This window comes from Syngnathus acus, chromosome 15 (genome assembly GCF_901709675.1).
Source record: "Syngnathus acus chromosome 15, fSynAcu1.2, whole genome shotgun sequence".
Lineage (NCBI taxonomy): Eukaryota > Metazoa > Chordata > Actinopteri > Syngnathiformes > Syngnathidae > Syngnathus > Syngnathus acus.
The window spans coordinates 1,279,259-1,501,085 of NC_051100.1; the positions used below are offsets into that span (position 1 = coordinate 1,279,259).

Here is a 221,827-nt window from a genome sequence, read left to right on the forward strand (position 1 = left end):
CTGCCAGATGACAAATGAAGACTAAGTGACTCAGCAGCAGGCTGACATTGACACGAGTATTAGCATTCATTTGCACCAAATGGAGGCCATTTTACTACAAGTTGCAAACATCAGATCATTCAGGATTCAAATGAATTTTAGTTTGTATGGCGACGGCTGCTGGGATAGGCTTCAGCACGACGGCTGCTGGGATAGGCTTCAGCACGCCCGCAGCCCCCATAGGGACCAAGCGGTATAGAAAATGGCCATTTCAACCCGAATACAACTGACCGAGAATTTTGAAAATCAGGCAATGGCAGGCAGAGAAGTAGTAAAATAGCCTTTTTGTGTTTTTTGGTGTCTGGGATGTTTTTGTGTCGTCCTACAACCTGTTGGAAAATAAAAAATAAAATAAAATAAAATGAATACCTCTGACGGAACAATCATGTCTTAAAACCATATTTTGCAAGCGCATATTTACAAACGGTACTCCAGGCGTGTACTGCTGTCCAAAAACCTAAAGTAGGCAAACCACGGGCTTCGCTGCTTATTTCACTGCTCCCAACATGGAGGGAGGAACAACCGTGGCAAAGCTTCTTGGGAGTGTTTCAGTTTCATTTACAGTAAAAGAGGACGACACGCTAATAAAGAACTCGGAGCGCAGTTGGCGAACGTCTAGGGATTGAAAGCAAATGTGCTTTTGAGAGCCGAGGACACCGTTGGCTTTTCATAAGGCCGTCGTGATTGAAAGCAACATTCTAAAAGGACTATTTACTCTCTTCATTTCCCCTTGTGTACAAGAGACGGGCGGGAGGAGCGTCGGAAAACTGGGCCCGCTCTAATCTTGGATGAAGACCGTGGTGAATTCATATTGATGGGAAATGCGGCCTCGCAAGCCTGGCAGCCATGTTTTTATTTATCTTTTTCATAAACCACAGGGAACAAGAAGTCAGTCAGCTGACAGGTGCTAACGGCGCCAATTGTGGCGTGGGTAAGAGATGGGGCGTGGAGAACGTAGCGCGAGAGAAAGAGAGAGAGAACGCAAACGCCGTCTCCACTTTTCTGACGACTTCTTGCGCTGCTTTGTGTGCATCCCGCCGCTGCTTTGTGTACATCCCGCCCGCTCCCTTCTGTAGCTGGAGAGGATTTTCCGCTGGAGCCTGTGTAAACACCAAAATGCATGTCAAATACGATGAGTCTTGATGCCTGGATAACATAGCCAAGCACGTGCTTCTCCCGGACTATCTCCAAGCAGAAGCCGCCTCCCCCCTGAGCTACGTCTGCACCCCGCTGCCATCTTTCCACGCTTGTCGGGCCACAAGTCCCCCCTCTGGAAGGCATTGATTATTTTCAGGGAGAAAGAGCCTTGTGATTTCTTTTATGTCTCTTGAAGAATGGGAGCGAATATTTTTTGTGAGCGTGGTGTAGCCACATGAAAAATATGAGCTCATTGGGGAAGAAATAAAGATGATGGATTTGCTAGGTGACACCTGCGCTGCTGTGCGCTTGCCAGGACTCGGTAGAACTTCTTGCACTCGCGCGTACTCCATTTGCCGAGTGCAGAACATTAGCATTAGCTGACACTAGCACGTGATGCCTTGACAACAAACGCTGTACAAGGCAAAATGGCCTCCCCCGTAGCCTGATAAAAACAGTTGGATTTTTATATTCTGCAAATACAATATTAATCACAATTAGACTAGTTTAGACCAATGGGGGCGCACAGAACTTATTATTGTTATAAATTGAGTCCACGTGGTCGACTTTATGCTGTTCTTACCATCCAACTTCTGATCCAATCTGTACTTTGGTCCAGACTACGATTGTGAACACAGCCCGAGTGAAGGAGGCAAAAACACATGTGCAGAATTGAGCAAGCGATGCTGCGGGCAGTGCAAGGCTCCAGGGAACCACTTGAGATTGCAGGCAGAGGGACTGATAAGCCAACGGGCCATTCATCAGACCACATGAAGGCAGTAAAGTCGACTGGAGGAACCCAGGCATCGCCCCGGGATGGCAGCCGGCCTCTCAGCCGAGACCTGTGACTAACGCATGCCAACAGGTGCAAACACGCACGCAAATAACAGAAGAATGGGGAAAAAGATGCACGAATAAATGGACGGAGAGGAGCTCAGGAGAATAGGTGACTCCAAGTGTAATGGACTTCCAGAAGCATGGCTCTCATTTCCTCCGAGCTACGCCCGGCGATCGAGGCTCCTGTCGGGGGGGCTGCGTGCGGCCCGTCCTGCTCAGAACGCATCCATCAGGCAGATATTACCGCGATCCAGAGGTGATACATTAGCGCCGGTGCCGAGGGGACAATGTGCGCCCGTGATGGATTCCGCCGGAGCGCCCCGCTGATGTCACACGGCGCCGATGTTACTCAAATGTGCATGCGCGCTACGTCTCCCTTTGAATTTATTCCATAGCAGTGCGCTGTGTATTTTCCTCTTAATCACAGCACCCAGAGGACGCGGACATATTTCTAGCTAGCAGAGAGAGTGTTAGCACGTTGCATGCTTATGAAAGCCATACATTACTTAAGCACTTAGGCCAGCCAAAGAGGGGAGATGAGACTACTTCAAAGTCTTGCCCACGTCTTTATAAGACCATATTAGTGTCTCACTAGTGCTTTGTAGAGCTCGTACCATCAATTTGCCCAAAGACTCCATCTTAGCTTATATAAATCCCACCTCGGGGCTAATATGAATCAGATTTATTTGCTCCACTCATGTTTATTATTGTGTTTTATAGTTTATATTCGGTGTTAAACGCCATCAGTCGGACTATACGGCATGTCTGTCTCATCCCTCCAACGGATGAGAATGCTTTATGGAGCCGTGAGTGCCAATAAACAGCCGGCGACCATCTTGTAGATTCGCATCTTTAATGCTTTCTGCGCGATGAACTCGGCCGTTTAGTGCAGGTTCAAGGCCACGCGGTGATTTTGTCTTGAGCGGCGGACAGAGAAGAGGATTTCTAATTCAGACACAGTTCAGCTCTTAACAGCCCTAAAAGGACTTCATAGACCGGCCGAGTAAGACGGATCCTCAGTAATGCCGTGTCGGACACGTATAAAAAGGTGTCGGGTGATCTTTCTCGGACAAGATGAAAAGTAGGGGCTCTGCCAAGGACAGTGAAAAAGATTGATGGAATCAAGCAGTGAAGTGACACAATGTTCAAAATGAGCTCTCGCAGATCCAAAGGGAAGCAATCAAAGTAGGCCATGAGAACGCTTTATGTACTGCCAACGCATGTTTGACCTCCGGCTTCACCGGTAATTCCACTGCTCCGATGAATATAGCAGACCCTTCCTCCTGCTGTATTGCGCTTCAGTATTAAAATAACGTTTGTAAAATCCACTTTTGGCCGATGTGGCCGTAAAACGGAATTATAACACGCTTCATCGTTTTAGCGCTGGATAAATCACTGGAGAACTCGCCCAGTGGATCGTTTGACCAGCAGTATTCATTTATTATACACTCATCATCCCAGGCCTTTCTTTTTTCATCGTTGCCAAATCACTATTGCTGTTGTTATGATAATTACTTTTAATTTTAAGTTGAAGCATTAGCTCCTCTTTAGTGTCGACAATTTGCATGATTTTTTTAATCGTTGAATCGTTATCCGCATGGTCTAAACACATTTGAACAAGTGCATATTGAGCAATTGATTTGTGCTTCTCATTCTTAAACAGCATAAACTACTGGTCATTTTTTCCCATTTTAAGTGTTATTGACCCCTGTAGAGTGATTTTAGTCAATTCCACAAGCTTCTTTCCAAACCTCACCCACAGCCTTCGATAGAACGCAAGCAACATGTCAGCATCCACTTTCTTATTTTCACAAATGTTTGGCTCGGTGGACCATCAAGAACGACGGCATCCGTCACAATCCACGGATCTGGATTTCGCAAAGTTCACGCGGCAGCTGCAAAGGAAATGAGCGAGCGTGTGGATTTCCCGCCCGGCGTTTCCGCGGCAGCGCCTGTCTCTGTTTCGAACGACTCTTTGATAGATGTTTGGCTGGTAGACAGACAGGCATGTGCCAAGACGATGGCATCAAAACGCCGATGATTGACGGCAACTGACAGCCATCTTCCTCCTAAACACACCGCGGGTCCCTGTGCTTGCTCTCTTTCTCCCTCTCTCTTTGGCGCTGTCATTCGAGAAGACTGTGAGATAAAGAGAAGGATGTCATAAAGCAGTTGCTGTCATTGTGTTTTGTTTTGGTCAGGGCACCTTTGTAAAGTTTTGAAAGACATTCAGAAGGGTTTAGTATAGGGACGGGCATTTGATGAAATGGCCTCAATCGATCAGCAGGAAAATGCATCATAAATTCTTTTGGGTTTTTTTCCTTGTACCATTGCGCGATGGCAGAAAGTAGTAGGTTATATTTCAACAGTCCCCTTAACAACAAACCATTAATTGCCTTGTTAGAATAAATAAAAGCAGCACTACAACTTTCGAATGGCTTTCCACCAGTCTGTCGACTTCAAACCCTTGTGTAGTGATGCTGGATGTTAACATTATATGCTAAGGCTTTCTACGCAGGTCTATCTTGACTTTAGCCTCATCCATCCTTCCTGGGAATTTGGACGACACCCTGGACTGGTTGTCACTCAATCCCATGGTGGCTGTCAGAGAGCTCATTGCATGGGAATTGATGCCACGCCAGCTGGACCTTAGTCAGCTAAGTGAATCACTTGACAACCCTAGTTGGGGCTAAATTAATTGCCCCCCCCCCACTGGTATCGGTGCCGTGTCATGACAGCCGTGAGGTAGTTTACTCGCATGCCTCGAAACAAAATTAAAGAGAATCATTTTTGCAGAAAATGCGTGGGATGAACCCCCCAAATTACAGGCTCTCAAATATATTCTCTCAATTTCATAATTAATATTGCACTGTTATAGTACTTGTATGTGATGATTTATGAATCATGTTTTCATCATGACACTAATCAACATTTTTTTTGAACGCCAAATTCCAAGATTGTTCTTTTTGCTGAATCCGAATGCACCCATTTCAGGTTGATTTAAAAATGAGAAAACAGAAATATTTAGAACACATCAAGAAACTTGAACATGTGCGCTTTTCTTCCGGGTTTTTATCATTCCAAGGAGATGGCGGTGGTCCCTTCTCCACGTTCTAACTGCGTTGCCATTATCTTCTGACACACTTCTCCTCCACTAAATGATTTCTCTTCATCTCCTGGCAAGTCACCTAATCAAAGTTGAAAGAGGCGAGCTCGGTGCCTTCTCGAGAGCCCGTCGGCTTTCGACTGCTTTCGCTGTCATTACAGAGATGAATGGCGGCAGCTGAGAACTCGTTCGTTCTTCCGCATCCCGACAGAACGTCTCTCTATGCGGCTTATGATCTTTCAAACGCCACCAAGGTCGTGTCACGTTACCCAACGTATATGTCACGTTCAGGTTCAATCTGCAATACGTGGCTCATTGAGATCATTAGTACATGTTGAAAAGAGCAGAGACGGAGGAGATATCAAGTTTCTCTTGGTTTTGAGCCAGTGGTCCTCATGTAATGACAGAACATCAGCTCCAAACAGCCTAACTAGAAGGCTTTTGTCAACTTCTTTTTTTGGCTAGAGGGAGTTGAAGGAAGAAAGATGACATATGTCTTCCTCTTCTGGAAATATAGCAAGGATCTTGGCGTTATGTCTGCACGGCGCATGACAAGTGACTCATTGGAGTGATTAAGCAGAAAACTGACAAAGCAATCTGTTCTGGACACATGATTTAGCATTTTGAAACATTCCAATCGGAAATAATGGAAGTGCAGTCTTTTCATGGCACAAATGCTAGCTCTCTTTTTAGCTACCGTTCACAAAAAAACATGTTGTGAATAGTGAAATCTAAAAATGAATCAGACGTCAAATTTAGGATTGCTTCGTTTGGATGGTTACAGGTTGTATGGAGTGGAGGAGAACTGCAAAGGTATTTTACTTCAAAATTGAAGGGGCCCGTTAGCAGTAGCGTTATCTTCCATCACGCCATTTTGAGGAGTTGATGACATCTCCATCTCACCGCAAATCCCGAGCTGTCTGCCGAGTGTGTTTGCCGAGGTTTTACAGCTGTTTACTTCGAATCTAATTACCTCTTTTAGACATGCGGCTGCTTAGAAAAGTGACTTTACGGATCAAGACTGTTGGCGAAAAAAAAAAAATCTAAGCTCCTCGGGCTTAATTTGTCAATTATTAAAACATAATTACATTTTCTTTAAAGCCATTAGCCGCAGGGTTTTAAGAATCATTTTGTGTCAAGCCAATAAGTTTCCTCTGTGCTTTTCACAAAGAAAAATGTAAATGTCTGGGTTATTTCCCCCAGTGAGTCTTACAAAGTGTGGAGATGATTCATGGCAGATGAAAGCATTCTTCATAATTAGATTAGCCTGATGGACTAGAATTCATTAATTATGAAGATACATACACATGGTTCTTAATACAGTCCCCCTCCCCTCTCTCTCTCTCTCTCTCTCTCTCTCTCTTCTCCGACCTCGTCGGCACATTGCCCATTCATCTGTAGTCAGCTGCTGGGCTGAGTTACTAAGTTGTGGTCACACATTGTTCCAACAAATAATGCGAAAGCACGGAAAGGCCAGCCTCAAAGTGATGGCCACAATATGCGATTGCCTTTAAAACTTAAGCGGCGCGTTTAATTTATTGAGGGTGTCACATGGCGGCGGTGAGTAATTATTCTCCGGGCTTAATGAATTCCATGGCCGTAGGGCCGCCTGTCAAGGAGGAGGACACCCTCACTGACCATGTTAGATGCTTTGAGACAATGCTCGTGGCTTCCTGGAGATCCAAAATCATGCAAAGATTTAACACGCATATTGCACAGTCACTTTTAGTTTATTATGCTAGATGTGTTTTTCCCGCAAAAAAACCCAGTAGGTTCTCCTTTAGTGATGAGCATTTCAGTAAATTTCCGTTCTTGACACAATTAGATGACTGATTAATTGGTAGGCAGGATGTCTGAGGATCTTAAAAACATCAGTCTGCTCGAGACTAATTATGAATGATCCCCAAATGAAACTTGGCCCTTCTTCCCATCTTTTTTTCTGAAAAAATGCATGAAAGCCAATGAACATCAAAATCCATTTTCTGTCGTACAGATCCTGTTTGGAGTCAAATCCATTTGTGACAGATGTGCATATCATTTCTTGTCACGTCGCATCGACCTCTTTTGGTCACAATCTTTCAGATGCCAGTAATAAGTTTCAAATCATAAATGAGTCCTTCTGTCTTGTTCCATATCGCGGTCTGATACAGTTTTTCTTCATGACTCGGTTGACATCTCTTCAAAGGCTTGACTTTACTGTATCTTGCCATCTGGTCATTCCTTGTTGTCCAGCTGTCATGAGTTTACACAATTAAATGCATGTTATGCGGGATACGTCTGGAAAATGTGTGAAGCCACGTCCACAGAGTTCAAGCAGAGTGGAGCTTTTATTCCGAGTCTTCATACACACACACACACACACACGTAGCCACCCCTTGAGCATGGCTCCCAGACAAATAAGAGGCCACACGCTCCATCTAAACAGCACTGACACTAACTGGGTCCTTTCTTTTTTTTTTTTTTTTTTTTTAAAAGCCATGAGAAATGTCCTATTATCTATTGATTCAGTCTCACGCTGTGTCTCGGTGACTTACGCCTCCCTCTAATTCCCATTACTGGGAACACTGTATCCTTATCAAGGGAAACAATAAGCCACTTGTCGGCACAGTAAGAAAATATGAGGAAGCATCTGCCTCATTCAGTGGAACCCATGACTGTGGTGAAGATGGTCCCTTGCGATGTCCTCCCCCCGGACCCCTTTATGTTAGTCCTCCCTGTGACCTCGAGCACAGTGGTGGCGGCCTTGCTGTGAAGGCAAAGTCAATCAGATCACCTGGGAATGCATTTATTTAGATATTTGCTTTCTCGGTGGGTGCGCGTTTTTTTGTTGTTGTATTTTTTTCCCCCCACGTGCCCCGGTTTGATTGATTGAATTATACTGCTAACTTGGATAAAAATAAATGTTCCAATTTGTAAACATTTTAACATTGTTAATTAACATAATGTGAATGTACGTGCGCATTGGGATCGTCTAAAAAATAGACGTAGAGTATCACAGAGTGTTTTTATCAGTTCTCTAGATGACTACTGGCGATCATCTTCAAGAGGCATAACACTGAAGGACTCTGTGTACTGGTACTTTCTGTCTTTTTAAAAGGGTCATAAAAATCGAAAAAAAAAAATACACAACGAAGTCTAGTATGGCTTGGGTAAAAATGCCAGTTTGACAGTTCCCTATCTTGTATGATTTTTTTTTAAACCCCCCAAAAAATCGTGATCATTTCATTCCAAATTTGAGCAGCTTTTGTGCCTACCTGCTTTTTGTGGAAGAGTAGTTTGGCACAGGTGGGGGGTACGCCATTTTCATCTGCCAGCCCTGAAGAGAAGCTGTGCTCCCAAGCCGTAAAGCTGTCATAGAGATGGCTCTCTATTGATGATGGCATCAAGTTTTTTTTTTTTTTAACCAAGCACCCCTGTGATGCGCTACCTCGCTTGGCTGTTATCTCCTCCCTCCCTGCTATGTCTCCCTGCTCTTTAAGACAAAGGGTAATAAAGCCATAAATTGTGTGCTCGGTGGAAGGTATGGACATTCTGTCTGGGAGATGCTGTAAGAAATGCCATAAAGCACCTTCAAAGTCATAGCCAAAAGATTTACACTTATTTAACATCTTCCTCTTCCCCTAAATCACAGTGATAAGAGAATTAAGTGATGGGCTATAGGTTCTTTGTCCTTAGTCTATTGATTTTTTTTTTTTCATCCCTCAAAAGGATCCCGGACATTGTAATTATTGAGCTGAGCTTTTTGATGCTGGTTTACAGACTAGGCGAGGTGCTCTCGGTAAAAGGAAAGACAAAACACTCGATTATGCCTCGTTTACCAGCGCTATAAGCAGACTTCTGTTGTGGAAAAACAGCAATCCAAAAAAAATAATAACTGACCTAATGTCTATTCATCTCCATGCTATCTACGAAAACTGCATCCTCAGCACGGACTGTTGATCTGACAGAAAGCCAAGGCAACTCATCATCCATGTTTTTATGTTCTTCTGAAACGTTCCCATTTGGCGGAGTTGCATTGAAATGCATTTACATTGGTGAACATATTTTATGTCGACAAATACACCAAACTAAAAAAAATAAATAAAATACATCTGGGGAAATGATTACATTCTCAGCATAGCTGTTCTACAGGAAGCCATGATGTAAAAAAAAAAAAATACCTTGGTGAAAATCCAAACCATGCTGTTCAATCGATGTTTACTTACGTTCCATTTTTTGTGTTTTCATTTCAGTTGGATCTGAGCACCTATGTAGCCTCAAGCTCTTTCCTCAGTGTCGTCTTTGTGCTTCTCCGGGAACCTTAAGCATTTGGATTGGTAAGCATTAACGTTCTAATACCCTCTCCCCCCCCCTCCACATTGCTTAACTTGGCTTAATGGTCTCGTGTTCTGTTTTCCCATGATTTGTAAGTTACTGCTATGACAAAGTTGAAAGCATCTGAAAACCACTTTGTTAATTTATGACCAATGCATTGTAATGAATCAACGAGACCTGCATGAAGTTGGATTTATTATTTGTCGAACCGCAGCAGGATATATGGCCTGACGGAATATGCTGAGAGGATTCGGTGGGTGCCATATCCACATTCGTCATTCTATAGTCGAGCCATTTTTAATGCGTTGCCACCATTAGCGCTTGTACTTTTCTGCCCATGAGCGGCCCAACCCATCTGACTTGATCATGGAAGGTTCCCCTTTTCTCTTCTAGATTTTTAAATGTATTGTGCTTTTTTTCAAAGTGTTTAATTTATGGCAACACTTTATAATTCCTTCTTGAATCCTTGGGAAATTCTTGGCGAAAATCGACAATATATACGTATATATATATATATGTTTCAGATTTAGACATGGTGAAACCTCTTCAAGTGTCAAAATGTCTGATTGAAAAAGAAAAAGAATTAGTTGGACAGCTTGTCTACTCATTACTTTATTTTGTTGTTTTATTATCATATAGTAAAACCTATATAAAAAAAATCTCAAGTTCCCCCCAATTGATTTATTATCTCAAATTGTGAGTAAGCGAGAAGCTATAGCTATTTTTGGCTGACATTTTGTATGACGTCACACATGATGTGTGATGTTCTCCCTGCAATGGGAAAGAGTATGAAATGTTTTTTTCACTCATATGTCATTGATAGAAGCCTCACGGCTCACCCAAAGCAAGCTCACAAACCAAGCCTCTCCTGTGAGCCTGCAGAGTGCTGGCCAACATGATGGATAGATGCTATATCTGTCACTTAATTGGTAAACACCACACAAGATGCTGTTTTAGATTGCGTTAATGTAGTGTCCACTCCCAAGTGAGCCAAAATAGCTGCAAGGTGTATTACATCCACAATTGGGCTTTTATGTCTCGCGGTCCACCCAAGAAAGGCACGTGCTCCATCTAAAGATCATTTAGCCCTACCATATGCTGTTGTCTTAATGGTTAGTGATATTTGTGTGACTGCGTCCAACAATTAATGAGGGAGAAACAGGCTGGCTTTAACCTCCGGGTATTCCTTCAACGCTACTGCCCCCTTTCTCTGAACCCTGACTCGCCGTCTCCCCGCCCTTCTTCCGTCTTTCCCGGTTGAACTCTGGCCCCGTCCTCTCATCCCCCACGCCCCTAGCCCTCTCCTCGGGGGCCCAGTGGAAGTGATTTATCTTAGCGTGAAAAGACTTGTGATGACGCCGAGCGGGGGGAGGCGGGGCGGCGGGGCCCTTGGCATTGAATGCTTCGGTGGCGTTTGCATGAAGTTCACGGCCCTGCAGCCACGATAAATGTCAAGTGCTACAAACGTCCTGTAAATAAGACAGAGCACTGCCAAAGCCGCAGTCTGCTTATTGACTGGCCACGCAGAAGGTGTGTGTGTGTGTGTGTGTGGGGGGCTCTGTGTGTATAAACCCGAACCCTAGTGTACATTTTGAATCACAAGCAGCAATTCTTGGGTTTCATAGACACCAGTCTTGTGGTTACGAGCTTTCCTATGCAGCAGTTCATTTGGTAGCATATAAAAACCAGGAAAACCGATATATGTATGCGTGTTTGTGCAAAGACCACTAGGAGTGTGCTTGCAGGCCTTTCTGGCTTAGTTAATCAGCTACACTCAAATTCAAAAAGGCTCATAAACAGTCAAAGATGGTGACTGACATTAGTGTCCTAAAGCTTACATTGAAAACAAGCTGCAAGATGGTCCATGAAGTATACGTTTATATCTTCTGTTCCAGTTCACTTTTATCATTCACTCTCGTTTTTTTCCCCATTTGGAATATTTCTTGTCGAGTTCAGTACGGTTTCATTATTCCACTCCACAACCTAGGCCTAGGAATGGGTGATGCATTTGTCTGGTCCGCAGCTTGGCTGAAAATCAAATCACAAAGACAGAGATTACACTTACCCTGCTTTAATGAGATGACAAGGTGCCTTTATTTCATTCTTAGAAGCCACTTGAGGACTAGCTGAAGTCATTTTGGGACCCCGGCGCAAACTTAAAAGCATTATTTTATTTGATCAGCTTCTTCAACCTCAAGAATTTCCCTCTTGGTCGAAAAAAGAAAACAGAGAAGGAACAGGCCTCGGCACTATTAAGAGTTATCTCGGGAAGTAGAGTCCTGCATATATATCACCGCCCGCCGGTGTCGTCCCACACTTGATAAAGTGCATTTCCCGTCAGCGGAGGACACTGAAGGTTACTGCCGCCGATGAAAAAGTGCACAACAACTACTGGTGACTCTTCTACCTGCTGAAGCGACACAAATCATTGGGATAATTCATAATGAGCAGGCATTTATCACAAACCACACAACCTTTTGACGATTTCTGCAGTGATAGCTAAATGCCGACGTGACGACAGCTTTGGACATTTGCGAGGGAGGCATCCCGACGCAGGGAGGCGTTCTCGCGTGCGGCCACGACTCACGATGGTATGCAAACATTTGCCTCCGTGCACTCAGCTGATTAAACAGGCACATATATTATTGTCCTTGTCAGCTTTTTGATATAAAGGCACCGCATTGTTCCTCCCTCTGTTACTCACAAGCATCATTCGCAGGGAGCGTGGCCTGTTGTATATCCGAGCCTCAGCGGAGACCATAAGCTGCATTTGTTCACCAGTTCCAGACACACTGAAGCAATTTATGAGCCTCTGGCGGCAGGCTGATTAGAGCAGTGCTTGTAAAATGTAGTTTGGCATATATGCAGGGTTTTACTGGCGCTCCCCCCGTCACACATACATCATCGAAAGAGCGAGATGAAACGAGAGCAGCCAGGGGAGTGGCGTGGCGTTGGTGTCCGCAGAGGGCATTGCTTCTTTCTCGCGGGCCTCCATTTTGGAAACGGTTAACCTCAAACTGTCAACACTTTGCAGGGAGCAACAACGGATGGGATTTGATAATTCACCCGCAGTCGGACACCCCATAAGATGTCAGCTCAATGAACATTTGAGTTTTTCTTTGGCTTTTTTGTGATGAAGTGTGATGATAACCATAGAGCTTATTATTTATATTAGCTTTGTAGAGAATTACACATACTGTAAGATATGAGAATTTTAAGTTTAAAATGAGTAATAGAATTCAATTGAAAAGTATGATGGTAGTGTAAGCATTGATTAGTCTCAACATGAGCAATTTTGAAATAAAGCGGCGTCACGAAACAGATCGCGTTCATCGACCTTCCGCTGCACGCTCATCTGCGTCCATTCAAATTCCGATTCCTGGCCTTGGACAATAAACAGGTCCTTAAAAAAGAAATCTTCTCCTAAATCAAACCTTGTCGCGTTTAGCATGTGTGAGCTCTCACAACCTGGTCACCCAACTTTCAACATGATTTGCTGCAGCTTCATCATCTCCACCAGAACAATTGCTTGAAACAAGTGCCACAAGGCCTTGTTGTTACCATGTGAGCTCTTTATTGAATCCGAATGATGTGACAACAGGCCCTCTCATAGTTCCGCCTTGTGGACCTTGTTGCTCGGCCACGCTTCACAGTCACATGGACACGGGTGGGGTCATTTCTCGTGTGCTTGGAGGCCTACGGTATGGAAGTGAATGTGTGCTTTGTTGCGCTTTGTCACAGATGAATTCGCTTGAACAAAACCGCACTGTTTTTTTTTTCCAGCTAACTTTTGGCCACTGTCTGGAACATGATTTATTTTTCTATGTAATACTCTAATTCATGCCTTCAGTGATGGCCGCATTCTATTTAGGTGAGGTAATTGCACACGCTTGCTGGCTACAATGGCGAACTGTAACTCAAAAGTGAACTGATCTGGTATAAATCATATTTGTTACATCTGTGTTTTTCCTGCCAAAAAGCCAACATTTCAGCTCTTCAGAAATTGGGCCTGACTTGTTGTGCAATCATGTCAGTCTATTAAATGTAAGACATCCAGTCGAATCAGTGTGACTTAACTAAATACAGCCATGCAAAGTTGCGCAAAGGAGGCACACACAGTTTACAAACAATAAATGTGATAAATACTTAGACAGTATTTGTGGAGTAGTAATTTACAATGGGCAGAAATCCACAATTTCCTTAATATTCAAACCCATTTCCTCCTAATTTGAAAAAAAAAACCAAATGTACTATTCCTGTCACTAATGTCCAACATGAAAATGATCACAACAGAAAGCTTTTGCTTCATGTTCCAAATAATTTGCTCTTCTTTTGAAAGGAAATAATAATCATAACAATATATCATAATTTATCATTGAAATCATTTCATTTTGCCTTTGTTCCATCTTATGCCATTCCAATTTTGACAATTGAGTATTGGTTGGCAGTATTAGCAAAGGAGTACACCGTAGGAAACAATTACTCTGACAACGCTACCCCTGTGCATTAGCGACATTTATGATCCTTGTGTAAACGGAAATTAAAGTGAATAGGAAACAAAGTCCTCTCTGGGGTGTCTTTCGTGTCATGCCAGTCAGTAATTCATTGATGCCGAAAAGTGTACAGTTTGCATGATAATGCCATTGCGTGGCTAAAAACACGCCTGATGGAACAAGACCATCTTGTATGCAGAGAAGCAGCCAGCACCCTGGGAGAATCAATAAAGCGCATGGGATTTTGGATTTATGGTGACATCCTATCGATCAATTAGGAGCTGACTGTTCAAGGCGGCACGGCTAATGGATGGATGGATGTTCGAGGCGCTCAAAGATGCCAATAGGTATTATAAGTAAATCAGACGGAATTACCGTACGTCACATTTCACACAATTTTTTCTCGTTGGCACACCTCCAACACACACTAGAAAGTGAACAAATAATAAAATAATGTGAGAGCTCGAACAATTTACTCCCAGAAAATTGCAGGAGCTGAAAAGCATTTTGCTAAATTCGGTGTTGTTTGATTTTGTGCTTAACGTCACAAGCAAAACTCGATTATCTGGAATCTGACTAAAACCATCACCTGGAAAAAGAAGCCTGTTATTTACACCCGTTTGTGTTTTTCTTCTTTGTCTAGAGTGCCCAAAGATGCCTTGCTCCTTCTGAGGACAAATGCTAACAGAGGAGTAGCTAGCATTGACCACGAGCTGATAGCTAACCGACACAAGATTCCAGCACAGGTCTGACAGTCAGGTGAGTCGTCTTGTCACCAGATGCGGAATTTGACGTCTGATATTTTATTGAATCGAAACTCACCGGTGATAGCGAGTTGCATCATTTCATTTTTTTCTCCAAAATGGCCGCCGTGTGTCAGAAAAAAGATTGCGCCAAGGCAGGATGTGCATGACACGCATAACCCCATTCATGTGACGTGATTTAGATTTTAGGCTTTTAGTCACGGGCTCGTCTCACGGCGCACGCTCTTCGAGAGGACCCGAATGAGGGACGGCATGAAATAAAACTTCTCCTGTGACTTCTCAGGGGGAATGGAGTCATTTAGTAGAATTCTGTCCGTGTGCCTATCACTCAAACTGAGCCGCCTTCGCCACACAGCTGATAATCATACATATTCCGCGCACCCGAGCGCTATAAATCTCTGTCCCGGTTTCATCCCGCCGTCGTTCATCAATCACACCGGGAGCAGGATGAAACACTGCCGCCTTGGAAATATATCATATTAGTTCCCGGGATGTTTACCAAGATGATGTGAGACAACAAGAGAGAGTGAAATATGGCGCCGCCGCATTGCTTAAATGAAAAACCACTCCCCCTTCCCCTTCAGATCACCCTGCGTACCGGGGGAGGCTGGCATCCACGAGGCGTCCTAAACAGCACCGTCCATGCCCTTCTGTCACCTTGACGCATATGAACGTCGTAAAGATGCCTGAACAAAGAAGCAAAGATCAGGTTTGTATTTAATTATTGCCAAGCAGTTTGTTTTATTACTCTGAGCTTGCGCAGGACACAAACAAACCGTGAACTGATTTCCATACGGAAGGGTGGGCCGTGGAGAAACCGTACATTTAATTGAATCATTTTTCCGACACGTAACATTTCCGTCACTCAGCAAATCATGCTGGAATATTAAAATCTGCAGTATATGAAGGGGCTTGCTGTCTCTCCTAATTAGGATTGTTTGGATTTGGCAAAATCTTGGACTCCGGGTCCTATTCTCATTAACTTGAATAAGTTGCAATCTATTCTAGTCTTCCCAATTTGTTTCATTTGAGTTATCCAGTTGTTGACTTTTTTTACAAGATGCACAAATCACAAGAGATAATCTCGAGTATATCCGTCAATGCCTGATGATTACATGCCTGGCAGCATTTGGTGCCATGCGTAACGTAGAGTACTTGTCACATGGCCACAATTGGTGGAACGAGTGCCAAGTGCTGAACCTCACATTCTTGCCCTGGATTGTGAAATTCCAATCTGTCAAAGTTATTCATGAAAGATACCTTGCAAATCCGGCCACAAAGTTATTTAATGCATGGCTAATCCAAATGGGGGGGTCCTTGTTTAACAACAAAGTCATTCCCACTACTCGCAATAAATTAGAACACAGTCGGGACAGGGATCAAGGCTTTGTGTACGGTCGGTCGGCTATCGTGCAGTACATCGTGGTAAGCGGAAGTCGATGTTCTCTATCAATTTGAAATATAACAATGAGATCATATTTTAATGGACTACATTTACCATTTGGACATCCTCATTATCCAGGGAGCAATTTCTCTCCATATATTTGTGTCCAGTCTTCCTCCCCCTTTGCGGTTTAGCCTCCGCTTCATTTGTCAAAGGCTTTAGTGAACATAGCACAGTCTCTTCCCGAACATTAACAACACTTAAACTTTTGAATACCCATCGGCGTAGGATCTGAAAATCATTAAGAGCAATTACCTTAAGCCTAGCGGCACATTTGAGAGTTGACTCAAATTCAAGGGAAAGCACATTAACCGTGTCAGTTGTGCCCCGAATGATCCATGCGTTGTTTCTTGGATTTGGATGTTTGCATTGGTTTTCTGTTTTAACGCTGCGTAGTAAATTACCGCTTGTGCAACCTGAGGTCCTTCTCGCTCGGCTCGATCCTCTTTTACATTAGAAATGTAATTTGGCGAGATGAATGTATTCTATTCCAGTCGGCGGTGATTTGGACTACCGCTGCGCAGCAAAACAGCATCGCCTACTGATTATTGAATTTTTATGGCCGGGTAATTAATTGCAGATTCCCTGTTTTGTTCTATTTCTTCCGCTCTGACGTTTTAATTTCGACAAAAAGCCGCAGTCTCCACGCGGCCCTTCTCTGGAGATCCTAATGGCCTATAAAACACGGTGACTTATAGATATGGCGGAGACTTCACTTGGCCAATGATTGTTTGAAACCTTGCTGATCACACAGAATTTAGTCCCCTTTCCTACCTCCTCCCGCCTGCCATCTCATCCCCCCCCCCCCCGAATTCATTTCTTGTCAATTAAACTGCAGCTACAGTGTCCCATCTGAAGAATAGGAATACATCAATGTGTCATCCAGCAGGAATTCATTATTGGATGCGGCCCGGCAACTTTTCAAACGCGACGTTGGAGCCATTATTTCTTAAAGACGATTGTCATTACTTGACCAGGCAGGCGAACGTCCTTGGCTTGCATTGCAAGCACTGCATTTAAGGCCGAGGGGGAATCAATCGTAGCGGAGGGTGACAGATGCCATATCTCAAGGCAGACAGCTTTGAATGCTTATATCAAATCAGAATCCTTTGCTGGCACGGGGGACATTAGTTACCCTGCTGTCAGAAACACATGTAAGCCACCGCTAGCTCTCCAGGAAGAGAGAGCCAGACAGAAAGAGAGCAAGGTAGGAGTGGCAATTTGTTTTGCAGGTTTGCTCAAATACCCTTTGCTAGCACCGAAGGACTCTTAAATATATGTTATAGTATCGGTGTACTGTCAGCACTGCATATCTGAACCATCAGTTAAAACATCTTCAAGAGGCTTACTCTCTTTTAAGTTTACATAGAGGGTGTCTTGGATTTTATGGACAAATGTGAGAACCTGAATTTCTACATAAGTCAGAATGCAACCTGGTCTATGGCTAACCTGCACTCAAACAGAAATAAGGCCAAAACTTGGATTTGTCACTTCTGTTAGTGGATGACATCCACGATCCCACCAGTGTACATGTTTTGAAGATTGGCGGCGATAGCCGAAGCAAACAATGCGAGGCTAACCGCTAATGGTGCCGAATGTAATTAGATAGTCGCATTTTTGTTATTCTTCTCGTGTGCTGCTGGCATGTACTTTGTGGCTTCAAGCGAATATGACATTCCTCTTTGTGGGTTAATTCAAGATTTTTTTTCCAATCCTTATATTTGGTATGATTCATTTGCAAGAAGACAAGATGTATCTAATAACATGATTTGTTTTTTTTCTCTGGTGTATCATTTATCATAGTAAAGACTGTATCACGGCTATCGTTGGCAAAATCTTGCAATATTGTCGTGATTTACGGAGCAATTGTACTTTAGCAGTGGCTACAACTGCTTTGCAAAGTAATGAAATGTGAACAACGCATCGTTTAAATTCAGCACCAGCGGTGCTTTAGCATGAAACAACTTTGCAAGATCCAGAGTTGACGTCAAGGATATGAAATTGTAGCCCTCGCCTGGAAACGTAATCATTCTTGTCCTCCTTTTAATATATGGCCACGGGATATTTATCTAGGCGTGTTTGTCATTCCTCTTTTGCCTATCTGCTATCCCCTCATCACGGTGCCCTTTTCTGCTGTGTCAGCACAAGTTGGCGCAACCCATCACTTCCAAAGCGGACCCCCCTCCTACTCTTTGTGCACTTCTCGCGGCGCAATCTCGGCGCCTCCGTAATGGTCGCTGCAGTTACCATATTTCAGCCCTAATTGGGTTGGCGCTACAGAGCCAATTTAGGGCGGTAGTTCTAAGAGTTCCTCTGCGACGTTGTTAGGGATTGGGATGTCTCGCGTGCTGCCAGGTGTGTGGACTGTAATTGCCACCCAATGAAAAGCGCTCCTCGGAAGCCACGGCGCTTTTGTTGCGGCGAGGTTTTATTCTCAACGGTGTTCGATAGGTTCATCCACACAAAATGCGATTAGGTGGCTTGTCTTGTTCCGGTCGGTTTCCGGTGAATTCTGTGGCCCGAGGGAGAACGGTGTGGCGAGCACTCATCAAAATGACACATTGCATTCTATTTTCTGCCTTCATCCTTTTTTTTTTTTTTCTTTCTTTTCCCCATTTCTTGAAAAAGTCCCTCTGGTGAAGTATTTTCCTAGGCGTCTGACCTTGCGTGCCGCTCCTCAGCGCCACGATCTATGGCGGCCATTTTCTCTAGAGCCGCTCACGACGAAGCAAAGAGATGTTAATGTCAGTCGCTGTTGCCTTAACACTCAATAAAAGACGCCGATTGGGCCCCTCCGCTCCGCCAGTCGATTGGCCGTCTAATGAGGAGAGGCCCGAACATAACTCTACAAGATTCACTAGTGTTTGCCTTTCACCAGAGGCTCGAGCACAGTAATAATTCCAAGTGGATAAATGTTTTCCCGATAACAAGCTGAAATAACCTGTCGGGCTGAAGTTGATGTCGACAAGAGGAATCGCACAATTAGCGATCGGCGAGAATTTATCCTCGTAACGGGAGATACAAAGCTTTTTCTGGCAAATATCAAGGCTACCCAGTCCGTATGCACTCGGTCTCGTGCGTTTCCTCGACCGGCGTGTCATCAGTCACGGGCTTTACCTTTGTACCCTCCCTCTGTGTTTTTCCCCTCTAAACGCCCCCCCGCCCGCACCAGCATTTAGCTTGTTAATGTAATTGAAGTCACTCCGAGGAGAGGCGTTATGGATGAGCGCTCGAGATGAGACAATGTGGCCTAATCTCCGTTTATCTCCAGGCTACCCTAGAAAAAGGGAGGGCTCGCTCCCATTGTGTTCCATTTGGATCTGTCGGAAAGATAATAACGCGCGCGACTCCGAATTAAAGACATCCGTTACTTGAAATTACGCCGGTGGTGCGGTCTTAATGTATGGCCCGTTCGGACAAAGCGCGTCATTCATCGAAGCTCATTGGGAATTTGGATTAACCATGCTAATTGGCACTTTTCCAGCGATAATATTCGAATAAAGGCCTTATTTAAGTATCCTAAATAAGACGGAGATTACATAGTGTCACACCATTATGCCTTTTACACCTTATAATGTTACAAGGCACTCTAAAGTTGATTAATAACAACCACTTTGGTCATAAATAGCAAAGACTACTGTGGCTGTTGTAATTAACCTTTAAGTGTGATGGACTTTATTGTATATTGCCCATTCCTATTACTGACCCACATCTATCATCGCCGAGTGTTCCTTGCTTCCGAGGCCTCCCAGGAGCGTCGGCATACTCGGTGTCAGATGACATCATAGCCTCGTGGGAGTGTGAATTATCTTGTTTTCTCCCCGATATCGCGCGTGTATCAGCCCCCCCCTTTTGCTGTTCTTGCACAAATGTATCATTTAAACCATTAGCAGCGGCTAGCTTTTTCATTAGGATAAACTATATCATCTCCTCCCCAGAGGCGCCTGCAAGCTAGCGAACTGTGAGAATACATTTTACCGAGAGGCGAATATTGAAAGCGGCAACGTGCCTAGGTAAAGTATGACTTAATTTATACGGCTAATGTATAGCATTGATCCTCTGCGGGGAAAATAAAGGACAACATATTTTCAGAGCCCACATCATTAAGGTTTAATAATTTAGACCCAGTTAGCATGATAATAAATATACTCTGGGAACTTAAGTGAGGGTTTTGGTGATGAATGCAATTAGAAAGTGTTGTAGTGTAATATGTATGAGGTGTAGTTATTAACTGGACTTGGAGCAATGGTACAGCCTGCGGTGTTTCACGGGAGGGATAAAAAACAAGTACCTTTTTTTTTTCTCTCTCCACCCAATACCCTCCACAGAATACTAATCTACTCAATTTCCTTCTTGGTACTGACACAATTACCACATTTTGAATGTCATTCTGAAAGCTGTTTGGAATATTTTCCCGAGTTTTATTTTAGCAACATCTTTTTCACAGGCGTGCTTGCTGAAGTCCGTCAATGAATCTGACATTGGCCACACTTAAATGAAACATGTGAATATGAATATTTATAGAACTATAATAGTGTTGTAGCTAGGAGCAAGGAATTGTGGATATTCACTTTCTTGCAATTTGTAAGAAAAAAAAATGTAATCCTAATTTCCGCATATCGTTGGGTCATTCAGACGTCTCCCCAGATAGATGCCATCAGGAAAATAAAAACTGGTCTTCAGACTTTAGATCAGCAACTGTATTGTTCTCGCCTTTTTCATTGCTAACCAAAACAGCATCAAAACAACATTAATAAAGATTTTAATTTTGATGTTGCTATTAGTCTCAATTGACTGAAGCTCTGAGACACAACATTTAATTTTTACGTGCATGTTTACTGCCAAGTGCCCATTTGAATTCTGCGGCTAACCTAAGTAGTGGCTAAAAGCAGTAGCTTCACATATTTATTATCAACATTAGAGGCCTGATTTGGTCATTGTTGCATATAACTTGTTTCCTACAAACAAATATAAAGTAATATGAGTGTATAAAAATAATTTAGGGTTTTGAAACGAGACTACTTAGAGGTCCGCAGAGAGCAAGTTGAGGCATCAGGTTTGTTTCATTCATCCAGCGTCCTTGCTCTTCTGGGAAGGAATGATGGAGGGTTTTCACAGTGCATGTTTTTACGCTCCGCCGTGAGATGAATAAACGCCGCCCTTGAAAAATGAAAATCAAAGGTAGTGAAAAAGCTCCAAGGGATTAGAGCCGGGGAGTCTGATATCAAGCCCAGTTTACTCTTTATGATGTCATTTTCTTTTTTATGGAAGAATCAGACGGTGAAGAGCTCATGGCAGATATGGAATCCAGGTTTGGGTGTAATCTCTCACCCCACCCCACCCAACACTTCTACCACAGTGCATAAATCTGCTCCATTGATCTTCCAGAATAACGTGTCTATTGACAAGAGCCAGTCTCTCGGTTTGAAAAGTGATAACAGCCAGCGAGCGCAGGGTTGTCGCACGAAATAGTTATGGATGTCATTCCTGCCTGGGTGCGAGCCTCTACTCCGTCACAGGCTCGAGCGTCAAGTAACACTCGGCCGTGTGAGTGAATGCACAAATGTGTGCGAGGCCCCGCTGAGTGCGTTTATGCAGGCCGTTAATCACGTTGTTGGCCAGCTGGCCGCAGCCACTGGGCAGGTGGGCCCGTCTGGTTGGCAGCCTCAATCGTGCAACCCTGAAACCGGACCTCCACCCCCCCCCCTCGGGGACAACCGTGCTCCTGATGCCTCTCATCCTGGCGTGTCTGTCAACTGGTGCTTACCCGGCGCTATTTTGACTGATACCTCAGATGGCATTCACGAGTGACGAACTTGCCCGAGCGCGGTGGTAAAATACCAATAAACAGACTCATTGAAATGAAGACATGTTTTACGACAAGGAGATTAGACGGATTTATTTGCAATCCCTTGGAAGTGGATATTTTACCTCCGTGGTCACGACAAGTGACATTAAAAAGGAAATTCTAGATTTTCGGAAGGAGGGGGGCACTTTTAGGCACCGTTAACGTCTAGTCACTCCGTCATTGTCGCAATTGAGGAAATGAGCGCTCACACGCAAACTCTTTTGAAACTTGTTCTGTGGCTGCGCATAAGTATATATAAGTTCAATGGGACAAAAGCAGAGTTTCGTGCTTCTGCCTTGATGCCATGTGGTAAACGTTAAGAACCAAAATACACGTCTTGTATGTCGCATCACTCTTTTACGACACAAGTAATAAATAAGCGGAATCATTGGGCATGGAAACAAACTATTCCTCGAATTCGGATTACCGGGAACCCGTTCTCCCGAGTTTCAATTCCCGTCCGTAAGAGTAATATTGTCAAGAATACACTTCCCATTATAGGCACAATCAAATCAAATTTGATTTGCCAAGTTTGAGCATGCCAAACAAGGAATTCGACTCGGGCACATCTCATTCTCTGTACAACATTTAGGAAGGTAAATTCCTCATTTATGTCAGTATTGCTTCTACTAAACCATCAAGGATGTGAAACATCAAGCATTTTGCACCGTAAGGTAACACCAAAAAGAAGCTCTCCGTTTGCTCGTCTTCCATCCATCGTTGCGAAGGCCGACAAGAAGACCGTGAAGCATCCGTTGCCTGGGGAGCTGTGAAGTGTCTTATGAAATAGAGAGGATTGTTCAAGTCCCCAGATTAGCACTGTGGCCCCGGATGAAATGTCTTGTTGGCCGCGAGGTTGAGCATCTACAACTGTCCCCGCCGTGCAATCCACAGGAAGCATTTTGTGTTTTGTTGTCACCGTCACCACAATTAAGCACGGTGTTACCAGAACCAACCGCTTTTGCCAAAACGACAGTTCCCGTTACAGCCGGATTAACCTTATTTGACATTTAACTTTGTGGACTTCTTGGAAATTTAGCAGAAATGTCGCACACGGGCTTAGTTTTTTGAAAACAAACCGGGTTGGCCTTTCTTGAGTTTCACACGGTCGTCAAAGTGTCAGGTGCGGGATCGCACGCCTACCCTTTTAGTGTCTTCTCATCCTCTGCTGTGCAAATAAATTATCTTCCATAGCACTTATTCACGGCCATCTTTTTTTTCTTTCAACATGTAGCCGAATATACGCTTGTATAAATCTTTAAGAGAGCAATTAATTAAGCGGTCATAATTAAACTTTGTATTTATAGGTGAAGAGTTGTCTTCGGGGTCGTTGCGTTCAAACCGCATGCCTTTTTAATTCCACTACCGCAATCCTTCAGTGCGAGTTCATCTCCCGAGCCCGGTTTCTCTGCAAAACGTATTGACATTTGTTCCTCACGCTTAATTAAATTGCAAGCTCCGCTAGAATTCCCCAGCTCGTAAAGCTAGGTGCTGACGATTATATTGCGGCGTGCACGCTGCCCATGTGTGGACATGCTGCAGCTTCGGTCGTCTGTTCAGTACCTCGTTCCTCCGGGCCGGTTTGCTCAAAAGCCGCTGACAACCCGGCGGAATTTCCCTCACGTGCAAGTTCCGTCTTCGTTATGGCTCCAATACTACAACGGACTTTTTAAACATAGTGTTGATCAACATGTGAAAAATGAAATGTATACCATATAATGTACAGTCTGTGAGCGTTTTAAGAGGCGGGGCTTGGTGGGGTAGTGTTTGACGTCTGGATATGTGTGCGTGGGCGTGAGCGGTGGCCAACAGCTGCAATTGCATATCTGATCATTGTTTTTGTTTTACTCTTCTCCATGTGTTCACTAAATAGCTGAAAATTGCATCAGCGACTCTCCCTCTACCACATGCAAGGGCTTTACTGAAAATGATTGTACTGTAAAAATAGGGAAGGTAATTGTCGGTGTGGTTTATTTTGCTATGATTTCTGTTTTTTTATATTACTGTGTAATATTGACCAATCTTGCATTAAGGAGAGATTTTTTTTTTTCTTTCTGGTAAGATGCTTTGTTTTTTTTTGCGTGGGTTTCTTTTTTTTCTAGACAGTACCTTTAGTCTGGACCACCATAATATTAATGTGGGATTTTTTATTTCATGGTTCATTCATTTTTATTTCTATTTTCGAATTTCAAATTCAGTTGAAATTAGTTTTTAAATCAGGTTTATTAGTTTTTTATCGGAAGAAAAATGCTTCGTATTATTTTCCTTTTCTTTCCATTTCACTGCCATTCATGCAGAACATATTACAAGAGACAGAACCTTTCTATTGATGGCTACTTCTCATACATTAACACGAGGCTGGGTTTGTTTTAAAGACCACCCTGTGCAGTGTTTGCCTTCGCCTTATACTTTGATTTTTGCACGTTTGGCGGTTCCCTTCATGGATTCCGCCACTGATTCGAGAACATCTGCTGTACCATTCAGCCAGCAGATCGGCCTATAAGGAGGGAAAGCAAAGAGGGGGTGCAGGTGCAGCCTTTGCCAGAACACATCAAACCGAAGGTCCGGCCCCAAATCCGCCCGAGCGCAAATGACTCACTGCCTCTTGCAGATAATAAAACAAGTATAAAGTTTGCTTAAGGTGCAGGTGGGGGTATTTTGCACTGTACTCGAGAGAGAGAGAGACCAGGCACCGACCCGATGCAGGGGAGACGTAATTGGTTGCATATGGGAAGAGGTAAATGAAAGAATTGAGAGAATATCCCTGCGGAATACCTAATGGGGACAGGACAGAAAAGGAAATTAAAAATTATTTGAAGCAGATGGGCCGCTCTTTGAGTTTTTTCAGGGAAATTTATTAGCGCCGTGAAAGAAACGTGTCTGTTTATTTTGCACGGCCATGAAACCCAACGGCCTGCTGAGTTGTGCTTGTGTTAGTTTATGGCCGCCGGGCCATTAGTCATAATTTAGAATGCATTTGTTTATCGATTCACAATTTACTATGATTTATCGCCGCCTGTCAGCTTTTATTCTGAACTTCAACGAGATTTCTTAGAAATATAAAGCAAGTTGGATGGCGTACAGGTACGGCGTCCCTAATTGCGCCACTTTTAGCGGCACCTCACTGTAATTCATTTGTTCCAGTTATTTCCGAAGTGCCAAGAACAATATAAGCTCGCTGAATATGATCCCGGTCATTAAGTGTGTCGGCGTATTGAATGAGTTGATAGGAAAATCTCTCCGTGATGAGACACTTTGAGAACATAACCGATCGAGCGCAGTTATTTCGTGATGCGGGGCGAGGTCGCTTGAGGAAGCTTGTTTTGTTCCTTCAAGTAAGCGCCGTTAAATTCAGCTGGCTTTGGGTGTTTGGAAGCATAAAGGTTAGTGTGGATATTAACCCAACATATGGTTAGCATTTGCAAGAAGTATCTCAAGATTAACAGCCGCTCTCCCAATATAAGAGGCTAAGCACAAGATGTTCACCATGTCGACGCGCAGTTGTGAAGTTAACCTTTAATTTCCAACAAATGGCTCGCTTTGCTCACAGATAAAGCAAACGTCGGTGGCAGGTCTCATAAATCCTTTTGGGGGAGGCGCTTAAACAAATGCCTTCCATGATAAACTAAAAAAGGTAAAAATGAATAATTATACAATAGGTCGAGATTGAAGATTGAAAATGGTCTGAGATTGAAAAGTTTTACCTGTTTGTCCTGAACTTTCATTCCGAACGTCACTAACTTTTACTAGTGGAGATAAACATTTGTATTTTTGTAAACGTCCTTATCACTGAGCTTTGGAGATAAATCTCCGACAGAGACAAAGCCTTTGTTGCGGTAGCTCACGGAATTTGAAACGAGCTGACCGTGCATCATGACTTGCCGGCTTTTTGTTGGATTTCCTTCTCACCGTTTGTTTTCGCTGTTGGTTTTATTGTTTAATTCTATTGTTTTACATTCCGTGTGTCTGAAATGAATTATATACAGTGGCTTTGGTCCACGCTGTACATGACAATAGCTGAAATCTATTAATGTCTTCAAAGGGTCAATGAGTATGTTTTCATTTTTCACAAATGCAAAACATTTCATAAGCCCAACCCAACAATATGTGTTACAAATAAGGATGCTCGTATTAGACACACAACCCTGGAAGGGTGTTGTGGGAATAGTGTGAACAAAACCAATTCTCACCTTGAAGTAAACACGTAGTATAAGCCTTGCCGCCTTCCTGCCGCGCTTTGCCGTTTTTCCAATCAAATGGAACAAACTCCATCCAGTGACACTTAGCGTAGGATTTGATGTCTTCTATCACAACACAACAAAACACAACACAACAATGAATAGAAGAAATAATGCGCCATTATAACCCTTAAATCCTCTACATTTAAAAAATATTCAAGCTTAATGTGACCCGAGCGAAAGGCGAGGGAACAATTAGCATTTCACTTTGAAAACATAAAAAAAAAAGGAGCAAAGCTAAATATCTTGAAAACAAATTTGATTTCTGTATACATAACTACACTTGGAAAATATAATCAAAACACATTTTCTTAAATTGATGGGATCTGTTAGAGTGGTGCTCACTCTAACTTATTTTGCAAGAACCACATGGGAGACAATTAAGTCTTTTTGGGCACCTGCAGGCGGAGAGTCAATTCGTCGCTGTGCATACAGCGATGATCGAATGACGTCTGACTCTCGCCTCCTGCATGAGCATTTTTATTAAGAGAAACAGGGTGGGGGTGACAGTGGACTGGATAGGGAAGAGAAAACCCTTGACCTCTAGTCAAAGCATAGCAGGGGATGTTTTACGACATTGTGTAGGATGGGACAAGCTAGGTTATTTATTACTGGTTACACACCAACATAAGCATAAAACTAATCTAGCTAGGTTATTTATTACTGGTTACATACATTCCAACATAATCATACGATCAAGATAGTTTGGAAAACCCTGACAGGATCCCTTTCATAGTTACACTTTTTCCAGATTTTCTGGATTCATTGGCAGGATTTGATGTCATGAAATGTGTCTGCCTCCCTTGTTTGGATTTTTCGAGATAAGTTTGAGTCGATATGAAGTGTAACACTCGGTTATTCGTGGAAAAGTGACATTGATGAGGTCATCCTTCTTCCGTACCACGGTTGCGAAATGCACTCTTTACTATATAAAGTCGATAAAACTGTACAGAGCAGAGCACATCGGTTCAAAAGACAAATCAAGTGGAATCAGGTCCGATAAATTACAAAGCCTCACAGAAGTCTGTCCTAATAGACTTTCTGGATACTTTGATGATTCGACTACTCCTGACACTAGTCATTATACGACCACGTGTGACAACCACGGTCGCCTTTCAAGGAGACGCCATACAAGGCCGACACCGATGCACTCACGTACATCATGTCGAGCAGAAAATCAGTTCCCTCCGTTTAGCTCCATCATGTCACACCACATCGTCGAGGTCCCTCACTCGTCATTTTTAACACGCTAATGTGATGAATGCTGTCAGCACGTATCATGTTTGGGTGCACTGTAAACACAGTCCCCCCCCCTCCCCCCCGTGCTGCGTATGCAGCTTTCTGATTCCTGCTGATCAATTCACATGTCATGCGATCAATGATGGAAACACATTTGTCATCGTCGCCGCCAGTCATCAAAAGCCATGCTCCGTCAGCCCGGACTGACATTTAAGACTGCGCTGATCAATAGTTTGGGTTCTATAGATTGTCCATGATCGATATTTTAGACATGATCCACGTCAGGCAAATGGTTGTAAACACAAAGGCTATCGTGATGTCGTTTTGCATTATCCATGAGTGACATTCAATTAAATAGTGAATATGCAGAGCGTTATTGTAAAAAAAAAAAAATATATATATATATATATATGCACTGTCCCATTGAAATTTAATGGGAATTCTTTTTTGTGTGAAATGTTACGTTCTGCAAAAACGAAGTGGATTGAGAAAAATAATGCCTCAAGCTGCATCAATGTGTGAAGTATGTTTAAATTGGTGTAAATTGGATGTACTATGTGGGAGTTAATCTATGCTATCTATGCTAGCAACTAATCATATCGTGAAAAGCCGAACATTTCAATGCTCTTCCACTAGATGGTAGAAGCTACTTTGTATCACCTGTTGTTATTCATCCAACAGAGAATATCTTTGTGTTCGAGAAGAGCTCAGGTACCTTTTGTGATATTTTTGTTTGGTGCCGTGGAGGCTCGTCTAATATGAAATAAATCTTATCTAAAGGTTGCGACACACTTTGTCAAATGGGTAAATGAGCCACGCCACAAAGCCTCTGCGGGTGTCAACCGCCTGATACACTTTGACTCAAAGTCAAAATCATTTGACCCCCCCGCGAGAAAAAAAAAAGATAGTAAAAGAAAGACGAAACCTTTTACCTACCTCTCACAACCTGCCCCAACTTGACAAGAGTTGTGTGTCACCATTGTACCACCCAGCCGTCAGCACCCCCGCCCCATGATGGATGAGAAGCTTGCTTGAATTGAATCGGCATGTCAGTGGGAGAGCGTGGCTCTGTCATTGTAATGGATGCCAACATATTTAAAGGCATCATGTGAGACATTAGCCTCCACCGCTCGAAGCCCCTGAGAGGGCTGCGTCGTGCTGGAAACACTTTTCCTTACCCGGCCCGCTTGGAGCCAGAGAAGACACTCACGTGATCCCATCAGCTTTTGTACAATAAGAGCTCCAACGGGATTGGTCGGCGCTAAGAAGTTCAAGATGTGTTTGAGAGCGAGTGACGACAGAGTTAAGGTGCCCGCTGTTGGAAAGCAGAAGTCGACCGTTTGAACCGCGGCTTCATGCAGTCGGGATGGAAACCGTCAGTGTGCTTATTACATGTAGATGACTCAGGGTAGTTTCAGCTGTAAGCAGCTGTTGATTTATGGACGGCCAGTGAACTCCTGCGGCCAACAAGGTGGGGGCTGGGAGGGAGATTATAGCCGCGCAACTGTAACAACCTCAAGCCAAAAAAGAAAGAGAATGAGAACCTTCCCCTTCTCTTCATGCCAAACTGCTTTACATGGCAATTATACGGCTGGGTCCTCATTTAGTTTGCCCCATCTCAAAGGGTAATCAAAGTCATACATCATCTTCAAGCTCTGCTAATTATCCCAGCTCGGTTGCAGGTAACCGCAAGAAGGTCCTGTCACCCACATATTTATTGCGACAAGACGGTAAAAGAAACTCGAAAGGTTGCCTGTACCAACTGCCTCACATCCTTGACATACCTTGTTTTTTGTTGTTGTTTATTTTGCAAATGTGCTACGCAAAGGGGAAACGTCCGCAATCCGCATAAATCACCTTTTCTCATTGCGCTAACAAAATGTTCCGCCAGAGCTACGGTGCACAAGTGTTGGAAACCAGAGAGCACAAGCATTTTGGGGGTCAGCTTGTCTGTGATGATTTACGTGCTTTTGGCTAATGGAGGAAGCACAAGAGAGATACTGTAGTCGAAAATGGCTCGTGGGCGGCCCTGCTGTTTTCAGTACTTATAGAAACGAGTCCGAGGCATGCATGTGTGAGCTATGCAGCACTATGCACATATTTACATATACGCTGTGCACAAACATAGCTTCAATAAATTCAATCCCTAGCATTTTTACTTCCTTGGTAGCAATTATTGTAGTTGTATCTTCTGCCATCTAGTGGAAGAGCATCTGGGTGGGGGGTGCACACAAATGATTGGGCGTTGGCGGCTGTCTCCAAGCCACATATATTTTGGAAAAACATGCAAGGTTGGTTGTTGATAGTCAGGGGAATGAGAGGAACATCATTGGTTGGCCATGATTGAAGTCAGCTGTGACCACTCCCACTGTGGCGCAAATCTCCTTCTCTCAGATCCGTCAGCCTGTGCTCTGTCAAGCCATCGTGTGCTGTGCAGAAAGGATTTGATGCCGGTCATGAAAATAAAGCTCTTAATGTGGAGCGACTCACCTCCCAGGCACAAGCAGTAATCTTGCGTTATCTGCCTTTATAGTGTTTTGTTATTCGCAGCAGTTAGCATAATTTTACAAAATGTTACTATTACTGAAAACATTCCTGTAGCGTATTATAAAAGCAACAGTTTGACCATGAAATGGATTCATTTCTATCATCCTCTTAAAATTCTCTTTTAATTTTGTTTTGTATTTCTATTGGATTAGAATAAATCATAGAACGACCAGTATTCGATTGTAGTAATTCTAGTGTACTAACATTTACTGAACCAATGCTAGCAGTCATGCTAGCACCAACATACTAAGTGTACTCGGGTTTGTATTGCCGAAACTATATTTATGTTATAATCGTGACGTGTCTTTTTTTCCCCCCTTAGCGGCAAACATATTTTTGTCGAAACAAATGACAAATTAAGCTTTAAAATAAAAGGTGAAAGGGAGTCGAGTCAGATGCCATTCTCGCGATGACGGCAGTCCACGCCGATGCCCTGACATGTCGGGATGTTTTGGCCCGCATCCGCCTGTCACCTCCATACCCGGATAGGACATCCGTCTTGGTCCACTGATGGCGGCCCTCATTCCTTTCTGCCTCCTTGCTGTCATCTCGGAGCCGCCATCCTCTCCGCCTTCAGACTGGCAGCCGGTCGCGGTGTGGCTTTTGGAGTCAGGCGAGAGCGTGCAGGGTTGAGAGCTGGAGGCAAAGAGGAGACTAATTGTCAAGGTTATGCCTCAGAAGATGATTGATGTCAGGCCGGGCTTTCCTGTCAGCCTGTCAGGAGGCAGGAATGTTTAATGTTCTCATTATTGGTTACGCTGTTGTGTATATTTCTCTGTCAGCGCCACCGAGCCATCTGAACTGCCAAAGCACTTCAAAGGCCTGCAGGTCATTTATCTTCCCCCCGACCGACGCTCCCAATGCTCAGCCTCAGCTGAGTGCCAGTGATTTGTTATGACTTGAGAGCTGGCTGACAGACAGGCCCTCTGTAAGGCGAAGGAAAAAGGAATCCTTTTTGTCACACTATGAAAACATCAATGTTCCCATAATGGGCTACAACTGTCAGCGGAGGCCAGCACCTGACAGTCGCGCGGCGGCCTCGCTAATTTGCAGTCCCGGCCGGCGACTTGCACTTTTTTTTTGGGGGGGGGGGGATTCGGCTGCGGTGGTGTCGCACACAAACGGGACGCCATCTGTTGTTTGCCGCTGCAGGGCGGGCACGCAGAGAGAGGAGACGGAGGAAAGCTATGCTAATTGAAGGCGCCTCGTCATTTCGCATTAATCGTCTCGCCCGCGTGTCCTTTCTTCAGTTGTCAGAGCCGAGCGGCCGAGAGGAAAAATAGCTCGCACGAGGACAGGGAAGGATGATAGGGCTGAGGAATGCCCGAGCAAAGACAAGGATGAGATAGAGCGAGGAAGCCGGCCGGCCGGGCTAAGGGGGGAGAGAGAAGGAAAAGGTGAGGGAAGGGATGGAGCCAGTGTGCGGTGGCTTCGGTGGGGGGAGATCAGGTCTTTGTTTCCTTTCCCAGGCCATGACATGAGTAATCGTTTTCTTCTGATCTAATTTTGGAACGTGAAAAACAGCACATTTGTCTTGTAGAAAAATGGCGCGCCCGCCGAGCCGCGCAGATGGAAATTTCCAGCCCCGAAAAAGATTAAAGTGAAATTCCTCCCCTTAGAACTAATCACGAGTTGTAGATTATACTGCCGTCTTAGCCAGATGGTGGGTTTGATTCGGCGGACCCTTCCTCACATTAATGAACGCTCGACTGTTAGATTTGACTTTGGTGGTGAGTGAAATGTCTATCAGGTCTAATGGAGTGCCAGCCCGAGCAAGACACGTTGCACCTCTGTCGACACTTTCTGCATTTTTCATGCCTTCCGCTCTATGCAGAACACGGCGCTTCCTCTTCCACTTCTCCCTCTGCGCCGACACCCTCCTTTTTCCTTTTCCACACGGAGCGTGGCAAACAAGAACAAACTTGTGTCCACAGCTAATTTCCTTCCATAGGTTAGGGCCATAACTCTGGACTGGCGAGTGTCACCTGGGGCAAGGAGGGACGGGAACTCAATAGTAATGTGATTAGGCGCCCGGTCAATATGGCTGCATACACAGCAGTATGTTAACCAACCTAATTATGAGCGGGGTGATAAAAGGAGAGTGGGTGGCCGACTGCCCTTTGGCACCGTCCTTTCCATTGTGGAGACGCTCGCTCGCTCGCTCGCGCGCCGCGCACGTACAGTCATCCGTTTTATTTGGAGAAGGGCTCGTTTTTCACACTTGCCACAGCCAGATAACAAATGCGCTGGCGTTTGTCTCCAACGTGGCAATTTTAGAAGAGCGATTTTTACATCTGCCGCACGTCTTGTTTGAGTAGTCGGATGTCAGCCATGTTTATTATTTGCAGTTAGGCTTTGTTTTCGCAACATCTGTGGCACATTCCTAAAGTTTTGCGGGATAGCAATAATTGTCATTTTATTACCATCTACTTGTTAATTATGGAATACAATTTATTCCCTGACGTTGATTGACTGAAAGCGTTTTTCATGCAACAATTTATTATGACTTTTGGGATACATGTTGCTAAACTGTTAGTACTGTTATATGATTCAAATAAATTAACACAAAAGTAAAAAAGTCTGAAGTGAAAAAAACTCAAGTAGTGAGTAACTGATGAATAACTTCTAATGTGTTACTTTTTAAATCAATGCACGAGTGCCAAACAAAAATGAAAAAAATATAGGAATGAGCACTTTCTAATTTTGCCCAACCGTAGGATTTTAATTAACCCAATAATCAATTATACACCATTTTAGGCAATCTCTTTCACAGGAAATTGCTTCAAAATATTTTTCCGTGTTTGTACTTATGAAACAATAAAAGTTTGTTGTCGGCCGAACGTTGACAATTTCAGCAAAGCACGGATGACGGCACATAACGATAAACAGATTAAATGTGACAGTCAGACATCTCTTCTGGTTATGTCGGATGGTCGAAGGGATCTCGTGACAGCGGCAGAAGACAAATTCTCTCAGACAAACCAAAACAAAGAGGTTGCTCAAGCAGTGATCGTTAAAATGAAAAAATAAAACTATAAATAATTTGAAGTCCACTGAAATGTTTAACAACAAAACCTTCTATGATGAGAAGCATGAATCAAAAAGCCTTTTACCAAGTAAAATGTGGGTCTGCTTGACAATAAATCAGTCACAGCATTTGACTTGACCTAATAAAATTTGACCCAGGGCATATTTTGGCAAGTTTGTGAAAGTCAGATCTATGAATGTTTTCGTTCAAATCCCAAGCAACTGGCACATCTCTTTGGGCTCCATCCGTTGTTCATTTGCTCCATCTGTGGATGTACCTAAAGGAAAGACCTGGAGTGACTCATTTTGGCAAGCCCCTAAGAACTTGGAATCTCTTTTTCATTCTATCACAATCTCGCACACCGCTGTCCAATTTCTGGCCCATCTTGTGTTCTCCCGACAGCCAGAACGTTCAAATCTGCTCGTCGACGATTTTGCGTGGCGGGCCGCCCGCCACTCTCCTTGTTCGCTAATAAAGCAAAGGCAAATGTTTGGACAGGGCGGCAAAAGAAACAGAGGTGCAGGCGCAGGAGGAACGGAGCCAGCACAAAACGTTATTCATGAGCGCGCCGGAGCGAAAACAACAGCCGGCCGGCCGGCCCCTCGGAAACGCGGACGACGTCACGGACCACAAACATGACTGAAGGGAGACAGAGAGCGCGCAACGCCAATATGTCACACGCTAAATAGTTTTAAATTAGAGGCTGTATACGCCTGTTGGAGACGACATTCATCATCCTCAACATTGGTCTGTTTCTTGCAAGCCTGGCAGTAAGAGCTTCCACATGCCAGCGTCGGCGCTGGGGAGAAACAGAATCGGGTTATCAGCAGAAGTTTACTTGTCTTTAATCAGCCTGTAGCTAATTACCAGGCTTCCACACCGCGTGGCCGTAAGTCATTAATCATACAGGGCGTCTGGGAGCTCTCAGCGTTGTCACGGAGCAGCGCGGCAGACAGGAGCTCCCTTCTCCACGCTGCCGTTGCACCGAGCCCATCCGGGGGTGAATTACAAGATGCCCCCGCCGAAGGAGGCCATGTGTTGTGTCACACAAAAGCGCACTTTAAAACAAAACGGCTCGTTAGCATGTTTGGTCAGTCAAAGCCATCCCCCCCGAGGCCCAGGCGTCACGGGATGATGTCAGCGGGTATGCGGCACTCTCACCCACCAGTTAACTTAATCACCAGTTAGCTTGTCGGATGTTGGGCTCGCTCGAAACTTTCCATTAGTAACGTAAAGTGAAATTAGGGGTGAGGAATAAAATGATCATTTGGAGCGACCGGGCGATACATCATTCTGTCGACGGTACGCCGCCCTCGTCCGGCGGTGACGACATGTGGCTTTTCAAATGACAGCAAACGGTCTCCACAAAGTGGGATTATTTGGCCCGTCTGCTGCTTGAAAAGGTTCATCTGTGTGATGGTCAGAGATGGATTATTCTGGTGAAATGTTTGTCATGGTTCCATCCAACCAGTTGTTTAATAACAGTTCTTGAGTGGCGGTGATTGAAGGGTGTGGACTCAACCCTTGGACTATGCCAATTTGCCATCAGCATTGATTTAAAAAAAATGTTTTGCCATCCCCAACACGCGATATTGTTATATTATCTGTGTTGCTCCACCTTGTGTGTTCAACTATCTCTTGCCTAAAATGTTATAACACCGCCGCTTAATGCTATTCCTTAGCCCGTAAATGGTGTTTCCCATAGTGTTAGCATTAGCATCGACGCTAACTACGTATGTGGTAGTTTTAAATACACAACGTGTAGTTTTCCTTGCTTTGTTTGACAGTAAATCTCACTTAGAAGTGGCAATAAATAGCTTGAAGTATGTTTTGATGATTTGTTTGCAAATTTTAGCTGCCAAATGCTGAGTTGAGTCACTCGTACCGTACAGAGATCACATCTCAAGTTTGTGCTTGCAATTCAAAGCAAAAAAGATATCTATCTTAACTCTTGTGTCGTTGTTTCCCGGTGCTGGCAACTGTCAAGTGAGCCTTTCGAGCTATTTTCATGCATCTCAAACACTCACGGTCGGCTGAGTGTCTCCATTGACCAAGTCCAACAAAACGAGTCTTTGTTCACCTTGGCGGTCACAAAGACTCCATATGCCCGTACGATAAAATACAGTCTGTGGGTTTTAGGTGGAAGTCTTGGATGTAAAGAAGCCGCAATTTCTCCCCTGACTGTTGAGCACAAGGTTGCTAAGACAGACGGCGCGTCTTGTAAAAGTAAAAGACTTGGCGTCAAATGAAAGATTGTTTTATGTCAGAGCTGCCAAAGCTTTATGCTCATCATTTATCTTGTTACCGATAGATCAAATTCACTCGGAGGAAGATTCATGAAAATGTATGAGAATGTAAATGGACGAGTGACCCATTCATCTTCTTTAAAGTGGCAAATGTAACATGCTTCTCATCCCGGGTGATAAACTCGTACCTCACTCTTTTATGAAGGATTCATTGTCGATGGCGATGGAGTCCTCCTGAATTCCATTACGCTGGCAGGTAGAGAGGCTGTGCCAAGGCGCACATCACTCAAGCTGTCAAGCACACGTCTGACCCCAACGTTTCCCCGTGCCGTTTGGTCAAAGCCGCCTGTGTTTTGTCCAAAAAGTTGCACTCAAAGCCAGTTCCGCTTTTTTTTTTTTTTTTTTTTACTTCATGTGTTTTCATTTGATGTTGTTTCCTGCAAAATAACATCAATCATTCTTTTCCCTTCTGGAAGAAAAAAACAAAACAAAACAAAAATGCAAGTGATTCCCATTTGGCCTGCAAAAGTTGGATTTGAGTAGCCCGTGAGGACACTGGCATTAAAACTTGAATATTTCTACTGGACACAGTGAGTGTTGAGTGAATCAAAGGGGCAAAGCTTCTCAAATACCAGTTCGCATACAAACACATGGCCAGACAGAAACATACACACATTAGCCGACTGTGAGGGGCCTTATACTTCTTGTCAGTCGGACGGCTTGATGAAGTAATGATTAATACGGTGGATGTTTGGAAATGTAAACTGGAGCAGCATAAATAAACTACGGAGGCTTTCTCCAGATGATTAAATGGACGTTTCACGGCTGATTGAGCGTGCATTCATTCCACGCTAACCCTGTCAACAGCAACAGCGGCGAGCTTCTCTTGACTGAAGTGTATTGTTACCATGTCTGATAATAACTTTTTAGCTTTATTTAAAACACCACACAAATGACTGTTACTACGATTTACAACTAACCATTACTACTTTTCTGTCTTCCAGGGCGCCATCTTGTGGTATCGTAGGGCATTACAGAAAGATCGCAAAACGCATGAGCAGGTGAGAGATTTCATTGATTTATTTTTTTAATAGCCGACATTGTCACAACTTCAACTGAATAATGGACCCCTACGACGACGCGTGTCCTATAACAATATGTAACAAGTTCAAATGTTTTGGTGTTGACAGTTCTGCTGTTATAAACGTATTGTAATGGTTTAAATGCCGCATATCGTTCCAGCACGTGCAAGAGAAAACACATCATAGTATTATACGATTACAAAAGGAAACTCATAAGGTGGCGATTCGAGCTTGTCATTGGACGGTGACAATATGATGGCCATCGTTTTATATGCACATGTAGCTCATTGAAGATCAAGTGACTCGATTTGTATAACCACTGGGATAGTCTAATGAGGTCATTTATATGGCGGACAGGTTTATAACTGCTAGCCTAACGTCTTATCCCGTAACAACTATCCCAGAAATCCGGCCATAAAAGCAAACCGTAAATTCCATATTTTTCCTGTACAGTCCCTTGAATTTATCTCGACAGCTCATATTTTTCAATAAATCTTTTTATGAAATGTGGGAGCTATAATGTCAATCGAGATTTCCTAAATTGATCCTCGTCGCAAAATGTCATGAATGAGATTTCCTCCCAAAGCTTTTGATGACTCTAGAAAGCTCTGTGTTGATACTCATGTGACGAACGGACACAAAATTCATGAATCAAAATAATGAGTAAATAATTGGGTCAAGGCATTGTGTTGAGTTATTTGATACTTTGAAGGTTCTTGAGTCACTTTGTAGAATAGTATGGAAAAATAGGCCTTATGAGAAAACTTCTAACCGTCATCATGTGTGATGTGAGCAATTTTTTCAAGACTTTGGCTTTTTAATTGACAAGGAAAAAATGGAATAATATTAATAGCAAGACTTTGTATAATTGTAAAATTACATACATAAGTTGCTACTCAGCAGACCTTTCCATTGTGTCTGCTTAAGCAGATTTACTTTATTTTTTTTTTTTAAGACTTTTAACCTCACTTGTTACATGTATGACAGTTGGGAATCTTGTTTTTGACAGTAGCAGTTTGAGCATAAAACATTTTCCATGACTTCCCATATTTTTTCAATGAATTGTTTTAATTGATTCCACTGTGGCTCAAGACAGCAAAAACGATTATATAAAAATATCTTAGACTACAATTTCCATGACGTTTTCTTCTACATTCTTATAATCGCATCTCTATTTTCCTGATCTGTCATTTCTACAGCCTTTTCAAAAGCGTTTAATTAGTCGAAATACACCATTTGCTAGAGTGAGACAGATGCAAGGCGCAAGAATGTGCAATAAAAAAAAAAAAAGCCAATAAAATGTAAGCGTGTGGCCAAGCATTCAAAGAAAATTGCTTTTGACGCGTGTCTCAGTATTATGTTGGTTTGCTCTGGACAGCATCTGGTGTGAAGTGGATGTGTGCTATTAACGAGGACTCTAGTCGGGGTCCCACCCCAGCATGGCTGCTTGTAAATGGCACTCTCTTATGGAGACAAATCACCCACCAGTTGGACTTTCAGTGGAAGGCAGTCGGAGTACATAAATATAGCCCCTAGGAAGCACCGCTAGCCATGTGATACTCAACAGATAGACTTTCCCGAGCCAGTTTGCGCTCCAGCTAACAGAACCACCTACAAGCGCGTAGCACTCTGTGGAAATTAAATCCCAAGCTTGCTCCAAATACTTTTCAACAGGTACATTTAGCAGATGAGATGAATGAACCAATAAAAAGAAAGCTGGATGTTGGAGAAAACGTGTCGAAAGACTGCAGCTTTGTTTGGGAGGTTTTTTCGCGTGCATGTTAGACCATTCCCGTCAAATGGTTGCGGAGAAACTAAGCAGACTTTGACAATTGGGAAATATAATGTTGCCAAGTTCATTTAAAGCCTCCACAAACCTGCGTTTGTTTCATAGTATATTTATCAAGTGTTGGTTATATAATACAGTTTGTGGCTGTAATAGTTTTGGAACTGCCGCTGAAATATTAGAACTTTGGCCTATTCACACTGGATACAGACAAAAACCAGTTTTTAGGGTGACTCCAACCCAGGAATTATAATTTTTTTTTCTTTTTATCTAGTACTCCTGAAGCTAAATGTCATTGCTCCATCTGTTGTTAGCACGGTGCTAAAAAAAAAAGCGTCGCTATCATTTTTTTGCTTTGAAGGTTCAATTACGAGATGTTGTTGGCATGCCCTTTATTGTGTCTTGTCGCTCAATGTGACTCGAGTGACAGTTTTTTTTTTTTTCTTTCTTTCTAACGCAACTGAAGAATTTGTAATTATTTACCGACTGGTGTAATGGCAATTGTTCTAAATAAAAAGCTATTTTTGGCTTCCCTAAGAAGCTGGTGCTAGCAGCAAACAAAATGGTAAGACTATACCATGAGATCAACCATCACACGACTCTGTTAATCGTCAAATTAGTGATTATGGCTTTGAAATTTAAAAGTAAAGACATTTTGTGTCTCGCTTCCCTGCTACCGCCGCCGTCGTATTTGTTCATAGCTGTCACTTTGTTTTCTCTAAACAACAAGCAAGCAATGTTCTACAGCCGCGCAAACGCATGCACGCAAGTCTTCAAGCCTGTCCAAAGCAGGCCGGGCCACGTTGAAGGTCCGAAACAAAATCCTTTGCTGCAGCGCTTGCGATCTTGGACAGTTTTCAGCTAAACTTCAGCTAAACGTCAGGACCGCAGATTTACACAAGTGTTACATTTGACTTTCCAGAATATATCCAGTATTGTGTAAAGTCATTTCAAAGCCAACCCAGTGACACTTGAAGTGGGCTTTTTCTTTTTTTCTTTTCTTTTTGTCAAATGACTCGCTATTGAGCATTTCTGATTCACTCTCGAGTTAGAGAATCTTTCAGTGCAACTGTAGAAACATAATTAAACCACCACTAAAAGAAATTCATGCTGTAAAATGGTTTACTGCCTACTTTTTAAATTTCACTGAGCCCTTGACATTTAACCTTTGTAAGAATTTCACACTGTTGATATATTTTTGTGTCGAAAAGTCCACACAGTTAGACTTTGCACTCCAATTGTTCACCTTTGAGTCAAAATCAATGGTGATTCTGGGTCAAAATAAGCCGCTCACTTCCTGGAGAGAGCCACACACACCTCCCGAGGCTGTGGCAATATTTTCCCAATAGTTGCCTCAGAGATCCTAAAGTGCAAACACAAAACAAGGCTGAGCAGTTCCTCTTATGATGAATACAACGGTGACACGGAACGTTTTGCGGTATTGCTTTTAATGCGAGGCCTCGCTCAAATAAAATGTGTTTTCCGACACAGTAAAGCCTCGACACTCCAAACATTTTGTCGTTGGGGCGTAACCAGTCGTCTTTACGCAGCTGTTGAAATATTCCATTTGTAAATTTGGAGATATTCCTGAGCGTCGAGATGGGGCTCGTCGACAGGCGTGACTGACACGCTCATCAAAATGAGAATCCTTCTCGCCTCGGGGAGCTGTGATACCTGTCAAGCAGTGGATATCTTTTAATGTTCCTGTCTCAAATGCATGTCAGAGCAAATGCCAAGTCATAACATCAGTTATTACCTGCGTGTTCAATGCCTGATTTTTCTTATTTACCTACGGTTTAAAAACATCCTTTCACTTGTCTCCCACCTGCCTCGTCGTTGAGGGAATCGTCCCCGTGACAGCTCTTCTGGCGTCAAACTTTGCCTTGATTTCATCCCTTTCTTTTTTTTATTCATTCGGCTTTGATCGACTCTTTGACTGCGCTGCTCTGCGAGCGCGTCGTCGAGGTTGCGTCGCGCCTTGAGTTTTTCCAATGCTTAAAGGCCTGATAATGCCGGATGCCATTTTTCACATGGGAGAAAGTTAGCAGCAAAATGACCGTGGCCATTACCATTTGTTGGCGGAAACCACCTGGTTTACAGGCAGAGCGAGATGATAAAAATATTTTTTTTTTCTCAGCAACTTGAGCAGAACCAATCGAGACAGAGAGCATTGAGAACGTGTAATAATGTCAAGCTACATTCTTCACGGCAAAAGAAAACAAGCAGAATGTAGGTAATTCGAGACTCGATTCTTCAGTTAACAACGAAATGCATTAGAGCAATAAAAATGATGACGGAGCCCCATATTTCCCGGGGCTGTGTTGCCGGGACGCCTGGCCCAATTTGTCTGGCAGTCAGGCCCATTAGTCTGCCGAGTTCCTTTCTTAATACGCTCGGCTGGCCCAAACGTCTCAGATCAATGTTTGATACATCACCGCATCATAACTTACCACATTTGGATGAGTTGAGAAATGTCCCGCTCTCCTCTTATTTCCTCGGAGAGGTCTCTATTGGAAGTCGCGGGGCTCAAGGGGGGCAGTTTGCTTCGGCAGTGTCCTAGCAGAGGTAATTGTTTGGTCTGCTGACATGAATGAATTGCCGGAGTAATGCGCGGGCTGGTAATAGGTGAATAGTTTATATCAGCATGATAAATATAGCTCTCATAAATCACATAAGTGTTATATATTGCTGTTTTTAGCGTGGGGCTCCGACCAGGAATCTCTGGAGCGTGTCACACTTTCGACTTGTCTGTGTAGTAATGGTTCATTGCTTCCTTTACTCCGTCATTGTACATAGCACTATTAATGTCCCCATATTTCTTCAGAGGTCTTATTTTTTTAGTTGTGCAATAACAAATACAAAGATGTACTAGTGTGCAAAAATCTCCACTAAATTTGTTTTTATGAGCCTTTTTTTTTTCTTCACGGCAGTCAATATGAATAAATACGACACAAATGAGTTCACAAAACATGAAAGAACAATCAATTTATGTTTCAACAACCAATTATTTCATTACACCCCTCAAGTGATTGGCTAAGGGTGCTTTATTTTTTGATACCGTGTGAGTCAATGTGATATTAGGTAACCAGGAAGTAGCCTGCTAAATAATAAACCAAGCCCAAATGTAAAGCTCCATGATTTTTTTTTTTTTATTACGTTTTTTTAGTGGAGCGCTGCGCTCTCCTTAGTGTGATTCTAGTTTTTAAGGTCATAATGGCATGTTATAGTCGCCTAGGATAGTACTGTATGTGCAAAAAAAACAAAAACAAATCTGTGACATTGTTTACATCGTTTGAATTGTTCAGAAATTAGACAGTATGCTCGGGGTGCGGCACACTGAAAATATTCCACTTGTCTGAACTGGAGTGGTACCATTGTTAATTAAAAATGTTATTTGGCATTTATTAGTCTTGGCTTGCATTCATTCCCAGAAGAATATTTTAAGGGGGGCAATAATGCCACACCGCACCTCAAAAAAAAAAAAAAATGTTGAGAACTCCTGTGAAACACGTTCCCAACGAGCAAAACTCCAAGCACTGCACGAAAAGATAATTATTTATTTATTTATTTATTTATTTACTATTGTTAACACACACAACGGTTCGACGTTCATGGATGTGCACATTCATGCTCATGACTATTTTTTTGGTAACCAATCTTCTTTTTTGCTGCTAAACTCTTATTGAAAGTTTTTTTGGGCTCAGGCCAAAGCTATTTTGAGAACCAACATATTGCTTTAGGTTCTCTCTGGTGGCAGCTTGGCAAGCAACAATGTCGAACTGAGAAACGTTAGTCAAGCCATAGCCGTGTTTAATAAAAAGAAAATGCTTTGGCACCATCTTGTGGCCTCTATGGGCAACTAAAACCTGTTTGGGCAAGCATCAATTACTCGCAGATTTTTGTTATAACGAGTGGTAACTGTATTCAAAATTGTCTACTGTATGTAAAGTACATTGGCTGGATAGACTATCGTTTCAACTAGTAATATAGGCAACTGTACACTTTTTTGGGGCCAGCGGGGCGTCTATTGTCATTTTTACCTGGGGTTATTCCAAAACCCCCGTGACTGTACACCTTTTCTGCTCCTCAAATATAGTCGTCAAGCGAGGGTGTGTAATGGGGGTAATTTGGTTCTCAAACATCAGTGCCAAGCCAGACAGGAAAATCCCTCCCCTTCTCATTGATTTACAAATGTGAAGCGCTCATCCAGGTGATGTGGCGAGAAGTGGCAATGTTGATCTGTCGCCGCCACTCACTCGCGAGGGCCGACGGGACACTTTCTTGTGCCTCGACAGCCTAATTGAGGTCATTTCTGGCGGCTTTGGGGATCCACTTCGCACCGGGGTGTTTTAGCGCGCAGATAATTTGCCCATTTTCCACATTCTGACAAAGGATATTTTATGAAAATGCACCCTTATTCCTGGCACCTTAATGGAGTGTGCTGGAGTGGCCAATGAGCTTGTTGCTTGTCCCGAGTACTCTATATGTAAAAAGCAGCGGAATAACTACTGTATGTGCTGTTTTGCTTTTGTGTTCAGGAGGATCTCAGGACTCCAAATCACAAGATGATTGACGTTCTTTGCAGGTTAGTGCATTCATAATACACGTCTTGTATGGATACATAATAGTTGAATTCATCGGCTAGGTTTCGGTCTACCACATAATTACATATCTTCCAATGCTGGCTTGCTGTTAGTTCATAATCAGTTTGGCACATGAGAACAAAATGGCCGTCTCGTGGGTGTGGGCCACCACGTGTTATGACGCACACGTTGACGAATATGGAGCACACCTTACGATCTTGTCCAGGTGAAAATGTAAAGTGTGGTCAATCTGCTAGTGGTTGACTTGATGAATTGGTTAGACAAGTGGTGTCTTAAGGCCTTTTCGCACCGCACTTATTTTTGTTGACGTTTAGCATGACAATGTAGCAGATACGTAGCTTGCAAGCTGTTGTTTTGTTGCTGCTAGCACTCTGAAGTCACTCCGCTAGCCCGAGCCTTATTGGGTGCACCTGATTTAATTCCCCAACCCTGGTTTAAAAACTTGGCCCTGACCTAAATTTCATTTTGAAACCCAATCCCCGTTTTAAAACCCCGATTTGAAACCCTAATGCCGTCAAACAACTACCGTACATATCTTGGAAAGCCAGTTTACAGTGCAACAGCTTGTTTGAAACCCTAATACTGTTTTCAGTGCCTGTCCCTAATTTGCCACCGTAGTCCTTAATTAAAACCTGCCCCTGTCTTGGAACATTCATTGGAGGCCCTGGCCCTGACTCGAAGTTTGAAATCAATCCAGTGAGTGTAAATGTGGTATGCTGATGTCTTGGACGATAATGCTGACATGTTTTGAAATATTGTTGCAAAAATGCCAAAGAAAAAGCAAACTAGCTTGTTCTTTTATCCTTTGCACTGAGGTTTCCGAAAATATACTGACATGTAACATGACGTGGTTTCAATTGTGAAGTTTTCCAAATTGCGCAAAGGCACAGATTGATGATTGTATTTTTTTTTTTTTAATGTCTTAATAATAACAGGCAGCTTTGGGGGGGGGGGGGGTAATCCCCCAAAGATGTGGGAGCATTTGCAAGCAGAGTCATGTGTTTATTACAAGCTGCACTTTATGACTCCATTACCACAATCAACAACAAAGAGGACAATGCGACGTTGGCATAAATCACCTGAGCAGATCATGACTCATCTTACCTTGAGTGACATATTTACTGGGGCCGCGCGTGCAAAAGAATAGTGGCGCTATACCGAGATCACCTCCTGAGAGGCGCAAATGTTATTAAAGAGAGGAAAGATGTAATTGTAAGACATAATTGCGGCTGGGAAAATGTCAAGTGATCATAAAGAGTCCGGTTCCTCCGTCGCTTTGACCTTTTATTGTCTGTTAAAACAACGTCGTAAAAGATAATAATTGCTCCTGCGCTGGTGTGTTTGCTTCGCCTTTTGCATGTCATGCCTTCTTGACATTCCTCAAAATTGTTCGAGCAGACCAAAAGATGTGTCATGCACCCTCTAATGACAGATTTAGTGGTGCTAGAGTTGAATATGAGGTTATGTGTGTGTGTGTGTGTGTGTGTGTGTGTGTGTGTGTGTGTGTGTGTGTGTGTGTGTGTGTGTGTGTGTGTGAGAATCATGTCATGACCCATCATGTCATGACCCATGCATCCCACCCACTCACCTCTTGCCAGATGTCTTTGCAGCTTTCCTGCAGATGACTTTATTTTGAGTTTCTTGGAAGCAGCTCCCATTCATGTTCAACTTCATCCACTCAAGTGTTATGCTGGACTGACTTCAGACACTGTTAAGTGAATTCAGAGTTTTGTTTCAAAATACATTATGCACGTTTGAAGATAATTGTTGAAAACGTGGTGACTGAGGTTTTCGTAGTATGCACTCGGAGAGATAGTGATGATTTCTTGCCCCCCCCCCCCCCCCGCCCCCCCGTACTCTGAGAGCATTTGATGCATGTTGCCATGCATTCCTAGAAACAAGGTCATAGACCTGCTTCAGAATTGGTGCTAATCAGGAAGTTCTTCAAGCATGAACAATGAAAGTCTCCTAAAAAAGTCCATTAAAATTAATTTCAATTGACTTCTATTTCTGAATGTGCAACTTTGGTAAGCAAGGGAAAACCAGGCAAGTGGAAACGGGCTCCAGCAGAACTTTCAACTTTTTTTTTAATCAGAGTGGAAAGAGAGTGGGGATTTATTCCACCACACATGAAGAGGTCCTTGATTATTTGCAAACACTGCAAATTCCCTTTATGCAGAACCCACTGCTGTGGTGGTCCCCGAACGAGGACAGCTTTCCCTGCTTGTCCAAGTTGTGCAAACGTTCGCTTGCTGTCGTAGTGGCAAGCACACCGAGCTAGTATTGAATTTTCTATCTGGCTGGGAAAAAAATACTTCTTCACCCAGTCCATGTGTGTGCGTGTGTGTACCCTTGTAATATTCTTGAATGTAGATTATTGCAAAGGGATGCCCCCCCCTCCTGTATTTATTTATTTTTTACAGGAATTTATACGGTGTGCACATGACAGTATTGCACTTTTTTTTTCAACTCGTTGACTTCTCATGTGAGCTTTTGAGTCTTTCAAATTATTATTTTCATTCTTAGGCATAACAATAAACAATGAGTGTGACTTTTTTTAATAGTCGTCATCAAAATATCCTAAACTTTGTGTGTCGTTAAGGGGATGAATTATTTTTAAATTGTGCACGACTTACTCAAAGGCCACATCATTAGGTACACAAGGGATTCCCAAACTGCTGAGTGTCTGTCAAGGAGTCCAACAGCGTAAATAATCTATTAGCGATCATTAAACACAATTTTAAAATCCTAAATGAAGTGCCGCGTGTTCTACAGTTTATATTTAAACTGGTGCAAAATTGCATTGCATCATTCTTTTTTTTGGTGGTTACATTATTTTTCTACACTATTGTAAACTACCACTGCATTAATAGATTTTAACGCAGCCATTCTAATGAGTCGTTTTAGGAAGTGCAGCTGTACCTAATAAGGTGTCCATTGAGTCCAGTACTGTTAAGCTTGCATGGAACTCTCACTCAAAATGACCCCCCCCCCCCTTCAGTATAAAAGTCCTCATCGCTTCTAAGCCTTTTTAAGGCCCTGCTGGACAAAAGTGACTATCCACTTTAATCCGCGTCTTCCATCCCCATGATATGTGTGTATAAATACGGTGTGGGTTGGAGGCCATGCAGGCAGGCAAGTCAAGGTGGGAGTCTCGCTAATTCATGCGCACATATGCCTGCATTTCTTGCTCCCCCCCACTGCCCCTTTCTTAGCCCCCCTCAGGTGACAGCGGCGGTGCGTGATGAATGGCCTTCCACCGGGGACCTCCGAGCATAGGCACCGTCATGTGGCGAAAAACATGGAAATGGTTCGCTTTGGTCGTCATGACATCACGGTGTATATACAGGACCCTCGGTGAGATAGTATACGGGGAATCATTTCAAAAAATACAACGGCTAGATGTTTAATTACAGTTAAATCTAAAACATGCATGCAACTTTCACGCCTTGCTTGAATTTGGTGCGCTTTTTCAAAACAGAGCATTAAAATGACCTCAAATCCAATATTCTTTGCAAAAAGCAAATTAAATCTGTATATTTAGATATTTATTATCACATTTGCTATTGAGTGGCCATATGTGGATTAAAACACCACTATTTCACCATATCTGCAAAAACACAAAAGTATCATACTAAAAAAAATTGCTTTTCGGAAACAGGGAGTTCCTTTATTTTTTTTGTGTCTTAAATTCTTCCACGTTTAACTTAATATTTCATCTACTTAAAAATTAGACATATGTATTTTTACACACCTAAGAAATGTAAGAATTAGTCGATATTGTCCAACCCTTTTCTTATAATGACTTCTAAAATATTATCCCCTCCTTTTTTAACCACAAAATGTATCAATTAAATTAAACTCACAATTTTACGCTTAGACACACACACACACACACACACGCAACGACCATTTTTATATTCCAAATAAATCCTACTTTCTATTAAATTATTTTTTTTTCAAAGCTTCCAGCTTTAAAAATTAACATCTTGCTGAAATTTTTCACTTTTGGTTGTTTTTAATTCAACGGAAATAACAGCGGAATTAATGGTAGGAGAATAAAACACATTTGTGGCCGGTGGTGAATCAAATCAATGAGGCACAAGAAGATATGGAACAGAATTGTCTTATTTTTTTCCCCCCCAGGATACATACAAAAAAATACCAATTCTCTTCCCATGGTATACACCTGCAAAATAATTTCAAATGTGGACAATTTCTGAATTAAAAAAAAAAAAACCATGCATGTAAATTATTTTTCGTTTCTCAGAGAGACATTGTTTTTCTCCTTTTAAATAAGAACAAATACAATCATAGCAATTTTGAAATGAAGATCAAAATGACGATGCCTATTTTGAATTAGTTCTCTAACTGCGTGTGCTCCCCTCATCCACTTTAGCTCTCGACTCATGTTTCCACATAATGCACTTTTTGACTTGTTCCATTTTGCAGCCTGCTTATTTTTTTTTTGAAGCAGACATAAATAAATACAGTTAGAAGTCCACGGATCCCGCCCATATGTCCATATAAAAGTCTTTATATTTGCATTCTTTGTATTATAAACTTTGCAAAGTTTTTTTTCCTCTTTTTTTTTCTTTTTCTCCCCCTTCCCCTCCACTTCACTGATATCCAAGCGCAGATGCTGTGGTGAGTCTCTGACCGTACAGTGCGTAAGGGGAGTAGTAGGGGCCGGTGGCCGCGGGGACTGGGACTGGAGCGCCGGGGGTGGGCAGCGGGCTTTTAGAGTACGGATGGTAGCGACCGCTGAGTCCCAGTGCGTGGTGAGGGCTTCTCAGAGCCAAAGTCCCGGGGCTGCCGGGGGCCGACGGCGGCATGTGCATGTGACAGGCCATGGCCGCAGCAGCAGCCGCGCTGGCCAGCGAGGAGGAGCCCGGGTAGCCGGAGATGAGCTTCTCGGCCCCGGTGAACGCGGTGTGTGTCCTCAGGTGGTTCAGGAGCTCCTCCGAGGTGGAGAAACGCTTGTCGCACGGTCCGTTGGCCGACACCCAGTTGCACACGTGCGGCAGGGGATCGTTGGGCAGCATAAAGCCGTACGGGTACAAAGGGTGTCCGCTGAACGAGGGGGCTGACGGGTGCACTCCGTGGATGGGATGCGTGGGGTACATGAGGGGGTAGCTGGACTTGAGCGCGTTGGCTGCGGCAGCCGCGGCCGCCGCCGACTCGTGCGTGCACGACGCCCCAGCCGCGCCCGCTAAGTGGCTGGCGCAGTGATAGCTGAGGCAGTAAGGGTCTCTGCACAGGCTTGCCGACATGATGGAGGGTGGGGAGGCTCCGGCCAGAGGGCTGGAGCCGGCCTTGCTGCAGCCCAAAGAGCTGGCCAGCTGCGCGTTCACCAGGCTGCCTCCGTGCGGCATGAAGTGTTGCGGATAGCCCGCGTAGGCCCCGGCCAAGCCGCCCGGGTACGTCATGCCCGCTGGGGGCAGCGGGAACACGGTTTGACCCGGCTTGTAAGGGGACACGGGCGCAACCAGCCCGGAGCCGAGCACCGACGCCGAGGACACGGACGTAACCGGGGAGGACTCCGACGCGGAGGAGGAAGTGGAGGTCTTGGGGCCGTGCGTGGTTTCCTGGTGCTGGTTTACCTCCACGTTAATCCCACCGCAACTCACGCTTATCCGGCTGTGGCTGGACGTGGCCGAGCCGCCGTCCGCGCCGCTTTTTCCGCAGTCCGAGTCCTTCTTGTCGTCCCGCTCCCCGCACTTGCCCTCCGCCGGCATGGGGGAGGCGGAGGAGCTCGAGTTGGGACTGCCTGTGCGCGGCGTGAACGGCTGACAGGTGGCGCTCGGCACTCGGAAACCAGATTTGTCCGATCCGCCGCCGCCGCCCGACGAATCTTTCTTGTCGGACGGCTTGGAGTAGGGCTTGAAACTGGACTTGTCGTCCGCGCCGATGTCGCTCATCTTCAGCGGGCCGCATTTAGAATCCTTGTCGCTAGATCCATTGGAGGCGACGGAGGAGAGCTTAGAGGAGGGCGGCGGGTCCGGCTTGCCGATCTGGGAGCACGTCTGCGCTAGGAGAGCCAGGGGACTCTTCTTGGCATCCAGCTGCACACGAAATAGTCATTTCAATACTACTTTCGGAGTATTCTACACATCAAGCGCATGAAAAACACAATTTTCACTTTTCCCCCTATGCACACCTTAAGCGATCATATTTTCCTTACCTCGATTGGGCTTACGGGGGTGGATGGCAAAGGTTGCAGATACTCCGGGTGCAAGATGTGTCCCGAGCGTGCGGTGAGCATTTTCAAAACCTTCACTGGAAGTCGCTTGGCTTGCCGTAGCGGGTCTGACGGCGGCGCCGAGTGCTGCTGCTTCTGCCTCGGCTGCTGCTGCTGCGGCTGCGGCTGCTGCTGCTTGTGGAGGAAGAGAGAAGAGGCCGGCTCGTCGCTATCGCTGCTTCCCCGACGACTGGCTCGCTCCCAGGCTGCGCTCAACTCACCGAGATTCGTCAGGACATACGCCGAGGGCGACGTGCTCATGTCCCAATGGTCAGCCAAGTGGACGGCGATGCTTCGCTCAGATGCATTAAGGAAAATACCAAAAAGGGGCGAAACCGACCAAAACAAGGCGAGTGAGAATAATAATCCTGATCTTTTTTTTATTTATTTTTTTGTGATGCGGGAGAAGTAGAAGCTGCGAGTGTGGAAAGATGCTTCCGCCGTGTGCGTCCGTGTCCGCGTCCTCCCTCCGTGTCGTCCCGCACTGGAGACTGACTGGGAGACGTTTTCACTCGGGGAAGGAGAGAGGAGGAAAAAAAGAAGCTGAATTAGTCCCGAGATGAAAGCCTTTGCCGCCTTCCAATCAAATGGCAGCCCGAGGTGATTGGAGGGTCAAGGGATGTGACGTCATCCTCCTTGACAGCTCCACGAGAGGGGAGTAGCCCCGCGGCAGACTTTAAATGTTTGCTTGCTGGTAACGCTCGCTCGTTTTTTTTGGGTTCCCCTTTTTAGTGTTCTCACGCCAGATTGTTGACGGTTTGAACCACATTGCAGACTACAGATCTAGAAATGGGGACTGGTATTCATTCTCTCCCATTGTCAGAATGCACAGGTTTTTCTGTCCTAAATTACTCAATGTTTGTTACAAAGCTTTAAGCAAAGTACATTTGAGTCAACGGTGCAGCAACACAGGCAGACAGACAATTGAAGAATACTCCCAGGCATATATTCTTTATGTTCTGCAAAATAAGGATTCATATTACTGCAGCAGACTGCTTAGTTCACACAATCTAGTCTACATTTCATATGTTTGCATTACTGCCTCCTGGTGGAAGAGTTGCAAGAAACAGAGAAAGCAGCACGATGAATTGAAACTATGAATGAAATCATGACGCACAAACTGTTATGGTATCGTTGTATCACAATTTGTTGTTGTTTGGGTAGGCGGAACGCATTAATGGCGTTCCTACTGATTTCAATGGGGAAAGATGAATTGTGACACGAACTGTATAGAAAATACTCTATGTATGGCCCTAGTTTGAGTGAGTGTGCTCATTGTGTGTTTTACTGTTTTGCCAGTGTTCAATAAACGACTGAAAAGCGTACCGACTCTGTCTCCTTACATTCATGCAAGAACATTACCTACAGAATAGTGTAAAACCTCACACTTTCATCCTAGAAACTGCCCCCCCCAAAAAAAAATTAATTCCAGGAGATTTGCTTGATAAATACAGAATATATATATGCTGCAATTACTGTACAGTATTGTGTAATAATGTCTTCAACACGTTTATGCAAAAGGCCCCAAATGGATGTTTTCAGGCACCACCGAGCAACTTTGCTTTCCCACCTAGCAACCATCAAACCAACCAACCAACCAGCCCGCTCGCCGCTTAAACAGACAAGCGTTGACAGGAATAGACCAAAAAGTAAGTGATGGAGGGGACGCAAATGTCACATGTTTTCACTATAATATACAACCCGCCCCCTATTTCTATCTCTATCTTCACCCCCAGTCGATGCAATCAATCAGTTATTTGTCAAGAGAGCTGTCACTCAATGCTCCATTCAATTTATGTCAATGAATGCTTGTTGAGGGGGAAAAAAAAGAGTTGAGCAACTTTTTTTAGGGGGTGTATTTTGACACATGAAGGAGTTGCAGCATAATTCAAATGTATGAGACATAATTCATAGCCATGCATATTGGACGCAGTTATTGGATGTGTGTGCTTGCAGATGGCTTCCACCTGCCAACCCCAACAAAGAGATAACAAAGGCAGACATTTTACACACTGATGGCGGCTAGCCTTTATTTGCACACAATGCAGAAAGAAAATGCTGGGCCTTCTTTTTGTGTGTGTAAAAAGAGGAAGAGCGATGGACTGTCAGGTGGTGCGAAGAAAAGAAAAAGTACAAAATGGCTTCCAACTATTCACTGCTGAGAGGGCTAATCAGTATTGAGACTTAAGGGGAGTAAAGGGTGGGGGTACCGAGAAGGGGGGGTCTTTTCAATGCTTTCATCTCCATCGGCGCTCAATTAAAAGCCTATCAGTTTGTAAGTAAATCAACGCCTATCAGGCTTGTCACATCAAACAAAACGATGATTATTGCAACCCGCCTCTGCTATTAATCTCCCTCTGCGGTAATCGCCTTGACAGGTCAACTTTTTGGAAAGGCACAACCACGAGAAAACCTGGCCTGGAGGCTCACTCAGTGCAAAAGAAAAAATAAGTTTGGATTTTTAAAATGGGGGAAAAAAAGTATTCTTTTGTTAGTCTCATAAAAATATTTTGCAATTTAACCATATTTACCTATATATATATATATATACACCAACCATCGATCTTCTAATTTCAATAGTAGAGTCAAAACAACTGACTTTCCTCAGTACGGTTTTTATTGTTGTTATTCATTTTTTTGTAAATTTGGAATTTGTATTGATTAATTTGAACTTTTTCTGTGTGTGCGTGTGTGTGTGTGTGTGTATGTCTGCGAGTGTATGTGCTTGTGTGTGTTTGCGTGTGTTATCCAAAAAATTGACATAACTCCTCCAAGATGAAGTAGGCAAAGACAATTGAAAACATGTTCTCATATATCATTTTAATTTAATGGTGTAGTACAAATCAGCAGCAGTCACAATATAGGGATATTATAGTATCATATTTTACTCCATAGTTTTTTACAGTATCATTTTTTTCAGTTGTTAGTTCGTAAATTAAGGGTGGGTAAACTATGGCCTGTACTCTGGACTGGCATGTAAATTAAAACAACAACTCATGAGCAATTATGATTCGTCTAAATATTTGTTCAACTGTGACATCATATTTTCCCCATAGATGTAATGTGACTAACTTACAACTGAACTGTACTACTAGGAAAAGGCTTCAAAGAGGCAAACGTGACATTGTCATTTGAAATGTTAAGTGCACACACTTTAACTATGTTCCCAGCGTTTTGTTGTTGTGAGGGTGGGGTGTTCTGCAGTGTGCGTGTGTGACACAATATGCAAAAATGTGTGATTGATAACAGCGTGGCTGTGTTCTGCGTGGGGTTGACAGTCCGTGACACAATATGTGAGTTATTAGGGCGAGGAAGGGCAGCCATAAATTGTCAGTGTCAGGCTCCCAAAAAAACTCTCCTTTTATTGTCCTGCAAGACGAATGGCCTTGCATGTGCGCGCGCGCACGCGCACACACAGACACACACACACACACACACAGAAAATTATTTTGTATTCCTTTCATATAGCATATGGAAGTATAATTTATGAAACAAAAGTTCTTCGACATATTTGCTTATAATGCACGTTAGACTTACATGCAAATTCAACTTGTTTGTATTTGAACTGTGCAAAGGCTGGAAACGTCGACACTTCTATTCAAATAACTTAAAAATCGGAAATAAAATGGCACTCTTTAAATTGTATTGAGACAAGCTCCCATCGACAAGCATCGTAGTCTCGAAGGCAAATAAAGCACAAAGGTTATTGAATTTAAATGCATGCCTGCACGCACGCACGCAGACGTCCCTCGACATTACCTGTCTCTCGTTTACTAAACTCCGCTGTAAAAAGTGTCATAAAAGTAAAAAAGATGAATAAAGAACAGCACAAAGATGAATAAGAATATACATATGTATTTAAAAATGGACTCTTTTGAGACAAAAAGCACTCTTTCGATTGTACCGTGCGTGTATGCATCCTTCCTCTCGCTGCGGAATGGATCCAGCGAGCAGTTGTTCCTGAGTGGGCGTGCACCGCGTGACGTCACTCTTCACGTCAACACTGGGTGGGAGGGACGGAGGGAAGAAGCAGGGGGCTTCTCCACTCTTGTCAATCATGTTTATTGAATTGGTTTTGTACACGTTTGTCAGTTCTATACCATTAGACATATAGAACTGATTTCTATTGGTTATTGAGAATTCTAAAAGAAAAACAAATAAGTGACTTTAACCCAGTTTTAATACAATTCTATGGATTTCCAAGTTCCATGGAAAACGATCATGCAAAAGTGTTGATCACTGTATACAACTAAAATCAAGCAAAATGACGTACTCAGAACGACAGGCATGTTTTCAGTGCAAGCAAAGTGGCCTGCTTGTTGCTGCCAATCTGTACTTGTCGTATTCAAGCCAAGCATTATTGCTTTCAGCTCTACTATGCATTGTGTGCATTGTGCTAACCAGTTAGCCATGGGCTCACGTGAACTGTGGATTGGCTGCATGACATGTGGCACCAAGCGGATGTGCGTTTAAGTCTTTGCCCTCCATGCACATTGACTTGCATGGACATGAAGGCGAGACAACGGCCTCTTTGTGATCCCAATGGCTCCGTGGAGCGCTGTGTGATATAACAAGGCGGCTCAGAGTGCGGCGCGATGCACTCCGTAAATTCGTGAGCAAGCCGCCCACTGCCAGCCTGCCAGCCAGTCAGCCAGCAAGCGCGGGACATTTCCGCACACGCGGGTCAGCTGATCGAGACACGCGGAAAGCACTTACTAACAGAACTCCACCAAAAAAAAGAAAAAAAAAAGTCCCCCGCACGCTGAGCACACTGTTAGTAACTTTTAGCCGCTCCACGGATCCACGACACACGTTTACACGCCTAGTCCTGCGTGAACTCCGCATTTCGCATGACACGTTGAGGAAGAGGGAGAAAGCGAGCGAGCAAAACATTCGTCTGCTGGACGTCTGCTCATTCCGACTGGTAGTGATGGCGCACAGGGAGTCCCCGGTGGCTTTGAATGGAACTCATGTAAGTGTGTGTATTGTTCTTTTAGAATCGTTCGTTTTTGCAAATGTGGTGGCAAGCAAGCGTGCAGCGTCTCTTCTGCTGCAAGCTGTCATGTGACCACGTGTGGAGGTTCCTCCCACCCAGCGTGACAGGGCACACGGGGGCTCCACGTTGAGGTGGTGCTGAATGATTTCAGGGATCCCCCCCAATTTCTTTTCAAACAATGTAACTTTTTGTTTTAACTGACTGGGGGGTGGGCGAGCATAACTAAATATAGTTTAAAAAAAAAATCAAATGTAACTTTTTACCAAGAAAAAAACAACAATTCTCTAGTGTCTGACATTGTTATTTAAAGTGTTGTGGAGTAAAAATGTGTTAAATAAAATAAATTCACTGACAACTCCCCAAAGTATTCAAAGATTCAATCAATACAAAATCTACTTCGAGGTGGTGAAAAGTGACACCCCCAAAATGCTCTTTCAAACACTTTTACTCAACTCAACCAGGAGGGGAGCCATGCAAATAAGCTATAATAATAAGATACAAAATAATATGTATAATAATAATAATGTACAAAATGTCTCAAATGTCTATATTTAAAATCTAAGCTATTCATATTATAACTCTCTTAAACTTTCCACTTTTTGTTTATTTTCAGATTTCCTACATTGGACATGATTGTAAGGACATCCCAGACTTCCTCGGTGACTCGTTTGGAGATTTTGCCAGAAGGCTTGACTTGAGCTTCAATCAGCTAAGGTCAGACATGTTTGTCATGTGTTTTCACTTACTTAGAGTGCACACAGTGTCTTGATAACTGCCTTGTACTTGTCTCTGGAAGGTAAGTGTGAGTTTGAACATGCTCTTGATCCATCCTCATATTGCAGACCACATACACGCTTCATTCCTATTTTAATTTGCTGCATGATTGGCTATTCGCTTGATTCCATTCAAGAAAAGCAGGCACTGATAATGCACGCAGCATCAGAGGTAACTGTGGGTCAGATGACTCAGAACAGAACAGGTCTTGCTCAGAACATAATAAGAATCACCAGCATGTTTGTTGATTTGGGGGTATTTAAGCACTTGATTGTGCCTCTGAACCTTTTTTTTTTTTAGTTTCATGTTTGAACCCCAAAAAATCAGACAATTGTACTTTGAGGTATTTTCTTTACATAGTCTGACTCCTCCCCCCTTTGGGTTTTCCCTCTCCGCTCACATGACCACACTGGGAGTTCATGGGTGGGTGGAGGTAATAAGCAGCATGTGATGATGTTTTTAGCTTCCTAATGCAACGCGACGCCCTCCCTTTTAATAGACGTGATCCCTATTAGAATGTAACTAATCCACCACTTAATTGCAGAGAATGCCGGCGTGCTAGAAATGCATGTGTGAGGTTGGTACACAACATGGGGAAGTCAACTTGCCCCTTGAGGCAGTCTTAGAAGTTAAATGTCTTTTACACAGATGTCCTATATTGTCTGCCTTTGCATTTTACAAAGAACCCAGAATGAGGTGCTGATCTCTGAATGCAGAAAATGAACACTATCAAGTCTATCAAACGGCCACATTGGATATGATACTAACTTTGAACAGAGAAGCTGCCAGGTTAATTTCATCCGGAGTCTGAACACAGCATCTTGATTAATATTGTGTTTGTATTGTGTTTAGCAGCAAAATCGGTTTGATCTATCTGAAGAAGAAGTTGAACAAACACGACGTGTGAGATAGTTACACGGATTTGAGATTTGACAACAGGACCCTGCCTTGGCGTCAAGCGTCACCAGGTGTGAACGCCAAGCCGAAACATTGAGCGCGTGCGCCGCATCACCGCGCTCAAGTCAAATCCGGCGGGAGACGTTGCCAGAGTTTGTTGCGGCTAATACGCTGACTTCTGTCAACGCCGTGGACAACGCTCCACCACCACTCTGACACTGAGAAGCCCACCGTCACTTGCATCACTTTTAAGTGAGCGCTGTGTGCGCCCCCACACCATTTGTGTGTGTTGTTTGTGTATCAACGTCGCAAGATCCCAGGCAGGTATTGGCGGGGATGAACGCTCGGTAGCGATCCGTCACACCCACGCTCCTCCGCCGCCGTCAGGCCGTCTCATCACTGTGTACTGTTGTGTCGCCGCCTTTGTTCCAGGTCAGGTGTTTACACAGTGTGTTGTGTTGACGTGATTCCCTCTCGTTGTTTGCTGTGGCGGTCACAATCGCCTACATGCATGCTGTCACACTGGACATTCACGAGATGCGAGCAAAATTCCTTACAGATTTGGTAAACAAAATTGTGCAATGAGTCTCATGTGGGGACATGTCCCCACATGAGACTCATTACGGATTATATGATAGAAAACATGTAAACAATTAGATTCACAAGCCTGTTATTCATTGGAGAAATTTTATGATCATGTCTTGTTTACAATGTTCCCGTTGCGAGATGACACTTGGCAGTTTCTTGTTTGTCAACCACATTTAAGACATTTGAAAGCTGCAGTATATAATATGACACGTGTATACTGGTACTAAGTTCTAATAATGCAAAGCTGCAAGGAGTTGGAGCTCCTCCAGTACAGAGTGTAGCTTCTTACAAGAAATTAGTAGGACGACGTTTGCGGGATCAGGGTCCCCACTTGTCAGGGAATTCCGACGGGGTGTGAATTGTCGCACCTGACGGTCTCTGTTGTATTGAAAGCAATTGTCACTGTCTGATTGAAATAGCAAGAAGTATTTTAATAGCACAACACTGGCGCTGATATCCTCTACTTACATTTTTGTTGTTTTGGGGAAGTTTAGCATATTTATTCATTTCAACGGTGAAATTGAGATACAAATGTGGTCACACAGGCAATTCAACTCTCATCTCAAGGCACCGTCACGTGATGTAGCGAGTATTGAAGGTTCACTGTAAATGGTCATTCAAGTAGACTTCAACAAATGTAAGCGGCTTTTATTTCGAATAAGCCAATAATAGGATCCTTCCAGTCAATGCAAACACGAGCCTTGATGTTGGTCTTTCGAAAAACGCAGCGTTTGTATCGAAGACGACCCCCTGGTGTGTGAAAATTCCATCTGTCTGTACAAAACAAGAGTTTGACTTTTGCATTTCAGATGAGTCGTACGTACAGTGGGCTGTACGCGCTCACCCAGGGCCATGTTGGCGATGGCAGGCGTTTTGCATTTTAATGACAAATCAAGTATGCTAACTCGCATTTGAAAAGCAAAAGTGCTCTCGGTGTCGGCCGGCTGTCAAAGTGAGATGTAAGCGGTGTGATGAAAAGAGAACAAAGAAGACAAAGTAGGGAGGCCTGCTACACTGAGAAATGAAATAAAACCGTGTATGGCCTGTCAGCTGTGTCGTTTTAGATTCATATCCAAAGAAGGCGGGAGTATTAGCGCCACGCTCGCGCCTCACTCATCTGTCTCGCCTAATTCGTCACGGGGGCGCTGTCTTTCAACGCGGGCAAGCGGCCTGCTAATTGACAAACACAGACATCCCATCCCAGCCAAGGTGGGCTTGCATGTTATAGGTGGGTAGAAAGAGAGAGAGAGAGAGGGGGTCGCTCCCGGTCCTCGAATGAGAAGTGACAACGGGAAGAGAGCCTGTCATTGTCTCGCCTAAGTGTTCAATCTGCAGGCACGGCGCCATGCAGATAAAGTGTCAGTTAGGCGGAGAGGATATGAAACATTGGCGCTACAAAGTCGTCCCATCACTTAACCACCAGCGGGAACGTGCGTGTGTGTTGAGTGGTGATGTATAGCAAAAATATTCCATAGCTGATCTAGGGCAGGCCCGTTTGGAATAACCTGAGCTCATGAATTAAGCAAGCAAATAACACATTTACGTCAGGGACATTGATGTTTAGTGTCAAAAACAAGCATTTTAATTTCACCAGGCCGGCTTTTCCAAATTACGGACTCCTCCGGGGAAAGCAGGAAGATGTGTTGAGGATGTTTGAACTAATGGATGGCTTGTCGTGTTCCGCCGTCTCTCCAATTTGAGTTTGTTTCTCAATTTCTTTCTCGCTGCTCAGATCGCTTGAAATGATGGTTGTCAGAAGAGAATTTGAGTCGTAAAGAATTACTTGTCATAGAGCTGAGTGGTAAAGAGGTTTGTGTAGTGACAACATTAGCGTTAGCTGCTAACTACTGCTTGTTGCACTCTAAAGATTTGTACTTTTTATCCGCTTTAATTTATTTTTGCACCATCCACATCCCAAAATATGCATTAGCAATTGTTTATAGGTGCAAATTTGAGTGTCAATGTTTGTCTTTGTCCTTTGTGATTAGCTGGTTAGCATTCCAGGTCCAAGTTAACTTGGATAGGCTCCAATTTACCCATTCGTAAGAATAAGCGAAATAAAAAAAAATGGATGCAAAAAACTTGCCTGAGAGATAAAAAAGTCAAATGTTACTTTAAACATTGCCGGTACATCCTTGGAAATGGTTAAAACAGCATCCATTAGTTCCCGTAGCCAAAATTGTCAGCAATTCGGAATTAATTGGAAGTAGATGATCACAATGGTAGGCAGTGTGTAGCATACTCGAAAGGCTAAATGGTGCTTACGTAAGCCGATGTTTAGAATTGTAGGTCCAAACGAGTGCATTTGGTTCGTCAGCCGTTGTCGGAAAAACAGAACGAGTCAAAAGACAATATAGTTGCTTCTCATTTAAGCCTGCAGAGCGCTTGACTGTCTGAGTGCAAACAGAGGAGAAGGCTGCTGACAGCGGTGGAAGCGTCTATTAATCACTGTCAGCAGCCATCAGCCCGCTGGAGCTTTCCACAAGCTCCTCTTTGCTTCATCTTGCCCATTTGGAATGGAAAGGAACATATTTATGTTCCTTTTGTTCACATAATATATACTGGCCGGTGATGCCATTCCTTTTATGACTGCGTCACATTCCCCCCCCCCCCCCCCTCCCCTTTAGTTTTTTTTTTTTTTTCCCTCTTTATTGTACACCCTGAGACGGATGGCGTGCCACTGACACGAAGATTTACAGGCCTCCAGCTTGCAGTGGCGGAGCTTTAGAAGAGCCCGCTGACATCCAGCCAGCACTTTGGAGGAGGAGAATAAAAGCTGACATTTTATTGGCTCTAAAATAGAGAGAGAGAGAGGAGTCGTCGCAGAGGAGGGGGAAGGAAAATAAAAGACATTCCGCTGCATTTTATTTATTTTTTTGCCAGAAAAATAAGATTGATTGGGTATTATTTCCGAACTTGTCAGCGGTAATAAGGACAACTATGATTTCAATTATCACCCACTAAATATAGTTCATTGCCACAATGAGCCATTTGTCAAGTATGCCCTGCCATGCTATTTTAATATTTTATGTTGACCGCCCCGGCTGGCTTGTTGGCTTCAAAGTCGTCTCGGGGATATATTTTTCCATTGACAGAATTCCAATTAGTTTTAGTACACTCTGGCTGAATAAAATGGCTCTTAAAATCGGCAATGTTTCCTCGCCGGGTTTGTTTTTTTTCCCCCTTTCCAGAGTGATGTATCTTTTACGAGTTGACCCGACGGGGCCCGAGTGGACACTCTCGCCTGTTTCTTACTCGGCCGGTGGAAAAGAAAATATCCACATGTCTTGATCATTGCCATATTCCTTATTTGTGATATTGCGTAAACATCTGCTGGGCCCGGGTAAAGATCATGACTCGCCTACATATTTAAAGCCTTATTAAATACTTTACAAGTTCTACACGCATTCCGCAAGCGAGGCGCGTTGTAAATACGAGTCAGATGTATAATTCATTAGTGACATGTTTAGTAAGTCGACGATTTTGGGGAGCGCTAATGTGTACTCAGGTTTTGACAGGCGCTTTGTGCATTTTTAAAGGGCACGTTAAAAGCGGAGATGATTGGACCGGGTACCGGGCTGTCAATAACAGGCCTGCTGCTTGAAAGTTGATGATGTGGGGGATTCGCCGCGTGTCGTAAATCTGCTTCCTTTCTTTCCTTCCCTGACGTTGCCTTTAAAGCCCGTAACACATGTCAAGTCATTTAGGATACATGCCATGCAGTAATGAGCCTTTTGCTATAAAAATCACTCGCGGTTTCTATCGAGTCTCCTATAGGGCTTAGTTTATGTTCAGGCCATTACCCTCAGATAAAAGATGTAAGCAACTGCGAGGCATGGAACATATTACAACACAGCCATGATTCTACATCTCTTGGCTGAGCCTCAAGCAAGGGGGGGGGGAGAAATCCCCCAAAAGGTTTGGAAGAGGAACAAAAGCGCTTCCTTTGGTTACAGTCTAGCCTCTTGGAGTCACTTCACGGCCTTCAATCTGTCTCCGCTACGTCTTCCTGGAGGTGAAAAGTGAAGACAGATACTTGGGGCGCATTGCAACTCAACTTGGGGGATGCGCGCCAGGTGGTGGGGATGTTCACAAGAAGCCCCCCCCCCAACGCTAACCCAAAGCCAGACACCTTTAACCTCATAGTGTGTGAGGAACAACATGAATCCTGAGATTAGTAAGAAAACAATAAAACATTAATCCAATCTTGATCCGAATCCACCTTGCTGAAATTGCACATCAGTCATAGCAGAGGAGCATTTAGGAAATATTGCTAAAACTGTACGTCATGCATCTTGACAAGTCACTGCAGATGGCGATGGCAATCGGTTGTACTTCAATATACTACTCACAACAAAGACATAAAATAGTCTTCCAAAGTTCTCAAAATTTCGTGGGGTGTAGGAATACCTGCCGCCGCTATCTTGATATAGCAGGTAGGCATCAAACTTCCTCTTGTTCCCCAGACTGAAACATGAACTGTGTGATAGATGTGATAGATGCTGGAGAGCAAAGGGGGGTGCCCAAGTCTGGTCCTCGAGAGGCCCTATCCCCGCCTGTTTTCGATGTTTCCCTCTTCAACAGCCTTGTAAGTGGACCGGCACGGGCAGATCCTGCAGACAGAACATGCACACGTGTGATGTGGACCACCCTCAGAATGACCTCTGTGAGTTCATGTGGTGGAAAACTGTGAAATTGTCAAGGGACGATTACAGTGTTTTTCTGCCATAGTTTGAATGTCATATTTCTTAAGAGGGGAGAGCACGTAAATATGCGGAGGTGATTATTGAAAACAACATTTTTACCCTCACATCAGTGGTCATTATATCTTGGATTATGTGGAATTGACTGAAACGAAATGGAGTGCCGGAGTTGGCTCCAACCTGCACAGACCATTCACAGCCGTTTGCTGTCTAAAGAAGACCTGGCGGACGTTAGCTATGGGAAGCGGAGCTACGGAAACTCCTCTGGGCCTCATCTTGGGCTGGCATGGAATATTCAGTCAGAGATTCACAATGTTGGGTCTCAAACGGCGTTGGTGGGCAGGTTCTGTCCATTTTTTTGTTGCTTTCCCGACACACTTGTCGAAAGCATCCGTGACGTTGGACAGCTGTGCCGCATTCGCCTCACACCTGTAACTCATTTCCCGTTGCCATTTCACTTACACATACTACGATCTTGCACAGTTTTGACTTTCCCAGAGAAAGAGAGCAAAGTGTACGTCCAGACGACATGATTGGCAGGTGATAACGACGAGGACTTCAACTTGTTTAATGTCCGTGCAAAGAATGCACATGTCGAGCGGGATGAGCTTCAAAAATCAAGGGCAAGCCGTGTCTTTTTTCGAGGCTCCATCTGACATCCATCAGCATGGAAATATGTTTTAATGGTCAGGCGAGGCTGCAACACATCATAAGCGGTTGCCTCACTTTCCCACCCTGGGACACATTGAGATAAGAAGCAGTGACTGCATGTTTCATGTCCACGCCGATGACACGTCTTCTGGAACAAGGCTTTCATTTGCAATCTTCTTCTTTTCTCTGGTTTACCTCATAAAACCTCATCTCTCCGTTCTTGTGAGCCTGCCCCAGACGCTCGCTGATGTTCTAGACTTTCTCCCCGAAGCTTTCGTACCGCAGGGCAATGAAGAGTTCCTTTATTTTCTCCCTCTGTCTGGATCTTAGGCCCTTAGGTCCTCCAAAGCACCAAATGCGTCTGCACTCAGATGTTTGGAAAAACACCAAACAGTAGAGGAAGAAGTAGAAGACGTGAAACGGGAGGAAGGTGCGCAATCCTCATTGGGGCAAAGTGTTTGTGTTCGAGCAGAGCGGGCGGCGAAGAGGCCCAAGAGGGTGTGAAGGACTTGTGATCTAAAGGCCGTTTGTGTGTCAGAAGGATTCAAAGTGTGCAAAGGAGGAGGAATCCCTTTCACCTACTACGGCAAGCCTTTTTTTTTGGAGGGGGATGCTGGAGGAAGCTGGGCTGAGATAAACCGTTGCGTACCACCTCTTAGAATCTTACACATACATTGATATTCACGTCAATTAAAAATATGTTTGCTACAATAAGTGACTATCCAAAGCTCTGCCCTCTATGCTAGATTGCACAAAACATGCCGTGTTGCACTATTACCAAAAGGGATATTACATTATTACGTAAAAGGGAAGTCAAGTGCTTTCTTCCTGGAAAAAAAAAGCAGAAGTAGTCTTTTTATTTCTGCTTACATCAACGTTAGTTATTGTTTACGGTAGGTTGTCCACCTGGAGAGAAGAAATTGCCAAAAAAAAAGAGCTTCCTTTATTTTAATTTATTGGCCGTTTATTCATTTGTGATTGTTGTAGACTGAAATAGTTAATGCAAAAAAAACAACCCTCTTACACTTAAATAACAAAATTGTAAACCTCCATCAAGCCCAAAATACAATATCACAACAAAGAAAAAAAACAGAAGTGGAAAACGAGACAGAGTCTCCAGAGACCAAAGAAAGCTAAAAAAGTAACCATTACGTTGAAGTGGAGAGTGTAGAGTCTCATTTCCTCCAGCGTTGCAAGCTAAGGCCCAGCAACAGCCTAAAGTTAATGTTAGCACCTGTTTATTTTGATCAATTCTAGTCCCATATCACCTTAGCATACATTCTCAGCTCCGACTCTGACGCTAATCCTTATCTTGAACCCGGCGGAGGCCCCAGATACTGTAAATGCACACAAATGTCAGTCACACTCGCCCTCTCACACCGCGAGGGGTGCAGGGAGCATATCCTTCCACGGGCCCGGCTGTTTAAATTAATTATAAGTTTTATAGCAAAGCCCGAGGCCTTGCACAGGCAGCTAATCCCAGCAGAGGGCTAATCCGACCCCACGTTACAGAAAATCAATGCGCCTCTTTGGTGTTGGCATGCCATCAGGGCATGGGGACACATGTCAGACAGGCCTGCTGATTTTTTTATGGAGGCTGCTGTTTGATGGCTGGAGCCGCTGGAGGATGCTCCAGGTACACAGAATTGAAAAGAATATCCAGAAGCAAGAATAGCCCCTCTGACCCCAATATTTATTTATTATTATATATGTCTGCCCGCTTGTATGAGTGTGTATTTTGGGAGCTAACAGCTGCTCTCAAAAATGGCATTTTTATCATTCGGTATGCTCACAGTGAATTATTTAAAAAATGAATGCACCCTAACTCACAAATTATTGGCAGATATGTGCACTGATTGCTGTTGAACATTAAATCCTGAATGTCATCACTCCTCACAAACAATATATTTGATTCTTTATTTTGTTGTTTTCACATTATACGTTTGCCCAAATATCTTACCAGGAATTGTTGTTCACATTTTATTCTCATTAAATGATAACTACAATTCATGAGCAAGCCTAGCAGAGAAAAACTGGATGATTGATGAGTTTTATTGTAATTATGTCAAGCGTTTGTAAGGGAATTTGTTGGTTCTCTTTGGCTGGAGATCAACTAATCAGTCAGACTGGCTAGTTTAATTATGTTCCTTGCAGTTTTTGCGAGATTCATCTAGACGGCGAGGATTGGTTCTGTCATTTCTAAAGTGTCAATCTGTGGCTTTTGCAAATACATCTTTTCATGTCCAAAGATTGGAGCGTCGCGATAGTATGTCTGCGCCTTGATAGACGCAGTCTGAGTCACTTTAATATCTTGTCACTTTTTTGTACATTGTCAACACTGAAATAATTTTCTTATGCTCTGACACGGTTTAATTGAGCTTTTCCAGCCTGTAGTTTATAGCGAGCAACAGTACTCACCTTTGACACTTTTGTATTGGCAAGACAAGGATAGAAGACAAGAAGCAACCGAAATATACCGCCATGCTAATGTTAGCTTGCGCCGTTGTTGTGCCTTAGCTTAGTAATAACCAATAACTACTACCGTAATTTTCGGACTATAAGTCGCGGTTTTTTTCATAGTTTGGGTGGGGGGGCGACTTATACTCAGGAGCGACTTATATACATATATATGGTTTTTTTTCACTTTTTTGGGCATTTTATGGCTGGTGCGATTTATACTCCGGTGCGACTTATAGTCCGAAAATTACGGTACTTCACTGTCTGTCTTTTTGTATGTTCTTCTAGTGAGGAAGTGACGCTGATAGCAATCTTGTATCTGGTCAAAAGACCTGGAAGTCTTTGACCCTTCTTATCAGGAAATCTATCCTTTTATCTTTCAATGAGGAAAGCTGAATCTTCTGATCCCTGCTAATACACCCACTTATATTCTCTAGATAATCACATTATTTCATCACAATGGATATCGTTGTGCGGCTATATTTTTCACAGTATGAAGATGGACAAATTGATCCAAACAACATGAGTTATTAGAATTGCAGCAAAATCAGCCATTCCGAAAACAAGTCCATGTGAATGCAATCTTTCACACAGCAATAATAGCTACCTCATGACCATAAATCGCAACCGTTAAACAATAAATAAATACAAATCACAAGACTGCCTCGCTAAACAAAATTATATTGATTTTCTGCCACAGACTCTATTTTTATCTTTATCGAGACTAAATCTGGCTGTTGACGCAAACAGCTGAAAATTTGATTAATAGTGCAAACCACACTCAAAGCCACCTCCGTTTCTGCATAATGCATTTAAATTCTAAAAGTAATAGTGCCAGATAGGTTTTACAACCATGTTGTAATTGATTGACCATAAAAGTACACCTCCTAGAATTTGCTATCACAAGATTCACTTGTTGTTTACGTCAACGTCGCATAAATGATCTTCGGTGCGGTTCGATGTGAGGTAGAGCTTATGGAGATGTCAGCAAGTCAACTCGGTTGGCATTATTCATCAAGGTTGAAACGTCCAAAATCTCACATCGCCGCCCGAATATAACGGAATGTTCCTTGGGCCATATGGGCTCAACCTCGACCAAGGTTTGAATCAAAAACTATTCATGAATTTTTTAGCAATGCTGCTACAGCTGGGCGAACCAATAAACAAACAAACACCAGCAAAAAAATAAAATAAAAATAATATAGAAATTCTTCCGTGGCAAGAGATACTGTAAATATTCCAGTTTCCAATCTTGGTAACATGGAATCTGATACCATTAATGAAACCTCAGCCTTGTTTCTGGTCGTCCTAACTTCCAAGCGTGTTCTTATTATCACGTTAGTCGCCGAGCGGTCAGTCTAGCCACGTGTCATCCCGAGACCGAGCACGAGGGGAGATGAATAGATGTTTCTTCCCTTCGTTTGTTATCTCTCTGGCCGCTTTTTGACTGACTACGTCGCGTGATAAACAGAAGGGAAGGAGGAAGGCCCCGCGCGTTTCCTGAGTGTGACACTATCTGCTCATCAGCGTTGATGCCACGTCGTCCTCTGACAGCACAGCTGCAGTCAGCTGCGCGGTAGAGGAGAGGCAGCAGCCGACAATGTTTGCGATGTGCATTTTAATCCTGGCCTGTTTAATGTTTACCCCGCCGCCCCCCTCGCTTCACCCCGCCCGCCCTCGACAATCTGGGCCAGACATCATTTTAATGGTATGTACAGTGATAAAGCCAATAAAGTGTCAGGATGATTGATAATCGGAGCATTATAGCAATATGACTTTCCAGTTCTCCTCTGCGCTCCAATGATGGCTTCCAAATTGAATTCTTTATGCGTGTGTGCGCGCTCTCGAGGCATGCGAGTGCGCACCTTGTGCCAAAACTGTAGGTGAAAAGGAAAAAGCGAGTTTATGCAATATGTTAGATCCAAAATAACAACAATGTTTTGGGCTTGCTTGGTACTCGTGTGGAAATATGGAGGGCGCTGGCAATACTTATGAGGGCGATTACCATATTTCTTGCACTACATACAATGAGACAAAGTCTTACTTTGTCCCGAGTGTCCCAAGCTAGGAGTGTACGCTGCTTCGTGTCAAAGCTGGCTTGTGTCAGTGTGTGCGTGTGTGCATGTGTGTGCATGTGTGTGTGCGTGTGTGTGTCTGTCACAGAGCTGGATAGGAGGTGTAAGTGTGGGAGAGGATAATGTAAACCTTTCCAAACATGGGTGGACGTTGACATCCCACAGACAATGGAGGCACCTCGCGAGTTGATGGGAGTGATCTTGACATTCCTTTAGGATTGCTAATATCATGACAGCGAGTTTCCGTTTTTGGTTGTATGTTTTGATGGGTTTTTTTTTTATTGGTGTATAGCAATAATACTTACAACTACTTTGAAGTTTTGGGGCAATTTACTTAATTTCTGCAAAATTCTGCAAAAAAAATCACTGATTTAGCATATGTCTATTAAAAAGGTAGGTGGTGGACGCTTGACCGTAGATGTATTTTTCTTTCATTTTTGTCCAAACGGTTTTAAAATTGCATTACTGCCACCTACTGAGCTGGAGTGGAACAACTCAATTGCAATTTACAACCGCTTCAGCAATTAGATTGTTCTTTTTTTTTGTATACATTGTCAGATTAACGGCCATGCCATGCCATGCCAGGACTTGAAAACACTCTCCATAATGCAATATTTTACCCAGGACAGCAGCAAAGATGATGTCCAGACTGGAAATGAGATCAATAAATTAGATGCATTTACTTTTTGTCATGTCCATTGATAACTCAACTTTCCTTAAGTTGATGTCCTTTTGCTTTCTTGAGACAGCAAACTAGGGAAAACTGAATCAACAGTGACTCTGCTACTCACAGTTGAGGTTTGGACTCCATTTTACTCCGTTACTTCAGTTTAGCCATTAATGAGTGTCTATGCTAAGTGACACCTTATGCCCAAATGACTATTATACGGGAAATACCTAATAAGCTTAAATAACATTAAAAAGAGCGATCACAATAGCTTTGTTTTGCTGTCTCCTCAGAGTATCCTTTGACTTGCTCTCTCTCTCTCTCTTTTTCCGTGGCTATTTTTCCACAGAGTTATTGCTTTCCGTTTGCAAATCGATAGCGTTCGTCGTGAGATTGACAACACGTGTCGCCCTTGAGTGCCGCGGGTGTCTCGGCGGGCCAATGAAACGGCTCCTTTTATCCCCAGTAGCCTCCCCTGCCTCTTCCTGGCAGCCATAGAAAGCTCTTTGTTTTATGTAAATGGTGATTGATGACACGTCTGGCTCAGCCGGCAGTTTTTGACAAAAACTATTGATGGCTGCGCTCAGTAAAGTGTTAGTGCAGGTGACACAGCAATCCATTTTCACAGAAAAAGAGAGTGAAAGCCAGAGAGAGAGAAGCTGAAGCTAGAAAAAGTCATCTGTCACCTGTTACATATTTGGAGCTTCACTTATAAGTTAGGCTCTTAGTATTTGTGCACATGTGGCCTGAACACTAGAATTTTTGGGAATGATGTTTTCTGTTGCTTTTTGCAGTTTTACATTCACTAGCACTTCACTAGTGGAGCCCATTGTAGGAAAAATAAACCACAGAAACGTACTTTTGGATCTGATCCGGCCATATGCAGACTTGTCATCTAGAAAATCTGCATGTGAGCGATGATAGCATAAAATAAAATAAGCGGCAAACACTTGAGCCGAAATAGAGGCGGTGGTGACGTGAGTCTGACAAAAGCAGATTTAACAGATGCTTCAAGGGGACCTTAACTCATGAAATCCCGCTGTCCTGCACGCCGGGCCCCGCCCTCTAACTGCTGTATAAATAGATTGTCTTGACAGGGTAATTCATCTGCGGCCATGAAAACATCAGCTTTAAAAGACAGCTCGCTCAGACCCCTGCGCTTGTTAGGGGCCAGATCAGCAGCCCAGATGCCTGCGATGTAAACTCATGAAGGGAAGATTAATTTATCTGTCATCCCTGACTTTGACAGTTGTTGTAAATTTGACTCTGGCCTGCGCTCGTGGAGGGGAGAGGAGAGGAGGGGAGGCGAGGCGAGGCGTGAGTGTGTGCGTGCGTGCGTGCGCGGAGTGATGATATGAGGAGAGGGAGGACAGAATTAACGACTGAGGGCTAGAATTCGACAGCTAACGTTGACACGGAGTTGACGCGTCGAGACACACACTCTTTCGCAACATGACCCGCTGCCAGTTTCCCCCAAACGCTTCCCAAAAAGAGCAACCTTCGTCATTTTCCAAGATGGCGGCCCGCGTATGGAAGGCAGGAAAGAGAAGAGCGGCGCTCGTGTCAGAAAAGCCATTTGGCGTCTGATTGATGGTAGCAGGCGAACCACGGCGGCCATGTTCTTCTGATCTCCCCCGACGCGCTAGCCATGTCTGGCGCGCCCCGAGAAACAGGAGATGTTTTTTTTCTTTTCCTCAACGTTTTCAACACCACTGCTAGGCACATTGTGATATATTTCCCCTCATATCTGTCTCACTCTTTTGGACAGTTTATACCTAAGTTTATGGAGGTGTTCAAAGTTAAACTATTTGTTTTTAGGGATGTTGCTTGAGAGTATTTTATCCTATTCTGGTGAAATTGCTTTTTTTTGACTAATGCCTCTTCACTTGGGCAGACAAGTTGTTGTTTTTTTTTGTTTTTTTTAGGGCTCCAAAACAGCAGCAGTTACCCTCCATCACACCATTTTTCGTCATTCCTCATTTTATTGTTTGGCTTTACGATTAAAACCACAAGTATAGCTGTGTTTCGGCATGTGTCGTTATGTATTTCCGTGCTGCGCTGGTATTCACGTTTGCGTGACGCAGTTTCAAGTGAGACTGACATGCTGCCAAGATCATGTGACCGAGCCATGATGTCCGCAAACCAAAGCCCGAGTTGCACTCCAATATTTGCAGAGTAGACATGTGGCTAGAGCGCGAGCAAGCTACATTTCCCGTTTCTTAGCTAACACGTTCTGTGTAGAAATTTGCTCTCCTTCTCAACTATTGAATCAAATGTTCTGGACTGAATAAATCAGAATATAAATACATGTACTGTTAGAATTAATTATGGGCCACAACTTTTGAGCATACTGTACACGTGCTTTCCTGCAATGCTAGCTTACATTGGGGAAAGCCTCTCAATTTAAATTTGCTTGTTTGCGACCCCGGTGCGTTCTCAAGCGGAATCTCACATGAAAGCAAAGCAGTTAAATTTGGCTGCAATTCATCAGCACCTCCTTGCATGTCTGATTGGACCTTGGGGAGGTGACAATTATAGCCCAGGAGATATTGAGCTTTTATTGTAGATTAGCATGCTAATAGGCTTTGATTTGACAGACCTCGCTTTCCCCCCGGAGAGCGACAGCCTCGAGCCAAACGCAGGGCTTGTCTAAGGGAGTAAACAGGGGGAGAAAAAAAAAAACGAAGGGCGGGCTTTGATTTGAGAAAGGGGAAAGTAGAGACTGGGGTGAGAAAGCTTGGTGATTGAGGTGGTTTGGAGGAGCGTGGAAGATATCGCTAATTAGCATGTGGAAGAAGAAGAAAGGTTGCGACAGAGGAGGTAACCCAGTCGTGATAAATATGGTGACTTAACAGCCTGGCCTCCTCCCCTCCCTTTTGTCTGTGGAAGCCCACAGCTGTGGACTTAAGAACTCCTTTAAGGAAAGGAAATCAAAAGATAATCCCAAGTTTGATGTTGGGAGCAACCTTAGAGCCAGAGGGGGAAGAGGGGTCACGGGTGTATAGGGCCAATGAGTTTAAGCCGTAAACCCTTGACAAAAGCTTCTGACATTGTCATTTCCTCCCCGTGTCTCTGAGTGTATTGGCAAAGTTGGGGAGCGCCTCCTCCGTGCATGACTTAACCGACTCAAGAAGAATAGAGAGATAAGCAAAGAGTTAAAGTTAATTTCCTCTCCAAAACAGATTCCCTCAGGTTGCATGGAATCCTCTTACCTGCGCCGCGTTTGCCAAAATGTTCCCTCGCAGATGTAAATATGCTCCGAAATGTGACTGACAGGTCTTTCTTCGAGTTTATGACTCAGATTGTTGCACAACTTGTGCCGTCTTATTGCATTACTGGATAAAGAAACAGAACGAACAAAGCCTTCAATTACTACAGTAAGCTGATCTGCTGGAAAAGTTGTGAAGTGGGCCGTGGCATTTTGCTTGCCACGCGTTTTCGTTTTCAATCAACGCTGCTATGGAGCTTTTTAGAATCTTGCAATGCGGTTTCTGATGGAGATGTGGAACAGAAACATATCCATTGATGCATCAAAGGTGGGCCCATAATTTCAGATGCATTGTATGTGGCAATCAGTGGGAAATCCCTGAGAGTTGTCATCTTTTCAAAATGTGACACGCTGCTGTAAACACACAAACTTTTCCAATTTGAATAAATCGTCTAAACTTTTGAATGGTACTCTATATTCCTTTTTTTTTTACTTTTCCAGAAATAAGCCAATTTGGGTCTAAAAGGGGCCGATTGACTACTTGGGTCAATTTGATTCCACTTTTAAAAATTGTTATTTTTCGTTTCATACAAAACACCACAAGAATTTGGGATACCGTACATTGTTTGTAGAAGAAACTAAACACACGAAACATACACGATAATCATGATATCATTTATTATTATATTATCATATTATTATGTTATTGTATTATAGAATGATTATACATATTGGAATGAGTAAAATTATTAATTTATTATTATCATATTACAATTGGAGGGAATTGTGTCGTATCATTATCGGTTTGAATCATATTGTTTCACATTGGATCACAATTGGAATGAATCGTACCATAATTGGACTGAAGCGTCTCCCTCCAGATCTGATCGTAAAAGCGTTAATCATAGAGTAACATTGTACTCATCGTGCATACGTCATACGTTTGAAATTGCATCCTGATATGTCTCATATCGGTCTCAGTGATGGAGATGCACTTTCCAAGTATCTAAGGCTTGTTTGCTGACGTTTAAAACCATTGGTTTTATCTTACATGTGTTAAAGTGAGCAGACCTCATAAAACTTGACTTGATCATGTCTTGGGTAGCAAGGACAGAGATGCGGGGAAGGCCATAATACATGTTCTGATGCTGACAGCTGACCTTGAAGAGCTCAGATGACAATCATCCCCGTATCTCAGTTAGTGCTTGTAGCCTATAAATGACTGTCCGGCCTTCCCAAGATGTCTCCTGCAGGTGTCGTGTTCGGTATTTCCTCGGAGCACATTTTCTTCACATGAGAACGTAATTGTCAATGATGAGGTCCTGGAGCTTGGCGAGGGCTCTGAAAAGAGGTGGGGTGGGGTGGGGGGGAGTCGTGGTGCTGGGGGGGGGGGGGGGGGGGGCGATCTGTTGTTTTGTGCCAAAACTTCAGCTCTGGACGATCCAAGGGCTTGCCCTTTGGGACAGCTCTGGCCTGCCAAAAAAATGTCGTTCTGAGAGAAAAATAAGATTAATCTATCACCGCCTGCGCCACAAGAGAAAAAAGTTGCACAACAGGATGTTTGGAGATAAGTGTACGTAATGAGCTGTTAATGCCTTGCAACAACGGAAATAAATGAATGTTGTGCTCACAAGGCCAAATCATCCTTGGCTGGGCTGTGTGGTGTTCTCTAAAACTGAGAAGCTACAACAAGAAGTCCATTTCCTGTTTTATGCATTTGTCATCATTGTTGGCATCAGATGCTCTTTAAGCCAAAGTCTCACGTGATCTGGTGAAGTTGCGTGAGATTTGCTGATGTGTCAGGTCGGAAGTAAGTTTTTATTATGACTAGGTATGATTGTTCATCTCTTGGGGTTGCACTGTACTCTGCCTCATCCTGTGCTCAACTTTCCTGTTCTATGGCTGTCATCATATTTGGATTTTTGTGAATCTCCAGACGCATTTTTTTTAAGAACAAATTTCCCTTGATCAGACTGTCGTCGTTCCGAGCATGACAAAGCGCATATGTTTTCATCTCCTTCTCAACTTCATTGTCTGAGTTGTACTAAAGCGGGAAGAAGACTAAGTTGAATCCATAACAACGCCACTTTAATGACACCAGCTATCTTCCTCTCGCTGTCGGAGAGCGGCGAGGATTCCTGCGAGCCTCTGAGGGCCGTGTGCTACAAAAGCGAAGACAGTAGGGCTTTGACAGCTCCAAGTGTCTAGGGCCAGCCAAATAATTGATAGCAGGCTGCCTGCATCCAAGGTCCTTTAGCAGTAATTGCAAGCAGAATCTGACTCTCTGATCTCACCAGTGGTATTGGCTATGCCAGAAGAGGCTGGCTTTGACAGATTGCTTTCCTGCAGTAATAACTAAGGCATGTTCTCCCCTTTTCTCACACAAGGCCGTACAAATGCTGCCTCCACCGCACAACCGGCCCCAAATCATCACAGATTATTCTCCATGTGTATTTTTCTTTCGGCTCAGATTTTTCTGACAGGACCCTCTTCCACTAATGGCTTTGCCTCTTAAGCGTACATCATTTTTTTTCATGGGTGGGAGGCGGTGTTCATTTCAAGCCCGAAAGTGACAAATGTGTTTGCAAAAGAAGACTTTTGTTTCTAATTGCCCTGTGAGATGTATTGGCCTTAAAAGGATTTGGTCTACGTGTGACCGAGCAGCTGTGCTCTGAAAATATTTAAGATTAGAGAGCAGAGAGGGGGCTCAGAAAAAAAAAAAGAGGATTTTCCAAACACTTTCCGTTGCCATGGCTCTCGCCCTGAATGACAGCCCTGAAGGCTTTATGGCCTTTTGAGGGATGGTCCGCTCGCTCGCTCGCTCGCCCGCCCGCCCGCCTGCCTGCCCCTCCCCTTCCCTTCCTTCACCTCCTTGCCCGAATCTTCCCCTTGTGGGCTCAGTGGCACTCCTGCATGCTCACTGTCTGCACTGTAAAGCACTCGGGGATTTATTGTCAGCTGGAGTTTCCTTGATGGGGTGTAATAATACCGTGTCTTTCACACCCGCTAAGGTGGTAGAATCCCCCTCCCTCTGCTGATGAGAGGACCCCCGCGGGCTGCCCTGCGAGCGCCTGTGTTCTCCGGCGCACTCATAAGCCTGGCAGCTCCGCCCCATGGCTGTCCAAACAAGGTTTCTCAACAGGCCTCCACATCAAAAAGAGCATCATAGGGGGGGGGCTGCAGGAAAGTGAAGCGGCAGGATGCTGCTTTTAGGTATTGATTGAACGCATTTTTTTTCTTTTTTTTTTTTTTTTTACAAACAGAAGGAAACTTGTTTGGCTTTTGTTTCATGCAACTTCTGCTTATAAACATGCCCAAGATTGAGGATCATAACGATAGCCAATGTTGGATTTCAAGTGAAAATCATTAAATGCATTGAAGTGTGCAAACACGCCAAGTCGCCCCCTCCCGCCGACTCCTCACCGTAGGAAATGCCACAGCTCATCCTATTCGCTTCCAAAAGTCCGCCCTGTCAGTCTAATTTCATTTTTTTTTAAATAAAAGCTTAAATCACTGCAAATAAACACGCATAAATGAGTCTGACAGGAACATGTGGAAAAGATATCAAACACAATATGAAGAAAGTCAAAAAGTCCCTAAATGCCTCAAAGCAAACGTGCGGCCCAGCGGGCGAGCTGCCAAACAGTATAAATAGAAACCCCTTTCAAAAAGCAGCGTTTTTAATGAAAAGTCTTTGGACTGATCCTGGAACTGTAGGGGGGCGGCAAAAGAAGGAGGGTGTGAGAGCAGACACTCACGCAGGTCAGGGAGGGACAAGATAGATGGATGGGCACGTCACGCTGCTTTGAGATGTCCAAACATAGACTCTTCTTAGTGGCGGATGCAATGTGAAAATGTAAATAAACTTTATAGGAACTAGGGGTCACAGCGAGGTTGGATTTATACTTTTGCCATTCACCCCGCCAAGCCCATCCGTCATCCCCTTGCCCTCCCAAGGCCCCCCCACCATTTTCCTTCTACCAGGAATCACAAGACCCCTCAGATGAACTACAGCTGACCTTCTGGACACGAGGCCAGCTGGGGTTCAGATGCCAACGTTGGCGAGCTCTCGCTGTTTATCTCTCACTTGGGCCATTATGAGACATTCACGTTCTGTGCCTCTCTTTGCTTTGGAGCCCGAGCCCTTCTTTTTACTGTTGCTTTAGAGCTCTGAGCAAACTATTTGGAAGTGCTCTTATTTACGAAAGTATTTCGTTTGACCTTTGACACTTTCAGTATCTCAGCTACGTCATTTACCCAACACGGCAATTGTCATCCCATTTTGCACAAGGCCACATCAGTGCCGTAGCAGAAGGCCCTTTCATCCTTTTTCCGTTTGATTTCATTTCAATGTACTAACTTCATAACTTAAAGAAAACCCTTCTACTTTCATGGGTGAAATCTTGGGACTAATTTTACAAGTTCAGAATATGGAAACATTTGCCAGGATGCAATAAATGTGGCATTGTGGGTCCCGAACAAAGGCAGTTGACACCTTCCTACAAGGGGATCTCGCATGCTTTCATTCCGCTTTCCAACTCTGTGCACTTGTCACGGCATCGGAATATGCGAGCACACCTGCCTTCTCTAAACGACTGAGGGTCAGCTGGGAGCCGCTTTGATCAGAGTGACAGTTTGACTGCCTCGATGGGAGTGGCACTGATAATCCCTTAGCTTAACTCGTGCTTTTTTGGCCCAGCTGGGGTCGTGTCTCGGGATAAAGCGGCGGGGCTAAGACTTAATCAAACAGCGGGGCCGGTGGCTGAGTGAAGGCAAGGCAAGGCAAGGCAAGGCAAGGCAAGGCAAGGCTCTTTGAGGGTTAGCGCATGGAAGGGCACATTTGGGATGGGGATGAATAGGCACAATTGGAGGATTAGAGTGTTTTGCCTACTTGCAAATAGGAGAGCTTCGGCAGGTCGTCCTTAAAGAGTCCTAAAGAGTTTGTCAGTGCGTTTAACCAAGCGACATGAACAGGAATCAGGAACTTGCAATCCTGAGATCGGCATGCACCACATTGGAAGTCGTCTTGGCAGTTGTGCTGAATCTGATGGTGTTTTCTTAAAAACCGACCAACATTTGCTCAGACTAGTCCTCGGATGATTGTTGAAAGTTTGTTTTGTAGCCGTTGTGATGTGATTGGAGTCATTCGATCATTCGATGTTGATATTTCTCAGCATACCAAAGCGGTCGAGTCTTTCAGACATTTATTAGCAACAATACTGTTATTGTGGCATCGCCAACTAGTGGCCCGGTATGTGTATTGCAGCGCTTTACGTATTTTCTTTCGTGTTAGTGTTTTGATAAGACTATTGTCGATACAAGCAACTTTTGTAAAATACGAGACCATTGTTGTGTCAACGTACAGGTCGCAATTCATTGCGGTAGGTTTTCTTTTTTTATATTCTTCAGGATTTAGTAGTGGATGGATGGATTATGGACAGACAACACATCATCTCTGTTGAAAATAAGTACAGACAACTCATTTTGAATTATAAACCCTTTTCTCAGTCTGTCACCTCTATTGATTTTGCACCGCTTCAGTCTCTCATAGTTTATATCTAGCCATCAAATAGAGTTCCTGAGCAGGATTTAGTGTCACTGTGGGCCTGCTGGTGGAAGTGTGTGGTGGGACACTACAGCAATGCAGCCCCGGTTATTGTTTAAATACAGAAAAAAAAAAAAAAGGAAAACAACCAGGAAGCATGGTGACCAGAGTGGTCGGCACATCTGGCTCACAATTCTGAGGTTTGTGGTTCGAGTCTCGGTTACAGATAAATCATTTCCTTGCGGAAATTGTCCATAGGGCTGAATGTGAGTGCGGTCGGTACAACCAGCCCAGACTGCCAAGCCGGCCGGGTCCAATAGGCTCCGGCTCACCCTATAGAAAATGAATGAATGAAGGGATGGATGAAAATCACCCAAGGAGATCTTCGCAACAGAGGACTGATGAGAGTAGCAGGTGGCAGTGCTTTAAAAATGGACGTAAAAGTAAATTGAGCTTTTCTATTTCAGGTTTATAATCTCAAAATGAGACGATTGATTGCCTGGTGGCAGGAAAATGGCTTCAGCGGGTCTCATTACGATTATGATGGCGTTTTTGTTGTCGCACTCAGGACTAAGCTGTCAGAGGGAGGAAGACAGGGAGGACTCAGGCGTTCTTCTTCTTCTTCTTCTTCTTGCGCTTCTTCTTCCTCCCCCCCACCACCTCCGAATTACCTGCTGGGTCCGAGCTCTTTCATGCTCTTGTTGTGACAGGTAGATTTATAAGGCTTGAAATTTGTACAAATCAGTTGTCATTCAGCAGGCAGCTGTCAATGTGTCAAGCTGTCAGGGCCCGCTGCGAGGAGACGCCTAAGGGGGGCTGTGCGAGGGGGCAACAGCCCAGGAAAAGGGAAATGGCTTCAAAGGGGCCCCGAACAGCTCCTCTTTCGGGCGGGCCTCCCCTGCCCCTGCGGAGACGCCATCGACTTGCTCTTGATGTCGAGCAAAGACGCGCCGATGCCTGACGCCGCTCGCCGCTAAATGGCTGCAAACGTGTAATCTCTCCGAGGAGGCGTATTCTTGTCGCTAATGCAGCTAGCCTCTCTCCTTGGAGAACGGCAGCCATTGTCACAGGAGCTTGTCTCGTTTGCTTGGTTTTTTTTGTTTTTGATTGGCGGTGGCCTGCTGGGGGCGGCGACGGCCATGACAGCCACGGGGGTGGGGGGGGGGGGGGGGGGGGGCAAGGTGACGTGCGCACACCTTGGTCGCTGTCCTCCAATCCGTCTGCGCCGGCTTCACAGGAAACGCGGGGAGACAGGTGCGGAAACAAACGACAGCGGCTGACAGAGATGCGACGGCAGCACAACACACGCCTCCACGCCAGATGACAAAAACACGCTGGCATTTCTCTCTTTTTGCGCTATTATTGGTGATGTTGTCACCTTCAGTGGGCACACAGGTTGCTGGCTAATTAGCACATTGTCTCTGCTCTTGGTGACAAGAAGCGGGTGCTTATTATCAAAAAACGCAATGCGATGTAATTTGCACATTTGACCCATATTACATGAGTGAATAATGTTCTGTGGGTTGCTTATTAGTCAACATTTGAGGAATAAACAATTTACTGTGTCACTTTAACACAGGCACTATTGTTGTGCACGACCGTTATGATGTTGTCACATTTTGCTTTTTTTGACAGTCGGGTGACAATGTTGACATTCGGTTGTTATCACCTTGCAGTCAATTTAATGACAATAACAGAACATTGTTTACATCCAGGGTGGCGCTAATGCTAATGTTTGCTAAGTACTGATACGATTGTAACAGTAGTAAAATAACTACAGTAAATAGACTATTTGAAGAAAAGAAAAAACAATTAAATGAAAAGCATTAAGTTATATGTCTGCACCTGTCCACGACCTACTTTTGGGCCCCCCACCCGCCAGTTGAGAATCCATGCTCTCAACATAACTCCGTTCCACTTTTGTGGATGGAGAAAATGGTCCAAATGAAGTTATGAATCACTCCCACCTCTGGCACACTTATTTGCTGAAGTGACTTTTGGGAAGCAATAGGGAACTGACAAGCGTCATGAGAAGGAGGGGAGGAAAAACTCTGCTTGCTAATTTGAAAGCTGAGGACTCAATTTATCCAAGCTATGCTACGCTAACTTCGCTAACCTGGCCACAGTCCAAGACCTGCTCCAACACAGCCGCAGTAGACATTCATCAGAGCTGCATGGCTACCCAGTAATTAGCCTGATGAGGGTTTTTTTTTGTGTTTGGGTTGGGTAGGCTGTGTGTGTGTGTGTGTGTGTGTGTGTGTGTGTGTGTGTGTGTGTGTGTGCGTGTGTTGGGGGCTTCCTAATCGATTTATCACAGTGCCACCTGACAAAGTGGGGTCCCGGAAAGAACGGCTTTCATGGGACGCTGTTTGGAAGGTGACACTTGCTCAACAGCCTTGCAACAAGGGGGTGAAATATTAATCAAAGTTCTCCACGCAGCTATTAACAGCTGCCGGCCTTGTCCTCTCCTCTCCTCTGTGTGTTTGTGTGCGTGTTGTGTGCCAAGCAGCAGCAAGTGAGTCCACAGAGAGATGAGTGTGACATGTCGGAGTTTGTCTTGTGAAAATGCAGCTGTCCACGACATGACAGCTACAGCGTTTGCGGGCCCATTACCGTGTGTACGACATTTCCCCAGGAAAGGACTTGAAAAATGGAAATGTGGCCCTTGCAATATTAATTGCTGTCACAAATCATAAATAAGTTACAAAAAACATTGAGAGGAACAAAGTAGAGTGGTCACCATTATTTATTGGTCCGAATATTGAATGATTATTTTGTGGTATTGTAGTAGTTTATCTAGTTTTACTATAAATTTCGATTTGTTTTGATTTCTGGGGGCTTTGACTTCAAAGGCTCTGCCGTATCTTAAAAACAATCTGGTTTCTACTCATTAACCGTGGATTGCTTTTCATAGGCAGCCCTAGCTGAGGAAATTCTCACGAGAACGGCCTCCATATTATTTGACAATCATTCTGTGAACCAGCCCCCTTTTTGAGGCTGTCTTCTTTGACCTTTTGTGATTCCACTCGGTGAAATGTAATAGATTTGCACTTCAAAGAAACAGCTTTGGTTTACAAATGAAACCTGAAAGTGCTCGGCGGTCGCCCGATTTGGTTGCAAATTAACCGTTCATTGTTGTAAAGTTGTTGACACATGTTAAGCAAACTGGCGTTTGTGTAATGAATAGCTCGCAGATGTCATCGGCTTTATAAGGCGTGCGTGCCGAAAGGCAACGCGGAGGATTCACATGAGCTAAGTTATACGCTCCAAAAGGTCCTTTGTATCTAGAAAATGTTCATGTGGGGGGTTAACTGCTTTACCTAAGAATACTGACTCAAACCACTACAGCGGTTATAACATTTAAATTCCAATTGCCGGTTCATGTGATGTGAAAAATGAGAGCAAGTGAGGCAAGACTTTTTTTCACCTTTTAACCTGACAGATAAGATGCCAACACAAGGTAAAACACATTGTTTTGATCTTTCATTCATTTTGGACGGACATCCAGTTCTGGCAATTTCTTTCTACTTGATGTTGACATTCCTTTCTGTGTTTTATGGCACATTTGATGCCCTGGAAATTCTTGTGTACCCTCTTGACTGATACCTTTTGAATTATGAGACCCCTCTGATGTTGTGGATGCTCTCTATAAATACTTGTTTGAATTTAACAATAACAATAACACTTAGTGACTCAATCCTTATTTAAACAGCTTTAAGAGAACATGTTATAAAACCATGTCTTGAGACAATAATTCAAATTAAATAAGGTCTCGGTGTAGAGATTTTGCCTGTTTTTAAATATATAAAATTTACTAGTTGACATAAAGGAGAGCTTTTGTGCTCAGCTCCACTGTTATGTTTCCCCTCAAGCTTTTTTGTTTGATGTCGTCAAGGCATATGTCGTTTAATAGCAATTAATCCCTCCACCCCCTACCGGCTGCCCCTCAGTAAATCAGGCATGCCAAAAAAGCAAACCTGAGCACACTGACTAATTAGAATCAATGCATAACGGGCCTCCTTCAGTCAAAACACTGCACTCTATAATTGCTCATAAATAAAGCCTTGCTGTTTTTGTGAGCGCTGTAAACAGCTGAATGCTTCAATTAAGCACAAATACGTGTTCAGTGCAGGCTTTTGGAGGTGTGTGTGTGGGGGGGGGGGGGGGTAACCTCCCCCTCGAAGCCAAATCCGATCCTTTTTTTTCATGCCGTGCGTGAGAAGCAGCCATCTTGTAAGCGTGATAGGTCCTCTTAGGTACTAAAAGTTTTCATTAAAGGCGTCTGAGTTGTGTTATTGACACGGCAGGGCGCCCACGTAGTATAAAACATTTATCAGCGCGCTTTTCCTCACCTAATAAATCATCCCAACAGGCTTGAGCATATGGCTGATAACACCTCGGAAAAAGCCACGCGCGAGTTTCCCTGGAATGGGCGGGAACGCCACCTCTGCAGCTTCCTCTTCCCGTTCGTCTCCCACAGTTATTTTACAGGCCATTTTCTTGTTCACCTTATCACCTCTTTGTCACTGTTTCTTTTTTTTTTTTTTCTCTCCCCTTCGAGCCCAGAAGAAAGAGGGAAGCAATTCCTGTGTGTAAAGGAGCTGGGAGGAGATAACTCTCTCTCCTCCTTTCTCTCTTTCTCTCCATGCTGAGAGGGTCCTGGGAGGTGCACAGACTGATGGGAGAGGATGATATATGTAGCGTCTGTGTCCCGGCTCTCCTCTGGCCCTTTGTCATTAATCATAGCCATTAGCTTTTCTCTCTGCAGCCTTGTCTGGGCTCTAGTAGCCCTCCAAAAAGCGACACCCATTTTCTCTTTCTCGCTCATATCTAGCACCAGAAAAAAGCCACCTAATACTGGAATATAACATGAGTTGCTTCTCGTTTGTATTTTGTTACGAACATCATTGGAAGCCAGCTTGATAGGCTTGTGTCACATTGCTCAAATAGGTTGAGAAGGAGCAAAAATAATTTGGAGGGAACTGTAATCGTTTGGCAACACCCCACAGATGTGGCGTCCTCTCTACCGGAGGCTCACGTAGAACTCATTCACGGCTAGCGGAAGCTAGCAAACGAGTCCGACGTCAACCAAAAGCTGATTGTTGCTCGCGCTAACAGAGTCCGAAGTCATTTCCTTTTGAACATTTCACTGTATGGCTGCACAGCCTTGTTTTCCGTTGACCAAAGATACCACTCGCCCACATCAGTGGCCCCTTTCACGTAACTAAGTCAAGCAATCAATATTTAGCATCTAAAATGAGTACCAGAAGCTGCGTCATTGTGAACAGTGATTGGCCTCTCATTCTGAGCACCTTGTATTTTTTTCAGTATGGCCTCTGGAGGACTGAAGTGACCATTTGTGCAATTTCAGATATGGATTTTATAAGCATCCCCCCCAGTCGCCCACACATACCCACAAAGGCAGTACTTTCCACTTTCGAGACCCTGTTTTACCTCATTTCCCTAACTGTACCATCCATAGTGTACCTAATGAAACGATTGCAAGTAGTTATTGCTGACTTATTACGTGGACACGCAGCTTTATCAAAGCGGCGCATTGATTTAGGAGAGTGCGTCGCGCGGAAAACTCTGGGGATATTTCATTCGGCCGACTGTGTGGTCGTAATAATGGGAGCCGGTACCGAGTATGCATTATGCATAGAAAGACCATAGATAATTCAAACGTGAGGAACACATGCATTACCGACATAACCTCTCACGCCGTCTATTACATTAGATGGTGCTATTGTTAGCCCTTTGCACTGGGATCCCATTACGGCGAAAACGTTAAGACGCGGCCGGCCGCACAGTTCCAGGCTTTGATGAAGCTCTAAACAGCTTAGTCAGCAGCGCTCGCTCCCATTTGACAGTGTTTGTCCCAGCTAGCTGCAGGTGCCCTCCCCATGAGATAAGCATTTGGCTCCTGTTAAGCTCCCCCCATAGACCTCCAAGGTGACAATGCAATTTACGTCTCGGTATAAAACAATCTGAACGATTTACGCCAGTTTAAGCTGTTTGTTGCAGTCGCCACGCCATCTCTCGCTGGCTCTCTCTCTCTCGCTCTCTCTCTCCGAGGGCCAATACCACGTCGCCTCCCTCATCCCTCGAGAGCGCAACATTGATCGTGAATGCAGAGATGGATCCATCCAGCACCTCCACCCCCACTCGTCTTTAAAATAGCTTTCACGGGAGCGACAATTATTGCAACATGCAGATGTCAGTAATTTCAATGCGACTGATGTGGTCGTAATGAAAACATCTGCGAGTGAGCGAGCCGCCGCGCTGCAGGATTTATGGCCTCTTTCGAGAGAAAAGGCTGAGATGACAATTTTTTTGTTGTTGCCGCACTGCTCCACACGCCATTGTTTTTCCCTCGCGTTTAAAGGTGCAGATCAATTAGCGTCCAGCACGGTTAGCTCGACCACTGACACCGACATGAAAAATGCATGTGTTTAAAAGAGATGTTGGAGCTATTGGCTGGTTTTATAATGTAATCTATCATGCAGTCTTGCTATGACTGGCGGACCTTGAAAAAAACGGGAATACGTTTGAACCGTATCTGTAGTCATCATAAAATCGTTATGGACTGCACAATGTTTTAAATAAAATTGTAACATTGTTACCTGTCATAGTGTAAAACGGTATTGATATACAAATGATGTTGAGTCAAAATACACATTAAAACAAGTTAATCTGTGTATACTTAAATCATTAAAGCTATAAGTTCATCTAGAAATGTTTAGAAAGACTATTATATGAAAAAGATATAGTCGCTGGTTAAGTGAAATCCATAGATACTCTTTCTTTAAATAAACATAGTCCTTAAGTTAAATAAAAACAATGGCTCTATTTTATGTTTAATTAAAAAAAAAAGAAACATTCTTGAACGTCACTGGACTTCCAATTATAACATAACAGCTTCTTTCAAAGTCATTTAATCAGTAAAGTAGCTTTTAAAGTTACTTTTTCAAGCTAACTCTTTGGCTGGCAAATGGTCCCAATCCGTTTTCTTTGTGCTACTTTTTAAGAGCGTCTCTTTGGCATTTACCATCCTAGCTTGCTTGCGTGTGTATGATAATGACGGCGGTGCGGAATTAAATGAAAGCAGAAATCCCAGCAATGGCTTTTCTGGTTTATGTCTGTGTTGTCAAGCCACTCTGATAAAATACCTCCATCCATCCATTTTACACTGCTATGATGTCATAGTGTCTTACTGCCGCCTCTCCATTCCCTTCAGGTGAATCATGGCAGGGACACGTCACCCGCTCCGCTCTGTGCGCCGTATGTCCAATTCTAATTAAACCAACATTAAGAGCCCCGCCCCCTTCCCCTTTCTTTCTTTCTTCCTTCTTGATGCCATCAGAGGTTCTCCAACGTTGAAATACCCAACGTGTTGACACGATGACAGCAGCGTAGGGCGAAAGGCGTCAGGAAGAGCGACCGGGGCTCGGTCACATTCCATTTGCACAACCTTCCGAAGACGCAATCGGAGGGCCGCGCCATTGATTGAATTTCACCTCAGAGAAGTGCTAATTAATAACACTGTGCTTGTGACAGGCCTTTATTACGAGTGCGGAACAGGAGATGATGTCTGAATTAGTCGGGTATCTCCGAGCTGTGGAGGAGAATATAGAATGATGAATTAATGGGACGATGTCCCGGCTCAATCATCATATCATTAGACCACCGCTGATGGCTTCACATTACAGGTGGAAATCTATAAGCGCTTCTATTATCTGCACTCAATCAAGGCTTGCAGGTTGCGCTCCCAGTCTGGTGTATATCTTAAATACAGCACGCTGTTTTGCTCTTGTGGCCAAATAAATCCATCAATAATCCATCATGGTTGTTGCACGGTTTCATCAGAATGGAATTCCACACCGTGTTAGTCACTGCCATTGCGTTTACCTGCAATTGCTTCATATTGTTTGTCTCTCCTTTTCGGTTAGTCCCCAATGAAACATTATTTTCTGAAATTTTAGTAGAAGGAATATGTTGTGGCTTAGGTCAACGTTAACTGTTGAAGCTGGTGTCTTTTTTTTCGTTTTCAAAAAAAAATAGAATACAGAACGCAAATAACTTTCAAGTTTGGTTATTTGTATTTTTTAACAAGTGAAACAAATACAAATTTATTTATTTATGTATGTATATATGTATTTATTTATTTCTTGTATTTTTAATACTTTCTTTGAAGTAAATTAATGTCATATTTGGTTCTAAAATAGTGTCTGGATAAGTTCTAAGTGTTCTGCAAAAAAACACTCGCCAATGACAGACTTATTGTCTCCCTTGTTAAAAGGCCTGCAATCACACCACAATCCCCAAATTCGCCATCCGTCTGTCCAGAGCTGCCTCCTCCGCCCCTGACGAATGTGACCATTTCCTTTTGTTTACGACTCCAAACTCTCTAATAACGCGAAACCTCGGCAGGGCTTTCCCCTTATAAATTGCAATAGGGCCAAGGAACGCATTCAATAATGTAACCGTCTCCCTTTTTATGTCTTTTATTAAAGCTTTATATAAGCACACATATATTAGATACCAGAATCCTGCGCGGGAGAACGATTGTTTTTCAGATAAAGAAGCCCATTATGTTCATTTACTGCTTATTCAAGGTCGTACTGTATACGAGTAGCGCTGCTGCTCAATGCTTATTGCTCTAAATTAGCTCTCCTAAATCATCGCGCCCTTCCCGATAACACGCCCGAGAGTCCTGCATGTATTAATGTTGCATACAGCCCACAATTCCACTTGACGTCGGAATGCTCTTCATCATTCCGGAAACAGGAGGGGGAATGCCCGCGGGTAATGAGACCCGCTGCAATTGAGGATAACTTATGGAGCTAATATTCTATATCTGCACCCGGCCAGATGTCATAAACATACTTGTTTTCACAAACGTCTTTACCTCGACAAGTACAGGAAGACTCACTTTGCTTTCACTTTGCCGTATTTGGTTTGCTATGAATAGGAAGCTAAACTCGTGTTGGGGAGAAAACTGTAAAAAAAAAAAAAAAAATCATCTTTTTGAGGGCTTCCCCATACTCGAGAATCTACAAAATGTTGCAGGCTCCTTTATTCTGGTGAAAATTCCTCCAAGAATATATTATACGACTGCTAACTCAGCTCTGTTCTCTCACCTCAGATGTGCCACCAATGGGCATGGGGCACATTCATCTCTGCTTGCGGCTTTAATTAGTTTTGTAGTTTATGGCAAGTCATTAAACTTCGCTACCAAGCTCCACCCACACACAATGACAAAAACTCTTAATTATTTATAATTTAGAGTCATCCATTTGTCTTGTTTATCTAATTCCGATTTGGTCGCAGTCTGACTCTATCTCAAGGAGAAGTTCATTTTTGGAGGAGCTTGCGGAATGGCTAAAAATTAGCTCTTGGTGGTATGGCACTGGCGTTGTTGTCCCTCAATATTGGATTCTGTCATGGTGTTTTTTTTTGTCACCGGTGATAAACATGACTACCAAATTTGATGTTGCTTCGTGAAAATGTCTTTGGAGGCCAAATTTAAATATTGCGACCCCAACAAAGCATATGGGGAGAGCCTGCAAAATGATGTTCTTTTTATGTGGCCCAAGTGTAATAACAAGAAACAAATGAGGCAATTTCAACAGGGTCCTAAAACTAAAGGTTGTGCGGGAAGTGTGAGGTCGCCTTGTAAAAGCTTTCTATTGGATTCCCACCTTCCTAAAGAGTCATTTGTCCAAATGAGCACTAGTCGTTATTCTTTAAGCCCTTATTGAAGCTCACAGCAAATGGAAGGTGTGTGACACAAATAAGGTGTAAGCGCTCAATATCCCACCCCGGACTTCACTCCTCCCCACCTCCCCTGCATAATGTGCACTGCAATCTGATAAATTAGGCCTCGCCATCACAACACTTGCATGTGATGTTTGTGTGTGTGCGTGCATGAGAAAGCCAGTGAGCCCATCAGAGCAGGAAGGGGAGGGCGTGAGGGGAAGCCGGGCGGGGGGGATTGAACGTCGCTGTCTGAAGTTGATTAATCGGCCTGCGAGGGTGAGAGACTCCCGGGCCAGGCAGCGGGGTCCATCCCCGTGGCATGTGATGCTGATTGGCTTTGTCCTGTGCGGCTGCGCTGGAGGAGCGGACATTAAGATTAAGTGATGCTGTCGTGTCGGCGAGCACTGCACTGCATCATTCGGGGAAGAGACAGCTGTGCTGCTTAATCCTTCATCGCCAGGGGAGAGCTGCCAGGGCGCAGATATACAGCCAAAGATAACCCTCCATAACTTCTGCTAAAGATCAGGAAACTTTGAATTCGCATCCATCTGCTTGCCGATGTTCAGCCCTCTCATCTCTCCACCCCCCCCCCCCAGCCCGCCTCCCTCCCCTGACTGACTTCTCGAAATGAGCAGTCACTAAGAAGGCTGAATAAAAAAGGGTGGAGGAGGAGGAGAAAGTGAAGGATGGCTGCTGGGAGCAATCTAAGACCAGTAGTGTGTCCAATATGGATAACCTCTGCCACTGAGGACATTTTGTCTCAATGATGCATTGATGAGCTTTTGAATTACATTACAAGCGGGCCCAATCTCATTCTTTATGTTCTCAATGGAACACTATTTCACAAAAACCCCTTTTATACATTTTGCTTTTGTTTTTTTACCGTTCCGTTTAGTCAGTTTCCAATGTCTGGGACTTTGGGACTATTCCGCCTGTCCAGTAAATGAATTACAACAGTATTTCCTCAAATCAAATCCTAAAATCAAATTCCCCTTTGTATATCTACATCATCATAATAATAATCATCATCATCATAGTACCATTACATGCCATTTACACCATTCCATTACATAAAGCTGCAAAAATTAAACACTAATATATGCACTGATCAAGGTAAGATGAAAATGTGTTTTGCTTTATATATAGACATATGTGTTTAAAATGAATTTCACTTTTCATAGTTGACTATATTGCGTGGCGGGGAGAAACGCAGACATGCTCTACATCTCTTACAAGAATGTGAAATAAACCTTGTCAGTGGCCTATTGCTTTAAATGTTGCTGCCGTAAAGTATTATGGGTACCATATCTCCTTTCCTTTTGTAAGGTTAGTCCGGAGCAACCTACACTAACAGTGGACTAAAGCTTGCATTGGAGTACCTTTCATCAGGAAGACTAATATAGTATAAACAAGTGGCTGAGGGTTAGCATAAGCAAGTGGGATTAGAATACCCTCCACTGGGACTGGCAAAGTCAGACTTTTTAGAATTGTACAAAAGCCAACGGAATTCTCCGGAGAAGCCACTGATGAACAACATACATACGTCTAAAGTGAGGTGTCGGGTCACTTAAAAGAGCCGGTGCTTTCAAATGAATTGTGTTTGCCTGTGAGGAGAGCAGATAAATGGCGGCTGGTGTTGAGAGCGTATACGCAACGTTGGGTGGCGTCAGCAGGTTTCACACTGCTGGCCTTTGCATGTTTGCAGCTGGCTTGATGCAGCTGTCGGCCCGTGATTGATGACTATCATCATTTAAAGTGTAAAAGAAAACGTCTCTGTGAAGGCAGACATGATGAAGTGCCGCCTGCTGGCGCTCGCCGAGACACGCTCGGTGCTTCTTCCCTCCCCTTGTTTCTACTTCAGTGCCCCCCCGTCCATTCTTCTTTGCTTTATTCTCCCTCGCTGTTTACTCTTTGCTGTGCTCCCTCCTGTATCTTATTATGTCCATCTACTACGGCGGTGCGCAACATACAGCCCGCGGGCCGTATAAGGCCCATGAGAGGATCTGAGAGAACCTACAAAACATTAGAGAAACAGTCCCCAAAAAAACTTCACCTACGTATATGCTGTATGTGCACAATATAAAAGAGACACAAACTAAATATAGGGTAGGTCTACTTAAGAGTTTTTAGGTCATGAAATAAAAAATGTCAACAATAAAATGCTGTGCAATAAACATGGCAGGCCAATTGTTGCCGATGTTGCTTTGTCCACCACAACATAGGACTTGACAAAATATCCTTTGTTCGTTTTGGTATGAAACATTTTGGCAGTGTAATAGTACAAATTCATTTGACTCTGAATCTTCATCTGATTTTAAAGGCTATGGGTCATTTGGTAGTTCCAACACAAAATATGTTGTAAGTGTAGTAATATTTAAAGTGGTAGTCCTAACTCTATATTCTCCACCTAATGCTACTATTTGTTTTCTTCATTTTACTGTTTACACTTACCTCTGATAATTTGGGACATCAAAATTCATCCGTATATATCCGCTGAGTGCTTGGACGCATACCTCGCCGGCCGGCCGGCCTGCCTGACAGTGACATATTATTCATGCTGTCTTTTGCAATGTGATATCTTCAAATTTGCCACCTTGTTAAGCTTTGATTAATGCGATTCCATTTCAGCAAAGTAATTGGCTTGGCCCTGTTGCGAGCGATACACAAGGCGCTGCGCCGGAACAAACGCCCGCAACATGGTAATGAGGCAATGAGTTTGTTCTGTGGATGTCGGCAAGTGACAGTTATTAATGATTGTTATGATAAACAGACGAGCGCTGAAGGAGGGGGTCGCCCGGATGAGTGGGACCAGACTGACAGTTTAAAAATAAGGCTCACTGGAAAGTAGCAGAGAAGTAATGCGATGTTAGGAAAACAATCATGCAGGTTGTCAGAAGAAGAGGTGTAATTACGCAGCGACGGCGGCCTGTCGGGGGAGGAGCCACGAGAATATGATGTACAACTTCAATTGGATCATCGTTTTACTGCTTTCTGAGAACACAAAGGTAGTGTGTGTGAGAGCGTCCGTGCACCCGCAGCTGTGTTATGATAGCTTTGGTCTCCTGTGAAGACGGGTGACCCTGTAAATGTTCCTCTTGTTTTTTTGTCGTCCAAACATGGACGATGAACTTGTCACTGCTCAGTGTCAAAAGTCCACACGGCTTGTTTAAACAATGTGAACACGCGTCAAGACGAACATCAGCCAAGCTTTTATTTCCATAGAGCATAACAACCCCTTTGGATATTAATAGCTCGTTAAATGGTCATTATCAGACCTAATTGGGTCATCTATTACTGTCGTTCAAGGGACAGGCCTGAACCAAAACTGTACTTATGTTTAATTGTATCCTCATGCCAGTCTTTGATTTTTTGTATTTTATTGCTAATAATCCAGTGTGCATTTTAATCCAAAACATTTGGTACTTTTCCAACATATCTTCTCCTGATCTCAAAAAGTGCAGTAAGAGGAAGACTCTCAAGTTTGCAAAACTGAAAACAAAACAAAATGGCGGCTATACAAAACTGATCATGCTTTTAAAAGAATTGAAAGTAGCAGTTTGAAAACTTGCACTTTCTAAAAACTCCTTGTGGCTTTCTTTAAGCGCTCACAAAATAAAAACACCTTTGAGCCATTTGTAATGTAATTCTGTCTAAGTTTGGGTATGTTCCTTTTGTCCGTCGTCCATTCCCGGCTTGAACTTTAGGTGACATTTAACCTGTCTGTGCGCACGGCTTGTCAGGAAAAGACCTGCTATGGGGAATGTGACGATTAGATGACTTTGTCGACCTTGCTGTGAACTCTTGTCTGGTGTTGATTTAGTGAGGCATGGAGATCAAAGCCATCCCACTCAGCTTTTTGCCGGGAGGGCTGTCGACAGACGCAACGCCAGTGTGAACAAAACCAATCACCGGCCAACTCCCAGCATGTTCCGAGGTCAGCCAAGGAATCAAATTTACAGTTAAGACGTTGCCACATGCAAAAGCAAAATCGTAAAAATGTTTAGTTGTCTTAAAGTGAAAATCACCAAGGCTACTGGATTGCTGAAATGTTTTTGTATCCAGTCACGTCAAACATTGGGAATACACTGAGAGGCCCTAACCATCAAAGGGCGGGGTAACTTTTCCATTGTGACTCTAAAGATGACAAAAACAAATTTGTTTGGCTGCATCTTTATCTGGATATGCACAAAAAATGCAATGCTTTGGCGCCACCACTGCGCAGTGTCTTTTTTTGTGTACTCCACAAGGTTTTCTGTGGTTTTATAGAATCTGTCCAATAAGATGGCGTCAGAAGACTTTATTTGTCCAAATTTAGCCAATTTACAACCGTAACCCACTGTAGCATATCGTCCCTTATCCTCTCAATGACATAGCTGAAAAAGAGTTTTAATTTCAGTGCTGGACAACCTCACTTCCTTTTTAAGGTTAATTACAGATGGAAATAGCACATCGCTGCAGTCATGAATCAAATAATTAAGGCCCAAAATGTCCGCCAGCTCCAATCCTATGATGAGTCAGTGTTGTGATTAGAGGGAGGCTGTCCACTAGCTAAAATTGTTTGACCAAACTAGTCAACATGTCAGTCATGCTGTGGAAATGGATTATGCGTCGATGGCCAGCGACGCCGCGGGCACGGCGGTGCGGTGTCGAATAACGGGAAAAAGACTTGTCATTCGGTAATGGTTTTATTTGGCGCTAAGTAGCCTGATTGGAATTTTGGGCTCCCACGTCATCCGTTATCCAAGTTTTCCAACACGCTGTCATCGTTGACAGCTGGATTATCATTTTTCTGTTGCCCGACAATTGAAATGACAGCGCTTTAGCAAATTTGGAAGAGACAAAGGAGAAGGCGGCTCTCCGACAGGAAATGTGCCGCCAACATTTGTGTGCTCTGGGTGTTAGGAAGCGAGAAGTCCTGCTTTCTGTCTTGCTCGCCGGGAATACGACTTTTCCAGATTGTCCAAATATGCACAAAACGGGACAGCGCACTTGATGAATGAACTGCTTAAACTGTTTCTACATACCTTAAAACATTCCTGAGTGATGCTGGAAAGCCAACTTCGACCAAGAATGATTATTTAAAAAAATTAAAAGATAAAAGGTTACTGGAAGTAGTTTTTGGTATTTACTGTGGTTTTCTATTAACTTCAGATTGTCAACAGAAGTTGGGGGGAGCGACGCAGAGTTAGTTTGCAGTGTTTAGCTAACAAAGGAGTTGAATCTATCTTGCCACTTTTCTTCTTTTCTCCACAAGTATCTTTGCTACGGCTTAAATAGAGTGTTTTGCCATCTCTGCTCATTTTACATCCCCAGATTTGAAATGACAAGTTAGTTTGAACACAAACAGTGTCCAGTGTGTGTTGTGTTATGTTGGCCCGCCTCCCCATTTCCAAGCTGCCTGCATCTTGGCGCTGTCACACCGCATCCCTTCACGCTTCCATTCGTTTTTCCTTTTGAAGGCTGCGATTCCAGGCCATATGGAGCCCATCCCTTTGTCTTCTTTTTCTTCTTCTTCTCGAGCTATCGCATCACGGCGTCCCTCGCCGGGGCCCGGCTCTGGCGTGCGGGGTCTGCTCTGCGACTGTCAACCCGTGCTAGCTTCCTGTTTGTTGACATGTGAAGCCAGGCGGCGTACTGTAGGCCCGATGTTGGAGCTCACTTACAATTAAGTTGAGACGACACTGACACGGTGGGGAGGTTATCGGGGAGGGGGGGCAGCTGCGTTCCTTTGCTATTTAAAGCAGTTTTTACGTGCTTGTTGATCCAACGGTGAAAGAATGCATGCACTTGACGTTTTGAGGAGGTGAAGGACAAGAAGAGGCTATGTTGGAATACCGCGGCGAATGCGAGCTACCTTGTTGGCTGTGCATCAACACTACCCCCTTCCTCCAAACTTCTCGAAATTCCCAAAGTCCTTTTGCTTTCAAAATGACTCTAGTCAAAGTCGGTATTAGCCGAGAGCTAAAACGACCTAAAAAGACCTTTGCTAGCTTTTGTTTTAACAACGCTATTAATCCTCGGTGACCATCACCTAAATCAGTCGTCATGAATTTGATGTAGCGTCACTATCAGCAAAACCTTTTTGCGTCAACAAAAGTGCTAATTGAGCCATCGCAGATGGCAAAAGACTTAACTTTGCTCAGTGTAGCGGAGTGACACCTGTATGCTGACTCCTGCACGCCATCAACTTAATCCCATCACATGACAGCAAAGGCCACCGGGGGAGAGAGGCCCGAATGGGAGGACGGAGTGCAGCCAGGAATATTTTCATGAATGTCAAACAAACTATTTGTTAAAACTACGCAGGGATATAGGGAACAAATGAATAAATAATCTCAGTCCAAAATATTTGAACGCGTACGACCATGTTACGTGTTGCCTGACAAGTTACTCGTCGATGAGTGATATCATACATGAAAGCCGGTGTAATATGACTAATGGGTGCTTAGGGAATTCGCAAGGGCCGTATCTTGCGGTGGGAACATGTTGATGGTGATTGATTTTTTCCCCAAGATGACGGGTCAACCCAGGTCAGCTCTTGCTCGTCTTCAAACAACGCTGCGAACCGCTTCGCTATATTTCACAACCTGAGAAACCAGATGTGGGAACGAGATGAGAGAAAGTGTTTTTTTGCCTCAAGGCCAAAGCTAACATGGTTCCTTTAGAGGAAAAAAAAGATGCCACCCTGACTTTGAACTTATTTTAATTCAAAGAAAAGTCTTATTCTGATAAAAATGCAATTATGGCTCCAGTCATCTGTTCCTGGTCCGTATTTCGTTATGAGGTCACGGCTAGTTTTCATTTGCGACATTTCTAAGTTTGTTTGAGCAGACAACTAATTTTATGTTTTTCTCGGCTCTTTCTAGCCGACACGAACTACTTCTAAGGTATATTTTATATTAAGTTGTCCTGCATGTAGTTCATCTTTTATAAGAACAAGAAAGCAATGCTTTGGATTGTGAGTATTTTCATTTTTTCTCCTCCCCCAAAAAGTGATTATTGGCAGTAACAATATTGTAAGCTGCTTTCTAGCTTTGTTCTGATAAAATAGCAATTACAACAGCTTCTAAACTCTTCAGTGGGTGTCATTGAATATTTGCAAATGAAGTGAACTGATTGAACTGCAATTCCGCTTTGCATGAATGAGTCATGACACATTTATCCACAAAATAGCCAAACGGTACCACCTCACCTGAACCATATACCATGTTGAAGCAAACTTAACTGTGCTTGGTGGAAATGTAACCTTTAAGAATATCACCCAGTCATCCAGTCACTATTATAGCACTACCGAAATAGCCTCATAGAGTTCCATAGCTCAGCCATCTGCTTGCCGTGTTTACTGTGCTCACCATCAGAGAGTGCGTATTAATCATGCTTGCACAAGTGTCTTAATTACTCCCAATGTAGCTGCTCCCTCCAGAACCCGGCAGATGACCTTTCCTTCCCTGCTCTTTGACGCCATTAATCATCCCTAATCAACGACGTCAAAGTGGAGGGAAGAAGGGCCACGCGGTGCTTCCGAACACTGCCCACGGCCGCTGCCACAAACGGGTCTTTATTAATAGCCCACATACATAAACACGAAAAAATACCGCACCGCTAAAATACCCAGAATTTGCCAGAAAATGTCCTTCTAAACTCACACTAGGCAAGATCAGGAGAGGATATTCAGCTCATCTTGGCAATTTTTTATTAAAACGGTATTCAGAGATGACCAAGTTTTCAACTGTTTTTCAACGATTCTGTGCTAATGATTTTTCAAGTGTAAGATACTTCAGCAATTGTCATGTGTCCCCCCTGCCCCATCATATATGAACATGAGCATATTTTTTACTAAGTTTATATTACTTGGGCCATTATCGTGACGATAGCATACCTAGCTAGCTATCCCCGAAAATGCATTTTCCCTGGATACCACAATTTACAGAACAGCTTGGCATCTTCATTTAATTTCCCAAGCAACGAAGTGACGCCATGAACCAGCCCGCCAAGAATCCAGAAGCCTGTTAGCTTGCGAATTAACTGGTGGCTAGCACCTCTTGTAGCGGCATCAAAGGCCCTGAGTGGGATACCAGGCTTTAAGCGGATATATTTGCGTACAAGGTTGAACATGTAGACATAAGAAAGTGGCTTGATGAAGTAGCATCTATTTACAAAGGGTTGTGGTTTCATTCAATGGTCACGCTCACAGTGTTGGAGAAGCAAAAGCACGCTCGCTGTTAACGTTCTACTCGATAGTGTCAAATTTACAGGATTTCTTTTTTCACTACACGGGGGACTCTGAAGTGCACTGTTATTTTTAATTGCTATTTATCTCAATCTCAGGAGGTGCTTATGTTTTTTTGCTATTACTTTACAACAAGCGTGCAAGCCCAGGGTTTTAGTTAGTTGTAAAAAAAAAAAAAAAGTATTCTTTGGTATTATTTAGCCTTGTAGATAGATGAGAAAAGCTTGAAGGTGACTTTTCCACTGATGTCATATTGTCGCTGCCTCACATCCGGCATGAAACCGGAGACCCGCAAGGCCTAGCATATACACTTATAGACGGTGTGACATTGATGGCTGACACTGATTCATAGTCGTCACTTGACTGATATGTCTAAGTGGCCGGCACATGCGGGGGAGGCGAGCCGCTATGGCTTTGCGGGGCTTTTAACATTTCACATCTTGTTGGGGCCTGCCAATACAGATTGACAAGTGGAGTTTGTGTCGTAGCAGGTAACTGGCATGCACGCCCCCCCCCATGTGCTGACTGAAAGCTTAATATATCATTTGTCAGTCAAGGATGGGCTTTCATTCAGCCATGGCATGCCTTCCACTCAGATGCCACTCAGGGCATTGATTTCATGCAGAGGGGAATATTTAGCAGGCTCACACTGGATTTTATTTTTTTTTTTTAGACTTCTTCATTACAGCAATGCTACTCGTCGTCAACGTTTTCTTGAAAAGTGTCAATGTGTGCAGATGCGTTTCCGTAACTTTGGATAATCTTGCATCACTTTCACGCAAAAATGGACAAAACACCACTTCAAAGTTCTATAATAGTTTTATGACTGGCCACAAATTGCCGTCATAAATTTTTTATCCTTTTTAATTTACGGCCATAAATCAAATGTGCTCTGCGCTGTAAATGGGATTGCTCCATACTTTTGGCATGCGGCAATCTGCCTTTTGGATCTCTGAAAAACAGACAGCACACAGAAGGTAGAGCATTAATTTGGGGCTATAAATTATGCACTTACTTTTATAATGTCAAGCCATAAATAAAGTGGATGCATCACCCATTGAAATTATGCATCGGAGATGAATAGGGAGGCTGTGATGGATTGCCCATCTCAAACAATGTGATCTATTTTAGTTTGCTCCCCAGACGTTTCTAAAGGGACTGTTTGAAGTACTGTACATAGAAAGTTCCTTACTTAGGTCACTCTTTGTTTTTGTCTTTTTCTATTGTAACATTTAGCTGCCAGGCCAACAGTGTTGTCTGATTAGTTGAGAGAGGTCCATCATGAATAGACGTACATACAAGTCTCAAGAACGGAGAGAAGCCAATTTGATTTGAAAATAGTCTTTTAAGGTCAAAATAGTTCTTTGTCATGGTCTCTTAATTTAGGAATTCCCGTTTGAGTTATCTGTTGAATGTGTTCGGACAGCTCGTAATGTTTTTCCCTTGACTGCATTGATGTGTTTTTCCTCAACAATTAAGTTAAATAGCATGATCAATACCAAGGCACAGGTGGAAAAATAATCCAACCTTCACCGTACTTTGCGTATATATATTATTTACAAAATACTGAAGATAAGTTGTGTACAATCACAGCCACATTTTTGCCTCAAAATGTAAGAATCCAACACAATAAAGTGGCAAAATAAAATGCGGTAGAGATTTTTACAAACAAAATCACTGTTGTCACTTTTGCACCATAATAAATAATTTATATAGGACTTTGAATCAGCCTTAAATGAGAATATTGCAAAAGTATTTAAATGTTTTCCTAATTGATTTTCTTAAAATAATGAGAGCAATTTTGCTAATTAAATCAATACTGTGTTTTTCTACGTCCCCGGGTGATTTCCAGCTATAAAAAGACCCAGCAAATAAAAATTCAAAATGTGACCAGGGTAGGAATCATTTGGGTCTTAATTATATGTAATTATATAATTAAAGGGAAGCTCTCTGTGTGTTCGAGTAAGCACTTTCCTGCCACATGTCATGCCGCAATGGAACACATATGGTCCCAAACGCAAAGCACCGTTGGCAATGCTTTCTGCTTCTGTGTTAAAGACAGCTTGAGGAACATGCAGAAAAATGAACCAGACATGAATATCCACGTCACTCTCGTTCTGGTTCTGACCATGATGTAGTGCTCCTACCCAGTTATTGTGACGCTGCAAATGTGGTTTGGATGTCAAATACGGTACCGCAGGGGCAAAAAAAGTTGACTGTGTGTTCTAATATGGCCTCTCAATAAATACATTTTTACTTTCTATTTACAACGTGTAGTTGGACAGAGTGAAAATGTCGTCAGAAGCCTTGAATTGATCACAATTCCCTGTAAAATATAAATTGTCTTTTGTCGAAACTGCCTTGGTCATACAGTCAATCCAATTATTTATGCAAGCTCTTTCTGAATGTCCTGTGTACATAACTATTGAGATCTTGAATTTTCCGTGATGATGCCGTTGTAAGGAAAGGCTTTATTGCAACAAGACTAACGTCACAGTATTGGTTTGGAGCAAGCAGTGAGAACACATGGTTTCACGGGCCATTGGAATAGCATAAAATGGGAAAAATCTTCCGGGAAACCAACCCGTAATGTTCACTTGCTGATATTCTTAAGCTACTATGTGACGCCACATAAGCTTTAAAGTTATGTCTCATCGCAAGGTTATTAAACATGTTGCAGTCAAGTCATCGGAACTACTGATCCCTCCTTTTTTTTCCCCGCTTGCTTCGCCGGCGTTTGACGCTCCCACTCCTGACATTACTGTCTGTTTTGTGACACCACATCCTTCCCCTCCCGATGTCAGTCTCAAGACAACACCATGTTTTCATAAAGTATTTCCAGTTGACCCAATTCCCCCCCACTGGATAATAAGACCTGACACTTGACGGTAAATATCTCTCAGGGCTTCATTACCCCTTTCTTGCTGCCATAAATCCATCCAACAGAGACACATTCACTCAAAGTTGCCATACAGGTGTGTGCATCCAAGTTCACACACTACAATAAACTATCTTTTTATGGAGCAGAGCCTCCTGCAGTCGGGAGATTGTACTATTTTTGTGAGGATGCAGACTTGGTGGACACGTATCTCAGAATAGTTCATCATTTGGAGACTTTATGGCTGCGATGCTAGACGCTTTATTGTTGCGGGCGCTGTCGGACTACAGTATATCCATGTCTGCAAAGCCGAGCTGCCCTTGCCACAAAGTCAACAGTCTGCTGGCCTGAAGTCGGCGTCCCTGCCCCGATGATTTAAGACTGCACTTACCAAAGGCTCCTTCTCTTTTCTCTGAGAGCTGTCACTCTTATGTGTAATTTGTCCTGCTGAAAGAAGAACAAGAGAGGGCGGGCAAAAAAAAAACCCCGGGGAAAACATGGGAAAAAAAATCCCAAACCAAACTGTGAATAATGAGCGGTTGTTAACTTTTGAGACGGAGCAAGCAAAGCGAAACACAAAACACTCCGGCGAGAGAACTGTAATTACCTACAAAGCCTGCGAGTGTACTCGAGTTGGAGGGATTGTTATCGTGTGTGCCTGCGAATGACCTTTCATGTCTTTACCACGTCGCTAGGCCACAACTCTGAGGGAAGCACACGTTTGCAGTTCCTTGGAATCTCCTAGCGGGAAGCTCAGGGAACTGAATGTACCTTGACGTCGGAGTGCTTCAAAATGGACTGAAACATTCAGTTGGTGACTCCATATGTGAGGTCATTCTCATTCCAGGATCATCTCTGACACATCTATACTTTTTTCTCAGAGCTCGTGCATAGAAATTGGTGCGTGTTAATATTCGGGCAGGTGCAAGCCTCGTTTAGCGTGTTTGGGAATTTGGTAGACTGCACTTGACCGCTGGGCCAGAGTCTCCTAGCTTCTTAACATAACATGATACTCGCATGTTATTATACGTACCCTATGTGTTACAGGTGGTGTATTAAAAGCCCTCGTTAAAGTGAAGAGACTGTTTGAAGAGTTTTTATTGTTACTGTAGTTGGCCGGCGACAAGTCCAGGGTGTACCCTGACCCTCTCAGCCAAAGTCATGTGGTATATTGTATTGGCTCCAGCCCAGCCACCTTCTTGGTGTGGATAAGCCCTTTAGAAAATGGATGGTAAATGTTTGACTAGTTGTATGATGATGGCAGTTTGTAATGTGGGACAAAAATAATTCATCATAGTTTTGATTGTAGTCTAAAATGACTTTGTGGTTATAGTCGATGATGATGGACCCATTCAGATGTATGAATTGCAGCACAATACCCCGCTAAACCCCAAATTTAATTTGATCTCCGTTACCTTAAAGACCACCCATAGGAAGACGGATTACCTAACGATACCCGACCCCGACAAATGGACGCATTACTACCATAGGATGACAGATAACGCAGAGCCAGCAGAAGCGCGGCACGAGAAGCTCCCCGCTTGTGAGCCTCGCTGCCACCGACTGACTTTTTAAAGATTTATTCCATCAGTCAAGTAATTAACATGATTTATGGCACTAGGGTGACTGTTAGTGAGACAACAAAGGGGTCGGAGGGGGAGCTTTCCTCCCCCCGAGGAGATGCTATCAGGTGTTTTCTGCTGTGCTTGCAGTGCAGTCCGCATGCAGTTGTAAATTTAACCATTCTGCATTGAGGAGCGACAACTCCAACCCTACTCCCGCCTTCTCCTACTCACCCCCAATTCACAGAAGGTCACAAGTTCACCTCTTGGCTTGAACTGTTAAAAACCTGAGGGATGAACTTCTGACCTCCACTAGTGTAAAAAAGGAGAAGGATGAATGTGTTTTTAGGAGAGGCCAGTCGGAGGGTGTAGTAAAAGGCAGGGACTGAGCTTAACTTCTTCCAAATGTATGCCGCAGAGACTGTCCCGAAAGGATGAGCCGAAGTTTGGGTTCAAGTAGCGGAAAAAATTTTTTGGAATCAGATGTCCTTTGGTTGGAACTAGACCTGTGTAAATGCGGATCAAACTATGAAATCAGATCAAATAGCTTTTTGCTAATACTGACGTCCGGAAATGTTCATAAGTCCTTTCAAAGATTTTCTGCCTTACACACATAGGACCGAGAAATCATGAAAGCGCCTTTCGCTACTTGCACCAAATCAAAATTGGATACGTTGAACGGGGCGGTATAAATCTTCACAGTCTCTCACCACTAACATAGATCAAATAATCAGCAAGACAAGGTCAATCACAAAAGTGTTTTGGCATCTTGTTGCATCTTAATGACAGCATTTAATCTTCCCGTGAGAACGCTTCAGGCCTCATTCCCCGTCTGACTCTTCCCGGCAAAGACGCCGCGATGGCAATATAGATATCGCCCGCGAGCGTTGGCAGCCGTCGCCGACTGCAAACAAACATTCGTTTGCAATCGCGCCTCATTCATCTGTCAAGCGGAATCAGGAGAACACCCGTCCCTGCTTTAACGAGACCGGCGCTTTCCCCGTGTTGTTGTCGCTCGCAGGCAAAAACGAATCCATATGAAGCGTTTCAGCTTCGCTCTGTTTACGTGCACTTTTGCGCCATCTGTAACCTCTATAAAAGACACACTTTCTTTAGGCCGCCTTGTTAAATGCCCACAAGCAGATTTTACGATCTGATAAAAGATGGCATTTACTGTCGACTAATTCACGACCTGACAAAATTGGCGATTGTGTATTGTCATATCAACACATCAGTGCTATCAGTGGGCTTTTGTTTCCCATCTTCTCAAAAAGTAACTAGCTTTAATTGCACTTGAAAAATGTTTCCACCGATATATAACTTTTGGATTGACCTGATAGTTTTTGGGGAACTGGATTCCCTTCTCGACCCTATTTTCTGGTAACAAATTGGGCCCTGACCAAGAATGGAACCCGAGCCACGTGCATGAAAGGTAGCAGCACGCACCACTACACCACTCCACTACCATATTTATCTTGTAGCGCGCAAATATTGGCTCAGCTTCTAATCTGTAGTGGCCATCTCTTATGAGTGACAGTGCCAACATGGAGGCCATCGAAGGGTGTTTGCATTTGGTCCCGTGTCACTAGCGTATATACACTCCTGTTGGCTGAAGGCGACCTAGCAGCCCGCTGAGGAATTCGGGCCTTGCTTGCATCTGCCGCATTGCGCGACAGCCGTGTTTGTTCATTAAGGATTTATGGCGTCTCGGAGCTTTGTTAATTGCCCGTTGTACTCCTACTTAATGTTGCCGCATTAGTTTTTATGTGCGTTGTAAAGATATACGTTTTGTTGTGTTCTAGGCAATGTCGGTGGCCTCTTTTATTAAAAGAACAGCGTTCGTTAAAAAAAATAACACACGAAAGCGCTTGTCCTCTTACGTCATCACCCGCTAGATGATTTTTTCGGCAATGCGTGCACGTATATTAGGTTCAGGCAGCATGGCGGGGGAGTGGTTAGCGAATCGGTTTTACAGCAACTAGGTCAAAGGTTCAAATCGGAGAATCATAGGTTGCTTTTGTGACTCAAAGGACAAAAATAGAAAATCTATTTTAAAATAACCCCAAAAAAAAATAGATGGACATTTTAAGGTTATTTTACTCTATAAGTTATGATTATTGCGACTTTTGTTTTCAAGCTGCCCGGTCAGGCCAGAGAGCATGTTCTCCACAACAAACGCTATCACATCAAAGTGCGTGTGTGTGTCAGGGGGAGCTTCAAAACTTCCACCTCATTCCCTCATCCTAAAGACTTCCCTCCGCCCATCCCAACATCCTTAATGCGAGGAGAAGTGAGGTGAGGGAATCCTTCCTTGTATGTTTTGCATGCTTTGTTGTGCCTCTTTGTGCTTGTTTTGCTCCTCCCTGCCGCATCCTTTGTCAGCACGGTGAACTCCGTGTGCACTTTGACCCTTTGGGGCTGGCTTCTCAGGCAGTTTGGCCTTTCTCTTTGTTGCATTTCTTTTTTGCATCTACAAGGAGCCGCCATCCCTCACCTCTTGCGTAAGCATGAAACACTTGCGTGACCTTTTCATCCGGCCTCCCACAACCTGTCGTCTTCCTCCCCCAAGGTTGTCAACTTTTACGACTCAGAGCGAAGAGTTAAAGTCCTCAAGCGCATGTGTCAAAGTGCTAGTCCCACCCATAGCTTGAGGGTCTAAAGTACCATCGTCATGTTACCTCTTCCCATTGCTTTTCAACTTTAATGGAAATAATAAGAAACTCCCAAAATACGAAACAAGTCGCTAAATAATGTCACAGCATATTTAGTTTTTTTTTTGTTTAAGCTTGAATCAGTCAAATGCAGTAAGTAAGAATAGAGCTGCTAAAATTGAGTACCCAGTGGACAATTTATAGTTTCCCATCACTATGCATGCTATGTCAAGGCTGTGCGTGACTTATTAAAGCTAGGTGTACTATGTTAAGGACATGTGAAGCATATTAAGTTTATGTGAGCCCAAGTGTTGGCGTAACGACCAGACACCCGGTGGCCTTGTGGCTCTCCAGAATGGAATGGAGGGCAGTTGCCTTGCGAGCCTTCGGACTAATATTAATTTGAAATGCTATAATTGGGATAATGAATCTAGTTATGGTAGCGTTCTCAGAAAGGGTCGTATATTCACCGCCTTCTTTTTCTGTAGCATCACATCACACAAGTCAAGGCTAACCTGTGAGCCAGCACAACATCAAAACACGAGCAAGCATAGGGCATCATATTATAAGTGTATGTCAAGCAAAGATTTGGGAGATTTAGCTGCTATTTGAGTCTTTTTATTGGACAGCGACCATATGTAGACTAAGTAGTCCAAAGCTGTGGAAGTTTAAATAGAAATGTCATTCTTGGGAATGGAATAAATCCGAACACACTTAACGTCTCTGGGAGTCATTCCAATGAAATACTGTAAATTTTGCTTGCTAAGAAAGCCCATAAAGATGTGATCTATATCTGGGAAATATTGAAATGTCTACACTCAACCCAATGTTGCCTGTGAAGATGATATCCAATAATCACACCCCATTACATTTAGTTTCTGCGCCGTTGTGTTTAACTGTGTGTAGTATGTGCATGGACGCCTTCAGTCGGGTGCAGTCATGCATATATTAGCATGCTCACATTTGTGAATCCAGTGCTTAAAAAGAGTTTTGGCAGTATATGATCAACAGTGCCAGACTCTCTGCCCATGCTGCGTTTGCTTCTCCCCCCCGACCCACACACACACACACACAAACAGAGGATGAAATATTCTCCTAGCAACAAATTGATATAATGACCGAGTGTGCCTTGTTATCTTCAAGCTCCATCAGATTGGCAAACTTCTGAGGGAAAGCCAAATGTCTGGGAAATATCACCAGTCATTTATCAAGTGGCGCTCATTAGCATGGCGCCTACACAAGCACAGGCAGAAATGTGAAGAAAAAAAAGTGGCCGTTTGGGTCTTATTTGAACAAAACGTCGCTTGGCAGCCTTTGCGACCTTGAGCCGAGTGCGGCCTGGCGTCTATTCCACCACTTTTAGGCAATATGCAAAATATGCACACCCTCTCAAAAAATGCATTTCTCCCCCCCCCCCCCCCCCCCCCCCTGTTTGCATAGTTACATGCCATTAGCTCCCACATGCTAAGAGATGTTTATACTGATGTCAATTTAATTGTTTAATTCATTCATACTTGCTCATACTAGCATGCTTTTCACTCAAATAATAGCATGGACTTGAAGTTCTTGGCAGCAAAATTGGCATCAAGTGTGTTATTTTGTTTGACCATTTTTTTCCCCATTAATTAATTAAGTGAGATTAATGAGTTAAGGTCCTGCCAGTAATTATCGTAGCATAGCACCATTACTCTTTTAATCTGGCGCACCCGCTGGAGTGTGCACCAGTCCCCGCACCGCAGTCGAACAATTCAAGCCTGGCCGATGCCACTCCGTGGCGCGATTGGTCGATCGCGTTTATGATCCGTCCTGAATAGCCAAGGCGCTACCACAACGGTAGCAGGGCTACATTAATTAGGAGGTGACTGCATACTCCATTTTTCCTTGTCACATTGAGCGCGGTCCCAGGTGACAGCGAGCGAGAAGGTGGCGCAGTCCAGATGAAGCGCACCCACCCCTGCATCCAGCAAAGCGAAATAATGAGTTTCCGTCCCCCTTTAGCCGCCGCATGCACGGTGATATACAACTCGCAATTAAGCATGGCTTGCTGATCCAGTGATTAATGCCTCTTGTGGCGCTCATGAGGGGACCGAGTGCGAGACTAGTGGACTGGCTCAGTCCGCCTGTTTATATTCCCATCATGGCCGCGCCGCTCAAGCCCTTCCTCCAGCCTGCACTATACCCGCTCACACACTTATTCTTTTCTTCCCTCTTAACCGTTTGCCATTACTGGGAAGATGGAGAGGACTATTTGCAATTCAGTAACCTTTATGACAGTGCACTCTTTAATCAGAGACCCATATTTCCTTGCTAGTGCTAGACACTCACAGTAACACACATCAAGTGGAGGGCAGAGGCCCATGAAATACCCGGCCTGGGCCAGTTGGAGGAAAAAGCGGCTTATCTGATTTACAATCCCCGCCGTGGCTTCATTTGTTGTTGTTGAAGGCTTTTAATTTTTACGGCGGGACGGCACTAAGTAAATTGCGCCTTGTTTAAGACGACGACGGGGCTTTTTTTTAAGAGGGTGCGAGGGAGGTGTTGAGGATTCAGACAATTATCAAATCGTTAGAACAGAATATACTAGGTTGGTGAGGCTATTTGTTGGGTGTTATTGGTGGAAGCGAAGAACATAGCACATGGCAATGAAGCAAATAAAACCGTTCTTATTGATCAAACGTTAGGACGATGGCCGCGAGCGCATTTTTAGTGGTACCGTAGTTAATTACAGTTCAATAATGCCATAATGTGGTGATTTGCTCAGCGTTTTTGAAAGAAAATAGAAACTGTCAAGCTGTGCTTTTCAGCTCGGGAAATTTGAATGTGACTCACTGGGGATTTTTAAAAAGATATTAACGATTTTGCCTTGAAATGGCTTGTATAACATGGTGTAACATAATTGAAATATCTTATCATGCATATATATATATGTATATTTCAATAGGGCTCTGGAGGACACCGTGGATATGGAGCCTTTATTACAAAAAAAAAAAAAAAAAAGACAGGGCTGGTAAAGTGAACACAAACACAATGGACCATTGGAGTCACACAATAGCAGTACAACCCTCACCACTTGTTGGAAACACAGTTCACACACACACACACACACACACACACACATCCAAAATGACAAATTTGTTAATGTGAATACGCAATGATTTGGAAACATCACCCATATATATATATATATATATATATGACTCCAATATATTTTTTATATATATATATATATATATGGGTGATGTTTCCAAATCATTGCGTATTCACATTAACAAATTCGTCATTTTGGATGTGTGTGTGAACTGTGCTTCCAACAAGTGGTGAGGGTTGTACTGCTATTGTGTGACTCCAATGGTCCATTGTGTTTGTGTTCACTTTACCAGCCCTGTCTTTTTTTTTTTTTTTTTTGTAATAAAGGCTCCATATCCACGGTGTCCTCCAGAGCCCTATTGAAATGAATGAGCGACACTCATCCTACAGAGCACAAGGGCAGGCCTCTCCCCCTCCCTCTCCCCAAACCTTCTCCCACTACCACTTCCTCTTAGCTGGATCATTTCCCTTCACACCCAGACAGCCTTTGTAGTGGCAGCATCATTCTCCTCCTCACTTTAACCCTCCCTTCATCTTTCCTCTCCTCCTCCTCACGCTCTCATTCACTCCAACTTTCATAAGCTCACTAAAGCATGGCCTTCAATTCCCTTGTTCTACTGTTTTCACTTAAGATCAGGAGTGATGAGCAAAAGGTTTCTGGCTCAATCCTTGAGCAAAGGCTCGGTGTGACAGGGATTATTATTTATTTGTCATCTTGGATGTAATAAGCTGTAGGTACAGACTGGAGAGCCGGTGATTTATTGCTCTGTCGAGCGCCAGTAGCAGTCCGGCCGCTGGGGCGTGCAGGATGAATACCGACCTGTCACTCCCGTCCATCCGTCTCCGCGCGCCCGCCGCCCTCGCAACGCCGCCCCATTTCATGCCAGAATACATAAACAATCTTTCATTACTCGGAAGGCTTTTTTTCATATTTGCTCTTCACAGGACACAAAGTTTGAATTTATTCATAGATTTCTTTTTTGTATCCACCCTCTCCCTGTGTTGCACTTGTGTTTCTTTTTGTTTGTTTCTCAGACTTTTCCGTGGATTTAGTCAGATAGAAAATACCACGCGGCTACTGATAGGTTTTACTATTTTTTTTTATGCCTCGCATGTAATGGAAAGATGATTTTTAGCATGCAGATAGTCACGGTGTTTGAAACAATACTTGAGCTCTCAACTTGAATCACCTTCATTTTTTCGTGAAGTTTTAAACGTGCCCGCAAAACACAATCCACGCTGGCTGGAAGAGATAGCTATTTTTTATTTAAGCTAGCAGCTAATTTATCCACGTGAATTCAAGCTCAAAGCAGCATCAATGTCCTTTGAGGTGTAGCAAAATTTGGAGGGTGCAACTTTGAGTTTGGAAAGCTTTGTTAGTTGAGTTATCGCATCGGTACATTTAAGTAAGCGGAGGCCACCCACGAATCTGTGCAATCGGGGCTCTCATCACAAGACCATTGGTCACACTCTGACCTTGTGGAGCTGACTTACTCGAATTTTGTGTTTTATGGCGTGTCGTCAAACTTCACTGCTTTGCTCAGCTTGCACCCAGTGATGAAAACGGAAATTTCTTGCAATTCAGGGTCGCCCATCTGTGTAGTGTTGTACACATGATTCAAGTTTGGTAGCAAAGTTTGTTGGGCCAAAATTAGCCCAAATGACCCCAAAATGGTCCTTTAAACCAAAATATTTTCTTTTCTGACATGGGTTCATTCTTTTTTGGGTCTATTCGTAATATTCTATTCATGAATACCTAAGATCATGTTTGCACGTCACACATAATACATCACAGCAATTCGATTCAATCCAAATATTCTTTTCAGACAAACATAGTTTGTTTAATCTAATCGCATCCCATTTTAAACGTCTCTCCCGCGAGGTTATTTATAAACCTGATAAACGGGCGGAAGTGAAGACGTAGAGAAAACACGACCTTAATAGATTGTCTTTGCTTGCCCTCGTCGTTCCCTGTCGATACGCATTTTCATTTCCTCGTTCCTTAAGCGCTCTCCGCGGGCACCGATTGGCTAACGCCGCGCTTGCTTTGTAAACAGGCTCCTCGTTTATTAGGCACCTTTATCTTTGAACCAGCGCTGCAAAACCACCGCAGCTAGTCAGAGGACACGGGATGATTAAGAGCTATTAATTTTGGTGGGCTGGTAAATAAACTGACCTGCTTCCAGTGTCCTCTGAAAGACTGTGGACACTCACCCACACACACAAACCAAGCGTGTGTGTGTGTTTGTGTGTTATCAGCATGGTGAATGGTGACTTTTAGTTAGAGGACGTCCTCCAGTTGGTGATGCCTCACACAAGCAATGAGCTGAGAATGCTCATTTGGGCCCTGAATAAGGCGCAGACAGTCACCATTTATTCCCAGATCATTGGATGTCAGCCGGACAGCTCACTGCTGTCTAATTAGTGTCAACGGATTGGAATGAGGCGAGCTTGCTAGCTTTGTCTTGAATCACTACATTCAGTCCACAGCTCACTTTTTCTACTGTGGACTGGTGATCTCGTCTAAGGAATGAAAACCTCTGCTGGCCAGTCTTACATATTCACTGTTCTGTATTTTCTCTACTATGTTACCATTCATACTAAGTAGTTAACTGAGGGTTCAACCATTGTATACATAGGCCACTTGTATATCAGCTGCCTGACAGTGAACCAGCACCACTACTACTACCACAGCACAGCACAGCACAGCACAGCAGCGTATACTTTTTCCCCCCCCTTGCTTGTTTTTCTGCTCTTATCTATTGAGTGTTTTTTGTCTTTTGTCAGCCTCTCCTCAGCTAGATTGGATGTTCAGGTCAATAAGGTCCACATCGCTGCTGCTGCTGCTGCTTGCGAGGCTGCAAACCACCACTGACACGCAGCTGATCAAGCCTTAATTGAGTAGACATTTTCTCCCCGTGATTTCTATCGATGCTCGGCGGAGGAAAAAAACAAAGTGAGTCTCTATCGCGCCGGACTCCTGGGAGTCAACAACTCGTGTGTTTAAGCTCTCTGCTGTCCAATTCTACTCTCAACCGTCCGCGTATTCCTTCCACTGCTTTTCTTTGCGCCGCTCCTTGCTCGGTGTGCACCTTCTGTCGAGCCGAGGTGCGGTGAGCGGTCCGTGCAAGGTGGGTTGAAGCATTAGTGTTTTCTGCTTGCCGGTGCAATAGAGGCCGACATGCATCGGCGCTTCTGTCAGCGGCGATGCAGATGGGAGGTGAAAAGCTCCACGGTGGCGAGGCGCTGAGGCGGCGACGCCTTTACCGCGTACACTCCTCTACCTTTCCACCTTTGTTACCGCAGCAGTCAGGATGGATCACGGGCTGTGACAAAGTGCAGGGATTGATGGATGGACAGAGCCACAGAGTGGATGAGAGGATGGATGAGGGCGCAGGAGGGAGTTTAACACGGCAAACAAAAAGAGACAGAGAGGAACGACCCGCGTCGGCCGTGCGGCAATTTAGCCCTCCGCTCAGGCAGCTAGCTGCGGCCCTGCTACCTGTGAGAATAAAGTAACCGTGTACAAGACTCAAACGGCGCATGTCGAGGGTGCGGAATGAAAAGCAAGTATAATGGGACCGCTTCGGATTCAAATTTTCTCGTGATCTACCTTGGCTTTTTTTTTGCAATTTTTAATTTGCAACCCGGCAATCTTGACTTGTCGCATTCGCCCATCCCAGTCCCGCCATCTTGTTTCACCTTCATCATCCTGTTTTGTCCATGATGGCCCAAAGTTGTTAGTGTAGCTGCCAGGATCATAATATAAATGTAGCCCATATAATTAGAAGTTATGATCATGAGGTGGCTCCTGTTTAGCAGTAAAAAAAAGATTCAAACAACACAGTGATTGGTTTAAAACGGAGTTTTAATTTCAGTGCATCATTTTTGTACAAAATCCAACTAAATTCTGGTTGGGCGCATGCTCTCTCATTATAGGCCCTACCTGTACTGCATTACTTGTCAGCAGTGTCGGGGCGGCCTGCTCAGATTAAGACTAATGCCGATGGCCCCGGGAACTACGATTAGAATCACACTCATTACTCAGGGCCTGGTGACGGAAGCAATTTAAAGTCCCCATCTTTATAGTACATGAGGCAGGGCAAGCCCCCGCTGTCAGAGGAGGGAAGACACCACACATCCACACACACACACACACACACACTACAACTGCACTTGTCCAGCAAGGACACTTGAAGGCCAGGGCCTTGTGAGACTTCATTGACTGGCTGGCTTGTCCTTACGGCTTTTAATTTATTTAAGCAAAAGACTAAGGCAGACTGCTGCCGTTTGCATCGTGTAAAAATCCCTCCATTGGTAGAAATCTTGGAGGAGTGCATGTGTCACGACCCCAGATTTCAAACCATTCAATATGTGCCGATCAATTGTCATTGGGATTGATCCACAGCACAAACTACGTTTACGCCCGCGACCCTTTGAGTGCACGTAACTGTGTTTGCCAATGCAGAATTGCTATCAGTGACAGCCTTGTGTCTATCGCCATCATTTCTTTTTTGTTTGTGATTTTGCTAAGAGGGAAATTTGAAAGTATTCACTGTCTAATACCTGCTTGATGATTTGAGGAGTTTCCAGCTGCTCAGTGTGTCTCTCGGTGACACTTGTCCAGAGGAATGCCAGTCAGGGTCAGCTGTAGGGTGGCTGTCACTCGATAATGAATGATGAAGCCATCAATTAGCACCTGTTCCCATGGCAACGCTATCTCGTTGATGATAACGCTGCACTTTCCCCTGTCAGTCTGGAAGAAATCAATGTATAGCAATGTTGACAGTGTTGAGTGTATTGTTTTAATCATTTAGATCAGCATCTTTATTTATGCTTCTGTATATATATATATATTTTTTATTTTTTTTCATCTTCATTACTGATGTGCAAAGAAAGCAAGCGATTGCTGTGACGCAAGCACCCTTTTGTACATGCTGTAAGGTTGAGACAAGTACAAATGACACCTGCCTGCTCTGCCTGTATAATAGAGAATGGCATTGACTGATTGATATTGTAATTCTGGCAGTGAAGTAATGTTTTACAGCATGCCTAAAGACAGTGGTAGATGGCCCTCCCCGCCGAGCACCTTTCTTCTTTATGGATCTGCCAAGCGCTGAGGACTGGTTAAATGCTGTCAATCATTGATTTTGCACTCTGACAGCAGAGTGATAGCTGCCGTGATTGAAGGAGTCTGGCTTTTGTCTTTGTCTCTTATGCTGCAAAAAAAAAATCCTTCTTTTACCACTCCCCCCCCACCCGCTTTTCTCTTCTGCTCTCGCCTTTTTCTGCAAATGGGCATCAACGGGCCATGAAATAATCAATGCTGATGATCCATCTTGGAGCCTGTCGATATGTTAATGAGCACGCCTCATCGTTATTGCCGCCAGGTCATAAATCACTGCCTCTTAGCAGAATGCATAGCAGCTGGTGCAGCAAACCGCGGGCCAGGAATAAAACACTGTCTTTTAACGATTAATGTCCAAACATTCTGCTGCCCTGCGCCTTGATTGTTTTCGCATGCCAAAAAAGTGCGACGGATTGTAAATCAATAAAACAATAAGACAAAGTGTTTTAATAAAGGGAGCGGTTGCGAGTAAATCATTGCGGTTCCAGGATAAGGAATAATTGGATACCTGCTACCGGTCTTTTTGTTTTAGGTTACAATTGCCTTACATTTTTCCCTCTCAAAGCTACTTCACAGCAGCAAGCTAAGCTAACATTAATATGTGTTCATTTTTAACATTCTTTGTCGCTGGCTGAAATGACAGCAACTGAGATTTGTGGTTTTAAGCAGTCTTAAGCACAGAACAGCAATACGATAGATAGCAATAGCAATAGAACCATTGTACGAGGGGGAACATCGCGTGGAGGTGGACTGTGCGTCTACATCCGTGAAGAATAGTGCCGGGACTTTGTTGTGGGATGCCAGCACTGCTCGCCACTGGCGAAGTTTGTGATCTCCGGGCTGTTGGGGTCCTGAACTCTCTCCCCGTTGTTTTACTTGTGTGTTAATCGTGTGCTGTGTCTCGTCACTGTGGGATAGGGGGACCGGTATTTCGGTTTCTTTGTGTGTCCTAGCATGAAGGAATTGACAATAAAGCTGACTCTGACTCTCTGACTCTGACTCTGACAATAGTCATCATTTTGAGAGAGAGAGAGAGAGAGAGAGAGAGAGAGAGAGAGAGAGAGATGTTTTTCCCCAACTGAAAATTGTTGCACTTTCGGGGCATATAAACTTTAAGGTACCGCTGTGTTATGTTCTGATCTGGTAAACAGTCAAAACAACAAGCCATATTTGCTTACTCTGTTTGTTTTCATCTTCAAACATTCAAGTGCAGTCTGCGATCCTCCCTTCGGTTTCCAGAACCAAATAGCATGTGCAGGCAGTGGACACTCCAATTATTCACAGGCACCGAATTGACTTCAGCCTCTTGACAGCTCGAATTCCTGTGGCCTAAATCACGCTGGCAATAAAGCACAGCTCTGCATTTTTTCTCCCTGGCTGCTAAGTATTATCATGATGAATCTGCTGCTCGGGCGTGGGCTGGCTCGAGGCGGACGCGGCAGCAGTTGTTTAAGTTTTCCAAAATAAATAGAGAATAATTCAACAGAGACAGATATAGCAGAGAGGAGTCTGGGAAATGGCAGAGTTTGACTTGTGGAAGTTGCCTTTCTAAATTGTTTTTGTTACTCAGATAAGGAACATTAACTCCAGATGTCAAGCCGAGTAAATAATGTATCAGTCCGCTTCAATGAGTCAAATGGAGATTTCTTTTGAACCGTCATCTATCAATATCTACGCTCTTCCTACACGTCTGCGTCTGCTAACCAACCAGCCATGTCAAATTTGATCAGTTTTCCGCTGCGTCTTACCGTTTGGGAACAGATGGGCCCCTGTGCGTCAATGTGTTAACGTATTGCCCTACAACATACACAATCAGTTATTGAGACCCGGCTGCCATTTATTGTTACTTAAAAGGGAGGCTTGCTGTCTCTTTATTCACATGAGTGCTCACAACTTTAGGCTAACCACGCTGGGTAATCTTCTTCCATCCATATTTCGTGCAAAGTATCAAGCATTCCCTCATTATGTGTACTGTACCCTAGCATAATTATTATCAAGTAGTTATTGATTAAAGTACCGCATAGATTATGAAATGTCCTTGAGCAATGTTAAACTAATAAGGGGAAAAATATCTGTCTAACTTAGTGTCTGAGTTAGCTATCCAGCGTAAGCAGTTAGCCAATCAAGCTATCTATCTACCAATCAAGGGAGCTATCAACCTACTGACCTTCAACATACCACATTTTTTGAGTATAATGATATTCACAATAACACAAACTTGTAGGCACCTGGAAATAACTGTTGATTGGAACAATCAGCAATGAGTGAAAAATGATTTAACACCCTAAACAACAAAGCCCACCACAACATGCCTGCCTGTAATAATTGCGAGCAAAACTCGCCAGTGCAAACATTGAAATTAGCGTGAATCCACCGCACTTGTGGTATTTTAATGAATGCTAATTAGGCTCCGCAAGCGTAACCTCGAGACAGAGCCATTTTGCTCCTATGGCTAGCATTAGTGCACATGCACAATATCACACCCGCTTTCGCAACCATCACACCTGATAATTGCACTTTTGCAAACTAACATCTTAAGGGTGTAGTATTGGCTCTGCGTCTAATATGCTAATCTACAATGTAGAGAAGGTGTATGAGGTCAAGAAGATCCAACTTGGCATGAAAGTAAGGAGCAGACAGTACCTAGGCATATTCTGTATTTTCTTTAAAGCGTAGGGATTAATAGTTGTCAACAAAAATGAAGTATAGGCAATCGAAAAATCTGCTTATGCACTGCAGTGAAATATCTGTACCTTGTTACTTCTCACCACTGACGGTTCTGCACATCAGCAGTGTGCGTCACTGTCATGGCATCCTCCCTGGGCCGTAACATAAAACCTTTGCGGCTTTGGGCACCGCTCACTTTTCAATCATCGGGCCGGCGCGTCACCGGGTCATGTTAAAACACAGAGCAAAGCAGTCGAGGCCCCTGCGGCTTCTTAGTACCTCGACGCTTGCCAATGATGACACTCTTCTTAGGGGTTGATTTACACTCGTATTGACAGCCATGATTATTATGATTGCGGCCTCAAACCACCAACTGTTGTGAGAAGGAATAAGGCTTTGGGTCGTTAAAACAGCGCCAGAAAAGATATAGATATGTTTAATAGAGTGCTGGGCATCTCGTTGAGTCAAAACTCCATTGTAACTGTCAGCTTTGCAGATGCCATGTCTGCTGTTGTGGCAATGACTTCAGAGTATGCATATGTTCACCCTTGTTTTTGGGGGGGTCTGTTCCTCCTTTTTAATTTTTGTTGCTAACTTGAGGTTCCTGTATAATTCCAGGAAAGGTCTTGAAGCCCAAGAAAAATAAGACAAAACAAAACTACTGCAAACTCCCCTTTAAGGTCACACAGCAATAAGTGACGTTTTTTTTTTTTTTAAATAAAGCTTAAGTTTAAAAGGTTCTACAGTAACAATCGTCAACATTTTTTTTTTTTTAAACATTCAGGTATTGTTATTGCTGTTTCTCATTGAAATAATCATAGGAAATATATTTTTTGGTCTTTATTTTTTAACATAATTTTGTGGTCAAGCCTAGGTCTTGTCTTTTTTTTTTAAATTCAATTTTCCAAGCTCAACTTCCCAGCTAATGTCATTTAGTCTCATCAAACAGGTTAGATCAGCCTCTGCTGATTGCTCTCAAATAGCACACTCATATTTTACGTCAATTGTTTCAAAACACGATTGATCCACACTCAGTTCCAATTGACATAATTAATTATCATGCCCATGCCTGGTATCTTTGGAGGCGTGCAATTTGGTACAGATCCAATTGAAGGTAGCTCGCCCTTAGGTGAGTTGTGTCCCAAGCTACCATTTGTCTGTGATTGATAACATTAGTAGACATTGATGCTGATAGATGTCTCCAACATGTTAAAAAGCTGAAACTCGTTAAAATGCACGGTATGTAAATATTTATTTTCTGGATATCGTATATGCATGAAGGACTGCTATTGTTGTCTGACAACACGGCAAGCTTTTGGCTCAGGCCTTGGGGCTCTTGCCGTGAAACACTTTATCATGTTTTTAGTCCTCATGAATAATTAAAAAAAAACAGAATTACTTGCCATGTACAAAATTCATATGCTGGCACAGCGAGGGAGGGTGCGGTTGATACACGAAAATTAATTTTCCTTTCTCCGTGAGTGTGACGGGAAATCAATTAATCTTGATGTATTATTTCACGCCGGGCAGGGCGGCGGCGGCGGCACAGAGAGTGGCTACAGCTGTTCTCATTGGAGAGGTCGTATATTATACTTGGCGGCTTTGACAGCTGCTGAAGGAAAAGGCTGAAGGATATCAGGCAGGTGTAGCAAGCTGGGGAAAAAATATTAGGCTACACAAACTGTTGCCAGCTAAATAAACTAATAGCAGGAAGAATGAATTACAGGATCAATTCTTTTGTACTCCCCGTCACCCGCAAACAAAAAAAAAAAGGCTGTCACTAGCTGCTGACATTGTTAGCGACATTGCCGCTTGTTTGATGAACTAGTCATGTTGCGCTATTTATTTACTTGTCTCCTCTTTTGCCTTTTTGGTGTTTGCGTGGAGTCGTGAGAGGAAAGGGAGGGGTGCTGGAATTGAGATTTACCACCCGTCAGATAAATGTGTCCAGGTAATATAACACTGGGGATAGAGTGACAGAGCTATTTACTGCCTGCTTTAAAGTTTTATAACTTGTCACACTTTGCACAGGTTGTTGTCTGTGCCTTGCCGATGTCCCGGCATCACTGCCGCGAATGGGGAAACAGGTTCAAATGATGAATCTTTTAATGGCAGTGAGAGGGGATAAGTATAAAACTAGAAAGACTGCCAGCTCAAGAACAGAGTTCCTGTCTTGTCCCTTTTGTGGCAACACAATATTTATGATATAATAATTATACCACTGTTGTTTTCTCATTCATTGATTCTACATTGATTGGTCTGTCCTAAAGTAAAATAATCTCAGAATGACTTTATTGCTTTAGCGGTTTTTGTGCAATCCTGGTGCAAAACCTCCCACAGAGAAAGAGTCAAAAATATTTCCTCCTGTGTTGATCTGTCCTACCGTGACATTATCAACATAGTTTCATCGAAATCCATTAAAACTTTTCTGATGAACAAATTGTTGAGGTTCAGGCAATCACTCCTGCTGACTTTGGGATTGATCGCCAGCCTGTCACCTGCCACTGTGGATGATTGACAGTTGAAATGTGTCATGGCGCGTAAGAGTTTGTTGTCAGGCGTTTGGTTGAATGGCCATTTAGGCCTCTTGCTTAGCAGTAAACACCTTTAGTGTCTATAATACAGTTGAAACATGTGTCACTGAAAGTAATCTCTTTTTATTTGAGCGTAATTGGCCTCACTTCTCAGTTTGAATGCGAAAGAAAGAAATGTCGTTAGTAAAAGGTTGGCTGTGTTTCCACGGCACCGTCCGCACTGCTGTAAATTCCTTCCCATTTATGAACAGATTTCACTGGTCAACAGGACTGGTAATCAACAATCAGTAAACATCTGTTACAATCCATTAATAACCCGCCGCTGCAGATTTACAGCCGGCCCAGCGGCTGTCGCGAATGTATTCCCCATCGCCGACGAGGAGCGGGGGCGGCCGCTGCCATTTGTAAATGCGAGACAAATTAGAGAGCGGGAGACAACTAAATTAAAGCTCCCAATGACCACGGCCAGATGGAGCTCGATATAACAAATGGAACAAGTTGTGGAGGTGCCAGTTGTACAGACGCTGAGGGACACTGAGGGGGAATTGATTCAGGAGGGCCATTGGGTGAGCAGATGAAAAGGTTATAGTAACACTTAGAGCACGTCGACTGGAGCCTACTCTGCCTGCTGGCTTTATGTCCCACATATGCACCAATGTCATTGTAAGCAATAAACCTTGCGCCTTTGCATTCACCGCCATTTGGAAGTTGATTTGACCTGATTTGGAGTTAGTGTTATTCACATGATACGTTTTAACATGAAAAGAAATCATACGTAAGTCGCATCTGGTTTAAAGGCACATTATGTTTCTGAACCATTGTATGTTAGTTGATTTAAATTGTAACGTGTGTATTTGATAGATTGAGCGCTAGGTTCTGACCAGTCGCCAACACCAGTTAGCGCCACGTTTTCTGCTGGTGGTTGTGTTAATACTTTGGTTAATGCTAAATGATATCTTGGTTGACAGTTCAACAGCTATAAACAAGTCAACTCACTCACAACCCTTTTTACTCGGCAGCTGTCGGAAGCTGTCGTTAAACGTGCCCTGGTCCGGTCCCACAATGTAACGTTAGAGTTATGCCACCAAAAAAGGTTATGTTGGATGGAACCTGCTGATTCTTAGACACAAGCAGCAAATATTCCTAGTTCCGATATGACGAAAATGTTAGCAGTTAGCTCGCTAGCTGTTACATGCGGATTTGAAAGAATTTTCAAATGTGCCTTACGGTCAGAAAAATACGACAGTTGTTTGTCTATATTTGCCTCGTGCCTTGGCTGTCATTCGGTGTGGGGCGATCACCTGCTTGGCAAAGGCTCATCTGTGAGAATAAGAACCTATTTTGTCTCATATAAAATATGTTCTGGAAAACTCGTGTCTGTTGAAGACTCCAGGTCTTGGCGTGCAAACAGAGTCTGGTTACGTTGTCGCCGTAGGAACAGAATTCAGCAGTAAACCGAGAAGCCCCTGTATTGATATTTCAGTATTGAGCAGCCCAACACTCCATTGCGTCCGTTTGCACAAGACAGATGTGCACCTTTGTATATCTTCTAAATGGCTTTGCAGTGGCGCTACGAGTAGCGCATTTGTTTGGGTTAAAGACTGCTTGTTAATGAAATAGATCATGAACGTCGCCATTATGATAATGCACGACAGTACTTTCCTTCAGGTGTAATCTTTTATTTATGAGCGTTTTCAAAAGAGGTGGAAACAAATTCTTTGGGTTGGTTCTGTTGCCCAAAGACGAAACCATCAGTATTTATTCTGCACATTTGTCCTCGTGGCATGTGAAGATCATGGAGTTTGAGCAGGAGATTAGCTTTGGGTTAATGAAGTCTGGAGTGGAGAGAGAAATGGTTATTACTCTGTAATGTAGTCTTTTAATTTCCACTGTGGCAGTCTGGTCCTAATGTGTTATTTTACATTCACTTTTAGATTGCTTAAAGTGGTCACTGCTATTTGTCTTACTCATTTAAAAGCCCATTATTCAGATGTGCTCGCCGATGATACATTAGGCTCGCCTTCCTTTTGCTTGCTGAATAGTAAAATATTCCTCACCAGGGACAGTTGCGGTGCACAGTCTTCCTCCGTGACATACATAAGCTGTTAACACATAATATGCCACCATTTGTTTTTTAAATCTCCGCCATTTATCCCTTTTTCCGTGCTCTTGAAGCGCCATTATGGGAATCCCTACTCTCATCATTCACCCAAAATCCCATTTTTGTTTTTCCGTAGGTGAAGCCCCGCTGGCTCGCTTACTTACAGTGGCCCTCTCCTTACCTTCAGATAAAGGAGGCAGGAAGTGACAGGGACTATTTGTTATGAGGGGGAGACAGGGGCGACATGCACTAGATTATAAAATGCGGAGACGTGCAGAGGTCGGATAAACAATTTGCCACCGAACTTGGCTACCCATGATGCACTCTGCTCTCTATATCACAAGGGAGGGGATGCTTTAAGGGGCAGGTAGGCGGGGAGGTACGGGGGGCTCCCACTGATGGCAGTCAGGCTTCTCTCTCTCTGGGTTAATTCACAGGATGAAAAGCTGCTCGCTGTGATGTGTCATATATCAAAGACAGGGCATCAGTAATCTTTGCTCAAGGGCACAGATAACAGACAGATAGACATGTGAATGAGATGGGGGGGGGTTGGAAAAAAAAGCAACTCATCCTTTTCTGCTACCACCACGGAGGAGATAAAAGAAGATTTATGACTCATCTCAGACCACATGCCGGCTGCCCGCTCCATTTTTCAGCCGCTCCAAAAATTGCTAGTGGAAAGCAATCTGCTTGTCAGTGTGTCGATCAGGTGCTTCAAGAGGAAATTGGGTCCTTCGGGCTTTTTTGCTCTTTTTCTTTATAGCACTTTTGTTTTTAATGGCCTCAATAAATATGCAGTATGTAAGGTTATAAGTACCTTTTATCTCTAAGTCTATTCCACGTGACGGACTTTGCTCTCAGACACTTCTTGAACCGTTGTCCGTCCAATTGCTGCGATGCTGTTTTGAAATGCAATCAAAACTAAAGGACAGAATTATTAGTGTGGATGATACATTTATACATATACGCTAAAGGTAATCATATTTCAGCATCCCGACTATTCTGTATCGCGCTTTTGACTATATTTGACTATATTGCCTAACATCAGGTCTACCACGCCTTAACCCTAACCCGACCTTGAGCTGATTCAACTGCTCAAAAAGTAATCGAGTTTGATTCTCAAGACATGAAATTGACGCTTTCTGAATTTGCGCAATGGTCTAAGTAAACTATCAGAAGGCTTTGGGAGATTTGATTTTGTGAGATGACACAGTTGAACCAACAACATGTTGTACAAGGGGTCACCGTAAGCCGCAGAGTAATGTAACACCTAACCCGTTTTGCATATTGGCCCTACCTGCTGTTCATGTCTAGACGAGTCGCCAAGTGTGACATCTGTTCCAAGATGAAAACCTGAATGTCAGCACCAACAAAAACAGAGGAGCGTCTGTCACTCTCCCACCATTATTTCTCAAATGACAGGTTGCGGCAGTGTGTGCTTGAGGAATAACCGTCAACATCTGTCCGAGGTCTCGGAAAACTGTATTAGCTGAGAAGGGAGGCGACTGATCAAACTAAATGTTCACCTTGAAAAACATGTCAGATGTAGATCAATCAGTTCTTGTGTGTGACCTAAATCTCGAGAAACTATTTTGGTCATGGTACTATGGCGGTGTCATTTGAGGTCCTCGAAACAATTATTCCTATCTAGCTGTTGACGTAGCAGAAGTAACTTTACTCCGAGTTGAATCTAATTGACAAAGCCTAAACTTATACGACCCTAAGTTTCCAAAGACAAAAAGCATGCTTGGCTGCAGAAGTCGCAGTATTAATAGTTTATTTGAAAGCTATCATTTTCTCAACTTTATAGCTGAAAATTGTTATTGATTCGCCGGATGACAGATGCTAAGAGGCCCTCCTATCGACGACACCCGCCTTTCAGTAAATTCCTCATCTAATTAACATGCCCAGGCCAAACGATACACCTTTGTATTCTGAGAGGATGTCGATGAATGCGGGGCGCATTGTTGTCGAAGGACTTATTGAGCCGCTTGTCACTGCGCCGTGATTTAAGACATAACGGAGAATGTTTCTTTTTTGTGCAGCATAATTAATGCTGCTTTATGGGCTGCACCAAGACTGCTAAAGATGCCAGAGAAGAGAAGATCGCGACATTGATGGAATGTAGGATTTTTCTCTTCCAGTCAATAGTCCATTGTTCTCATGGATTGCAAGGGAATATTTCTTCTTCTACGACTTTCTGACCCAATTGTTGCTTTGTGATAGACGTTTATTGGCATTATACTGCTATAGCGCCTCTTGTGCTAGCAATAATCTCCTACAGTTCACCCCTGTGGACTTCCAAGATATTTGACAGGTTCTCTGCTGCAATTGTACATCTGAACCTGCCAAGCGCCTGCGGCAGGTGCCAGAACCTGACACCTACTGAAGGCACCGGGAGCAATGCGATGGCTGCCGAGGGTGACGGCAGGGAGGGGGCTCATGGACTTACTAGTAAAATGATGCTGGGGTCTTCTGCCTCGTGCCTACCGTAACCCTCAACCAGCACTCAGCGGCTCTGCTGGATAGCTAACGGCTTACTTGACTGTGGGTACAGAAAGCTCATTGTAGGGAGGCGCAGAATTCAGGAAGGGGGGTGTAGTGGTGTAATCCTGGCTCTGTCCTGGATCAGTCAGTTTGGATTTCACACAGACCCCGCGATCAGACAAGGGGCCCCTGGACTTGATGTTACCGAGGCTGCAACAACACCTCTGTCCTCGCAGCGGCAGAAAACAAATCTTGTGGCTGGTTTGAACCTGCTGTTGTTTTGTACATTGAAAATGAGGCGCTTGGTGTTGCAGTACAGATCCTTTACTACTTCAAAAGCTGGGGATTGTCTTTGGTTTGCTGGTGACAGTTGTGTAGCACACTTAACACACATCTTCCCTTTTTGAATGACTGAGTTTTTACGCCGTTGTCAGTTTGTGACAATTTCACCGAAACAACCATTAAGTTCTCCCATTTCTTGTGTCCAAGTAGTTTCTCCAACTTTGAGCCAATTCAGTTTGAGATTTTAGTCTTTTTCCAACCAACACAGTTCTGACTTCTCAAGGGTAGTAAAGTCAAGTCCAATGTGAGGAATGTTGTCTTTCATTCAATTAGACAACCTCTCCCACACAACACAAAAATGACATTGAAATAAATTGATGTAATGACAAGAATCCATGCCTGCAAGACTGAACAATTTCTGGCGGTGCACTTGGCATGTAACGTGATCTCTGCTGATTCAGTGGAAAACAAATCCTATTTGGCTTCTGTTTTACATACAAGTGTAAGACTGTGTTTGGCATTTTGCGTTCAGAGAGAGGGCTGCAGGGACCGCTGGTGCATTCACCACCTATGTATGCTACGGAGAGCAGATAATTGCTTCATGGCCGGAGGGGCTTTCAGTTAGCTAACTAGTTAGCGATCACACAAACAAGATGCCCGACTCTCTGTGGACACCAGCATTTCTCCATCAAATGGCTGCAAGATGTGGGTGGAATACATTTTGCGCTCATTTTGTTTATGACCTCTTGCTTAGGTTACCACACTGTTTAAACGATCCATTTCTGAAAGCTCAGACTTCCAAAACAGTTGAACAAAGTCCGTGTTTGCTAAGCCTTACCGCTGGAATAAAGACATTCTACATCATTAGAAGGGTTTTGTGATTTCTGAGCCCCCCCCCCCCCCTTTTGTTCTCTGGTTTTGCAAGGATGTAGGGGCTCGTGTGTTTGCGATGGCAACGATCCCTCTAAACAAATAACGGTGCGGACCAAAAAGGAAATTCTTTGTCTTTATTCTCTTCCCGGAGCCTCTCGGTCCACTGCGGGTTTACATGACCCTCAACTTCTCACTACACAAGATGAGAAGGCTTTTTTTTTTAGGAGGCCCATAAAGAGGCATTGTTGGCTGGGTCAGAGCGTGGAGTTTACATAAGAAGGCCTTTCTAACTTGAGCTCACGGTCCCTTGACAGATTACGTGAAAGACACCAGGCCGCAGGAGCATTTTTGGCGCAGAGGAGCTGAAAGTGGTCACCCGACTTGTCACAAGCAAAAATAACTTTTTCTTCTTCTTCCCAGGCTTGTTTATGATGTTTGGAGGTAATTTATATCCTCTAAATCGTCTGTACACTCTGTCCCGTCTGTCAACTTTTTGTGCTTGAGTGATGTGGAGTTGTTTACTCAAGCACATCAACTCACTTTTCACTCTCACTTAAGCTGAATGAGCTTCGCCCCCCCACCCCTCTCATCCCCTCTCCCCATCCACCGATATTTCACTGGGCCTTTTTTGGCATTGTTGGATGTGTCCATCAGCGCGAGTGTCGTTCAAGCACGACAAGACAATGGATTTATTAGGGAGACAGATGAACTTCTTTTCAAATCCCGTCACTCCATCGACTGTCGACAGCCGAGACAGTTGACGCCCGTATGACAGCTGTCACGCTCGTCACGGTCACGTCTCCCAACACAAACACCCGGGCTGGTGTGTTGGTCTGTGTGTGAACACTGCAACATTATAATGTGGCGTCAGGGCTCTGTGTAACATCATAAAACCTTTTTTGATTTGCGGCTCATGATTCATCGCGCCTTCAGACATAATTTCGGAGTGAGCCCGCAACGAAATATATACTTGGATGTACCGTATAGTTAGGGCAATGTTGTGGTTTTGAGCTGAAATCAACAAATCTCAAACGTCCTATCCGTGTCCTTCGACCACTTTCATTTAGCATTAGCAAAATATATTGTACATCAGATAAATGCAATACTCGAAATAAGAAATCAGGGAGTCGCTTAGCCACTTTTTTAGCAATGCATCGCCACAATTTGTTACCATCAAGGAGAATGACTGAAAAGAAGATTTTCTATCATTATTTAGCAGGACAAACATTTTTAAACAACAACATATTTATTCCTAGATGTGATCTTAGCACGCAGTATAATTTATGTTTGTCCTCGTAGGCTGCCAAGTGACTGTGCAACAGTCTGTCTTTGTAATGTAATGATTTCTTCAGTAAAAACATTTGGACTCGCAATAGCAATTCGGGTGCAGCCTAATGTGCAGCATTAGCGAGTTGAACAACTCTCATCTGTTCTAATCTGTGCATCTAATGAAGGAGACCATAATAAAAGGTTACTGTTGATCAATGGCCGACGCAAACACAATCCATCTGCGGCAAAGATTAATAAATGATGGTTTCATCCAAAGAGTATGGACGCATTCTCTAGTTTTGCTGATTTATTCTGCCGCCGCTTATTAACGCCACATGTCCTTGTTTTTTTTCATCAGGCCCTAATTGAGTGTAGGATTTTGCTGAAGTGTATTATCCATTATGTGCGCAAAGACATTGATGAATGGAAATGGCTTTCCTTTGTTGAATAGACCGGACAGTGTTGCTGGCCAAGTAATGATCCGAAGCACCAGATCAATAAAGCATTGGAATAAAAAAAAGATGAAATTCTGCTTTTCTCAGTGATTACACTCTCAATGACTCAAGTTGTTTGATTAAAATGAAAAACCAACTTTTTTTTCTTTTTCATTCCAAAATAAGCATCTCGAAGATTTCTTCTCCGCTTCGCCAGTCTCAAGCCCATTAAAATTCCTCTGAAGTTTGTTACATATCACTACATCAAATGCACATGAATTATGAATGTCTCACATAGCAATCTAGCCTGCGGGTTCCCTTGCAACTGATTTGGTGTCTATGAACTTTGTTGTTACAAGGACCGCGGAAAATTGGAGTAATTTGCTCTCCCCCCCGATTGATCATTCGGCGCTCATAACGCCGAGCAATAAACATCTCTACCTTCTTGTTTTACGCCACACTGCCATTTGTTACAACATTTTTAATGTCCTTTAAGTCGGGTCAAATATTCACGCGCAACAAAGACATTCAAAACCAGGAATGACTTCTGCATATTTAAGACGCAGTTGGCTCACACTTTGCTGCCTCTAATTTTGTAACTGCGAAACTGAGAAATTAGTCATTGGAGGCAAATGTAGACATGGTAAACATAACTTTTAACATTAGCAAAACTTGTAAGTATTGGCTCGACTTAAAGGAAAACAAAACACTGCCTGTGCTCATTTAGTAGGAATTAGCACAAAAATGCAATTGAGAAAGTTTTGGACAAATTACAAGTTTATTTCAATAGTGGAATTTATATTAGACGTTGAACTGCTAGTTCACATGTCAGTAAAAACAAGTCAAAGTAAAAACTATTGTTTTGTAGCCTGTTTTGTTGTCCTAATTAACATTGTTGCCGTAAATATCAATTATTAACATTTAAACAAACAAATCACGAAAGTTATTATTATTATTTTTACATTGTATATTATGTACAGTAGCGTTACATCAACAACTGTGTTCCAAGTATTTTTTTTAAAACATTTTTTGGGAGTAGGGTGGACTTTTGTGGCAGGTTCCACAGTCCAACTTATTGGCAATTGGTAAATACACGTTGTCATGTTTTCAATGCCACTTCTTAATGTTTTTTATCCGAGTGTGTCTGGATCCAAGGACATCTGTCTTGTCTGTTTTCACTCACGACCTTATAAATAACAAACTGACTGCGCTCATGCGCCCCCAGAGTGTCAGTGAACTCCCATTCCCAGGCTTTGTGAAGCGTAGGCTCGGGGTCCCGTTGCCTGACTCAACGTCTGTTCCGGCCATCCGCTTCTTTCCGAACTTGTAAGCAGCTGCACATCAAAAGGAATATGATTTATCAGGACTGCACCAATGACTTGTTTATTCAAGTTAACATTCTTGGCCCTAAGCTTCATTTTTATTTATTTGCACGCTTCTTTTGCCTTCTTTCATGTAGTTCTGCAGTGGCGGTACATGGTTCGACTTGTAAAAGAAAGTTGTAAATGAATATAAATTATTACACAGGTATGTGTAATAAACACAACCAAAGTGTGTTATTTTTCTTTATAGAAATAAATTGCCAGTTGATGTCATGAGCCGTCTGCTTGTGGCAAGATGTAGTGCAAGCATTTATTAACAAATCAAGGCTTGGCAACAAATGCTGATAAAAAAAAACAAGCCTTCAAAATAAAAGCATTATTACAGTTTGACCAAACTTTTGTTGGCTTATTTATCTCTTGCAAGCCAATGAAAATGAACACAAAACAAGAAGTAGGAACAAAACGAAATAAAAAACAATTGTGCATCTCAGGCTTATTCTTCCCCCAAAAGTAATTCCCCTTTGGAAGTTAGCATAACTAAAGCAGTTGCACTCTGCTTTTATTTCCAACCCAAAGCTTAACTCGAGACTTCTTCCTCATGGTTTGGTCTCCTTAATGGAAAACATGTGGCGAGAGACATCATTTGTTAACCTATCATCAGAATTGTGAGCGATTGCTCATCAGCTGCTCTCATTCAGGATGATAAATTGTAGCCAAACACACATTTGTCCCCCAAAACCTGCTGAGTGGATCAGCATCATTAGGCATGAGGGATAGGAGGAACCTCATGGAACGTGAATGCAGATAACAGATGTTTCACATCTCCGGCAGAATCCCTCAAGTTGAAGGTGATCCGTGTGTAGGACGCGCAAAAAGAATATCTCAGGAAATCAAAGTCTTTTGTCTGCTTTGTATCTTAGCTTGATCGACTTTTGGTGTGGTCGGGAGTTCTTGTCACGGTGACCAACATTCAAGCAGCTTGGCCCTGTTGCATTGGACCTCCATCTTTGTCAGCCTTGTGTCATCTTCTAAGCAGGCCCAGCGAGAGAGGCTCAAACATGAATAATGCCTCAGGTCTGTAGAACCCCAACACATATAAATCTTAATAGAACTTTGCGGATTCCAATGCGCTGTTGCAGTTTTCTCCCCTACTCCGACCTCCCCTCGATGCAGAGTTTCCAGGATTCTGTGATGAAATCCCAGTGATTTAAATTTGCAAACAGGATTACATGCATAAAGCTTGTGCAAATGAATCAAAAACATGTCAACAATGCTTAGCCTTGTGCGATATGCAATTCATCATTCGGAAGATTGCGCGGCGGAAACGGGCTAACAAATGGAGTCGGAACACTTGCGTTAGACCTCTTTTTTGGAACATCTGACGAGTGCATTTTTCTTTCCGTGTCAAGTAAATTGGCAGTGAGTTTGTTAGCGGGAGACAGGTCGAGGCGTGACACATTACGTTTGATGTGAAAATCTATGCTTGTTGTTATGAACATTTGTCAACACATGAGACACGTTCGGGCGAAATACTTCTTTTTTTTTTTCTTCAACTAATGTGGCTTCTGTCATTTTTTTTTTTTTTTTTGGTGGCGCTGAGACATTGTGTGAAAAACACTGAGGACAAATACAGTCCAGCATAGGACTTACTAATATGACTTTAATAGTGTTCTTTTTCAAATACATCAGTGTCCACATTTAGGCATTCTGTTGACGTGTGATGTTTTCAATGTTGTCAGGACATAAATGCAAAATCACTACTTTTTTACAGTCTGACCCTGAGCTGCTTCATTTTTTATTGCTAAAAATCCTCCAAACTGACTTTGATGTGGAGGAGAATCTAGTCATATAGCTCACGTAGAGCAAGAGATCTTAAACGAGATTGGCTTTGCGTTGGTAGGATGAGCCCAGTTATTGACGTCTTGCTTTGATATGTCCGTCTATGCCTCCGGGCTGAGGCCATTATTGCCGAAAATGTGTGCTGCTTTCACATTCATCACTCATCATAACTGGCAATATGTCACCTTTTGAGGTGCAATTAGAGCGTATGCGAGGGAGGTCTTTTCTCCACTCGCATCTAATTTTCCTGCACGTGAACAAATCAAGCCTAATTAACGTTCCCCGGACCACCTTGCTGTTTTACCAACGTTGCTCTTTTCATCAAGGTGCCCTTGTTAATCATTGAACATTTTGGAAGATTATTAAGCGAGAACCACATTTCTCAAATGATGCACTTCACTCGAGACTCCATTTATTTGCATTGCTGCGTCAAAGAAAAGAAATGGACTGAGGCGACTGAGGTTCAGTCCGTCGAGTAGAGGCGCACGCTTCTAAAAGCTGCAGATTCCATCCGATTAGCGACAAGTTTGATGATAGCGACCCGGTGAAATTGGTCATCAGGCAAAATAATGACCCAATGAACTGATAAAACGCAAAGTTGCCGACCATCATAAATCAAGCGGGAAAAAAACACTTGCTGGCGGAAGTGAGTTGAATTAGAAGTCCATGCTCCTATTAATTATGTTGCTTTGCCAGCACCACGGTGTTATAAATCAATTGTGAAAGGGCTGCCATCTGACGAGACTGCCCAGCAAGTCTCATTGCCTGCAAATAGCTTTGTGTGTCACGCTAATTATTTCTTAAACCACCTCCACCTTCTCAAGGTGAGGCGTACAGTCAACCGTATTTATAACTTTTGTGAGCATTCAAGGTACTAATTCCCGTGACCTATGAGTGACATTGCTGATTGCTCTTTGGTCAAGCAGATGTATCATTGTGGCGTTATTGTAGGATGAATGGCGAGAAATGACAACAATAAAGGCACATTCTAGCTTACCACGGTTAAAAGAAAGAAAAAAATCTTGTAACTGACCAATTAATCAGAGAACCAAAACTACTTACATCATCGAGAGCCAAAAGGCTGACACCGACTTGCTTTGCGTGAAAACAAATTTCTAATCTGACTGACGGCCACCTCTTCCACCAAGAAAACCAAACAAAACAGAGTGTGCACTTTTATCCAGACCTGCACCAAAACTGAATGTCTTCTTCCAATTTTGTTCTCAAAACATCTGCTACACAAGATTAAATCAACGTAAATATTAAAACATCCTCCATGAATGACGCTGATATTCCTTGTCCTCCCTGTATGCCCTCTACTGTGCGCATGTGTGCGCTCAAGTCCCCGAGAAACCATTTAGGCGTTAGAAATGGAGCGCGGCCGGGCCTCAGGTGTCCTTGTCACACTGATGAATCACATAGAACACATATTAAAACCTCCCTCGTGTAAGAGAGGAAGAGAGAGAGAGAGAGAGAGACCTGTGTTGAGTATCCCTTCACAAAAAAAGAGATCAAGTGAAAAAAATAGAGTGAAAAATATAAATATGACTGTGTGTTGAGCACATAAAGGCCGGCCTGTCCCGGAGAAATTGATTTATTGGATTCCCTGACATTTTAGTTGTGGTCGTTATGTTATATTTATGGGGGAATTGCCGGAGCCTCTCATTATGCTCTCCTAATTTATTTTACATACTTTTATGGCTGCTTGTGCTCAGCAGGCCTTTACAGCAGCTGTTATTGGAAAAAAGGAGTAGGGGGGGAAAAGGCAAGCAGCTATCGATCATGATTTACATGTTTATTTCCAGCAATGTGATTTATTAGATGGTGTTTTCTTGTTTTGGGGGCTATGCCTGCTGCGTCTCAGGTAGGAATTGTTTTATGGAGCTCTCTGCATTCGGCTTCCGCGGTTTTCGTGCAGTCTATGCAATAATGGAAGCAGGAGAAGTGCTTAGGTTCACACATCAAGGCAGCATTTCAAAGAAAAGGAGACAATCTCCTTGTGACTTTTCTGGACGACATAAATCATCTGCAGGCTGAAGCAGGCTTGAATTATAATCTTCCAAATGCTTATTTAGAAAGGAATTTGATCTTGAATTATAAGAGAGTGATTTCTGTGTCCAGTCATATTTTGGTTTGTTTGAAGTTCATTTTTAACGTCACGACTTGTTTAGAAAAACAGAATCTACGCCGCGCTGTCTGTCACGTTTATTTCAAACAATGAAATCAAACCACTTTTGATGCGCTGAGTCGTGCCCCGAGATCGTTCCTCAGCTGGAGAACGAGTAATTAACAGCGGAGCTGAAGTGCTTACGAGCTGCTTCTTATTAAATTAGAGCCTTAAAAAGAAGAAAAAAAAAAAAAATGAAGCGCTTGATATACGCTTATGCAGCGCCGAGCGTCACCCAGCGTGAAATTTAGTGTTTCCAGGATATTTAACATTAAGACACGGTTAAAATTAATTCGACGTGCAATTCCTCCTAAAGAAAGCTGACAAGTCATGTCAATAAATCGTGCTCGGGCCGAGATGGGAGGGATGTTAAATCTGCCGCGCCGGGGCCCCGCCCCTCAGAATGGCCGTCAGGGGTCGAATGGGGGTGTGAAGGAAGCTGCGCCGTAGGAATGAGGAAGATGGATTTGTCGGCCGGGGAAGGGGAAAGGGTGATTTGAAACCCCGGACACTGATTGGTGGAGATGAGGCGCGGGTGTCCTTGCGGTGACATTCAGTGCCTGATATTTGTTTGGCTTTAAATAATACCCTGGACAGGACCCCGAGAGTGATGGCCACCGGGCTGGCTGACATTGCAGCCCGTGCCAAGGTGAGCGACTTCGGGACGCTTCGTCTCTCGCCGCCGTGCCCTTCATCTCTCTGTGGCTGTCGCCGGCCTGTCAATACGCATCCACTTGTCTGATGGGTGCGTCTGAGCTGACATGCCGGTGTCTTTATTTCCACCAGCAATCCTTTTAGACGCGGCCTCGGTGATCAGTCATGCCGCTGACAAGCAGCTCGGGCCTCAGCACCTCGCGTCCTCGCCTCCTCGTGATGTGATGTCATTACACGGCAGGAGCACAGGGAAGACCGGGGCGGGAATTCAGCCTGACTTCATTTTGTCAGCTCTGAATGATGAGTGGTGCGCCTTCTTTTTTTTTTTACGTACAATTTGATTCAAGACGCATTTCAAAAAATATATTCTGTTGTTTTAATGACTACACGAAGGATTTTCAATCAACTATGTATATCGAAACTGCTCAGAGTCATGGGAAACATTCAAGTGTTGAATTCACAACATTTGATGATGATGCTGGATGGTTCTTGGGTTGTGGTTAGCGGCTGAGTGTGAATGGCTTATTTACAGTGTTGTTGAAGGGTCTTTGGAGAGGCAAAACATAAAACAACTTTGCTGTGCAACTTTTACCGTCTGTGTCACAGCGACTGTCCTCTTTAATCAGTGCAATTTGGTGACTCTCAAATTAGCACTGGGATCGAGTCAAATTTGGATCCGCAGACTGAACACATGACAAACTGGCTTGGAAGCAAGCAGTATGGTCGTTGAGAGACATCTGTGCAGTGCATCAACTGTCATATCTTTGGCTCCTTTCGACAAGAACCAGAGTGACCTTTTCTAAGACCTGAGAGGTTACGTAGCTGGCGAAGCGCCACAGGGCTACTCGGCATCACAGCAGCAGAAAAGTGTTAGCGTTGTGAGTCATGACAAAGTAGATCAAGGAGTGTCTGTTGATTTCTAAGGGGAGTAAAATAACGATGGCAAAAACTGCTTCATTTTATAAACAGTACATGCATATTGAGCTAAAATCTTTAACACATCACTTTTTGTTTTTGGTCCCATTTTTCCTGAGGTCAAAGATCGACAAATGTTTCCACGAAAATAAGGCTCCTTTATAAATATATAGAGAGTGGAAACATTCAAGGGTAGCAAATACAATGAAAACAGCAGGGGTCCTAATATTGAGCCCTGTGGAACACCCTTCAACAGTGGGGCTGAATGGAACGCAGAGCAACCAAGGCTCCTCATGAGGCTTAAAGAACACTGTCAGAAACCATCTGAGGGAGGCTTTTCTATATGCTTGACATCCTCACCACCGATTGCAGTATGTGGTCGTTATCCACCAGAGTGTGAAAATTCGGCACTAACTTCAAACTCAACCACAATATCATGAGTTAAATGTTTCATTTTGCACGCTGCACACGAACATATCTTCAGCGTCCAATTAGCATCTCTCCCTGCTCTAAGGTAAATGTGAGGTAATTACTGACAATTTGGCATTATGTGATATCCAAATCGCAATTAGACACTTTTAACTTTCTAAAAACCTTCTTGTTCTCATTTCACTGAGGAATTTTAGATGTCACATATGCAGCCTAGCTCTATTAGAAATAGCAGTAACGCCATATCACATTTGCATTTGTGAATCAATGCTATATTACGTTAGTTCCAATCGTTAATTCTCAGTTTGGTTGCAGATCATGAGCACTCAATGTATTTTTGTTTTGTTTTCGTTTAGTTATACTGTTTCTAATTGAATTTACAGTTCCACCTTAAGTTATTTACAAAATTGATTGAACTCAGTTTGTCTACGGATTGTTCAGACTTTATATACAATACAATTAAAACCTTATCAGAAGGTCAACTTATGTTCAGCTCTTATGGCTATAGTGCATTTTAAGGTCACCCTGAAAGTTCACTCGATAGGCCAATACAGTTTACTTTTTGTGAGTCGCATACCCAATCTTATACTCATCAAAAAGGCTAACGTGCTGCTGCGTTGCATGACGGGCTACTGGATGCTACACCATTCAGCCATAGAGCTGAGTGCATATAATTACAAGTAATTGGCAAATAGTAGGCTCTGACCAAACAGAAATTGCTTCATTATGTCTAATTAACACCTACTTGACTGTAGTTAATTGCTGGTGTTTGATAATGGAGGAGCAAAGTTGTCAGCCTGGAGACAAACGGGAACCATCTGGATGCTTGATATCACCATATGTTGGATGGAGCCTAGCTTTGCTTTTGCAGGTGTCTGCGACGTTACACAGCACTGCACCGGGTGTAAGCGTCACACAGGTCTAATAGAATACAGATTGAAACAAAGTCATTGTTTTCAACCTCTAAATTCACTTTGAAACCAACAGAGCAAAAGGTGAAGACACCATTGTTGCCTTAAAGTTTTGAATTGTCATTTTCTTGTCCGATTTTTACAAATTAAGAATATAGTACTTTTTGTTGAGCTAAAGTTGGTTATTATTAGTTTTATTATTAGTCAAAATTATTTGGTTGTTTAATATCTCAAATCAATTAATTTGGCATGTACGTATAAAGAATGACTTAATATTCCCCTGATTGATTAAAATCTGCTTGAAAGAGGGGCCTGCTGTAACCATTAAATATATTATAGAGACTTCAGTTCATAAATGCTATTGTATATATATTTAATGTTGCTAACCAAAACAGAAGCAGCTATAGTCGCTTGTAATCAGCCTCTCAGGGGAATCGCAGTGCGTCGGCTCGGATATTGAAACTTTTGTGAGATGTTGCTCAAAATCATCGGTGAGCATCAATATTTTTAAAAATGATTTGAATTGATTGGTATGTGTGGTAGAGAGGGCAACGTCAGTCAAAAAACGGATAGCAGTAAATGCCAACAGGAGCAAAATAAGGTTCTTAAGCACCTTGGGAATGATTAGAAACAGAAGGCTCCCCGCTGTAAATAAAGGAAATTACCCAGCACTAAAATTGTCTCTCTCTCCCGGTTAATTAGCAGCACACCCAATATGAAATTAGCAATGACGCACCCGGAATAAGATAAATAGTCTCTTATACGGAGAGAATAAAGTCAAGACTTTCCGTATGTTGCATCTGTCACGTTTAATTGTGAGATCAATTAAAATTGGAGGATAATGATGATTTATAAGTGTTTGCGTATCATTTGATATTCATTAAGTCGGCCAGACACACGCTGGGATCGGCTTGTTAATTGTGTTGCGCCTCTGTTGAGGGGTGGCTTTTGAATGCAATTGGTGTAAAGTTTACAAACTCGCTCAATTACACTACAGGCGACTGTTGCTAGAGATTCAAGGACATTTTTTTTATTCGGTTTCTAAAAGTCAAAGCTAACTCAGATAAATGCAGGCTATGGATAAATGTATGCACTTCCCGCCATAGTCATTTGTCTGCTTCAGTGTGAGCTTTGCACTTGTGACATGTATAAAATAATATCATGCTAACTTGAAACAATAATTGTGAGTGTGAATAATCCTGTCTTCATGCGCTTTGTGATTGGTTTGTGAGTATATTTACCCAAACACAACTGGTATGGATAAAGGCATGATGTTCTTAGTTTGATAGCCAAAATGCTAACGTCAAGCTGGTCATGATTTGCGGCTTGGCCGATTGCTTTTGTTTTGCTTCTGTATGATTGTAGTAGTAAACAGAGAACTAATGAGAACAAGTACTACAGTAAATGGAGGGTGGATATTGAAAAGACATCAATTGGTCGCACTGACCCGTTGCTACTCTCACTTTACAAGGGACTGCAATGAAATGCAGACTTAAATATTTGTCTCGAAATGAAGGCCATCAAGTCATGATATCACTTCAAATGTTAGCGAAACCTTTAAAGCAATTTTTACATGACACAGTATGAGGCAAAGTTCCTTATGTGCTGGTTGAAGCAGTAGGTGATTGCAATTTGCACCATGTCACTGTAAAAAGAAAAGAAAGGAAGAAAGAAATTGGAGCCCTTTGTTGGAATGGCAGCGCTGTTCTCAGCAGTCAGTTAGTCGGTGCATAATCAGCCCGTTCATCATGCACATGTAATGTGTTTTGTTTGAGCGCACCAGACAAGCGGCGATGGCAGAGCACTTTGTTGTCATGTCCCCCCCCCCCCCCTTTTTTTTGTCTTCTCCCCACCGTGGCGGGGCTGAGATGTAGGCCAAGTGGAAGAGCGCCAAATGATTTAACAGAGGACAAGATTCCCATTCAAAGGAGCTAGGCGCTTCTTCCTCCTTATTCATTTTCTTAGATTACCATCAAATTTGTGTCACCAGCAAGGCAGCATTATTGACTCACAGCCACGCGCCCCCCCTTTGCCTTTGCTGACACGCTGACATTTTCATATGTGTCTTTGCTAATGCCTGCAAATTGCTCTGACCGAACAACGTGAGAACGGAGCATATCATTTTAATAAGATCCAACCATGCGCCTGCTTTACCCATATAGCATAGCAATTCTAACCTGTTTTCAGAGGCTCCGAACTCTAACGGCTTTTGACAACATTGCATTAGGCGCAACAACGACGCATAATGTAGCGAAAAATTGGATGTGAAATTGCAAACATTGTAGAGAACAAAGTAAATTTACATGGTTTGCAAGCTCGGGCGATGTCTGATATCATACTCTCTCATGCAAGCTCTATGTGCAGGGAGCTGCGATGGAGACTTAACAATGGATATCAGCGCAGAGTGCTTTTAAAGTTAAGGCTGATGGATGGCTTGTCAAAAAAATAATTGCACTGGTATGGAAGTGGGCTCGCGCCGGCTCGCCGAGGAGGGGTTGGCTGCGTATTTGGGGTGTCAGAGCGGCGGTGGAGGGAGGCTCCATCAGCGAAGAGCATGATGGGAAGTGACAGTGGTCTGTCAAGAGGCAGTGGCTGCCCAGAGAAGTGTGAAGCCGGCGCTGTGAGGTGGCAGGAGAGAGCAGGCTGTCATGAGCTCCAAAGTGCTTTTAATCCAGCCAAAAAGCAAAGGAATCCGCCTGTCAGGCCCCCTCAACCAAGCCCGGCCGGGTACGGCGGAGGAGAGCGGGATCGCGAGCTGATACAAAGGTGGGCTCTGGAAAAGGGACGTATCGAACCTAGCTGGAGTGCTGAGATCTGGGCCTCGCTACCAGAGACATGATGAGAAATCGTGTGAGACAGAGGAACAGTCCGAGCTGTCAATTAGAGGCTGCTGAGGAAGGGTATGGCAAAGTGGTAAAACTCATCAGCGCTCCTACTCACTCTGCTCGTGCCACTGGATTCACTCTTCCTTGCATAGTTAGCAGGACGAGCGTAGCTACATAGAGCTCCCGTTGCCTCCGTGCCTTTTTATTCTCGCCTCACTCTTGTTGGGTTGGGAGGCAGAGGAAAGAATGAAATGGATGGAATCTACGATTTTTATCGCACTTCTAGTCTTATTTCCGTAGCTTCGCACACGCATCCTAATTTGCTGTCCCCGAAATCCACTTGACTTACATATTGTGGTTTTCCTTCAGAGATCTCAGACAAAGACAAGATGATAATTACAGTACACCGTCACCCTCTTGCAATTCAAAAAGAAGTATACCTACGTATTAAACGATTCTCATCTTCAATTCATCTTCAATGTCTCGACCTCTAAGCACGTCGAAGTCAAAGCTGCTTTTGATTCTCTGCTTTTAGTGCCTTGCCTCGTTCACACTGAAGCAATTTGCTGTTGCCGTGTGATGTCGCTTCATTTGTGTCACGCCGATACAGCACGTGAGTGATGCGGCGTGTCAAGACTCAGTAATGACAATGTCAGCTTTCCAACATTGTCTTGGCGGAACACAAATCTCCAGGACGTTTTCATGATGTGCTTTTTACACTTGCGTCCACCGAGTGCAGTGCTTTACGACTCTGCGTGGCGAGATAGTAAAGGAGTACAGTATGCACCTCGCCGGCAAGCTAGCAAGCGCTAAAACGCATCTGTTGGTTTTGCAGCCGTTGCAGTCTCACCGCTACAGTAGACGGCACCGTCAACTGTGTCTTCACATTCATAAGCAATTAGTCTTGCTGTAATTTATTCCTCATTCAAAGCCCCATAATTAAAGTTCTCGCCGCGTCTTTGAACATTAAATTACACGCTCATTTTCGACAAATATAAATCGTGAAATTTGAAAGACCACTGACCACGGAATCACACACGGGTTATTCCGAGAACTTATCATTATAGATCATCGTGGGATGATTTGTTCACTTGTGTGATTTTCAGCTGGAGAAAGTGATTTAGAGAGTGTGCTTGGGTTTAATGAGGACCTTTTAGGTTCGTCTTGTTTTTACTGGTTTGACTATCTACCAACAGGTTGGAAGTTATTACCCCGGGCGTATGAGTTGCATTTGAAGTCTTGGGGTGAAGTGAAAAGAGCAAGGATTAGATTTTTAAAAAAAAAAAACTCAAGCAAATGAGGAGTGGCTCTCCAGGTATGCTTCTGCAGGTCTGTTATTGTAATGCAAAATATTTTTGTTGAAGCGCTAGCTCCAATTGCAATTCTAGGATGCACGCTTAATCGTCTTTTTGCTTGGAATCTGCAATCGATAAGCCTGCACCAACCTTACTTTATACTTTTAAGTGTTTTTATGAGATCTGTGAACAGGTATCGGCAATACCATCACCTGGTATCGTATCGGAAGGAACATTTGTGGTAGCGACCCTAATCAGCGCACTGCAAGATTCTGCGAATTGTCGAATCGTAGCAATGAGACAGCATGGGAAGATGAATTCTGAATGCAATGGAGCAACATTGTAAGTTATTTGAACAATTGCACACACCTAAAACTTGCCTACAACAGAATTACGTCGACTCAACTTAAAGTCAAAGCGGAACAATTTGAATAGCAGCTGTCTTCACTTGAATTCTGCTTTGGAAACAAACGGAAATCCTTTAGGAATAACAAATGGCTCGCCACGACTCCACAGTTTGCTATTTGCAATGCCTGCGAGAGAAGACACTATGTCAGCGCTGATTGGAAAAAGAAAGATGTATAGACTAGCAAATTGATGAAATGACTGTGGAGGGAAAGAGAGAGGGAGCGCGAGCGAGGAAAGGCTGCATGGATGGATGGATGGAGGGAAAGCCTCATTTAGCAGAGAAAAGGCTGTTTGGGCTGCCCATACAAAAGAGGGAGAGTCCAAAGCCATTGATCTCTCGCAGCCAATGACAGGCCAGAACTAAGCAATAATCATGACAAATGAGCGGCGCCGCGGCCAGATGAGAAACTGCCGATAATCACACACACATACACACACTCACACACGCCACAAAAAGAAAAAAAAAGGTGGCAAGGTCGCTGTCGAAGTAGTGGATGTTCTGTACCTCTTAATAGTCTTGAGGCAAAGACACAAAGGAGGAGGTGGGCTTGAATGTCATTTTATCGCACATGAAGCCAAATTAGGAATGGACATTTAATGCTCTTTCAATTTGGGGAATTATCAAATCAAATCATCTTTCCCTATTTAAATGAATAAGAACGCTACAGAAATATATATATAAACAAGAATAAAAATTGCACTTTGTTATTGTTCTTTATAAAAACATGGAGCAATTAAATCAAATGCAAAGGCAAGCAATTTTTTGCTTCAATTCAATGGACTTTGTGTCGCTCCTTTTGGTTTGCACGCCATTGCCACCTGGGGGCAGTATAATACACATGCAGCTATTAACTCCTCAATACGGCATTGATTTGAGTCGTTTGCTGCACAGGATAAAGATGATATGCCATTATTTTTATATCTCCCATCTACATGTGTCCGTCCACCATTTGCGTTCTAATATCCGTTGCTTGAAGGGTTATCACTCGCTCTTTTTAGTTGAATGTCATTTTGTCTCACTAGCCTCAAGATGTGATGAATCAATTCTACAAATGATCAATTAATCAATCATTGTATCCCATCCATCACCCAAAGTGATGTTTGAAATATTATGAAGTTGATCTGTGTTATGGCTAGATTAATATGTGAATTTAATTGTAAATGCATTACACTCTCAATGAGTTTATACTCCTGTGAATCTTTTAAACGCCGGGAAATAAATGAGGCTGCCGACTCATCGCCGGGAAGATGTCGGTGCCGCGAGTGTTCGTCTTTGTAGATTAGAGCCAAACAATAATGATTAAATTGCTGCAGCAGATCCATCTGGGCTCTAATTAAGTATGATTGCTACCACATTATCTGTTTTGGTTGCCTCTCGAGGTCTCCCAGCCCTTTGCCTCGGCAGATAAATTATTTTCTAATCAGCTCCATCCCGCTACATCGGAATTTATCTTCTTCATAGAAAATGCCAATATATTAAGCGCCGCGTGTGATACACAAGGTGACCCGGCTGACTTAATGACATCATACATTATCCTTAATGAAGTCAATATCTCGACTTTTAGCTGTCTGTCTATTGGGCCGATTAATTGCGGTGCCATTAAAGTCAGCTCTCTTTTCATTTGAGCTTGGCAAGTGGCATAAAACTAATGTTCTTACTTATCAAGCACTGCAAGAGAGGCGGATGGGGGGAGGAAATTCTCAGTCTTAGCACACACAAACGATACTGATGCAGATGAACATGGAGTATTGTGCAAAAGTCATAGACATTACCCCCAAATCATTTTTTGTTATCCCAATAAACATTAGTTTTATACTAACTTGCGATTTAGTTGAATTGGCAAATGAATACTTGAGTTTTTTGAATTGAGTATAGATATTGTCAAATATAATAACATGCTACTATGAAGCTTGCTAGCCATTTTGAAACTGCAAACTCGCACTTTGACAACTCAACCAGTTAAGGACGGCCAATGCATCGAGCATAACACAAAAACAGCAAAACCAATTTCCACAAAACTTTGTCTAGAGGTGGTGCATGCTAAAGTTAGAATGTTGCTTTTGTCCTTTATAGTTTTTTTTCAAAACTGCATTTGCGCAAATGTTAATTATGGTATGACTGCTTGGAACCCTGACTAAGTACTATCATCCTGATTGGTTAGTGCTTGTCAATGGAAAAACGTCAATACTGAGTTGAGTAGTCGTAAAAATTGGGCAATAAATCCTCAGCTATTGCGCTTTTAAGGGTCTTTGCATGATCTCCCCCATTACTCACATAAAAACATCAGAGGCATCCTGAAGAGTTCTGTCAACTAAATGCAGGAATCCATACTGTACAGTGTACACACCAAATAACACACTCCATTCAGAGGCAGACAAGGTTAAAACAATTCTCTGTGATTTAACTACATCTCTGAGCACCCCCCCTGCAGCCCCCCTCTGTTTTCTCTCAACCTCCCCTCCCAACAGGGTCAATTTACAACGTGTTATCTTTGTCTATAGCTAGGAAATGATATGAGGTAAATCAAGACAGGACTGACAATTCACTCCTGTGAGCACGTTTTTAAGTGTAGTATCCGTTATGGTGGCAGCACCTGAGACGAGCTGAGGGGGCCATAAAGCAAGCGGCCGGGCCCATGTTAATGCTGCACTTAGTAATTGGCTTCCGCTGATGACTCGCCGCAAAGCGTAAATCAGGCGCACCCCGGCGCTAAATCTCCTATTGTTGGAACAAGGTGCTAGCTTGACAAATATTGATCCCCCTCCCTCAAGTGTGTCTGCGTGTGTATGTATGTGCAGCAGCATGTCGATGACTATAGTCAAACCAGTGCACCCTGGCAGGCTTGTTCGACAGTACAATTGCCGTTGTTGCGGCCCCTGTTGTTTAACTGCGTGAACCGTTTTGTAGCGAGATTGCATCGCAAGCTGTGAGTCGATTGTCGGTAGTTAGCGACAGCGGGTAACCGAGTGAACTGTGATTGAACGAGTGCTATAATGCATTTAGGTTACAGTAACAGCTTTAAGGTAATTGCAATGGTGTATTGCCTTGTAGCGAGGACAACAATGGCTCAAACGTTACTATAGCAACCACGCTCACCTACTTTGTTTTGTATGAAATTGGAGCAGCAACATCTCATGTTGCTTTAACGCTAGCATCCCAGTCCTAACTTTACAGTGTCACACACTTTATTGAAAGAGAAAAAAAAAAGACACATGCACTAATGTAATAAAAAAATAATAATAATACACCTGCAGTGATTGTGCGTGATCTGTAGGAAGGCCATTCGACATTACAGATGTGCTCCACGCACCTCTCACATCTATAATAACCTTTGAGGCTTGGAAATGTCACTCAGGCCGCTGTCAGCCGGATGCCGGACTATTCCGCATGTGCACGCGTGATCCCGGTCGACAGTCGATCGTTAAAGTGCGTCCTATCCGGCTTGACAGGCCACTGTCAGGTAGCGCTCGCCTCCTCTCTGGCCCTTACTGATACAGCATGTCATGCACACACATCGACCAGACGATGTTGATGTTTTCTGAAGGGCTGATGCTTGAATGGATATAAAAGTGAACTTGAATTAACACCAATGCACCGATGCTGCTCCAATGTTGATGCATAGTGGAAATTGAAGTTCACTTAGACAGGTGCAATGCGAACAGGCTGCAAAATAATGTTGCCGCGACATCCTCATGGTATTCTGTAGCAATCCATTTATTGTAATCGACAGGTTTTGGGATAAGGTTTTGGTGGAATGTTTTGGGGTTAGGTGTTAGGATTAGATTAAAAGGTGCAATTTTCAGATGGGTTTAAGAAAAGTGTTAGTTATAGCTCGTAAAGACTCAAATAAGTCATAGTGGAGGAAAATACAATGCAGTGCTTTATTTTGAAATTTTACAGGAGAAATTTGGTGCACATGTCTAATTCCAAGTTTTTGTAGTTCTGAAACGGCAGTATTTCACAAACCCAACACTGTTGTTGTTGGGTTTTTTTTGTAAGTGTGCAGAATTTATTTGTTGCTTGTTAGTCTCAGGTGATTTCGCATAAAGTAATCCTCATGAGACGGGGGATTTTTTTTTTCTTCACCCGCCTCCAGGAAGTCGCGGTTTGAAAGTTTCCCTCCTCGCTAAAGTAATGTTTGTGTTGTTGACTAAGTCGACTGTCCCCATCTATACAAACGTGGACCTGTTGTGACATTCTAAGACAAAGCAGCACTGAGGCGCGTGCCATTAATAATTCTGGGATTTGGAAAATGGAGCCCTGTGCTGAGAATACAGGGCAGTTCATCTCTCGGAGAGCAAAGACGGAGGAAGAAGAAGAAGAAGAAGTGTAAGGTCAGCAGAGAGATACTCCCTCTTCCACCTTCCCTCCAGCCCTCCTCCCCTCCTCCTTGAGTGATGGGCCCAGCTTTTCCAAGGTAGTGCATTTGTCTGTCAGGAGCCTCGGCTGGCTGCCGTGATTTAGCGGCTGTCACTTGATGCTGGTGTCCGGAGGATGATAGCGGCTGGCTGGATGGGGGGAAATTTGTTACCTTTAGCTCTGACAGGGAGATAATTGCTGATGGTTAACAGAACAGTATGGAATCTAAAGGCTAAGGAAGGAGAGTGCAAAGTAATGGCCAATGTGTTTGGGTCATAATTCTGTCGTACATGCACCGAATCTTAGCACGGTTCATCTGTGCTTTCATGCTGAATTACACTGAAAGATCATCTCCACACCTCTTCCAAATGCTTTGATAGCTCGCAATACATAAAATCATATCTTTACAGCCTTCAAGTGACCTTCGTTATTAAAACCAGGATTATGCAATTTCTTATATAGTGCCCGAAATGTTTTTCAACACAACCGTGGATGGGGGATGGTGGTCATTTTCTTTATCACTTGCCCTTATTAGAGTGCCGGTTAACTGGATCCTGTTCTAGCTAGTTTAGAAGAAGAGGTGGGGTACACCTTGGACTGGTCACCAGTCAATGACAGGCCATATTGAGACAAACAATCATTTACACTTAAGAGAGAACTTGTTTGAAACATTCACTAAGATTTCACGGTTGACTTCCTCGTGGCTCGATAGGTGCTGCTGTTTTGGTTAGCGATGGATTGAGTTAGAGGGGTGTTTGATTGTTTCAAGTGGAAAGGAAAAGTAACAAAAATAGTAGGGATATTTTCAAATAACAATACCACAGTGTTGAGGGGTTTTGTCCAACTTTACATTCTTAATAATATTGGTCCCAGATTTTAATTAATCTTTGTTCCACGTTGGCCTTGCTCCGTGTCCGTAAAATTCTACAGAGGAAATTCCAATATTTGATCAATTTATCAAAACCATCTGTGAAAAACAGCTTTCAATTTCGTGCGCACAGTCCCATAAATGTATAATGCCTCTCGAGAGAACTCATATAAATAATGTATCTTATTTGATGACCTTTCTCTTGCTTGCTGCCCTCTCCTGCTTTGCACATCTAATGACGCCTAAACACATCGCTCTCTGACTCTCTCTCGCCCCGCCCCGCCCCGCTCCCTCCATCCTCTCTCTCTTTGGCCTCTTCACACGTCCGCCCCAATCTGCCTCTCTCATGTCCAAGGCGTCCGCAGGGGGGCCTCCCAGCGCCCGGTTCGGTACCGCCGTCAGTCAAGCCATCCGAGCTGCCAGCGGCGTATCACGGGGGGAGTTAAGTAGGAGGCGGATCACAGAGTGCAAAGTGTGATAGTTGGACAGGGCTTGATTGACAGGTTAAAACCCTGCTTAATTGTTTTCACCTTCTCGCATTGACTCGCAGTCCACTGCCTCGTAATGCTGGGGGCGGGGCTAAACCGTTTGGGCAGTATTGGCATTGTTGCGTTTAACAGGGTGCCTTCAAGAAGCAAACTAATCCATATACACGTTTATTTTTAGTTGATGAATTTGTATTTTTCACGCATCGTCATCTTTCTCTTTTTGATGGATCGTGTGAATTAATGAGTAGCGCTGATAGAGCCTTAATGCCCTGTCACTCCTGGGCCGACCCGCCTCCTCCTCCTCGCCGCCATATTTTTATTTTCTCTTTGTCAATGAGCGTAATAGGAAATATTGATTGGCAGTGCAGTTAACTTGTCAGCGTCGTCATTGAACGTGTCAGGAGAACCAGTTAAATTGTCTGGGAAGGAAAGAAAATCAGTGGAGGACTTGGCTTTTCCTTAACGGCTTTCTATAAAAGCATCTCATCCTCAGATGGGAAGTGCTCCCATCCTCACTGAATTACTGTGTTTTCATTGACTTGATGTCCAGAAATTGGAGACGAAATGAGAAGTGACTACAAATTCGTTTTACCGTGGCAGAAAAAAATAAAAGCTTGCAAAATATGATAAACATGAAAGATACAAGGGAAATTATTTGTTATTGTTATTTAAAGGAATGACAAAATATTGAGAGCGAAACTTTCAACATCATTATTCTCATTCTATTGAACAGTTTCATGTGATGTCCCAGTGACGCAAATGGGGAAAAGTGGAAACATCTGACACATTTCTTGTTAGCTGCGTAGCTCATTCATGATCTGTGATAGAAAATAAAACATTAGGAAAAATCGGAAAAGTGACAAATCGTTAAAGTTACAATTGTTGGTCTTTATATTTTTGCAATTTACCAGAAAGGGAAGCGTGAAAGTTGGCTCAGTTATTGCTGCCTTCCACAGTGTACCAGAGTCAAAAACATCCAGTCAGTTTTTGGCTCGGAAAACCCCCCAAAACAAAGCCTGATAGCTCTTGCTTCCTTTCCACTTCCTGCACGGTACTGTAGATGGTCGACTTGATTTCAATAACAACGTTCACCTTCCCCGCTGAGCTGAAGCAATGTTATTTGAAGATGTTTAGTGATGGAGCTTGATTGAATTTGTCCCTGGGTGCAGAGACAAGCTCCATTAGGCCGGTCACAGAGATAAGAGGTGGGGCGGGAGGGGAGTCGGCAGTGTCGTCTGGCCCCCTCAGACCCGGAGTAGGCGTTTAGGGAATAAAGCTCCGTGATAGTTGGTCTGGGATCAGATAGACAGCCCTCTATTTCTTTCCGTCCAACCCCTTTGGGTTAAGTTACATTCTGTCGCACCTACTACCAGGGAGCGTCTCGTCATTTCCCCATCCTCGTGTTAGCTCGTCAATAAACACAGCGTGACTTTGTATCTGTTACAAACTCAAGTCAGTCATGTTAGATATTGTTTATGACATTAACAAGCTGGCTAACTACTTGAATGATTGATGGACGAGAGGAAGACAGTTGGAATGACATCTTTGCAACGTTCGAACATTTTTCTCTCTGCTGTGGTGGAATCTACACAGGTTGAACGCAATTATTTCCATGATGCTGCTTGACAATTTTATTTGCAATGATTTTCAATTGATAAGTACAATTTACCAAATACCAAAGACAAAAAAAATCCAGCTATGCACACAGTTAGACTGCATTCTCCAAGATGTTTAACAGGTCTCAGGTTTGAATTTTTATCATTTTTTCCCCCCACAAATTGCCTGTGGTTGAACTTCATATTATTTTACTTTTGAGGTGTCGAACCTCCACAGTCCTATTTTGGTTTCCCCCCAAAGGCGACATGCATGATGGATGCATGCCGCTATGCGAATGTCGCGGAGCTTCGGTCTGATTGTGACAGCGGACTGTCCCTTGCTCTGTTTTATGTACCTTAAATCTCTGTGTGTATTTGACTAGCGTGGCCCCCTTTTTTTTTTCTCCTGCGGGCCCTTGGCCCCCCTTGGCCTCTATCTCCTGCTCTCCCTCACAGTAATGAAGCCTGCCTTTAAGGAGCGGGGGTGCGAGCAGCGAAGCATCACAGATTAGGTCAGTGGAACGGCTAGCGGGCTGAGCATGATGGATGAGGGCCAGAATGAGTTTCTGCCGCGGCTGTATTGTGAAATCTTTTCATTGTCACCGACGGGCCTATGAGAGGCTGATGAATGAGAGAGCAAGTGTCAGAAACGCCCTTCCACTGCTCCCGCTTGGACTCCTTTAATATTTCCCCACGCCTTACCACGCTGCACCTTCTTTGGGACAGTCCACCTCGAGCTTGGAAGGCGCTAATGAAGGTAACGTGTTGAATCAAACTGAGAATGTTCAGTTGCTTAAAGTTCACGTGCGAAACAAATCTCATCCGTCGTGCACCTCTGGCTTCCGGAGAGCGAGCAAGCGTGAGGCTATAGCGGTGAGAGAAAGAGGTGGGGGCAGCCTTTATGGGAAACGTTTGTGACCGGCGTGACAGCTCCGCTTGATGGATGGGCCGCCTCCATCTGGTTGCAGTGCATGTAATAAATATCCATGCTCGTGTTTGACCTCTCTCACTTACCAGACACATCTTTCACTTTTGGGACATTCAGGATGGAAGGAAGGAAGAGAGAGAGAGGGTTCGAGGGGGGTTACAATTATGCTCTCTCTACTAGCCTGGGTTTGTGTGTGGAGGTGGTGGTTGCGAGGGGGGGGGGGGGGGGGGGGGGGTTCTGTTTATGGGCCGCAGCCCAAGGGCAAAGAGTCAGAAAAAAATAGATAGCTGTAAACAATGCTTGCGCCGCCAGGAGAATTCTCCAGCATTCAATAACCTTTAACACCTCCTAAGCCCTCATCTCCCTGAGCGCTGGCCCACAATGCACTGCAGCTTGGCCGACCAGTGAAGGAACTCCATTCGCCCGCACGTGTCACGGGATCAAATGAGAAGGCCTGCCTAAAACCGCTTCGAAAAGTCATCAAATGATCTAAACTCATGTAATTATCTTATCATATGGCAGAAGGTTACTGTGCGAGGGCATTTGGATTATACGATTGGTCTTTTTTCCATTTGCCCTTAGTCGTGACCCTCTGCATTCACTTGGTCAGTAATGGAAGCGGAAAGGCAGCCATTGGATTTTAATAAAGTCGGATAATAATGAGGCTAAGTGAATTGTAAAGCAGGAGGCTAATGAAGTTCCTCCAAGGAATAACCTCTAACCCGTTGAGAAAAAGCCTACCTGCCCCTCTTGATTGAATTAGTGTGCTCTTTAATTACCAAGCATACAAAGATGCTAATAATGTGCTCTGTCAAAAAAAATGGAGTCAACCTCATTGATTTTCATAACAAGCAAGAAGCGTCTCCAGAGCGTCTCGGCCCGCCAAGAATCTGCATTATTCACAATAATGTTATGATCACAGGGAGAACTTACTTAAAATTCAATCCACTTTGGCGTCATTATCATGTATCAACATAATAAATGAGCCCTTCAGAGCATGGTAATTATAATTTGATAAATCATCAGCAGAAAATTAACTGGATGTCAAAACATTCATTGGAAAGGGTGATGAATGGAGGATGATTGTGGTGATGAATTGTGTTAATCTGCGCAGTATGAAGCCGGCGAAATGGCTAAGCAGCCCAAGATGGATGGGCCATCCGCGCTGCAAGGTCAGGACACACGACTGCAGAACCGAGGCGGAGGAGGGGGGGGGCATAGAATGGAGCCGGCAGAAAAGAAACAAGTGTTCGCCCTCTTTCGCTTTCTTTCCACTTGGGGCTCGCTCTTTCTTTTCTTTCATCATTGTGGCCTTGAATTTGAGAATCATAAACAGTTGGAAAGAGCAGTCACAAAACCTTAAGGCTTGTCAAATCAATATTATTGAAATGGCTATTTGTTTTTTTCCCCCTCATCATGACTCCATGATTGTTTTAAGATCTCGTCCTGGAGCCGTAACTGAAATCGTCCTTCACTAACGTGTCAGAGTTATTTCACCATAGCGTCTATCAACAAGTATTAACTGCCTGCCTTTGTTTTTAGTCAACGGCTCATTTCTTGTGGTTAACATGCCATTCATTCTTTAGCTTGTCTTGTGATATCCTGTTCAAATCTGTTTCATAATCCAGAATCGAAAGAAGAAGAAGAAGGCCAATGTGTTTGTTTAATTTTCCCGAATTGTGGATGTGGATGACATCATGATTGTAAACGGTCCAATGTGGCTTCTCTTCTGTTTACTTTTTTTTAAATGGAATTTCAATGTTACTGTTTAATTGGTTAACAAAAGCTACAGAAGGCCATATCATGGTAATGTGCCCCCACTAGCCTATTTCTACTCTTGCTGTTTATACCCAGTCTTCCGGAGTTTTATTCCATTTCCCGTGATATCCTTCCATGGTCTACGCCGGGTTAAACTGTGCATCTCGCCCTTCTTTTTCGCCCAACCCGCGGTTAAAGCGTTCTTCAAAAGGTATATATTTCATTGGCGGCTGACAGGCCCTGCATCATAATTGACCTGAGAGCTTCCATCTCACTCTGGTGAAATTCTCTGTTGTAACGTGTGTCAAGGAGATAAAAAATGATCCTCATCGCTTCTCATCTCCGCATTTCCATTTACAAAGACGGCTGACTGACGGACTGTCTGGCTGACTGGCAGAGGCATCATTATCATTCTGTTTGAATGTGGGTGATCAGACTGGAGGGGTGGGGGCTATGAATGGTTCCATTGTTTGAAACAGGTGCTCCGTTCTGAGTATGAATGTAGAGCTTTTAGACGGGTTAAATAGCGGGGGGGATGTTGGAATTCGATCCATTTTTTATTCATTCTCTCATAGACTGCCTGGTCGCATTGTCGATGTGTCAAAGTTTCATGCTGACAAAATTGCTTTTAGTCTTTCATTACATGTGCAATTGACCTTCACACTGCATGGTTGCATTCTTCAAGTGGATGCGATGGCTCAAGGTTATAATATGCCATCCATTCTGCGATGTTAACGGTGACAATTTTGCCTTATCCCGCATATTGTTGAATGACCCTTCGCTTGGAGTCACGCAAGACAGAGAAGACTTGAAAAGAGTGTATTGATCTGAAAATGAGATGTCAAAACTGCTCAGAGCAGCATGTTTCAGGAGATTGTAGTCCGTATCTATTTGGCTGCTGTTTCGTTTTTTGTTCTCCAGCCATCTTCTGATGTCTTCAATTTGCTCAGTCGATTTTATAACTTTGGAGTGCTTTGTCAGTCGTAATTCAAACTTTTATTGACGTATTGGAAGAGGTCTTTCCGCCTTCTTTTTTATTCGGGTGAACTATGATTGGGACAATGGTGACCTATCGGTGTGTTTATTTTGCTTTTGTCCGAGTTTACAAAGCACCCGGAGGCGTCTTGGGGGGGAAAATGACACTTTTGGTTCAAACGAGCTATTTTAGACGGTCCAGTCCCGCTCACGAGTAAGCCTGCTGGACATTAGGCTTTGTCCCCACTTATCGGTAGCCTGATGCGCTTGTCCCCTCACATGTTCCTCTTGTATTTCAGCTCGGCCAATTGGAAGGCCTAAGTGCCCAAATTGAGCCATTTCGTCTCACTCTCAAACAAACTCGGACCTATTAAGTGTACATGTGTGTTTTCTTCCACACACGCACTTCTTGTCCCGCTTCCACGTTGGCCTTGCTCTGCGTAGTTTGCCACTGCCTTTCTCTGCTCTCAAGTTTGAGGCGCTAGCCTTGTGAGGGGTCAGTGTTCCCACTCCAGCAGTGTCAACTTCAATCTGCGGCGATTTGCTGTGAAATGTGTGCCGTGGCATTGGGGGGGGGGGCAGGTCAAAGCCCCCGGTAATTGATGTTGGTTATTCATCTGTTTTTTTTCTTCTTTTTTTTTTACTTGTCCACGGTCACTGCGGCGCAGCATCTTTTTTTTTTTTGTCCATCTAAATTGTTTGAAGCTTTAGCGGCGGTGTTAGGGCCCTGAGAAGCATCCCCCCGCTGCACCTTGCCTGTGTTCCTACCTAGCGGGGGGCTCCATGCTGGGGACACATGCACAAAGAAGGCTTCCCTGCAACACAAGGCCTGGAGGACATCTCATAGCGTGACACTGAGCTCTGGGGGACACACAATGGCCGAGGCACAAAGGAGGCCCCTCTCAAGACGGGGCTCGGAGGACATCTAGCATGATAAGCAGGGCAGCTCTCAGTGTAATTAGCCACGGAGCCAGCCTGACCAATTGCCTCATGAGATCAGCCGACTATCAGTAAACAGTTGGAAGCAAGAAAGAAATGGAAAGAACGTAATTGGCAAAGCCGGCAAATTGAAAGTGATGCGGCGATGCCGTTGAAGATACGCGGCTCCGGGCAAACGTGACAGCTCGACGTGGAAAACAGATATCCTCCCGCCGCTTCTTTTCCGCCAGCCCAAGCGCAGGATGAAACTCTCGACCGACCTGTTTAAGCGCAGAAGGCGGAAAATGCAAGTGCGCAGCCATGTTTAATCGGGAACCCTCTGGCATGTCAGCCGGCTGCCTGGGTGGCATGTCCTCCGGGGCTCTTTGAAGAGGGCCGATTTAGAGAAGAGATTTGGATCATTACACAAGAAAGAACACTTCATAAGTACCGAAGTGAGTTGGAGAAATGACGGTTAATGATGTTGACAGCAAATCACCTCTGCTGAATTACAGCGAGATTTGACTCAACTTGCCTTATTTAATGAGCCTCACTCCGCAAAGGTAATGGGCCAGCGGTAAGACGGAGAAAGGCGGGTGGAGCAGGCGGCTTTTTGAACCCCCCACCCCCACCCCCCTCCCTCCCTCAAGGGACTGCATTGCTCCCGTGGTTTCACTCTGCAGGTTGGCACATACCTGCCTTTAAACTGTCATGTCAGGGGAATATTGAAGTAGAAAGGGCATTCTTAATAACTTGTACAATCTAATAAGGTCCAGGGCAAGTGCTGTATCAGAATTGATGTCTTTGCAAAGCTAACAATATAGAGTAGGGCTGAGATTAATTTGTATTCTAATGATCGATTCGTCTGTCCATTATTTTGTCGATTCATCTATCAATCGGATTTCACTAAGATGTTTTCAATTGTATCCCTTGGTTCAAAAACAGGATCTTGTTATTTTTTTCTCCGGGTAGTCCAGCTTCCTCTCACATTTCAAAAACTCGCATGCTAGGCTAATGGAAGACTCTAAATAGTTTGTAGATGAGTGTGAATGCTTTTTTTGGCCTTGTGATCTGGCGACCAGTCGAGGGTGTACCCTACTTCTAGAAAAGATTCCGCCCCCCCCATCGGACAGTGACGATATTGCCTATCCTAACACTGTCCTTCGTGTTCTTTTCAAATGTCTGCCGTTTGTACTTTAGTTTAATACGCTAAATGCGAACAGCTTAAAAGATGTTTGCACGATAAAAAACAACTTTCCATCTCTGTCATCTGTATTTGAACGTTGTCTGCTGTGATCAAAGCAGCTTATACATAGTATACACAAGAGGACATTGATTCCATCCTACAGCTCATTTGCTATTTCTAATCATGCATGTTTATGTGCAACTATTTGACAAAAAGCTTAAATGACAGCATGACGGTTGATTTGCGGCTGTGTTTTTTTTTTCCCCCTCCGCCTCGCCTTCCTCCCTTCACATTTATTTGACTGTCAGGCCATCAAAGCGACATATCTATCTGCGTCTTTGAGCGTCTCATGCTGAATGATAAACACGCACGCTCTTAACCCATGTATCACGTGCCAATTATGCATCGACAGAGATGTCGCGGGAAATGTAACTTTTAAATTCAAATGATGGCGCTGCGTTTCAAACTCGCCTTGCGAGCTGACATGTTCTATTTTCTCGCCGACTGCCAGGGAAGTAAGACGATACAAAAACAAAAGGAACTATCTTAAAGGTCAAATCAATAACTTTGAGGCTTTATTTTCCTCATTGCCGCACCTACATGTCAATCATGGAGTCTATTATTAGTCCCTTTGAAGCTTTTACATGCCCTTACAGTAGGTCAAATATCCGATTTCATTTTGTGAAGATGTTTACGATTACAGTTGAAGGTCCAAACGTCCAAAACTCAATTCTAAATTGTGCGACTGTGATGTCATTTCTCAGTCCACAGTGTCAAAATGGCTGCCTGCTGATAGTTCACCAACACAATACAGTATTAATCAGAAAACCATTTTGACTATTGGGGTTTGCATTGAGCAATCTTTTTAATTGACTTGCCCTTTAGAGAAAAGTATTTGAAAATGACTGGATTGTTAAGATTCGAACAACATTGTGCGTTCCACTCCCTGCATTGAGGCTTGTTGCATTAATTAGCGCCGATGCGTGTCTTATTATCGTGTCACTGCTCGCCCTCCGTGTTGAGATTATGAAATTATCGTTTTGAAACATTGTGAAACAAGATTGCTTTTTTAGTGTCATTATGGCACCTCTGTCTCTCCCTCCCTGCACCTGATGCTCGCTCGGCAAGCCTCTAGTTAATATTCTCGAAGAGGTGGCTAATTACGCTACTGTAAGGATGAAAAGCAAAAACCAGCCTGACTGTCCTTTGTTTTGTATTTTTATTACAAATAGTGTGAAGTCATCACGCCGCAAGAGTTTGACGCATTTTTTATCATTATGCAAATCACAAAACAAGATGCGTGTCTCCAAAATGATGTCTCCAGCAAGCTAAATGCCTTATCATGTTAATTACCTCGTGTTTAAAAGCCCCCCTCCCGTGCTCGGAGGTCCCAATTACGTCCCCACCTGTTCTGTTTGCGGGATTTGTATTTGTCACAAGTGTCAGCGCCTTGTTATCCAGCAGAGCGCAAGTTTGTCAAGGGAGGAACTACCGGTTCGACCCACTCACTGGGCCGACACGATGAGCCGCAGCATCGTCGGAATGGGCGGGGTCGAACATTCCGCGAGACTCGACGGGCATGTAGACGGCTGTTCTGACAGGGTGGGTGGGGGGTGCGGCAGAAACTTTTTAATTAGCACTAATTACCTTTGCAGGAAAACGTCGAGGCTTGAAAGGATTTGTGTCAGTGAGTGGGAGATCAAAGATTGCGATGCTGCGCATTTTAATGGCAACACCGGGGGGGTAATAGGGAGCTGTTTGTGTTTGGGAGGGAGGGAGGGAGGGAGGGAGGGCGAGAGGCATGCCGGGTGGTCGCCATCCTCTACTTGCGCTGTCGACCAATCACGCGCCATGTCCTGTTTGGTTATGACAACATCAACTCGTATGACGTATAATGCTGGTTAATGAATCACAGCATATCATAGACGCGACGCAAATTGTGCCCGGGAGAAGTATAGCCGTAATATTAGAGTGATCTAATTGCTTATTAAGCGACTGGCAATGCCATGGCATCATTGTCACATCATCACTTTTTATGTCTAAGTCGTCTTCTTATAAGCCATACTGATACAAAAATTGTATTTTTCTTTCGTACCAGTAAGATGACATCATTCTTGTTATAATATGACATTTGCGTGCAGCATAACAGCTAGATGCTGCTTCACCATGTTTGCTTTGATCTCTTCATCCATCCATCCATCCATCCATTTTCTGAACCGCTTAGTCCCCACGGGGGTCGCGGGCGTGCTGGAGCCTATCCCAGCCGTCATCGGGCAGTAGGCGGGCGACACCCTGAACCGGTTGCCAGCCAATCGCAGGGCACACAGAGACAAACAACCATTTGCACTCGCACTCATACCTAGGGACAATTTGGAGTCTTCAATCGGCCTACCAAGCATGTTTTTTTTTTGGGATGTGGGAGGAAACCGGAGTGCCCGGAGAAAACCCACGCGGGCCCAGGGAGAACATGCAAACTCCACACAGGGAGGGCCGGAGGTGGAATCGAACCCGCACCCTCCTTACTGTGAGGCGGACGTGCTAGCCTTCATTCTTTTACAAAAAAAAACCCCTTTTTTTTCTTCTAATATAATATAATTTTTGGCAAATGTGTAAATTGTTTTCCCGATTACAGTAGGGCTTTGATCCCTTCTTTATTGTTTTTATTGTTTTTGAGTGTTGTTTCCAGTATGACCAAAATTCTCCTCTTGTAAAAAGAAAATAGCAGAAAGCAATATTTTCTCTTTTAAAGCATGAGTTCAATCTTCGTTCAATTTTTTCCCCCTGGTTTTTTTGTCCATCTTCTCCTTCCTACACATCCCTCCTTTTTTTTCATGTGTATGTGTGTGTTTCTTCCGCCTCACATCACGCTGACAGGCATTTCATGGCGGTGGTTTTTAATGCGTGCCTGGACATCACTGTGGCAGGGTCATCCATCAGACTTCAAGACAGCATCGATCATTTGCCGTGAATGGAGCGCGCGGCTAGTGATTATTTGCTATTAGGTGGATGCTGAGGCATACAAATGGCTGGCAGTTGACAGTTGAACTCACTCAGATGTAATGCAGGACGCCCCCCTTCTCTCTTGCTCTCCCTCTCTGTCTGAGGGAAATTGTTGACAGGCGCTGGGGCTGAACACTGTAATGACGCATTGAGCGATCCTTCCGCACAGATAGCATTTTCTATTATCGGCTTCTTTTGCTAGCTTATTAGACCAGAGCGTGAGCTGATTTCCGGTTGTGTTGCCCTTTAATTCCAGTCATCTTATTTTGAGTGAACGTAATACAGTATGCCTTGGCTGATTGAGCCGGCGTTGGAAGGCTGAGAGCTCGCTTATTTGTGCATCGAAGCCTTCGGTGAACTGACTCGCACTGAGAGAGAAAAGGCAACACGGAGAGAGGAAGGCGTTTGTCATGTGAATAGACAACTCGTCTTTAGATACAATCGTTGACGAGGCACACGGGCATGCTGGAGGTTAGGGAGGGCCCGCCGTATCTGCCGTGTATCGCACCGCCTATTGTGCGCGGCAAGTGGCAAACATTTAACAGAGCTCTCCACCATTGGCGGGAAAAGCCAAGCAAAGCTTCTGTTTAGTCCTGTCGGTCCCACCTCCTTCTCCGCTGCGTCATCGTCGGAGCTTCCAGGGTCGACGCGGGGTCAAGCAAGGCTTATGAGGTTGAACCTGACAAGAATGTCTGTCAAGTTCTTATCCCAGGGCCAGGCTTGATCCCGGGGTCGTTATTAAGACGGGGATTGGAGAAACCCGAGGCCAGGTGATGTTGACCTCAGTGCAGCGGCTCTGATTTGTTCTGGCCCTGGCTCTCACTCCGTGTGTGTGTGAGGTTTGACAGCATCCCATCTGATTCACTGCACTCCGGGCTCCTCCATCAACGCTAATGACATCGAGAGAGAATATTAACCTGGCACACTCAGCAGGGAGATCCACGGGGTAGCCTATCATTCAAACGGTGCAGGGTTCATATCAGTCAAACACACACGTATGTTGTTAGCAATTCAACGCTGTCTTCATACAGTGTTCAAACTGGATTACACGAGTGAAAACACATTTTCAAAATGGGATGTGGTTGTGGTGACTCATTTCTGCTACAAAGTGACTGAGGGAGCCGTCGTGTATTTCATTTGAGGCCAGCTTTGTTAGCCAATGGGAATGTTTGATGGAACCAAACATGTTTTTGCATTTTATCTTTTATGAATTTGAAATTGAAATTCATGTTAAATCTGTTGAAAAATTCATTTTACAATATACATTTGTTGATATTACTCAGCCATCATGTAATACTTCAATGGCGTGAGGCAAGGAAGGGCCAAATTCCCCAACATCTTCGTCAACAAAGGACTTTTCAAGTTATGTTTTACAGATTTCTCCCTGCTTGAATCCACTCGGCAGGAGACATATTTTGTTTTTGTAAATGATGCAAGCTTGTGCAAAGTTCAATCCGACATGCCGCTTCCAATTGACAGCTGTGTCTTTATGCATTTTTGGCTATCAGGAGCGCCGCGCAATAGTCAGAGCCGATTAAGAGTGAAGCCACATAAAGAGAATGGCTGCCGGCGACTTATGTACTCTTAATGATTTGCATTGCCATTAATAGTCATTTGCAGCTGCCTACAGTAAGAAAGAGACGTGTAATCCCTTTGCCATGTGTAAATTGACACGCATTCACGAGGAGGGGTGATGTCCTGGATGTGTGATCTTTAAATGACTGCCACCTGAGGCCTGGCACTGCAATGGAGGAGGAGTGCCACACTGAGAAGTCTCCGCGTGAGAAAGTGCGAGCTGTGTGGCGGGAGGGAGATGGGTGTCTGATAATGCCGTGTCTAATTCGCTGTCGGGGATGCGTGCGTGCGTGCGTGCACGGAGAGGCGGAAAAGGCCGGCGGGGAGAGACCTGACTGGATCCGTGTGGAGGTGGGAGCAGGGATGTTTTTTGGGAAGGTTTGAATTCATTAGCTTTGCAGATGTCATTTGGGTTTGTTAATCTGGAAAAAAAGTGTTTTTGATGCTCTATTTGGATTTCTATTTGTATCTTTGTTGTGGCGTTTAGAATGGGGATGTCGCCATCAGTCTTGGTTTATCCATGCAAAAAAAAATCTGCTTTTTTTCATGACTGGGGCCCAATGAATTGATTTATTTAAGTCAATCAAATAAATATGGAAAAATGGTCTTGATTATTTCAATCCGAAAATTCATGTATTGATATGAAATATAGAGGCATATTTGTCATGTAAATAGGAAAAAGTAGGGCCTGTAGGATTTCAGCTTTTTAAATGATGTACATTGGAGAGGCTCCAAGTAATTAAATAAAGCGCAGCGTAAAATAAAAATAGAGCAATAGAGCAAATGTGCCAACCCATCTAAATATTTCTTGACGAGTTGAGGCTGAATTGCTCTCCTCTCTGCCTTCCCACATTCAACTCTTTATTAAGTTTATTGAAGGCCGCCGCATTCCGCCTTGCCCAAGTCCACTCCCGTCTGACATTCATTTCGCTACCTCATCCTGGCAGGCAATCTGAAGTGCGCTCTGAATAGTCCATTATGCACATATGAAGGCCATGGTGGTGCCGCTATTGGTCAATTCATCAAATGTTTATCTGTTGCCCTCTGAACGGGACCTCGGTTTTTACTGTCGGTCTTCAGCGGCCGCCTTTCCGTTGGAGCTAAAGTTTCAAAGCATTTCTGTACCAGCTCTGATTTTTAGCGCTGTTTTTGAAAATGATTGTGAAATCTCCCCTTGAATTTGAATGGCTTGGTTTTGAAAAGCTGCAAAGAAGGTTTACATCATTCATATGGTACAGTTAATAACGGTTAAACTAACATTAGCATACAGCAAACTAGAGACTTTGGAGTATAAAACCGTCGGGGCCCAGAGTCAAGGCACTGTCTCTTTTGGTACTTTTCACATAGAATAGTGATTTTGGTAAATGACAGCTTGAATGGCCACTGTGAAAGCAAACATGTTCTACAGCTTTTTGTAGCCCTCTCCAAAAAGGTCACATATGATTCCTTTTGGCAGCAGGCATGAGAAAAAAGTCAGGTTCAAGCATGTAAACGAGCCAAAGGTGCCTCCCGCCATTTCTTCCGCCGCCGCCGCCGCGCCTGAGGATATATGACATGACGCCTCACGGAGTGCAACATTGGCAGCCGTGACTGACATTTCAGCCAATAACAGTAGAGGGTTTTCTTCGCTCGCTTGTCAACAACGGTTTATCAATCACTATGTCTGCGTTAGTATCCGTCCGATCGATCGGCCGCTCGATGGCTGCACTGTCCTTGTCTACTTTATCATCATCATCTTCTTCCTGACGCTGCGCTGACACTTGGTTCCGGATGAATATTTCTATTGTTGTTGTCGCCGCGACTTCAGTGAAGGATTATGCGCACGGTGCACATGTGATGTATGAGGCCGAGTTACACGTGCAAAGTGGTGGTCGTTAGCGTAACGGATTAGCTGTGATAGTCAGGCGGATGATAATTACCTTAACAAGAGAATGATTCATGACCTCGTCTCAGTAAAGGCAAAAAGCAAGAACAGCACCCTGAACTATATATATCATAAATCCAATTACTTAGCATATTTAATAAATGCTATCATTATTATTACTCGGGCTCTTCATTAATTAGCCACCAATCTAATGAGATCCAATACAAAAGCTGTATCAAAATATAAAATAGTTAGTTTACAAGAGGTGGTACTTTTTTTTTTTTTTTGTCTCACTTGCGACCCCCGAGAACCATAAATTTACATCCATTTAGCCATATGAGTAGCCTGGACATATTTTCTTGGAGCATTTAAGTCTTGTAAGATTTGGAGGGGCCTCAAGACAATTCCACTCATTCATTTTATTAACAGCAAGAAAAGCTAATTTGACTGCATCGCTTGAACTTTGCACTGTTACCAAGCTGCGCATTACAACTAGTAAGGTGGCAAAATATAATGAAAGCACCATTGGGAAATGCACAGAGAAAGCTGGCAAGTGTTCTCCTGCTTCAATCTCTGCGCTGTAGTTAACGCTGGATGGGACCCAGTGGCTGCTCGCTCCCCTGGCAGTGAATTTAACTGATTAAATCAGCCAGTGCACGCAGCGGCGGTGACATGAAAACAACAATTAATAAGGCTCCCTCCTGTGTCCTGCGGCTCCCTTTAACCAAGCAGCTAATAACATAACCCACAGGACTGCAGCAGCCTCACACAAACATACACACATACTCATTTACAGGTGGCAAAAGTGAGGGAGCGCCAAACAAAATCATGTTTATCCAATGCGGTGCCAAACTACACATTAACACCAATTACACTTGCAGATTAATTGCATGTTTTTGAGAACTGTATGTCAAGTCGTATACAGTACCTGCACTGTGTTGTGAAATTCAACCGGGATATTCCACTTCTGCTGTGAAAAACTGCACTAAACTGACTAAAGGAAGGTAGAAAAAGGTGTAATACAATTTGAGTGTGTTCAATTATATTTGGAGAGATTCCATTTTAGCTTGCTCTTTGGATGTGTTCATTTGTTCGCTAACTTCTAGCAGCTAGTCACTTTCACTGCTAGTTCTTTAGCTTAATTACGGTGGTTTCAAAACATTTTTTTTTAATTGTTTGGGAGAGAATGTGCAATATCGACTGCCTTATTTCCCCAAATGAGTGTTTGCCTTGAGATAAGAGTGATTTGACTAATGATTTTTTTTTTGCCTTGACTTGCAACATTAGAGTGATCAACTCTTCCAAAAGGTCAACCTTTTTATTGCCCCTGCCAGTTGAAGGTTACTATGAAAATAAACATAAAAATAAGAAAATGACATGTATTTCAAACAAGCACTTAGACTTTAGTCCGCTTGATTATTGCTAATGCTTACACAAAATGAATCATAAATGATTGATGTGAACTGTGACTGTATATCATTACTGCATTTTTTTTTTTTATAAAGTACATCATAGTGTTTTTTTTCCCCCTCATAAAACTCAATTTACCCTTTTTATATGTGATGAGTTTTTTCTTCCCATACTAATCGCAAGGTGCTGCATGATTGAGATTGTGACCAGTCTTTGGTTCACAGTATTGCTGAGCAGCACCATTTAGCATGAAAAGAAAAGCACATCCATCTTACTCGTGTGTTAGTCAGAAGCGATAAGAGCTTGTCAGCCAACAGCAATCGCAGCTATAGGTGCTGTCTGTCAGTCGCCGCTGTGTGTTTTTAAGTGTGTATCTGTTTGTGTACAGACGCCGTTTGAAACGAGGCTTCAGTCCGCCTCGCTCGTTCGCAGTCAGCAGCGACTTGCTGATTTGTTCATTTCCGTGTAAGATGTTTGGAATTTTTCCTTTGCTTTGTAGTTCAGTGTTGCAGCCAATTTGTGTGCTGGGTGTGTGAGGTGAAGTCTGTCCAAAATAGAAAGGAGGGCAGTGGATAAAAATATTCAAAGCGACATGCCGACACAATGTGAGTGTTCATTTTGTGTTTTACTTCTTGAAATGTGAAAATGGACAAATGATGGTATCTCTTCAATCATCTTTGACATTTGACACATGAGTGAAGTCATTTTAATAAGTCAACATTTTCACCGTCCCAAATGAACACCACAGCCTATATTTTGGAATCCTCACTTTGCTAATAATGTGTTGCTTTCTTTTCTGATGAAAGTAACACATGGTGCGCCGCTTCCTGCCTTCCATTTGCAGATTGTCTCGATAAAGTTCCCCTATTGAATCAAGTCGGATTTTGTTCGCGCTGCATCTGTTTAGACGTCACTGCGCCTTTGGGTAAGCTACGCCACGCTGTCAGAGAAGGCTTTTCCCGAAGCGGGAGCTTGGTTGACTGCAGTTATTGATGTACTTGATGAATAAAAGTGCCATTAGGAATGCTCTTTAGATGGCAAAATCTATTGAGAGGTTGCATGCCTGCGTTTGATTTAAATGCCAATAAAGTCACCTAGGACACATCCACATAGCGTTGAAGGATTGGACAGCACACACCGCCATTGTGCTCTTTTTACAGCTTGAACTTTGCACGGTCCTAATATTACTCCTGACACCACCCTTCATCATTTTTATGATAAGGCTTGTGTGAATGTGTTAGCGGGTGAGGGTGGGGGGTTGCCCCGGTCAGAGGAAAAGGTGCGCTGTCTCTTTAAGGTTTTTAAGCCTCTGAAAAGTTTGCCTTCCGTTCGGCGTGCGATGGAGAGCGTGTTCTGCTTCCTGTGTGAAAATGATGGATGACAAGTTAAATTTGTGTCTGGGGAGTGAAGGTGAACTGTGACAGAGTGATTTGTCTTGGGAATGGAGGGTTGGGGTCAGGCGAAACTGGGCGCCTCAAGGCACAAGACATTGACAAATTCATCCTGCCCGCCGCATTTCTGAAGCCTTTTGTTTTGAATCCTGGCTACTCACAAGTGACCCCCATCCCTCATCCTGCCAGCCTCTGAAGGATGCCTCGCCATGCCAGGGGGAGCTCAGCGCCACTAATTCTTGTCATTCACCCCCCTCTGCACTGACAGGCCTGGACATAAACTCTTTCAGCATGTGAAATATTTATCTCCGACCATAACCCGTCTTTTCCTCTGGCCTTATCGTTGCAGGTCCCTGGCAGGCCTCAAAACGTTCACTGAGCTGGAAGAGCTGGTCGTGGACAACAATCTGCTCGGGAATGACCTCCGGTTGCCCAGGTTACCTAACCTGCACACCTTGACGCTTAATAAGAACAAAATATCCTTTTGAGTAATTACTCGCTACCTTAATACCGCTGTAAAAAGAAATACAGGCGTCATCGTCGGCTCTCGGTTTTGTTGTCTTGAGGAAACACTTAATGGCTTTGCGGGGCGCCTGAGTGTGGAGGAGCTCCACGGAGGTGGTGTTTCTGAGCCACAGGGACCTCTAGTGGAGTCAGATTTCAAGTCAACAACAACTATCATAGAGAATAGGGTCAAAACGAGTCATGAAATAATCATTTGTTCATGATACGCACGTTTGTTTTTATAGCGGAAACACTTTGAAATGTATTCTACTTCAAATGAATGATTTGTGATTTTAGTTTTAGTACACTTTAGATTCACCAAGCACTGCTGCTTCAAATTTCCGTGATGTGTGATTTTTTATTTTTTTATTTTTTGGGGGTGAATCAATTAATATGTAGAATGTTTAACACATTTAGTTGATGATCACTGTGTCTCAGAAACCATTGGCACCATGAAGTGCTCTAAAGCAGACTCTTTTTTTCTTTTTTCTTTTCAGTGAGCGCTAGACATGTAACCAGTTTGAACAGGAATTTCAAAATGAATTTTACCCTTCATCCCCAAATTTTAGCTGACTGACTTGGCTTCTCCAAGAGGGTAAAAAAAAAAAGAATGAAGTCTAACATTCAAACAATAAAACTAGTTTTCTTTTCTCAAATGCAAGTAAATAACTATAATTTCATCCAGAAATAATAATATGCTTTTCTATGTTTTTAGTATCATTTAAAGTTTAAATCTGGAAAGTGTTATATTTAGAATTAAAATATCCCTCTTAACCAATACCAACACATTAAAGCTGATTTATGCTTTTCATATAGAGCCACTGTAACATAAACATCACTAATACATTTGGGAAGTATTTTAGCTATCACAGCATTTACATTTATCCACATGTGCACGTACACAACTCAAAAATCGGGTGGCAAACAACACGATAATTCAAGATAATTATACTGTAACGTCTGCAGGGAATGCGATGGGGGAGGATGGGGGCAACACGTCAAAAGCCACCCCAAATTGTACGCCGGTGCTGCTACTTAAATACATTACTGCCTTCTTAGTCATCTCGAATCCATTCTGTGTGGTCTTACATGTATGAGAATTCATTTTGGTTGTTGCTGTTTATAATTCATCTGACGCGCAAACTTGAAGCAACTTATTTAGTTTTGACATTCTACGTAACACACAACGATTAATTTTGTCAGTTTTGTGACACGAGTCGTTTATATTTTTAATCTCTCGACAGCGGTGTAGTGTAGTTCTTTGGGATGTGAACCCATTCATCCATTTTATACACTGCTTGCATTTAAAAAAAAAATAAAATAATAATAATAATTTTCTATTTTTTGCTTGAAGGTTGCGTTGCAAATGTACTCTGAGGAGTTAACATGGTAAAACGTGTTAACGAACGGGTTGGCCAAGGTGTCCTCTTTTCGCTCGCTTTCCTCAGACCCCACCGGAGGCTCGCCCTCTCACATACATTAACACACGTGCACACACTTCTAGAGTCAACATGAAAATATGTGGCGTCTGGGACTGTGCACCGACTTGGCTTGTGAAGTGGCGGGCACATGCTAATAGGCCAATTATGTACATCCTGTCGTGGCGCGCTGCCATTTTATAGCTCGAGCGCGCCATTAGCGGCGTTGTATTTTGACACTTTCGGGGCTCAATTTTCCAAGTGAATGTATTAGTGATGAATGTGCCTGCTTTAGGGGCTGTTTGTTTTTTTTTCTTCTCCACAATTGGCAAAAAGTTCTCCACGGTGCAGCTCTGGGAAGCACGGAGCGTTTGAACCGCAGGGCATCCATCATGTTGTCACTATTCTGCAGCCGGCCACCTAGGAAATGAAAGAGATGACGAGAAAAGCAGCCAAATTGTGTCACTGCTATACGCCAAAGCCTGCACCTTAAATTGGCCCTGCGTCGCACAAAGCTGGTGACTAGCTCCTTTGAGCGCCTCCGTACGTGTGACAGTGATGTGTTCATGGGCCGACGGGGCTGGGAACAGCGCTGTGGGTAGTAAATGCTAATGTAATTAACAGCGCTAGGTCCTTGACATCCGCCCTTTGACACCTGACTGATATTGAGGCCCTGCTGGAGCACTTGGCTGACGTGACCCCGTCGCTGGAGTACCTCAGCTTGCTGGGCAATGAGGCCTGCCCCAACCAGCTGGTCAGCCTGGATAAAGATGAGGATGACTATCAGAGATACAGGTCACTTCTGCAAACCTTTCTTATATAGCAGCGTTACTGTATGTCTCCATTCTGTAGATTTACTGGCGAATGCAGATCAAATGCTAAACTGAAAATGATGGTGTAGTCGTTCAAATAATTGGGCGCATAATGTGTCTGAATGTTTTTCATATCATTGAAGTTTCATTAAATATAAATGTTGATATGGAACAGCATTCTACTAAAATGAAATTTGATACAAGGTGTCGGTGTTGAAGCCTTTCATCATGAAAAATGTGGATGCTTAAATACAGGCGTAACCCCCCCCTGGGTGCAGGTATAATAAATTCAGACATAATGACAATAAATAATGTTTTATGACATGCGATGTACTTGCCTTTAGCATGTACTGTACACTCATTTACTTCTTTGGCTTCTGGCTGTGTTTCGTACACACAATCAAAAGGATGATACCCTCCCTTAACCATAATAGCGGTGGACCCGCCCAAACACTTCTTCACTCTTTAGTACATGTGTTTTAAGCTAACTTTACCATTCAGATTTATGTGTGGTGGTTTTTCCGCCTCAAAAATAATCATAATTCAAATACGTAGGTATAATAACACGTAATTTGCAAACATCTACAATCACATCTTGTACCGTGTTTCGATATATCCGTTTGAAGTGACTGGAAAATCAACAAACATAGGTGGGACATATAGGTGTGTTTTAATGATAATAATATTTCAACCCAGACAACTTAGCGCCTATGCTAGCGTGACTGTTCAGATTTGTGTGTGGTGCTGGTACAAGCCACCGCACCCCCAAAAAAAGTATTCCGACATATACACTTTGTGATGAGGTAGATTTGCTACATAAAAGACTGTCTTCATAGAGTATGTTTAAACATTGCGGGGAATATTTTGAACTTGTGTCCTGAATACCCCCAAATAACCTCAGAAGAACTTGGTCATGAAAGTTTTTTTATTTTATTTTTATAAAGCCACAAGACTATCTTGCAGCCATGTTACGCAGCTTTTTCTAAGTCACGTATTTGATGATGTCCTGTTCCCTCCAAACATTCCACAAGCAAACTGTAGATCCGACCACATCGTTCTAAAAGCTTTGTCACGCGGCCCCTCTCTACACTTTTGCAAAATGGATTTCATGTGTGACTACTCCCCACCACAAATGAGTGTTTACTAGCCTGCCTTAGCGCGGCAGTCGATGCATTAAACATCAAGCCGGGCCCCGAGCCATGCAATATGACCACCATTTGTCAGGGTCCTTTACGTGAAATGTGATAAAAGGCGAAAAGCATACTCTCTTTTGTCTGTTTTAGCCCTAAGTGCTTGTTTCTGACTCTCTGTTGCCTATTAATCATTTAGCACTCGTGCCTTTCTTGAATAATATTTCACCTCCCTTTTTGTCTCCCTTTCACTTTCCCTACCCTGCTCACTTTTCCGCCCCGCATGCTTATCTTACTGGTGAGGAAAGCCGCTCGCGTCTGAGTGACAGCGTCTACGCTCGTGTAATGTAATATTCATAATGTGTCACATAGTCAAACATCAATTTGAGCGTGATGCAGATTCCATGTCTGACAAGGTTAGGCTGTGTGCAGGTCATGACAGCATCGGGCCTTGGGCAATAAATAGCCAGGCCTGTGCCTCGGGAGCTCGTGGTCTCTCGAGTGGAGGTTCCTGGTGTGGTGCCTTCGTCCGCCAATTAGTGCCATGAGATTGAAAAGTACAATTCATCGCCGCGGTGGTCAGCGGGGTGGTTCAACCTTCTCCCCTTTATGACCGACCATGCACGTTCCAAGTAGCCATTTGTGGTACTGCACTTGCACGTTTGCTAGTTGCTGGTGTCACCTTTGGGATTCAGTATGATCATTGCTTATTTGGAATCAGTGAAACATCTAAATTAGTCTAAACTCTACATCTTATCAAAGTGAGGCTGGATCATTTCAATGGTGTATTTGGCCGCTGGATGTCTTATTGCATGAAACAGGTTTGTTAATAAGACACCACAAAAGTGTCGTCTCCAAACCTTTCCGACATTTAACAGACTCAAATCAGAGAGCGCGACAAAGGCCGATCGCTCCCGTCACAGTAGAGGAAATCCTTAAATCACTGCTGGCATTGCTTCCTTATGATTGAAACATGAACTTTTCTGTCCCACCTCATCCCGATCGCCATCATGTCACTCGGTGGCCGTACTCTGCGTCCTTCCCCACCTTCCACTTAGTTGCTGTGTCCTTTTTTGGCCCTGATACGCCACTTCCTTCTCTCTCTGCCAGGCTGTGAAAGGATATGTTGTCATCTATGTATTCCCACCATTATCTTTTGACGTTTCTCCCCCATCCCCCGCCCCCATGAAAGACGAAGTGTGTCTGAAAGCCGGGAGAGATGCTGTGATGCTGCCGGAATGACAGCTCTGGCAGACGGGCAAGCGTCTCCTTTCATGCTATTTATACGTCCGACTTCTTCTCATCACCTTTGAAGGTTCAAGGAAACATCATTAGCGTTAATTTGGCGGCGACGTTATATCGGAGTAAACACGTTGTTTGTGAATGTGTGTATTTTAGTAGGACTTGTTTTCAGTTTTGTACCACTCTTTCTACTATTCTTCTAATATGAAGTCATGCAATGAATGTAGTCAAATAAAAATACACTCTTTTAGTATTATTATTAATATTCATTACAATATGCCCTAACTATTTTTTTGTTATGGTTAAAAATAATTGCATGACTAAATTATTGTAAGACAAAAATAGTTTTAATCTCATTTTTATTGTAAAATGAAATGTTGGTGCCGATACAATATTCCTTCAAATATAATAGAAATATACACTATGTTTAGAATGTGTATATTTTGGAACTGTATGAACAACTTTTGGGTGAATGTTGGTCTTAATTCTTCCTAGTTTCTCATGAGGCAACACAGTTTAGGACTAACTGGATGTCCTTTTATTCCACCAACACAGGTATTTTGTTCTGCACAAGCTCCCGCAGCTGAAGTTTCTGGACACCAGGAAAGTTACCATTAAAGAAGTGACTGAGGCCCAAGCGAGAGGAGCATTCATGAAGGTGCTCAAGCCCAAGTCGGACACTGTGAGTTTGGACTATTTCCTGTATACCGTATTTTTTTAGACAATAAGCCGCACTTCAGATGCTTGAATTTTCTCACACATAATCAGTGTACCTTATAATCACGATGTCAAATTGAAGTTGAATGAAGTTTGACTCGTTTGCTGAACTGGTTTGTTTTTCCCTACTGTTCAGTAATGTGCCTTATCACCCAGTACGCCCTATATATAAGAAAAATCCCAAAACCGACCTGTTCATCAAGACCGTGCCTCATAGTCCAACAAATACAGTATTTGTTTTTTCGGCGTCCATTTTACATGACATTTCTCCTCCATTGTTTTGCAATCTTCTTTCCCCTTCCCTAAACACTTGACTGTCAGTGTCCGATTAGAGAGGTCTTCTTGACCGTGCCCTCACTTAGAGAGTGTGTATCTGTGTGTGCAATGTGTGTATGCGTGTGTGTGTAACTGAGTGTGACCAGAGGCTGACCTGATTCCGTATGCATGAGCCCAGATCAAAGACGACGGGCGGCTGTCCGGTCGTGCTTGTGTCGGCGAGCGTGACATGGCTGGCGATTGGAGTGACAGCTCACGTACACGCCGCTCACCATGGCTTAATTACCCCCCCCCCCCCCCCCCCCCCCCCTCCACACACACACACATTCTTGTTTTGGGCCACACAGACTAATTAGAGCCGTGGATAAAAGTGACTTCAAACCCCCTCTTTCACTCTTACTCGCCCTCTTCTGCCTCTTTGATAATGCAGTGCGAATGATCATGCCTCGCCTTGATTTGATCGCATGTAATTGTGAGGTCATGAAATATTTAGCTGCGCTTTGTCGTCTTAAGGTCTCAGGGGCTCTCTGCCGGTGAGCCCGGGAAGTAAAAAAAAAAAAATGGATCGGCGAATCAGAAGCAAGGAGGTTTCAAAGTGCACGGGGTAAGGGAAATGTTTTTCTTTCAGGCAGTCAGCGGGGACGGTGTCGTCTGTTGCCGTCACTACGCTTGCCTCTTGATATCTCATGAAACACAGAAATAATTTAACCTCCGTGTGGCGCGTTTGCGAGATGGAAGAAAGTGGAATGAAAACAGTGTTCATCCACTTTATATAAAGAGAAACCAGGGACCTCGACAGTGATTTTGGCAGCCTGGAGTCACTTTATGAGATTTTATTTACATAGCTTGTCAGCGCGGGAGAAATGTTTGGCTGGGAGACGAAAGCAGAGATAATTACTGATTCTAGATGACATGACGTGTGTGTCTTTGTGTCTTGGCGCCTTTGAACAAGCTGTATATGATTATTTATTCTTTATGCAAAGTAAAAGGTTACGGCTTTGATGAAGACGCATCGCCTTCCCACTGCACTCCCACTTTTTCCTTGCCGGGCCGGAATATATTTATATATTTTCAAAACTGTGTTCTCGCTGTTCCTCATTAGTCGAGCGTACGCCAAGCGTGCGGACGCGCGGCCCGTCTGGGCCGAGGGACGTGGGCGCAGCCTCACCGTTCGTCTTGAGCTAGATGAGATGTGATGTGTCAAATTTTTGCAGACTCCATGAGCACCTCCCGGCTCTCTTTGTCCACATCATCGGCGTGATTTGCCAGCTCGCCGACGGTGCTGACGACCAATTAACAACGAGCGAGCCGGGAAGCGGCCTGCGACGAGGGCATAATTAGATACTTGTTTGCTTTTGCGCCTCTCCAAGCCGGATGCTTCTCATAGCCGTGCACCGTGTGTGCAATTTGCCTCATTACAGAGGATGGTAATTAGCTGTCTGGATTGCATTAAGTGGTGCGAGTGTTGAGAGAAATACTGTACACCAGCAGCACTGATGTGACTTAAAAGGTTTGTCCGTGCAAGGAGGAGCTGATGGCACTTGGTTGTTTACTTGTAAACAAGTGCCCTCTCCTCCTCGTCTGAGGGCCTTCTAATTTAGCTACAAACTTGTCTGTATGTGACTGTGCATACTTTTCACAACTTAGATGAAGGCGGATTTACGGGATGTGACAGAAACTGCTGTGAATGTATTGCTCTAAGATCTTGCATACAGACATACTGGTTAGGTGGTATGTTGGTTGGTTGGTTGGTTGGTTGGTTGGTTGGTTGGTTGGTTGGTTGGTTGGTTGGTTGGTTGGTTATAATTTGGTCGGTTGGTTATAATTTGGTCGGTTGGTTATAATGCATCCTTACAAACTACAACTATAATATTTTTATATGTATTTAATTTCGCAGGCCTACCTAATGTTTTGTACAGTATAAATTAAAACATCAACTCGCACAACCCAGCTGGTTCAAGACTCAATGCAGATGCCTTTTTCTTTTCAGTGGTTTCCAGTCACAGAACTTTTTCGAGATCCAGTAAATCATGTTGGCTTGGATTGTGGCCAGAATTTGAACTCCTCTTCTTTTTACAAGTAACACTGTGGCATTTGGCGTTGAGTGGAACCGCATGCTAATGAAAAAGTTTGCTTGTCACGGTGTAATTTTACAGTGTACTGCGCTTGCAGTGGAACTGATGAGTAAAGCAAACATTGTAATTCTTCTCAATTTAATTCCGTTTTTCCGCTCACAAGCCAATGAGCAGGTTAGCGTGTTATTCATTGCAATGTTCGCACAGTAAATTACATTTTTTTGCATACTCAGTAAGTATTTGATTTCTCAGATCAGCAACAACAGTATATATTGATCTTTTAGAAAAAGTCTGAACAATACCCTTTTTAATTATAATTGCTTTAAATGACGTTGGGGTGTGTTGTATTGCCCTTCTGAAAGAAAATGAGAAGTAAGGTTTCTATAAAAGCAAAACAAAACAATGCTCATGTAAACAAAGAAAAGACCTATAGAGGACAATTGAAGTGTTTTCCAAAAACCACAACATTAAGCTGACTCAGGCTGGAAAAGCCTTGAGCTATATTTTGGGAAATTGGGCGTGTTGGAATGCCATAATGTGATAATTCCAGATGAGGTCTTAGAGGTCATGGCGATAAACCACATGGAGCTCTTTGGACTCTGCTTTCGGAAAATACGTGTGTTGCTTTTTGGCTCCATTCCTCCAACCTCACTTCGCCCGGGGCGCGCTTGCTTGCGACCAGCAGTGTCTGCTCAAACACGGACTTTGCATTCTGCTTTCAGAACCCACAAAAAAAAAAACACCAGTTAAAAAATAATGCACGGCATACTAAACTAGAACATTGACTCCTGACTTAATGTTTCCCTGAGTAAAATAAGGTCAGAGACAACTCAGGGATAACGTCAGCGCGTTTCAAACTCTCCTCGGACGTCCCTTCAAATTTCCCCGACTTGATTTCCTAGTATGAACACACATTTTTCCTCCTGACATCCGTCTTCTGCGTATAATGTAAAACAGACTTTGCGGGTGGTTTGAGCCAGCGCCCGGGTCCCACGAGGCATGGCGCGCACAGGGTAACGCTTCTTCACGGGAATCGACATTGACAGAGCCAGGAAAGTCCTCAAAGTAGATCTTTTCATTTCTCCCCCCCCCCACTACTATAGACACTAACTTGTTTTACAGCAGACAGCAGCTCATATTAAGTTTGAATGAAAGGAAGTCCGTCCAAATTTACAATTGACTGCTCGGTTGTAGACTCATAATTGTGCATTATGGGATACATGATTGTGGGTTATTTCGCAATGCAGCTTGGGGGCGCATTTTGGTCTGAGTTGGCAGTGTGGCTTCTTTTTTCAAATCGCTGTAAAACGTAGTTGTCACATCCAGCTCTGCTACTCAAGAGTTATGACTTCTCCAAAGTTCTCAAACATAACAAACGGCCTGTAATATGGTGCTTTGTGAATGTGCCTCTGGTGCCTTTACTAAATCATTGTCCTGAACAAATGTGTCCTCAGGGAGAGAATATGCTTCTCAGGAAATACAGTGTAACCCAAAGGATGCTCGTAGAGGCCAGCTTATTTGCTCTCCGATTTTAGCCGTGCACCGTGGCGAGTCTTTACAGACGCCTGATTTGTTACCATCCTTATTTAATGATATTCCCAACCAGGATGTGCACGGTAGATTGAGAAAAGACAGAGCTGTAGTCTCAGCTATGTCCGTAATGTTTCTGTCAACAATGTTAGCTTGTATAGTCTCAAGAGCGTCAGGAAATGAAGGCAAAATTAATCTTACTTCTTGGAAAGTATGATCAGAGCAATGTTAAATCTGGACACATGTGGTTGCTGTCTAAATGAGCTGCAGTAGAAATAAGAACTTAAAACAAACACTAAGACAGCAAAAAATGTTGTAAAAGAAACAGGCTATGCTAGAAGTTACAAAAGTAAACAGTTGGATAAGGAACTGATAAGTAATATTAGACTTGACCGTACACATCTTTGCACAGCTACAGAGACGGATGGAGTAGGATTAGTTTGTTGGAATTTTCCTCCTAATCTTTTTGTTAACTGCTTTTATTTTGCTTTATGGTGATTTATTTTAATATTATGAGAAAGTTAACTGGTCACTATGATTTTAATCTTTATTTTGTGGAATTATTGGAAGCTATTTACAGACATTATTGGCTATGCTAAAATGGAAGTTCCCCAGACTAACAAAATTAGCATTGCAGTAGGTCCCCATAGATTATGTAAAATATTCTATTGTAGCAAGACTAACTTTTATTTTCAGTTTATCTCACTGACATGGAAAAAAACCCCAAACATAGTAATTCAAATAAATTGTTTTCCCCCAATTATTGTCCCCCCCCCACTTGCTCATCTTCCTTTACACTCTTTTCCCAGTTTACAGTGTTTCATAATGTCTTTTAATGACGTCACATTTCATAGCAGCACATCTGCGTATAATTGCTTTGATTCTCCCCTTGCTTGAACTTGCGCTGTCCAAACTTGTCTGTCGGTATGAACCGATGAAGCTTTCTGGGATCAGAGGTGAAACCTCTTCTAAGACAAGCGGGACAGTCCAGTTGCGATCGATTGAATTCCCTGATGGAAATGTTCACCGGCAATCACTTGGACAGATTTAGTTTGTTGCGTGGTTGAACTTGATAAATCCAAGCAATCTTTGCAGTGTTCGTTCTCTCGGGTGTGCGCCTTTGAATTGTTTCATAACTTCTCCCATAAAGTCAATGTTTGGACCAGCTCGGCAGGAGGTCACAGCGGGGTCACAGGCAAGGAAAACAACAGCAATTAGAGGGAGTGACTCACACAGTCCACATAAATCATCGGCGCACATGTATAATAAACACTCAGTAAAACTTTTTAAAGCACAATTAATTTGAAGTAATAGCGCCCAGATTGATTTATGGCTCCTCTTCAAAGGCTGCAGACGCGGGGTTGCATGACCCGGCGTGTCACGAGCAACTCCCCGCCAGCGAAAATGATAGATGAACTATTCCTTTTTGGCTCAGCTCAGAGCAGGAAAACAAACAAGCCTTCCGAAGGACTTTGAGGAGACGTTGAAGTGGCTGCATTGCATTAAGTGATTTTCCTCTCCTTCTGCTGACATCCACTTTGAAGAGGAAACGCCTCTGTGGTGAAGTATCTGCTGTTGTGATGTCTCTCATGTGTTGTGGTCCACTCCGAAGCTTGTCTGAAAACAGGCCAAGGTTGTCCGCTAATTATGAAACATTCCCCCTCGTTTTCAAAAATTTAATAGCCATCCCAAACTCGTCTGATGACATGATTTATTTTTCTAATATGAAAAATGGAAGGTTAGTTAAGTGTTGTATCTGTTTAATGTTGAGATTGGCAAAGCCTTTGCTTTGTTTTCTCTCTGCAGGGAGAAACTCTGCTGACGTCAAAGAAAAGTGCAAGAAAACATTTGCGTGGAAATGAACGCACTAGTAAAAAAAAGCTGAGAGACCTTGTGATTAAAAAAAAAAAATAATAATAAATAAATTCAAAGATTGATGATCATTGAGAATTTTACTGTGCATGTAATTTGATCAGGTGGAATGTTATGTAAGATATCATTTTGAGGCAGCGGAGGTAAAATTAGTTTGACTACTTGGAACATTAGGCAACAGGTAACATTAGTTTGCTGCCCGGGTGGAAATTCAAATAATGTACGAGAGACAACAAGAGAGCAGTATTTTTCCAAAGTAGTGTGGAGTAGTTTTTGCAGCGGTTCATTTCCACTGGAGCACAACTCCACCTTTTGGGCTGCAGTTTGACATCTCTTCCATGACGCCTCTATTCTCTATCAGCTATTAAATTCCACAGCGTGCCAACGTGTTCGCCTATCAGCCTGATCAGAGCTAATCCACCCCGATGGTCTCCTCGGTGACAGAAAGATGCTGCTCGTCTAATGAGAGACAGCTGGCTTTAATGTTTGTGTCGCTCCTTCGCCACGTTGCTAAGCATTAAACCAAAACTTTCCATCAATTGCCATCTTCTCTGATGATGTTGACGTTAATCAGCTCAGCGCTCGCTCTACTTTGAACTCGACTGTCATGAACACCCTCCCATGGCAGCTTTGCTTTAGATTCTTATCAGATAATTCAAGTAAAGCTCTTGTTGTTGTTTATAGAATCCAGATGCCGCTGTGCTATTTACTAGTTAGCACTTAGTCTCCCGTATTTAGGGATTCATGATCCCGATAAACTACCATTCAGCATGAAATTCAACAAATCCGAAAGACTGGTCAATGGTAAGTTGATTCATTTGTGTTGCCCCCACAATAGCAAAGATTTTCCACTTCAGTTGATGCCAGTTTTTGTCTGCTGCTCATAAATGATGTCAGAGTCTTTCAGCAACTTTTACGGCGTCCATCACAAAGTCTCTGGGCTAAAAGTTTGTGCTTCCACAGGCCGTCTTTGTGGTTTAGGGAGCTTGTCACACATGTCAAACACTGGCTAGAAAGTGAGAAAAAGGGATATTGTTTCCAGCCACTTGGATTCTTTTCTCCCTGACATCTGCCACTCCGCCGAAATGATAAATTCTTGCCTCATTAGGCGTGGGTGTGGGATTACAGGCTGACGACACATTAATCACTGGGCTGGGTGGCAGGCGCCCGGCTCCGGCTACAGCATTGTTAACCAAACTTTTCTAATGTGTCACTCTCCTCCCTGACATACCATAATCAATCATCCTGATTGACAGAGCTGATAGATTACACTATTTATGCTTTGTGTAATGAAAGCTAGCGTTTCCACCTACTGTCATTTTGGAGTCGATGATAGGCTGCGGCGTCCGGCTGAATGGGGGCAAGTGCAAAAAGAGAAAGAAAAGCTTTGTGGACTTTGAAAGAGACAAGAGTGGCAAAAGCAGGGGGGTGGTGTTAGGACACCGCTGGTCTGCATTGTGTTTCGTGTGCGGTGAAGCCGGTTGTCACGTCAACACCGCGCTATTGTCATCTTTCCCAGCGATCACTGGCAGGTAAAATTTGGCTTTGTGTGTCACGGCATCATGTTTCCCCTGTGACCTTGTCGCTGAGGTGAGGTTTTGTTCCACGGACCACTTTTGTGACAGAGTGTGAAAGATTTACACATGTATAACAAGTAAATGACAGAACGCTATATACTGTATGTGCATCATGGGAGTTTCTCGAGCACATCGCTCGACAACAACGGCCCACCTCCGGCTGTGCGTTCCTTTGCATGGGAACCCGTGGATGAAATGTCACACTGCGTGATAAGGTTGTCGTTCCCCTTTGTTCATTTTTAGACGTATGTATGTCTTCGTCTGGAATTAGAGATGATCTTGGAGGCGAGAGCTTGAATGAGAGGCTGCCAAGCATGCGGGACATGAACCAAAACAAAAACACTTTGTCATGTTTTGACAGCAAGTCTATCTGAAACTACGGTTATAAGGCCGTGTTGTCGAGAAATTAGTGAACGAGAGCGTATTACGGAGAGCTGGGTAATTTAGCCCGCCTCGAAGATGCTGTCGCAGGTAGCTCGCGGGAGGCCGCATCCCCGACCTGACATTGCGGCGTGTATAATGCAAAATGTGGTGACACGCTCAATAGGTTCTGTCAGGTGCAGGATTGAATTCTCTGCCTACTGCGTCTCAGTTTGGAGCACGCTGGTCAATTATTTCTGAAGCTGTCAGCGCGTGGGAAGACACTGTTATTTAGTACGTGTTAACTTGGCATCATTAAGACGCTCGGCTGACAGAGAATAGCGCACCTGAATGTTATTTATTTAGATTCGCCGACAGGGGTAACCTTCATAGGCGTTGACCTCTCCCTGTTTTGCGTTTTGTGAGAACTCCCCCCCACGGTCCATTAACAAGAGAAGCTGTCGAGACAGCGGGGAATCAAATGGACAAGAGTCGTCTAATCTGGCACGGTAATGTGCAAGAGGAGCCATTTGTTTGGACAGATTGCTTTGACTGCTCTGCGCTGGAGAGAAATGTCAAATTACCATAGATCTATGCCTTTGTCCTTAGAGTTTGTTTCATTCTGTCTTCTGCAGTACTAACAAGCAAACTCTAAGAGAATCAGGATGAAAGATTTTAAACGCTTCTTACATATCCAGAAGCTGTAGTCAGAAGACATCTAGGGCAGACGGGCATTGGTAATTTAGTAGCTTTCTTGATTGACTGATGGGCAGTTCATGGTGTAGTCAACTGCAATATTGCCCCTGTGATGACCCTGACAGGATAAGCAGTATAGAAAATGGAAAGGTGGGTGTGTGGATGAATCAATAGAGAGAAAAACATGGCGCTGCAGATTCATGTTGGAATTCTATTTGAAAGAGGCCTAAGTCTGATCTAAGAATATCTCCAGAATATTGACCCGAAAATTGGAATTTGCTCCAGCCTTTCAAAACAAAAGTGCTCTTGACAAGATGCATTACTCACTGGGAACCCAAACTTGTACCAAAATATCATCCACAGGTTGTTGGAGTTGGAGGTTCAAGACCATCTTGGCGGTGTTGTGGATGTCTCCAGCAACTAAATTAGCAAGCAAAATAGTGGTTAGCTCATCTGCCTCAAATTTCTGACCTGGTCTGGTTTATAACTCAGCATTGACCTTCCTCTGTGAAGTTGACATTTTTCTCAATACTACTGGCTTCATCCTGCATGTTCGGCTAATTGAAGACTGTGCCTTTTAAAGGAGCCAATTGTTGTCTACGTGTGCCTTCCTGGCGACTGGTCCAGGGTGCACCCTTCTTCTCACCCAAAGTTACCTGGGATAGGATCTAGCTAAATCAACCCCATTAGCTTTAAGATACTGTAGGCCCTCCCAGAGTAAGATGCTTCTGATGGCAAGAAGAAAATGGTCCTCCTGAAACAGCACCTGCAAGCAACCGTAAATGTGATGAACGTGAAACCTGATCGCTTGAAGCCACAGCGTGACCTCCAGTGCGGCAGGATTAGGTGATTGGGATGTGACAGCTGCTGTAACAACATCTCTCCATTTATCTCTTCCCGCTCTCTATGTGTCATTCTTTCTCCTTGCTTCTGTCTGACTGTCTCTTTCCTCTCAACAAGTCCGACTTCTGTATAATTAATGTCCCCGAGGGCGATCGGTGGGTCAGGCGAAGGGGGTATGTGGTGTTGACACAGGTAGACTTGACACCTCCTCATGCGGGCGATAGCTAAGGAGAAAACAATGATGAGCATGCTGAGGTTGGAGGCAAAGATGAGAAGAATACTTAGAGTTGAAGGAAGTCAGCGACCTTTCCAGTGCAGAGACAAGAAGGATGTTACCGTGCTGGATTAACCAGTCAAATGTACTCCATTATGGGTTTAACCTGTCACAAGTGTCACATGTGAGTGACGGAAGGATAAAGCTTCAATGATGGCCGCATGACAGGCCCCGGGAATTGACTTTGTGGTATTAGTTGAACCTTTACCGTGCAAAAATGCAATACATGTGATTCCTGAGATGTCGAACACAAAGAGGCATAGTTACAGTGAGATAAGGATCAAGGCAGGATTTCTGGTAGCAAGTGAGGACCAATGTCAGAAGATCTTGTTCTCTCATGTGTATTGATCAAAATGTTTATGTGGACTTCTCTTATTATTATTTTTTTTATTTCATATCTTTTTTTCTGTACCACAACATCGATTTTTTTTGGCCATACGTTCAAAACAGCCACGAGGGGTTTCAATAAAAACATCACAGTTTAAACTGGTTTTATTCTACCTAACCTGGATCACTAGTTTCAAAATAAACTTCCTGTAGCCTATCAGGGCTTCTATGTAAATAGCCAATTTCAAACTTTCTTCCTGGTATTTTCTCGTTCAGAGTTCTGTCAAAATAAATCAAACACATATTGATGCAACGCAATGTGTTTTCTCAATATTAGGTTGAATTCAGTGCAGTATGTCGTCTTGAATGTGTGGTCACTTCCTGTGTTGTGCTGTTCTTTTCAATTCATCTTTTCCTCCCTCTACAGCCTACGCTTGTATATCTTCACATAATATGCGGACTGTCCCCCAGTTGGTGTTTCACAAACAATTTGAGCCCCTTTTCCCAGCCATCCCTGGCTGAATAGCCACTCATCCTTGTTTTCTCCTGGTAAAGAGGCATTTTTCTTTCCCTCTCAACTTCTGAATAGAGACAGCAGAGAATGAGGGAAACCGCGTGATGAGCGGGGGTCGATGGGAGAATGGCGCTTGGGCTAAAGAGGAAATTAAGCCGAAACAGAGGAGGACAGAGGGACATTCTTGTTGAGCGGCGGACGCGTTCAGAAGAGCGAGGGCTGCCAAGGGTGTAGTCGAGGTCATTGGCGGGGCAGAAGGTTCAAGTGACACTCAAACAGCATTCTTCTTTCATTCACTGGGGCGTTGGAAAGGACTGTGAAAGGTTGGCAGAGGCCTGTAGGGCACATGCGGGCAGTGAAGTGGGCAGAGACATTCAAATGAATTCCTTCGTGTGAGCGGTCGCAGTGATCAGTCTATTTAAAAAAAAAAAAAAGAGCTTTTACTGTCAAATTGTTTGCAACTTAAAGTGGCTATCAAAGGAGTTACTCTAACCCCGGACAATTTCATTTTGATGCTATTTGCAGTTGGCTTTAACTTACATGCTGACAGATTTGTCTTCCCAGAATAAGTCTGACTTCTTTGCACGCTTGTAAAAATGACGGAGAGCCACCGAGGTGTGCAGGTCTGTAATAAGACATCCTGCAATGTGAGTCACGATTAGCAAGACATATTCCGTTTCAAGGAAAACTTCTCCGGGCCACGCGGAACAAAGGTTTGTCATTTCATTGGAAACTCAAGACGACAAAATAATCTTCTGTGGTGGTGGGTGGCACAGCAAAGACATCCTGACAGACAATTGATCTCATATTTTCTTTAATATTGCTTTTCTATTCTCTTTTTGCGCGCTTTTAACAAACAAATCCCAAAGGTACGGAAAACGTGCACCTTGCAACACCAACCCATTGTCTCATTCTGTACAAATGATTCATCTCGGTTAATTCGACCACCCGTGGCTTAGACATTTAAGATGCTATAATAATAAGCATCCCAAGGGATGCGTAAGGCCGATTGGTGGCGACAATAACTCACTCAGTTCTTGGGAGCTAAACCCCTTCCCTAGTAAGGGACCTTTCGTGCCAGCAATGATTCAGAATGTGATAATAAATGTGGTAGCATGTTTTGGTCAAATATCTCTGGAGAGGTTTTCAAGACCATCAAGTGAATCAACACCATCACTGACCGATAAATAATCAGTGATCAAGCTCGGACGTGCTTGCAGTCCAGCAGTTCAGAAAGTAGAAGACAACTAGAGTGACAATCCTTTCATGAGATCTACCCTTGTCATCATCTTCCTCTCAACCATCTTCTCTTCAAGTGTCCTCTGTGATGCATGCTGTTCTCTCCTGGCACCCGTCTGCCTATTTCTTGTGGCTCACCGTCCCGTCTTCTTCGCAGTGGGGTGGAAGTGTTTGTGGATGTTTGTTCTGGCGGGGAGGGAGGAATACCCCGGCCACCTCTTGTCTTTCAGCTCATCACACAGAACATGACAGGCTTCCTTCTCTTTGGTGCGGGAGATCTTTCTCACGCGCCCACGGGGAGTCAACGTTTTCGTCTTCTGTCTCATTTTCTTGAACTTCAGGTGGAGACAGAAGATCAATATTGTGTTCGTAAGCGGACACTACCTTGCGCTTCAGTGTTGTTGTTTGAAGTCAGTTAATATTGGCTCGTCAGTTCTAAAAGGAATATTTTTTTTTGTTTCACGTATTTTTGCTCTTGTTTGTAGGAACATTTTGAATCTTGAATGTGCATGTTTAGGAGTTCCATGGGTTACCAGGTTACAAATGAATGAACTAATATTTCTTTTACAACCAACTTCTGGTTACGAGACAGCCAATTTTTCTCTGATATTGTGCGGTTTTGCTCGGACCTTGAAATTTTAGGCAATAACAAAAAATAAAACATATATTGAAAGATCATTGTTTATTTTTTTGGAGGATTGTCAATACCAATTTTCATAGTGGGCGGGCCTTTTTCTGACTGCCTGTCAGTCTATTCCCAAAATCTAAAATGTAGCCTTTTTGATTTTTGTGCATCTGCATACTAAAGTAGCCTGACTAAAATGTTCAGTACGCACCCCCATTATCTTTTTTCCTAATGTATGCAACTTTCTTCTGTTTTTAGCAGCCTGGGAGCTGCGACTGAATCAGCTGTTTACACAGTCAAATAATGACACACTCGACTCCGACGTGTACGAGAGCCGCCTTGCATAGCGGCAAACACATTTTTTTTTGCCCAGAAAAGCCTCACTCTCCTAAAGAGAGGGCCGTGCCTTCGGGGGCCACGTCAGTTACCTGCTGACACACAGGCTCGTGATTGATGACATGCCGGCGGCGCTCGAGTAGACTTTGTCAGCCGCTCATAATTTATACATCTTATCTCAATCACAAGAAAAGACGGCGTGCAGCGGTAGATGAAAACGCCAGGGTTGTTTAGGAAGCCGCAAGTTGCTAGATGCTAGCTGCGACACTATGCGTCAGCTCCCTCACCTGATCCTTCCCTGTCCAAAGCAAGTCCAGTCTGTCAGTCAGATGCTCTCTCTCTCACGTTACCCTTTTTGTGTCTCCATTTCACCATTGTAGTGATTCCCTTTCTGTGCTCTTCCTCTCATGTCACCTTATCTGCTAGCACGTACTTGATGCAAGTGCAGAGCGATGTCAGGGTAGAGGTCGACCTTGAATTTCAGAATAGTTAACTCCAAGGAGTGTGGAAAAGTAATAATGTGATTCCAAGGGTGGCCAAAACAGCAAAAAGCTTTTTTAATCTATCTATCTATCTATCTATCTATCTATCTATCTATCTATCTATCTATCTATCTATCTATCTATCTATCTATCTATCTATCTATCTATCTATCTATCTATCTATCTATCTATCTATCTATCTATCTATCTATCTATTTATTATTTACACTCGGGTTAGAGTTCCACATAGCAATGACTGGACATTCTGACTGCTTTTTGTTCACTGCTCATGCAGTCGACCTTAATGTCAATCGTTACAGCAAGAAAAGCAAATTTTTTTCAATTGCAATTATGATTGTTAGGTAGCTTAGATAGAAGAACTTCATTTGCCACATTTTGATTGCATTTGCAATACTGTTATTTACATCCAAGGTTATTAAAAAACTTCCTTATGATAAAACTTTTTAGTCCAACCCACAGTAAAGTTTAGAGTTCATTAACAGTGTAACTTACCAAACATCAATATGTTGTTTGTAAGTTCAGTTTCAGTTCACGTTAGTGAACAAAGAACAATCCCAGCAATCCCCCATTGTGCTTGTATGTCGTAAATAAACTAGACTTCCAAGATTTAATATTGCCTCTCTGAATTTAAAAATAAAGTTGAGCAACCCTCAGAACTCCACCTTACTCCCATGTAATTGTCTTTTAGCAAGCTTTGTTCTCTCAAATTGTGCTCAAATGTTTTAACGTGCCAAGTTAGCGGCAGTAGCAACAAAACAACTTTGATTTGGTAACCCTTACCCACTATTGATCTTGCCTGCTAGATAAAAGAGTGCTCCCTCTTGAAATCATGCATTTTTCATAGCGCTATCAATGGCCGCCTTTACATTTGGCATCCCACTTGGCTTAAAGCTATACTCACACATGCTGTCTGGTTTGCTCTATTGATTCTTGAGGGTTTGCTTGCTTGTATACTGGAGATGTCAGTCCCTTGGTATCATTTTACTGCCTTTGATCAGCCTGATTGCTGTAAACAGCCTCAAAGAATGAGGCTGTTCGTGTGTTTCGGTGGAGACAAGGATTCGGGCTTTGTGTTAACAAAAAAAAATATATATATACAAACGTTGTCGTTGTTTTTCAGATGAGCACATGTACATAACATGGAATATTATCTTTCTCTCTGAAAAGCGTTTGGCATTGATGCTTGTCAAGTGTTAACCAACACTTTGGGCCAAGGACAGACAAATGAGAGACTCCTTCTCTCTAATAGAACCTCAACATGTGAAAAATATAGTGCGGGAGGCAGGAAGAACTCCTCAAAGATGTGACCATCAGCATCCCAGTTGGGTGGCTTGGCAGCTTCCATCCTGCCATGGTGTAATTGGAGAGAAAACATATATGGGAGTAAATAACCCCCTGTCAGGGACATTAAAAGGAGATGTTGTGACAACTAAGAGCCTTGCCTGCTGAGGACGGCAAAGTGCAGGGGCGAAGAAGAATAAGACCCATCAACCAGAAAGGGAAAAAAACACGCCCGGAAAAAACGTGAGTCCAAATATTCAAGGTAATTGTTGACCGGTGGCGGAATAGAGTGGCCCTGTTTGTTTGTCAAAGTTTGCTTTGAGTGGAGGAAAAAATAAAGATGTCTCAACTATTGTCACTGCTGTTTTCCACTGCTATTGCTTTTGCTATTTAATGTCTGCTTCCAAGCGTATAATTTCAAAATAGTAAAGCTAACATTAACGTGATGAAAAAGAGGGCTGAATATGTTTCTGTCAAAACTCAGACTGCAATAAGCATGCTCATAAGAAGATGAGATGTTTCCCGTTAGCGTGCTCTCTGACTTTGATTTACTGAGATCATTTCATATTGTGACTTATGGGCAAATAATTGACTGATAGATTGATTGATTGATTGATTGGTTGATTGGTTGGTTGGTTGGATGGATGGATGGATGGATGGATGGATGGATGGATGGATGGATGGAGGGAGGGAGGGAGGGACGATAGATTTATTGATTGGGTTCACTTGGTCAATGGCGTGCTTGTTGATTAATCAATAATAGGTGAACCAAAAATAATTGGTTTGCTTTGCCTTAATAAGTAAAATAACTTGAAAGTGAAGCTTTCAGCTTCCACCGAATTTATACTTTTTACTTCATCAAAGCCTAAATATTGACTATGATTGACTATTTTTTAGTTATTGATTGTACGTCCATCCTTTTTTTTTCCATTGTAATATCAAATGACTGGAACATGCATTGTGGTATAAATTGTGGTCGTCTATTACTTTTTGTATGACCTATCCCCCAATCATCTACACAACAGTGTGATGACCCTGCTGACCTTGCCATTCAAGTGAAAGTGTCAAAATGTTAATTTGCAACACATCACTCCAAGGTTAAATAAAGTCTTCACAAGCTGTCGGTCAAAATTCCATAATTTATTTAGTTGGCATGTTCCCACCCAGCTTCACGGACGGGGGCTTGTCTTGTTGCATTTTGTTGACTTTTTCGGTGTGCAGGCAGCCTTTGTTTCAAAGGCAAGATTGCCGCTTTCGCTTGGTGGCCCTTGCTCATTAATCATCAGTCAGACTATTTAGACTGCAGCCGCCAAAGCCACCACCTCGTCTTGCCGTTGGCTTTTGTCGCCGTGGCACCGCGCTTTGTGGTGAGAGGACGCCTAATTATTAACTGTTACGATGACAGCCGGGGCTGTTGCGACAACACGGCTGCCTGACAATCGGTGGCCTGCAGACACCCTTGCACAAAACAATGCACTTTTTCATCTATTCACATTAAACGTTTCTTTTGAAACATTTCTTTAATAAAAGCATTTTTTTTATTTTAAAAGTAAAGTTATTTTTACGTATTGTCAGAAAGCTGACAGTTGTATTCAAATGATCGTAAAATCGCATGTTTCGTTTGTTTATTGAATACTCGGACTTGTCTTTAGGCAGGGCTGGATTGGTCATCTGGTAGAGAGGTCAGATACCCGGTGGGCCGGCATCTTTTGGGGCTGATGTTTCATTCTATTATACTGATATCATTTATATGAATTGATTATATAATTATAATATAAAGAATGTAATTACTCTTACATTATCATTATATTATCATCATTTCAGTATTACAAGTGAAATGAAAAAATGACTTCATCAATTTTGTCACATTGTTATGTTTCCTTCATTCTTGTGCTTTTGTAAACATGCCGTTTTGGGAATCGAGTACTGTGCAATGTTTTCTTCAAAACTGAAATGTTGGCTATTGCGACATTCTGTTTTTTTCCCCCTAAAACATAGTCATTTTGTGTGAAAAGTGTTTTATGAAACGCTCCTAAAATGTTGTGTTTTTCCCCCTCGGGGGCCACCACAAGCACACCATTGAATTTGCATAAACTAGTGTGTTTAAAGTAACTATTTGTCTGGCAAATTATGGCAGTAAACACACAGACTTGTGTATGCATGCTATTATGCTGTGATTGGATTTTTGAAACATTTTCTCATACAATTGTTGACAGTGCTTTCTAATATTTTCCCCTCGAAAAAAAAAAAAAAAAAAACACTCCTGTAATCCACTGGCTCATTATCAATCATACTGGAAACAGATATCAAACCAGCATGAATAATTGAATCACTTCCTGCTTTGCTACAGGATTCCGATGAAGATTGAGATGGTGATGGGCTTGAAGCGTCCAATGTGTGCTGTATATAATTTTCAATGGTACAGGGAGAAGAAAAGAATTAGTTGAAGCCTCCGGGGAGAGTGACAGCCTTTGTTATTTGTCTTCTGACTCTAGCAGACAGCTATCAAGAAGAAAGAGAAGTCAGCTTGCACCGCCGAGAGAAGAAAATATTTGAGTCAACCCTCCCTTCCCCTGTTTTCCCCCAAAAGCTTGAGACCCCCCCGATAAAAAAGAAAAGGATCGAGTTGCTGTCACTGTCAGCGAGCAAACATAAACTTTTCTGGCACCTAATAAATAGGCAGTGTGGCATTGTTCTCAAAGCCAGACAGGTGTGTCTGCCTCACTGATGATGGATTCCATTATTCTGTATGGAAAGCCTGTTGGCTCTCTTGTCATATGTTGTCACACATCTCTCTCCGGTGAGAGCGGGGCTTGAAAGATGGCCAAAAGTAATTACACAGGCGCTTCCCTGACGCTGCCGCCATGTGCTTTCTCCCACTCGTCACCACTAAAGGCAAAGGAAAAGAAAGGGGGGGGGGGGGGGTGTTACCCACAGCGATATTTCACCGAGGACTGCAGAAATGTCACTGCTCTGCTGCTGCTGCTCCTGACGTCGCTCTCCTCGTGTTGATTGCTAGCTCATTAACCCGTCAGCTTTATTTTTCCAGGTTTTGGGAAAAGGGCCCCGGGCAGTTTTAGTCGTCACTGATCCGGTTGCGCGGTGATGACATTATTTGCACCTGAATGGCAGCGACATCAACATCTCCTTGTAAACGTATCAAACGAGAGACAGCGTCGCCTTTGTTCTCCTCGCAAGCCCACTTGGCTTGCCGACAGGCCGCTGATTGATATTATCATCGTCATTGTCGGTAAATAGTGCCACGGCAGATAACCAATGGGCTTCCTCTCGTCGCTGAAGAGCTCATTTATCTTTCCGCGGCTCGGCCCCGCCATATGCCCAAATTGGCACCGGAAGTCGGCTCTCGTTTCAGACTTTAATCCTCCTCTCTGTCTCGTTTGGTCTCCGTCGCTCCGCTTCTTCTCGTTGAGAGTGAGTGAGACTTAAGTGAGAGGAAAGATAGAGCTTAAGTCACTTGTAATATGTTGGAGCAACTCTTGATTAGATCCTGTCAGGCTGAAGTCTCCTCGTGTCTCTCCCACTTTCCGTCTACCCCGTTCTTGGAACGACGGTTTAACCGTGAACACACTGCCACTTCATTAGGGATGCCTGCACAGTCCAATGACAGCCAATGCAAGAACTGCATCAACGATAGATTTCAAAATATAGTTCACAGAAGATCATGGAAATAGAAAAATCGAATTGTTACTTCTTTTCTAACTCAAGTGTCTTCAAGGTGTATGTTCTTTTCTTCCGCCATATCTTCCTGAAAGTTTTCAAACTTTACCACCCTAACATTGCACCTTTTGTCAGCGAGATATAACGTGATCGCCCGGATTGTCTAATTGCCGTTCATGTATAGCTCATCTCCCATTTCTTTCTTTGAGTAGGTCACGCATTCAAGTGAGTTTCCGCGGAAGAGCCCGGACGTAAACCCCGCAAGACGATAAGCCGTTGTGCTGCGGGTACAGTGGTCACCGGGGGTCTTTGAAACATCATATTGAAAAGGTTAAACGCTGACATGGAACAAGGCAAACATGCTGGGTACACAACCTCTAGTGAGCAGCAACAAACGATGGCATTTGCGGGGGAAAAGAATAAGGTAGTCAGAAAAGACTCATTGTTCCTATTGTAATTTTATGCAAAAGCAAAAGAGCCAAAGGGGGTCTGCTAACAAGCTACATTAGATTTGTTACCATTTTACCACTCGTGGAATTTTAGCCATTTTTTGGAGGAACAAAACTTCATCTAGATCAGTCAACAAAGCAAAAATGCAAATAAGCCTAAACAAACATTCCAACCAGTTGCAGCTTTGCTAGCATCAGCTGGCTACGCTTGCTAACACCATGGCTACCATTATGTTACGAGACGTATGACTTTTTGACAGAGTGAAACAACTACTGCAGTCTTTTGGAAATGGAACAAAAACAAACATTTCCTTCACTTTGTTTAACTCTAATGACCTTCTAAAAGAGCAAACTTAATAAGCAGCAAATAAACGACTGACTTCAACAGACCTCTCTGTTCTGTGCTCTGATTGGTCCGTCTGTGTTTCGGGGTTTCCTATTTCTCCTCCCAAGCCCTGGTAGCCTTGTACCCTTCACCTTTGTGTCAGCAGACAGCACTGATATCCTCCGAGCTGGCGACAGATACAGAGAATTTGGGGTTTGTCCTCAGCCATGGCCTCGTCTTCCTCCACGTGGACAGACATGCAGGACACTTTTTGCCTCCATGATAAAAAAGCTTTGGCATGTAGGCAGAATGAAAGAGGGTTGTCTTTCACTGGCAATTAGGGGAGAAAATAAAGATGATGAAGTGTGGAGCACAAAAGGAAGCTTGAGATCACAGGGCTGTGATGAAAGGTGATTAGAAGTGCAGGATTCGGTGGAGATAGTAAGGGAAACCTTTCCAGCAGTGCTGTGTGTTTTTTGTTAAGCTATGTTTAGCACGATCACCATTTTTGTTTTAGTAGGTTTCCACTTGCTGTTGCCTTGTTTGCTATCTTGACACATAACGTAATTGACATACTGACATAATTGATCTCAATGAAAAATGGTTGTTTCGAAAGTCAACCAACTTTGAGGTACTGTTGTAAGACTCTTCTGACACGGTGCAAGTTAGCCTTTCATTAAATATTAAATATTGAAAAAGTAGCAAACCGCTGTAGGCAATTACAATGTAAATGGTTATTGGGTTAAACAATACAATGATTTGGCTGAAAAAAAGAAAAAAAAACACTTGCTTAGGCCTTCGGGGTCTGAGGATGACTGACATTTATTGGTGCAAACGTCATACGATATCCCCTTTGTCCATTTTTGTATTCTCTGTTGATTTTTCTTGCTCTCTGTGTCGTGACAGCCCTAACCAAAGGCATTTTGTGTTCCGCTAGCCCACATGTTTGTCCCATTCTTGTAAATGTGATATCTTTGTAAAAATCTCTGGGGGCGTCATTTTTTTCATTTCTTTTTACATGATGTGGCCCAAGCATCCACTTAAAGTCAAGAGTGAAGTGATTAGAATCTGGTTGTAAGTTTAAGGCCATAACATAACAGACAATGGGTAAAGAAAAAAATGTGACAACATATGGAGATAATTGTCGTAAACCTAACATTGTTAAACATGCTGTTTGGCGAAATACCTTTAACAGAGAATGTGATAAAAGTTCAAATCATCATAAAGTGTGAAGGTTTTTGTCAGGCTGCAACACAATTATTATATTTGTTTTGCCACCAATTGCACACAATTTGCCGGGATACTATTTCTGTCACCTTGTCTTCTTCTAGCCGCTCTAGTATATCATTTTCATCTTTCATCCAAATCTACAGTATGTAACAATATAAACCATCTCTCCAGTTTCAACAAATCGAATGGGCTCTTTTAATTTTCCGGCTGTCGGATCCAGCCAAGCTTTTACTTGTTTGTCCTCAAACTGGCTGTCTTGGCCGTCCTACTGGGCCGGAGAGATTGATGGACATTTGTTTCGTTTCTCTTCTCTCAGGATAAACTAAGGGGCAAATAGAGAACCATTCCTCCTGACTGCCCATTGCGCAACAGTGAGTGCTTGTCAGGGTTGGGTCTGGTCCAGGGCCTGCTAATGGTGCTGTCTGTCTCTGCCTCCATCTTTGAAACATTCAACTTGAACCAAAATTAAGTAGCCAGTTGAAAAACAGGGGCTTGGTAAAGTTCTCAAAGATGTGTATGCAAAATAATTGGGAATGATGGAAGAACATATTTAATTGCTGCTTTTAGTTTGACAGGTTTCTAATTTGGTGATTTGATTAGCTGGTGTGGCCATCAATTTTGAGATTTTGTGTCGACTGTTGTGCATTTATTTGACTTGTTTGTGTTGTTTGACAAGACAGAGCACTAAGTGGTGTTTCAAAGTTGGGTTTCAGGTAAGGATTAGTGTCCAGTGGCAGTATTTGGCTTGTTGCTATAAAATAGACCCGTTCCAACATCACAGTAGTAAATCCCTTGTACCATTTTCTCCTTTGTTATTGTCAAAACACATTTGTCACATCAGTGTGCAATTTGGCACCTCAGTAACTGTCCAGGCTCGTTCAAAGTGTCAGGGGAAACGCTACGCACACACGCACACACATACACTTACTGGCAATGAGCGGCTTAGCAAAAGGAGTGATGCAGGGAGAGTTCAAGCCAGCACTGTAAGCTTTTACAGGATGTCAGAAAACGGGCTTAATTGAAAATGATTAGGGCCCTTGCAAAAGCCGATCCAGTCGGGGTTTGAGGGAAGAAAGCGCAATTGTCCCACATAATCCCGCCTGCCGCTGTTCTTTCATCTGGATGAAGAGATCAAAAAAGAAGGGATTTGTTCGGGCCAGACCTCCCTGTGCCGCGGATCAGCTCCTCTCTTCACTGCACTTCCTCTCCCTCATTCTTCCTCGCGATTCTGATTGTTGGTTTATTTTGAACCCAAACAGCCGATGTGTGTTTTTGAACTAATGCATATTAGTGTGTGATGTGTTGCTAAAATGTGTATCATGATGAGGCCTCTAATAAGAATTAAATCTGGTTTATTCTGAAAGATTCAAATTTCAAATTCTACCTTTAAAGCAAGGTACCAGTTTGAAAGTGGGTTATAGTGCAATTGGCAAAGAGAGGATAATGTCGTTGTTAGCACTGTTTATTTACATTAGCATTTTGTATTCTCCGACATCCAAATTCATTTCATCCTCTTGATTTGTGCAAAACCTGAAATCCCGACATCGACTGTGTATGGCAGTCAAGTCTAAATTGACATTTAAAGACGTTTTTAAAAGATTACATTGAATTGAACTTATGACATTGGCCTTTAGACATCACAAGTTCTGGTTCAGACATCCTCCAGAAGAACAACAACACGAGTGTGGAAGCTTGTTTGCAATGAAAGCTAGAGGGGCTAACACATACACACGACACACACACACACACACCCTGAGGAATCAGCTGTGAGCTGAAGGGATCAGCGTTAGGAGGGGGCGCATGCTGCCCTTCTGCCCTCTCTTTGAAGTGAGGCACAGCCGTATGTAGAGACCCCAGAGAGGGGCACGTTGTTACACTTCCCCCCCCCACACACACACACAACCCCGATAGGCTGGCTGAGGGCACCGTGAATGGGCCTTTATCTTCTTCACCCACACAATTGCGAGTTTGTTCCGAGCGAGCGCCAGTGCTGACGGCCATGAAACACATACTTTTGACTTTGATTATTTTCTGATCTCAAACGCCCCGTTCAAGTTCGAGCTCCAGCGAACTGGCAGGGTCTGTGTTACGTTTTGAGTCTCGTGTTTAAGGTCGCGGATGATAGATGAAGAGGGATGCTGTTTGTTTGTCTTGAGCTTGACCCATAAGACGGAAGAGAAGCAGATGGATTCCGGCACAGCCCTGTCAGCTTGTTGCTCTAATCCGTCAGGTTCCCGTAAACACGCACATGCGCTCTCAGGGACCCTTCCCAGCATAAGCGGCGATGATGGTGTGAGGTCCCGTCCCGTCCGGTCCAGGCCACTCTTGCGCTTCGCTCTGTCCTCGCAGGGGAGGGGGGGGATGTTTGGCGTGAGATAAGGCTGTGTTTGAAGAGGAGCTCCAGATGCTCGTATAGTCCAGGTTGTCTTGCCGTGGCGCGAGATAAAGCCTCAGAGAAGCTGCTGTCGCCAGGCCCTATACCACACGCAGACGCACTCTCACGGAGAAGATAAATGATCGCACGAGGCATTCGACCCTCACGGTGACATGCTTTGACTGACTTATCGATTCCGCGTCGACATTCAAAGCTCGAGGTCGATAGTTATGTGTTTTTGTAATCTCATTGGACAATTTATAGAGGTCTTTGGAATCGGTCTTTTGCTGCTCTCGCTAATGCCCTGTGGAACAGCAAAACATGCAGCCAGCAAGTGGACACAGTAGAGAGAATGAAAAAAAACATGGTTTTGGATGAGTCTTGAGGTTAGCCTAGCTATAGCTTTAGATTCATACCACGGGACCATGGGGGGAAAAAAAAAGCTTATTTCTGTAACTTCATCATAGAGATACTCTTCAACACATGGCAACATCATGACACGTTTATCACTTTATGACATCTTTACACAGCACGGCATACGCCATTTGAGCCCAAGTAAAGCCAACAGCATGGTCCCTTGCAAAATATTCAACTTGATCCTCAATACAAGGGAAATACAAATAGAACATATTTTTAAGGACTGTTACCCATCTTGCAACACTATGCTATGGCACAAAAAAAGTCTTCTCACTCGAAAGGATAACATACCCAGGGTATTCAGCGTAATGGTGAGATATGGTTTTAATTTTTGTTTTTTTTATGCCACTCAGTGCAAATGACATGCTATGAAAAAGCTTTTCAGGGTTATATTAGAATACATTGTCTCTTGTTTCTGAGAAAAGCACACAACTTGATTGGCTGACGGTTCTTTAAGTGAATCGCCACCTCTCCCCGCGCCTAGTAAAACTAATGCATGCTCGTAATTTCAATTCTTTCAGGCAAAATTTGGCATTTGCTGATAAAGACATCAAGTCATGTGGCGTTACATCCACCTGAGGTTTATTAGGCTTTATACGGCCTTTGAGAAGAAGACTGCAGAAGAAAGCAAGGGTTTATTGTCCGGACATTTGCTTCAAGCAACAAAACGTAATCATTTGACCTCATAAGAATAGCTTCAGCAGCGAAAAGCATTGCTAATAATTTCACGTCTCTGTCTCATTCTTTTCAAAATAAATGTTGATGTTCAATATATTTGCATTTTAATATGGCCATATTGCTATCCATACATTTTAAATATTAAATTATTTACAGTGTTTTTTTAAACCACTTTTCATTATAAATGCCAGAAAATACAAAATTGAACCAATAAATGTAAATATTTCCAATTTTGATTATTTTTAAATATACGGATGATTACATTGAATATAACTAAAAACATCATATTCGTAGCTGACACTATAAACACAGAATAATAAAATATTCAAATATTTTTAAGAAATGCACTGAATATCATTTTAAATCTCATTTTCTATCTAGATTTGTGTTCAGTCAGTCTTTCTGTTCAGGGCTCTAACACGATTCATTTATATTTGGCTTAATGAGAAATTACTCTCCATACCTGTAGGGGGAGCCCTAGAGCAGCAAAAAATAACATCAACTCCTTAATTTAAATTGTCTCATTGATTAAGGTGCATTTTTAGATTTATGCTCCCATGGCATCTCCCAAAGGCATAAACAGTGTGTGCTTTCTTGAGGTGATTCATCCCTAATAAGACAAGAGATAGCGAGCTTTTATATTGCACAAGCCGGTTTTTCCTCCCCGTCATTAAAGTCATGGGCTGGCTAAAGTGGAATGCTATATCGCTCTGCATAAGACGCGGCGTGTCTTCATTTGTCAGGCTGGTAGCGGGCGCGAGACAAACGAGCGAGCGCGTCTCAGGGGGCCCTCTGAGACCACAGTTGAGCGGCTGCTCACTGGAGCGTTTCTCATGCTAATGTCATGCTCTCCCAGTCTATCTGTCACCCCATTACGCTAACATCATTATGCACACTGGCCTGTCTGCGCCGTTGAAAAGAACAGAATCATTCCTGTCTCATTTTGAGGCAAATTGTTTGGGGAACATTTCTTTTTTATCCTGCTACTCGCCGTAATGGCAGGCCAATCATTTTTGCAAGGCTGCAGGTATGCAGATGAATGAGCAGCTATTTGACTGTTTGCTGAAAGGACTTTTTCTATTATTCATGAGAAGGGGGTAAAGGGGGTGAAGTGTGTCACTTGTCAAACTTCATGTACACTCTTACTTTAACATTTCTATTGACATTAGATGGAAATGGCTTTGTTATATTGGGATAATAGTCAACTTTAATATGAAACGAACCATAAGCTACTTTCATAGGAACAATCCTAAAGACTTGAATTTCAATGTGTATTATGGATTTAGTCGCTTTTGTTTTGCTATTTATTGCACAAGAGCAAGATGATTTTTCATACGAGTCCAGGTTTAGGTATCTAAAAAATGAAAAGCATGTCTCGGAGTAGATAGTGTAGGAGTAGATGCCACTGGCTAGCTTCCCATCTATCCTCCTGACAATCAGCCCAAATGAAAAGCCCTTGTCTTCTGCTAAACAGACAAAATTCCAATTCTTCAGCTGTGTCGAAATCTAATACCTGAGCGTACATTGGCCTGCCAATCGAAAAGCTTCAATCAGCTTTGATAACCGAGTGACTTCCTCTTAATTGCCCCGGTGATGGTGCTTTCACTGGGGCGCGTTGCCTCTGTGTCATCATTTGCACAACATTATGAATAGCTTCCTAAAAAAAATCAAATACTTTAATTATGGTTTCATATTGCTAATAGCGCCATTGTTGCCCAATTGAATGATAGCGATTATCCGCCGTTACGTGAACTTGTTTAAATGATATTTTACAGCCGCTTGATAAAATTGCCGCCTGAGGCAACGTAATGACAGACAGACAAAAGGCCACGCGCAAATTATCATAAACTATTAGCTTGTTTCCAAAAGGTTTTATGTTAATCTTTTAGCGCTTAAGTACCCTGCAATTAACATATCAGGAGGAGCTGCCTTCCAGCTAGGCTTGCAAATTGAAGTGCTCCAATTAAAAAAAAAAAAAAACCCTATTGAGATGCTAGGCCTTGAACGAGAAGAGGAGCTATCCTACTGAAGTGTGCTGGTATCTTCACTTAGAAAGAGAGAGAGGGCGATAGAGAGACAAAGAGTGATTGAAACAGAGTGCGAGATACCGTGAGAGTGTCTGTGATCAAGCATGTATAACAATACCATTATCTCTCTTGGGTGATGACATACGATGTCTCTTTCGGCTTCCCGTCTCTTTGTTTAACGTGTGTGAGCTATACACGGGGCGGACTCTCATAGTCGGTCCTCTGATGGAATGCGTTTACATATCAAGCTAGCGAGCTAGTGATATGTAAATGTGACGCGTTGAAGGGAGAAGTGGTTCATTGTGGGCTCCTCTTCACCGTTTAACCTAAACACAATTGGATCCGGCGAGCTAGCTTCTTGTAAACCTCTGCTAGGTTAAAGCCTCAAAGGAGGCCCGTGCGTCTCCCACCATGCATGTTTTATAAAGCCATTGCTTTGCTTTGCTCACACCGCTTACATTATGACGTTTAAATGTTAATGTCGAGTAAAAGACAACTGTAAGCTAGCTTGTTGGAAAACATGAAGTGGTGGCTGTCCTTCTAATTGATGTCATGCCCTAATTAAGTCTTCAGGTGCATGATTTATTTTGCATGAATGAATAAATGAAGGCCTCCCTCAAATAGACTTGTGCCTTTTCCCAGTGGGGGAAAAAAAAAAGCGATATTGCCTAACTGTTGTGTGCATCCACGTTTATTTTACTGGAAGCTACAAGACTCATTTGTGCCTTGCAATCTGGCTGTAGTAACTGTAATTATTGATAATGTTCACTTTCAGACATTAGAGTTATCCTTGAACTCTGTTGCTAACCAAAACAGCACTGCAAGTAAATATATTTATGATGTTTACATCTTGTCAGGGCTTAAACTTGTGTTTAAGCTGTTTGCCACAGCCAAGTGCACTAACTCTAAAGCAGATGTTGAAAGCTTTATAATTATACATAAACTAAGACCTCGTTTATGAGGTCTTAGTTTACGGACGTTTATTTATTTGACACTTTTGCCATGTTGTCAACCTTATCCGAAACAATTTGAACATGAACCAAAAGATTCTAAAACATTTGACCTTTTTTTTTTTTAAAGGCCCAAGTAGAGATGGAAATAAGGGCCGCAGCCACCGAGAACCCGGATGACTCCAAATTCCTGCCTGTCAACCGCTCGAATTTATGGCTCTGAGATTACAAAGCTACCGAAACTATAAATTTAACTGATGGGCAGAATTATGCCCAGTGCTTCCTGCTCACCCCCTCAGTGACGCACACTAGCTTAGCACTGCGACAATGAGTGTGATTTACCACCGGGGGCGAGAGTGGAGAAGAGTGTGTGTGTGTGCGTATGTGTGTATGTATGTATGTATGTGTGTGTGTAGCAGTCAGGCCTCCCCTTGGCCCACGGCCTGGTGAATAAAACCCGCTTTAATTCACCCGCAAACGTGTCGCCATTAAACGACTAAGAATAGGGATTGCGGCTCGTAAATAGTCGCTGATTTACAAGCTCGCAACAAAGCGTGTGAGGCCGTCCAGGAAGGGAGATTGTTTGACAGGACGTTGTCAAGGGGAGAAAAAGGGAGGAAAAACACACACACACACACACACACACAGAGGTTGGGCTAAATGTGTGTTAGTGTATCTCCTGCAGATGTGTCTGCTCTCTCGGCACGCTGTGACAGACAGAGGAGATAAAGCGGGAGAAGGGATGGAGGGAGGTAAAGAGAGCGGGAGCTGGCATGGCGCTGGCTAATTTATCTGGCTAAGAGACAGATTAAAGAGAGGGGAGAGTGAAACAAAGTTCCGCTGGCTTAATCAGCGGACAGCCCGCTAGCAGAAGACATGATAAATCAGAAGCCGGTGCTCCGATAGGGGATGGAGGCGGGAGGAGACTCTCGCACTGGGAAGAGCCGTAGCTCATGAACCGTGTGTACTTGGAATCAATACCGGCCGCTATTGTTTGAGCCAACATTGTTATACAGTAGCCTCTGCCGCTTTGTTCTGACGCTGTTATTTTTAGTGCGGCGTGTAAACAGGACAAAGGGACATGTTTTTTTTTTTTTCCCTTCCCTCTCTCAGTGTCTGTCTTTAGCTCTGACAGCAGAGAGGTTGCGGGGGTGGGCCCGAGTTAAGGGCGGTACCCAGGAACAGGAAAGGGGGTTTAGATATCCCGATGTCATTAGTTCAGCGGGGTCACATGTAGGCCAGCGGCGGCGTGATTACACCCTTTGATTTATCTGTTTTGGAGTCGGAACGCAGATAAATCTTGAGGCTCATCCCCGCCGTGGGATCTTGGCCCGCCTGATAAACGGCCTAAGCTGAATAAACAAGCACCCCCACAAACAACCGAGCCTCTCGTACACGATGAATAATTCATCGCCGTCGCAAGCGCGGTTAAACGTGTACATTTTCGCACATCTTAAAATGGCAAAAGGTGCTACCGTCATCGCTACCCGGACGCGTGAAATACTCGAGAGCCAGAGGTTTTGTTCCCGGCTGTAAACTTTATCCCCTCGCCCCCTTGCCGCCGTCCTCTAGCGTTTTCACATAAATATGCTTTATGCAAATATGTCACGGGTTAGGCGGCTTCTGTGTAGACATTGGCCTGTCTGCCACTTTATGACAAAGTTTAAAATCCTCCATTACGGTGACCCCTGCAGTAAATTCACCGAGTGGAAAATTGCCCCCCGGCTCTCCTTGTCGGCGTGTAGACGCCATCATGAGTGCATTTTTAACTTAATTAATTGACCGTTTCTGTTGACATGAAATTTATGCAGTAATAATTTGCTGGCGTCGGATGCCGAGCGCAGGAAATGAGATATCCATCAGGACGCTCGTGTTCCGCCAGCTGCACCGCGGCTAATATGGAGAGTTTGGGGATGTAGCGGCTGCTCCGTACGTACTGCAAAAAAGACATACATTGCGTTTGTAGTCATCTGACGTTTTACGGTTGAACTCGCAATACTCCTCAATTTTCACCAGGTTAGCACATTGTCAATTTCGTGTCATTACATAAGTTCATTCTGTTGGTTTGTTAGCATTTAGCAAGCTACTTCCTGGTTCGTGGAGAATGATGAACAACACAAATGTTCTATTGTGTCCTATGCGGCCCATATGATTTATCGAGATAGCGATGTCTTGAAGCAACTGAGGCAAAATAGAGTGCACGACTTTTGAATCGTTGTGCTTCAAGAATTAGGTTATAATGTCAGCCACAGACTGCATCACGTACTGGAATTCTGCTCAAAGACTACTTTGGAATTGTACTGTAGTCACATACGCATCCCTTCGACTGATGCATAAAAGCACTTGAAAACTTCTTGTGCACAGTCGTGTATGTGCATATCTGAATATACAGAGCAGCCATTGCCTTCCTCGGGTGCTCTATGACAACAAAGACTTTGTGATTTATGGGCTGCAGTGAAGAAGGCAGAACTTGATGAGATTAAACAATTTCATAGCACGAGTGTTTCTCAGAGGGCCGTCTGATTTGTTGCACCGCCGCCGCCTGTAAATCTCCTTTATATACCTGCGAGCACGCTCGGGGGGGAAAAGGGGCGCAATTACCGTTTAAAGGCAGCTACTTCTTTTTATTTTATTTTACCTGGTTTGTCTCCTCCGTCTGCGGCCGCTCACCTTGCCGAGTCCTTGTCGAAGTGGAGTAGGCGAGGAGGGCCTGCTGTTATCTCGCCTCTTGTGGCGTCTGGACGTACGAGCAGGCGAGGAGGGCGTGCATGGACGAGCAGGCAGAGGCACTCCATTTTCCAACGCATTGTTTGCCTGCTGCTCGCTTCCCTGTCTGCGTAAATGGAGTAGGGCAGGATGTAATTAGAGAGCCGGGCTTTGCTCCGTGCCATAAAGATGACATGGTGTAATGATACAGCTTACAGGCCCGCTGAGGGTTCTGTCTCGCCACGGAGGATCTGTGTGCTCGTTTGCCAGTGACTTATGATCGGTGTGCGAGATGACAGCGTTATCGCCGCCGCACGGAGACTCAGACATGGCAAAGGGGCGGAATCTCCCCGCCAAAGGTTGTCAGGGATTGGGAGCCAGCTGTAGATAAATAGATAGCAAGCTCATCCTTGCTGAAATTGCACAAGATAATATATATATATATATATATATATACACGTGTACGTATATATATATAAAATGTGTGTATATGTATATTTGCCTTGAGCCAAAATATTTGTATTCCTTTTGTGATCGCATCTTGTCGAAGCCTTCTCAAGTAAAGAAAATCGGCGTCTTTTCGTAGCAGGGTTGCATCAGACATGCACTTCACACAGGCGTCTTGAGTTTTGAGTTAAGCATTGCTAAGTAACCTTCACGTTTGACTCGTGTGAAGAGCTAATATCCTTTAAGTTCACGTGTCACTTTTTTTTCCTTTTTTTTTTTTTACAAGACTTTTTTCGGGCCCTCTTCAAATGTCTCCCCAGGTTCTAATTGCAAAGGAAATATCTGAGACAAGCCTGTGTGACAGGCCCGCTCCCGGAATACTCAATTATTAAACAGCCTACACTCCAGAAAACAGGCCCGATGTTAGCTGCAGAACTTAAACGGAAGAGAAAGCCTCATCATGTGTCACATGCCTGAGTTGCTGCATTTGTGGAGTGAAGATACACAAAAATATTTTTCTAAATGACTATTTAAAGTTGGGTCTGACAGACCTGCTTTTGGTGAGCGGTGCTGCAAATACACAGTAAAAAAAAAAATCTCTGGTTTTAGCCCAAGACACAATGCATACAATATTTTAGGTGAATCTATGATTAACAAAAAAAATGAAGTAAATGAAAGTTTAAAAATGTTGTGCCTTAAATCTATAGTTAGTCCAATTTTGTGTCAGATGACTTTGGGTCTGTTTGTCATCATGTGACGATCTGATAGAGATGATGGTATTTTTCAACCTCTGTTTTGATCATGGAGTCACATGGATTAGGTCTTAGTGTTACTTTAGATAAGAATTCTGATTGCACAATATTGTCAGAAGCGTTTTGATTCCGACCCGATTGAAGTACAATTGTACATTGCGATGATGCAAAAAACAGCATGTCTGAAACATTTTTTTTTTCTGCGCTTTAATTGTAGTTGATTTTAAAATAAGCAAGTTCAGAATGAAGGTTAAATTAATCCGCCGCATCGGAACTGACAGAAAAGGTCAAATCGGACCAAAACAAGAAATAGCCCCAAGCTAATTGTGCTATTTACCTGTAACGCGGCCCTACATTTCCGCTTTAAATCACCTGAGCTTATTCCACAAGACTCCACAAAGAAAGGTCGAATGACTTTTAAAATTCTGCTTTGATGAAAAACAGTGCCTTGTTAGCATCAGTGAGTCATGGCCATGGATGATTAACGCCCAGCAGCACTCAACCTTTGACTTGTGGGGATGCGTGCTGTTCCCGGTGTCACTGACGGTAGCTTGTGCCTCGGGTGAAACATCAAAACAGTTGCTCCTATGATCGCTGATCATATGATACTGTTAACCACTAAAGCATCATTGGAGTAGAACAGTTAATCATTAATAAATACACAGGCATAGACTTTTATCCTGCTAGAGCTAGCATCACGTTTATTGTTGCCGTAATTTTTTTACTTGTACTACAATGATTTAATTCTATTTTATGTCTGTCTGTCTGTCTGTCCAGCTACGTATGTAGCAATTAAGCTCGCTAGAGCAGAAGCTGGGTCCATATGTGTAGCCTATGAAGTTGGATGTAGCTTGTTTCCGCGTGACTGCTAGCTAGCTGTTGTAGTCTGGCTGTTTTCTCATCGAAGCGTCACCACTATTTGTCTCTTTGTCCATTTATTGTCTATACCCATCCACCATCATGCATCCAACAACCTACAAATGCAACACTAATTACGTTAATATTAAGTATCTAACCACGCGATCATTTAATCTTGACATTAATACTCAAGTATGCTCAATCGGCAGGTATCTTGTAGACTGGTTTGTATTTTCCATTGAATTACTGTGACTACAGAGTGAGATAGTATTTTCTTTTTCCATTGTTTATTCTTTTTAAAAAAAGTTCTTCTATTATTTCTGATCTCTCAAACTTTAAATGATACAAAAAAATCAAAGCCAAGCGGCGACATTAAACGCTGACTCCAATGAGTTCACGAGTGGCATCCCCTCTGATCCATGGCGCGATCACAAGGCGGCAGCACTTTACAGAGACGAGACGACAAACAAGAGTTTCGCGCAAAAGACACCAAACAAGTAGTTTGATATAGACCCAAAGAGAAAACATATCAAAAGACATTTTTCTGCATGTCTTTTGCAAGTACAAAAAGCCCAAGTGGTGTCAGGAGAAAACAAAGCAGAAGGCTTGTTTTTTTGCAACAATTGCTTTAAGCTAGAAAAATCTCCTCCAGTCCCAAGCCTCCTCTCAATGTCAGCCCCCTGCACCCCCTCTCTGGGCTCTGCCAGGCAGGACAAGGCCCTCCGTGCACTCTGATAGGTTGCAGGCTGATGCTTAGCAACAACATTCCTGTGCCCCAAGTAGCAGTAAGCCTCTGGCTGAACCCTTTCATGTGGCTGTCAGGCCACATTTATTTCCTTTTAGCACTTTGTCTACTTGTCCAGATGTATAAGGAGATAAAACAGCCTGCTGTTTACACCCCTCTCTCTCCCTCTGTAGCGCCGCTGTAATTAGATTGTATGGCCGCTCTGTCTTCAGCGGTCGAGGTGAGCCCGGGTCGACGTGGGATTTGTCGGGATGAGCCGAGGTGCGCATCCGCTGCCTTAACTTCAAATAAGTTGAAAGCAAATGGATAACCTCTCTCTGAATGTTTTAAGCTCCTGTTTACACATCACCTTGGGATTAGGCACAATCATGCTTCCTGGGCTAGTTATGATGTCGCTATTAGTAGCTCATCATCCCAGAGTTGACATCATGTTGACTTCTTTAGACAGCAAATATTCAATCAAGTAGAGCACTCCAATCAGTTGTTCAATCAGTGAATTCATCATGGTTTAATGTGATACTGAACTTGTCATATTATAACCTGCAGTTTACCATGTGATTAATCACATTCACAAAACTTTGTGAGCAGTCATCTGAAATATTATTATACTTGTATTTGTTGGTGAATAACGTTTGTATCTTATCAACAAAGTCCAGCAGGTCATACGATATGATGCAAATCCAATTGAGATTATTTGGCCTCTGCAGAGTTCCTGATTCTTGATCACGCATTTAAACATTTCCTAGACTGTTAATCATGACCCAAGCAAAACTTAAAAAAAAAAAAAAAAAAAGGGAAACTTTAGAAAACAGTCTAACCAACCGACCAACTGCACCATCAGCTAAGGTGTTTGTGTATGTTTGCCATGTATCTGCTTTGCCTCGCCTCCAAAGCCTCCCCTGCCCTGCCTCATGGTGACACATTGGAAGTAATAATCACTATTGCCTCGGGCTTTATCAGCATTTATTCCCATCACAACACGGAAAAGGCGCCGACAAGACAAGCCCTGATGTGATGATGTATTATCCAGCGCGGGCCATCATCTTTCATGGTGACATCTAACAGCGCTTCCATTGCTTCTTCTTCCTCTCCTCCTCCTCTCTGTCCAGCCTTTTATTAACACACACACAGTCCTCGCCTGTAAATTTGCAGCGCCTTGTCACGTGCTGTGGTGATAACTCACACCGCGTGGAGACAATAATGACGCGACCATTCAGCATATGCCCCGGGCCTGGCAAATTAAAACAATGCTCAGCTTGATGAGCAGACTAATCTGGACAGCGAAGAGAGGGAGGGAAAGAGAGTGGGTGAGGGAGAGGGAGCAAAGGAGTGTGCCAAATACACAACACAGCAGCACCTCCCTCTGTTCAGTGTAGGTACGACTGGAGAAGAAAGTGACGTGACCACGGCGGTGCACGACTTCTCAAAATTAGGTACTCCTGCTCAATGTATAGAAAACCGCACCCACACGCACACACACATTGTGTTTATTGGATCAGAGTTTTACTTGAACAACTTGAAAGCAATTCATTGTCATGCCCGAGCATTGCTGCTGTCCTGGGTTATTGACTGAAGTATATTAAGTGCAGGCAACCAGCAGAGAGGGGAGGATCAGTCCAAGGGGAATGGGGGGGGGGGGGCGCTGATTGATGTACTGTGGGTGGGGTGGAATCATCGCAGATAGGACGGGATGTGACGAGTAAAGCTATTGAATGGGGTTGGTTCTTTTGATCAGCGAGTGGAACGGGCGGTGTCGTGCAAGGAGCGCCGGTTGGGCAGGTGGCCATCCTGAAAGCAAGGTGACTCGAGTCCCTTGGGAGTGAAAGTGTCGAGGGGGGTGAAGATGAGGCTCAATTTACCTCCTGCAGCATCCTACCGCAGGAGGTTTTGTGTGTGGTACTGCTAATAATAATGTGGCAACGAGGAAGATGACAAGCAGCCGGATTAAAGGCAGCTTTGTGATCTTTCAAGCGGGACAGGAAATGAGGCAAAGAAGGGGTGAGAATATAATCATGATGCCTCTGAGGGGCAGAACAGTGGAAAGCCCAAAGTGGAGACCCTATAGTGGTATAATGTGGGACAAAGTTGTGGAGAAAAATAATAGGCCTCGGAAATCAAATAAAACATTTGAGCTTCAAGCCAGCATATCTTGTTAAGATTTAATCAGCGTTTAAAGCAGGCGGTCCCCAACGTGGTGGCTACAGGTAGCCCTCAAGAGTAGACCACTATTCTAAAAATAGCATGCCAGCGATGGGGCATTGTGATTTTCTGGGAAGCTGGTAGATGTGATCATTTGAAAATGTAAAAAGAAATTCTAGAAATAATATTAGTTATTTTTTGGTTTCTCAATTATTATGAAAAATGATTAACATGAGCAGTGTCACAAACCTTGTTCATTGTTGGAAGTTCCTTTTTACTTTCTATCCAAAAATAGCTCCCTCTTAAAGTATTTAATTCTCAGTGGGTACATTATGTTCTGACTTTGCCTATTTATTTATTGTTTTAATTTGTTAGTCATTCCATAGTTCCACACTGATGCTTTTAAGATTTTGAGCCACTGCGGAGGTGCCAAGTTGCAGGTTCGCTGTCGAAACAGAGCTTCCATTTTCAGGCGCTTTCTTTCCAAATCAATCCACCGGCATGTGTGGAGCAAAGTCACTTTTTCTCCACGTTGATGTAATATGATACACATGCTGGCCCGACCTTAATGCTTTCAGAGATCCTATCTGAAAGCACATTTTTTGATCTGTTTCAATTCAACGTGCTCTTCTTGCCCATGATAAATATGGTTCCATTTAGCAGAGCGGGGCCGTTGCATTTCTCAAGGTTATGCATGGCCATGTAGAGGAACAACAATAAAAAAAAAAAACAGCACCAAAACCATCGCTAATATGTATTTGTCAGTTGAGTCCCTTGCTATGATTAAAGGCCCGGTGAATTCCTTTCTGCAGGAAAGGAAACTATTTCTGCAAAGGCATCAGATATGGCCATGTCATGATGAAGTACCTCCTCCGCTAGTTAAAAGGCTAAGGGAAGGAAGGAGGATGTTTTGGACCTTGAAAGTGCACCAAAGAACAAAAACACAACAAACTCTTGACCCGCTTTGGGGACATTACGTACTCAAAAGATTCTAAATGCTGTTTTATGTTGTTTTTCCTCAAAGTAACATTTGCTTCACTTTTCTGACTTTGAGAGTTATAATGATTCAGTGCTTTCAAGAACAATTCCATCAATTAAAAAAAAAGCAAAGTGAAAATACTCCCTAGATTGTCAGATATTATTAGCATTTACTATTATTATTATTATAACCGTAATTAAAAAAAGATGACAAAGAAGCTTAACATACTTAGAGTTGCTCCTTTAGAATCAGATTTGCTTACGGCTAACGTGAACTCCCACACGATGACTGCATTAGCTCCATGTTTTGTTTGACTTTTGCGACCTACTGTATTTTTGAGGCATGGTTACAATTTGTATCTGTCCAACATTAGGATATAAAAATGCTTTGAGCATCTGAACAGAATAAATCCTACTTGAAGTTTTGTTATGATGTTGAACTAGGACTGGCTTCTCCAACTATTTGACATTATGTCAAAAGCTGTCAAAGTCATTCTCATTAAAATAGTGCATTGCTTTTCTCCTCTCTGGCAGCCGTTAAACGAAGCCGGATTTGAGAACCGCTCTGTGCCCTACACACCTCTACCCCGAGGAGTCAGGGATGCTACAAACCACAAAGGTAAGGGCAAAACAAAAGACCTTTTTGACGTCATAACCTTTTCAAGGCAGCCTGTTTTACACACAGGTAGGTAATTAATAGCAACAGAATGAAATATGCATTGGTCAAAATCCAGGCCTGTGGATTATGTAAATAGAAGTCGTGACCGCAACAAAAGCAGAGAGTGGGAATCTATTGAACTTCAGTGAAATGAACGGATTCTATCTCCGATCTCATCTCATCAGTCTGATGTGGGAATAAATCGGATTAATCCTCATTAAATCCTGTCCGAGCATACGTGTGGGAGCGTGGGAGCATCCTTGATTTGTTAGTACAAGACATTGATTACTTCTCATATTGACCCAAAGTACTCGACCATCTTTGTGTTTGGAAACAATTTGTGCATAACTTTTCTTCAGACTATTTTCAACTTCAAAGATCTTTTTACAAGCACTTGACTAGAACAACATTAAAGGAAGGACAAGCGGTGGGCTACACAAAGAAGCCCAGTGTCCCTGCACACAAACCATTTATAGTGCCAAGGACAGATGAGTGTCATCCGATCCTGACTGGTAGAGCAGCTCTCATCAGACGTAAGTCCTGTGCTTTGTCCAAGTCCGACCTGGCTAAGGAGTCCATTTAAAGGTGAAGACATCTGACAGATGCAATATTTTCCATTCTCTCTCAGATCTGAACACTGGTGACAGTCTCCATTTGTTTAGTCTTTTTTTTTTTCCTCGCGGCGCTGAAGCCTTAGATATTTTCTTGCGGTACTGCAGCCATAGATAACACAGCCCTCATCTTCGCCCTCCCAAGTCAGCTTTGTCTGGCTGCTTCCGAGCCCATTGCTCTTCTTTCTAAGTTATTTGTTTGACTTCAACATTTATCTGATGCTAAACCCAAACAAGTGGGATGTTTACATGAGTTCAATTTAAGATATAAACAATTTGGATGAGACCATATGCTGATGATTGTGTCATTTTCACTGCGACACAGTTTGTGCAGTTGTAAAATAAACAATGTGTGCCATCTGTGGCTTTCAAATATGGTCCATTTCTACACCTTAAGAAGCAGATCCACTTGCTTTTTAGTATGGAGTGAGGTTGCATTGTCTTGGTAGCGCTTCACTATGTATGCAACCTTCCCACGCTCCACTCCACACTGTCACCTGTATGCCAGAGGTAATTTCAGCTGCTTGTAGCTCCCAGAGGATGGCAGTCCTGGCAGGACACACCGCCCCTGGGACAAAAAGGGATGGAAAAAAGCAAGGACACAAGTCCAGAATAAGCTCCTATCTTTGCTGGCTTGAGGAGTCAAACTGGAGGAGACAAGGCAGCGAGGAGACGTACAGGCAGGATTAAAAAGGAGATATGGAAGTGTTTGGCAGAGTGAGTCTGACACCGAACAAGAGGAAAAGATTAAGGGGAGATGAAAAGACGAGGGAAGCAGTCGGGATAGGACTTAAAAATCGGATGGAAGTAGACAAAAGACGCCGCCGAGGAGGTTGGTGGGGGGGATCCGGAGTGTCTGCTTGAAGGCGTGACGCAGAGCAAAGTGGACTATGTGCTCTGGCAGAGGGGCCCGAGGATCCTCCACAACTGTCACCTTGACTCTGACTCCTAGGACTGCTCGCCATTGTCAAGTCCGCTCTAAATCTAACACTCCATAAGTGAGTCCCAGCCTGCGTGTCTCCATATACGTATAAACTACTTTGCCTGATGCTACATGTCGTCGACTTAGATTTACGTTGCGCAATTCAGGTTTTTTTTTCGGGGATAGGTGCGTGCCTGTGACAGCGATTACAGTAGTTCAGTGTGATTCCCACAGTAGCATTGGTAGGCAGCTAGCAGGGTAGCCAAAGTTTCACGTGTTAGCTTCTACTGGTATGTCAATCTGTTTACCGCAGTCAAGTTATCCAATAACCGATTAAGATTTAGGTTTTTAATCCACATATGATTACCATTTATGCTTATCTTTGCCTGATGGTCTCCCAAAAATTCCATCTTGGGACTTCACAGGAGCAACACATTGAAATTTTTTCACCGATGTCAAACTAAAGGCTTGGGGGTCTGATCCGGCCCAGCGTAGCATTTTATGTGGCCCTCAAAAGCAAATCATGTCAAGTTCCATGTTCATGACTAAAATCGCTAGCATGTGAAATGAATAATAACATTGAGATTTTGCAAGAATTCTTTTGTTACTCCTACAGTATTTTGAGCAATGAAAATTCGCAATCCATCACTTTGTTGTGTATACGCAACAATTGGCGACAATTTATTCGGTGTCACCGGCATAACAGCCCTCTGAGGGAAACCATAACTGCAAAGTGGCCCGTGATAAAAACGAGTTTGACACCCCTCCTGTAGTGTATATTCAACCGTAGCTTTTCCACGTGTTGTGTGCAAAACAATATGGCAGCTCCCTTATTGTTAGTCAGCCTGTCACCTTCTATGGATGACTCACAAGTTTATTTCACAGATCTAATTATAGTCGAACAAGTGAAACAGACCTTTCAGACTTGATTGATATATCCATGTGCGCCGGGGATATTTTAATAAAACGCCTTTCATTTCCTCTGTATATATGTAAATAAATGCGGCTGGCGGTAGGAGTAGCTGCTTTCATACAGGTATCAGATTAAATTTGAGTAGGCCATTTCTCAACGGTGACAACAGTAAATGAAAGGGATATCTTTGTACAAGGCGAGTAAACAGACAAGGAAGAATGCCTCAAATGCGCCTTACAGTATGAGCCCTGGGCCCCTTTAATCTTGTTGTTCTGGGCCAGCTTCCAGCTACTTTGTATGGATGTATCTTAAATGGTGCACAACTGTTATTAAAATCCCAGGAGGAAAGCAGCCTTCAAAGCTTTAAAAAAAAAAGAATAATAAAAAAAAAAAAAAAGACCAAAAAAAACAACAACTTTGTGATGACACCCATGGGGCACATCGCATTTGTTTGCCGCATTCATTTCATGTTAGGGGGTGATGTGTGCCGCAACTCCCACACCAACCCTGAAAAATGGGAGCAATGGGAACGGATCCAAACTGGAAAGTAAACTGTTTTATAGTTGCAGCACAACAAACAAATAAACAAACATCTGGAAGCATTCAGAGCAGCCCATTAGAAAGGCTCTGGGCCTTGCCAAAAAGGGGTAAATGATGAGGAATGGGCTGTCGAGAGGCTGGTGGAGGCCGGGGAGAGGCCAGATGACGGAGCTGTGGGTGCTAAGCGCTGCCTTTTAAAGCTCAGCTGGGCTCACACTGATCTACACCTGCTGCTTTCGCCGCCAGACATCTGGATGGGATGCATGACTAATGGATGACTAAACAGCCAGTGTTGAAACTTGTCGTTATGAAGGCAAAGGTTGTTGCTTTGACTGATGACTTCATGATTCTCTGCGCAAATGCACTCAGCCAAACGCCGAGCAACTTTGACGGACGGCCTTGAAGTTAATTTATTGAAACCGATACATAGGTCGCCAGCAGTGATTTATTGTGACTGTGAATAATCAGTATAGGTTGCATCATAGCTTGGATTTTATTTTATGATACAGTATTCTCTTGACTGCAAATCACTTTTATTGTAGTGTCCTGGCTAATCTTCATTTTTTTAACATGGACAAAAAGACAGGCCTCTTAATTCATCAGTCAGTGGTTTGGCTAAATTCCTTATTTTCCCCTCCATCTTAAAGCTTCATAAAACATTTGGAACAATTATCCATTCACAATATACAGCGTTGGATAGATTTGATTTTGTTCGAGTAGGTCCCTTCCGATTGGTGACGTAAGCTAGGCCATTGTGCGGATGTGACCTTTTTCTTGGTTATGTGCATCTTCTGCATCTATTTGCCACTGGTTGAAACCAGTTAAGACTGTGAAGTCACATATTGTCAGACACACAATATGCGTTTGTATTTCAACAGATGTTGATTGAATACGCAGCAAATATGCAGATGTACAGCAATATGTTTTTCATCATTGCAGCTCCGTCACTCAAATGCATCCATTCGATGATGATGCAGTGCATCTCCTGCTGCAAATCACAGCTCATCACAATGATGATGAAAGCAGGCTCTGTTTCCTTTATCTGGGTAAGATGATATTCTTTCTCCCATGAGCGCATTGGCCCGCCAACATGACTGGCCGTTAAAGCCGAGCCTATGGAGATGGATGACTGGAAAGTTGGATGAGGTGGGACGGGGAAGGGATAGGGGCAAGGGGAGCTGGGCCAACCATCCGTTATTGCACTGTCCGCTCGCAGAGTAATGAGCTCTGACTTCTGGAGGTTGTCTTCGTCCTTTTTTGTCACCCTGGATGGAAGACGCTCCTGCATCTCCTGCCTTTGCATGTATTAAAATGCAAGTGTAACCGCCTCGAGTTCCGTGACAGCTTTAACTGCTGAACTCTTGATGCGGCAGCTCTCGGAGAAGCCGCCTTCCATCAATTGTCGTTAGCGCTCCATTACCGGGTGGCGGTTTTTGAATAATTCCGTTTGTGTGCGCTTCTAGGACATGCCTGTCTCTTCTTTTTTTTTTTCTTTCTACCTTGCTGTTTGATGTCGCAGAGGGAAGCTTGCAGGGTCACAGCGGAATAACGATACTCAACCGTAGAACAAACAATGAAAAAAGATTAAAGACTTGCGATTGGTCTAGGATTGGAAAGCCGTCCCACATAAGCACGAAGAGACTGTTGTGGGATGTCAGGCCATGACGTGGTTTGTGCTCAATGGCGTCCCACAGCTGATGAAAGTCAGAGACAACAATTTAGTGACTGCTTGTCTTAAAGTGACCAACACAACCAAGCTGACTCCCATTTGCAGTGTGTGACCTGATTCAGGAGGAATAGCCACTCTGTCATAGGATGTTAGATACAGGCCGCAACCTGAAAAGGGCTGACTTGCAATCTTGACTAGCATAAGGAGGAAATGTCTCATGAATGGCCATTTGTGATTGAGCGACCAACATGCAGTCAACGTGGCTGACTTGCGACGACTCCGCGCCGAAGAGCGCGATGCCATCCCGCGAACCAGCGTAAAGAGGATGAAGCGGCAGGCCGTTGTAGGATGTCAGAAGTGGCAAAGTGGCTGTCGGAGTGTCTGACACAACCGACTTGGCGGACTTGCGACGTCTGCCGTCTCCGTATAAAGCATCGTGAACAATGAGCTTGAAGCTCAACCGTCATATGTTTTCCTCCCTCTTCCACCAGCTGTGAAATATGATGATGACCAACTTTGAAGCGTTTTCTCAGCAGCAGGCAAATACGCCTCGTAAATCTTTATCGTCCGTGACCGTTGCAGACAAACCTTCGCTATTTACGACGACACAAAGTCGAGCTGACTCACCCGGCGCTCAAGCGCAAACAGATGTGCGTTTGAAGTAACGTGCTGGCCTCCGCTCCGAATGTGTCAGCGTGATAGACAAGGACATGAGCTCTCATGAGCGCTTGGGAAAAAGCTTTGGACTTTGGTCTACTTCCCAGTTGCATTGGTCATTCTCAGAAGAGAAGCAGAACATAAATCAGCTCAAGTGGGAAGGTCTTATTTCTAGAAGCAGCTTTGAAATTCCAGTATTTCCAAAGCGGCCACGCTATTTTTCATTTTCCACAATGATTTGTTGTCAGGGAAAACTGAGACACGCTCTACGCTTTCCAGCCGAGCTTCGTGGTTTCCAATGGTGGGAGTCCATCATGGTAATTTACAACAGGGCTTAGCCGCCAGATGCTTTTGGATATTTTTGCTTCCAGCAGGATGGATGTCGGGTCCAGCAGGTTTCTTCTGTGTCGTTAGCCCAAAACAAATGGCTCGGCGAGCAGGCGGAGTCTGTCTGCGTGCGGTGGCTCTCGACCCTTCAATCTGATGAATAGCCGCTAATATGCAGCCAGACGCTGGACTACTCGTCATGCTAAAAAGAAGCGACTGCTATGAGTCGCACTAATAATTATTGTCTATTACTAAGGATGTTTACTCACATTCCAAATGGCTCATGTTTCAGATTGGATAATGATAATAAACAGTAATACTTGGGAAACGTCTCTCAGTGGTTATAGCATCATACATCCTAATCTGTGTGTGATGTAATATTTTCAAGTTTGTTCATTATACTGCCATAGTAACCAATCACACACTGTAATCAGTCAAAGCGCACACACACACACACTCATGCCTTAATGGCTCCAACAAATTACCAGTGTGGCCCGACGGAACATTCTGCATGGCTTAACAGAAGTACTTCATCATTGAACTTTTCAGTCACGCGTGATCAGAGTCGCGCAATCCATGCCAAGGAATCACCGATAAGCGGTCAAAGTAGCAAGCGGCGGTGATTGTTTACACTGCAATGTACATCAAATGTCCTCCAAAAAGACTCCAAAGGGTAAACAATCATTCCCAGGTGTCCTCTGTGCTCCAAAGCTACTGTGGCGGAAAGAGCCGGCCGGACTCATCTGTCAATTACGCTAAGCTCCATCGGGCCATTGTCTAAACTGTTTTCTCACTCGCTTGCTGACTCCACTGATTTATTGTCAGCTGCCTTGACATCAATATGCAATTGGGAGACACTAAGCTGTGACATGTGAGCACAAACTGTTGTCAGACTATCAGCATAGCCCACATGATGTGCCATTTGGATTATTCATTGCAGCGAGCTGCGTGAAAGCCTTGTTTGGATTCGCCCCTTTGTGGAGAAGACGGACATTATTGCACATGTCGGGATTTACTCGCCATTCAAGCACGTGACAAAGTCAGCTGAATCAAACATAAACAGGGGGACTTATTTTGTGGGTCAACTCGTACCGGTCGGACTTAAAGGCCGATTATGTCGAACTAACAAGCATTGCGGTACAAAAAAAAAAAATGGAAAAGGCAGCCACAGTTTGAGGATCTCGTAGGTCTTTTAAGGTTTCGAGCGGCTTTGGGACTGAAAAGAGTGAGGTCACCAAAAATGCCAGCGAGCCTAAAACAACCTTTTAGTCTGTCACTTCGATTTCACTGATTAAGCCACTTGAAACAGACGGCGCAGGTTTCGCTGTCACGATAATACGGGCCGACAAGTTATTTCATCGTCGTCATTTGATTTGTGAATGCTTTCTGGCACGCTGTGTCACTGCAATGCGAGACGAACGGATTGACTGAGTCATTTTTGGTCGGAAATACAAATCTATCCCAGATTGTTGTGATATAAAAAACTTCCCTGTCCTCCCGCAGGACATTTATGCATGTAGACATCATCCCTTCCGTTCGGTGGCCATCAAACTGTATCATGGCTGATGGAAAAGTGGCATTGCGTGTAGTTTGTAGTATTTGTTGTGCATATGGGCCGAGTATTTTGCACAAACAAGCAAATTATAGTACAAAAAAAATTGTACCGAGGCATGTGTGCCTGTAGCTCCTCACAAGAAAGCTAAAATATGTCAGTTTGACACCATTAGCAAGTGTTAACACACAACCTTTGGCAGCGCCCGACGACCACGCAACACCATCTCGGGGGTTTTTTGCGAGTTAAGGATTGAAGCGGTTCGAAAACAAAGACAGGGAAAGCAGGGCATACTATTGGACAAAGTGTTCTGCTCACATGTCTGGCAGTGTTCTTCTTTATTTGCACACTGTGACCCTGACATGTAATGTCTCTGGGCGAGCCGACTGTTTGTTTCACGCCCTCTGACCCAGTATGATTCTGGCTAAACTATATATATCCTTTTGTCCTGAGCCTTCTAGTCTCAGTGAGGAAATATATGTTGCATTATCTCCCATGCTTTGCTTTATGTAGCAGGCAGTAGATTGGAAAAAGCGCAGCTTGGAAGGATGATATTAAGATAACCTTGGGAGGTAAGTGATAACAACCATCTGTCCTTCAAGCCTTAACGTTTTACACTCGAACCTTCAGAGTGGAAGGTAATTCACAAAAATGGTGGAATTTCTTTTTTTTTTCCTCATAAGAAATAATGTAAAGTGGATTGCGATGATGACACATTTTATTTCACCGATGCTCACGTAACCTGATTTCAGTCTCTGTGGCTAGTGAATCATCCTTCAAGGTGAAATATTTGTAAGTCATAAATATGAAATAATGAACTGAAAGAAAAATTCCTTACCTTTACTCCTGTGGTTGGCTTGCACACGATAAAGGCCACAATCTATTTTTAAGCATGACCTCCAAAAATCAGGCACCGTCATAATCCGAGGAGTCCAACTGCACTACGCATCATAAAGGTTAACTATTGGGGTCATGCTTCAAGTTACAAAGTTAACATTCCCAACATCATACAATTCTAAAAAGCGGTAGAAACAATGTGACCAACTCAACCATAGCCTTTAGCTTTTAACCTTTCAGCTACATAGGTCAACATTTGCTGGGTGAAATTATGAAGGCCAAAGATTTACCATGATAATTGCTGGATAAATTTTCGGGAAACCCACCAAATTGTTTGAAATATTACTTAGCTTCTTAAGACAGAGCCTCCGCGGCGATGAAGCCGCTAGCCTCTGACAGGGTAGCCCTGACAAATCGCCGGTCTTAATGCTGTGATGTGCAGTCGATAATATTTGGCTTCATTAATTCGCGTGCCCTGAGAAGACATCCCGGCCCTATTAGTCCTGAAATCTCATCCCCTTCTTGGCCATACCTCAGCTGTGACTCAACCGAGCAGCCAAGCGGATAATACGCCCTGAGCTCTGAAACATGTACCATTATAATTAGCTTTGTCAGGTCTGAGCCCCTATAACCCTCATGCAGATAATATGATAATATGTCTTCATAACCAGCTGACCTTACATGCTCAATATTTCTCCCCTTATGAAGATTACATGTCAATAAAGTAATTGAGTCCCGGGGTGTGCGGCGAGTGAAGATTTAGGTTATTGGACTTTTCAGGGGCAGTGATGTACGAGCGTTATTATTCCGCCTGTCAGGGGGATGCGCAAGGGAGGCCGAGGACAGTCCGAAGAGTGTCACGGGTTGGGCGGGCGGGCGGGCGGACGAAAACAGAAAATCATTTCTCATGAGGTGAGACGGATCAGCAGTTAATCATGGCCTCATAGCTTCATCTCTTCATGCGAACAGTGGATATGCCTTATCAATTAATAGTCGAAGAGATGCTCCCGAGCCATCTGTCTTGAGTGAGCAGCTATGGACAATTCTTGGTTCGATGCTACTAACGATCTTTGTATAACTGCTGCAAGGATATATACTGCTAGTAGAATTTTATTACCTTTTTTAAAAATTGGAATAATTAATGATTTAGAATTATTATTTAGGATTCAATTATTTCGATTTTTTTAACGTAATATATTCAGGCACTTTTCACTTAAACCAGGGGTGTCGACCTCCAGTCCTCGAGGGGCGGCGTTCCAATATTTTTTCCAAGTGACCCTCATTAAACACACCTGCGTGAAAAGATTTTGTTCATTTTCACGTTCTGATATATATATATATATATGTAATAATAATTATTAATAATTTTGTCCATTTTTGAACATGGCGGCAACATAAAATGGGATGAAAAAAACCATGTATTCACTCTCACCTGGTGCTGTACATGTATTTACAAAGCCGTTAATATCAAACAGACCCTGTAACCTTGTCCTAGGTACTTCTTGTCCTATGCTACATGCTTCAGACTGTCTCCAAGAATCCCCATAAATATCTTTTGGTCCATCATAATTTGACTGTCAGCGCCAGAGACAGAGGTAATGGCATGTGAAAACAAGTGCGAGCAAACAATGGCGCTCTGACACATTTTCAACTGTGAGGGCGAGATGGAAGCCGGAGACACACGCATAGGCGAGGTGGGACAGCAAATGTTAAAGGATATTTTAGCGTGTCCTCTCAGATTAGGCCTCGGAGATTGATATCTTCCAGTTAGATGAAGCCTTGACGTGAGTGATCCTGCCCTTCCATCATTGTGACAAGTGGCTCTCGGCTAACGCTCACCCGTGTTGATGGGCACGTGCCGTACGCCACGAGGGCCCCGGCCAACGTACCCGCCCTCCTCTCGCTCTGCCATCTCCGATTTCTGTTGCCCTTCTCCCAACTGTGTCACGTCCAATCACTGTCCGGCTGGCCTGGCACTCGGTCGAGCAGGCGGGGAGCGGGAGCCCTTGGTAGGAGCTGCCTCACAGGCTTCAGGATGGACTTTGAAATGATTCTAATAACGGGGTGCCGGTGTGGCCGCAGACAGTCGAGTCGCTTACAAAGACCAGGATACCCGGGCACTGGAGGTGATCAGGTGTCGCCTGCCAGGTTGGCTAATGTTGAAAAAGACATCAGACAGTCGAGTCACTTACAAAGACCAGGATACCCGGGCACTGGAGGTGATCAGGTGTCGCCTGCCAGGTTGGCTAATGTTGAAAAAGACATCAGACAGTCGAGTCACTTACAAAGACCAGGATACCCGGGCACTGGAGGTGATCAGGTGTCGCCTGCCAGGTTGGCTAATGTTGAAAAAGACATCAGACAGTCGAGTCACTTACAAAGACCAGGATACCCGGGCACTGGAGGTGATCAGGTGTCGCCTGCCAGGTTGGCTAATGTTGAAAAAGACATCAGACAGTCGAGTCACTTACAAAGACCAGGATACCCGGGCACTGGAGGTGATCAGGTGTCGCCTGCCAGGTTGGCTAATGTTGAAAAAGACATTGATTCGTTTGTTTGTCTGTGCTCCAAAGCTACATTCAAACCGAGGACAGTTTCGATTCATGTTTGGGGTTTTTTGGACTATGCAACAGTTGAAGAAAGTGCATTGGGAGCAAGAGCCGATGCATATAAAAGTGCACAAAATTTGGCCCACTATTTGTGACTTGATGGAAATGGGTGGTGACAGGTGGCGAGGTGCTGTTTGGTGCAACGATGCGTGAAGTCCATCATTGTCTGTGCGGTTTAGTTAACGTGGCACTTAGCGACTGACATTGTTCTGGAGCCAGCAAAACACTGTCATTGTCATGTCATTTGTCTTTTTGGGCCATCCGATTTGACATGCATCGCACAGCCAGCGCCCCGCTGCCGGCGTCTTACGGTAGTAGGCGTGTTTGCCCAGATGCCGTTTCGATGCACTCGACGCGTTATTTCTGTGCCAAATCCTCTTCTCGGAGGCCACTTGTGTCCTTGCGCCGTGGCCGCGGACCTACAAGCTACCTTCCTTTGAAGACTTTTATGCGGTTGTAATTGACCTGACAATGGGGTTCATTACGCAGTCCCTTTCATGCTGTTTTGCCTGATAATTATTATTTAATGTGTTCAGATGGAGAGCATCATTAATTCATCCCTTCCTCCAATGTCAAAGAGATGAACAGTGAAGTTATCACTCTCTGGTGATTAATATTGCGCTCTTTTGTTATTGAATCCTGTCCCAGTGATTAAACCTTCATGGAGTGACTCACCAGCGGCTCCTATTAACGTCGACATTACCGAGCACCACCGATGCTCTAATTGCTGTTTTCAAGCCCCCCCTCCCCCTCCCTCTGCTCCAACCGTCCTGGCCAGAGCTTATCTGTAGCATTTCTTTTAATTAGAAATCCAGGGCCTAATGAAGACCGTAATCGATCAGTGTCACGGCGTCCGTGCGGTGGCGTGCGATTCATATGTTGACGGAGAAAATGAGCACCGGTGATTAGTGGCATCATTAGTGGCTCGGCGCGCCCTTAAGGCTTGACAATGTCGTTAAGTGACTGGCGCGGTAAGTAATCGTCTTGTCATTGTAGCGCTGACGGGAGGTTTTTGTAATTGTTTTCCATGAGAGTTGCTCGATGACGGCGGATGCCTCGTCAAAGACGCTCGGAGGAAACTTCATAATCTGGTGAAAGCAACCTCGTCTTATCTCCGCACTCCAGAGCGACTGTAACCACTGTTCTCTCCTGGCTCCGTGTGGAATAAATGTCACTAAAATTAATTTCATCCTTCCCCCCCCCATTAGAACCTCCTTCCACCTTCACTCACACAGCCGCAGACACACAACTGTGATATCATACTTCAGTCAAAATTTATGTGCCCCAGAATTCAATTTCCTCTCTCGTCCTCGCGGGTTGGAAGTACAGCGACTGATAGGCGTTTATCCGCCTATAACTGTAATTCAGCCATCAGTGAATAATGCAGTCCTCTATTTAAAGCGTTTGATTATGGCCATTTAGTCAAATGGCGATGATGGAGTGTGGTGTTACATTGTTAAACACATACCTGTATCCCTGTTACATGGCATGGACGTAATTTAGAATTAACATATTTATTTTTAATCTTTAGGTACTCCTACACCATCTATTCAGAATGGTATCATAAATTCGATCATGTTTTCTCAAACCGGGGCCTCAAATCCTAATAACTGTGCGGTGTACGTGGTAATAAATACATTTAAATAGACGCCTTAACAACCTTTCCTATGCCATATATCATGTCTTAATAAAAACTTCACAGCAGACGTGGCATCTGTACAGCTGGAGTTTGATAGTTGTGCGCAGTGTGTCGTTCCTTCTTTCTTTTATAGTCTTGCGTTCCAAAGCCAAATCTGCATTAAAACACAATTTGGCAATAAAAAAAAAAATGCTGTTTAGCAACATTATTTTAATCTAATATTTTTTGGGAAGAGAATATAATAAATCATAATACTATAGACACCTGCTATTAGCGAGCCATAGGGATCAGGCTGGCCATCAAATAGCAAAGAATACAACAAAAAAAAGTTTGGTTAAAAAAAAAATAATAATAATAAGATTCAGCATGCAAAATGAGGAAGAGTGTTCCAGTTCTTCCAACAGTTCCATAAACACTTATTTCTTTGTTATGAACTGCGGGAAAGGCCATTTTCCCCACAGCAAAATAATTCTAAATATTTAGTTGAATTGCCTGACATGAAATGTCATCAAACTTGAAATATATGCTCAGGATAGAAGCGTCTGAAATTCACAATTGCTTCCAGTGACTTGGAACAGGGTGTTCCAAAATAGCCTTTCTGATTCAGCAAGTCTAAATCTAATCATGATGACCTGCAACAGCTTGCTCTGGACTCAAATAAATGTGCATATAATGATCAGTTCCAAATATTTGAATGAGGTGAGCGTCAGTGTTGCTATGCATGTGTTCTTCTACTGTCAGCGAGCCTTCCCTTTCTTTCCTCCCCCTCCCCTCCCCTCCCCTCCCCTCCCCTCCCACTTCTCTCTGCCGCCTCCTTGGCTTCTGCTGGGTGAAAAATGGCCCACATTTCCCTGATAGCCCATGTGGATGTGGAGAGTATAAATGGCTAATGAATTACAGATGAACATTGACGCAAATGAATCTCCCTGATGTCCCAGGGTTATATGGCAGCTATTTAAAAGTTTAATCAATACGCTGAAGTTGAGAACATGCAGCGGCTGCAGTTGCTTGGCCGCAGTAAACAGTCGGGGAAGGGGAGCCAGCCCGAGCGCGGGACGTGCATCATGACGGCGGGCGGCTATGTGTGTTTAATGGACTAAATATTTTTTATTGCAGGAGGGTAAATGTCAGTTTACTTCACAAAGTTGCGCTCGGGAGTTCTGTTTCAGCCCCCCCGCCGCGAGGGAGACGGATGTCACCTCAGCTGTTAAAATGACGGAGTGTGCATGCACATCATTAAAATGACAACATGCGCCTCGTAATAATTTTACTCAACAGAGTGAAGCAGCCATATTTCTACTTGTGTTTTTGAAAAGTGCCACCTTATATGCCTGACGATTTTGTTTCCCAGACCTTTGGCCAAACTTTTGCTTAGCAACAAGTTGCTTCCATGACGTACTAGCGGCTTGTTAACATTCTAAATGACAAATAGAACATTATTTTCCTTTTATTTTCATGTTTGTGGCATATTTAACAACTGAAAAGCAGCTGTGTGCCATAAGAGAAGGACACATCTGGAGTATATTTGTCCTGCTTTGCTTTCCTGTTGCCTTTTTTTTTTTTTAAAGTGAATAATGGGTTTCATTGGTCATTTGATTTACCTCATTGTCTTCCATCCATGAAATGAAACACACATTTAATATTCTAGATGGGAACATGCTTTGCGTGCCATAACAAGCTACATCACAGTCCAATGGCTGTTGGATTATGGGACACGGAGGGGTTATCTGTCTACCTGCCCCCACCCGCCCAGAGATGCCGACTGCATCTCGTGACGTTGGGCTGAGCTGATAAAAGGGTGACTGGAGATGGATGGTGAGCACAATAATAGCTGGGGCTCACAGCAGCGTACACCCCTCACGCTCATAAGTCACTCTTGCAGAAAAACTCTGACCCCCTCTCTAAGCTCCCCCACATGCATGCGAGCATTTTGTCACTCCTTGGAGATAATACCGAAAGTGTAATTGCCTTGTTAATTGCACCCCCACCTCCCTTCCTCGTTGCATTTTTAGCCTCCTTGATGGATGGCGGTACTGATGGAATTGTTGGCTAAGTGGCCAAAAAGCAAGGGTGAGGGCAAATAAAGTAATAGGAATTGGTGAAAAGGGGGGAAGAATAGAGGAGGATATAAGAGGCAGGCCGAGGGGAATAAGTTATAGGACGTGAAAAGGAGACAGCCAATGGATTCATGCCAAGAATAGATAACCTTGATGTTAAAAGCTACATCTGTCGGATATGTCTCGTCTGTGACATATTGATGGCCCTTGAAAAGAGTCAAGCTGATTGTATGCAGGGAACAATCATTAAAGCCTCTACAGCTCCCTCTTCTCTGACTTTCTCTTATCGCTGCATAATTTGGGCTGTGTGTATGCATGTGTGTGCATTTGCGTGCGTGCCCTCTAATGAATGGCCTTTTTTTTTTCTCAACGTGTTACAAACAGGATTACTCTATTCGTCGGCACTTAGGAGGCACCAAGTATTACGTGAGATGTAAGCCTAAAAAGATATTTTTTTAAATGTGCATGAATTGCAGCATTTTTATTGGGTTCGTGTGGTCATTTTTCAGTTATGAATACTAATCTTTGAAAAAGGATTCAAATAGTTGTCTCTTGTAGAAGAACCTGCACATGCGCTGAGTATAAAAACTGGAACATCTTATTTTTTGTACCATAGTAATTCTACTTTATGTTTGGGAATTTACTCTGAATTTTGCTTAGTGATTTTTTTTTTTACACGCCCCGGCGTGCCTGACAATTTAATTGGACTAGTCAAAATCAGGTCAAAGTTGTGGCGCAGGTGCACTGGATTTGCATTCAAATTTTTTGACACATTTTTACCTGAAAATCAAATTCCAAATTGTACGTCGGAGCGTTCAATTGGATGTATTGTTCACCTGTCAACGAGGTATGGGAGCCTTTAAAAAGAGACTAGCCACTGAAAAAGCAAAGATTCCAGCAGACACAAGCTTGAGGGTACATATTTGTAGACTTTCATGGCTAACCTTCACAGATGAAGTGAAGCTGAAGGGCCCTGTAGCCTTCGCGCTCTGCTGAGTTCACCGCTTGTCCGTGAGGGACTGAGAAGGACCGAGGGGCTCCAGTTCTTGGGCACTTATCGGGAGAAACTTTGTGAGCACTGATGATGCAACACCAGTTTTGGGAGAGAGAAAGACGAAATGGAAAAGGAGCAATAGGGAATCTTGGACTTTTCTAACTCGAGTTACATCCCAGCTCCGTTTTCATTAAAAGGTGCATAAAGTTCCCTTCACAGCGAGAGCCTGTGCTTATTACCGGAGAAGATGGACAAAGATGGCAGACAAAACGAGAGTAACTACGCTACACGTCCCTTTAAGTGCTTGTGACGCCTTTGGGAGCGCACCTGATGAACTTCTGCTTGATACCAAATTGCCAAAGCACTCCTCAGTGGATAACTTCCCAGTCACTCCACGATGGCAGTCCACTTTCACGCAAGCATAAGACACAGCGGGAACAGCCGTTCAAGTGATGGATTGTTACAAAAATATTTGCCGACTAAGAGTTTGGCCTTTCTGCTGCTTGGCACCTGCGGTTGTTCTTTCAGCTTCTCTCCTCTTGATTAAGTGGATATTCTGTATTGTCCTCTCGGTGAATGCAACAGTGTGCTTCCATCATGGGTTGTCCTCTCAACGGGGGCTTGATGTCTTTTTCGCAACATGAACATGCTTCTCCATAATAAGAGTTGGAGGAATAACCATAGCGGACAAAGCAACCTTTAGGTTTCTGCTATTAGAGGCCATTGTGTTCTTCATTTACATTTAATCCGTTTAGAATTGAAATGACTTTTTTCAAATGAGGTTGCTCACAGTTCCTTTGCAAAAATGCAAACTAAAATATCACCTGTCAAGGCTTTTTGAATTCGAGGAATGGCTTTTACTGGTACCTCCCTCAGTTCCCATGGGAACGATTGTTGCTAAAACTCAGCAAATCCTATGTTTCTCAGCATCCGTGGAACAGACTGTTACATGGCCACCCACACCCCCACCCCGTCCGGTGCCTGTCTGATCAGACACCCCCAAGTCCTGCGGTGTCAAGCCCAGTCTCCAGCCCAGTCTCCAGCCACGTTACCTTTGTCCTCAGGCAAAATGTGGCAGCTGGAGTTTGGAACCTCCTTACTGTCATCCGCACACACACGCAGACTGATGAGCATGTAGTAAATCCCACTCACGCACCGGGGGGGCAGGCAGGCATGGAGCTGGTCCCGGATGTTATCGGAGGTGACAGCTTCTCACACTTGAGTGTTTGGATCACCTCAAGTAGCTGGGCTGCGAGGGGGGAAAATGAGCACCGCTCCACTACAAAGTCCAGATTTAGATTGACTGAGCTTGTCCTCGGGCCCGTGGGCTGCTTCGACTGCTGCAGTCTGACAAGAACACCCACTGCTGCCGCGAGGGACTGCTGTGTGCACATCTGCCCGCACACTTCATATATATATATGTGCATGCGTGCGACCACTTTGAGAAGAGCGACGTGTCAGGTTGCTTTAAAATTGAGGGTGGCATCAGAATATGCTTGGCACTAATATGGCACCGGTATCTCTGTCCCCGTTTCTGCTTTCTGTCACTTAGTCGCCATCTTCTCCCCGCCCTTGACAGTGTCTCTTTGGATTAGGTGATTGTAGTGGGAGCAGCCCTCATCCCGCCCGCCAGCGACACTACCTTCCCCAGTAGGGCCCCTCCTCTTTCGCCGCCTCCTGCTCTCACTTTGCACTTGATGTTAAAAAGCCTGGCGAAAGACGTAGTTGTTCTCCTGTCAGAGGATCATTGACAGCACTAATGCCACTTGTCCTTGCCTCAATTGGCGAGAGGTGATGCCAAGCTGTGGCCCGCCCATCAAGTGGCGGCAGCGTGTGACTCGAGACGCGATAGGGCGGCCATCTCGGTCGTCTGATGATGCAGGGTGTCTTTTATTTACATTTTTGCATTCAGCATTCACAAACACGTTCTAGGTTTTAAGACATCGTTTCTCAAGGGTACGAGGGAGCAATTGAAATCAAACATGAGTGCAGCTCCTTCATTAGCGAATCCACCATTGATTATTATGATGTCATGTGTTTTATACGCCTGTTAAATGAATGAACAAATGCACTCTTGACACACCTGCCTTGATGGGGGACTATGCTTGTCCTCGTAGGCGTCGTCTTGAAGGTGAAAGGATGTGCCGAATATGCCTTCTTATACTCTCTCCTCAAAACAAGCTTCATATTCTAACCATGGGGTTTGCAGCATTTAAATCTTGTGATGATTGGGCAAATTGCTTCTAAAGTGTATGATCTGATATTTGGTTTCTTTTGACAATTTTTAGGCCACTTTGCCAAGTGCCGTTACATCTACTACGGCAAGCATTCCGAAGGAAACAGATTCATCCAGAACGACCAGCTTTGATGGCACCGTCTGGTCCAGGAACAAGAGGGACATCGGAGAACATGGCTGATGACGCACAGGAAGAAAAATAATGCAATTTATTTTTTTACATTCCACTGATGATAATGCACTTAAATCAACCGACTGCTTTGAATCGGTAACAAAAAGATCTTTTAAGACAGTATTGTTGACTTGTGTAGCTGCCTTCTGCTTGCGTGTGCGCACACACACGTACACACACAGTGACAAACAGTTTCAAGCTATTGCGTGTCTCAGCCTGGCAGCCATGATGGATCACCCATCTACTGCTGCCACTAATCAAGGGTGAAAGGGGTGACGGTCACACACCTGAGACCTGACATGGACACATCCGCCCCCCGACACACACACACACACACATACACAAGCACACACACGCGCACAAAATAGAAAGCACTAAAATGTTGCAAAATGTTGGCGATTGGACTCTTTCGATTTAAAAAAAAAAAAAGATCTGGTTCTTATTTTAGATGGCGAAAGAAAATCCTCAAATCTCGATTTGATTGTGTGAATACATTGCAATGAATATGCAAGATACAAACATTTTGAATTCCACAATGTACAATGAATTCCACTGGTTTTAGTCAATGAAATGTAATCTACAATATAATTTTGGACCATGTTTTGTAACATTTTTCACTGTAATACTTATTTTTCAAAATAAGCATGTTGAGTTGTTGTTCACTCGGGGACCGGTGACCAAGATTAAAGTTACAAATCAGGCATTATGACAAATTCCTCATTTATGCTGACACAAAACTTTTGAATTGTTTTAAATCTATTGTTTAGCCATTTAACATTTGTACTTTTTTTTGTGACTGTCAATCAGTTAACATTACATAATGATTGTGTACCTGCTCCTATGATTGATTTTAACTGAAGTATAAAAAAATTGCACCAGACACTTGCCTTGAATCTAAAAACGAATCTCAAACTCATAGGGCAGTTAGTCAGGCGTGGTGCCAATGTTACCGTATGTCGCTAATTACTGACATGATGTAAAACAGTCCATTTAAATTGAAAGCCCAAATCACCGTCTGTATCCTGAAACATGGTGTCCCGGCTGACTCTAGGCAAAAGGTTGGCTACAGCAGACATACAGTAGCTTGGCTGCAATTCCTTAATAGTAGTGCATGACAAAGTATAAAACGGCATTGTCCAAATACTTCCGGACCCAACAGTGGAAACCGTCTTGTATTTCATAGCGCGCACACATACAGTACAAAGGCTAGCAAAGGAGCCTGCGGGGCTTCTAATGCAGAATGTCACTGATCTGTTCTGATGAAGTAGCGTGTCATTTTTGCTTTAGCAGGAAGTTCCCAAGCAGCCAGCAGCTGTGATGCCGAGTTCAGGGTCAAGAAGGCCGCAGCCTGCAGGTGAATGTGCATCTCTTATACCTTAATTAACCTAGCAGCCTTAAAAAGGCATACCTCACGAGCTCAGAGACGAGCAAATGTCAAGGCGCCGTGGCACCGGCGTCCGTTCTCAAGATGCGCTTTGCGCTCCGGTGTGGCAGCTCGAGAAGGAACGCACGCTTGACGAGGATGGGAAGTGACACTCAGCAAACTCGGGATGTCCTCCAGCCAGCTCCGGTGGCTCAGCGCCTGTCAATTCTAGCTCCGTCACCGGCAGTGGCTCAATGGCAGCGCCTGTGACACATGTCACAAACTTTTAAATGTCTGCTCTTTTCAGCAGGATGGCTGGGCGCACGCTGCAGCCAGGGGAAGGATGACATTTGTAGCGTGCGTGTGTGTGTGTTTGTGTTCATGCCTATGCACGTGTTGTTGTGTGGCCCTCTTCTTTCTGCCTCCTCGGGCTGTCAGTCCCAGTTTCCTGTGAGCATATCACAACGCAGACAAATAAATCTTGTCATTTTGAAACGCCGCCACTAGTGACCACGCTCTTGAATGACATGTCAGCTGGAATATGGTCACACAGTCCTGTGGGAAGTGGGCACGGACTACACTGTGAACCACGCTCGCATATCAAATTGACGGAAGGCGATCACAATAGTGCATGATCTCTGACATTTCCATTGACTATCTGAGCATAAGAGTCAGTAACGCAGCGTTGGTTGACACAAACGAGTTGAACCCCCAACTGTTGAATTTGACCATTTTTATTTGTACAACATACAAGCTCCTAAATTTCTTTTTTTATTCAATTTCATCATTTTCTCCTAACACAAATGGTGGCTGTGCGTGATCGACCTCCCCAAAAGGCACGCTCTTGTTCTGTGTGACTCGGTCCCCTGTCAAAATCACTAAAGGCCAATCATCCCATCACAGCGTTCAAAGCCCAGAGCTGTGATGGCTGATTGACATCAGCTAATGCAAATATACAAGGAGCCGCAGGAAGAAAGGGGACTCGTCTTTGAGTGACAACAGTAAAAAGAGGGTCGTTAAAACAATGTTTTAAAAATTGTTGAAATATGATACTTCCAAAAATAATTAAGGCATGTCTTAGTGTTTCATTTTAAAAAAAATCTCATTTTGTGTTTTTGTTTGACATTTTGTTTTTTGGATACAAATATTTTTATTATGGAGAAACAATTTGAAGCAGAGCTGAGTAGGGGGAGAATTAGAATTCAGCAATGTGATTGGCCATATTAAGGACGATAAAAGAAAACCAATGAATTTATTTCACAGGGGGAAAAAATGATATTTAGACGAGTGCGGACGTGCTTGCTCTTCGACAAGAAACATTTGTCATTGGTTGTGGGACGGAGGGTTGTGGGGGGGGGGGGGGGTCTGTGCTGTTCTAATTAGCTTGTCAGGGGGCCTCAGGCTGAGCGGGCTGCTTGTGCTAAGAAAGATGGACACACTGACACGCGAGCTGACAGCCAGTCGATAATGTGGCAATTAATGTCATAAATAATTCCACTGCCAATTATGTCAAAATGGACTTTCACGCTGCGACTCCCTTATCATTTCCTCTGATAAAAAGAACAAGCCCTCTATAATTAAATGGCTTTTTATATGGAAATAGAACATAGCCCCTTCACATGGTGCCGCAAGGAAAACATTGTGAATAAGAATGAATCTGCTTTCTCTGACCTTTACCTCAATGGAGTCATGTGACACAACCTCCAGGCTCTTAAAATGTCATTGGCTTGTTTGCTCTACAAAAGATAACCTCATTGGAGAATACAAAGACAATTAGGAACTAGTGATCGATCCTCACTGATATCCGTAAAAGGTTGCGAATGCTTAACCATTAGCAGGGGTATTGATCGTGACACTGCATCACTCGCTGGGAAAAAATGATAACCGTTCCTGGGAATGAGAGGCCGATCAATTGTGGCAGGTAAGAAGAGTCTGTGCTGAAAGGCTTCTCAGATGTGAATGTGTTGTTCTCAACAGTTTTTCTTGCAAATTTTTCTAAATAGAAACATAAATCCATGGCCAATCCTGGAAAAAAAAAAACAGTTGCATTCTCAGCATTCCCCCAATAAATGCTTTACATTGACTTTCCGGTGGCTTGTTTGTCACGCCAAGTGGCGGAGGCGAACGACAACCACTCACCATCAGGCTGACACCAACCCCCCCTTGCCAAATGTATGAGCAAATAAAGTGAGCGCAGCACATGTTAAGGCCTCCTAATGCACTGTAAAACAACGTTCAACGCGTCTCGCCTATCTCGGTCGGGGCTGCGAAGGTGGCCCTGATGCGAATAATATACAGCCTGCCAGCTTCAAGGTTGTGTTCACGTGCGCAACTACGCCGCCAAAGGCCTTGAGAGGACTATTTGACTAAGTGAGTAAATCAGCCGCCTGCTTGGCACAAGGAGAAATAATAACACGCTCTAACCAATCACAATGACTGCACGGAGGCAACAGAAAACCTTGTCTTTGTCGTTGTTGTTGTTTACCTGTGGTTTTGTAGTTTATTAGAAGTGCATGTTACATGCTCGTCACGGCATTTTCCACATTATTGACATAAGGATGTCCTTAGAGGGAAAAATGAAAATGACATCACAGTTACTAGTCACAGCTCAGATTGTGAATCACATGACCAAACGAGAGGAGAGCCATGATTGTTTAAATATTTTAACTTGGTTCACGTAAAATATATATATTTTTCCCTCAAAAAGCTGTTTTTTTAAAAGCTATTTTATTAAAATGCCTTTTTTATTACTTTAATGTGATTTAATGCTTGTAAAATTTCCAACGTTTTCACATGTTTTATGATAAGCCTAGGCTTCTTCTACTCCTTTTTTGAACAGTGATATTTATTGTTTGTTTTTTTTTTTTTGTTTTTTTATTGATTTTGTTCTTTAAATCAAGTTCGAAATAAAGATTCATACTACTAATATTACATTCGTTGTCTCTTAGAAAAGCCAGTTCTCGTTTTTGTACTTAATTGTTGTGTCATTTATTGGACATGCATTGCTTGTTTTGAATCAAGCACTTAAATAGCATAATTAATGTGAGCATCCCGAGGGGCTGATGAATATTAATCATTGGCACTGTCAGTTGCATGGCTGCTTTTTTTATTCTCATAAAATACTGACCTTTACCTAGAATATGATTGTTTATTTATTTTCATGGAAAACTGAATTTATTGACCCTTTTTGTTAGTCATCAAATTCCGACTTTTTTTTTTCTCTTTAGACTTTGTCCTCAAAGTAAACTTTATTCTCCTAATTAATGTTAGGGCACCTATAGCCCATCAGGTTTTGTTTTCATTTGAGACAAAGCCACAAAAAGTAAAATTCTACAATGGTTGCATGTTATATGAATATGAAATGTCGCTTTTGCAGTGTCACAGGCATCATTAAAACAACAATGACATGCAGTTTGGCAGGAGAAATGCGCTAATGATAGAGAATTGCAGGAGCACGACGAGGCACGCGTGTAATGCATGCATGTTAATGTTTACGCCCTGAGGCTTCGGAGGCTTTATTTAACACGACACAAAGCATCAGCCATTGATTTTACACGCTCGACTTCATCAATCAAACATTTGAACGCACATCCCGGGATACATTGACATTTACAGCTTCTTCGTGCACAGCACATGGATGTGTACGCATCCATGTGCATGTGCTTGACAAATTACAAAGACATTGTATATCTTTATGATAAAAAAAAAAGTACTTGTAATTAATGACCCTTACAAAAAAATGAAATAAATTTGAAAAACAATTGTTTTCCTGTCGTGACCTTGTGAAAATGAATTCAACGTTTCCCAAATTGGTTAATTTTAAAATTTTATACTTGCAAATTATGACCTGATTCACACAAAATTGTTTCAAATTCATCCGTTCAATGACCCAATTAATTACTTGAATTCAGTGACGTTCGGTGAGGGTCATGACTGGGGAGGCACTGACCTCTCTCACCCCCACTTTCTGATTGGCTGTTTGATCTGACGTCACTCGGACACTCCATTAGGTACACCGCCATTTTCAGTTGTAGCGAACGATTCGGTGAACGATTCTTTTGAACAAATCTTTTGAGTGAACTGAACGATTCTTTTGAACAAAATCTTTTGAGTGAACCGATTCAAAAGACGGTTCGAACTGGAATGCACATGATGAGTACAAAAGAGTACAAACGGCCACTATCTGACATGTATCAATAGTCGACTGGTTAGTGACACGCGTTTTCATCTGGTAAGAACGTGGTTCGATCCCAGGTGCGAGCACATATTTAGATCTGCTTTTAGAATTGGAACCTCGCTTTGTACAAGTGGACGCATATGCAAACATTTCAATTATTCAATATTCATTCATTTATTTCTTTTACCTCGTGTAGTATACATATTGAAGTATCCATTATGGTGTACCTAATCACAGGCCACTTCATTAGGGAAAAAGCTTAAGTGAAAGTGAAAAGCATTTAACCAAATGTCAGATTTTCATGTTTTAATTGGCGAATATAAAAACAAGGAATAAAACACCAGACAAGTTTTAACATAAATGTTTATTAAAATAAGGATAACAACAATAATAATAATAATAATAAAAGTACA

General features: G+C 43.4%; 2 protein-coding genes and 2 long non-coding RNA genes across 10 annotated transcripts; 1 reads left to right on the forward strand and 3 right to left on the reverse strand.

Annotated features, from left to right (window-relative positions):
* Positions 1 to 46,862: 46,862 nt before the first annotated feature.
* Positions 46,863 to 49,674, reverse strand: znf503 (zinc finger protein 503). 5 transcript variants are annotated; one of them, XM_037272477.1, is made up of 3 exons: positions 49,215 to 49,672; positions 48,937 to 49,119; positions 46,863 to 48,817 (listed from the first exon to the last, which is right to left on the reverse strand). In XM_037272477.1, the coding sequence occupies exons 2-3, from the start codon at positions 49,015 to 49,017 to the stop codon at positions 47,372 to 47,374; spliced, it is 1,527 nt and encodes a 508-aa protein (XP_037128372.1). In that variant the 5' UTR covers positions 49,018 to 49,119; positions 49,215 to 49,672; the 3' UTR covers positions 46,863 to 47,371. The 5 variants fall into 5 exon arrangements, with proteins under 5 accessions (XP_037128372.1, XP_037128371.1, XP_037128370.1 ...); XM_037272476.1 differs by having other exon boundaries at positions 48,937 to 49,122; XM_037272475.1 differs by having other exon boundaries at positions 48,937 to 49,125.
* A 3,779-nt stretch (positions 49,675 to 53,453) lies between these two features.
* lrmda (leucine rich melanocyte differentiation associated) lies at positions 53,454 to 219,265 on the forward strand. 2 transcript variants are annotated; one of them, XR_005100490.1, is made up of 8 exons: positions 53,454 to 53,965; positions 54,603 to 54,703; positions 156,927 to 157,053; positions 159,155 to 159,294; positions 162,239 to 162,365; positions 198,016 to 198,100; positions 215,755 to 217,228; positions 217,369 to 219,265. XR_005100490.1 is itself a non-coding variant. In XM_037272480.1 (7 exons), exons 1-7 carry the CDS (start codon positions 53,924 to 53,926, stop codon positions 215,832 to 215,834), a joined length of 702 nt encoding a protein of 233 aa, XP_037128375.1. In that variant the 5' UTR covers positions 53,454 to 53,923; the 3' UTR covers positions 215,835 to 219,265. The 2 variants fall into 2 exon arrangements, 1 of the variants encoding a protein (XP_037128375.1); XM_037272480.1 differs by having other exon boundaries at positions 215,755 to 219,265.
* Positions 167,704 to 169,538, reverse strand: LOC119135121. The gene is made up of 2 exons (XR_005100493.1): positions 169,467 to 169,538; positions 167,704 to 167,898 (listed from the first exon to the last, which is right to left on the reverse strand). It is a non-coding gene; the product is annotated as an uncharacterized LOC119135121 (long non-coding RNA).
* On the reverse strand, positions 186,140 to 193,522 carry LOC119135120. Of its 2 annotated transcripts, XR_005100492.1 has the most exons (4): positions 193,099 to 193,522; positions 191,779 to 191,943; positions 191,527 to 191,689; positions 186,140 to 190,792 (listed from the first exon to the last, which is right to left on the reverse strand). It is a non-coding gene; the product is annotated as an uncharacterized LOC119135120 (long non-coding RNA). The 2 variants fall into 2 exon arrangements; XR_005100491.1 differs by having other exon boundaries at positions 186,140 to 191,689.
* Positions 219,266 to 221,827: the final 2,562 nt, after the last annotated feature.

Bases quoted from the DNA above. Each gene is read 5' to 3' on its own strand.
- znf503 (XM_037272473.1), bottom strand. From the start codon at position 49,254: ATGAGCACGTCGCCCTCGGCGTATGTCCTGACGAATCTCGGTGAGTTG. The intron at 48,818-48,936 runs GTAAGGAAAATA...TTTCGTGTGCAG, and splicing joins CCCCCGTAAGCCCAATCGAG to CTGGATGCCAAGAAGAGTCC.
- lrmda (XM_037272480.1), top strand. From the start codon at position 53,924: ATGGCGCACAGGGAGTCCCCGGTGGCTTTGAATGGAACTCAT. The intron at 53,966-54,602 runs GTAAGTGTGTGT...GTTTATTTTCAG, and splicing joins TGGCTTTGAATGGAACTCAT to ATTTCCTACATTGGACATGA. The intron at 157,054-159,154 runs ATATCCTTTTGA...GCCCTTTGACAC, and splicing joins TGACGCTTAATAAGAACAAA to CTGACTGATATTGAGGCCCT.